The sequence below is a fragment of the Megachile rotundata genome, chromosome 5 (genome assembly GCF_050947335.1).
Source record: "Megachile rotundata isolate GNS110a chromosome 5, iyMegRotu1, whole genome shotgun sequence".
Lineage (NCBI taxonomy): Eukaryota > Metazoa > Arthropoda > Insecta > Hymenoptera > Megachilidae > Megachile > Megachile rotundata.
Window position 1 is genome coordinate 8121438 of NC_134987.1, and position 226356 is coordinate 8347793.

Below are 226356 nucleotides of genomic sequence, written 5' to 3' on the forward strand. Positions count from 1 at the left end.
TACTCTGTATGAAAATCGTTATCCTATGTGAAACCTTTAATTTACGTCAGTGAATTCGATCACCCACATCAAATACAATTTAACTATTTCACAATTTCTCTTAATATTCTCTTGAATTCTCTCTTCTAACACTAAGTTATCGTACATTAAACGTCTTAAAGCTTCACCATTTTCGATATTCGTTAGCAGAGTAAGATTCACGAATTTTCAAGTTTACATCGTGTTTTACAAGTAGATCATCGGGCCATCAAACGTTGATAGTAAATCATTCGCAGGTGTCGAGATCCTTCAGGAAACTCTTAATCGGGAAATTGTATTGTAAAGAACGATACGAATCGTTCAAAAGCTGATTTAGACGTGTACATAGCTTATCAGATGTGTAAAATATAGCGTAGCGAATATAATTTTGATGGTGTAGAGAGACGGGAAACGAAAGGTTGTCGGACGATTAATCGTCCATCGAGCACTTGGCTCTTCGATGTTTCTCCTAGTCGTTGATATTTCTCTAATCGTAGTTAGTATTCCGAAAGTTCGATCGCCATCTTGTATCTCGAGATACTCCACATTAATCGTCTCGTCGATTTGGAGATCAAGTACGAAGGTTCCGAAGATTAATTCTAATTAATCTTGTTTTTAAATCGACGCGATGGTTAATCGATACGAGATGTCGATCGAGCAAGACTGTAGATATGGCAGGCGACTTTGGATTCCAAAGGATACGTAGAAGCTTCCTTAAACTTTTCGTTCGAATTTAAAAACTCGGGTCGAGTCACTGAATTTTTTCGTGATACGTTGGAAAGATTTACGAGTATATATCGAATTTATTTTAATAGGAAGATAAGCATGAATTGATATACGCGTGGCACTGTTTCCCTATTACCTCACTAAACGATTGTCCTCGCTACTTTGTAAACTGTGCTGTAACTTTCGCTCTAATTATTGTCTCTTAATCTGTTAACTGGGAGAAGATCCTTCGTTATCGGTAATATCAGTGCATATATATCGTTTTATATCAGTGCAGTAGCAGATCCCAGTTAACAAATTAACGCCTCTGAATTTCGCTATTCGATATCTGTTTCCGTGTAACGTTTACTATAATATAATCACACGACGTTGTACATCACGATTCCATTGCAATATCCGTGTATTTTTGTCGACAGTCGTTTTCGATTGTTCGGAGGGAAAGAACCTATCGACAGGAACCTATCGTAGCGAAATATTTCGACTTTCATTCGATCGGTCCTTTCTCTACACATGGCTGTTTTAATCCATTAATGTCCACAAGTCGAAAATATATTATTTTCAAGATATCAATAAAACAATAAAGCAATACATAGATTAACGCGTTTGCTGCTATTCAATTACATCTCCCGCGATATCGCGTGGTCTCAACGTTCCGTAGTTGGATCACAACCTTCGGCAACGAACGCGTTAAGGAATTTCCTTGTAATAACTAAATAGCTAGTGAACAAGAGACAAATTTATGACCAGGCACTTTGGGCATTAATGGGAGGGAAAACGATAGTCATTGTTCATTACAACTTTCTTCGCGTTACTGTGTTCTAGGAAAAGAGTAAAAATCTAATAAAAATATGAAACAGCGCTTAATCGTCGTGCAATTCGAAGGGTGACTGGTAGTGATAGTAAATGATACAAATGTATTCGCTGATGAATCGTGGCATTCGCGAAATTGTTCGACGTGGACGTTTTTTGCTTTCGAAACGAAAGTTTTTGAAGAGGTTCGAAGCGGAATGGCGTCCATGATGGTACGGTTTCGCGGAGCACGGAGACTGTGCAAAAGAACGTACAAATTGAAATGGAGAAGAAGGGTAGAGAGGTGAATGATGAGTGTCTTTTGAAATCAAAAGATTATGCGTAATGAAGCTATTGCCGAGAATGCCGTATATAAACGCGCTATTTTGTACCGAGCAGCCTGATTAGACGCAGACTTCCTACGTTCTTGGACACATGATATTTATTATTGTTCATGTTTATTAGAATGATATATATATGAGAAAGAGATTATTCCCTGGATATCTATAAACGCCTTGAAGGAATAAAACGGATGATTTACGGGACATGGGGTTGTCTTATTTATACCTTTATCATTTTCGTTCTACCATTTTTTGTCGAAGGATTTTCTATTTTTTTCTCATTTCTTGATTTTTAGGGTCAAATTTAACAAATACAAATTTTTTAATTCTTCAGAGTTCTGTTACCAAATTTTTTTTTCTTTCAATTCTTTAATTTTTCAGATTTTATATTTTATAATTTTCAGTGTCAAATTTAGCAATTACCCATTTTTAAATTCTCAGGGTTCTGATATCAAATTTTTTCTTCTTACAATTCTTTAATTTTTAAGATTTTAGATTTTATAATTTTCAGTGTCAAATTTAACAATTACTAATTTTTAAATTCTTTGGGGTTCTGTTACCAAATTTTGTTTTCTTTCAATTCTTTAATTTTTAAGATTTTGTATTTTATAATTTTCAGTGTCAAATTTAACAATTACTAATTTCTAAATTCTTTAGGGTTCTGAAATCAAATTTTTTCTTCTTACAATTCTTTAATTTTTAAGGTTTTAGATTTTCTAATTTTTAGTGTCAAGTTTAACAATTACTAATTTTTAGTTTCTTCAAATTTCAATCAAATTTTGTCTTCTTGAAATTCTTTGATTTTTAAGGTACTAAATTTTATAATTTACCAATCTACAAACTTTCAGATTTTTCATTTCTTGACTACACTCACTTTTCAATTTTTTAATAAAATTTTTTAATTTGCCAATTTAAACTTCCAAGTGTTACAACGTCTCACTATTCAAGCTCCCAAGTAAAAAGTTAAAAAATTTGAATAACGACATATAAGAAAGCAAACCATTATAATTTTCCGTGAATACTTAATGAGATTTACTTTTCCCGAATCGATGACGTAGGTAAGTAGGAACGATTTCAATGCTTCTCAATCGAAGAAATTAGAAGTTCAAGTAGAGATACAACCGTAGTATGAAGGAGGTTTTGTTTCCAAACAACAGTGGTACTTGAATAAACGCTTTCGTATATTATTTTAGTTCCTCTAGAAACACAAAGAGAAATCGTTTCTCTGATTACCTATTCATTCGTATACGTTTACCTTCGTTCTATAGAATTTCGCCAATCTTCCTTGTTTTACAGAATAACTACCCAATTTAGAATTCTTTTACTGCTGCGATTTTTATGGACTTTTAAAGCCTAGAAATTTAGAAGAGGTTTCAGTATAAATTTTTTCCTTTGATTATAGGTTATTTTCTGGTAGAAACATTTTCCTTATTATATTTTTGTAAGAAGCAGTTTTTTTAAATTAATTTTAAATTTTGTCACAAGTATTGTCTAGATAATTTGTATATATTTTATTATTGGAGTGATTCTATCACTATAGTCAAGTTTAAAAATTAGAACATTGATAAATATTGCCAATGATGTAAATTTAATTATAAATTTTTGTGGTGAAATAGGTACTCAGGTTTTTCTATAATATTAATGCAAAATGAGCAAAATACATCAACAGTATGAAACAAACAATTAATATTTCTATTTCAATTATGAGATACAAAGGGACCTTTAATTTTTAAAATTGTTCTCTAAAGCATCTTCACTTTTTCTTCATAAATCACCTTCAATCCATGAGATGCAAATTGAGTTTTTATTTTTGAAGTCTTCCAATAAAATTATCTTCAAGTTTTTAGCAAATCTTCCTCAATAGAACAAATGGGAATTAAAATTTTATTTTAAAAATTGCACAATAAACCTTCTCCATTTTTGCACAAACCTTCAGTCACGCAGATGAAAATAAATATTTAACTCCTCAAATTGCACAACAAATCATCTCTACATTTTAAGAACTACTCACATTGTATCTTCTAAAATCCTCCATCTTTACAAAAGATTTAAAAAAGTCAAACTTTATAACTTTACCATACCATCATTAAAAACACACCTCAACAAAAAACTCCTCTCCCGCTAAACTTAACTACCAGATATTAAACATAATTATCTCCGTTTTACGTACGGTACAGAGAACATCTTTAAAATTTCGTTAGCACGCACCGAGAGAGAAATTCGAAAGAAATTTCGCGATAAATAGTCAGCCGCGATACAAGAGCAGCTTCATGCAAATATAAAACCAACTCGAGGACTTTCTTCCAGAATCGTTTCTTCTCGTGGCGCATTGAAAACCGAATAAAACGTTCGGGTTATCACCTGGCAAGAGTTTCAAGAAAGTTTTCAGCAAGTACAGAGAACACGAGCAACAATCGTCGCTCGGCCGGCAATTTTAACGACGAAACTTGCCGAGCTTTCTATTATTTTGCCGCGTTTCACCGTACGATTTCAGGGCTTGTTTGGGAAGATAATAACGAGCCCGGCAACCCAGCCCGCATCCTACAACAATTTACCGGCTAATCGAAAAACTTTGTTAAGACTGAAACTTGGTTAATTAGCATCTTTACCGGTATCGGCTGCTTACCTTGCGGCCACCGTGCCCCCAACCGGAATATCCACGAACAAATTGTATTATATAAAGTACAGACGCCGTGTACTATCGATTCGCGGACAACGTTAATTCGACGCGAAAACGCTTCGCAAATCTTAAAGTTCTCCGGCGTTATATTCTTTTGATTGTAGATCTTTAGAGAGTTATTGGTAGCCATTTTCTATCGCCATTTTATAAGCTTTTAAAAGGGGGGAGTTTATTAGTCTATGAGATGGAATATTGGAGATTGGTATGGTGAAGTCATATTTTGGGGTAATCAATGTTTGAGTTCATTTGTTAAATTATTATGTCCAAATTCTTACACCTCCAAATTCCTACACTCTGAAATCTCTACACCCCCAAATCCCTTTGTCTCCAAAGGGAGACACAAGTCGCAATGTCCCGAAATCCCCACTTCTCCAAACCCCAAAATTCAAAAGACAAATTCACAATTCCCAGAATTTCTACACCACTAATTCTACAAATCCCACCTTCACCTCCAACCCCAAGAAAACTAATCCCTTCAATTAAAACCGAACTCTAACGGACATATTGGTCCACCAGTAACTCACGATCGGAAAAAACGAATGATATAGAATGATTCGTAGCGTGGATGTAAAACGTCGATATGATTGATGGAGCAGCGTACGAATGACGTTTCGAAGAACAAATTGGATTGGTTGGGGCAGAAGAGGGGGTCGAAAAGGACGACGACAGAACGAAGCAAAGGGAGAGAACGTGGCACGATTTGTCGAAAGAATACGGCTGTCGACAGGGCGCAAGGAACACGTTCTTTCGACGTGGAAGTCGATGATTTTACTGTTGCCAGGCACGTCGTCGTCGATGTTCCCTTTCTTCTCTCGTTCGCAGCCAGGATTTTCGGGATTCTCTCGTCTTTTCCGCTTTCGGTCCCTGGAATACCGTCGCGTCATTGTTTACACGCACCTGTATGTACGTACATATATAACAATGTCACGCACACACCACGCCCTCGTTTATTTCTTTTGTTCCGCGTCGCAGCCAGGGGTGCGTTCGCTCCCTGGATCCGCGATGCCCGCGATCGAGCCGATCGGAACGATAAACGAGATGGTTTCCGAGGCGATCGCATCTCTTTGCTTTGAGAATTTTGAGGTTTTGGAATTTTGGGAATTTGGAAATTTGGGAGTGTAGAAATTTGGAGGTGTAGAGAGTTGGGGGTGTAGGGATTTGGGAATGTAGGAATTTGAGAATGTAACGGTTTGGAGGTGTAGGAATTTAGGGGTGCAAGAATTTGGCAATACAGAAATTTCAAAATTGGAAAATCTATCAACCTCAAAAATTCATAAATCCCGGAATCAGTGAATTGTCAAATTACCTTAGTAAATTAATAAACTAACCCCATAAATCCACGAGTCCACAACCTGTAAACTCAACCAGATTCAAAGCAACGTCTCAAGCAAATATTTTCAAAGACGAAAATTGCGACGGTCCATAATATTATAAAGAATAGAAATGTCTTTCTTGAATTTTCCGTGTTTTGAGCTCAACGAGCCCCACTTCCTGTAAACAAGAAAGGTAATGGATATTTAAGGATGATTGCCAGCGGCATCAAGGTTCGTCCTGGACAAACACCGTCGCAACCATCATGCGGCAGTACCTCCGGCGGTTTAATAGTGAGATAAACAAACGTTTCTATAGGGACACTTTGACCCAGTCGTAGGAAAACAGGGCACGTATCATCGTGCGATGCCTTGGGCATATAAAGACAATTTAATGGGCCTATTTCGGTGGCAGACGTTGGCTACCGTTCCGCAGCATTAGGACGCTAAATACATAAAAGATCAATTTTTGTAAGGGACGGTGATATATTTGTGTCCTACCTGACGCAACTGGTTCATTTCATTCCATAATGAACAGAAAAGAGTACTTTTTAACTTTTATATGTGCACATAATAATTAGATATATTAGCATCCTTAAGAAAGGAAAAAATACAAATACATGATTAATTGTCCAAGATTGATGGACATTGAAGTTCTGAAAATTAAGATATCAGTACAAGTATAGGTTAATCGATGTGTTAAAATTGTGAACGTTCAAAACGACCATTACCAAAGTTATTATTATGCTAAATATGAATGTCCACATACATGTAGGTATTATTAGCACATGATGTACACCGTTATTTTCTAAAAATAAGAGGACCCACAGTCCTCTCATTACTCAACGTTCGGTCCTCGTGTATCACGCTCAATTTTTCAGCCTCTCCGTGGCGACATTTTCTTGGTCGTCCTTCACCCATTTCTCCCGCGTTCATCCAACGGTATCTGTCCGTAGGATCGTCGCGCAGCCCTTATCGCGCGGCCGGATTCGCCGAAAGGAAGGAGAAACGAACGAGCCGGAGCAAAGTCCTCGGCCCCGATAGAAAAATACGGCTGGTCGTTCGAGTGAAGTATTTCAATGAATATGAAAGTGACGGCCACGTAATCCAGGCCAAATTTATCTGACCTCCTGGATATATCCCCCTCGCGTTTGACCTGGGTCCACGAAAACGTGCTCAGCCCCTCTCCTCGAGCCAGATAACGTATCGGGAGCTACCGGCATCGTCGAGGACCCCATTCGTTTTAACCTACGCCAGCGTATATTACGCCTTGCCACGCTTCCATGGCGATTGATATACAACCCATTCGTAATGACCGTTACGCTCGATTGAAAGAAAAGGGCCGCCGACACCGGTGCCGGCGTTAATTAATTCGACGCCGAGCTCGCTTTTCGGATCCCTTCACGGACCGTCTTTTCGCACTCGCGCGACCTTCGATCACGGATAATGCCCACCCTACGTGATTAGTCGCTTAAGCAACGTGGGATCTTAATTGCTGTTGCACGCTGACTTGATTTCCCAAAATTTTTACGAGAGATCCATCGATGGTACCGATTAAGTACGCCGATTTCCGAGCTAGGATTTGCTCAGTCGCAAGACGAGGGTGGACGCGATTAATTCGTCCACGTTCGCGACACTGCTGCAGATTTAGCGATTACATAGTTCAGTTGGTCACTTAGAAATTTGGGGATCTTATTTGTGATGTTAGGAATTTGGGAAGTACTTGAAATAGAGCTCTAAATTTAGTATTTAGACATTGGAGATGTGGGAATGTGGATATCTGAAGATTTAGGAACTTGGGGTTTGAGATGTTAGATATTCAAAATTCGTACATTTGAGAACTCTGAGATATAAGAATATAGAGATAGTTGATTTGGTTTAGAGACTCGGATAGTTCAAAAGTCCGACATCTGAAAATTTGCAGTTGTACCTCCAAAAGACTAAAACTTCATAATCAGACTTCACAAAGCCACAAATCCACAATTTCCTTAATTCATCGCCCCACAAATATGAAAACACAAAACCTTCCAGAGCAAAGTTCCAATCTTTCGATCAAGTCCGGTTAAAAGTCAGAAGCAGTCGTATGCGAGGGTCCACGGAATAATTAGTTAACGGTATACAACAACGGAGCGGCATCAGGCGAGCCGTGTCCCATATCGAAGATAACATCTAGATCCTCCTCGTCCTAAGCCTGACTGACATTTCTGTACGGGCCTGACCCTGCTTGTCCTCGTCATCGAGTGTCTCTCCCAAAAACTGATCCCGTGGATCCTGTAGGGGTATTTTCTCGTCGAACGCCCCGGGCTTCACCCTCTTTCGAAGACTGTCCCCGCGGTTCAACGAGGAAAAACACAATTCGCCCGTTTTTCGGGACACGTGGCCCCGCGACAATAAGGAGACGCCGATTCATCGCGGCGACACGTAACAGATCCGGCCACGCACCGTTTGTCCGGAGTTTGTACAAGCGTTTGTTACGGTCCGGTGGAGTGCACCCTGGGGTCATATTGGCCTGAAAACGATACACGCTTGCACGAGCCGAGAACACTTAGCGATAGGTAACAAGACGTGATTTTGGGTACCTTGTGTACTTGGCGAGAATGGTATTAAATTTGGTATTAAATGGAATTTTTGATTTTTTGAGGAAGACATGGAGGATTTCAACATTTCTGTATTTTTGGAGTCTCAAGTTTTGTTGTTTGTGAATTCCTAAGTTGTGACATTTCTCAGTTTGTAAAATTTTGGGTTTGAATTTTTGGATTTTGCAATTTTTAAATTTTCAGCTTTCTGAGTTCTCAAGTTTTCAAGTTTTCAAGTTCTCAAGTTCTCAAGTTTCTCAAGTTTCTCAAGTTCTCAAGTTTCAAAGTTCTCAAGTTCCGAAGTTCTCAAGTTTCTCAAGTTCTCAAGTTTCTCAAGTTCTCAAGTTTCTCCAGTTTCTCCAGTTTCTCAAGTTCCTCAAGTTTTCAAGTTCCGAAGTTCTCAAGTTTCTCAAGTTTTCAAGTTTCTCAAGTTCTCAAGTTTCTCAAGTTCTCAAGTTTCTCAAGTTCTCAAGTTTTTCAAGTTCTCAAGTTTCTTAAGTTCTCAAGTTTCTCAAGTTCTCAAGTTTTTCAAGTTCTCAAGTTTCTTAAGTTCTCAAGTTCTCAAGTTTCAAAGTTCTCAAGTTCCTCAAGTTTTCAAGTTCTCAAGTTCTCAAGTTCCTCAAGTTCCGAAGTTCTCAAGTTTCTCAGGTTTCTCAGGTTGCTTAAGTTTCTCAAGTTGTCAAGTTGTTCAGTTCTCAACTTCCGTAAGTTTCTTGTTTCTTAAGTTACTCAAGTTCTCAAGTTCTCAAGTTCCTCAAGTATTGAAATTCTCAATTTCCTAAACAACCTAAATTTCCTAATGCATGAAATTTTCGTCTTGCATTTACTCACGTGTAACGTATACAGCTCCGTAGATTACGAAACATCGCGTAGGTGGCAAGAATGATCTTACATCGTTGAAAACAGCGATGGTAATTACGTATATCGCTTCATTACCCGGAGCAAGGTCATTAATTGCTTTCCGAGGACTTTGGTGGCGCAAACTGTACAGCAGCGATGCTAAATTCATCGTGGAACGCACGCGGGACTGTTTATTCCAAACACGAGAATTTCAATTAGCTCGCGTCGACGGTGCACACGTTTCACCGTCATCGATCGGCAAATAATCTCTCTGTGGAATGTTACTTTCCGATCTCGGAAACTCTGAAGTCGACACGTGTCAATCGCCATTAGATTACCTCCTTATGTACGTACCTACTTTTTCATTCGGTCGATTCGAACGTTTTGACATTCCCTAAAAATCGGGCTGAATTTAACGAAATTAAAATTAGCGAAATTAAATCGGGTGAAATATGGGGTGAACTAGAGGTGTGCAATAAAGTTTGAAAATATAATACTTTAAAATATATACATGTTTTATCAAAATAGAATCTATGTAGTCTGCATTGTTATTCTGTTTTAAATACTGTAGCGAGCTATGGTATTATAGAAGCAGGTACACGTAATTAATTAATAACATAAATTTATAATATGATTCATAGTTGAAATTCATATGACAGTTCATAATTATAATTAGTAATGGTGAGTAAATTATGTAATTTGAATAAATAAAATAAAGCTATAGTGACTCAAATGGCGGAGAAATCTTGGTCTTAAAAAAGGAGCAGTGTATCGAAGAGACGCAGGTATAGGTAACCGAGTCCCGGTCGTACATACCAGGTTGGATATTGACATTCGCCGTTGGGATTGATACGAGGGACGTCGTCGAAGGCTAGAGCGAACAGGGCAGAGAACGAGGAAGATAGAGAGAGAGAGGTGCACTGCTCGTTTCATGGAATCCGCCGATATTCGCCATATTGGCAGTATTCCTCTCCGCTTTGCTCCCGGTTCCTCGCTTCGCCTCCCTTTGGCAACCCTCTTCCGTAGGGGCACACGAGAGCACGGCTGCGGCTGACGCCGGGCATCGGTAGAGCTGGCGGGTATCTATCGGATAATTAGCCGGTGATTACGTGGCAGTCATTCGGGCGGATATCAGTGCCCTCGACCCTCGACCTCGCCCTCGGGCAAGAGGGTACCTAGCGCACAGGCTTGCTTGCAACCTGCATACCTCTCTCACCCTCCGTTTCTCTCCTTCTCTGTTCGCGTCAGTCTATCTGCCTATCCATCCATCCATCCATCCATCTATCTCAGCCTCCCTCTCTCTCGCCTAATTCTCTCTATTTCTCGTTTCGATCCTCCTTCGATACTCCTCCATTCGTCCGACTCCATCCTCGTTCGTGGACAGCTCTCTCCCCGAGGAGAAGCTCAGCCGTACTTCCTGCATCTCGTTACTGACGCCCAACGCACTGCTGGCTCGTATTATGGACCGTGTTGGATACCATAGTTTCGCTACTACGTGCACTAGTGTACGTGCTCCCTGACGGAGGTGTTCGCGGTGAATGCCTGCACGTACGTTTGCCGGCCTGTCGAGAATAGCCCCGAGCGGTGACCAACCAGCCCACCGACCGACGCCGTCAAACAATCTCATTATCATTCGATTCACGGGTAACAGAGAGGCACACGGTTACCGGGAACCAAAGGGAAACCCTTATATATCGGATGCCGGTTTCCACTTTATTGCCGACCCGCGAATCATCGCTACAGCTCGCTCGTGAAATTGATCCTAGTCGCCAGTTGTTTCGCGAGCAGTGATTTTCACGTGGGAATTCGTAGGAACATGTAGTAGCACAGATGAGATGACTTATTTTTAGCCCATGGGACAGTATAAGGTCTAAGTACTTTTTGCACGCTGTTACTCTCGAGTTGTACAATTAATAAGAGGTTTATTAGTGGATGTGCTAGCTTTGATAAATGAAGCTGCATAGTAAAATAGAATTTCTTACAATCTGTATGGGTCGCGACCCAATTTTTGTTACCTCTATACAATTCTATTGTACAAGTACTTCAAAATGAACTCAAAGTTTGATGGTTCCAAAACATCAATATCCTATAGTCCCATGTTAGAAATCTCCGTGTCAGATAAGAGTCAGTGTATACGACCATATGATCAACATAACACTTCTTCTAGCAATCAACAAATCATTCGATCGCAGTAGAATTTAACCAGCAAAGTTGGACCAAACGAATAAACAACGGAGGTGAAAATCTGCTTGAAGAAGGCCTAGGCGGTTCGGTGATAAAGAATCTGTGACCTACTCCGTGAAAGCTCGGAGCCACGCGCGTCGAGCACGTCGGATCGTCTGAACTTTTCACCCTTCGTTCCTCGACATTGTCCACCGAAGAGGAGGCTGAAGCTCTCCGGTGGGAGCCGGGTAGTTAAGAGGGAGATCGAAAGGAGGAAAGAAAAAACGTCGGGTAAAAAAAAGGGTAATGCGACGCAATTAAACAATTTGGAGGGGCAGCGGCGAGCGACGGTGCGGCGCACGCGACGCAAGAGACTTCAAAAGTGCCACCACATGTGGGCACGAGATGTAATCAGGAAAGTTAATTGAAGAGGCGAGGCCCTGGTTGTGCCCTCTTTCCGTCTCTGTCTCTCCGCGCGCGTCGCGGAACTCGAGTGTTCCCATTGGGGCCGGGCGTACTTGTGCCGCGGATGCAAAACCGAAGCGATTGACTCATTCAACGGGAATAAAAACACAACAAACTTCTGGCGAGAAAGCGAGAGAGCGAAAGAGAGGGACGGTGGTTGTTCGACGAGGAGAGGATCGGCGAAAGGGCGGCGGGCAAAGGTAACGGAAGAAAGAGAGAGAAGAGGAGCCGCGGGTTCCCGTGACGTCACGAGCAGAAGGCATTCAGATTGAAGAGCGCTCGATGACTCTCGAGATTTGTATTGCCATTAATAACGAGGCGGGGGTGCGCCACGTTCCCTCCTACCCTAACGCTCGCAATTGCTTCGCGATACCGTGTTCACAATGTGTATGTACAAGCTGTACGGGCTGTGTACGTACGCCTGCTAGGCGGCACTTATGTTTGCGGTACACGCTTCTGCCATCCCCCGATCTCGTGTCGTAAGGTAATGCTCCGCGGTCTACGATGATTCGACGTGCACCTTTGACGTTGTTCCGACGAATGTTCCACCGGTAGCTAAGTACCGACGCTTATGGGAGGACGCGCGAATTCACGCTACTCGTGCGTGCACGCGCGGGACTGCGAATGGTACCCGTTCTCGCTCTTTTCTGCATATTCCATGCTCGTTAACGACGTTCTTACGGTGACAAACTCTTCAAACTATTATTCAGATAATATCGAAATTCTGCTGCGATTGATTGGAATATCACGTTCCATGCTTTTTACATATTTTCTTCAGGAGAATATTAACGGAGTCCATTTACAGAGCAACAAGAACTGAGTCCTTCCATCACTTCTTTTTTAATAAATTCATCTTTTGATTCAATTATTTAACGCCATACTATTCAATATTATATACTGTACCATTTAACACTGTACATTGTATCATTCAACATGTGATCACATACTTCTGAAAGCAAGAAAAACTTTCATTTAATATAAACATTTTCTTATCTACATTATCAATAAGAATAAGATCAATGCAGTGATTTTCCAAGCGACCAGCACAAACACCTGATTTCTAAAAATCAGTTCCATCCCCCCAATCCCAGTGATTAAATCGTTAAAAATAGATTAAAGATCACAGTATTGTACCCCATGGAAGTCTGTCGTTGGATAATCAGAAGAAAGACCGATGTGAGAACAAGCTCCTGGCATCGATTTCAACTCGACGAAACGATGCACGTGACCAGAAGTGGCCAGAACCCCTTCGGCCGCGTCCCATAGACTCCACAACCCCTGGTCCATTTCTCCACGGGTTTTCGTATATACGTCCTACGGCGGTTGTGCACGGTGTTCGTCAAGTCAAGCATTCGACACACAATAGAAGCGGCTTAAACGCCAGTAATTATATTTGCGGCTGAGTGTCGGACTAGATGGCACGCCAGTCAGTCCAGAAGATCCTTTGGGGGTCGTATCGACTCGTACACTTGGAAACTTCGGCTTCCTTCGGGTAACAAGTGCAAGGGGTGGTTAACTTCGATTTTGAGGAATTAAATATGTGAACTTCAGATTTTCAAATTTTTTAACTTTACATTTTCAGATCATCAATTTGACTGTGAATCTTCAAATTCTCTATCCTAAGTGTAAATCTTTCAAATCATTAAATCTCCACATTCATGAATTTGCAGATTTTCCAAAATTACAGAAAAAAGGTCTACAAGATCAAATATCTAAGTTGTTGTAAAACCTTAAGTATTGAGATATTCAAATGAAATGTACAAACTAGTAAAATACAGTTGCTCCAAGAAAATGAAATATTGTCAATATTATTCGCAGAACGTTGATGAATTATCGTATCGTATCAGTTTTAGAAGTCGAATCGAAGATATTTCCGAAACGAATTCCACGAGATTCTGTCGCGAGGTTCGATTTCCACGGTAAAAAGAGGGAGCGAGGCTTCTTAGGCGGGGCAAATTGTTTTCGTGGAAATTCGCAGCCGTCAATTCACACGTTCCGGAGTCACCGCGTTTTCCCCGCTTTTGACACACGCTCGAATGTCGTGCGTCATTTCGCAAGCTAGGCGAACGCGGAACAACCCTGCTGCGAGGGTTGCTGGAGATGCAGCGTCACGCGTCACAAGAAATATGTCATCGTTGACGCGTGAAACTGGCAAAATGTCGTTAATTTACCCGCCATTCTCCCCGCAATTCGAGACTTGATTTTCGGGAAAATCAAATTACCTCTCGACAACGCATTTATCACATTATTCAGAAAAGGGAGTTGAGAAGTTTGACAATTGTTGAACATTCGAAAATGTGAATACTTGACAATTCAGGAATTTTGAAGATTGAAAATTGGAAAATTTGTGAATTTAGTTGTGAAGAAATTTCAAATTCTTGAATCCAGGAATCCATTATTCGTAAGTGTCCACATGTGCACGCCATTTGCACGTGCCCTTCCTGCATCAAAGAATTAGAGGAGCAAAATAATGCAGGTCACACAAGGCCCAATTCCTTTTTGCCCAGCACCTTTCCACTAAAGAAGATTAGGGGAAAATATCTTTGAAGAGAAGATATACTCCGAGAAGAGTCTATTGTAGGTTGAGTCGGGCGTGAACCCAGGCAAGAAGAATTCTGGCATCTGTTTCTGTTTCCGTTTCTCTCGTTCGCCTTATTGCCATTCCTGTCTTGCACCGTCCCTTCCTCCTCTTTGTACCTTTGTTTTCGATACGAGGTTGAAACTTTCTTTTCACGGCTCGATATCGGACTGCTTCTCTCGTTATTCGGAAGGCTCGATTCGCGAAAGATTTCCATTTTCGGTTCGAGCGGATGCAAATTAGTTCGCGGCTGCAATTCAATTAAGCTTCATCATTTAACCGGCATTCTCGCATTGTAATTTGACTCGCAGGTGGCGCGTGCGGTGCAGCCGGCGAAGTTCCTCTGCCTGTTTCTCGAGTAATTTGAGAGAAATTAATTACTGTGACACCGCGTCGCGGAGTATTTCAACGGGCGCGTACGTCGCCAGGAAATGCGTGGGCGTTTCAAAGAGGCGCGACGCGACGTGGCGCGAGTGCCGAGCGTGTAACCAAATGCACGCCTCGAGTCGCTTCAAGAAAATTCGCTCGGCGATGAATCGTTGTTCGCTTCCTAGACTGGCAATTAAATTCTCCCCCTTTGCCAACTCATCAAGTTTACTGCTTGAATCGAACAGCAACGCTTACGGTTGCTTGTCATCGAAATTGTTCTAATATTACGCAATTCCCTGCCCGAGGAAAACGATTTTAACTCAAAGCGAAACTGTCTCTCTGTCGAATGCGAAAGAAAATAAATTAATTCTAGGTAAACGTTTAATCGAGTTTACTCTTTCAACGCTACTCTGTGGACGCGTGTTCACATACATCTGAATAGGATCATATTAATTGGTAATTTTATTCATACGTTCGAGTAATATGTTTCTTACTATGTTTTTGATATGAAGATTCATTTTAAATGTAGTCGACAGTATGTTTGTAATGTATGTGGTTAATTAAACCTAACCTCATCTCATTCTAACTATTGTATTCTGAATAGGATCATATTAAATGGTAATTTTATTCATACGTTCAACTAATGTGTGTCTTACTATGTTTTCGATATGAAAATTCATTTTAAATGTAGTCGACAGTATGTTTATAGTATATGTGGTTAATTAAACCTAACCTTATTTAATTCTAACTATTTTATTCTGAATAGAATCATATTGATTGGTAATTTTATTCATACGTTCAACTAATATGTGTCTTACTATGTTTTCGATATGAAGATTCATTTTAAATGTAGTCGACAGTATGTTTATAGTATATGTGGTTAATGAAACCTAACCTTATTCAATTCTAACTATTTTATTCTGAATAGGATCATATTAATTGGTAATTTTATTCATACGTTCGAGTAATATGTTTCTTACTATGTTTTTGATATGAAGATTTATTTTAAATGTAGCCGACAGTATGTTTATAGTATATGTGGTTAATTAAACCTAACCTTATTTAATTCTAACTATTTTATTCTGAATAGGATCATATTAATTGGTAATTTTATTCATACGTTCAACTAATATGTGTCTTACTATGTTTTCGATATGAAGATTCATTTTAAATGTAGTCGACAGTATGTTTATAGTATATGCGGTTAAACATAACCTTATCTAATTCTAACCTATAAAAACATAGTAAACTTGAATGTTAAGAGCACATTTACTTAAATATATTTTAAACTGGTATCTGATTAAAGTTGGTCTAATTTACTTATTGATTTAACATCAATTTGACAACGGAGTTGAATTATTTTAGAACTATGAGTAAGAAAAAATTCGACCAATATTATGTATCAAGTTAGGTTAGGTTAAAGTTCGAAAATAAATAGACCTGAATGACAAAGTTGCACGTTAAGTTATACCTCGATTACTTCTAGTCTTGATGATATCTTAAAAATATCATCTACATTTTACATAGAGTCTATGCTTACGTAGAGACATTAATATAGCTAACAAAGATATTCGTAGCTGTAAATCAGCAACTATTAATTATACTGAAATTCCTTGCTTGTAGAAGTGAAAACTTCACAATATCCAAATAACTTCCATAAAAATAAAAGTAACACTGACATGAACTTTGATATAAACGTATCACCTTCAGCAGCCTTCGTGAATCCAAACTCTCTCCTAAGGTCCTCGGAAATACACGCGAAATTAATTTTGATAGCCCGACAATAACATCTATAACAACATATAATGCTATATAAACCTAACATCCAAATATTTCCAATTTCTTTACAAAAAGTAACCCAGCAACTCCGGTTACCAAAAATAGAATAATATTAGAGATCAGTAGTTTCAGAAGACACCATCCATCGTCGCAAAACTCACGTGTCGATCGGACGTTATATCTGGTTAAAATGGAAAAAAAAGTTAGCGAACAAGGGGACACGAAGTGGCGAAGGGGAAGACAGGGGTGGCTGTCCACAACGGGGTTCGATTCGGCACGGGACGTTCCGATCGAAAAGTCAGGGTGGTCGGTCAGGTGAACGATATCCGGTGTATATAGTTATACAGGAACCCTAGGAAACGAGCTTACTGGTGCATTCCCGGTTCAGCTCAGCTCTCCGGCGAAGGCTCCTCGCGCGCGTGCAGGAGCGCCCGCGCGTTCGTTCGTCTGACGCTTAATACCAGTTTCACGGCTTGATAAGCCGAAGCGTGTAATTTTGCAGCGGCTCCGGAGTCGGATAAGCACCAGGTTTTCTAGTTAAGTGGACCACAAAATTCGGGGAAGCCTATATAAGGCTTTTCGAGGTAGAAGGCGATCAGTCGAGCCACAGAGCTCCCCGGCACAACATCCGCGCACGAATTGTTTCTCGTTCCCTTCGATCTATCGTATCTTCGTTTAAGAAAACGATCATGATATGGCCTAACGTTGAAACCCCATGAAGATCGAACAGAGTGATCGCAGACGATGACGGTGTTTATGCGAATTGTGTGGACTTTCGCTTTTTTCAGTTGGAATTTTATTTGTGTTAAATGCTTCGGTGTGAGAAATTTTCTTTCCAAGCAGAGTCTTAATTGGATTATACAATTGTTATGGATTTTGATATTTTTTGACCTACAACTAATGACAAGTTCTATGCACCGCTTCAAGTAACTCTTACCTAACCATGGACTACTGTATCTACTCTTAAATTATTTTATATTGTACACATGCTAACTTCAATAAAGAAAGAGTTGAATATTGTACAAATTGAAAATAAAATTACGAATTGATAGGATCTCTATGATTGAGTGGAACTCAAGGTGTTAAACGTGTTTTATGTACCTGCTTGTGATTTACATACATGGTGTAAATTGACAAAGACCTCGTGAGAAGCAATAAACTAACTGGTATGTCATAGAAAACATAGCGGTACAGAACTTCAGAGAAATATTCAGAAATTTGTAGATAACTAAAATCACACTCCCATTTTAAAATCTTTGCAGAAGTAGAAATGAAAATCCGATAAATCCTGGCATACCAGTTAGGGGTCTAAAAGGAGCACTTCGAATATTTGTAGATAAAAGAGAAAAATAATAACACTTTCAACATGGAGAATTATTTTCTTCATTTAATACCTCCTATATCTGCGAGTAAATTTCGTTTCGCTTGTCAGATCGTTTTTTTCCGAAGAGTGAAAAATCGCCGCGATTGGCAGACAAGTTTTATTTAGTAATAGCTAAACGTGTTTGCACGCTCCGCTCGGAAAATATGTTATTACCGTATCGAAATTCCGTTGCAAAGCACGCGATTTGGTAAACATATTTATTTTCGTGTGTTTAATATCGTGTATCGAGCAGTGATTCATTTGGTTGGTAGGGGTGCTGCGCAAACAAAGCGTCGGAGCAGCTCGTTGGTAAAAGTATTTACCCGCTAAAAGACAAGCAAATTTAGTTGAGGCTTTTTTGCGTTTTGCCATCCTCGCTGATTTGTCACCGGACGATTTTCAACGTGCTCTACGTAGGCCAGATCAAATATCCCTGTTTACGCACGCTCGACGCGATAATGCTTGTAAATAATGGTGGAAGTTTGTTGACTTCCCATTTGTTGATCGACGCTTGCAGCGTGGATAACTTTGTTCCTCGCTCGTTCAATGTTCTACCCAATTTCAAAAAGCTGGATACTGTTTGGGGTTAAAACCTTCGGACAATACAGCAATGCACTTAGAGAGTAATTCATATTATTGCTTAATCAAAACTTTTTTCTTAATTGCAGTTTTAACTTTGTTGCTAATTGAAATCAGTTTGAAACGTGATGTATTTCGTTGGTTTGTTATTTAGTACTCATGGAATATTTATACTGTAACAGCATATATTGAGATGTTCTTGAATTCTATCTCTTTTAGTTGTTGCTAGAGTTTGTTAGAGTATAAGAAAAAAATCAATATGATTTTTAAAGGTATTGCATACTATGAGGGGACAACTATCGATGGTTCAGATGATCAAATTTAGAAATGTGCTAAAACACAGTTGGGTCTGAAGGTATCAACAGCTGCGCGCGCATACAAGCAAGAAGGACCTTCCAACCGGGGATTTATCTAGCAAGAAAATATCGAGGACCAGTAGCCTTTATCAATATTTGGTCTGCTACTGTTGTTCAACAATTTTCTGCAGGATAGCCTATGTTCTTTAAAACTGTACCACTTAAAATTACACAAAATTTTAAAGAATATACCCTTGCAGTAGTTCAGAAAGAAGTAACATTAAACGTCCTATATTATTATATCAACTGATAGATGATCACTATAAATTTCTAGACATACTGTTAAATACAACATCACAGAAACTTCAATCCGTGTTTCAATTTTAGCTCTCGCACGATTCTGAAAGTCACAGTAGAATGATTCTTGACACATGCTTACGACATAAGAAAAACATGTAGCATTTCGTCTAAAACACTTTCCAAAAATATTGCAGACATAAAAAGATCATGAGATAATCTTGAGAATCATGATCCTGATGATTATGAGAAAATAGAGTACTATTCTATAGCACAGCCCTTTTCCATTTTTCAAAATCCCTGTACAGAAGAACATTAGTTCATATTACCGCGAAGATAGGCAAGCTGCAAAAGGGACCGTGCAAGACAGCAATAGAGCAACCATGATAGGAAAAGAGAAAGAGAGAGGAGTAAGGAGGCAGAACGAGAAGAAGGTTCGTAGCCGAATCGAGGATGTAGACAGGAAGGATGTTCGTGGAGTACCATCAACTTAACTTGTACCATGGCACAGCGAGCACGAGCCTATCCTCTTCGGGTTGAAGAGAGCCAAGCCGGCATAATAAGCTTTGTGCGCCGACTGTCGACGTCGGATCCCTCTCACGGAGGGTTGAAGAGCTAGCAGAAGCAGCATCGGCAGCAGTAGCGACAACGCTGAGGAGCAGCAACTGAAGCTTTCGCGAGCTTGCCCATACACGCGAGGAGCATCCGAAGAATCGAGCATCTCCTCGTGAAATCAGTCCACCCTTGCAACGGAACGCTTCCCGTCTCGTAACGTCGTCCCGTGTGCCGTCGAAAAATCTGGAAAGCTAATTACGCTCCATTCTGCTCCGACGATCTTACGTTGCCTCGCTCTTCCACCGGAAATGACGCTGCGCTCGTTGGACTTCTCCCTCGACGATCCCTGCCAAACGAACATATTTAGACTCTTTCGGAAACTGTTAGTAGAGAATCGAATCTCCCAGTCTCGATCGCTTCCGACATGTGGATATGTAATTAGGCTCCTGATTTTTCAACTACTGATAATGGATGAGGTTGGAAATTTGTTCCAAGTTTGGTCCTCGATTGGCGCAATTAGGATTTTAGTACGAAATAGGTCAGGTACATTTGCGTGGAACATGGTTAAGTTTCTCATGATAATTTTTGTATGTTTTAAAAATTTTTATTTTCTCAGAATTTTAAGTAAACTTTCTCAGATGAAGGTATAAAATGATATTTACTTTTAATACCTTTCTAGAGTTCTTACCGAATTTATATGCACCAGTATTATACAAAAATGAAGTAAAGTAGAGAAAGAACAAGTTAATTGTTAACTATATTACCAGATTGTGTTTTTTCTTTTGTCTCTACACCTTTTCATATTTCATTTCCGCAGTCTCTAGCAGCAAACACACTTCGTTATAGACGATCCACTCTCCGTTGTTTCCGAGCGTGGGCAAACTATGCACTTTACCCTCTAAACAACCACTACCTTTAACCCACTTATAACCCTAACGTAGACGCGTATTCATGGCCAACATTGTTTTATTCGTATCATGGGACCCCGATTGTTTTGCTCGTAACGTGGCAAATATTATGTTTAATCCGTTGTCACATACAGGGTGTCTTAAATCTTAATGTAGTAATACTTGATCATCGACGATAATACTTATTTACCTACAATGACTTATTGATGACCTACGATAACTTCTTTCTTGACGATCTACGTTAACTTACTTGATCTTGAAATAACTTTTCTTGTGCAATCAATTTTCATAACCTCATAAAAAAAAAATCATAAGATAGTCTGTTATTTTCTCCTACTTTGAATATGAATGATTAAAATGTTCAAAACCATTCAGTAATTTTACGTATCAAATATCTCCATAAGTATCCTCTAACCCCGTTCATAGCCATCGGAAACAGGGTCACAAACGTAACTGACTGCCAAAATGAGTCCCTCAAACGTGTAAGAAAAGTAGGTAGCGAAACACAATCCATAAAGAACGAAGCAGAAAGGGTTGAAGGGTAGTTTTAGCCACTCGGATTAAACCGACATACCGGCTAATCCAACGTGCAGCGATTAAGCCGTTGTCGGGTATCATCGCGAAGGTTTTTCATCGTGGTTCCGATGGTCGGACTCGATATCATTTTTTTCTCCTCGTCTCTTTGACTCGATTCGACAAAGCGCCATGGAAATTCTCGGATCCACGGTGGTTGTCGGACGACGGGGATCTCAACGGAGGGACGTAGACTGCGAGTGTCAAAGACTGCGAGAGAAACCGAGACGGATGGACGAAGAAACAGAGACGGAGAGAGAGAGAAGGGGAGGCACTCGTTGATTTCCCGTTTTCATATTCAATATGATCTGCCTCGGTATTGTATTCATTGAAAACGAGTCAACCGCACGCAAGATCAGGAACCGGGCGCCAGGAACGAGAGTGGATCATGGAAGCCTGGCCTCGTCGGTGATGATGGCAGCGGTGGTAGTGGTGGGTAGGTCGTTGCGGTGGTTGGATGGATGGTTAGTTGGTAGGTAGGTAGGTTGGTTGGTTGGCTGACTGGCTGGTTTCCTACTCCAACTAATGAAAGGAGACTGCACGCCAGGGTCTGGAGGTTGCCCGTCTGCCTGAGGTTTAAAGTCGATGTGTCCTCTTCACCGTGAATCACGACCAGAGGGTTACCGAAAGGCGGGGATGCTTCTGGATCATTCATCCGGGGCCGAGGTATCTTTTAAGGCTATCGTTTGGCCTCTCAATGCCAGACACCGATACGCCACCTGGACAACTCTTGCGATTCTCCTGATACTCAAAATTCTTGCTCCTTTCGACTTTGCTCCGCACATCACGATTACTCTGATTATTCATACCATGATGTGGTTACTTTGATTTCATGAAACGAGTTGTCCCACAATATCGATAATCCTCTAACACAAATTTTGTTGGTACGATAAACCTCATGTTACCTCATAGAAAATTGGATCGAAAGAAGAATTTTCCGGTGTACGAAGTAAATGTTAGATGTTGAAGTTACTGCTTTCACCGTTAGATGCATCAAACAGCGAAGTATGAATATAACGTGAAAGCTCAGAATGCAGAAACTTGCTTCAGCAATATTCAAATTAATGGCTTGCCAGCATTTCCGTCAGTTAGACTATGTATTCAGTCCATAAAAACGAATTCCTATTTACTCCCTAATGCATTGCGGAAACGATGCACTTATACAATATGTGGTAGAGAAATTCACGGTACACTCTGACGAATTTGTTTTAAAATAATAAAACAATAATAAAACTTATTTTTGTAACAATGTACATGTTAGTGTGCATATACAATAAAAGAATATTACATTAGACTATAATAGCCTGTTCATATTGAAAGTGCATAGAGATAATCTGCTTATATGAACATTTTATTTGCTCCTCCACTAATAGAAATGAATCATAAAAGTCTGTAAGAATTACATTTTACTTGTACACGTCATGAATCATTGAACATGTCTAAACATAGAATATTCTAGAATAATCTCAATGATTCAAACCGACACCATTCGAGACTGACCCGTAATTCGGTGTTCCGGAGGCTCAAAAAAGAAACAGTGTTTCGTAATCAACGAAACATCCTCGCGTCAAATTAAAACGTTGGCTCCAAAACGGCAGAAACCTCTTGGCTGAAAGGTAGGTGATTAAAGATACCCCCGAAGAAGAGATTTTTAATCATAGTAAACGCTACCCGGTGGTGGCATCTCGTGTGCCACGGCAGGGACTGTAATGAAGGAGGATCCCGAAGAATCTTGTCGTTTGACCGTCGGGTTTCTTTCTCATCGACGCTGCTCTCCGTGCGTCGAAAGTAACGAGTAACGCCATTGTGGCAGAAGAATGGAAGTTCCTAATAGAGACCCAAGACGAGGGGGTAAGATCGCGTTATAAGTATATCGGTGCGACTCGAGGGGATGAACCGCAAAAGGGATGGTTGAAAGGAGAGAAATACCCGCGCGAAGTTAACGGCGATATTCGAGACGAGTTCGCAGCTGGCTAGTATCGCGGATGAGATGGATGGTGCAGAATGTAGATCGCTGGGAGGGATGCAGATGGACGGATGGACCGACGAAGGGTTGCGAGCGAAAAGGGACGCACGTTGGCGTTGCAGCTAGGCTCGGTGCAACCCTATAGCGGCGTACCGCTATTGGGGTGCAACCAGAGTGGTGGCACGGGGCGGAGCGATGACGATAGGAGGGTTGCAACCGACCTCTCGCGGGGTGCTTTTTCGGAGGGTTGGATCAGCGCGATGCTCGATGCGCGCGGAATCGAGCAACGTCGCGACGGCACGCGTCGAATTGCCGCTCGAACCGCTTCCCGATCTTTCATCCTTTCGAGATTATATGAAAACTTAAAACGCCGCAACTAGCGATGCTACTATAATTCGGAAAGCTCCAAACTGCAAACCTACACAAATATATTGAGCATCCTTTTGTGGAAGCAACTATTCTGATACCAAATCCTACATGTTTAGTTTGAGAAAATTTATTTATTTTTTTTATCATTTATCACAGTTATAGAGACAATATTATTTCATTTTATTTGGACTGGCAAGTAAAATCTAAGATTGTGATCAGCAGGTATCTCATGTAAAGATAATCAGAAAGTTGCTGAAACTCGAGAACGAACTGTATGTTCACTTTTAATTTTTTCGAACGAAATAAATTTGAAAAGTCAATTTTTAAAAGTGCATTAAATAAATACTTTTTATATTATATTATTAACAAGACGATATGATGACAATATAGTATGTTGTAATACATCTCATATACATTACAGCACCTAGTTAGCGATATAAAATAAAATCTGCAAAAGAATGAGCCTCTGTGGAATTAAAATATTGAAGAATATGCCATAAAATAATTAATAATTTTAACAAATATATTAAGTAAATGTAACATGTTAAATAGATCTGTTAAATAGATGTAACTGTACCAAAAAATATTTTGTATTATATTCCCACAGTAGCAGTAAGTACTTAAAAGTGTTTCAGAGCAAGAATAATTTAAAAGAAAGAAAAGAAATATTCCTTCTACAAAAGCACAAAGCATACAAAGTGTTATTAGCTTTTCAAGTAACACTTCTATACTCTCATATTAATCTTTCTTTGCACGAATAAAACGTCCATCATACGCGGTGCTTAATTGTCCCCTAATAAAAGATATCATTCTGATTGAACGAGAGCTGAAATATGCGAGCTTCAGAATCGCATTGAAAGCGTACCAGAACCGTGTCAAAGGAGACATTTTACAAAAATTACATAACGTTACATTCGCGTGTAATTTAAACACGAAGGGGGTATAAAGGTAAAATTACGCGATCGAGTGGTGTGCGATAAAACGAAGCAATCAAAAAATTAATTACAACAAAGGCAGTTGATCATTGTATTTTCTCCTTTCGCGACAAATCGTTGTCATTTACACGGTCACGTTCGGCACGCGAATCTACGCAGCCATTCGGAAAAGCGTCGCGGTGATTTGACACGCGTGGCGATGTCAGATGTTTAAAATTACGGCTCTCGGCTAATCCAAAAAACGTTCTTGCGTCGAATCGAATTTTTTCTAGCTCGATAGAGTCGCACGTGTCCGCACCATTCGACTGTGTGCTGTACCGTTTTTAATTCAAACGTTATTTAACGCTTTCACTGGGATCAGTGGTGGCCATTTTATGTAATTTTATATAAAATCAAAGTTTACATAACCTAGTTCTAGATGAATTGGTTGCTAGATGAATTAACATGTTCTAAGGATTTGCTGAAGAATACGCGTTGATACAATGAACTACCACCTCTTATATGTCCTCGAGTTATATCACTGCACGTTTCACATTGTATAATTTCGCGTTATGTAATAGCTCAATGTATAAATGCGTTGTATCATTGTGATATTATCTCCTTATATCATTGCATGATCTGGAGTTATGTCAATAGAATAGTTTTATGTTGTGTTATAATGCATTGTAAAGTTCCGTGTTATGTCACCCCAGATGGCACTACGTTTATCCTTCAAAAATGGTAAAATAAAAAATTAAATTTTCCTCAGGAAAAAATATCTCCAAAAGAAACATAAAAAAAATAAGCGCAAACGAGTCGAGTCAATTTCAACCCTTCGAAACGTAGCGCTCTTGAGATTCGAAAATCTCGCACCCGCTGCGCGGAATAATAATAATTACTATGGGTTTATAATGTCACTACACGCACTTAAACGCCGAATTAACCCACGGCAAGTTACCCTAGGCTATATTGAGAGTAATATCCCTATTACACGTCTTTCCTCTGTCCTCCCTCTTCGGCTGTTCTCCTCGCCAGTAAATTACGCGCGCCCCGTTTTCTCATTAACGTGTGCGTGCACCTATAACTCTGTTTGCGTGTACCAAACCCACGAAAAAACACGCGTAAACGGTGACGAGAGTCCTTTCGAGCAACCAGTTCCACCTCTGAACGTCGATGTAATTAAATTCCTTTGGCCGATTATTTCGTCGATCACCGGAACATCGACCCTGCTACGAATTTGCATTTTCAATGAACCCTGACCGGTCGTTTACTGACTCCGATTAAAGATTCTTCCAAATACACCTTTTCCGTCATGAAATTCAATCTCGGAAATCGTACGTGCTTTTCTGAAGTTTTTAAGCAAATCGTCGATCGACATTAATCGCCTCCTGCAATTAGTCAACAACAGGTGGTATTGGAAAACCTATTACGTAACAATGTATTTGATTTAATGTTCGAGTATCGATCTCCGGATGCGGACGAATCTTGCTAATTTTACCTGGAAAATTTTTACATTTTTGGCATCGAGTATTAACTCTTAGAGGATTACAATTTTTTTCATTTAAAGTTTATACGTAATTATAATTTCAACCAAGGAAATAATCAAGGATTGTTGAATACAAGCTTGATATAATATTTTAACTTTGTCTGTTTTAATATGATAGGACAGTTGGCGATGAGTGATGTGTACAAATAAATTGAATGGTAAGTTAAGGGTTGAAGTGAATTGTCCACTCGGTAACAGAGGTTCACATTCGGATACAAAATTGACATAAAATTTTAACATTGTAATAATGGATCGTTAATAGTGATTTGACAAATAAATCATATTGCAAAGAGTTAAGGGTTGAAAATGGAGTTCCGCGATTATACAAATTAACATAAAATTTTAACTACCATATTTCAATATTGTCTCAATGGACATTTGGCAAATAAATAGTGTGGCAAGGCGTTGAGTGTGGAAGTAAAAAGACTGTCCATAAGGGAGGTTCGCGCGGACTCATCCCGCGTTGCGAGGCGTCTAGGCGCGCGTACACCACGTGTACGCATGTAAATGACAGGGAAGGGTGTGCGAATTGCGGCGACGAAGGGGGTGGTAGAAGTGGAGCGATAGGAGGAAGACGCGAGCACGGATAACGGCCGTTGGACGAGGAAGGAGGCCGAACGGATGATAGATGAGAGGGAGCGGAGAAAAACAAAGAGAGAAACTGAGACAGAGAGGGTGAGAAAGAGAGGGTGAGCACGGATTGGAGAGAGAACGAAGATGCACAGTAGGCAGTAGTCGTGTTACTTCCGGTCGAGCGGTCGCTGTGCCTGGCAGCTGCGGAGTTTGCAGGACGGGGGTTGTTGTTGCACAGCCATGCGCCCCCTTTTGCGTATCCATCCGACCACCCACCCCCTCGTATCCAGCCTTCCGCCTCCGCACCACCGCTCGCCGCCTCTTCGGCCCCCCTTTTATCGTTCCGTATCGTCACATTGATTCATTCTCTAATTCGATTAGTTTAAATGGCATTAAAACAATCCTGTTGCGAGTGCGTGCTACGCGGATTCGCCTCGAATACGCTCGCGAACGCGCGAGATCGCAGCTGTTCGCTCTCTCGATAGGGTTTGGAGATTCTCTTCGGATTTCTTTCTTCTACTCCAAGCTGAGGGATGTTCAAACTGTGAGATTACTTTTTCAATGCTTCTTTCAAACACTTCGACATATCGTGTCACTCTTGACGCACCCTACAGTTGCTTCATATATCTAAGTTAGACAAATCTGATAAACTCAAGATATATGGTATGATTTTTTGAGTTTAACTCTGATTATAATCTGTGGAGGCACTGACTGCATGTAGTCTATGTGACAATATGAGGACCACGTGACCAATACAAGAAGGACCATGTTTATGTCTACTTTATAGACTTCCATATGTCATAAATGCATATACACCCTCAATAACCGCATCATGCCTCAAACACCATTTGAATAGTTCATTGCAATATTAGCAACAATATTCTTCTTGCTGAATTCAAAAATTTTATAGCATAAATAAATTCCGAAAAGCAGTCTTGTGTCACGAGAGAAATTACGAGAGTACTCAGAAAGTGGATGAAAGAAAGAAAAGAAAAAAACGAGACATCCCCGTTCGCAAGGGAACGCACATATATCCTCGGCCGCGTCAAAGGCAATACAGAACTTAACTCTCGGGATATCGTCGTACCGGCCGGGTCAAAGGCCATTAGGTTCGTGAGTTATGAGACAAGTTCTAATACTCTAATAATCTGGCTGTTGATCGCGTATAGTCGAAGCGAGCGTGCGCGCGGAGAAGCGCTTAGAGCGGTGCTTAGGACGCGAGACTTTATTCTGGACGATCAGCCGCACGCCTCCCTTCCTGTTTCGTTGTCCCCCGATTCTTCTCCCTTCTTCATTCGGTAACATCCTCACCCCTTCCGCGATCCTCCCCTTCCTGGATCCAAACCGCCCTTCCCAACTCCGTGGCGAGCCAAGTCAGTGTGAAATTCGGCAGCCCTTATTAAAGCTTACACCCCTGCGATGTATCCGTTCTTTACGCGTCAGGATCGTTCGCGACAGCGTTTCTCAAATTGGAAACCACTTTGTTTTATTTTATTTTTATGGTAATCGGTGATTCATGAGTTTAGTTAGAAATTAGAGACACTATTTAACACGTAGAGATATGTCGCAGGTGATTATGTGGATTTTGGACATTTGGGGATTTCGGTAGTTTGGAGTTTGCAAATTGGACAGGTTTTGAAGTAGGTTTGGGAAAGCTGGGAATTTAGAGGTGCTTAGTAGGAAATTTGTTAATTTAGAAATTTGGGAAATTTGAAGTTGGACGTTTGAAAGTTTGGGCTTGTGAAAATTTCGAAACTAGAGAGATACTACTTGGTAAGAGCTATTTAAATAAAATTATTCTCAGAATTGTCACACGAAATGCTCATTAGGATAATTCAAATACAGGGATTTTCAGCTGTTCCACGTATATGATCGTAAATGCTGTTCAGAATGTCGTAGAGCATTGTCGAACGTGTCTGACTACTCGTGTCTGATTCTACTTGCAAAGCTATTGTTCGTTGTTCGTCATTCTCGATCTAATTACCTGAGATTAAGGACGAAGAGAACAGAGACTTACTCCTTCGATCAAGATTTAAAGTTCGGAAATTCATGTAACACGAATTGTTAATTTAAAAAAGTTCTCAAAAGCAATCACCACCTTTATTTTATCTAGATTCTATATACCTTTATACAACATATTTCAAAACACACAGGTAGTCACAAATTAACTTATCTAGGCTACTACCACCTAAACTACTACTTTCCATTACCACTTCCTAAAATGGACTTAAAACTTAAGAACTATGATTAATAGAGAAAAAGTTTCACCATGAAATAGTACCTGAAGCACTTTGTTATGAAACATGCAGAAATTTTCCCGTAACAAGTTCATCCACGCGATCGAAATAGCTGGAGGGAAAATCCGCAGCTCGTAACAGTGACGTCTGAAAGTTTGAGAAACGCTGGATTCGCATCCGACGTTGGTTTCTAGTTGCACGCGTGTGCTGACTCATCTTTGTCCCACATCCGCGGCATTCGCAAACCGTCGGACACACGCTAGCAGTAACTAAATTTTAAATTTTTACTTACTTCCAGGCTGCTGCTCACCCCTGGACCCCGTCATTACCCGCTGCAATCAGCAGCCTAGCTATCCGCGCGGACGCCCCTATCCGCGCCGCTTCCCTTTTCCTCGTCCTCTTCACAATCTCCGAGCGTCGTGCTGCCGGATTGCCTGTAACTGGATTAACTGCGGATATTTGATAAACGGCCGATGGTCTTCGACAGGGAGCCTGTTTCGTCCTCGTACTATTTCTCTTCGAGTAGGCGCCTTTTTTCCTTCCGATCTAGCGCCAATTTTTGCTGACACGATCCACTTTCGCGTTTACGGATGAAGGGCTACTTTTTATATTTTCTTCTTGTTATGTTCATTCGCTCTATTTTTATAATTTTTGTTAAATTGTTTAAAGTTCAATTAAATTCGTAGTGTCAATTGAAGTGAATGTTCTATTGAATTCATGTATTATACTTGAATTGTATTTAGTAATATTTACATTGAAAGTAATGGTTTCAAAGATGTGTACATATTACCTCTAATGTTCAATGCTTTCATCATTTAATTACTTTATCATTTCATCATTATATTTTACAATTTTATAATTATACAATTATGTCATAGTAACGGAGAAATATTATATCTTCAAAGCAAATAATTATACTATTTTATTTTTAATATAATTTCGACTATACTCAAATGTGTGTTTATGGGCTTCTTATAACTCTCGCTATTTTTGTCCAATAAAAGACAAATTTTATTTATGCTTGACGTTTCAACAGAAAGTACAAGCTGTTTAAGATACAATACTATTACAGCTACATAAATATGACAGTGATAGTAAAATAAATGTCTTAAGGAAGCTTGTAAGAGGTTATGGTCAGGATTAGATGAAGCTTGATGCTCATTGAGCGACGCCATCTTGAAACATTTTCGGCGTCACTCAAACCCGTCGGAATTAAGGTTAGCTTCAAGACAGTTTAAACTGTAACAAAAATTAAAAAGATATGTTCTTTAAGAAAATATATATGGAAGATTAATATTAACCATGCAAATTTTGCTTTACATAAAAAAAAATAAAACTGGGGCTAAAATCGCGAAGTATGATTGAAACCAAGTCGAATCATTTCGTTATAAAAATAAATAGAAAATAATTTTCCTAATACTTTTCTAACTGCATGAAAAGTAGGAAATATCCTCGAATTTTCTACAAAGCATATCTATGAAACTAACAATTTTTATAGCGTTTGTTTCGGTTTTCATTCAGGATTTCGAACAAACGGAAATAACGAGTTTAGATAACGACATAACAAGAAAAAATAACTATTGAATAGGTTGTTTGATCTGAATTCAATTAAAACGGCATAGATGCTTCTATGAAATGAAGAATAATAAGAAAAATAGAAATAGACAGTTTGTAGACACAAAAGTGACGGGGTTTCCGAATAGCGATTCGATCGTTCCGCCGATACACGTTTGTTTTCGAAGTATACATATTACGAATAGTCGAAACGATATTCGATTGTCCGTGGCTCCCGACAGAGGAATAAAAAGTTCCGCTCGTAAATAGTATCGCGGTGCGTGCGAAATGAGAGGCAGAAATTGTTCGTCATGCTTCACTTAACGCGACGCAATGGAATTTAATACCCTTTGTTGCGCATGAAATAGCAAAACGAAATTAAATTCGAACAAAACGCATCGGGGGAACGAAGTCAACCGTCGTGTTGCCGCGTTTGTGCGGAAATGTACAACAAATATAATGTAAGCGATGCGGATGAGTGACGCGTATTTTTCGTCCAAGTGACACGCACGAATAATTAAAAAAACACGCGGCAGAAAATTTCAAAAACGGAACTACTAGCAATATTTACCGATATTAACGCAACTTCGTCGAATACGATGCATATTTGTTTCAAAACATTTCAGTTCGCTGCTCGACATTGCGTTTTAGGCGAATTTTCGATCAACCATTATGGTCGAACATAAGTATTCGAACTTCGTTAACAAGTTACCAAGGAAGAAATTTGTTAACAAGTATTCGAGTATTCGATCACTTCAATTATCTCATATTTGTTTTAAATCTCGGAGAATAGTGTTCATTTATAGTCTTGTTAGTGATTAAATACTTTTGGAGGTTGTTTCCAATAAAATTTTCATGTTGGAAGTTCAAATTAATTCCCCTTCGAATGGAAGGGCTATAAATATTGGAAATGTAGAACTGGGGAAATTGAAATTGGGAAGTTTGAAATTGGGGAATGTTGAATTGAGGAGATGGAAATTGGCGAATATGGAGTTGACAATTGTAAAATCGATAACTACGATTGGGAGATGTGGATATGAGAAATTCGAAACTGGTAGATTAGGTTACTGAGGAATGTAGAATCGTATGTTTTGAAATTGAGAAATGTGGAATTGGCATATGTAAAATTGAAGAATATAGAACGAGAAATTTTGGAATTGTGGATTTTAGAACTGCAGAGGGTAGAATTGGCAAATGTGGAATTACGAAATAGTGGAACTGGAGATTTTGTGAATTGGAAATGTAGAATTGTGCACTGTAAAACTGCAAAATGTGGAATTGGAAAATATACAGTTGAAAAATGTAGAACCAACAATTTTAGAATTTTAGGACATGGAATTAATGAATGTAGAGTTAGAGAATGTGAAAACGGGGAGAGTAGAGTTAGAGAAAGTCAAATTATGAAGTGTGGAGTTGGAGAATGTGAAATTAGGGAGCGTGGAGTTGGAAAATGTGAAATTAGGAAGCGTGGAGTTGGGAAATGTGAAATTGGGAAGCGTGGAGTTGGAGAATGTGAAATTGGGAAGCGTGGAGTTGGAGAATGTGAAATTGGGAAGCGTGGAATTGGGGAATGTGAAATTAGAGTGCATGGAGTTGAAGGATCTGAAATTAGGAAGCGTGGAGTTGGGATATGTGACATTAGGAAGCGTGGACTTGGGAAATGTGAAATTTTAAAGCGTGGAGTTGGAGAATGTGAAATTAGGAAGCGTGGATTTGGGAAATGTGAAATTTTAAAGCGTGGAGTTGGGGAATGTGAAATTAGAAATCGTGCAGTTGGGAAATGTGAAATTAGGAAGCGTGAAGTTGGGAAATGTGAAATTAGGAAGCGTGGAGTTGAAATATGTGAAATTAGGAAGCGTGGAGTTGGGATATGTGAAATTAGGAAGCGTGGACTTGAGAAATGTGAAATTTTAAAGCGTGGAGTTGGGGAATGTGAAATTAGAAAGCGTGCAGTTGGGGAATGTGAAATTAGGAAGTGTAGGGTTGGGGAATGTGAAATTAGGAAGCGTGGACTTGGGAAATGTGAAATTTTAAAGCGTGAAGTTAGGGAATATGAAATTAGCAAGCGTGGAGTTGAAATATATGAAATTATAAAGCGTGGAGTTGGAATATGTGAAATTAAGAAACATGGAATTACAAAATATGAAATAATCAGCCCTATACAAACATTTCTACTCTCCCCAACCCTTCACCCCCTCACCCATTAAAATTAAACAAAACAACCCCCACAAAATAAACCTAAAATTACAAAATCAGTCAACGTACGCAAAGTTAGATCCAAACAAGATAAGGTTTACAAAAAAATTCTGCACAAACGACGTATAGAAGACGCAGGAAACGGAGAAAGATAGAAAAACGTGATTATCAGCGGATCGACGGGTGCTCGAACGAAGTTTGCATCGAGTTACTCGGAAATGTGTTTTTGCGGGGTGCAAGGAGTACACCGGGAGCCCTTGTCACCGAAACTTCGTCCGGCGAAGAAACAGGACAGAATAGAAAGAGTACAAATTGAAAAAGTCGGCTTGGAAGAAGGACGGAGAAGTCGCCGGCAACTCTTACGGAACAGGAAAGTTCGTCCTTTTGTCTCGAGGAGCAGACAAGTTTTTGCAATTGCAACTTTTCCAAGCTCGACTCGCGAAACGACGACGTTTCCTGAGAAAAGTGAAATACTGCGGTTCCGTAGCCGAGACATCTCGATGTAATGTGCCGCTATAGCGTTTCGGTATGCGAATATTAAGCGATGGCTGACTGCTGCTCGCTCGTGATTTATATCCCATGGCGTTAATTCGTCGGGATTTATTGAGATTCATTTGCACGTCATGATATTTCCTCGTCTGCCATTTTATCTCCGATGTAATTGCTTAAGCTGTTTATTGTCAAAGAGGAGTTTAATTTAAAAAGTTATCGTTAGGGTGTTTTGTATCAAATGGTCTGATATAACTTCAACATCAATGGTTGCAACTTTCACAATTTTTGGATTTTTAAATTTATAAAATTCTGACGTCCTAAATTTTCAAGTTTCCAAATTGTTGCAAATTCTGAGATATCATAACATTTTCAAGACTTAAAATTTTCAAGCAGTTCAATTTCTGATACGTAATATTAACAGTGCTTTTAAAACTATTATATCTGTTCACCTTGAACAAAAATTCTGACGTCACCCACGAAAGAAATAATTTTATAAGCGAGTAAATTCATGAACCAATCCGAATAATACGAAACACGTATATAAATGAATTAAAAATAGAATGTGGCCTACGAGAAGGCATATCATCGAAATCCGTAAAACGAAGGCAACACGAAAAGGATTTGTTACGAGATGAACACGGTCCAGAGTTTCGTTACAATTGCAATTAACGTTTCGCAGAGGGGGCATCCCGCTTTTTTCCCCGGTTAATCCATCCGATGTCCCGTTGAGCGTAAACAGGATTGCGGAATAACACGGTCAGAAATTTCTCAAGAATCTTATTTATTATCCCCGACGAGGATGGACGGGCCAAGCGGCAGAAGAACAATCGCGAACTAATTCAGCCACCTTAATTACCGGCGTAAGAACAATAAGATTTAGCGCTCTTTTGTCCCGACAAAAATGAGAGATTACCGCTCGGGTCAGCGGCTGCGAGCAGCGCATTTGCAGGTAAACGGGCCGTGGATGCATCCTCGGAAGCCAGCCCTCATTGTTTCGGACCGATGTGCGCGAGCAAAAAGTCCAAAGAGTGGATGCACTTTTCGATTTTTCCTTTCTTTTTTTCAACAACCAGAGTTTCTTCCAACGTTGTTCTTCCTTCGGATCGCGAGTTTCAACGACCACTCGAAAATCTTATGGTAGAATGCTTGAAAAATGAATTTTTGGTTACGTCCGAGGGAATGGCTCTTTCACTAATTTTATATGCTTGCTGCTCTTTTTCGAACATTTTCGAATGCTTTTTATCCTCTTGTGATGATTCTAACTTTACGTTTGTGATGCAATTATTCTGTTCATATTGCAGTGAGGGTATTGTTGTTGTAGTATCTCAATTGTTATTATGTGTTGATATCATATGTAACACACATTGCACTTGTCTTACACATTTTCATGTACATTGTACATTTTATCTTCTTACGATGATTCTAATTTTACATTTATAAAGCAATTATTCCGTTCATACATCATAACAAAATACATTGTAACATATTCTATTAAGTTATACATTATAACATATTCTATTCATATTATTGTAGTATCTCAATTATTTTTATTATGTGCCAGTATCATACGTAATAGAGATTGCACGTGTCTTACACATTTTTGTATACATTGTGCATGAATGTGTACACAAGAGAATGTATACTTCATGCACAGATTTCATACAATAATTCAAAAACGAAGCTACAAACATTTTTTGCAAAGGAAAATGTTGTTCAAAATCATGTTAACTACAGTCCCTTTGAGGGAGTAACATTAGTTATGAAAGAACCTGTATATTTCATATGCATATATTATACATATTATATGTTATATATTACACGTATATTACATTCAATATAATTTCCTCAAAAATTGTAATCATACATTTTTCACAATATTTATCCTGTACTACTACATTCATCTACAACAAATCATTTCGAAATAATGTCTTTAAATAATGTCTTTAAATAATGTCTTTAAATAATGTCTTTAAATAATGTCTTTAAATAATGTCTTTAAATAATGTCTGTAAATAATGTCTTTAAATAATGTCTTTAAATAATGTCTTTAAATAATGTCTTTAAATAATGTCTTTAAATAATGTCTTTAAATAATGTCTTTAAATAATGTCTTTAAATAATGTCTTTAAATAATGTCTGTAAATAATGTCTTTAAATAATGTCTTTAAATAATGTCTTTAAATAATGTCTGTAAATAATGTCTTTAAATAATGTCTTTAAATAATGTCTTTAAATAATGTCTTTAAAAAAATTCTTAAAATGTTGGAAAAAAAAAATTAATTTGAAAATTTAACACGAAAGAGGTATTCAATAAACAATTCGGGACAGGTGCAACGACCGAAAATTGAAACGTCGAATTAGATTTTCCGGTGTTGGTAACTTTGAATACGATTCAGTATCCCGTACGGTAAAAATGATGATTTAATTACATCCGCCATTTAATTACATCATCGACGCGTCGATTAGCCGAAATAGATTAATGTGCTCTATTAAAACGTTCCATGATAATTATTACGCCGTTTCAATTCCCGGTCGAGAGGTTAACTATGCCGAGCTGAAAAGCCACTGGAGAGTATCGAGCGCGAAATCATGGCAAGAATAAAGGATCATCCGCAATGACAACCGTGATCAACCCTTTGTACGAGTCAAGTTCACCAATAAATCCTTGACGTTTCGATAAGGTCAAGATTCGTTTCAACAAAGCTTGGCGATTTTCCAGACCACTGCGATTGAACATGTCAGTAACGCGGAAGAAAGTGGACGACATATTTTTTTCTGTTTTACCGACGTTTTTAAACTCCAGCTTCGTAAAAACAATTGTAAAATTATCGTAGTTCTTATTACTGCTTATTCATGATTGAACTTTAACTTTGAATTATTAATTCTTAGTGCTTTAACTTTAAAGCAATGGAATTTTGGTAATGGAAGATTTAATTTGTTATTGTGATAGTTTTGATATGGAAATTTTACACGTTCGTAGTTTGCAGTGCAATGAATTTCTGTGTAACCGTATTCAATTTAACTACATTTACATTTGCAAGTTTATTTGTAACACGACTTTTTCTGTGAAATAGTAATAGTTACGTAAAATTAATAGACTCAAAGCTTGCAATGAATTTTAACTTGAAAACAATGATTGTGCATTTGCAATTTTGCAAAATTTGCCAATTCAACATTTGTAACAAACAAGTTCACATTTTTGTATAACAGCAATCAGTTGAAACATCCATGCAAAATTTGCAGACTTTCAATTTGTGACACAGTGAATTTCAATTTATATGATTGCCAATTTAATTATGCAAAACTGGAAATTTGCAACGCACCTTCATTTACGTACATATATCTTTGCTAAAACTTTCAGCAATAAAATTAAGCAAGTCACTTAAGATTAAAAATTTGCAACTCAAGTTTCAATTTCAATTAGTCAATAATCATACCAACAATAAGTTTGCAACTCAAGCTTCAATTTTAATTAATCAATAGTCATATCAATAACAAGTTTGCAATACAAGTTTCAATTTCAATTTGTCAATAGTCATATCAATAATAAGTTTACAATTCAAGTTTCAATTTCAATTAGTCAATAGTCATATCAATGATAAGTTTGCAACTCAAGTTTCAATTTCAATTAGTCAATAGTCATACCAATAATAAGTTTGCAACTCAAGGTTCAATTTCAATTAGTCAATAGTCATACCAATAATAAGTTTGTAACTCAAGGTTCAATTTCAATTAGTCAATAGTCATATCAATGATAAGTTTGCAACTCAAGTTTCAATTTCAATTAGTCAATAGTCATATCAATAATAAGTTTGCACCTCAAGTTTCAATTTCAATTAGTCAATAGTCATATCAATAATAAGTTTGCAACTCAAGTTTCAATTTTAATCAGTCAATAGTCATATCAATAATAAGTTTGCAACTCACGTTTCAATTTCAATTAGTCAATAGTCATATCAATAATAAGTTTGCAACTCACGTTTCAATTTCAATTAGTCAATAGTCATATCAATAACAAGTTTGCAACTCAAGTTTCAAATTCAATTATTCAATAGTCATATCAATGATAAGTTTGCAACTCAAGTTTCAATTTCAATCAGTCAATAGTCATATCAATAATAAGTTTGCAACTCAAGTTTCAATTTCAATTAGTCAATAGTCATATCAATAATAAGTTTGCAACTCACGTTTCAATTTCAATTAGTCAATAGTCACACCAATAATAAGTTTGCACCTCAAGTTTCAATTTCAATTAGTCAATAGTCATACCAATAATAAGTTTGCAACACAAGTTTCAATTTTAATTAATCAATAGTCACACCAATAATAAATTTGCACCTCAAGTTTCAATTTCAATTAGTCAATAGTCATATCAATGATAAGTTTGCAACTCAAGTTTCAATTTCAGTTAGTCCATAATCATACCAATAACAAGTTTGCAACTCAAGTTTCAATTTTAATTAGTCAATAGTCATATCAATAATAAGTTTGCAACTCAAGTTTCAATTTCAATTAGTTAATAGTCATATCAATAATAAGTTTGCACCTCAAGTTTCAATTTCAATTAGTCAATAGTCATATCAATAATAAGTTTGCAACTCAAGTTTCAATTTTAATCAGTCAATAGTCATATCAATAATAAGTTTGCAACTCACGTTTCAATTTCAATTAGTCAATAGTCATATCAATAATAAGTTTGCAACTCACGTTTCAATTTCAATTAGTCAATAGTCATATCAATAATAAGTTTGCAACTCAAGTTTCAATTTTAATCAGTCAGTAGTCATATCAATAATAAGTTTGCAACTCAAGTTTCAATTTCAATTAGTCAATAGTCATATCAATGATAAGTTTGCAACTCAAGTTTCAATTTCAATTAGTCAATAGTCATATCAATAATAAGTTTGCAACTCAAGTTTCAATTTCAGTTAGTCAATAGTCATCTCAATAATAAGTTTACAATTCAAGTTTCAATTTCAATTAGTCAATAGTCATATCAATAATAAGTTTGCAACTCACGTTTCAATTTCAATTAGTCAATAGTCATATCAATAACAAGTTTGCACCTCACGTTTCAATTTCAATTAGCTAATAGTCATATCAATAATATGCTAATAATATGTTAATAATGATTGATTAAAAAAGGACAGTAGAATCTGTTACTAAAGAAAAATAATGTCGTACAAAACGTTTTGTCACGCCGTGAAAAGATCCCAAAGGGAACGTAACGAAGAGTCGTAGGTCGTTTTTAACGAAGACAGGGGAAGGGGATAAAAGTGATCGAAACTTCCGGCCCGACTCATCAGCACGCGTCACCCCATATTACGGATAACTATTCTTTCCGCTCGTTGCGAGACCCCATTGTGAGGGGAGCCCCTCACGTAAGCGATACAGTTTGGGGATCCCCAATTTTCTTCCCCCTCTATCATGTACTTCCCTTCGTCCTTTTCCTTGCCTCCGTTTTCTTAATTTCTCTCTTTCGATACTCGTTCGGGTTTAACTTAGGGATTGCCTTTTAACTAGGTTGACGTGGTCATTATCTGAGACTTATTTACTTTTTGTATGTTGCTTTTGATTTAAGGTTTAGAACTTATGATGTGTGATGTATTAAAGTTGTGCCATTTTTTATTTTTATAGTTTTTGAAGCAATTGTTGAACCAATAGTTATGAAGGTACAAAGTCCTGGAGGCTCAAAGTTGTAAAATTATAACATTTCAAAATTGTACAATATCGAAGTTTCTAATTTGCTAATTTAAATGTTCTAGTCTTTTGGAGACTAAAAAAATTGCAATCCCTGAATTCGAAAATTTAGAAGATGTAGTCGAACTTAAAATCCCAAAATCCCAAAATCCCAAAATCCCAAAACCTAAAAATTTCAAAATCCTAAACCTTAAAAAATGCACCCCTCCGTCAAAAAATTCTAAAACCTCCCCTACAGTTCTCAAACAGCAATAATAAAAAAGAAAACCCGAAAGGTAAAAGCATGAGACCCGAGCGAAAGATAACGAAAATAATACAATTAGAGCATAGTGTCCCGCGAAAGAATACACAATAATCAAGAAAGGTAAGCAAATGAATAAAATAGAGAAGGTTAAAAAAAAATAACAAAAGAGGAATGAAACAAAGATAAAAGAGACAGGACGAAGAAATAAAAAGGGGTGAATGTAAAAGGGAGGAAGGGTGAAAAGAGGGAGGAAAGGTGGACGAAGGAGCTGCTTCTTTCGATCTTGGTTCCGGATTAAACTTTAATTGATTCAACTCCGTGGTCTGTAGTCAGCGAGGCGCATAGTAGAAGAGGGCACTCGCCCCCTTACCAACGAACCTGGCCAACGTAGAAACCACTTCTCTTTTTCCTTTCAATCTCCTGCACCAGGATGCGCCTATTATTCTGTTCCGTGATAGGCCGATAAGTCGAGACGAATCGACTTGAACTCGAGGAGAAGAATATACATATAATAATTGCCAACGGGAGAAAAGAAATCGTTGGATCCATCGTCGCCATGATTGTTGTACTTTCATCTGGTCCGGCAACAACGGTAATTATTTTTAATGACGTGAATTCGGTTAGAAACATCTTTCTATCGGGAACTTCTGTTGCCTTTGTTTCATTGTAAACTCGGTTCGTCGCGATAAAAAAGGAATCTTGAGAACTATTTCTGTGTATTTGGATTAGAAAACTGGTGCATGGTGCTTCAAAATGTACAGTCTTATTCAAAGATATGTATGTGACAAAAATACGTATGTGATATATCACGTACGTGTATACTATATATTATACGTCGGTTGGTTACATGTGCACGTATACAAAATACACATACACATACACATGTAATAATTCACATATGTATACAGGAATACGTATGTCTTCAGTAACATATGCGTATAAAAATACATATGTGATAAATTACATATATGTATACTACATATTATATGTCTGATTAGTTACATGCTCACGTGTATATAAATACACATGTGATAATTCACATATGTGTATACGAATACATATGTCATAAGTAACATATGCATATAAAAATACATACAGATAAATCACATACATATATACTACATGTTATATGTCTGATTGGTTACATATTCATGTGTATAAAAATACATATGTGATAATTCACATATGTGTACACGAATATATATGTCATAAGTAACATATGCATATAAAAATACATATGTGATAAATCACATACATGTGTACTACATATTATATGTCTGATTAGTTACATGCTCACGTATATATAAACCACATGTGATAATTCACATATGTGTACACGAATATATACATCATGGGTAACATATGCATACACAACTACATATGTGATAAATCATGTGTCGATCATTGCAGTTAAATCAGAACGTGAGTTTATCTGAAATTCAAGAAAAGTTTACAGGACCCTATTAAAGATAACTGGCCCAGTGAAGCCCCGCCCCTGGGACATCCCATCCAAGAATACCGTTTTTAATCTTTCAGAAGGCAGAGGCGAAGGGGCGAAAGTTCGTGGTACGAAAGTAACGGAACAAGAACTGGAAGAGGGCAGAAGAGACAAACGAGGAGAGGGTCTAACCCCTCTGTTCGCCCTTTTATTTGCAAATAATTGAAAGGACCGTGCAGAAAACAAAGGGCGGGCCAGTTCGTGGTTGCCCTTGTCTATCCTGTTGGACGGGGAGTATAACTCGATGGTATAGTCGTGGAACGATGTTAGAAACGGTCAGGAGAATCGTATTAACCCGCCAAATAAGTGAGAATGTGGTGTATCCTGGTAACTTGTGCCCTTTCTACTTCGTACGTAACCATCCACGATATTTTCAGCTGTTAGTTTGGGGATAGAGAAATGAATGGTCAAATTTAGAAATGTAGAAATTTAGCTATGTAGTAACTTGATAGTTTGATAATTTGGAAACCTAGAGATTTGAAATTTAGAAATTCGATAATGTAGAAATTCGGAAATGTAGAAACTTGAAAAGTTAGATACTCAAAAATGAAACTCGGAAATTTAGCAACTCCGAAATGTTAGAAATTCGACAATTCCGAGATTCGAAAATGTCGAGATTTGAAAATTTTTCTATTAAAAAATACACAGATTACAAAATTACAAAATTTAGAAACTTGGAGGTTATGAAACTTAGAAATAATGGAAGTAACATAGTATCCCCCAATGGGTTATAATCGTGAAGAGAAGAAATGTATGACAGTAGAGTCTGAACGAAATCGTTGATCCGACGGTGTTACACTCTACTTGTTAATCCCCCGTGTCCATATCTTGCGTATTTCTGACCCCACATCCCGGAAGATGCAAAAGGGGACGGCAAAAGGAGGAGTACACGGAGAAAGAGAGCGAAAGAGACAGAAGGGGTGAGAAGAAAACGGCGGAACGGGGTTGGTCGACCCGAGGTTGCACGGCCAGGCAACGTCAACGTTGATTGGATTTCACAGCTAACAAGAAAATTATATTCAAGATTGGGTAGGTAATCGTGCGAGTCATCTCACGGGTCGCACACTCGCAAACACGGCTGCTTCTCTTTTTTTGTACACCCTCCTCTGTTGCGCTCGCCACTTACCGCCAGGTTTTACCCCTTGTGCGGGAAACGTTACAGAAATAACTCGTCAAGGCGATTACTGGTGAAGATTACTCGATATTCTCTGGAGGGTTGTACGTGGAAGTGCCGATTGCCAGGCTCAAAAATATCCTACGCAAGAAAACAGCCTCTCTGTTCACCCTTCTGCAACCGATTTAACCCTTCGACGGAGGTGTTCGATGATCAAGCGCGAACTTTTCGCGCTGGTTACTTCACCAGCCCTCCGCACGAGCGGAGAGTACCACTTTTAAAATGGCTTTGAAGTAAATAAAGGAAACGGGAAGTGCGGGGATGGAGACAAGAGGGTGGCAGAGGGTGAGACATCTACTCTCCGCTGAAACTTCATTGGACGTGGACTAACTTGCAGGATCGCGTCACGGATGAGAGCGTTTGGTATACCGCTTCGTTCTGGGACATGACCTTAATTAGAATCTTCGAAAAAGAACTGGGGCTACTTCTTAATCGAAGCCTTAACGAACACGTTTTTATTCACAAAAATTGCAGAAACTACGCGTTTTCATTTAGCATACACAGAGTAAATACATAGAGCAGATTAGATACGTACATATGTATGTGACATAACCTAAAAGTTAAAACCAGCAGTCAAGATGGTTCCACACTTTACCTTTCAAGTTACATATATTTATTAAGATGCTTTCGTTGAAAAATATCCTTGACTTTTATGGAAATAACGAATATTTATATACATACATATATTAATTCAGTTGTCATATTTTATTTATTTAGTTTGCTATTTACAGTTCTGAAGTAACTGTGCATCGAACACAGATAGTCCTACTATGAAATACCTGATCATTTTTAATAGTTCTCAAAAGAGGTACAAAAACAAGAACACTCATACATTTCTCGTATAAAAATTGATTTAAAAAAAATGACAAAAATGGACTCAGACTTATCTGGCTGCCAAGCACAGAATCGTTAACAGAAATAAGTTATGCGACAACAGTGGATTGAAAAATGGCTACACAGTATAGGAACGAAAATGAAGAGTTAAAGGAAGCCAAGGGGTGGATCGTTTGAAATTTAAGGGGGGTAGATTATACAGAATCGTAAAGCCACGCGACCGGAGACGTCTAGCAGGCACCAGGAACGTTAGCTCTTCCGCCTTACCGGGAATAACTAAGTTTTCGGTTCTGCTCCTCCTGAACAGCCAACATGGATATGGACTCGCAGCGTGCTTGGGTCACAGACCATTAAATCCCAGGTTTACCACAATAAGCACACTATTCCGTCCTGCTCGGTGGGCTACCGCTATTATCGGACCAATGAGCCGCGGACACTGATTCACCAGATTTTTCCCATTCCCGGACACGGAAATTTGATACTCTCTTAGCTAAAACCATTGTACTACATTTCTTCTTTTTAAATAACTTATAGGAACTTATAGGAACAAGGAAACTTGTAGGAAATGAAGATGAATGAGACATTTCAGAAATGTCAAATGAAGAGATGGATTAGATAAACACATGTTTGATTACTGCGCGTTAGAGGGATAACTGGGCGATAGATAATCGCGCGGTAGATTAGTACGCATTAGATAATCACGCGTTGGATTACCTCGCGTCGGAGTCTATCAACATGCGTTACTATCTGTATTTGCTATTACTGTTATGCGTTGTATCTCTATGCGATATTCGTATGCGTTGCATTCCTAAGCGTTAATATTCTGATGCGTTGTTATTCCTACGCGCTTAATATTTATGTGCGAATATCTCTATGTGTTGTTATCCGTACGCATTGTCACCCTATGTGTTTAATATCTCTATATGTTGTTATTCTTATGCGTTTATATCTCTACGCGTAGTTGTCTCTATGCGCTGATATCCATATGCGTTGTAACTCCTACGCATAGATATCTCCACGCGTTGTTATCTGTGCGCATAGGTAGCCCTATGCGTAGTCATCTCTATGCGCTGATATCCATATGCATTATAATTCCTACGCACAGATATCTCCACGCGTTGTTATCTGTGCGCATAGGTATCCCTATGCGTAGTCATCTCTATGCGCTGATATCCTTATGCGTTGTAATTCCTACGCACAGATAACTCCACGCGTTGTTATCTGTGCGCATAGGTATCCCTATGCGTAGTCGTCTCTATGCGCTGATATCCATATGCATTATAATTCCTACGCACAGATATCTCCACGCGTTGTTATCTGTGCGCATAGGTATCCCTATGCGTAGTCATCTCTATGCGCTGATATCCATATGCGTTGTAATTCCTACGCACAGATATCTCCAAGTGTTATTATCTGTGCGCATAGGTAACCCTATGCGTAGTCATCTCTATGCGCTGATATCCATATGCGTAGTAATTCCTACGCACAGATATCTCCACGCGTTGTTATCTGAGCGCATAGGTATCCCTATGCGTAGTCATCTCTATGTGCTGATATCCATATGCGTTGTAATTCCTACGCACAGATATCTCCACGCGGTGTTATCTGTGCGCATAGGTATCCCTATGCGTAGTCATCTCTATGCACTACTATCCTCATGCGTTGTGATTCCTACGTTCCGATATCCTCACATATTATTATCTACATAGATATCCCTACACATTACCATCCCTACGCATAATTATCCCTTTGCGTCATCACCACGCAACGGCCACGAAACCCCCTCAATACCAAAATAAAATACCACAATTCCTAATTTTAACTCAAAACCAAATGCAATACAAAATATTTCGAATGAAAATATCGAGAATCAGAACATCTGTCGAATCGTAGCTCTATCTCACAGCGAATCGTCAGGATCAAGAGTTAAGATCTCGCGTTTTATTACGTTGAAGATTCGAGGACGAGTAACGACGCGGTCGCCATTCCGGCAATGCAATAGTTGTTGTATACGATGGGATAGAGGGTCGCGAGGGGATGGCCAAAGTATATTACCAACGTTACGCTGGTAGCGACCCCGCTGTCGCTATAATCTGTTTATAAAACAATTTGCGGGCCAAGTGATGCGTGAGATACAATATATCTACAAACATTGTTAGCATCGGCTCGATGAGGATTGCTGGGGGTTTAGGGGGAGGAAGAGTTTCGAGAGGAAGAGATGGGACACCAAGGGACTGGTCCTTTCTGATCTTTCCAGGATAGCTGCCACCAGTATACTACTCGTGATTTAACGTGATTTAATAATGTCCTGGCAAATAAACTGGTTGCTCGTTTTGCGAGCGAAAATTTGGACGAAACTCGTCTGGTAAGTTTTGATGATTGAACGACAAACAAAAATTGTTTAATTTTGATCTGGCGGTATTGAATAATACGTTAATGTACGTCTTTTCAAAATGGAAGTAATTGGAGGTTATCTTTAGTTTTCAAACTAGGTTTAGCTTGCTAAATGATTAGGTCTGACTTTATATAGTTTGATGACATAAATGGTCCATACAATATGTATAAATAAATCTATACGATATGTATAAATAAATTTGAAGATTAAGGCTGAATGAAAAGTATTATATAATCATTCTATTCATATTTTTAATACAAAATGGCTCTGGTAAGTCGTGAAGGAGGACCTCTCGAAGGAACCTGTTGCAAGCAAAAGATTAATTAACATTATTCAAAAGATTGAAATTTTTAAGGAAAAGTTAACGAACAAATTCCTGATTTAGGCATAGATTCTCCTCGTCATAATAATACTAGCATCCAGTACATATCCCTGGTAAGCAAAATAGTATTTTGTCGGTATCGCAGAATGGCGCGAAGCATGGTTTCGAAATCGGTCATTTGATAGGCGAAAGCCAATAAAAAAGAAAGCGAAGGGGAAGAGGAAAAGCGTGGGCATCGAAGCATCGCAAAGCGGAACGGAAACGAGCGTGCAACGGACGATACGGTATTCGACGAGCGTATTCGAAAGAACTGGAAGAGCTCGTTTTCTCGAGCCCCGTCGGGCGGGCTCGTACATCGTTTTAATTAATCGGATCCGAGATTTCGTTATTACCACCGATTAGCTTACGTACCAGTGCGCATATTTTTTCGAACGTAAAACGCGAGTAGAGACTAAAACATCAACACCCCGACGGTCTGCTAGCTGATGACGGACAAAATGCGCATCACGCTTCCTCCCTTCGTGTCTCCCTATGTGCAATCCACCCACGCAACCCCCCCGGCAACCCCCGAGCAGCGTTGGTCCACTCTGGTACAGCGGTGTCCATGTGACTGGCCCATCCCCGTCGTTCGTTGGACGCTGCTCGTCCTTTCGCACGACGCGACGCGACGCGGCGCATCGTTGCATCGGTGTCCTGCGTGACGCTACACTTCACGCAACAGTAATTTCATCGTTATTTTTATAAATTGGGTGGCCAGGGTTAACGCTCCAGCTAACTCGGCCCGTCGGATTACAGCTTTTCGTAATATTAAAGTTCAACGCCGTTTCACGTGTCCGGCTGTCGTTGTACATATTTTCGCGTGCAACCCCCACCCCACATAAACGTTGGTCGTTTTGTTGCCTCGTTGTTGTTTACGCAACAGGGAACGACGAAATTATTGCGATGCCGCCGGCGAACGGGCGCGAAACGACCAATCGTTTTTCTTCTTTTGCCGGGGAAGACCGGCTGAAGGATGATTTTGCTGGGCGATGCCGGATACACCGATCTGAGTTTTGTTTGGATCCAGACACCAACTTTTCGTTACTCCTCATCCACCGATGCAAAATTATTACTATCTTCTTAGACTTCTTGTTTTGTATATTCACTACATTTTTAATTATTTAATATATTTTTAATTATTCACTACACTTGCAAATTTGCTTAATTTTTTCATTTGCGGCTTTTTAATTCGACAACTTGCAAATCAGTCTTCGAATGTTCCAATCTCTAAACCTTTAGATCTTGAAGTTCTCAAATTTCGATACAAACCTATTATCACCTACATCATTGAGAATTTGTTTACCTAACTATAAATACTCATATCGACCACTCGGAGCTGCGAGCAATAAATATTTGATGAGACTCGTCGAAAATACTACCCACTCAAATTCCCGACCATGTGGCAATTAATCTGTGTCCCCGGCAAATCACCTAATATCAATTCCCAAAGGAAAGCAGTAGAGCTAAAAACGCGTGATCGTATCTGGAATTCCGATCGGTGATCCGTTCGTGGAAGAATCTGGTGTTCGGCCCTGAAGTGGCATTAATCGTCCCTTATCAGCCGGCAATAATTCCAGGCTGGGGCGGTGCGGGTATCACGAGAGGCGTCGGCGTCGGCGTTCTTGTTGACGGCGTCCAAAAAGTAAGTAGCTTTTTATTAAAGCGACGCGGCGACGGCGGCGAGCGCACGCTCGCAGATCGCACGCGAGCAAGGGATGGAAAGTGGTGTCGGGAGAGAGGTTGAAAAGCGGAGAGGAAATGAAAGCGGGCGAGCTCGTTGCGGAGGTGACGAGGGTAGGTCTAAGCGGGACCGTTCTCTCTCAGGGGCGTCTAAAGTGGGCGGCTTGGTGACAGAGGGGCGGGTTGAGGGTCGAGGGAGGCTGCTCGAGGGGGGCGCCTCAGGCACGTGACTGCTCGTGCCGCTGCAGGAGGGCAACCCATAAAAAGAACGAGCTTATACGTACACGCAGAAGCGAACTAACGTATATGTACGTACGAACGCTTGTCGGATGATAGGCCGAAGGATCGGCGGCGCGAAATGCATTATCGCGCGGGGATACGCGCCGCGTGCATCCCTTTACGCTCGCCGGCCTCGGGGTGGCCCACCAGGGGTGATTGATACGCGATTTAGACGAGTGTAAATTCTGATTGCGATGTCCCTCTATTATGATCGAAGATAGAGCGCTTTTAACGCGCCTACTGAACCTCCCGTGAAAGGGGGTGTCAAAGGCCACATAGTTTTAATCACTGTTCGACTCTTGACGTTTATACATTTTAATCACTGTGGATGTTTACGGTACATTGAATAGACTTTGATGTGCAATAAATATATAAAAGTTAGTAGTACACTGATTATGATATTCTTTATCTGTTCAGACACAGAAGTAACTGATTAGTACTTGTTTTCGTCCGGAGCCCCTAGCGCAGGAAAGTATTAAGACTTTACAGTAACTGTTATTTCGTTGATAATACAGCTTATGGATATTAAGTAGACAATGTATCAATTGACATAAGGAACAGAGCAATAGTTGCAATGTATATAAAAGAAGAGAAAATTTGTCAACTGAGTTCATCTTTCTGTAGCAAGAAGTGTTTGCTGTTTACGAATTTGTCGAGCTATGAGCGTCAATAAGCGGTGCTTGAAACTAATAGATTCAGTTGTAGGCAGGGGGTGAATATGATTTTAAAGTCCCTTTTCGGACCTCGGACTTCGTGTTTGTTTAAACTGTGTACCCAAGAGGGTGCATATGTATCCAGAGGGATAGAAAGTTTCAAGTACCTTCCTCCTGCTGTTCCTACATAATCTTTGTATATACATGTTATTAATACTCGTATCAGCAGAGTACTACAGAGTAAAATTTATAAATCTAAGATGCGCTCACGGATAAAAATTCCTTACACCAATACTTAATATGTTAAACTTCACGTACATAGAAATACATATACATGATACTTTTGTGATATTTAAAATATTATACTGAAATTGATGGGAGATGTTAACATGACACAAGTGTGAGACATCGAACCTAACAACCGGTATCTTTACCGAAACGCAGTCACCCTTCCTGATCGTTCACTGAACGTCTCCCATAACAATCGCCGTGTAATTCGATTCGATATCGGGAATTAGAGTTATGATTCCGTACGAATAATATACGAGCAGGTCTTACTGTGACCAGGAGCCGACTCAATGCCGGCACGTGCTGGACGTACGTATACGTCGACGTTCCAATTATAATGCGCGATTTGATACGCGATGACGACTCAATTCGCTGAGATTTTCCAGTCACCCTACTTTCTTCCCCATCTGACCAGCTCTGACGATTCAACGTACGAAAAATAAAATTATTCTTAATCACGTGTATCATCATTCTCCGTGAGAAATTTCGTATTAAACTTGCATTGGGTTATGTAGAATTTTTTTCACACACGTTACACATTATGGCTGTCATGAAGCAGTAACTCTTGCTGCAACATTTTTGCAAGCCCGTATTGTAATAATAAAAGCTTCCGTTTTGTAATAATTGTCAGCAAAAAAGTTTCATTTTAAATTTAAACAATATTTGTAACTCGTTGAAATATTCCAGACTCGTTTGCGCGTTTAATAATTATTTCATCTTTTATTCATATGAGCCAGTCGATGTGTTTCTCTGTCAAGCAGATGGTCATTGGATCGCGATTGAGAAATCAACGGGGTCGCGTGACTTTTTCGATACGTAACGAGGTTGATAAGCCCCGGTAACGCCCACGCGAAAAAAGGGAACGAGGAGGTTATTAAAATGCGACGAGGAGGAAAAAAAAGCTGATCGCCGGTCGACGAGGCGCGTGTCGAGCCGAGTGACGACCGATTCTCACCCTGTTAACGTGGCTCCAACCCCTAAACGGTTAAACGCCGCTCGTGTGGGACATCGTGCAAACTCATCGATCCCACTTTCGCTACGATTTGCATTTAGTAATGATCCGACATGCTAGCGACTGGTCGTGGTCGATCACGGTACTAAAAATGGACACATCGATACAAGCTACTCGATTTGCAAATATAAAATTTGGGAGATACTTCCTGACACCGTATTTTCGTCCAAGCAGATTGCGGTGCATTCTACTGATTGATTGTTCACTCGAAGAATTAATTTTCATGGAAAAGTACTTTCATTCAAATAAATGTACTTTTATTATCACTTATGGAAATTCTACTTGTGGAAGTTCTATCTGTGGGAAGATTACTAAAATCATGCAACGGAAGGTTAAACAGGAGTTATAAATTTTAGTGGTTGAAGCATGAGGAAATATTTTGGACTCAGTACTGTTCCTAAAAAGAAGTTGACAATTTTTTCAAATAGTGTAATTAATAAGCAATTTGATGGCATATAGTAAAGTGGTTATTGTATATACGTGAATAACCTGATTCGTTCGAGATTGAAAATCGTCGACGTTATAAATGATGTCAGTTCTTTTTGAGTCCGGTAAAACAGAGTCCTATAAATAAAGGATTCTTCTAGTTACATAATTCCAAAAAAATCAGCTCGAAAGCGGTAACGGTCCAACGATAGGAAAAGAGGAGCAAAAAGAGGTGGCAGAGCGGGGCTTGGAGAAAGGGAGAAAGGAGGTGGACAGAGGGACAGCAGCGGGTCCGCGTAATATAATTCAGTAAGTTTATGACTAGCCTGAGGGAACGGTGGCGGTTTGCATATAACCGGGGGTAAGTTCGCCGCGAGTTTTCGGCAGATGGAGAAAGATGAAAACAGATAGAGGGACGATGCAGAGGACGAAACGGGGAGGGTGGCCGGTTGGCCGTATTTCTTGTCTGGTGAGCTTTACGGTACCGCGCTACGTTATGACCGTCGAATGGATTATCATTTCTCTCTCCTTCTTGTCCACCCTTGTTCCCGCCGTCTTTCTCCACCTTCGACTATCCGTCTCTGTTCGTTTCAACCCCCTGCTGTATCCTGTAAGAAAGCTCACCCCCACGGTTCTTCGTTCTTCCACCCCGCAAAGACATGCAAAGCAGGATGGACGACGGTAGGTTTGAGAAGGCCAACACACACACACGTACCCGCAGGGAAAAAAAGAGAAGAGGAGCACGGGAGATCGAGGGAGAGAAAAGAGCTCGCAGAATATCCGCGAAATGTTCCTTTTTCCGAAGCTCTTTTCCTCTTTCCGAGCATTGTTACCAACACGCTCGAGTTTTCTGCTCGCGCACGAGATAGCGGGAGATGGCTCGACGGATACGAGGAAAAAGGAGAAAAACCGGCAAGAGGGAAAGACCGATGCCATCGTGAAAAAGGGGTTGAGGAGAGGGTGGGTGGTCTTCGGCATGTACCGTGGATATGTAGACCGACAGGTACATGAACATGCACACGGACGATGTATGTATATAAAAACCTGGCTGCATAAGCGTGCTTCGCGTGTCTACGTATACGTGCAGGCATATAGATGCACTACAGGGTGTTCGAAAGAGCAGGGACCAAATTTAGGACCTACACTAACAATTATATCTGGTACATGTATATATATATGATTATATTCCTCAGGTAATCAAACACAGGTGTTCTTTCATTTTTAATTAAATTACTATGTCAGAGAAAATGACTGAAACCTTTTCTTATTTTGACTGGGACGGACCACCAAGTCAGTAGTTGAACTTTTTTAGCCAGTCAACAATTGTTCAAAAAACAGTGCACGCGGATGTATCATAATATGACGTCCCCTTATGATACGTTTTCAAATTTAACAAAAAGTTACAGAAATTAAAAAATTTCCTTACGTATTGCTTTCTTTAGAACCAAACGTCATATCTACTCGTAATTACCTGAGCCTCTATCCCTACTTACATGAACTTCTATGGTCTACAGGTTCGTTCAAAATAACAAGAGTCAGACTAAATCACCAAAATATAGAACTAGCGGTAACTCGAAGATAATATAAAATATTTCATCGCTGTTTTATTCAGAAAAATTTGAATAATTATGAAACGCTCGGTACATACGCGTGTTTATGCATATACGACGTATTTACGGGGTACCAAAACTGTGTGCGAGAGTGGGTACTCTAACACGAACGTGTATCATGTATTCGTGGAAGAGCACGCGGGGCCGGAGGTCTCATCTTATGTTGCACAACATTGGCCGCCATCATTGGAGCAACCCGGCTGGAATTAATTTGAATGTTTTTTGAGCGGTACAGCCCGGGGGTCTCCATCTCGCAAGAAACGCCAGAAACCTCCGCCCCCGACTACCCTGTACCACCCTCGATTCCCGTCTTCCCTCACCCCAACTCCTCTCCCTCATCCCTCCGTGCCACCCTGTGGCCTCGTAAATATACACCGATATTGCGTCCGCGGTATCCAAGAATACCGCAATTTATCTTTTCCTACGTCGATCCGCAACCATCCCGTTTTATTGGCCAACTGTGCTGCTTGTGTTCCGATCTAAAATGAGCTGCAACCCATAGTTTCATGTTTATGAACACCTTTGAACTAGTATATTTATTTCGGGGAAATCATTTGTAGCTTCTTTGTGGATGGGAATTGTGAAGTAGGAAAATAACAGGTAGACTTCATCAGATAGTATTTTTCAAAAAAGAGATTTTGTACATGAGACAATTTTTGTGATTAGGAGATAGTGGTCGGGTATGAATTAAAATTTGGGTAATGTGATTGAACACCGACAGTAGTATCAAACTCGATGATATCGAATGTAATACAACTGATCGCTTGCACGTAGACCTCAAACTTCTCTCCTGAGAAACCTCTCCAAAAAAGAAGAAAGAACATTTGATCACCGTGGAAATAAAATCGATCGAGGTTCGAACGAATAGCAGTTTACGAAATTTCCTATCAGGGTGAACTCGCAATCGGCAATGTATGTCGGTGGGTACACAACCACTATCAGGTTGATCGGCGTCGCCGGTGTCGGGAGGGGTGTGCGGTGCAGAGCAGAGCAGCGGTTTATGTACCAGAAGTGATGGGTACATTTGTTCGTTATTTCGTTGTGTTTTTGTTTCTAGAGGGACTTTATTTACGACCGGATAGCGGAGCCACAAATATGCGACGAGATCGGCCGACGCGCTCTGTTCGGTCGCACGTATGTATTCATTCGCACTTACGCGAACACGAGCCGGCCAGACCGGGCCCCGGACAGTTTTGTACGTTTGGCAGCGTTATTTTGCGGCACTTTTATATCCACAATAATTTGCGGGGAGAGGGTGTCAGTCCACCGACGTCATCCACCTCGTCCAGCATGGCGTGCCACGTGAACCGCGAGTAATGATAATGAACCGCGACCCACCGGCGATAGGTGATTTATACACACCTGTCTCTTTCCATCTTTGTTTTTTTTTATCCTGCGCCACTGTTTGCTTTTATTGGGGCAATGTTTTTCCTAGCGGAAGGGAAAGCTCGTTGATTAATGCGAATTGGATTAATCGTTTTTTGCAAAATGTGGGAAAAAGTGTGCATACCCGGCTACGAATTTTTACGCATGATCGGTATAGACACATTGTCAAATCGATCGGAAACTATACACTTATTTATTTGTATGGAAATACATTTTGTTGTCGTAATGTTACGCTTTGTACGCTGAACGCGTACAGTCAAGAGCAAATCTCGTGATTCATTGTTCAGAAATGTCGGAAGTTTACAAATTTGAAAATACCAACAAAATCGTGTAGACAGAATTATACAGGATTGTGTATCTTAGAGTATACTCGAAAGAGAAATAGTGTAGAACGTGAGAATAGAAGATAATGATCAGCTTTGAAGTAATTCAGTCGAATGTTGTCGTTGAAGTGGCATTTAATTAGAGTCGCGGATATAATTAGCTAGGAGTGGTCAAGTCGAGGAGGCAAGGTCGTAATGAATGGCGAATTGAAAAATCAACTAGAGAGCAGAAGTTTCTTAGCTGCCTTTCGTTTTCATTCTACTTAATACACCATAAGACGTTGATCTTGAAATAAAACTTATTAAAAGAAGGGCTCGTCCCGTTCGCAAGGAATCGGAGTGCTTTTCTTCGTCGTGTCTTCCTTCTCCGGCAAAGTCCATGCACGACTGCCCATGAAAGAACACCAATTTTTTGCTCTCGAAACTTTCAGGAACGTAGTCGCCGCGTGGCGAGGTCGGAGCGGTTTCGCATAATAAATCTGAGAGATATTTGTTAGGGAGGGTAGGAAGCATTTGTCTATGTTAAGGGGGTAGAAAGGGCGCCGACAACACGGGCGCCTCCATCTATCAACGGCTCCAGCAAACACATCAATCCACGACTCACGCCACGATGGACAATTTTAAGGGTGGGAAAAAAAATAAATGCCGATCAACGATTTTCCTTTCGCGAATCGCAACCCCATCAAACGTAGAAGCCGATCGGTGATAGAACTTTGTTCAACTTAACTAGTTACTAACATTTTCATGTACTCCAATCACAGAAACAAATTTATATTTTCAATACTAAACATCCATTTATATTTTCATATTGTATAGAGAGTGTAAAGAGAACTGCTTATTAACACTAAAACTACTAAACCGGTCAAATGACCGTTCCACAAGATCCTTATTATAAATGACACAATTTGTTGAATTGATTCTTCTGATACCTGCGTTGATCTTCATCAAAGTAAAGAATTAGTGTGTGTACTAATTTATGTTTTTTCTTTTGTTCATTTATATTTTGACTCCATTTTTCATCTCAGATTAAGTACATATTATACGCTGGTAGGTCTAATATTAATCAATGATCAGTATTTTGTAAAATACATACATACATGTATACATGATCAGCATGTATGAATATTCTGTTGAATATAATTGAACATGAGTATCAAATAATATGGTATAAATAAACTACATAATATTATTTTACAGAATATCTCATCTGACATTTACCACTCGTACTGATACTTCACTGTAACATTTATTTAAAGAACTATGTAAACGATAATTTATTTAAACAAATATACTTTGAATTAAAAAAGTGATGGTCTTATCATAATACCTGAAGTATTGAAGTAATACTATGATCCATTTATATCTAATATACGATGAAGAAATAAAATGGCACCCTCTCCTCAATTCCTCAAACGTGGCCACCGAATTATGGTATAATAACGATCAGACAGACGCGAAACGAACAACAATGCGCCCCATTGAAAATGTATCAGGAGGTAAATTTCGATTATAGGCTGCCGGTTGTTTCGACCGCGAAAACGTTGACAATAGGCAATTTCGCATTTCAAAGGACAATATAGGCACTCGTTGTGATCAGCATGTAATTAGGTGCGGTACGTGGGCAGGCACGTGCGGACAATTCATCAAGGGGCCTTGCCCCTGAACGTGCTTCGATCCGCACCACGTCATTTACTGGTGTTACGAGGGCGCAAGGCATTTTGTGCAACTTGCTGGTATTACCACGCCGATTTCGCAATTGACAGCGTATTAGTTTTGTACTGTTCTTAGTCCAACAGCAGAGACTTTTCATCCTCCACGACATTCTCAGGATCCATTTTTTTTAAGCTTCATGAGAGAAAATTTACCGGGAGTTATGGTATAATTGAAGGGTTGAGTTCTTTTAATTAAAGTTACAAAATAAAATTTGTTCACGGAGCGTTTCGTTAGGCTCAAAAATACGAGTATGAAGTTCTGTTTAGGATCAAGTCTTTGTGTAAAATATTAGACAATCATAATAATTATTTATCAAGCTTCGTAAGATTTCTTAAGAACGTGAATACATGTTAAATAAGTAATGGTGAATCGGTGCTGCTGCAAATTCGAAGCGATTATTATTCCTATCTCGCATAACCAAGACTGCAAAGTTTGAAATAAGCATTGAAAAAAGGATTCATCTCGAGGAGCAGAAAAAGTAATCGCAATTCGTCAACTTCCATTGTCCGTGCTCCACTTTTTCCGTGTCTCCTTTCCCGCGCGCGCGAAATTCAATTACGAGCTACCGGCCACCGCTATATACTTCCGCAACACAGTTTTTTTAAACTCGTTCCTTCTATTCCCGTGTCCTGCGCGAACTGCCCGAACGAAGTTACAGAACAGAAGAAAAAATAAAACAGTCCCCGCGACACTTCGTGGCTAATCCACTTACTTCCTGCCCGCTAAGTACTCAACCCAATTAACCGAGTTTCTCGACGGTTCTTTCCTCGCGACGACGACGACGAAAAAATCCCGTTCCACGAGTTTTCGAGAGGATTTCCTTTTTAATGGGTCACTCCGTACGCAATATGCCCAGCACGTGGGTAGTACACGCATGCTCCTACCACCCCGGTGGTTGGGGGTGGATATGTGCGTAGATAGCCAACGTTCTCTTGTCTGCCCTCGGTGGCGGGTTGCTATAGAGACGCGTAACCATCCAGCAAAGGGAACATAATGGCGGTGAGAGGAGAAGAGGGTGAAAGAGGAACAGACGAATGGTGGTTGAAGGGGGTGGGTGAGTTTCGGTGGTAAGAAAGAGGGATATTCTCTCTTGGACGTAACGGGAGGGTGAAGGAACCAGCAAATGGGATTAGAGTCGACGCCAGCATCGGCATCTCTTGTTACATTTCTATGGATACCGATCGCTCAAATATAACTTTAAGGACGTTGCAAATCAATATATTATAAATACAGATAAATCAGTTATAACTCATTGCGTTTATTGATTCCTGCGTCTGATCATTAGCTACTTTCATTGGACTTCGTTTTGTATCGTTATGACATGGTTAGAACTTTATTTAGACTCCATTGTTTTTCGCTAGCACAGAAATACGTCAGACTGTTCGTACCATAATACCAAATTTGGAACTCAAGACTTCGTAGTGTACTGATGTAATTCTTTAATTTTAGTAGCACAGTGACATGAGCTAAATTTCATTTCTTGGAACAAAATTTTCATGTACATTATAATGTACACCAGACTGAAAGGATAAGATGGTTCCAACATGAGTTACGTAAAAATTAACCTCAAATTAGCTGTACTTTTCAATCAAGACTAAAATGTAAAGATATTTGATGCGCAAATAAAATACCAAGTTTTTAAGTTTATCTCTATTAATGTTCAAGCTTTCAGGTGGTTTCTAAGGTGTACGTCTATTTTATTCATCTTAGCAACGTATTATACCTGATTTGTTACAAAAAATATCTCTGCGTGGGATCAAAATAGCCGCAACCTGTAGCAAGTATAAATTTAATGAAACGCGTGGCGTCCGCAAACCGGCCGATTAATTATAACGAGGGACTTAAATCCTGTTTGAATTATCACGCGCAATTAGCGATCGAAGGGTTTAAAAGGTGGTTTATATAAATACGTTAACGCGTGGCAACCTATAAAATCGCGGGTGGGTAAACTTTCTTACTGGCAGGATACGTCGAGTTGTATTTATGGAACTGGCTGAGGGAACAAACTGAACTTTCCGTCACTAAGCATTATCTTCTTACAATCTTACACGAAAAAATTACACGCTTGATTAGAAAACATCATTACAAAAATATGTATAATTTTAACAAACTACAATAAGATATGAAAAGTTATAAAATTATAGAAGATATAAGGTGTATAAAATTGTCAAAATTGATATATTCTCGTTGCAAAATTTTTCTCATAAATCATGTCTGTAATCTGTTGTTGTATTGAAGTGTACATATGCTACATTTTTTATACATCTTATAAAAACTAAAATTATTAATAGACTTTATGTTATTAACAAGTCTACAATGTACATATGTGATCCCAAAATAAATTTTTTAAATAACAAATATTTTATATTAATTTTGCTTTTTACTGTAAATTGCGACAGTTTAATATTATAGATGAAAACGAAAAATTGAAGCAATAGAAGATTAATATTTTCCATCGAATTATTACGACGGTCGATAAAACCGTTTGCTTATATGTTCGTTCTCGTTGAAATCCTACTTTCCACGCAATTTGCAGCGGTGAAAATTCCACTCGTCGTCCAATTATCGTATCCGTTTCTTAAAAGCGTCGTTTCAGCGACGAATTGCTTGAGATTGAAACGTTAATTACAGCTTTGATCCTGTCCCCACGGCGACACGGCATCGACCGAGACCGGGCAAGTGCCAGTGACATGCAGAACCGTAGGTAAGCAACCTCTGGCCGTATCCTCCCTTAGAGTAACCTCGGCCACCTCGAGCAACCCCCTTCGAGCTTGGTCATGTGGGGGATGGAATACCTGCTGTCACTTATCGGTGGCCTCGTTACGACCTCTCTCCCGGTAACGAGTCATTAGACAGCTGACTGCTCTGACTTGCTCTCTCTCCTTTTGCTTTATACCCTTCTCTCCGCCGTTTCACTTATACATGCTCTCCTTACTTTACGTCGTATGTGAACAGAAATTTTTTAGGTTAATTCTTTTTTTTTAGGTTAAGTCTAAGATTTTTAGGTTACCATTGGAACTCTTTTTTAGTCTCAGTCTTTCTGTGGGTTCTCAAGCTATCTCTAGGTTCTCTAGGTTCACACTTTCTAGGATCTTCGAGACAAATATTTAGGTCCTAGGACCACCACTTGCAATTTAAGTATCATATTATTTCTCAAATACATCTTGAAACTATATTTAATTAAGAGAGTCAAACTACAGAATCTCCATAACTTACTATTATAATCTTCGTCAACTAAAATACAATTTTCCTGCAGTTAAATCCACAAATACAGTAACCATGACTCAGCCATAATCTGCAAAGTCCTCCGAAACACGTACATCGTAAAACGCGATTTAATAGTTCTTTACGTTTTAATTACGACATAATCTTGAAACTCAACGCATCTTTTCGCTTTGCCGACGTTATCCGTTTCCTCATCAAAGCGACAGTTTTATTCGAGAGAATGCCATTTAGTTTCCGTACCGGATGGCCTGTTGCCGTCCACGAGTCACGCCGGAAGACAGTGTTCGCGCCGGTTGAACGACGTAATCGTACGGTTACCAAGAGAATTTTGTTCGCCGCTGTTCGTCCAAGAAGATTTTCGAGGCTGCGCGCTTCCCACAAGGATTTTCCTGGAGAAGCTGGATCCCTTTCGACGGGTTTGCACGGCGGAAAACCAAAATAACTCAATTAAAGAATTTCCATGAATCTCCGGGACGGCTACCAAGCGGATACATATTTATGATCTGATCATTCTCGAGCTGGAAATTCGAAACCAGCTTCCTTCGAGCTTCCACTCTCCAGCTTTATTGGTACGAAGAAAGTTCACGGATTTATTTGTTAGCTAACAAGGTTATAGTTACGATCACATTCGAAATGCATTCTCGAATTTGTAGAAAGTTATCGAGACATTTCAGAGAGTTAATTATAGGCGGAGTAAAAATTGATAAAATAGGAACTTTTCTTTTTTTCAACAGCAAGGATCTGTTCAAAAAATTGGCTATACGGTTCTTTCTTTTTTAGTAGAATATTTGTAAGAGTTCTTTAATTTACTTCTTAAATAATGCACGAAGAAAATTAAAATTATACCAATAAACTGAAGATAGTTAATTCAAGTATCAATTGAAAAAAATAACGTGCTCCATTAATATAAAATGCTGCATCTGAATATTAAACTAATATCATGATATAACAGTTGCATGAAAAACAAAAAAATCCGAAAAATGTGAGTCGTCCGACTAATTATAGATCGTACTACTGCAACGTGAAGGAGTCACAATTAATTCAAGGAGGTACTTGAATGTCATTGAAACAGCGAAAGAGTCGATACTCAAAGAGATGCAACCGGAAGAGACGCGCGAACGATTCCAGCAAAATCTTCAGCGGCGAAAAAAGAAGCGGTGGATAAAAAACAGAGACCTATGCTCTTTCGGTGGATTATAAAAACCGTTGACACGTCCAGTATTCAGGAGAAAATTGCGCACACCTCGGGTCGAGGCAGTCACAAGGCAATTACACGAGTCGGTCTGTACGCGTTCTTAAAAATTGCGTTTAACGCTGCGAGGGCAAAGCAACGGACGATCCAGAAATTGCGACTGAGAGAAACAGAGTGACGCTCTTGTGCCCCGTGTAAAAAGGGGTTTACGTGGCCTCTTCCGCGATTTTGTCTCTCTTGCCTGCTCTTTGTTCCTCAATTTTCCTTCGGCTTGCTCTTTCGACGACGAACAGCGACGGAGAAAAAGTCAAAGCGGGAGATGGACGGAGACGGGGGTTGAAACGGATGTGGAGTACCCGAAGACTGTAGAGAAAAGGCAAAGAAGAGGTTAAAAAAAAAAGAAATGGCGCAGACGGCGTAGCAGGAAGTCAGGGCTAAGAAAGGAGAGTGGATAAAAAGAAGGTGGAGGAAGGGGTGGCGAAAAAGCGAGGAGCAGGGAGGAGAAGAGAGTCTCGAGAAGGGGTGGCGAGGGGCAGCGGTTGGATTTCATTTCGTCTTGTCTCTTTGATGTCCGTGATGCGTGCTGCTGGCCCGCTTCTGCCTTTTTAACAAACTCATCTCCTCGGCGACCCTTAATCTCCGCCCTTTGGCCCGTTCTATCCACCTTTCTTTCCTTTCCGTGCAACTTTGTAAAGGAGTCTGCACGTGTGTGCACGTTTTCGTCTGTACCTGTGCTTCCCTCTGTGTGTGCACGCGTATGCTCGTGTGTGTGCAAGAGGTGAACTCGCGATCTCTTCAGAAACAGAGGGAACGCGTATACATATAACGTTTGTACGTGTGCCACGTCTATAGATGGCCCCCGGGCTCTTTATAGAACTGCAAATGTCTGAGCATGGTGCGCATTACGCCATTTACGTGATGGCAGGTCCCGGTAAAGATCACTATCTTCCGCATGAATCGCCTAACTCCGTCGCTATCCTGCTTCACGGAGATTATTTCCGAGCCAGGCAATACGATATTTTATCGGCATCGAGGTAGATATAGTTTCTAGCCAATTTCTTTGCTCGATTCTCGACGACGCGAGATCGATTCAACGGCTCGTCGTTTAAATACCTTCTCGACGTTTTCATTGCGATCGATTCACCTATCACTATTTTCACGAGTTAAGACGTAAGCTACCCTTAGGCAGTCGATTACTATTTTCCAAATGGTATAACGATTAACAGATTTTATTTTTAAAATCATTAGTCATACATATTAAATCTACACTACAATCTAGTTTTATGTCAAATATTTCAAACAGACAATCTGCATAAAAACAAATATTGTTTCGTTTAACCTACTTCATTAAAAAAAATAGAAATGTATGAACACATTTTTATAAAAAATTTCTTAAATAAATTTCAAGCTAGTAAAAAAATTTTGAACTTAATTATACAAGTGTAAAAAACTACAAAAACATCATATAACTAAAAGCTAATCCACTAAATATAATCAACCCTATCTTAACCACATTCAGAGTCCACTTCGAAGTAACTTGGTTGACTAATTCATCTTCAAAGTTGATCTCCTACAGGTCAAGTAGCCAAAGTGATTCTCCCCCAAAGCAACCCCTTCTACCCTTAAGACTCCTTCGCGCAGTCTTCTCGTTTTTAGTTTCAAAACACGCTCATTACCGAACTTTATTGCTTCGTAACGATCGGGCTCACCCCAAGTAGAACATCGTTTGCGGAAAAGGGTCACATCCGCATTGTGCTCGCGAAAATTAAGTGGTCCCTTTTGTAAGGCAACCCCTCGATGATCGTCGGTAGTTTCGTCGTCGTCGACGACCGTGGCTATTACGCGAAAAAGGGACGATCATTTCATCGGGGCTACGATTATGCCGCGGAACGACGCTGTCTATGAACATAAGTCATCAGAAGGTGTCGTAAAAAAGGGGTGAGAAAGGAAGTTGGAAGTTATATGCGAATGGTCACGGCTGTTTAGCCGCACGTGCCTTTCATCCCCTATAAGCATGATTTCTCGAAAAATATCTTGGATTCTGCGTGGTGTAACACGTGTGTGATCAAATATATTGTCGTGGAATTTGGGGAGATTGCGATCTGAGGAGAATTTCTTTTTGAGGGAGAATCACTTTGGGATTTGGGAAGTTTGGAGTTTTGGAAGCTGAGGAGGTGGAAACTTTGGGATTTGGGAAGCTCGGAATTTTGGGAGCTGAGAGGGTGGAAACTTTGGGATTTGGGAGATTCGGAATTTTGGGATCTGAGGAGGTGGAAACTTTATGATTTGGGAGATTTGGAATTTTGGGATCTGAGGAGGTGGAAGCTTTGGAATTTGGGAAGTTTGGAATTTTGAGATCTGAGGAGGTGGAAACTTTGGGATATGGGAAGCTTGGAATTTTGGGATCTGAGGGGGTGGAAACTTTGGGATTTGGGATATTTGGAATTTTGGGAGCTGAGGAAATGGAAACTTTATGATTTGGGAAGTTTGGAATTTTGGGATCTGAGGGGGTGGAGACTTTGGGATTTCGGAAGCTTGGAATTTTGGGATCTGAGGGGGTGGAAACTTTGGGATTTGGGAGATTTGGAATTTTGGGATCTGAGGAGGTGGAAGCTTTGGAATTTGGGAAGCTTGGAATTTTAGGATCTGAGGGGGTGGAAACTTTGGGATTTGGGAGATTTGGAATTTTGGGAGCTGAGGAAGTGGAAACTTTATGATTTGGGAGATTTGGAATTTTGGGATCTGAGGAGGTGGAAGCTTTGGGATTTGGGAAATTTGGAGTTTTAGGAGCTGAGAGGGTGGAAACTTTGGGATTTGGGAAGCTTGGAATTTTGGGATCTGAGGAGGTGGAAACTTTGGGATATGGGAAGCTTGAAATTTTAGAATCTGAGGGTGGAAACTTTGGGATTTGGGAAGTTTGGAATTTTGGGATCTGAAGATATGAAGGTGTAGTTATTGGAGGCCCTAGAAATTTTGGCGCCTAGGAGATTCGTAAACTTGAAAATGATTAAATTTAAAGAACCTCAGCAACAGTCAAACTAGAAAATGTATAAATTATCAAACATAAAAGAATATCTTTCAAAAATACATGTATACTCGCAGTGTAGTTGCACGGAAGTGTTAGTGGAGAAAACAGCGACACCGGGTCGAAACAGGCCGTTTCACCCCATTCGCGTTCTATCGCGTCGCGTGGGATCGGCCGCGTGCTATCACCGTTATTAGTATGGAGGCGAAAGCGGGGTTTTCTAGGTTGGATATGGCCAACAGAGAAATGGGGTTCGCGGTGAAAGGGGTTGCGGAGAGGGTGTTCTATGGGAGGTCCCGGGTGCCTGGGGGGGTTTAAGTTTAGCGCGGCTGAAACGTGGCCACTTCCACGCGCAACGGGGGTCCTTGTTAGGGCGAGGACACGCACCCCCTGTCCCATGGGTCCCTTTTCTTCGCCGGCGACTATAACCTCACGCTCGTTACCGCATTTACCACCTTCCTTGCCTTTCTATTTTGTCGCATTTGCATTTATTGTCCCTTCGCGGCGTTCAACGCCGTCCTTCCTTTCCACTAGGTTGCCTATATTTTTAATATCAATGGATACTTTCGGGGGTCCCGCCGAAGGAATCTGAAGACCGTAGCACCCTTCCACATGGACATAATTATTTCTTTCACGGGGACTTTTGTCTGCAAGGATTTAACGTATCGAATGATCGTAAGGGGTCGTTAAGTAGCCATTACGGATGCGAGTCCTGTATTAAATCATTCAGGTTTGACAATTTATGAATAAATTATAATAAATAGTTACATTGTTGGGATTTAATGGAGGACTTTGGGGTGCAGCTCTTTAGTAACTGGCAACAAATTGAGAAGTAATATAAAATTATTTTGACTTGATGTTATAAGAGGAATATTAATTGTCAAGTACATAAATAAAATAAAAATTATATGTATTAGTTTATGAGTATGTTCTTTCACACAGTAAAGAAGAATTAAGTTGACAAGCACAGGATTATTGTCTTATCTGAATATGAATCACTCAGGAGATATTTTTTACAAATATCATTTTGCACATATCTTTTTACAAATTTACCAACTCCTCTTTACAAACAAAATAATACCAAAACAAATATTTCCATCTTCTGTCTTAATCCTACACTGTCTCTACAATTCTGACTATTTAAAAAATACGTCCAATTGCAAAATGTGAGGTTATGTACGAATTTGTCCAACGAAAGGAATCGACGTTCAAAAAGTAGAAAATCGATATAATGTTGAGAAAAGACGAAAAAAAGGCGCGTCACGGCAATTGTTAGAGATTTTCCATGCCGGGGAACGTAATCGCGAGATAACGTCTGTTTTTAAGCGGTAAATTCGAACGTGCACGCGAATGGCATACCGAAACGAGGCGGCGGGAATCGGCAGTCGATCGGGGATCGTGGGGTATCGATGGCGTCCTTTAAATCAAAAAATCCAATCCCCTCAAAATCACGAGTCTGACAATACTGGACGAGCAGCCGGGCATCCGGTTTTTCCGCGGAGTTCCAACGTGCAACCGGCATCAATCCGGGTTATACGTGCTCGTAACGTATCTGCCTACCATTCGTTCGTTCGCTGTTCACCGTTCGCCGTTACCGTACACACATCTACATCTATTCGATAACCCAAATAACGAGTTCCCAGGGAGCCGACGACAAACGGGCCATGATCCTTTTCGACGATTTGCCGTTGGTAAATAGAGCCGCCTTTATGGCGGCCCGAAACGCGAACTGCAATATCGCGGCTGCTAATATCTGTCGCTGATAAATGGAACTTGATTATGCACCGCTCGATGTGGATCGAGCTATTTTTATTATGGCACACTAAACGTTGTTTTATAACGCTGTTACGGTATTATGGAGCAGCGACAGCTAGATTTGGTCAGTGATTCGCCAGAAATGGTTTTTGGTTATGGAAGCTTCATTTCGGGTTCGAAAATTTGGAAGTCTAGAATTTGGCAACTTTGAGACATGGGAGTTTCAAATTTTGTACACCTCTATTTTCCCGCATTTGTAAAATCCTAGATGATAGTCTTCAAATCTGAATGATCTCAGATTCTTAGACTTCCAAATCATTACATGCACAAGTCTCTATATCCATATTGGAATTCGCTGCAAGCTAAGTCCAAGATCAGCACATTCCTAAATTCCCATAGCTGCACCACTTCGAATCTCGAAGTCTCCAAGCACCAAAGCTTTCAGATCCATTTGCAAATACTCACCCATCAAAAATTTTCGAATCGTGAAAGATCAAAAAATTGGACGAGCTCGACCTAATTTGTCACAGTAGATGAAATTTGCAATAGACTGTACACGTATGCTCATGGGACGTAGGATTGGCACCTGGTCCGTCTATCTATCCGTCTAGAATGGATCTCTCGCGTCGCAGATACGTGGAAGGGGATCACTCGAGGATTCTGAGAGGCAGTAGATTCGGTTCGCACGTAGACAGACACGGTACGGGCGATCATTGTCGAGAGTCAGGTAGAGGCAGGAGAATACACAGGCAAACAGGTACCTACGCAGGCATAGAAACAGGCAGGCAGGCACGGTATGTTAGGCCGTTTGGCTGCCTGACTGGCTGACTGGCGGGATGGTTGGCTATCGAGCGACGCCGATGCAATTCCAATTCCTGGCTGTCAGCGGCAGAGCTGCGGGAGACGCGTCCATTCGTGATCAGCCTCCCGTGAAATCCTGTGCCTCCCCCCGACTCACCCCGAAACGAAACCCAGTCACTACGTCTCTCTCGCTCTGTTTCTCTCTGTCCTGTGCTCTCTAACGGTCCTCTCTATCCCGTTCCGTTCCTCTCTATCGCGCGATCGGTCCTCGTCTGGCTGCCTCTCTGTCTTATTCCCTCGTATCTGGCTGCTGTCAACCGGCCCCGAATTCTCTGGCATCCCCGTTTTCCGCTGAACATCGAGCCCCCTTTTCACCGTTCCGACCGTGTTAATGCGTCAAATGCGTGGCATCCGCGAATCCGGGGCTCGCGTCCTAAAGAGCTGGAAGCCTCCATTCAAGCCAATTTGCCGAGCCGGTTGGTCGACTGCGCGGCGAAGGAGCGAAACGAAACGGGTCAGCGTTTCTCGCTGACGGAATTCACCGGGTCCTGGTGACCGGACCACGCGAATCCTTCGGACGGCAGAAAATTTGATCAGGAAACGCGATTTGATGCGCCAGTTGTGGTCCGAGGTCGGGGACGATGGATCAATGAAATAAGTAGAAATAGTGTTAACGCGTTATGCAGATACCGCTCGATATACATACATATTAGTTTTCCGGGTTCGATATTGTTTGACGATGACACAATAGTATACGAATATCTAGAGATATCGAAGAAAGTGAAAATTAGAAAAGGTAACTTTAGTGACAATGATTATGGATTCTCTACAATGACGTGTGAGCGTCGATAATATGCATAGGTCCACATAAAGGTGTCGATCTAACGAGATTATGTCACAATATCAACACTAGAGATGCCATTACTTCCACAACATTTAATATATTAATATTTGCTAACGTCGCCAATGCCATAAACGCTGAATTATTCAAAGTTTCGCCTAATCATTCGTACACTAAATTCACCCAAAACGATCCGAACAAAAGTCGGTTCAAGCTACCGGAAGCATATGAACGAGACGATAGAGGCAATGGCAGATGGACAGAAAGGCAAGAAAGAGATAAAGCATGGTTACACTGTCGGTCCAATACGTATTGTCAGGTGGGTAGAGATCCCCGGTTCGAAATCGGGCAACATCGTATCTCCGGTGCACGTCGATGTTGGCTTCTTTCACAGGGGCGTGCGTTATGCTAGCACGTAAACGAGAGTCAGTCTGAAAGGAGAATGAGCGAATAGAGGTAAAAAGGAAAAAGATGAAAGAAGAAAAGAGGCGGGAGAGACGATGAGCTACCGCAAGGGAAGGATACCACGAGGCACGACGTGGCGCGGCACGGTGGTGAGATTGCCCTAACACACAACACAATCCGGCGGCTTCGTCTGCTTCGATGGATTTTAAAAGATCCCCGAGATTATTACTTTTTCCTTTTCTTTCATTTTCATTCTTCTATTATTATTTCAGAGGAGAGGCGAGGAGCGGATGGTTGCGCCCGCGCAACCACCCCGCTCGACTCCCTCCTCTCTCTCCCTGTTCCGCGTGTTTATACCTATACACACGTATATATGTACGTATGTACGTATGTACGTGTATATATATACACGTATAGGTGTATATAGGCCCGTGGATGTGGCCGGGATGCTCGCTCGAGTTCGTGTACGTATTGGTCGCGTCCCAGGTTCAGCTAGGCTGGGTTTGGGTTGGGTTGGATGCGTGGAAACCATGGACGACTTTGGGTAGGCTCGTTGGTTTCCCGCCGCGACTATCGGCGCGTATTGAAGCTCATCGTCACGGAAGTAACGTCGGGACAACGGCAGCGGCCTGAACGGGAGTGAGGACAGGGTGAACGTCGGAGAAAGAGGGACGGGCTGCGAAACGAGACGGGAGATGGACGGAGACCGAACGTGCACGGGACAGGGATAAAAACGACACGGAAGAAAGAGAGGGAGTCGCGAGTAAGGAAAGAGGAAACGAAGGGAAGGGTGGCACCAGATGCTGCCTGCCGGTTCTACGCCACCACCGACGAGTTTCCCGCTCGTGCCTTCGCTTCCATTTCGTGTCGATACTCCTCGGGCTTTTTCTGCCCTCGCGTCTCGACAACATATATGCTCAAGGACTGCATCATGATACCACTCGGACCCGCGAAACTATGTTTCACCTATGTTATATACTAGGTATACAATATACTAGAAAGATTAGTTAGTAAGGCTATGCTCTAAGCTTAATTGCAAACACAAGATATAAAGTAGTTGAGGTAGGGAGTATGTTAGAGATTTCATCTCAGTAGGAATAGTGCGAAATCATTTAGAATGAAATCATGTTAAAAACAATATGGCTGCGATTGATTATTCACATGTATAAATGTATCAAAAATGTATTATCTTTTCACTAATTGAAATTTTTATATTTTTATATTTCAATAACAATCTATCGAAGATCTAATTCATTCAGACTACATATCAATAAAATTAACTCGAAAATAATGCTTGAACAAATAAATAAAATACCTCTCACTCAAATGTCCAAAGGTTTTGTCCAACAAATCCCTTCACCTACAATTTATAACAAAATCGAAGAAATAGCTAAAGGGTGCATTTACTTCATTTTTTACTCGAATCGTATACTTCAAATTGATCGTATAAAATTGTAAAGCGTTTCGGGAAATTTTCTTGCATCACTTCCCCGGATGCTGTCTCGTTGGGCGTGAAAGGCGAATGCAACATCCTGTTCGCGGATCCTCTCGGCGAGTAGAAGAGGGCACTGTTCGATGAATCCGCTCGAATCCCACACGAGTTGGGATCGCTGGCGCACAATATGCGCCGGCTCGGCACAAAGCTGAAAGCCGAACGCTATTATTAACTCCGACCGATTTCTTACAATGCCGGATTTAGTAAGGGTTGTCCCATTACGTACAGTTGATCACACTCGAGCTGCAGGTAAAGTACAGGTGTGGGTATTCGCCAAGTTAAATCCTCCAAAAGCGGGACGCGTTCAGTTCCACGATCCTACCCGGAGAAATAATGATCCAGGGCGCGAATATCGTCGTCCATTTTGCGTTTTCCTTAGGGTTCAAGAAGTATTTTTTAAATTGAGAAAGTTTGTTTTGGGAATTTGAGGAGTTGGGATTTGGAGTTTGGAGTTTGAAGATTTTAGGGGTTGAAAATTGAAGATTTGAAAAATTTGAGAATTGTAGATGGAGGAGTTGTAAATTTGACAATTCAGAAATTGGTAATTTTGGGAGTTTGAGAACTTGGAAATTTATAAACCTTGGAAATTAAAAATTTGAGAAACTTGAAATCTGAGAGATTGAAAATTGTAAATTTAAAAAATTAAGAATTTCCATCTCTAGAAACTACCCGCATAAGTTATAAATTTTGCAGAATCAGAAATCTAGGCTTATAAAAATTAAAAAAATTATTACATGAAAATATTAGTGCCCGTGAGCACCAAGTATTTCGTACAATAGAAAATTTGATTGGGCAAAAGGTGTATACCGTAAGCGCACGTAAAGCATGGTAAGAGTCGTTGGAGGATCGAAGCTGAAGATGTTAGCTCGCTAGACCGAGCTGGCCGGAAATAAGATCACAATAGCTCTCCTCGGTTAAGACAGTATTACACAACGATACCACGGTGTAACAAGGATAAGCTCCTAAAAGCTGCAGTCTATATTCCCGCGACCAATCGTTGTGTACATTGATCCCTTCTCTGTGCTTCATGCTCCGCGAAGCGTTTCGTACACGTTTCAAAGGATTTTTGTCAACGACACCTCGACTAAATGCGTGTTCGAGGTTCGCATCCTTCGTTGTATATAATCTCCAACATACATTACACTACTTTTACATTATACAAAAAATATGGAACCTAATTAATATTGAGGATGATCTTCAGAAAAACTTGCATTGTTATTCATGTCCCTACCTATCCCTTTTTTTTCCTACTTTTATGGGAAGAAATGAAGAAGGGATATTCATAGTTCAGTTGTTTCTGTTTTATTAAACTTTGATTTTGATGCTTGTTGAAGATACGATAAAAAAAATTGTATAAAATATATGGGGGTTAAGTGAGACTGTCTTTGTTGCAGAGGCTCTTCTAATCCTTTTCTTGAAATACAATCTCCATGAAATAAAAGAATAGAATTATTGTTAAAGATATTTAATGTAATGTTTGAAATAGTCTGAACATAACTTCAAAATCATCATCATGCTTGTGAGAAGCAGAGTCGAAATCAGATTAAAGAGGGTAAAACCTCTTCCCTTCTCCCGATACAAAACATAATCTCCACAAAAGAATAGCAACAGTAAGCTTCTCTAAAATTTGAAACGACCCAAAACAATTTACTTTAGCTCCAAAAACCTCAAAAGCACCATCACCATCAAAAGATGTCCCAAAAGAAAGATCCTCGTAGTGAAGCTATTGAAAGAGTAGTTGAAAGTAAGACCTAGAAGTACGCGAACAAGTCGCAGACATTCGTCGATTCTCTGGATGATAGGTAACGTAAAGAGAGAAAGAGGGTCAAGCCCGGTAGGTTCACCGATTTCTCGTGTGTACGTCTCGCGGAACCTACGATACATCATTTTCGGCTGGGATGATCTTACGGTAGATTTACCATTTGTACAGTTTATGGGCGTCGGTCTGGGCCATAAACTTGGTTGGCAATGACGGGAACGCGGGTCGCCGGCGACCAAGTTGGGTAAGCTCGACCGAAGCCTGAACTACTACAACGACAAGAAGCAAGAGAAAGGGGAAGGAACGGGGGTGAATCGGAGGGAAATCTCGTGGCCTCGAGGAACCTCACGGGGGTGGAAGTAGTTGGGGATCCTGCGGAGGCAATAATCGTGTCCCCCAGGTTGCTAGCGACGAAAGTGCCGTCGATCTATTGCTCTCCCGCTAACCTACGTCCTGTCGAGCACCATTACTTGGACCAGCCACTACCGACATTCTTCTTCTTCGACCGAACATTTCTACCCCGTCATCGTACGTTGCGCGATTAAATAGTTGTCGATAGTTACGGGGTCTTGGTAAACTAGATTGCTTGACGGGACTTGTTGCGGTAATACTCGATGAAAGTACAGGAAGTGTACCTAATACCGTCCATACATAGTCACATCTCGCACAGGAAATTTTCACACGTCGATTATGAATTACATCCATACGTTCAGACATTAAAAATTTATAGGTTTCGATGATCCTGCTGTATGTTACAGGATACATGGTAATTGACATAAATTCATTTATACATTTCATATAATGATATTATATGTTACTGTTACCTGTGACTAAAGTGATTTCAATTCAAATTTTACTAGGTACTTACATATTACCCTAAGCAAGTATTTATTCTAAATGTAGATTCGTAGCGTCTCACACAACAATGACAAATTCGATAAATCTGGACAGGTCGCAATTTAGAAATTTGGAAATTTGAAGAATTTGATAACAACATACTCCATGAATTTAATAACCAAAAATGTTTAAATCCCTAAACTCGATATAAAATTTTAAAAGACAGTAATTTAAACGCTTAAAAATTCTCTATTTATGCGTTTCTAAATTTTTAAAAATACACCTGGTAACCCACGAATTGTTCCGCGAGCGATTGATCCAGCGTATTACATAAACAAACAATAATATTAACAATTGTAAAGCTTATTATCGGTTGCACCGAAAGAATCGTACAACGATCGTTATTGCGCTGGTAAACAATTCACCGAAAGCGCAATTATTGGAATGTGCTCATTTTCCAGTAGGAGCAACGTGAACGACTAACGACGCGTACAAATTCGATCCAGCGTGCACGTCGCGGGCTTAATGCGAATCGGATCACCGTCGATTCGTCGTGGAACGCGGTAAATCCTTTTTGCGAGAATGTCATTCATCGATTCCAGGATACCTGCAACGAGAATCGAATGCCTACGCTATGCGGAGATAGTCGAGAAAAATGTTCGACGTTCCATTGAATTCTCTTTCTCCCTCCGTTTCTCTTATCCTTATCGAGCTCTACCTTCTTGTTATCCTATTTTCACTCGATAGACGATTCAATTTGTTTATCATTTTATCGTCTCTTTTTCCTATTCTCTGTTAACTTTTTTATTATTCAATCTTCTGCTTTACTATATTCAATATACTTGCTACGTGCTAATATACGTATATTTTAACAAGAGTAACATATTAGAATATTGTTATTATAATACCGTTATCAAAGTAGAAATGTTCGGAAAAATATAGACATATATTATATAAAATATAACTATTCTTATTACGTAGTATGCAAAAATTGTCATTTGTAATGTTACAATGAATATAGAAATTAATCAAGCTCGAAGAATAATATCTTAGTTAATATGCAACAATAATAGCAATTCGCCCGAAGTCCATCTCCGAATATTACTTGATCCGCCATATTGCTTCATATCGGGCAATTCAACCTGAAACACCCTCAGTACACCGTGGTCTAAAATTTATTCCTTAATAATCCGAAGTCGAGGTTGAACAAAAAAGAGTTATTCATACATTAATTATTTTTTGTCGCCATATTTCTGCCATTAATTTCCCGACGTATTTACCCGTACACCTTTACTGTACCTACTCATTTACTCTTGCACCCCTTTCCCCTCAATTTCTCCTTTTGCACATTGAATCCAATAGTAGGTAGCTACCAGCATCCGTTCCGCGTTCTCTCTTTCCGCTTTTCCTTCGGCTCTCCTCGTCGCTCATTCACGTGCAATCATCCATTCTTCGTCTCCTAAATCTCCTTTGCCTCGATGTTCGCAAATTACTCTCTCATCCTTTCCCCTCTTAACCCACTTTCACGTTACCCCTTACCTCTCTTTCACCATTCACCGCTTCGTATCCTCCTTTTTTTCCCCTCTATCCTTCCCACGTGTCCTCTTTCTCTCGTTCGATGCTCTTCCGATCGTTCCTTTCCTCTCGTCTGTCCTATTTGTCCCCTCCGGCAGCCTCCACCCGCCGCGCTGGTTCTGCGGATCAGAAGCCGAATGGAAATTAAATGCGCAGTCGGCCGTTACGTCGATTGATTTGTATTCTCCGATCTGCCGGCACGACGAGGAAGTGTGCTAAACTGCGGGATTTATGTTCTCTCCTAATTGCGTCTACCCCCACCCCTTAAACCCCGGGCAACCCCTCGGCTCTCGTTGTTTCATCGACTGTGCTTCGCCGTCCTTTTTCGTCCTGCACCCCTTACGGGATTGCTTTCGCGTTTCCTACAAACTTTCATCATACGCGCTGTATTTAGGAATAGTAGGTCTATGGTACCAAATGGACTCACTCGTCCGTGAATGCCGGGACATGTGGTGATATTTCACGTTGGTTACTACGCAAGGTGATAGAGGCACGTGGTGGACGTAGGACAATGCGTAGAAATATGAACGCGTGCCGATATAGGCACGTGGCGATACAACGCGCGGAAATGTGGATGCGTGCTGATGCAGCGCGTGGAGATATGAACGGGTGGTGATATAACGCGTGGAGATAGGCATGCGTGGCGATACAACGCGTAGAGATATGGGAGCGGTGACATAACGTGTGAGGATATGGATGCGTAGCGGTACAACATATGGAAATATGGACATATGACGATATAACGCGTGGAGATATGAGCGGGTGGTGATATAACGCGTGGAGATAGGCATGCGTGGCGATACAACGCGTAGAGATATGGGAGTGGATATAACGTGTGGGGATATGGATGCGTGGCGGTACAACATATGGAAATATGGACATATGACGATATAACGCGTGGAGATATGAGCGGGTGGTGATATAACGCGTGGAGATATGAGCGGGTGGTGATATAACGCGTGGAGATAGGCATGCGTGGCGATACAACGCGTAGAGATATGGGAGCGATGATATAACGTCTGTGGATATGGATGCGTGGCGGTACAACATATGGAAATATGGACATATGACGATATAACGCGTGGAGATATGGGACGAGTGGTGATATAACGCGTGGGGATATGAATGCGTAGAAATATGAGATCGTAGGAATGGTATGAGTAGAGACATGGGTGCGTCGAAATTTAGAAACGTAGAAACACGTCTGCATAGCAATGCAATGCATAATATATTCTCGTTATATTGCCAAGTTTTCACAAACTACCAATACACCAACTCCATCATATTAATTAAGTGTGGTACACTTTCACCGTTATTAACCTGTTTAAACTTTAACGTATCAATTCCATCTATTATTACATTATTTACAATTACATCCAATTGGAGTTAAACGCAGCTCGGACTGACTTGCGGTTAATTCGAGATTAATTAATCACGTAATTTCGTTAACAGAGAGGCGTCAACGTTCCTTTGAAATGAATATTTAGCACCGAGATATTTTTAGCGGTCCGACGTATTTTTAGGATCTTGCATAGAAATACTCGATCATCCATGATCCGTTGGGGTTGTTTCTCGAGCAGCCTGTAACTTCTCAGAGGGGTGCGTGAAACTTTGTATACCGAATCTATTAATAAAGAAACAATACGTGACACGGGATTATTCTGAGATTTCTAATTCGTGGAAACATATTCCGTTACGTTTACAGGAGCGTTTAATGAAATTATTTGTATGATCGCTCGTGGACGTGTCGGTGACAGTTCACGGTGAAATTCACGATTGAATCGTCGAGCAAGCGTTTAATTATCATAGATTGGCAGGCTGACTCGATTATCGTATGCTCGATGATTTTCTCCCCTTGTCGCGGCGGTAATCGTTAATGTAATAACGGGGAAAAAATCAGGCGGAAGCGCGCGAATCAAACCCCGGAGAAACATCATACACTCTGTCGTATTAATAATAGCGTGTGTATGATAACGCGTTGGCGTTGCCGGTCGTTGAATGAAAGTCATTATCATAGATAACTCGAACCCCATGGATCGTGCAACCCCCTGTGGACGATTATACACGTTCCCGTATATACATAGAACATCCCCCGATCATTTTTCTCGCTCCACTTACGGACGCTTCACGAATTCGTGGAATCGAGTTTATATAAGTTCGTATTTATAGGCGTATCAATGTTTGACATAAATGGACGTAATTGGAATGTTATGTTGGATTAATGTATGGAAATGTGAGACGATGGTTAACGCATTTTATTGAAGTGCGACATGAGGGATGAAATTGTTGCTGTTTATGAAAGTTACTGTTACGGAAAGTTTAGCTAAGTTGATGCTCATTCGGAAATAAAAGGTACTTGTAGTGGTTGTTTTGATGAATTGTTATATTACAACTTAAATATAATTGTTATAATATAATATAATATAGTAATGAAATTGTGTATTTTTCTGTGCATAACTTTTGTTGAGTAAGTTATGTGGATAGGTGATAACTGAAGATACATAAATGTAATCAAAATTTTTCTGTTTGATAATAAATTTTGGAAGAAACTGGACTATGTATAAATACAAATAAATTGTTGAATCTCTATTTACAAAATTTTTACAAATGTTCCTTGTGCGATAAAATGTACTCTATCTGAATCGTCCTGCCATCTGACACACGTCTATCAAAGTAATATTAAATGAATATGTAAAATTGTACTATTTGACTACTTCAATTATAATAATTAATAAAAACAAAAAATACATCTTTTGCAGTACTTGCTGTACGTAGATAACATTGTTTTGTTTTTGATTTAAAAAGGTTTTACCGATACACAATGCATAGTATCTACTTTATCGATACTTTGGAAATACAGAGACCTCACGTATCGATAATCGTTATGTTACAAAGTCGATAACATCAACTTTCAACCCTTTTTTTATTGTCCATCAAATATTAATATAATAATGTCATGATACAATTATTCATTAATTTTGAATTATTCCAATTAATCACAAATGTTACTTTCTTCGAAAAAAAGATTGAGCCCATTGGTTTTTTCATTCGTCGCCAGATGACGATAGCAACGCCATTTTAAAACTACCTACTGATAAGAAATTCAAAACCAAATAGCGTTATCACAATATTTTCAGCTAATCAAAATAATTAACTTACACGGAAGAGGTATTTTTGACAGCTAAAATTAAGAAATGAAAAAAACATTAGTAATAAGAGTTGTGAACCATAGAGGAAGTAAGCTTGCTTTATTAAATACAATATCTGCAAATAACAATTTGCACCAAATATTTGATTTCAAACTTTTATTCTATTAAGTGAGCATCAAAACATGTTTTAAAAATCTCTCTTCAAGAAATTAATTATTTATCTAAACATTTATTATAATCAATTCGAGAAACAATTAATTATGTATAAAGTGAAAACGATTAAAAGGTGTTACTAATCAGGTTACTTCGTGCAGTGAGTGTCTAATCGAACGTAGACTTTCAATTCATTACGAAACAACTATCGTCTGCATAGTAGGCACGTCTTCAAGAATCACGTATACTAACCATATTAAGATACTGCGCTTCTGATAAGGATCGATTTCAAGGCCACAGAATCCACTCTTACCGATCTGCTTGTACAACCGGTTTCCTTGAACTCTGCTGATAGTTCGAATCTTCAAATTTTCAAATTCCAAAGTTTTGAATCAATGTATTTCTAAATTCTTTGTTGATTTTGAAATTGATACAAATGATCAAATCTCTGAATTTGCAAATTGTTAGATTCCCAACATTTACGTTTCGAAGTTGGCGAATATCGGATTATCAAATTTTCAGATTTTGCAATGTCTAAATTGTCAAGGGCTGAATTATCCTATATTTCAAAGTTATCAAGTCCCTAAATTGGCAAATTCCTGAATTCTCAAGTTCCAAAATTGGCAAATTTCCAAATTCTCAAGTTTCCAAATTCTCAAATTTCCAAATTCTCAAGTTTCCAAATTCTCAAGTTTCCAAATTTTCAAATTTCCAAATTCTCAAATTTCCAAATTCTCAAGTTTCCAAATTCTCAAGTTTCCAAATCCCCAAATTTTCAACTTCTCAAATTTCCAAATTCTCAAATTTCCAAATTTTCAAGTTTCCAAATTCTCAAGTTTCCAAATTCTCAAGTTTCCAAATTCTCAAATTTCCAAATTTTCAAGTTTCCAAATTCTCAAATTTCCAAATTTTCAAATTTCCAAATTCTCAAGTTTGCAAATTCTCAAGTTTCCAAATTCTCAAGTTTCCAAATTCTCAAGTTTCCAAATTCTCAAGTTTCCAAATTCTCAAATTTCCAAATTCTCAAATTTCCAAACTATCAAATTTCCAAATTCTCAATTTTTCAAACTACCAAATCCCAAAATTGCTTAAATCCCCAACTTGACGAATCCCCAAATTCTCAAACCCCCATGTTGTCAAATCTCCAAACTCTTAAATTTCCTAATTTCCTAATTTCCAATTCCCAAATGACCAAATTTCCAACTTCCCTATACCCAAATTTCCAACTCCCCTCTACCCAAATTTCCAAATCCTCTACACCCAAATTTCCAACTCACCTATACCGAAATTTGCAACTCCCAAGTTACCAAACTTCCAACTCAACATAAAAGATCCATATCAAAGAACTCCAGCAAAGGACGCAAGAATCATATTACATACAGGCGTCTACACCTTCACCTTTCTCTCTGTTGCAACCAAAATTCTCCATTGAATTATTATTACATTTCGCGCAACATATTAACATCGGACCGGCTCAGGTGTTTCACCAGGCACCTGCCAAAGGGTCCACTTTCACAAAGTATCGTTCAATCGAAAACCGAAAATACAAAGTCTTCGAAGGAACAAAATCGCGAAAGAACATTGAGAAAGCAAGTAAAGGGTCGAATAATCGATGAGATTTTTTATCGCCAACAATCGCTTTTGTCTAAAGCCTTAAACAAGCTTTAGTAACTGCAAAGGCGTACGTTTGCTGAGACACGCTATTCGTGACTAATCTGACCTTCACCCTTGCCTCGTTTCACCGGCTGGTCATTTCTCTTCCACTAGCCTAACTTCTCAAACCTGTGTTGCAGTCAGGTGTTCACTCTCCGGATGATGAAGTGTTTCTGTCCTTTTACAACTGGTTCTTCCTTTAATCTTCCTTTTTCGTTGATTAACTGATTAAGTCGATCGATAGAACCGTGAATGATGAGGAACTTGGAACTTTTTTCATCCGTGCAACAGGTTCTTCCTTTAGCCCTTGATATTTAATAAACTTTAATATCTATTAACAGCTTTCATTGATTTATATTCTTTCGTGATTTATTTCGCCCTGAAATCAATTACGGCTGTGAATATTAAATTGTTGAGTGTTTTTCTCTTTTTGAAACAGGTTCTTCCTTAGTCCGCCATATTTGAAAATATTCTTTTATAATTATTTATAACATTCGTTTGCATTAATTGACTCCTTATCTCTTCTTATGATCGCTCAATTTTTAATTCTAAAACTGTGATAAAGTGTTTTGTTTTCCTGCAATAGGTTCTTCTTCACTTCTCCGTATTTGGAAAGATTCTTTTATAATTGTTTGTAACATTCATTCTCATTAATTGACTCCTTATTTTCTCTCACAGTCGCTCAATTTTAAATTCTGAAACTGTGATGAAGTGCTTTGTCTTTCTGCAACAGGTTCTTCTTCACTCCGCCATATTTGGAAAGATTTTCTAACATTTATTTATAACATTCATATACATTAATTGACTCTTTATCTCCTTTCACAATCGCTCAATTTTAAATTCTAAAACTGTAATGAATTAATTGAAACATTTTATCTTTCTGCAACAGATTCTTCTTCACTCCGCCATATTTGAAAAGATTCTCTAACATTTATTTATAACATTCATATACATTAATTGACTCTTTATCTCTTCTTACAATCGCTCAATTTTAAATTCTAAAACTGTAATGAATTAATTGAAACATTTTATCTTTCTGCAACAGGTTCTTCTTCACTCCGCCATATTTGAAAAGATTCTCTAACATTTATTTATAACATTCATATACATTAATTGACTCTTTATCTCCTTTCACAATCGCTCAATTTTAAATTCTAAAACTGTAATGAATTAATTGAAACATTTTGTCTTTCTGCAACAGGTTCTTCCTTTACTCCGTCATATTTAAAAAGATTCAATAATTATTTATATCATTCACATCCATTAATTGCCTCTCCCCTCTCGTTCAATTTTAAATACTAAAACTGCGAAAAATCCTGGATCGAGTTTTTATATCCTCCCAAGTTTTTTCTTCTGAATATTTAACAACATTTAAATCAAGATATTAACATTTCGTTACACTGTATTCCGTGTCAATTTGATACTGAAAATATAGGTGAGAAGCTCTTTGCTTCTTGACGACAAGTTCTTTCCTATTTACGTGATAATTAACGTGATTTATGAATAATGAAGAAGTTGAAACGTTCTGACATATGCAACAAGTTTTTCCTTCAGTCTTCAATATTTATTACATAGTTTCACCACATAATCTATCCGGTGCTTGCGTATAGACTGTAGAATTAATTTATTTAACTTCTTCAAGCATGATTACCAACGATGCAATGATGAAATTCAAGAAAAACATCAGGCTGCAACGTACATAATTTAATACAATGGTTTTATCAAGCAGTTTTTTTTGTGTGTGACCAGTTTTTAGTTTGTTCGAGATGAGGAGAATTCAGAATGATCAACAAGATATTTCTTTGAGAAGAAATATTATGATTTTATATTTGGTATGGAAATTACGTAATCATAAACAAATTTTTAACGACGCTACTGTTCAATCAATACATTTAAGATACTTTGGTTTAATGTATGTTGAATGACGTACCGGGTGCGTCTGGAAAACTGACTGAATTTCGAAGCTCCAAAACATTTTGAGAATGACGCACCTAGTGCGTCTGGAAAACTAACTGAATTTCTAAGCTCCAAAACATTTTGAGAGTGACGCACCTAGCGCGTCAGGAAAACTAACTGAATTCCTAAGCTCCAAAAAATTTTGAAAGTGACGCACCTAGTGCGTCTGGAAAACTGACCGAATTCCTAAGCTCCAAAAAATGCTGAAATCCTATAATCTTCACTCTTATGAATTTCTAAATTTTCAAACCCAAAATATTTCTAATGTTAAACCGACCAAGGTGAAAATTTTCAAAGGTCCAAATTATCTAATGACCAAAACTCCAATCTACAAGCTATCTAAATTTTAAAACTCGAAGACCTGCAACCTCCATAATTTTCCTCCGCCACTTTCACAGACACCTTGGATCAATAACAAGCAATTAACACGTAAAAGCTATCGATAGAATTGAAATAGAAGTTGAAATTCAACTTAAAGAGTAAAACCTTGGCAGAGCTATGACAAGGACATGTTCACCTAACCGATGATACCTTGGAAAGCAATATCGAAACGCGACTAAATGTCGCGACGCAGGAATCGAACTTGTCCTCTCAGGAAATCCTCCGGGACACAAAATGTCGGCAAAGAGGCACGAGTCACGTAACAGTCCGTAACGTTATTCAACGTCGATTAAGCGTGGTTATTTTGCTGGGAACCAGCGTGACGATTAACGCGATATACATAGTCATTTCTTTTCCGGCCGGTATCAGAACTTTCACGCTCGAAATGTTGGCTGTGCATTGCGAAATCAGATGATATTTGCACAACCGCGACGGCGTGGCGTGGATTCGCGTTTGCACGATTGTGCGCCAATTACGCGAACTGTAACGCAGTTTGGTAACTACTTCTATTTAGCAAGTACCGGAAGAATTGTACGTTGGATCGTTCATTAATATTCTTCAAGGTCGAGGAGCGGTATTTTCGAAATTTACGGAGAAGGTGCAGGAAAGATGCGATATAGTAAAGTGCTAAATTTTTACCATTCATTGTAAGGTCTTTTTATCTTTGTTATTTTTCTGTTGTTTATTATGTCATTTTTATGTTATTTATTATTTTATTTTTATGTCATTTATTGTGTTATTTTTTGGTTATTTATTATATTATTTTTGGGTGATTTTTATACAAGTATTTTTATAAAAATTATGATAGTTGATATTAAGTTTGCTGCTTCTTACCTTGGTCTCAGAAGAATGCCACTATTTTTTAAGTCCGTTTTACTATGTCAATTTTTAAGTGATAATATTGTAATATTTGTAGAAATTAAATTGGAAGTTAGATTTAAGGAAAACATGTTTTCCCATGTTAATTTCTGTCAATACAATCGAAAGATTCATCTGCCACAACCAGAGTCAGATTTTCCAGCTTTATTAATAGTGACACACTGTACTACATATGAGCCAAGTAGATTTTCTACGTATGCAAGGTTAGGTTAGAAATGCAGAAATAGAAACATGTTCCTAAAAATTTGAAGACTTTTATTTATTTACAGTGTTGCATCAAACTCTACATATAAAAACACTTTCACAGATTGAAGAATCCATTTAATAACGTGTTCCAAGAAGATTCTTCTTGTCAACCGAATGTGAATCCCTTTCACCGTCAATTTGCACGATTATGTAATCGTGAAATATTGAGACACGTTCCCAGGTGAATTTAACCGTCCAACAATTAAACGAACTACATTTGCTTAAAAGACTAACTATAACAATTCATAGAAATTCAATGAATGTTTCACGAGTCATAAAAGTGTGAGAACCGTGAGTTTATTCAAAGCTACATATAGTCTGCTTGTATTTAACCTATGAACTGTATAAATACCCCATTAAATTTAACGACTAATTAAATACTTATTTAATTTCTAACTATCATTTCACCGTAATGCAAATCTCTCAAGAACTTTCCTCGAAAGAGTACTAAAAAACGAACAATACAATCTGCGTTTCGGTAAAGTTGATAAAAGAATAGCGGAGAGAAAAAGCGATTAGAGAAACAGATCGTTGATTTGATTTAGGAGAAATGAACGTGAGAACGGAAATGGCTAAGGTGGCGTGAATTAGGCTTCATTGTTATCCGAGGAATGACAGGAAGAAGAGTTATCGTAAGAAGGAAGCTTGCGCGTAATGAGGCGAATCAGATCGTCAGTTACGAAATATCAAGATCGCTTACAATTTCTTGCAACAGACTCGATGAAGTTTCAAAAGTGAAACGATTACCACACGTTTTATTCCCTGTTTTGTCGCGTGCATATTTACCTCGTTTTTGTGTCACGATCGTTATGGTAACAGCAGTCTACCGCGATTCAACAGACATTACGCGGCTTCTTGTGGTGGAATGTTTATCATTCATCGATCTATAACGTACAAAGTGATACAATTACATTTTGCAAAGGTTGGAGGTGATTAAGAATTGGAACTTTGGGGTGGAAGTCGGGTGAGGTCGAGTGAGGTCGGTGGAAGTCGGGTGAGGTCGAAGGACGGTGTGGAGTCGAGGTGGGAAATTTAGAAACTTGGGGGTTAGTTTTTCCACATTCCCAAATTCCTATATCTTCAAATTCCCAAGCTTCCAAATTCCCAAGCTCCCAAATTCCCAAGCTCCCAAATTCCCAAGTCCCCAAATTCCCAAGCTTCCGAATTCCCAAGCTCCCAAATTCCCAAGTCCCCAAATTCCCAAGCTCCCAAATTCCCAAGCTCCCAAATTCCCAAGTCCCCAAATTCCCACATCCCCAAATTCCCAAGCTTCCGAATTCCCAAGCTCCCAAATTCCCAAGTCCCCAAATTCCCAAGTCCCCAAATTCCCAAGCTCCCGAATTCCTAAGCTTCCAAATTCCCAAGCTCCCAAATTCCCAAGCTCCCAAATTCCCAAGTCCCCAAATTCCCAAGCTTCCGAATTCCCAAGCTCCCAAATTCGCAAGTCCCCAAATTCCCAAGTCCCCAAATTCCCAAGCTCCCGAATTCCCAAGCTCCCAAATTCCCAAGCTCCCAAATTCTCAAGCTCCCAAATTCCCAAGTTCCCAAATTCCCAAGCTTCCAAACCCACAAACTCCTAAACCCCCAACCCCCCAAAAATCACAATAATCAGCAAATCTCTATCATTTCAAATACACCTCAATATTTCTAACCACATCGATATTTCATAATTGTGTCTATCGCAACAAGTACATACATAGAAGCAAGTTTCCACTGCCCCGTCGAAGATATTTATACTCCATCACTTTTTGCATTTTCTCTCTTTCATCATTTGCGTAATCGCCTATTTTCCGCAATCCTTCGCTAAACAGTGTATCATTAAAGAACAACATATCTCATCGGATAGCCTTCTCCGATTATCAGATAAGTCGACTTTGATCTCCGATTTTTCAATGTCCGAGAAACCCGTTTGCCATGTATCGCTGAAAGGGACTAAGATAGGTATGTGTCTACGCCAAGCGAGATCCTCTGAAACAAGTATCGATCTTGTCCAAAAATGGATTCTTCTTATCTACAGTTTACCACCAGGGCCGGCGCGAGTTCTATGGAATGTCTATCATTCTACATTTCAGACGCGCTTTGTGTGGAATCTCTTGGTTGGAAGGCATTCTCAAATGTTTTGTTCGGTTTGTTTGGGGAGGTTCTGAAATAGGATCAAGTTTTCGAGTATATTATGAGATGGGATGTACAGAATGTTATCACTTGATTAATTCGGTGAAATGTTGAAAATATTGTAAATGCATTTTAATGTTAAGGGGATTCATATCAAAGTGGAATAAGACACTTTGGTATTCTACATACATATCTATTCTATATATGTTGGTACTAGGTGGAGAATTCTGAGGATGAAAGATTTAAGTTTGAAAATCTGAATATTTATGAGATTAATATTAGTAGATTTGTAATCAAGATTTTGTGGTAATCAAGATTTGAAAATTTACGAATAGTGAAATTTTTCAAAATTTCAAGTCTAAAATTTTAGCGTCGAGATTTCGAAATTCTCAAAGTTGTAATTTTCAGATTTATGACTGTCCATAAGGCTACATTCGTAAGTTATGAAATTTCTGAACTCCCACGTTCCTAAATTTGCATATTAACGAATTCTAAAAATTCCAGTTCCAAATCAGATCTCAAATCTTCAAATCTCAAAATTCTCCAAATTGCCAAACTTTCAAATTCTCAAATTCCGTAACTCTCCACCCAGACGTTCTATGTATCTAATTTCCAGCTTCTAATTTCCCAAATTATCAGCCTCCCAAAGTGACAAATTTCCACATATGAAAATTGCTAAATCTCTGATCTTCAAATGTTTCAAATATCCCAAACTTATCAACTTATCCCTAACCTATATTCTCAAACCTCCAAGTTCACCAAATTGTCCTATTCCCAAATTCTCCAATTCCAAGTTCTCCAAACTGTTAAATCCTCAGGTCCAATTTCAAGATTCACAAATAGCAAACTATTCAAATTACGAAGTCCCCAAATTCCGAAACTGTCGAGTGCCAAAAAAGTCCACCGACACTTCAAAAATATTGTCCGCCGACCCTGTTCGCCACCCACCGTGAGCTTTGAACCTTCGTCCGTCCACCGTCTCCCTCTTCAAGCAACTATCATCGGCGTGTGTGCGCGTACTCGTTTATAAACGTCTCGTGCGTGCACACACGCTCGAACGCGCGCGAGCGCGCGCATTCAGCTCCAATCGTTCCTCGCGAGTAGACACCCGCCGCAGTCGCGGAGACTCGGTGCTCACGGTGAGATCGTGGTCGTAGCCGATCGTGAACGGTGAACGGTATCGATCGATCGATCGATCGATCCGCCAAATCGTACTTTTAAAAGGAGATCACCAAGAAAAAAGTCTCTATCTTACACGATCGAATTGGATCACGGGAAGATCGGCACAGTGGATTCTTATCGATCGATGTCGATATCTGCAATAATCGTCAGAATACGCGGCAAATAAGAGCGCGAAAATGGCCGGACTGATTCTGCGCGGTGACGATCCACGTGCTTGCTGTTGATCCTCACGGAATCGATAACTACACTGGAGATCGAGGAGGCACGAAGAGGATAAAATTGAAACTTGTAAAACTTGTAAAATTGTAAGAGTGGGTTAAAACACAGAGAGTAGTGATTTCGTGAATGATTCGAGAGGTTCTTTTAGTGATATGGTTTTTCTTCCGACAAGTGGATGCACATAGTCTAGAGAACAATAGGAAAATTGTGCAGAGATGGACCACCCTTGAGACGTTCAGGTGAGACCGTTTCTTTTATATTTTTTAACAGTAAGTTCATTCAACTTTGAACATTTGCAATGATGACAATTTTTAAATATTTAATAGAAGATTGTCTTGTACTAATTATATAATACCAGATCATTTATTTCCATACAAAGTCTGATACTAAAATAGTGATAGGTTGTACGCCTGTTTATATGCAACTCTTCATGCATTACAACCAAACATGAAAAAATTAATTGTATTCATATGCGAGTGTCCATATATTTCAACCAACTCAAAAATATTAATTCAAACTTCTCAATATTTTATTAAAAATAATTTCATTTGAAACATAGTCAATTTCATTCAATTTTAAAAAAATAACACAATTAATAGAGAAGTAAGATCATGTATTAAAATGAATTTCTTGAAGACACTTCAGTGCATTAAAAAGCAGTAAAAGTAATTTATAGCATTTTGATTGATACGAGTGTTTAAAAATAAATGTCGCAGTGACAAAATGGGAATGATCGATTTAATGTCACAGTATCCGTGTGACAGTTCGAGATGTGGCAATCGTGAGACAGTGTCGACGGTAAAATCTGATATCGTATTATTATAGTGATAGTTCCGTTTAATTGCAATGCATCGGGGGTATCGAAACAGGTGTAATTGTGATCACGAGTTCCTTTTGCGTAATAATCGTGGAACGGTTTCTCAGTAGAATAACGCGTTAAAGAAGTTTAATTAACCCTCTTTTTTTTCTAATCACATAATCGGTTCGATTACTATCTCAACGTTAGAGAATCATTGTTGCAACTTCACGCGAATTTATGAGGTTAATGAATATCAGTTAACTCTCGATTAAAATACAAAACTTTGCAGTGAATTTTACAATTCACTGAAACGTTACCTCCTGTTCCGCTTCTATAAACAGGTAATACTTTTTATTTACTTTTTGTCGCGTATTTTGTTGCTTTCGTTTTAGTATAATACGTAAGAGGGAAATGATTGTTTTATGGTTTGCACAGTGAATAGCCACGCTAACAAGTCGAGATACTTTTTAGAAAGGGATTATTAAAATGTGTTGCGTTAAAATGAAATAGTATCGATAGAAGATCGACCTTCGTAGGAAGGGAGAAGAAAAATTACCCGGCATGCAGCGCTCGTGAGAACCGGCTACCAAATAAACACGTGCTACTTGCCATGCATACTTTCGTGTGCGCTATTCAAATCAATATTTTTCTTTCTTCCTCCGTTTTTGTGTGTTTTCCAGCTACGATCATAGAATATTAATCCTTTAATCTTTATTCGGTACGAGTTTCCCTCGAATTTCCTTCTGACAGAGTATACAATGCAGGATATCCTATTTTCGTCCATCCGCTTCATCATCCCCCATTATCTCCTCAAAACATGTTTCCAGCAAAATTGACTGCGCTTTGTGAGGATCATTTCCGAAATTTCGCAATGATTTTTATTCTTCAAAAGTTGCATACTTTTCTGTTCTTATATAAATCTCAATTCGTTTCAAATCTTACAAGGTATTTAAATATTTGAACATATTGTAAGGTCATGAAACATTTCAAACTTGAATATAAAATATTTCGTGCAAATGTTTGAAGTATTTCGTAAGTTTTATATTTCTGTTATATTGTATTATCGTTCTAAATTATTCTTACTACTGTTATAAATTATTTTTATGCACACAATAATTTTTGAAATTTATACAAAATTTTAATAATTCTCACAGAATGTTTCTGCAAATCTATGTACAATAAAAAAATTATACGAAGTTTTATTGAAGAAGGAAATTTACTAAGAAAGAATCAACATCCTACATGAAATAGTGAAGGGTTAGATAACATTTGATCAACGCTATAATTGCAGACATATTACACACCCGATTATTTGAACAATCTTCCTTCTACGTCTTACACACAATTTTATTTGAATATTTGTCAATCGCTATAACTAACGTCCCAGGTGATAAAAGCATAGTTTCTTGGAATTAATTAGATTCAGGTAGCACCGCCATTACGTTGATTGTCGATAAGCTGACGGTTTGCGGTAACGTTTTATGTTTGACTTTGTTTGATTTCACGAGGAATAACTCGAACGCTATACAGAGGTAATTTACCGTAAAAAAATACAATTCTACAGTTATGATATCTATCGGAACCATGTTGAAACAGGTGTTAAACGTTCTTTTTCTGTTCTTCGATTCACGATAATGTAAATGAATCATTATCAGGATTTATTAGAATGACAATCTGTCATCAAAAGTTGTACTTAGTACTTAGTACTGTGTACTCAAATATTTCAGAGAAGTATACAGATTTTGTATTTATTTTTTTATACTGTGCTTCAATTTATTTTATATCATATAGAATAATTTTTATAGTGTTCAAAATTATTCAATTGTACTATTTTTTGGTTATAGTTTTTTGAATCGTTATGATTGGTATTTTATTACGCAATTGACTCGATCTAAATCGATCTTAAACGGCAATGGTTGAGAAACTCTTACGCTTGGCGGAAAGTTTCGACTACAATGATTCTGAAGGGAAATTGTAAGAGTTAGAAAATACCTAGCAATAATTACTAGGCTGAAGACGACATAGCCTACTGAAAGTTGGATTGCGGCAGACAACCTTGGACTCATTGTACTTAGAGGACCAATGGGCTCATTCTAGTTTACCTTAGTACAATTTTTAAATTACCTTCTAATTTTACCATTTTACCATTTTGACAACTCTAGAGACAAAATAGTAATAGCATATTTAATTGATACCATTAGCATTTTATGACATCTATATAATTTTTTATCAATCTTCGCTCAGAAATTCGATCGAAAATGTCAAGGTTGATGATAAAAATATAACATGTATAATATCGGTACCTGATTTTGATTGTTACTGTTTCATAAATAACAAAGATATTTTGCAGGCTTGAACACACGTGTTAAACACGTGCGAAAACAATCTGACTTGCATCTAGTATACGAATGAAATAGATTAATGGCTCAACGCGTTGCACAAGCCAGGCAGATCCCATCTGTAACCACCTCAATTTTTCAATCAAATATTCAATTTTCCACTCGAAATTGTTTGAAGTATAACTCGGACCAAAATACATCTCAACGACCCTATTAATCGGAAGGTGATAACCGAAAGTTTGCAGCGTGCAAATTTCAGAAGCAGTCTAAAATTTTCGAAATCATCCAAGGATATCCACTGACTTCTTTTCGAAAGCGAAACGGTTTGATTATTGCACGAATAAATTTCCATACAATTAACGAATACCTTTACCATTTTATCGTCAAATTTATTCGTATACACTTAACGGTGACAGTAGGTCAATAATGACAATCAGATTCAATTCACTTTGGGTCAAAAGTGGTCCGTTTCATAATGAATTATCACGATAAGGTTTCGTTGTGTTTATTACACTTTCACCGGCGTAGTTTGCCTCCGTATGGGCACATGCGTGGCACAATAAAAATTATCCCCCGAATGTTACTCAACAAACAGGATACGCTCACATCGAGCCAACGTTTTCGTCCAGGTTGCTCATTCACCTACGAAATCGTGCTGATACACGTATACCGTACCGTTACCCGGAATAATCATGTATCTATCGTAGATAGCAGAAAAATTCAACGAGAACAATGAGTCAGCTGCGCACGAAACCGTAACAACCCGAGAGTTAATAACTTGGATCGGTGAATTATTATGATTAAATATACAGTTATAGTTATATTAATTCTCTGTAGACATTCAAGATTTTCATATTCAAATTTTTTAGATTTTATGTAGAGTTCAATTACTTAGTTAGGGTTCAATATTTTTATACACAGAGTACAAGTATTCGGAAGTTTCATATGTGGGTTATAGGTATTCAAGATTTTCATATGTGGAGTACATGTATTCAGGATGTTCATACATATGTGGAGTTCACGTATTCAGAATTTCCATATACAAATTTTTTAGACTTTATGTAGAGTTCAATTATTTAGTTAGGGTTCAATATTTTTATACACAGAGTACAAGTAATCGGAAGTTTCATATGTGGGTTATAGGTATTCAAGATTTTCATATGTGGAGTACATGTATTCAGGATGTTCATATGTGGAGTTCACGTATTCAAGATTTCCATATACAAATTTTTTAGACTTTATGTAGGGTTAAATTATTTAGTTAGGGTTCAATATTCTTATACATAGAGTACAAGTATTCCAAAGTTTCATATGTGGGTTATAGGTATTCAAGACTTTCATATGTGGAATGCACCTATTCAGGATTTTCATATGTGGAGTGCGGCATTAAAAATTTTCAGATACAAATTTTTCAGACTTTATGTAGGGTTAAATTATTTAGTTAGGGTTCAATATTCTTATACATAGAGTACAAGTATTCCAAAGTTTCATATGTGGGTTATAGGTATTCAAGATTTTCATATGTGGAGTACAAGCAATCAGGATTTTCATATGTGGAGTACAGTACTGAAAATTTTCATATAGGGACAAGTATTCAATATCTTCAGATTATAGTATAAATATTAAAGATTTTCATATAGGGTACAAGTATTTAAAATTTACCCACACATGTGTGTGTCATGTTTTTCATGTACAGTACAAGTAGTCAATGTTCACATATGTATAATACAAATATTCAAGAGTTTCATATACCTTGAATATACATGTTACCACAAGCGAAATTGTGAGACATGTAACTTCTTGAAATCTTGTAGTACAGTAGCCTCCCGATATATTGCCGTCTTGGCTGAAAAATTGTCCTGCAGATCATTTATTCCATTAAACTAGCTAGCTTTAATTTAAACGACACTAAACGACTGTTACTACGCAGGAAAATTACCACTGATAACCTGTGACCTACAAAACCACAGATCACTAATGTCAGTTTAATCAAACAATTCCATAAAAATTTGCACAAACCAGAACTAGTCAACCTATATATTCAAATCCGAATGCTTCAATCCTCGTTAAAATACGCTAAATCGATAAGTTATCATGAGTCACTTAGAATACAGTAGAATTCATTAGGCGATCTGGTTCGGTGGCACGATCGCAGGTGCAGGACCTCCGACCAGAGTAAATATCGATTGACTTTACGGCAGATAAAAGCGGCGCAACGTTCTCTCAACATTTATCATCGACATCGCAGGACGCACTTTCACGCTCGCTGGTGCACGCGATACACGGTAACACGTTTCCCGTGTGTAGACACCCGGGAAACAACGATGGAAAGAAAACGGCTGACACGTGCGAACGTGGCCGAACGTCCTTATACCACTTACCCAGATTTTCAACCAGGAACAAGCGCCCGATAATGCCGGACACGATGGAGTTTTGCAAGAAAAAATACCGGGGACTTGTTACTTTCGAGACGTGATCGATGGAAATCAACGTATGGCGACCTTACACGCGTTGTTAACCGTGATCGATTACGTCTGTCGGTTATTGTTTTGTCGGCTATAAATGACCGGTGTAACGCTGCGATGCGATACGATATAATAGCTGTTAATTAACATCTTGGGTACGAGCGTGTAAGGAATTGACAAGCTGTTGCGGTGATGGATAAGGGGTGCTTGGGGGAATTTATGGGCTGAGCATGGTGTGCAGAGATGGAGGGGTTTTTAAGTTAAGAATGTGCAAATTTGGAAATGTGGAGATATGGAATTTTGAAATAGAGGTTTTTGGGAATAGAGTAATTTAGAAATTTGGAACTCTACTAGAAAGGTATTTGGAACCTCTAGAAGTTGAGAGGGTTGGAGGTTGGGTAATTGAGGAAATGTGAGATTTGGATTTAATAATTTAGGAATTTAGGATTTCCTAATTTGAGAATTCGGAGATATTAAAATATGAAAAGTTGGGTCATTTCAAGACTCATTTTCAGACTAAAAATATATAAGATGTCTGACAATAACGACTTTATTATTTAATAAACATTCACATTGAAAGTGAAGAAATAACTTTGCCGAAATAATATATTGACCAACTTGGCCCACTTTTGCATGAACAAAATATGATACAAAATACGCATAAACAAAAACGTATTACATAACATATTACCGCTGTAATATCAATTCTTGTTTCTGAGTATCATTCAAATAAAAATGTTTATAATAACTTAAATAACTAAGAGAAATAACTTGGAGATAAGCTGAAGAAATTGTTCCACGTCCATGGATATTTCTTTCGTCGTCCGTGATTCAACAATTTGTGCTCTGTCAGCTCCTACATCTCAGTAAATGAAGTATAAACCGCAAAATTGTTGCTCAACGTTGAAATGACTCGAGGTTAATGTCTCAAAGCCATTCACACCGCTTGTAGAGTCCAAGAAAGCATTGTTATTTCCTCTGTACGATTATCCACAGTCGACTATGCGTATCTTTCACTGACGCGTTTTATATTATTTTATGTATAATATTTCTAAATCCCAAATTTCCAATTTCCCAAATTTCCAACTTCTCAAATTTCTAAATCTTCAAATTTCCAACTCCTCCAATTTTCAGTTCCCCAAATTTCCAACCTCCCAAATTCCCAAGCCCCCAAATTCCCAAGTCTCCAAATTCCCATCCTTCCGAATTTCCAAGCCCCCGAATTCCCAAGCCCCCGAATTCCCAAACCCCCAAATTCCCAAGTCCCCAAATTTCCACCCTCCCAAATTCCCAAGTCCCCAAATTTCCACCTTCCCAAATTCCCAAGTCCCCAAATTCCCAAGCCTCCAAATTCCCAAGTCCTCAAATTCCCAAGCTCCCAAATTCCCAAGTCCCCAAATTCCCATCCTTCCGAATTCCCAAGCCCCCAAATTTCCAAGTCCCCAAATTCCCAAGTCCCCAAATTCCCAAGTCCCCAAATTTCCACCTTCCCAAATTCCCAAGTCCCCAAATTCCCAAGCCCCCAAATTCCCAAGCCCCCAAATTCCCAAGTCCCCAAATTCCTATCCTTCCAAATTCCGAAGCCACCAAATTCCCAAGTCCCCAAATCCACAGCGTCCCAAACGTCCACATTCCATCACCACTCCAGGTACCGCAACAAAATTCCACCCAACATAATTGCAATAACTGTACATCTCGATATTTTCCGTCACAAACAAATTCCAAAGTTGCAGCTGCAGAGCCTCGATGTTTAAGTTCGTTCTCCGCACTTAAGACCACACGTCCAAAAGACTTATAAGCCGCTATAACAGTATTTTCAGCTGAAACGATGGGTTCCGTTGCAAAATCACCACCAGATTGTACGGTTTCCAATGAAAACGTGACCTGCAGCGAGATCTTCGCGATTGGCTTCTCATGCAGCACGAGATCTGCGATTTTTTAAACGATCTTTCTTCGTGATCCATGACGCAAGATGATCGGTGAAGAAGAACGCGTTGTTCCCTACAACTTATCGAACTTACGAGCGAATAACAGTGTATCTTCAAATGTCACGAGGAAATCTTCAAGTACCTACACTGTGATAGGAATTATTCATTCGACCTTGTGGAATCCTCTCTCCTTTTCTTTTTCGAATAATAATCCACGAGGGTAGACTATGACGTTGCAAAATAATCGAAACAAGCGTCGTAAAGGATGCGAGTTGATTTTCCTCAAGGACGACCACAAATTTTTATTTAATTTTTTAACGGGTTATAAATAGCGATGCGCCTTGGTTGACATTCTTGTGTACCCTGGGGATCGTAAATATTTTAGTATATGGTGGTTTTGGAAGTGGGAGATTTGAAGGTTTGGAGAGTTTGAAATGTTGGGGTGGAAAGATTGGGATTTTGAGAGATTTGGGGGTTTGAAGAGTTGGGGATTTGAGAAGTTGGAGGTTTGAGAAGTTGGGGGTTTGAGAAGTTTGGGGTTTGAGAAGTTGGAGATTTAGGAATTGGGGGTTTGAGAATTTGGGGATTAGAGAAGTTGGATATTTAAAAATTTGAGTGTTTGAGAATTTGGGAATTTGAGAAGTTGAAAATTTATGAATTTGGGGGTCTGAGAATTTGAGGATTTGAGAAGTTAAAGATGTAGGAATTGGGAGTTTGAGAAGTTGAACTCATCCTTCTGAGAACTTGCAAAATTTAAAAAAAATGAAGCGTTTAAAAATTTACAAATGAAGCTCCATAATTTCCAAACTAGAAAATGTGAGTTACCAATTTATTAATCAAATACCCCGCACCAAATAATTGATGTAGTAATCTAAATACAGTTATTGCAGAAACGACCGCCATTACATGTTTTTCCTCCGCGTAAGATGGAAACAAGAAAGTACGAAAGAGGAGAAATACTTTTTCTCCATTGTCGGCTTCGAAACGATGAAATATATTCGACTTCACAAACCTGCATGCAAGTATTCGCGGGAACGAGGCGCTCTTATGCCGTACGCTGAAGATACACTTAAAATGCCTTTGTAAATGCCAGCTTGTGATTCCCAGGAACATAAAAGGAACACGAACACTCTTCTTTCGCTTACCGTGTAATAATGATAGTGTAAGGAATAATAAGAGCTCCGTTGCAAAAATCTGGTTTTGCTTCCATTATCCTTTACAAAAATGGAGGACACCTAAATTCTTTTTTTCAATGAATACAGTTAGAAAATGTACAAAACTAACAAAAAGAAAACTAAATGCTATGCAAATGGGGTTGTTAATCAGGAACAAAATTTGTAACAAAATATTTAAGTATTATGTTAATAAAATTCACAGTTGATTTTAGATTTATTTTTTCACAGTGTATATTGATTATCAATTACTGTAAGTTAAAATATTGCAAGCTAATATTTGTTAATTAAATATTCATACAGTTGGGTTGTTAACCAGATTCTAGCTTCGTAACAAAATATTTGTCACGTTAATAAAATAGTATGCAAATAGTTTATTCATGGGGTTGTTAATCAGGAACAAAATTTGTAAAAAAATATTTATCACATTAATAAAATTCAGGATGGATTTTAGATTTATTTTTTCACAGTAGATATTGATTACCAATTACTGCAAGTTAAAATATTGCAAGCTAATATTTGTTAATTAAATATTCATACAGTTGGGTTGTTAACCGGATCCTAACTTTGTAACAAAATATTTGTCACGTTACTAAAATAGTGTGCAAATAGTTTATTCATGGAGTTGTTAATCAGGAACAAAATTTGTAACAAAATATTTATCACATTAATAAAATTCAGGATGGATTTTAGATTTATTTTTACACAGTAGATATTGATTATCATTTACTGTTAAAGTACTGCAAGCTAATATTTATGAACTATTAGTAACTTGAAATTTGTTAACGTTTACGGTAAACAAAAGTAAACTTTTTCACACCAGAGTTAAAATACAACCTTCCTCCCTTTAAGGGAGACAAGTGTCTCTTGATGTTCCCTCTGTCCATGAGTTTATTTTTGTTCGATGAAAATAATCTATGCATTTCAACCTCGAAATCGTTCTTCACGTCCACTTATATTAACTATCATAGATAACGATTCCACTTAATTATCATGCAGTATCCGCTTCGTTCTCAACAACAAACCGGATTCGACGCACATTCCACGATCATTAATATATTTTACATATATCATGATTTTTTTCTTTTTATCTTGTATAACGATCATCGACGAACACGTTGTTTTCGAGTCAGTTTACGATTATGGCTATAGGTTTAGTGGCAAAAGGCACCGTGTCAAGTAGTCGTTTACCGATAAAGCAAATGCAACGAACTCGTTATCAATCAGTTGTACAAACGCTACCAAGTTCAATATTGACGCGTGTGTAATTTGTGCGAGCACAGAGTGGTATCAACACAAATCGGTACGATATTAATGGATCATGGTTCGACGCTTACGAAAAACATCAAATACAGCGATCGAACGACCTCATCGCCATGATAGGTTAACCTATATGCGTATGAGCAGTTTGTTACATTTTCACACCTTTTGAATTTTTAATGCTTTAAGTTCTTGGAATTTTTAATTTTCGTATGATAACACTTTTAAATTCACTGTTTGAATATTCTTTAATTTTTAAATTTACACATTCTTAAAGTACCAAATGCTTGAATTTTCGAAGTAGCACATTCTTGAATTCCCAACTCTTCAACTTTTGGAATAGATAAATTTTTAAATTTTCAGAAACTTGAATCTCAAAATTCTACTTTGTAAATCTTATAATACATCAATTCCCAAATCCCAAAATTTTTCGTTCCTCAAATTGCCACATTCCTACATTCGCACATTCCAAAATTCCCAAAATAAAAATCTCCAAATATCTAAATTTCCAAATCTCCAAATCTCCAAATCTCCAAATCCCTAAATTTCCGAATCTCCAAATCTCTAAATCCCCAAATCTCCAAATCTCTAAATCCCTAAATCTCCAAATCCCTAAAGCTCCAAATCCCTAAATCTCCAAATCCTTAAATCCTCAATTCCCCAAATCCCCAAATCCCCAATTCTCCAAGTCCCCAAGTCCCCAAGTCCCCAAGTCCCCAAATTCCCAAATCCCTAAATCTCCAAATTTCCAAATCTCCAAATCTCCAAATCCCCAAATCCCCAAATCCCTAAATCCCTAAATCCCTAAATCCCCAAATCCCCAAATCCCTAAATCCCTAAATCCCCAAGTCCCCAAGTCCCCAAATTCCCAAATCTCCAAATCTCCAAATCTCCAAATCTTCAAATCTCCAAATCCCCAAATCCCCAAATCCCCAAATTCCCAAATCTCCAAATCCCTAAATCTCCAAATCTCTAAATCTCCAAATCTCCAAATCTCCAAATCTCCAAATCCCCAAATCCCCAAATCCCCAAATTCCCAAATTCCCAAATCCCCAAATCTCCAAATCTCTAAATCCCCAAAGATTTACAATTTCGGAGAATTAAGAAAGAACAACATACTTGAATAAGAATTATTGACGTATTTTCAGCCGCTGACGTAAATTTAAATTTTTTATATTGTTTTTGTCGGTGACATATACACCGACGTTTCTGCTATTTTTGAATACCGTGAGCATAAATATACGTCATTCGAATATTTATGTGAAGTCTTCGAATTCATAACAACAGCTTTTATTATGTTTCTGATGGACTCTCGTTATATTGCCATGAATGAAACATTCCTGGAGTTAACAGTACACGTATTTAGTCTTAAACGTCTTAAAGTCTTTAGTCACGTCTTAATATCCGAAAGTCCCAAAATTCTCACGCCCCAAGCTCCCAAAGTAAAAAATAAAAATTATCAAGTTCAAAAATACTAAAATTATCGACACCAAAATTTTCCCCAAAAACAAAAAAAGAATTGAGTAACAATCACACAAATTTTTTTCTAAAACTTCATCATCTTACAAATTTTCGCACAGACAAAAAACAGCAACCATGCTCGAAACTTAACACCTCGTAACTCAGCACGTTTCTAAGCTCAAAATCTCTATTCTTCCTCTTTGATTAGCTTATCACCTCGCCGATAAGATTCGGTTTCACTAGATGACACATTGATGGATTTCTCCGAACGATGAATTCTTTTGTCAATCGATAAAGGACTCGAAATCAGTTGCGCACAATTAATTGGATGATTAACGAAGACACATAGGACTTGTTCGGTAAATGAACGCAACAAGTGTGCAGTGGCAACAAGTGCATGTAACGTTGATTGGTACGGCAACGTTGGCAGCTCGTGTTATCTTTTGCTGTCTTGCAACAAGCAGTCAGTGACCCATAACAATTAGTGTTGCGAGGGAAGGGAGAGTTGAATGCGACCAGAGGAGGGGAATGTTGATTAACGGAAGTGGAATAAACTTGCGTGATCCGGTAGGGTAAGTCCATCACGACTTCTTGACCCCTGGTCACTCGTGTGATTTTTACACGAATCGAATCACTAAATTATGTGCAATTAACACTTGTTCACTCATTACTTGTTCATTTATTACTCGTTCATCAGGGTGGTTCTTTTGATCATTTTCTAGTGATGACAAACGATGGACATCGAAGAGACAAATAATTTTTCTTATGAAGAATTACAAAGAATTTTCTACAGAGAACGATGAAGGCTTTTGTATCAAGATTACTTGTTTTTAAGTTTACAAGTCTTGCATATAAATTTTGTGCAATAAAATATGAACTTCATATGTATATTTAATTTTGGGGGTCTGAGTGACTTGAAGACATTTCATATTTTTGAATGACTGATACATTGTGCAAGAAGAAAAAATATATGTACATTCATTTGTGAGGACAACATCAATAACACTGAAAACCTTGAAAAGTAGCTTCACTTCTTTCAGTACAAAAATATTCTCTGCAACGTACACATCCTTTGAACCTACTCAAATTGTATAAATATGTCAAATATCGTTATAATATTCTCTTTACCGTAATATTCTATTTTCATAGAAAGTGTCACACATAGATTCCAGACCACCCTATGTAAGACAAAAGACCGAATAAAATTGCAAATTTTTTTAACTACCCAATCTAGATCACCTTTCCTCTATGAATCATCACCAATCACTCACGTTTTGAAGGCCAACCTACATGATAAAGTTTACAGGATCAAGTATCGCCTTACAGTATCGACGTTTGCAGAAAGCTCTATCGACATCGGCAATGTTCATAGCGTGACAAGTATTGTGATTGACGTTAAAGCGTATCTTAGAATGCGTTCAACACGTGCTCGATCGTTAATTGAATGCCAACGAAGATAGAATCGCACGATGATCGGAGTTCTCGGTTGTCAAACGAACAAAGCTTCGAGTCTGTCTGGCGTTCCGCGAACACATCGATCTCTTCCCGTTGCACCGGCTGCAGATTAAAATGACGTGTTCGTGTCATACTTCGCATTGCGATCGCATTACGGATTTAGAAAGGGAGACACGCGAGATTCGTAAATAGAATATCCGCGGTTCCCGTCCAACCTGGCGCGATCAATTTTCTCTACCCCGCGATTTGTTACACGTGCGATCCTAACGCAAACACCGCGTGTTACAAGGATTACGAATGTCTGAAATTTATTAGCATCTGCGCGACCGGAATTAGTGTATACATTGATTCATAACGGTGTCATGCGCCATTTTTTGTGCTGAGGTTGGTTCATACTCTGCAGGCTACTGTACTGCTGCTTCTGGGTACGGTGTTGGTTTGTAGTTAAATGGTGGTTGGATGATGTGGAAATTTGAGGATTTGTGATAGTTGGAGGTTTGGGGATTTGGGATCTTGGGGACTTGGGAATTTGGGAATTTGGGGATGTGGGAATTCGGGGATGTGGGAATTCGGGGATGTGGGAATTCGGGGATGTGGGAATTCGGGGATGTGGGAATTTGGGGGTGTGCGAATTTGGAGATATGGGAGTTTGGAAACTTGGGAATTTAGGAGCTTGGGAATTTGGAAATGTGGGAATTTGAGGATGTGGAAATTTGGAGATGTGGGAATTTGGAGACTTGGGAATTTGGAAGCTTGGGAATTTTGAAACTTGGGAATTTGGGAACTTGGGAATTTGGAAACTTGGGAATTTGGGAGCTTGGGAATTTGGAGACTTGGGAATTTGAGAGCTTGGGAATTTGGAAATGTGGGAATTTGGGAGCTTGGGAATTTGGGAATGTGGGAATTTGGAGATGTGGGAATTTGGAAACTTGGGAATTTGGGAGCTTGGGAATTTTGAAACTTGGGAATTTGGGAACTTGGGAATTTGGGAGCTTGGGAATTTGGGAGCTTGGGAATTTGAGAGCTTGGGAATTTGGAAATGTGGGAATTTGGGAACTTGGGAATTTGGGAATGTGGGAATTTGGGAATGTGGGAATTTGGAGATGTGGGAATTTGGAAACTTGGGAATTTGGGAGCTTGGGAATTTTGAAACTTGGGAATTTGGGAACTTGGGAATTTGGGAACTTGGGAATTTGGGAGCTTAGGAATTTGGAAGCTTCAAAATTTTGAAACTTGTAAATTTGGAAATATGTACATCTTTCTCTCTCAACAAATCTCAAAATCATACAGTATTTGATCATCCAATTATAATATCCACCCACATTAAGTACCAGATGATACACATTACACTAAACCTACTTATCCACTTCCTTTCCCAATAAAAATCAATAACACAATTCAGGTTACTTACGAAATCTGTCCGAATCAGATCACTTTTCTCACATTTCCTCTGCTTGAACTATCCACGTTCCATTTTAGGAATGTACACATTGAACCGAGTCTAATAGGCAAACTGGCACGTCGTTAGCGTTGCACGTGCACCGTGATTCACGAGCGCAATAATTGTGACAATCATTTATTATACTCTTCTTACCTTCTTCTCCTTCTCTCTTTCGCTTTCCATAAACTCACTGGGTACTGTCAGCAATGTACAGTTCGTGTCTAAGTGTTTTGATAGTTGCATACGAATGGAGTATTGCGTGCTTCGATTTTGCTAAATCACGCGAAGCGAGTCGCGATGCCTATAAATCTTGCGGCAGTGAGGAAAGCGGTTGCGAGAAAGCCGATAATTGCATGCAATAAATAATTTACATATTTGTAGAGTCAGAGAGACTCTTCTCTTGTTCCTTTCGCTGTCGAGGGTGAATATAATCGCTTGGAATCACGAGACAATCACTGGTAGGTAGGGAATTGCAAGAGGTGATTTATGTGAGGAGTTTTGGTTGACTTTGTTTGGAACATTTGCATCGTTAGGAGTTTAGAAGTACAGGTGTTTAAATGTTTAGAAATATACAAGCTTAAAAATGTTCAAGTTTAGAAGTTTATAAATGAACAAGTTTAAAAATGTACAGGTTTAGAAGTTTAAATATGAACAAGTTTAAAAATGTTCAAGTTTAGAAGTTTATAAAATGAACAAGTTTGAAAATGTTCAAGTTTAGAAGTTTATAAAATGTACAAGTTTAAAAATGTTCAAGTTTAGAAGTTTACAAAATACACAAGTTTAAAAATGTACAAGTTTAGAAGTTTACAAAATACACAAGTTTAAAAATGTACAAGTTTAGAAGTTTACAAAATATACAAGTTTAAAAATGTACAAGTTTAGAAGTTTACAAAATATACAGGTTTAAAAATGTAGAAATTTAGAAGTTTATAAACTATACAGGTTTAAAAATGTAGAAATTTAGAAGTTTATAAACTATACAAGTTTAAAAATGTAGAAGTTTAGATGTTTACAAAATATACAAGTTTAAAAATGTACAAGTTTAGAAGTTTACAAAATATATAAGTTAAGAAATATTAAAGTTTAAAAGTTTATATATGTAAAAATGTAAAAATGCAATAATGTAGAAATGTGAAAATGTAGAAATATAAAAATGTAGGTATGGAGATACTTAGAGCTCATTACCAAATAATTAAATCTATCAATTTAGAAACTTCCAATTAAAAAATTTAAGAATATAGAACCTTCAAAACTTTGAAAATTAAGAACCTTGAAAATTTAAGAGCTAAATAATTTTCCACCATAAAAAATATATAACAAAATATCACACAAGAAAAGATTTTAACACACATCCATCTTGAATTCTACCTTTGAACTCTTCTCGACCTAACCTACCCAAATTGAATACATTCTCTACCTTCTCTCTATATATTTCCCCATGAAGCCCATAACAAAAGGGTTGAAGACGTTTTATCTGTTAAAAAGACACCGTGGTTATGATTGGTCCGTGTCATTTCCTGTGTCTAATCCGTCGCGCAAAGACCCCTTTCGACTCTCGGTCGTACAAAGCTACTTAAACAATTCTTCCCCATTGAGTTCTGTGTCACGTAGAAGCTCGTTTCTTGTAGCGGCGACAACTGAATCGCACCATTCGCTGTCCTCACGTACTCGATTGTTTTTTTTTCAATGAACATTTTTTTATGTCGCGCCTATTCGTGTTCTTTATTATCGCGCGTGCACGGAAACGCATCCAACGCGCGGTCTTTTATTGTCGGGGATTCACTGTTCGTGTTGCTTCGTCGCTGCTGCAACGATCACGCATCGTTTCTACGAAAAGGTACGGTAAAAACGCGGTAATTAACGATGTTATTGCGGTTAGAACGATCGACGTGCGGTTAGGTGTCTTTACGAATCAATGATACACTCGTCAATTGCGGTTAGAATTGTCATTAGAGAACCTTAGGGTTTATCTCTAAATGATATCTTGAAATTTTCAATAACTTCGGCGGATTTTTGTTGAAGTACGTTTTAGGTAATTTTTGTGGTTTTGTAAAAAGAATCCTTTTTAATATTCATGTAACTAACTGTTGTTTTATTAATATATTAATTACAAACAGAATACTGTTTTTCATAATTTATATTTTCAAGGTACAATTTTTTAAATAGTAATGACACAGAAGTTGTCAACTTAAGCTTGAAAAATCTGAAAAAAAAAATATATGAATTTGGTATTTGTATAATTTGTTATTTTTAAGAGGTACATTGCAAAATATTTGTAAAACATGTGTAACATATAACGCACATATCAGTAAATTATTGTGAAAGTTTTTTAAGCAACTGATTTGTTTGCCAAAGAATAATGCAACTCAGTATGTTTGCGATTGAAAAATTTTTGATTGGAAAAATTGTACTGGGTGTATAAATGAATTTATAATAAATCACGTATAATAATATTAATAGGTTTGATACAGTTTCACTTAATTTTTCCAAATATATATTTTTATATGTTCTTCGTTTACAAACAACACAGCTGTTTATCTCAGTATTACGTCTACCGTGTTCACTGGGTCGCTCAACACATAACACGTATTACACAACGGTTTATACCTACATTGGCTGATGCAGCATCATGCAAAAGGAATGGTCAAACTGTTTACGATCGCAATGTTAAATTTCACGGGACTTTCTACTTACGTACAGTCAAGAGCAACTCTGGCTCCCCTAGGGAGGACTCTGTAACCAACGTTTTATGTGTTGATCTTTAGGGATTATTGGGATTTGCAATTTACGGAGCGAAGGAATTTGGAGAACTAGAAATTTTTGGACATAGGAAAATGGGAGCTTAAATATTTGGGGATATAGGAATTTGGGGGCTTAGAAATTGGGGGACATAGAAATTTGAAGATTTGTAACTTTCGGGACATAGGAAAATGGGGGCTTAGATATTTGGAGATGTAAGAATTTGAGGATTTAGAATTTGGAAGACACAGAAATTTGGGGATCTGAAACTTTCGGGACATAGAAATTTGAGGATCTGAAAATATAGGGACTATAGAAATTTAGAGACGTAGGAATTTGGGGGTATAGGAAATTGATGGCTTGGAAATGTGGAGTCATAACAACTTGGGGGTCTAGAAATTTGATAATATAAGAATTTGAAGGCCTAGATATTGGAAGTCTTAGGAATTTGGAGACGTAGGAACTTTGAAACATAGGTATTTGAAATTGTTAGCTTTGGAGCATTCCGACATTTGCGAAATCCAGGAACTGAGAGTTTAGGTTAGATTAGGTTTAATTTAAATTTAATAATCCAAATATCTGTGTATAAGAAAAGACAGTTTGAGCAACTAAGAAATTTAAAGAATCAAAAATATAGAAATTTGTAAATTCAAAATCTTAAGCAACAAACTTGAAAATCTTATAATTAGAAAATTTAAAAATATAAAAATTGTCCTGTTCACAAGTATCCTCATCTATAAAAATCCTACATTGCACTCGATTGTACCTGCAGCCTAAGCGAAAGCATTTGTCACGTGCCTAATATGGAACTAGATTATGGTTTCTCGTTCTTAATAGCTCCATTACGACCATGAAAAAACACTGAATCGTTTCAGACCAATCGACAAATAATTTTCCTTTCGTTATCCTTGAAATTTCAAGAACATCGATTAGGTTAATGCGGGAACAATGCGTATACGAAGTTAGCACGCCCGTGAACTTCTAATCACGGTGACAAACCACTTTCCTGCACTTAACGGAGAGTGGCGAAAGTGAAACTCGTCCCACTTCCGTTTCACCATTTTGGAAGACCGTCGCCTTGACTCGACGGATGCGCCTTGTAGAATATTCTATTGTTCCGTTGTCACGAAACTTTTAGTCTTTCGAGTTGTAGCCTAGGTCATTTGTTATTGTTTTAGTCCCTCACACTGTGTGCATATTGCAATTTTGCTTACATTTATTTTCACATTTGCTATTTTGTTTTAGTGTACACTATTGGGTCGACATTTTAAAATCTATAATACATACTTATAGTTTAAAGCATACTTTGTTATGCTACTTCGTATTTTGTGTTACGTGAAAATTATTGAGAAACTTCATCTGTAATTATCTTACAAGTCATTCTGAAATTATAACTTTTAGTTATAACTTTTTCAGCAAATCTTATATTATTTATGCAATACTCAGTAGACTTTTTATTAGGCAAATTTTTACAGGATTATTAATAGGTCTTCGATAATTATGATTCAAAATAAAGAGATGTCCCTAAAAGATATCAAAGTTTCAATGACACATAGAAAATTCCTTTTGGATTCTTGTTAGACATTTCTTAATAAAATTTTGATATCCTTCAGCGTAATTTTTCAAATCTATTTAATCTGTACATATATTAGTGAAATTATTTTTGGTACCCTGAGTCAAATTGTTTCTATAAAAATAAATAATAAATCTATTTAAACTGTATATATATTATTGAAATTATTGTTGGTACCCTAAGTCAAATTGTTTCAATAAAAATAAATAATAAATTCATTTAAACTGTACATATATTACAATTATTTTTTATATCCTCAGTAATATTGTTTCAATAATAATAAATAATAAATTCATTTAAACTGTACATGTATTACAATTATTTTTTATATCCTCAGTAAAATTGTTTCAATAATAATAAATAATAAATTCATTTAAACTGTACATATATTACAATTATTTTTTATATCCTCAGTAAAATTGTTTCGATAAAAATAAATAATAAATTCATTTAAACTGTACATATATTACAATGATTTGTATTATCCTCAGTAAAATTGTTTCAGTAAAGACAATTGACAGATTCAAATAAAATAAGTCAAAAAATTCATACGTCATTGCACAATAACTTTTTGAATGAGCACATAAAAAAAGATAAAACCAACTCCTCGTATCCTTGAAACTATTTATGCATCAGTGAGGCAACAATGAAATCAATTTCACGTTCTTCGGCATTAATCTCTGTCCATTCTTCCACATTCAGCGTGCAGCCGTATCTCCAGCTTGACATTTTAGTTGTCGACGTTGAGAAATAGCGTGCGAAAGCACGTTTCTTACCCTTCGTCACGATATTAAGGATTAAAATGGTAACGGATGAAATCAGCATGAATCGACGACGTTCCATACGGCGAATCCTTTGTTGTAACCTCATGAATACGTATAGCCACTTTCGTTTGCAACACGGTTACCATGAATCTGGGTATGTGGAACGATCTTCCTTTCGAGATAAATCGACAAAAAGCTTCCCATTACGTAAGTCCACCATTCTGCGCGGATGTGGGTGTTTTATCAACGTACGATGCTCGGACCGTGATTGATACGAAACTGGATTTGACTATCTCTACGGAAACGTTTTCGGAGAAACAATGATATCCATTCTGTACTTTGTTATAACGTTGGAGTAATGTTTTGATAAAGAGGACACTTGTGAGGACGAATTAAATTGAAATGTACATTATTCTATCTCCAAATTCCAACATTTCCAAATTTTCACATTCCCAAATTCCCAAGTTCCTAGATGCTCAAGTTCCCAAATTTCCAAGTCTCCAAATTCCCACATCTCCAAATTCCCACATCCCCAGATTCCCACATCCCAAAATTCCCAAGCTTCCAAATTCCCAAGTCCCCAAATTCCCACATCCCCAAATTCTCAAGCTTCCAAATTCCCAAGCTTCCAAGTTCCCACATTTCCAAATTCCCAAGCTTCCAAATTCCTAAGTCCCCAAATTCCCAAGTCCCCGAATTCCCACATCCCCAAATGCCCACATCCCCAAATTCCCACATCCCCAAATTCCCAAGCTTCCAAATTCCCACATCTCCAAATTCCCAAGCTTCCAAATTCCCAAGTCCCCAAATTCCCAAACTTCCAAGTTCCCACATCTCCAAATTCCCAAGCTTCCAAATTCCTAAGTCCCCAAATTCCCAAGTCCCCGAATTCCCACATCCCCAAATTCCCAAGTCCCCGAATTCCCACATCCCCAAATTCCCAAGTTCCCAAATTCCCAAGTCCCCAAATTCCCAAGCTCCCAAATTCCCAAAGTCTCAAAATTCTCACATCCCAAAACCCTAAAGCCACAAAATTCCAAAGTCCCAAAATTCTCATGTCCCAAAGTCCCAAAATTCTCACGTCCCAAAGTCCCAAAATTCTCACGTCCCAAAGTCCCAAATACCCAAAATCCCAAAGTACCAAAATAGCAAAATGAACTTCCAAAGTGCCACTCTCGTAAAAAGTAACTTCTATTACCCATTCGCAATCGAAAAGATCAAGGAGATCAATTTTATTAAAATCACCGAAGTGGAACTGAAAATGTGGGTCAAGGTTATTGAACAACACTGCACTATGTCCCAACCTCGCAATCTATCTATCTCCCAATCTAGACTCATTTTTCGTAAACTTGAAAAGAACAACGAGACACAATGACCAAATTTTTCAGCAATTACCAGAAGAGATTTTAATTAACTCGTTATTAAAGCCAAGAGTTCGCGAATACTTCAGTTCGAAGTATTACGTGGAGGACCACAGTTTCACTTTCACTTCGATCACACTTCGTACCTTGATTCTTACTGTACGTTGTACAGTACGGTATCGTGAAAGCGTTGTAATCGATTAATCAATTTGTCGATTAAACAACGAATTGTCGTTCCTTGAACATAGAAATTGAACGATTGCGATGTTTTCACAGTTGAAATTGCTAGATGCATCGTGGCGAAAGATGCAGTTTTGCAAGCGACATTCCAAGCCGTTCCTCACCGTAACCGTGTCGTACGTGTTCAACAAATTCATTTTCCGCATCCTGTCGCAAGACAAATGCAACACCCGCGCTATATCGTGCTTTGTACCAACAAATGCCACGGTTCAGGAAACGCGGATTTAAACCTGGCTAAAGTACCGGCTTCTTACCTGTTTCCGTTTCTTTGTTACACTTGGTACACGCTCTTCTTAACACTTTGATGCCACTGTCGTGTAATTGTGATTTTTACTATCTACTTTCTACACATTTATTTATCACCCCATTTATTCTATCGACTTGCTGTTTAGAATGCTGTTTAAATATTTATAATTGTGCAACATCCTTTATACTTGGAAATTTCTTTTGACAAAATGTCGTCCCCCAGTGAAGTTCAATGTCTAAATAACTAAAGCATAATTTTATCAGTAATATCTACTAAGTATATATAGACATTTAGGTTGTTTTTACAAAATTAAAATAAGTAAAATATAATAGACTTAAAAAATTAAATTCTTACGTTAAAAAAAATTACCATTAAAGTTATTTAAATAGGACAGTTAATCAGTTGAGTTAACGATTAGTAAAATTGAAATGCAAGGCATTGAAGTGCGAGAGGCGCAAAGCGAATAAAACATTGTAGCAACGAGCTAACTGAGCTAACACTTCTCGGTGAAGTATATCCACGGTCAACGAGTAATTATACTGATTGTTGCTTTTCAAGATGCGCGTCGAAGCAAAACAGTCGCATGTAGAAACGATTGCCAGGTTGGAAGAAGTCCAAGGGCTAAACGCATCCTTCGCCTACTGTATGATGCTCGCACGACTGACATCATTTAATACCACCTTGCTCTTGAAATACTTTTGGATTATCGAGTTTCAATAAGCTTGGGGTTTAAGATCTTTAGGAAGTCTTCAAGATTTTGAATGCACAAGGTGTTGAATACGTAAGATTTTGGATATGCAAGATTTTTGGTTGTTAGAGATTCAGGACTTTCAGATGTTCAAACTTTGATGTTTTAAGAAGCTTGAATTTTAAAACTTTATCAGAATTATCTTTTTAATCAGATAACTTTTTACCAAACTGTGCAATGGCACTTCGTATTACACTTCAATCTCACACAAGTCCTTCCACGGCAATACAACGAGACTATGCTATAACCATACGGAACCGTCCCAGCCGGCCATCACAAACTGCACACGTAGGAGGTCAATTAAACCACCGAATGACAATTAATTTCACCCGAATAAATATTAACCTGGTGCGAAGAAATTCATGAGTCATCACAATGGCCAGCTAATAAACAGGTCAATAAACTCCGGCACAGGATCTCGCAAAGCGGCAAGATTACGTTCACGTATCCGAGAACACGGAAGTGGGCGAGTCCTTTTCAGATAGGCATTTCATTGTCAACGAGCGTAGACTCCTTTGAGCGATACCGTTAACACGGAGCGGCACATAAATCGTAGTCACCGTGCATAATGATCGATCGTGTCGCGTGGACGCTTATCAAGATGTACAGCATTACGTGTAAGCGATCGAGTGAAACGTGCCGAGACATGTAGCGTGCATGCCTCGCGAGAAGTCTCTCCAGACGTAGCAGAGTTCTCACGTACTCTTCTATTTAATATATATCTAATTAGAATAGAAATGTAGGAATATAGGAATGCAGGAACGTGAGAGTATAAATATGTAGGAATGTGGGAGTCTCTGTATAGAGGTGTGAAGGGAGATGGAGAATTAGGGAGTTGGTGATATAGGAATCTGGGATAGAGCTATTTGAAATGTAGGAGTTTGGGGATATTGTAATTTGGAAATGTAGAAATCTGGGAAAATAGAAATCTGCGAATATAGCAATTTGGGGATGTAGCAATCTGAGGATATTGCTATATGGAAATGTAGAAATCTGGGAAAATAGAAATCTGCGAATATAGCAATTTGGGGATGTAAGAATTTGGGAATATAGAAATTTGCCAATATGTCAATTTGAAGATGTAGCAGTCTCAGAATATAGAAATCTGCCAATATGTCAATTTGAAGATGTAGCAGTCTCAGAATATAGAAATTTGCGAATATATCAATCCAAAAATATGGAAGTCGAATACAATAACCTAAGTAAAAAAATTTAGAAAGATGGACAGATGAAACCATTCCGACAAAAAGTCAAAGGACGAAGTTAAGATTTCGTGAGTACTGAACAACTTATATTTCAAGGAGATTCAATGACGCTAGAGCAAATAGGAACCACATTCCTTTCACGCACAATCTTCAAAATAGTACTTACAATTTCTGACGAGCGTTCGTTCTTGATCTGCATCGTAAAAGAGGATAAACGGACGAACCTCGGTGAAACAGAGAGAAGAGTTCCACGAAGAGCCATGGTAGACCAAGGTGTTCGTCCGGTGTCCAGGAGGGGGCATGAAGGTCACGTACCGCTTTGCTCGTGCAAATGCCTCGACGACGTGCACCTAGACCTACAGAACAAGATAACTCGTTACTATCTGCCTGTAAGTTGGTTTCATCGCGTGTGTGCACGCGTGCAGATGTGGAGAGCCGATGGAAAGCAAGTTCAAAATACTACCGGAGACCTTGCGTTTCGATTGAGAGATAACCGTTTTGTCCATCGGGTCGTTTGCTAAACAGCGATGAAATAGTGACTTCAATTATAACCGAGGTATGATTGGTAGTGTGCGATAGCGGATTAGAAATTCGACCTTTGTATCATTTATAGTCGTTTGAAATTCAAGAATTAACGATGTAAGTACTCTTTGAATAGATTTTCCATATTCAGCAGGAGATGAACCATGAACTTGTAAAATATCTCAAGAGTAACTAGACTGTTTATCTGCAAATCTATGAATTCAGCCTATAAATTACATGGCTTCGATACACCATAAATGCATAAACAATAGTACAATAATTATTTGTTAGAATTAGAAAGTTATATAGGAACAAAATTAAAGACCCAAAGGAGCTAATCTTCAAATAAAAATCCTACGCCAATGTATCTGCCAGGCAACGAAGGTCATTTCCGTTCAAGACCAATCGTCGTTAGAATTGCAAATTAACACTTGGTTCCCGAAATACGCGCGACGTTGAGGATAAATGCGCTAATAGTAGCTGAGCGTGTAGCGAGCTCGTAGCGGCGAATGAGCCAACTACCTGTCTAAACGTTGAACGACCTCACCGTCCTTCCAGCTTCCAGCAGTTAGTGTTAGCAGTTTGGTTTGGTGTTGCAGGTGGTTTAGCCGCAGGCAACCGCGAGAGATGTGGTCGCGAACGCGATTCTTGGTCCTGGCTTGGACGCTCGCGTTGCTGGTTGGCGCGCGGGTTAGCAACGGGTCGCAGAGGCCGCGTCTCGGCGGTGCCGTCAACATCTTCAGCCGATACGGTTACCTGAGCATCAGCATGAGAGTCGTGCCGAGGAACGACACCGACACCTGGATATTCCGTGAGCCAACCTTGGACGTGTTCAGGAATCCCGTCCCGGTAGCGAGCAGGCAACGGCAGCAAACGGCCGCGGTCTTCGACGGCGATTTCCACATGGAGTTTTGCGACAACATCCGTCAATTGTTGCAAGCCTACTTCCGGGACTTCACGTTCGAGAAGCTGGAGAGACCGTGGCGAGCGTTCACCAGCAGCTGGTCCAAGGCTGCCATAGCTCGCCATCTGGGCATCAACTCGTCCTTTATCACTGGAGAACATTGTTACGTGCTGGTACGAGTCGCCAGGTTCCGCGAGAACCAGAAGCTGACTGCCACAGCCGACTCGATGATCCTCGACGAAGCTGTTCTTAGGGAAACGGAGAACGTTACTGTTGGAGATACAGCGAGCGTCGTACGGTTCATCAAACACTTCGGATCTCACTACATTGCCGCTTATGTCACCGGGAACTCTTTGTACCAGGTGAGATTGCTTCCGTCGGACGTTGTTGTTATTTGGTGCGATCTTTATGCTCTAGAAGTTACTCTGATGAAAATAATGATCTAGGGAAAGGAGACCGCATTACTCGTTAGTTCTTGGTTGCACAGTTTTCTAATTTATAAACTTTCAAATTTGGAACTTTAAAACGAATATTTGAGAATTTGATAAATTTTGATAATGTAGGAATTTAAAAATTAAAAGATTGAAGTTTCATTTGTAACACTAGTTATACATCTTGTGATGAAAAGTTTATCCGATCGAAGTTGTGCTTGAGAACCGTTTATCTTCTCTCGCATGCAATTTTGCATCGTGCCGTGTACGAGTAGATAACAATTACATAATTTTTTCGTTTAGCACTTATAACATCATGTTATTGTGAAGCCAGACTCATAATACCCGTAAATGCCTCTATCAAGAACGAGTCCTTGTTCATTGACCACTACGTCAGCGAATTACTTTTTATAATCTTGTTTATGTGTACCTTTTTCTTTTAACAAAATTGACAGTGTCTTGCGCAACACAATTTATGATGGCATGAAATTCATCGCTTCGGGATGTTTCAAGAATCAATTACAACGTAACCAGCATCTTCAAAGCAGTGTAGATCGTGTAACGTTAGCAAAGCAAAATTATCCGTTGCATAAAACTTAAACGCCAGTTTAACGATTGGCAAACGGGATAATGATACCAATGTTGGTAATCAAACGATTTCGATCTCCCACGAGAAATACGAGGATAATAAAAACAGTCAATGATCGCTATCTAAAGTCCGGGTTCCCATGAGCGGGCCGCTAAATGTTTTCCGTGGAGTCACAGTAATTATTTCTAATTGCAATTATTCTCGGAACGAATTGCACTGTAAACATTTTCACCATTTATTCAATACCAAAATAGCTACACTGCAATCCTATTACATTCTCACAATGCTCCTAAGAATACAAGAATTCAAATTTTTTAATTTCAGAGTCTTTCAGCTTTCAAATTTTCAGAGTTAAAAATTTAGACATTTCAAAATCCATCTTTAATAAATTAAAGTTGTATTAAAATTATTTGGCGATTATAGTATCTATAGAAGAGTATACAGAAGATTTATCGGTTTCAGGTGTTCGTGTACACGCCTCAAGCGTACTTGCGATTGAAAGAACGCTTGAAGACGCGTGGCGTTGCGGATCTCTCGAATCGGGAATTAAGCAACTTCTTCTCGCCGTGGTACGCGGAGCACATGGGTTCCATACAAGCCGCGAGCGGAAACCGCACCGTCGAGACGTGGGCGGTGGAACACCTTCGAAATCAATATTACATTTTCTCGTACGCCAGCCTGCTAAAATTGCACGGGGACGCGTTGTTGCTGAAGCAACTGGACGGGCTGCTCGGTGACGAAGCGTTGTTACAGTTGCAATTGCGAACGCTGGCTCCGATCTTCAAAGATCCTCAGCGACGCGACTGGTTCCTCGAGGTAATCGACAATTACTCGAAGTTATGGGAGGTGAACACGTGAATTCGTGTACCGATCCTGAAATGGACGAAAGAGCCTCCTACGTTTTCCTTGCGTGGTTGAATCCGCTCGTTGGAGAACCACGGTACGCGCGTATCTTCAACAAGATGGAAGAAGCGGCGTCAACGAAGATCGATCATTCGTTACTGCAGGACAATTACAGTTTCTCGATCGTCGATCAAGCATGGTACACTGTGGAAGTTCGCTGTTGTTCCTTCATCGAACGAACGCTAGGATTTAATAGACAAAACCATCCAACTACTATGTTGTTATAAATAAGTATTTATTATCATATAATCGATGATAGAAAACATTTTTATACAAACGTTTTAAATATATATATGTATATGTATATCACAAGCAATTTTTGCAAAAATGTTTGACTGAAAAAATCACGACTTCTTGTTTCTGCGTTTTATATTCTTGACATTTGCCTTGGATCATAACTTCAGTTACTTCGAGAATTAATGCGGAAACAGGAATCGTGATTTTTTCTTCTTCGTGTTTTTGATTTCTATTTTCGGTGGACGAAACGATACGCGTGAAAATAAATTGTCTGCGCGATATTTTATACTCTAGGATAAGTTTTTATCCTTAGAAAATCCTGAATGATTCGATGTAAGTATTCGAGTATACATAAAAGTGAAGTTAACTTATATTTATCGTAAAAGGAAATTAATATTCAGTTTATTGGCACGATGGAACGTCGGTGGAACGGATGGAACTTTTTTAAAAAAAGTTGCTTTATTTAAAGATGACTTTTATCACGAAAGAAAAACTTTAAACAATGCAAATAACAATAGCGTGAAGTAAGTCTGACAACGAAATTGACATAACAAATTCTTCAAAGAACAACCGTTGAAAAATACATAGTGTATTATAAAAATCAGTATTTTCGTACGTAATTCGATTATGCGAAGCATAAATTATTCTTTAACCGATTTTCAGAATAACGAAAGAAATCTAAAGTACTCGCACTTATTAATTTTTATAAAAGTTTACAGATATGCTATGTATAAAATTGTACATATCATTAAACTGCATTTTCGAGGGACAATAATTACATATTTCTTACATCCTATCTACAAAATGTGATCAGACGCGATTAGCACGAGCTCTCGAAATTTCTTTGCATGTCAACATATCATAAATAAAATGTAACAATACTTAGAACGTGTACGAAACAAATTGTAAAAAACGTTTTTTTAAAATTTGATTGTTTCTAACTAGAACGATATCTTTATGGATAAATTCGTAACAATATCAGTGTATTTTTCTATCTCAAGAAATATTGACTGTGTTAAGATTAGTTACTGCAGATAATATATAATAATACTTAAACCCGAAATTCAAATATCACATTGGTTATTGACAGTGACACTGATTTCTATTTTGAGATAGAAGATAGTCTCGTTGTTAGCTACAGATCCTTGTACGAACATTTGTGCATTAAGCTCAATCAGTTTTCTTAAAAGTATGTAATTTTGCGGACGCTTGTTGTTCTCTACCTAATTTCCTCCCATTCACAACCAATATAACCGGAGTTTCAACACGTATAGATTTGAAGTCAAAGTCCTGAAAAAAAGTTATACTCACATAATTGCTATTAAGTTTCAGACAACATATCATCGTTAAGAATACGAACATTGTCGAGATAAGAAAATTTTTGATGAATCACGAACGGTTCAGGTATAGCAACAGAATCCCCAACGGTTACTCCACGACCCTTAGCAAGATTATATACCGTGACAGCCATACAGGTTTTCTCTTCGTCAACGAAACAAAATGCGCTGGAAAATTAAATATGTATTTATTAATTTAGATAATAAATGCTCGTTTTCTTTTTTTAAATGTTAAAAGATACACTTACAAAGGGACGCAATCTGTGTCTTGTATCCAACATACTACTTTTCCAAACACAACTTTCTCAGGATTTAGTCCAAGAGTTAAGCTTTTCAATGATACTAAATCTAATTTTACAGTCTTCTGTCCAGACGTGAAAGAGCCACCCTTATATGGTCCCAAATGCTTAACATCCAATGCCTACATTTAATCAGAAACCTATAAATATGTATACGTACCAGTATCACACATTACACTTATGCAAATAGTATATTTTAATGTCATATATTTAATCATTAGAAGGTGTTTTATAAAAATAATTTTTGTACCCGTATCATTTGGAACAATCTTTTTGGTTTTACTTTTCCATTATTGTTTACTAAATTTTGTACATCCTTCAAGTATTGTAACAATTCATCCCTTTTGTTACGTGGTGTTTCCCATAATGGATCTAGTAACATTGCTCTTTCAAATGATTTCAATGCTAAGCAATATTCTTCTTGATATTTTAAGGCCTAGTATTATAATTATTTCACATAAATAAAATTCACTAGAATTTTGCATTCTTGCTAATAAAATACTTACCACTGCCTTATTGTGAAATAAATCAGGATTACTTCCTGCTACAATGTCTTTCTCCTAGAAATGATTTAAATGCTGTTAATATTGCAATGCTTAATAGAAATATAAATTGATGTTATTGAAAACAACTTACTGCTTGAACATAAGCTGACATACAAAGACGTAAAGTTGCAGGATTTTGTGCTACTGTAAAAAAGGAAGACAAATATGCATTTCCAAGAATTGCCCATGAAATTCCATCTGTTGTATCAAGACTAACTGCTTCTTTAGCATGTTCTACACCTTTTTGGATATTTTGGATTCGTTGTTCAACAGTAGAAACTGATTCTTGTCTGAGTACCATTGACAAATTTCTTAAAGATACTTTATTTCTACCCTAAAATATTTGTAATTGTGTTCCAATCATATGACAAGGTATTAAAATTGGTGAAGTATAATAATGTATAATTTTTATAATTTTACATGGCGTAAAGCACCAACAAAACAATTTTTTGCTTGTTGGATATCATCATTTTTCCAATAACATTCTCCTAATTCATTCCATGCTTCAACTAAGTTAGGTTCTAATTTCACTGCTTTAGTTAATAATTCCTCTGCTTGAGATATAAACCGTTCTGTAACATTTAGTGCTTTCCCTTTTAAATAATAATATTTTGCTCGTGATCCATCGATTTCATATCCTTTACATTCATCAAACTTATTCAAAGTATCTTTCATTTCTTTCTCTACATCGCCATTCTTCTTAATTGCTTCTTCAATAGGATGGTTTTCGAAATAATGATCTCGAAAAAAATATAATGCATTTACTTTCTCCTAAAATAAATGCCCTGGTATTAAAAAGTATAGTTAAATAAAAAGATTTAGATAAAACTACAAAAAAATTAAAAACGTTATTTTTTATGCATGACCAGAAAATAAGAAACTTCTTTCATTACATAAATTCCATGTTCGAAACAATAAATATACCGTCAGAGCTACAATAGGATCTTCTTTGACAGCATTTCCTGATTTTGCTCCGGCAACCACTTTGTCATCTATAATTGCGGACATTTTTTAAAATACTCTAATAAACAATTATATCACATCAATTTCATTGTGCATCAGATACCCGTGGCGTTTACAGCCTCATATATAATTTACAATAATCTACATGCAAATCAACGCTTAAGTAAAGCAGAATATCATTCGTATATAAACTGTCAAAGATCAAGAAAAGATCAAACAGGTTATGTATTAATATTAATGTAGCACTGGTGTAAGGTAGTATCCGCAATGAAAACGAACGTCAATTAACGTCAAATATTTTATTATAAACAACGTAACAATAAAATTACAAGAACGTACGCGCAACTGTGTGAAAAAAAATACAACGATAATCACGAAAAAACAATAATAAAATTCGTGGTAAGCTTTATTCGCATGTTTGTCGGATTCTTTATTTCGGAAGAGAACCGTAACGCTAAATGATAGTTTTTCTGCACAGATCTCTTCTGATTGGTTCTGACTGGCGCAAGCGTTCTGACATTTACGAATTCGAATGTGTATATATGGTGATCCTTTATTTAGTATATTCGTCTCGTTAAATTTAACTAACAAGAAGCTGAATAAGTCTTTTATATGAAGTATGATCGTGCATATCTTTATCGAGAAATATAATTCTTGCTATTCAATGGTGTAATTAGAAATTTGGGAATTTGAGGGTTTGGCAACTTAAGAACTTGTTTATGTTTGTACACCGTATATGTGAACACGAAGTAAGAAACAGGCGATAGATGAGCACAACGCTAGTAATAAACAGTCTTCTGAATCCAACCGAGATGCGCAGGACTACTATTGCTGTTGTGGAACGAAGTATACATCAGTTCCAGGAGTAGTACCAAAATAATCCGAGCGTGGCGGTAACGCCCTTTCCACTTCCACCTGTCGTGAGCATCGAAGGTGGTGACTAGTTCATTCGTGTACTCCGTGACCGAAGCTTCCCCAGAAGGCTGCATCGTCTCAGGATCGCCATTTTATGTGTTTGGCTCTGAGACTGGGACGGTGGGTGCGTGCGGTGCATACTACAGAGCGTATTCCGTGCATTATCTGCAAGATGTTACCCAAATACTTTGCGCCCGACATGTACAAGTAACGACAGGTGTCGGAGTGAGTGGATCGGGCAGCGAAGGCTCGGGCCGAAATGGTCCCGGAATAGTGAGCTGTGCGTGAGTGTGTTTTCATCGAGTTGTGCGTCGCACTGGCTTTTCACTGCTGTCACCGTTTGTTAATACCTGTGCCATTTGAAAAGTCGGCTTTGGGTCAAATTACGGACGGCCTCTGGATTCCTTGCGACACCCTCGCCACCATCTACGATGAGTTCGCGCAACATACCCTCAGACAAGGTGAGTTGTCACTTCGTCTAATATGTCTACCGCACCCTTCCGCCTCCTCTTTCTGCTTTATCCTTCGCATCCACGCAATCCCTACCCGCCGTTCGATACCTATCCTGTACTATGTCTTTACTTTTATTCGCTAAAAGTCACGGTCACGAAATCCTTACTGCGTGAAATTTTTCACCGATCAATGAGAGATGTCTTCCTCTACATATCGCTTTTTTTTTTATTAAACGGATGTGCACCCTCGCAATAGCGATACTCCTATCTTTTACTTTTTGCTCTTCCTTCGTAACAGCTTTCTGTTATGTTATAATTAACGTTCCGTTGTACAATTAAATAAATTCGACAAAATGATTCGACACCCGAACTTTAAATGGACAAAATCAAATTTCGCGCGTTATTGTCGCACCAATACGTTTTTATACTCCTTCGATCAATTACAAATCGAGATACGATTTCACGCTCGAGGTACGTACAACGACGTGTTCATCGCCGGTTGCGAATTTACTTCGTGCTTGTTTCGAGTGCTGTCACGAGGTTACACCCGTAATTAATTAATGAACGGTTACCTTTGATTCTCAACGATTGTGTCTACTCGGGAACACTACACAATATCACCGATGCTTTTTCCCTTTTTTCGCGTCGAGAGCTCACGCTGTCGGCTCCGTTCCACCTCCTTCTCGTCCCCTGTGAATTAATTGTGTCGTGAAAGTCGTGACGGGACGTTCTCCACGCTTTGAGCTAGCTCTCTGGATACGTCGCGTTTTCTTTTTTTTTTTTTTACAAAGTTGTCGCGCGAAGTGCACTCGTAGCCGGTCAGACGAGGCTGTTTAATTGGTAGCAGTCGCATCAAAGGATAAATGCTTTGTGTTCGGTGGTTCTTCGTCCCCTATCGATTCTCCACTTCACCTTTTGTTTCGCGTCTCGATATTATTAAATCAACGGGCCGTGGTTACGTTGTGCAGAGCGACGCGGAATATTCGCGCGCGCGCGGACGAGAGACCGACATCGCGGCCTATTCCGCTAAAAATACCCACGCATCGAAAATTCAACCGCATCGATGACGCGTAAAATAGATGCTAATCAGATATGATCGTTATCGGCCGATTTAACTAATTACGAAAATCATTTTCCTATTTTCTCCTTTCATGTCTTCAAATTATTTTTGGTAACTTTCAGGAGGCCTTCTTAAAAATACGTCTCAAAATTTGAAAAACTATCAGATCTTTTATGTAAGTGTTGTTTAAAAAGTATGAGAGTTGAAGGTCTAGTGTTAACTTGAGTATGGTGTCAATTTTGGTGACTCCATGAAAACTGTACGCAACCTTTTTTTCGATATTGGTGCTTTGGCAGTATGTTTGTTGTTGATCTTTCGAGAGTGAAAGTTAGAATATACCTAGTGGTTTCCGAACTTAGTATGCAGTACAGTTTATGGCTTCTGAACAGAAAAACGATGTACAGGGTGCTTCCAGAAACTAGGTCGAGCTGTGTGGGTATTTCGTAAGTGACAATGGAGAGAATAGACGGGGATATGTCGTAAGGCTTTGGGAAGTTGTTTTCCAATAACTGTTTCAGGATGTGTATCAAGCGACACCATTTTTCAACATTTGTATAAATTGGATAGTAAAATAATTCCAATATTTCGATACAAGGATAGCGCGAAACGTATGCATTTAATAGTTCATAAGAAACTGTAGCAACAAAAACCTCACACATCTACTTTTTAATTTTATTCATCCTTGACTGGAGCACGAAGGAAAATAATGAGAAATAACACAGTGTCGGAGTAATTTCTGTGACGTTACCAGCGCGGTAAAAAAAAAGAAAAACTTGTGAATAGAAACGAAGGCAACGGTTCATTACCGACTTCCGTGAAATAGTTTGCTGAAGGAAAACCTGAAAATCAACTCGTTCATTCGATTCGATGGAACTACCTGTTTCGTGTTTCGCCGCGAAAACGTCGGGCAACGGATAAAATAATTAAATGATAGAGTATCTTTAGTAGGAACGAGGCTGAAAGGCCGCGTTACTCTCGCGACCCGCCAACGGAATAGTACGTTCGCCATGAATTTCAATTTGCGCGATTAATTGTAACGAAACTAACCTTCTACGGGACCGCAATTCTCCGTGGATAACATTTCTTAATTGAAAACTCACTGTAGCGGAACACTACTGTTTGATCCTTTCTTTTTTCATCTACTTTTCCATGCTGTTTAATCATACAAACAAAACCGTTTGTAACGAATATTTGTATGCAATTTGCCTGATTCTTAAGCATCGTAACACGTCTCAAGTATTTCACGGTTTTTGAATAAACATCTACTGAATATGTTTACTAAAATAACATTCGCTTTAGATTTATTAACTTGAAGTAAGGAGTTCTTGTAATGTAGTGTTTTTAAACGCTTTTGTATTAATAATACAAAACGGGTACTTACTGATTCGCGCATGCGCACTCGGCCTGTACTAGTTCTGCCGCCATATTGGTATTTTGTCTTCACAAACATGTTCGTATACTGATTATATGATCAAAAGGGTTCTGTAAATAATAAATACAAATGTTTCAATTCTCGAAAATGGCGTTTCGAGTTTCGTAGCAGGAGTTCGATATTAATAGTTACGTTGTAACGGTGAAATATGTTGATTGAGGAATCTTGTGAAAAAAGTACGTGATTTATCAGCGTTGGTTGTTCCGTTGGAGAGTTTCGTGGCGAGGTCCTCTGGTCGAGAGAGGCTCGAAAAGGAGGCGTTTTAGAGGGGACGGTTACGTCTCGACCGCGATCCATTGTCGTGGATATCGAGCAAAGCACGGTCAAGGTCGATTAAAGAACAGAACGAATACATTTCTTTTCTTCGTGGAAAGATGAGGGATCCGGGTATAAGCGGCCACGGACAATACGAGATGATGTTTCTTGTAACGAACGCGTACAATAAAAACCGTAGCGAGAGGCTGGCTGCTTTTCTAACCGTTCGTTTCGATCGTTGTCGTCCCTCGACCGCCAGGAATAGAGAAAAAAAAAGATCGAGCTGTCCGTTGCTATCAAAGAACGTCCAGCAAACGGATCAAGGTGAATCCGCTTTTGTGAAACGTCTAAATCGATATTTCACGCCTAGCCGCGTTTTTCCTTCCTTTTTTGGATACGTACGAGGTTCAGGAAAATGGGACAAATTGCTACAGGGATCATTCAATTTTATTTCTTATAGGACACTACCGTGAATTACCACGATTCCTTATTATGATTTTTATATGTTTTTCCATTTTTTCCGCTACGAGGATGCTTGATTTTGATCTTTGTTTGAAATTCAATGTAAATATTTTTACTCTATTTTTCTGCATCGGAATATCGAAGTGTAAAATTGCTGTTTCATTTGAAAGGCAGATACGCTTATAAGCCATCAATTTCCTAACTCCAACATAATAAAATTGCTATATTTATGTTAATTGCCGTGTTTGCCGAGTATCGTGTTTGAATGTATAGAATGATTATCATGCATGATCGTAGTATACGTGCACGTATTAAACCCGAAGTCAATAAAATGTATGACAGTGTTATATTTCTGGCCCGAGGAAATTATACCTTTAACGATATAATTAATGAGATACAATTAGTTAAATTAAAAGAAAATTAAATAGTTAATTAGATAGTTTCTGGAATATTCATTCTAACCACCATTAATGAATATTGCTCGATTTACAATTCAAATTACACAATTACTCTCAATTGCAAATACTGAAAGCAAATGCAACAGTATTGGATAATACGATCTGTGAATAAATTTAATCTTAAGAAGTTTTGAAATAAGATGCTAGAGAGCGCACGCTATCGCGTCCACTACGAAACATTTAAAAGTAGGCTCGGAGATCTTTTAGTCTTTCACGGCCCAGTTAAAAACTATTAGAAATTGCCGGGTGCGAACCCTTCCAGAGAATAATTTTTATGCTCTGAAAGGCTCTGGACGGCTTTGAAACGCGTACTTCAAAAAGGGATTAATTTTATTTCCTCTTTAATGAAAATGAAATTCACTCAATTCGCGTAGGTTTCTTGAAACAAGAATACGGAATAGTAAATTTTGAATTTTCCAAATTTCTAAGTTTCTTCACCTCGGACTGTAAATTTGCAATTATCCAAATTTCCAAGTTTCTTAACCTTAAACCATAAATTTTTAAATTTTTGAATTTCCAAATTTTTCTAATTTAAAAATCTCGAAATCCCCAAATTAGCAAGTTTCCCCCAAATGCCTAAGTATTCAAACTTGTTAAATTTCTAAAATTCCAAGCCTTCAAATCGTCAGCGATATAAAAGGCAATATAACGAGAGTCTACCGTAGTATCAAAACCAGTCTTATATCCTATTCGAATTACGAAAGACCCTATAGAAGTTTCCGGTGCATCAAAGAGTCGATAAAGGCAAAGGGTTAGATTCGGGCGTTTTTGCCAGGCAAAACCGGCGTTTGATGTTTCTTTTCGAAAGTAGATCGAGTCTGAGAACGGCCATTCTCGGTACGAACAGGCTTTTTGTGGGCAGTGCGGTCAAAAGTTAACGTTGCCTATTGGCGCTTCTGTCTGGCTTTTTAACCGAAGAGAGGGAGTCTCTGCTTTTACGATATATCGTGACCCAGTGAATAGCGAGAAGAGGCGAAATACGGGTCTGAAACGCGATTTCCGAGGCCAGCACTCTCGATCCGCAACGTGGAACACGATCGACGCGTTCCATTTCTCGAAACGGACTCAGGATCAAGGCAAACTGCATGACCGATGCGGGAACCTCGTTAAAAATCGTGGAAAAAAACACCCATCGCTCGGATTTTTCTCATGCTGGTAGAATATTCCGAAAGCGATCGAGGGCTCGAATCGTGCACGTTTTTTCTTGCTGAGAAATCCGACCGTGTCACGTACTACTCGTAAAACCACGTTATCGTTTCTTTCTCCGAGGTCTGTTTTTCCTTCACGTTTTTCCCGCTTTCGAACGCGTCGCTTGAAACAATTAGGGGATCGGTACACTCCACGAAAGTAAAATAAACATCTGGAAAAAGATGGGGATTCTTTGCGAGGCCACGACTTTTTACGGCGGGAACGATATGAAATTCTGTGCACGGGTCTATTGTTCGCTCAAGGTACGCCGATCGAAGGACTGTCACTCTTTTATCTCTTTCATCATGTCGATACGTGCCTCTAATTCCTTGATTTATACTTTCCATGTTTAGCGGGCTCGTGGCTTTTGTGGAGGTGGCCTCTTTCGGGATTTATTTCTAATTTTTTTTTTTTTTTAATTTTTTAATACTCAATAAACTGTCAAGTTGTCAAACTGTCATGACGTCAAGATGACAAGATGTTATGATGTTAAAATGTCAGAATGTCAAAATGTTAAGATGTCATGATGTTAAAATGACAAGAAGTCAAAATGTCAGAATGTCATGATATCAAAATGTCAAAATGACAAGATGTTAAAATGTCAAAATGGTAACATGTCATGATGTCAAAATGACAAGATGTCATGGTGTCAAAATGACAAGATGTTAAAATGTCAGAATGTCATGATATCAAAATGATAAGATGTCAATTTGTCAAAATGTCAAAATGACAAGATTTTGTCAACATCTCAAAATGACAATCTAACAAGATGTCAAAATAACATTTTGTAAACTTGTCAAACTGTCAGCCTATCAAGTTGCCAAATTCTGACTTCATCAACTTGTCAAGCTACCAAACCCAAATTATCCAATAGAAAATCTAGAATTTCTTTACATCTTCCACCTTCCCAAATCAGTAAATTTAACAAGTCATACTTGCAAATACCAATTCAACTTGCAATACTCAAAATCTAAAATTTCCCCGAAAAATCTACGTTCATCCGAAAGTACCATAACTACTCTGTAAGCACCCTATATATCGTCGATCCATTTAATCTTGCCATTCATCTTTCCATATTGCTGTTCATGTATATTACTAAGTAATATATTCAATTTAATATCTCGAATACCCGTGTCCCAAAATTCATGTACCGTATCCCTGTCCCGTTTCACGAGACATCGAATAAATTACAACACAGCGAGAGGGGTTCACTCGGTGAACGTAGTTTTTACATAACAATGTTGTATCAACGTTTACGTGGCGGATAACCGCGAATATACGACCCTTACAAGACTCCCTCGAGAATACTTGGCTCTCCCGTGCACTGCACTCGCAAAACTCGTCTTGAAAACGTTCCCCCCTACTCTTCGATTCTATTTTAAAAGACTTGTTCTTTCACTTGCCGGGCTAAACACGTGGCGTGTTTACACGCGTACTACGGAAAGAGCTCATTAATGGAAGGCGGTGGTCACGGCTCATAAGGAACCGGTCTTGTTTACGTACGAAGCAAATAAAAATTGTTCTCTGGCACTCTTGTTTGAGAAGAGGCGCTTTTTCTACGTTAACCCCTTGATGACGGATCATTTATGTACTTATCGCATGATGGGGAGCTGGTAGTTTTTGTAATGCGTTTGTATGCAAGGTTTTTGGATCTTTTTGATGGGGTGATTTTGAAAGTTTATAGGTGGAAGGGGAAGTGATGTTTGAGGGTATGGAGAAGGGATCTTGTGAAGGGCTCTTTCACAATTCTCAAATCCCACAATTTTCAAATCTCACAAGCCCCAAATTTCACATCTCCCAAATTCTACATCATCCAAATTCCACATCCCCCAAATTCTATATCCCCCAAATTCCACATCTCCCAAATTCTACATCCCCCAAATTCCACATCCCCTAAATTCTATAATTCCCAAATTCCAGACCCCCCCAATTCCACATCTCCAAAATTCCACATCCCCCAAATTCCACATCCCCCAAATTCTATATCCCCCAAATTCCACATCCCCCAAATTCCACATTTCCCAAATTCCACAATTCCCAAATTCCACTTCTACCAAATTCCACATTCCCTAAATTCCACATCTCCCAAATTCCACATCTCCCAAATTCCACATTCCCTAAATTCCACATCCCCCAAATTCCACATTCCCTAAATTCCACATCCCCCAAATTCCACATCTCCTAAATTCCACATCTCCCAAATTCCACATCTCCCAAATTCCACATCCCCCAAATTCTATAATTCCCAAATTCTAGACCCCCCAAATTCCACATCTCCCAAATTCCACATCCCCCAAATTCCACATCTCCCAAATTCCACATCCCCCAAATTCTATATCCCCCAAATTCCACATTCCCCAAATTCCACAATTCCCAAATTCCACATCTCCCAAATTCCACATTCCCTAAATTCCACATCCCCCAAATTCTATAATTCCCAAATTCCAGACCCCCCCAAATTCCACATCTCCCAAATTCCACATCCCCCAAATTCCACAATTCTCAAATTCCACATCCTTCAAATTCCACACCCCCCAAATTCCACATCCTCAAATTCCAAAATTCCCAAATAGAAAAACCCCAAATTCCCATAACCCCAAATCCCACAATCCCCAAATGTTCGACTTTCACCGCTTATTTCTCCACAAAAGGAAGTCCACAGTCGGATGTACATCTGGTTCGCGTTTCACGTTGAAAGGGCGAGGTTCGGTGTAATTGTTTAATTCCGTACTAACTCCACCCGATGGCTGTTATTAAGAGAAACAGATGGACAATTTTTGTCAGCCGGTTACAGAATTCCATCTGTTACGATCTTTATGGTTGATTGTACGGTCTGTTATTGCAGAATATCGACGTGTTACCACTGTCGGATATTATCGCGTTCGAAAACGATCGCGAATAGCAGTTGCTTATGCACCTGTCCATCGTCCACCGATTGTGGTGGTAACGAATCGACGTGGCAATTGCGATACGAGAATATGCCCCTGATGCAATCGGTCGAACATAGTCCAGCAAATGTATGCTTAACGTATCATGAATTTCACAGAACCGAACCCATGGAATTTGCATAGTCAGACAATTACTATTGCGCGACAAAATTCGGCCGATCAGAAAAATGTTATCTCGTTTTGTTTTTTGGTATCGTCGTGCGACAGGACCATTTGCGATCGTTTCAGCGCGCGATCAATTGCCATTTTCGTTCGGTGGTGCGCGATTAAAAGTCGATACTTGGCGCTCTGAAAATATTAGCTTTAATCACCTTAGCAAGTATAATCAGTTCATGAAGCTCGTTAAGGCGATTAAAAGTTAATTATTAATCTTAATCCTTTATAATTGTTACGGGTTATACTGGTAATTGATCGAGGTTTCGTTTTATTTAAACAGTGTCAGTTATTTTGAGAAAAGTTTCAGCAATTAGGTCACGATCGTAACGGCAAGAATGGGTTCTTCGTTAATGTATGTTGCTCTTGAAAAGAATTTCGCGAAATTTTTACGAAGCTATGACTCATTCGTTCCGAGCTATTTTATCTGAAATTCTGTAAATGTAACAAGTATCTGTATATACCTCGAGTTAATTCGTTATAGAAGACACGTATTAAAAAAGTGCTGATCATCGAGTGAACAATCGAAATGCAATTCAATACGTGACACTGTTTCTTCTCGCATGCAATAAGAATGCACATGATACATCAATATTCGCAAATCACGTAAGTGGATCGTTTCGCGTGAAACAGCAATATTTCGTTAACTTCTGAAAGAGAAATATCGGGAACATTTTTTTTTTGTTAATCGAACGTGTCGATCGTGCGAACTTTCACACACACGATATTACACAACGGCAACGCTCGTTAGTAAGCCAGGGACCGACTCGATTGTACGTTAACGGCGAAACGAGCCGATATAACGTTTTCATTGCCACAATTCCACGGAAGTTCTTTTTTTACGCTTTCGTTAAAGTGTACCTGACCGCGCACAAAGAGAAAGTGCACGGACTACTTGTGCTGTTCTTGCGAAATTCCGATTCTCGTTAAGAGACCGGTCCGATTACTATAACTGAGCATTTTACGTACGGTAGCTTTTCCTTGCCTAAATGTCGTGAAAACGGGAATTTCGATAAGCATCGAAACGTTTATTTTGAATTTCACGCCTCTGTATTTAAGTTTATAGTAAACTCTCGTTATATTGCCAAAATCGGAAAAGCATCATTTAGCAATTCTGAAAATGGGTAATATATTGTTTTTATTCAATTATTCTGTCCTTAATGCTTAACGTGTAGGACTATAAGGTCCGGCGATATAAGAAGCGGCGATATAGCGCGAAGTAACTTAATTCGTTATAATTCAATGCTTGACGGTGTTACGTGTTGTAATTCAACTTGTTGCAGTGTAAAATGTGGTAAAATGAAAAACGGCAATATATCGAGAGACATTTTAAATCGTGATTTTAGACGTGACATTACAACATGTGGTAATATAATAGATGGTGATGTAACAAGTAGTTGTGATTTACCGATCGACAATATAACGAGTGGCGATATAACGTGTAGTACTATAATATGTGGTAATTTAATGGATGGCGATATAGCGTGCGGTCATTTAATACGTACTAATGTGCGTTGTAGTTAAACGAATGGCGATATAACGCATGGTAATTTAATGTACGGCAATGTAGCGCATAATTTAATAAGCGGTGATATGACGCGAGGTAATGTAACGCGTAATAACACATCACATTGCAATTCAATGGGTAGCAATATAACACATGGTAATTTAACATATTTAAATTCAACATGTAGCAATATAACGTGCGGTTTTTTAGCGCTATAAATCAGTGCATGACGATATAGCGTGCAGTGTTTCTCGTAATTTAACAAGTAATGATATCCACTTGGTTTCCACTTCGTTATTGCAATAGTCTGCACGAATCTGCCTATAAAGATAAATTGGCGAATTTAATTGCCAAGCGAACAATAATAAAAGTAATTCGAGAATAAACACCAGGTTGTACCTGGTGAACTCGGTAAAGGAACAAAGAAAGTTCCATGAAAGCCGTTCATATTGTACTGATAATTTAACATTGGCATTAAAAAAGATAAAAATATCCTCGATTGTATTTAACTGGAAATGACGGCCGTTCGCCGGAAGATACAAAGGTATGCGCCGTTTAAGCAGAACTTTCGGTCGTAAAAACAAAATCTAATTTTACCGCGTCCACCCGCGAGGATCTCGTTTACCGTCGAAAGTCGAAAGCTTTCTATTGAGATAGCCTGATTTTCCTTGCTTCAACAAATATTACCCGCACGGAAATTGAGTAGTCTTTGTTCTATAGCCGTAACAATGGGTCGACTCGCAACGGCATAACCGTGAAAACTATTGTCCAACACGAAACTCAAAATGTACCTTCGGAACGTGGCACGTTCTATGCCCGTGTTCCGCATCCGCGGCTAAACATTTGTTTGTCGCGAAAACAAAGTATCGCGGTGGCTGTTTCGTCGAGCTCGTAAAATGTAATTAACGGAACGTTTAGGGAGTAATTTCGCGCCGAATATTTCATAAAGTTGTGCGTTGGCGTTAAATCAACCTCCAAACGCGGAACAGATACTTTCAACGCTGATAAAGGAACGAAGTATTCTCGATGAAACACAATAAGACAAGGGAGATCGAAAGATACGCTTAATTCGAACAAGATCGCGAACGATTCGTGCAATTAATTATTATGTAACACGGACAATTCGTGAGTAGATCTTCGATACGGTGCACGTACATATCATATGTCACGTTAGAAGCGTTAGAAGTACTCGCTAGTATTACCTTCACCCAGCCCCGTTCACTTCTAATCCTTTTATTCTTGCCCCATTTTCACCGTAATCCCAATTACCGCCGACCACAGCAACTTTATGAATCTATCGAACCGGACCAAGAGAATGAGAATAGATTACAATCCCATTTGACCAAAAGTAACCTTGTTACTCTCGTGAAAATCCTTAAAGATTGCTAATACATTCATCTATACATTCTCTCCGTATCCTCCATGTTCGTGTGAAGACATAACGTTTGATCGTGCGATACAACGCGTTACATGTCCATGCGTGGGAACATAGGTGATATTATGTAGAAGATATTAATTCGGTGTATTAAGAATACAAAGGGATAAAGTTCGTTTCCGGATGGCTCAATTAATCAAACCACTTGACCGAAAAGACACGGTCTCGAATTTTCATCCAAGTAGCTTATCCTTTCTGTCCGGACAATAATTAACATGTTGTCTTTAATTCGACTCGTCCATGAGTCATGTCCTTCCGGTAGGGATTACACGATCAGTCACTCCGTTTCTTTTGTGCGAGTCGCTTATTGAAAATGTTTCTTTGTGCATGCGGATATGCATCACCGTATGCAGTTTTTATTCCGATATTAATCGTTACGGAAGTTGCAAACTTTTTCTTCTTACTAATCAAATTTGTACAAATTTCATATCCCATTACAAGTATGAAATTGAAGTATCTCAGTTCTCTTTTTATCCATTCGTTGAGAACAAAGTCATTAAGAAAATGACTGGCCGACGAGCATTTAATAAAGCACCGCGAAGTCACGGTGGGAAATTATGAAAGAGAATTATGAGCCGCAGAAGATAATCATCGATCCGGCAGGCATAATCCTATAAGACGGAACCGGATTAACCTCGAACGGTATTTGTAGAGGCTCGATCGTACGTTCATACTCGAAGTACCGTTCGCGTATACCGTAACAACGTGTTGTTATAGTGTAGTAAGTAGTTCGTCGAGTCCCGCTTTCAAGCTACGGAAAAGTTTATATCCAGGACTTGCCGTTGCAACCACTCGTCGTGTACAGTTTAACGCTTCGGCTGTTCCGTGAAAAAATAATGTAACTTCGCATTTCTTCGCAGCTAGGTTCTGCGTCGCAAACTTTCAAATCGATAGAAAATTTTAAAATCGGATCACCATTTACCGTGCGAAGTATAAAACTAGCTAACAGGTTATCTATGTACATGAACATTTAGTTTGCAAAAACTCAGAAATGGTTTCGTTGCATTTTTTAGTAAGACGCATAAGGTGTTATGTTCATCGTACAGATAGCGTAGGACACACATGGTGCGTCAGAATTTATATCGCAGTTAATATTGAAGACGTATGTGGTGCGTCATCAAGGTTGTCTTATAAGTGAGAGCTTTTAAGTCTTTTACGAATCAAGATACATTTTCAAATACAATGATCTTCCACAACTTATAAAAGTCTACTAGGCGTCCTATCTTCCAAGGACATCTAGGATCTCCTAAAATTCCCCTAGAGTGCCTAGAATCTTCTAACATACTCCTGAGCCTGCCTGAAATCTCAAAGTTCAGCTAAGGCACTCCTCCAAAATTCCCTTCAGACCATTTCCATAAATATCTCTAGGACCAACTAAAAATCCAGGAGCGTCCAAGGGCTCCCAAAATCTTACAGTATCCCTAGGCCCTCCGTAAAAACTTCCCGGTCCTCTATATTCCATAGGTGCAAGACTGTTGTATAATCTCGTGGAACCTCCGCAATTCATCTTCGCTTCCGTGGAATTTTCTCAGGGCTGTGATAAGATTCCCCCGATTCTCTTTACACTTTCAATATTCCCGGTACGAGTGACTAGCTCGACGAGCTCGCTCGAGCTGCCTATCATCGATATAGATAACGCCGTACACGTATGGCAGGTTCACCGTGTGCATCGCATAGATAACGTATGACGTATATGGTGGTGCGTCAGAATTTGCGCTACATAGATAGCAGGTAGGAAGCGTAAGATGCATCGGCGTTTGCATGGCATAAATAACGGTGCGTCGTCAATCCGGTACGTGTTAATACCGTTTAAAAGGAATGGAGTGTCAGCTGACAATCGGTCGACAGGTATTAAATGGTTGACGAGGTGGCTAGCAAACTGACCAGTTATCGCGATGGACCGTTCTGGCAGAACGTAGCAGTAATGCAGGTTACACGGGAGCAGGGAGACTACCAGCGCGGCCACATCCTGTGGCTGGTATTCATGGCACGCTTTGCGATTCAAATTCGTTAGACTAATGGCTGGACGTGTCGGCGAAGCTCGCTCAATTTTCTGGCATAACGGCTAAAAGTTGTTCCGTCCGCGTGCGTAACCCAGAACGATCGTGAATAAGGCTAATTTACAGGCAGCGACGCCGCCGGTGGCTCGCCATCGGTAAAGTTACCCTCACCTTGGAACAATAAACTGAGAACGGACATTTCGAGGTATTTCGCTGTCGGAACTTTCCGAGTGATAAACACTCGATTCGCGTTAAACCCGCGAGCCATTCTTTTTTTATTCCTTTTCATTTATCCCGAGATGCGATTCTTTAATTAAAAAGTACGAAAACTTCGGAGAGATTTGAGCTTGGGCAATATTCGAGATACTGCATTGATATTTACTTATTTAGGTACATATTAATATTGTACCTAACACACGTTGTATATCCTAGGTGCATATTAAGTGCATTACGTGCATAGTAATGTGTTACTTGCTTTTATCAAAATTATTATTTTAATTACAAATTCTATTTTTAACTAACTTACGATATGAAGGTGTTCACCATCGAATGATTTTAAATAAAAATATACACGTACTGCATAGTAATGTTACTTGTTTTTACCACACAAATTATTATTTTTGACAAATTTATTTACAATATACAAGAAAGATGTTCATCGAAGTTAAATATACACGAACTGCAGTATTTGAGAACTTGAAAGCAATTCGTCCGACAAATACCATGAAATGAATTGATAAGATTGACAGATCAATCAGAATAGATCCAATTTATCGGGCTGAGAAATATTTCGTGCTGACGTGATTCGTTTGTCTACGAATCCTCGATTTCCTCGAATACTCAGCAGTCGCGCGAATTGCCTGGTACTTGGCATTTGATCAGTATCCCGTCGTTCTCTCTTTATCGAGCATGTAATTGGAGCGGTTCCAAGGTTAGGGGTGTTTCGAAATAGCCCCCTTTTTCTATGGACTATTGTCAAAGCGGACAAAGCAACTACAAAACCGCTACACTCTATTCTGTTTACGAAAATATCTCGGCGTCGTTTATCAACTGTTTCGTTACGACGATTCAGAAGATAATTATCACCGACTATACGGGCCGCTTAGTACGAAAGTAAATTTAAAAAAGAAATCAGATTTCATACTCTTTTAGCTTTTATGGAACGTGAACAAGCTTTTAATTTTAAATGTCTCGTTAACGGAGATTCGCTTTCATAATAAATCTTTGATATTAATCGGAATAAAAATCACTGAAACTTGAAATCATAAGTTGTTTCAAATTTATACGACGTAAGAATAACACATTTAAAATTGAATCAAATAAAAGTAAATTGCAGAGGAACAGGTAGCTTTTTAATTAAAATCTCACGAAAGTTTAAAGAAGACGAAGATACAGCTTATGTTCATTTCGAAAAATCTGACCGATTACCGTAGTCGGTGAATTGGAACGGAAATACCGCAATATTCCCAGCCATTAAACGACCATCGAGAAGCGAGAACGTCCGGCTCGATCGAATCGAATGTCCCTGGCGAGGACCCCTAAAAATTATGCGCATAACTAACGGAGCCAGCCTTTTTCTCGCTCGCGATATTCTCCGTTGAATATTGAGCGGCATAATAAGCCGAGTCGGACTCGCTCCTGTGGAAGATTCGAAGGTCCTAGAAAAAGGAGTCGTGGTAGCAGTCACCGACGCCAGCTTGCGTAGACGGAAAGAAAGAAAGGAAGAAGAAAAGAAAGGGGGGAAAAAGAGAGAGCATGGTCGTGAGAGGACGGCCGAGAAGCATGAGAGACCCGAAGCATTAACGAAGAAAGCTTTCCGAGCGAACGGTTAAGTTAGCTTGGAATTTATGGCCGCGCCGAATCAGACGTAAAACACCTACGGCGAAAAGAGGAAATCAATTCGAGAACCCTCCGACTGGTTCTGGCTGGAACGGAAGTCGCGAACCCGACTGTTCCCGCAGGCAAACCGTTCTGTACAGTCAACGGCAAATCTGGCTTCCCTGGAAAAAATATGGCTGCCAAGGAAAGATACCGTACGTTTTTTCCGATTCTACAATCTCAACATTTCGGGATTAGTTCGATTTAAGGACGTTGGGATTTGGGGATTTGGGAAGTTACGGATCTATTGTAGGGGTTTGCTAGCTTCTGCAATTTGGGGATTCACAGAGTTAAGGGGATTTGGAAAATTTAGCAATTTGGGGATTTAGAATTTGAGTAATTTAAGAATTTGGGAGATTTGGTATTTGGGAAATTTGGAAATCTAGATTTTAGAAATTCAGAAGTTTGAAACCTTCAAAGCTTGAAACCAAAATATGGAACTCCATGAATTAAAAAATTTAAAAATTCGAAAACTCAGAAATTTATAAATTTACAAGAACAAAGACTTGCAAGAAGATTTGCAATTTAATAAATTTTCAAGTGTGCACGTTATTCAACGGAAGTGAACGTTTCATCCGAGTGTACCTACCCTTCCCTCCCGTTTTCCCCTCTTCCCGTTCCGTTCGTTTCTGCCGGACCGAGGGAGAGGCTACGAGAAATTCCCGTGAGATCGGTCGGGAAAAAGAGTCTACGAGTCACGAGAGAATCGGCCGCAGTCGGATTTCTTTGAATCGCAAAAATTACGGCCTTATGATCGCCGTTCCGTTCGAAACGCTTTGCGGAACACAAACTATGCGGCGGAGATCACCACCCCGGAAGAAAGGTAGTTTGCGGAGAACTCTGTAAGTTTTGAGAATCCAATACACCGTTTTATCGCGTACTGTACCACCTTAGTGGCACTCAAACTTTGAACGCAGATGGGATGGCTTTGTAAAATAAAATTGAACGCGACGATTTTCTTTTTTACTGTTTCTTTTTTAACCCTTTTATATACAGTCTGTTACAAACGTATTGGGACACGTTATCAGGGTGGAATAACTTCGTTAAAATTTTACCAAACCATTGGTTCTTTAATAAGATCGTACATAGCTCGAGAAAGTACATAGCTTATTAAATTATCTACATTTATGGTTTTAAAAATTTGCTGTCGTCAGAGTAGCAAGGTTTTACAAATTTATATTTGCATTGAAATTAATGGTGTTTTGCTAGGACCACAGGATATGTAAAATGAATGGTATCAGTTTTTTGAACTTGATAATTTATTTATTTATGTTGATAATTTATTTATCGAACAGTGCATCAGCACTAAATTTTGTTATTCATGTTGAAAGTTTATATTTTTGATATAGTGAAAAGTGATTGAAAATAATTTAGCAATGTTGTAAATCGATTTTTAAAGGCGTGATATTTGATAAAATCGACACGAAGACAGTCGATACACGCGACAGCACACGTAATCGAATCTATGCGACACGTCGATGCGACATGCCGGAAGTGAACCAAGGCGTCCCTAACGGAAAAACGATTATCTTCACGGTCGGATTAACGGCAAGCCTATTTGCAAGAGCGGCGATCCTGGTCGGGTATCGTCGAAGCTGCAAGCGAAGGAAATTTCACGGAATCTCAATTTTTCCCTCGCATTTCTGTCGAATACGCCACCTTCGATCTTCTTTCCCGATTTTCGCCTTGCTACAGATTTAATCGACGATCGTCGATGTAATCGTTCTCGATCAAACGATTTTCACATTGTAACATTTCACGGACTATATCGCAATACTTTCCATGATTCTACATTTTGCAGTTGCGAGACTTTGAAATTTTTTGGGATTCAAATTTTTTAATTTAGGGATTTGGTATTTTGAAATTTCGTGGCTAGGATTTTGGTATTTTAGAGCTTTGAAACGTTAGAATTATGTTTCGGGTCTTTTGCTCTTTATTGAGTTGAAAGTTTACAACTTTGAAACTGGTATTTTAGAACTTTAAAATTGAAAAATGTATATAAAACCCATGCGCATGCGCAGACCAAGATACAGCAGCTGTGCGTATGCGCACGCAGGCTCCCGCGGGAACAAATCCCACAGCGCGTCAAATTTTGGATTCTTCAGAAAGAATTTAAGGGGAACATAATCGACTTAGAGTCTAGGGAGAATTCGAATCATCTCTCCACCCCTGGAATCCTCCTTATCGATCCTCCGGCGGTCATCGAACCGCATTTATTGCAAAAAGCAGAACCGTCGAGACACGACCACTATAAGCTATGAATTTCGCGTAGGCGTTTCCATAGGCGGAATTAGTCTGGTTGAAAAAGTTGCCGTAATCGTTGATAGGCTTCCCCCTCGTCTTTCCATTGCTCTTTTTATCTTCCGGTTAAATGGCCCACGATAAACGTCCACAATGATTCTGGCAACGTAAACAACAAGACCATATCCCTGATTCACTGTTTCTAGAAATCCATATGTTCTTCTACAAATAGACACGTCCGTCGCTATTTTTTTTTACCCACCCCCTTGTTGTGTCTCGTATTTTTTCCCAGTTGCCTGTAAATTTCCCTTGGTATTTTTAGCGGCGGTAGGGAAACAATGGTACCGTTTTCAGCGACGCGTTCCCATCGTTCGCGACGGTTTTTCGTAAATTCGAGCCATTAAATACGGAGTCTGTATTTACGGGCGCATCCGCGATCTGTCGGCGTGCTGCATCGCGTATCGAGCTATCGAGAATCGAATCCCCGGTAACCGGTGAAACTGTCTTCCCGTTTCGGCCATTATATTTGATGGATAAACTGGAATTTGTACGCTGCTGTTTGCGGTGTACGTTCCATACAGGAAGCTGGAAAAAGGATTTCGAATTTTAACGATAACTTTGTGCACAGCGTGCACGGAGAAAATGGCGGCATGGCAGACGCTGTCACAAGAACAAATGTGTATTTTGAACATTTTATACGATATTTATTTTATGTTTTATATTTAATGGGTCGAAATTGTATTCACTTTTCCTTGATAATCTGCAAATAATTATATAAAATTGTATAATTATAGAAAATTGTATTTTTAGAACAGTTTTATAATAATAGTAAAGTTTGGACTTAAACCAGCGAATAATTGGATTAGTCGAATAGGAATAGAACTTTGATACAGAAATACATATGCAGTTCTTCGAATATCAATATTTGAACTACTCACTTTCATGTTCCCAAATTACATTCTCCTCCATCTTTCACAGTAACCTAAGTCTTGTGAAAATGTTAAGATCTAAAGATTTCGAAACAGAGAAGAATTTGTGGTATCAATTTGAGGAGGAAAGAGCTCGTTGACTTTTTGGACGGCGTTCTTGATTTTGAGAAAACAAGCAGGTGAAAAGCGGTATTTGACGTCATTTTTCAAAGACGAGGCGCTAGAGTTCATCAACGAGCATCCAAGCACGCGATATTATTATCCCTAAGATTAGCGGCGTGCAAGCCGCTAAGAATAGCGTCGAAAGTAAATTGATCGCGAACGTTTTAGCGCGATGCGTTTCTTAGACGAGCAAAGTGCTTTACCGTGTACCAGCCAAGGAGCTTTACTTTTCTCGCGAGCTTGTGATAATAGAGCATTATGAGATACATTTTCCTCCGGGAATGGCGCATACGTACTTGCCACGAGCTAAAATCATTAGCGCGTTACGTGCCACGTGGATTACGTCGTTTATCGAGGGTAGAATTTTAATCAAGCTTCGTTTAATTAAAAGAGAAATATCGGGGCGAACGAAAGTGAAGATACAACGAGTGCAATATCATCACGGTTCTTTTATTATGGACTATCACGATATGGTTTCTGCCCGTAATCTTATTTACTGCTATATGATTTCTAATTTTGAACGCTTGTTAGAAACTTCGAGATAGAAACACGAATATCGAGAGAAATTACCTACACGATTTTACTTTGTCATTACGTGACAAATTGCAAGCCAAATATCGGAATACGTGTTTTGCTCGTGGCCTCATGTGACGTGATAATAATGTGCTCCTACCTTTATTCACGTGACACAGGAACGTGTTAATCGAAACTTAAATATGCAACCACTGTTTATTTGCTCAGTTTAAAAACTTAATTTCAGTTAGTTTGTCTGGTTTTCAATACAGACTTGTCATAGTATACTCTACATATTATAGTAAGACAGGCTTTGACGAGTGATAGTCAATCAGGATATTGATTCATACGTCAAAATAATCGCAGAAACGATCAACGTTACATCGTTCTATTGTCCCTGCGATTATCAGCTAGCACCTTCTAATTAGTTTGTTAAATTCCCCAACGCGTCACGCGCATATCGATAACTACTACTCAGACGAGCGTGCTAATTCGAGATTTCGTACTCTTGATGTTTGGCAATCAGACCTGGTATTATGCAAATCTTCTCGATGTAAACTAGAGATTCGCGGCAACGCAACATCATCGCGAAGGAATGTTCGCCAGAGGCGACAGAGCGACGTGGCTGTGAATTTATCGGGGATGAATTTCACCAATATATCGACGATTAATTGCAGGATACATTCTATCAACAGCTTTCATTGTTTTGCCACGAAACTTGTGCCACATCAGCCTGCTAATACAACTAACATGATTATTGCTAGATCAATACGTGACGTACAGTTGATTCTCACTATATTGCAATAAATGATTGTGGGAGTGGAACATTCTTGCGATTAGCATACAAATTATATTCTACAGGGAGTGGCGGTATAACGTGGTGAATTTCGACTGTGGCAATATGACGTGTAGCGCATTTCAAGCTTGGCAATATAACGCGAAGTGAATTCCAAAAGTGGCGATATAACGCGTAGTGAATTCTAAGTGGAAATTACAGCGCACAGCGAATCTCAAGCTTGGTAATGTAACGCACTGCGAATCTCAAGCTTGGCAATATAATGCAAGGGAAATTCCAAAAGTGGCGATATAACGCGTAGTGAATTCCAAGTGTGGAAATATAGCGCATAGCGAATCTCAAGCTTGGCAATATAATGCACAGCGAATTTCAAGCTTGGCAATATAACGGGAGGCAGATTCCAAAAGTGGCGATATAACGCGTAGTGAATTCCAAGCGTGGAAATATAGCGCATAGCGAATCTCAAGCTTGGCAATATAATGCACTGCAAATCTCAAGCTTGGCAATATTACGCGAGGCAAATTCCAAAAGTGGCGATATAACGCGTAGTGAATTCCATGTGTGGAAATATAGAGCATAGCGAATCTCAAGCTTGGCAATATAACACATATCAAATCTTAAGCTTGGCAATATAACGCGAGGCAAATTCCAAAAGTGGCGATATATTGCGTAGTGAATTCCAAGTGTGGAAATATAGCGCATAGCAAATTTCAAGCTTGGCAATATAACACATATCAAATCTTAAGCTTGGCAATATAACGCGAGGCAAATTCCAAAAGTGGCGATATATCGCGTAGTGAATTCCAAGTGTGGAAATATAGCGCATAGCAAATTTCAAGCTTGGCAATATAACACATAGCAAATCTTAAGCTTGGCAATATAACGCGAGGCAAATTCCAAAAGTGGCGATATATCGTCTAGCGAATTTCAAGAGTGGCAATATACCGCACAGTAAATTTTAAGCGTGAAATTATAATCATATTTCATGCACACGTAACAGTACATATAAAATATTAACAATAATTAATTTACATCGATTTCATTAAAATTTGATGAAACGAAAAGTACAGCTGAATTGATAAAACTTTTTCAATAATACCCGATTTTTAATACCTTTATCAGTTATTCAACGACTGACAGTCGACTGGAGGATGCAAATATATGGTTACTGAAAAACAATTGAAAGATCGATAACGTTGGTAATTAATACGCTGGAACACGATATGTTTACTGACATTGTTGTTCTTTCAGCAGTAAACATGCAATATTGCATCGATAATTCGTGCGATTCTTTTTTTCTTTATTTGGATTGCGTTCTATGAATTTTTGTCCCGCTGACATTACTGCACCGTTATTTATAAATTTCAGGTATTTTGTACCTATGGAATATGTGTTTCACATTATTAAACATTTTGGACGAAAGATATTTCCGCTGCATGTTGTATGTAGATATACAAATGATTTACGAATAAGAATTTTCGCATGTGTATATATCTTTGTTATAAACACGATTGAAACCTAAACTGCATCTCACGTGAAAACCTACGATATATGGGATCGCTTTAATACTCGTTTTATTTATTCGAATAAGAACTGATCGATCACTGCACTTTCTAAGTACTGATTAAGAAATCTTACTGTATCATATCATTTTTCGATCACTTATTAACGGATTCGCTGAGAAAGAATTTCATGAACGCATGATTGATTAGACACAGATGCGAGGACCAAAGTTCTGTATAATGAAACCAATGACGAGGCTAAAACCTACGGGAGAAGGGTATTCGGTTCGCCAAAAATTGCCACAGTGCGTGAAACGCGAAAGCGAACTTTTCCAACAAGATGGATTAAAGTCAAAATGATTCGCGCTCTAGATCTCGTTCGATACATCATACATGATCGATTATAGCCGCACGAGTATGATCGATTATCTCCGGTTTCTTATTTTAGCTGTTAATCAATCATGCAGCATGAATGTTTCATTATAATTTATCTAGCATTCGGCTAAATGATCGCGTTTGAGAAAGTTGATGCGCTTCATCAAATCAAACCTGTTTTCGATATTTACTGGTATGCTGAATAAGTTAGATCCTTAGAGGTGTTATCGATTATTATGGAGGTTGATTAAAATGTAACGAGCAATTTTGTTATTTAAATCAATTTATTTTAACCTAACTTGTAACATAATTTTAGTATGCAGTTATTTTTTTTATTGAAGGTAGAGTAGGCTGGATTCGAAGTTAATAATGGATCAAAATTTAAATTTGATGTTGAAGATTTTCAACCTGGTTACAAGTTTGGTTAGCCTAAATTAAATTATATTTGAAGTTTAAACAATAAGTAGGTGGAACGCTAATATTATGTATTAGGTTAGATTGTGATAGGTCAAAGTCAGTCTAGGTTTGATTACCTTAGGTTAACTTTGATCAAGTTTGAGTTACGCTTGCAATTTAGACAAGAATTTATATCATAACAATTTCTGCTAGACTAAATTTAAATCAGAATAAACTTCAGATTAAATCAGAATTACAAGTCACCTCGTCAGTTTTATCTTCAATGGTTAATAAAACTACATATTACCGATATATCGTGGAGTATCAATAAGGTACCGATAATCGATAGTGATAGGTCTATTCGCGAGGGAAGAAAAATCGTTCCGGCGGCAAACTACGGTGCAGAGAAACGGAATTTATTTAATTAACAATCGTCTGCGAATAATTAGCTCGTTGAGCCGGCGGCCAGTCAGAGGGCAGGAAAGAAGAGAACTCTCCCTGTATCGGAGAGCTTTTCTGCCCGGTCGTTAATTATCCCCAGGGAACCGTGGCAAGAAACGACGCCGGGTGAAAGTGAGGGCTTGGTTATTCCGGGAATGGCTTTGATGATCTTCAACAATACGCATTCCATCCGGTTTGCAACCACTTCTACATCGAATCACTTCAATTAACCATCGAGAGAGCTAGGAAGCGTTTTCACTTTTCTTATCCGTGATCATCTTTGTGTACTGAAAAGCGAAATGATTTTTCTATTATTTTTTTTTCTTTTTTTGAGGGATAATGCATCTGTGATTTGTTTTGAGAGGAGGGTTGTGAAATGTGAAGTTGGGAAATTTAAAGGTTGCAAATTTGATAATTTAAGAAATTGAGGAATTTACAAATTTAAAGATTTGAGAGTTTGGGAAATTTGAAACTTCCAAATTTGGAAAATTAAAATTTGAAAGTAGGAAAAATTTAGAATTATGAAATTTTATAAATTCACTCTGATCTCACTCACATATTCCACGAGGTAAAAATTTGTCAGAAACAGTTCCTTTTTCCATCTACAATCTACAAGTATTCCATCTCTCCACTTACGAAGCATAGTATCGCAAGAGAACCTTTTGAAAAATCTTTAATTATACGCTATCCCGTAAAAGATTCTCCACAATACAATGTAGAGAAATAAATCACGCGATTGTACATACGAGGATATTAATATCGATTTATCTGTTAGTTCTTTGAATGAATTAACAATCGAAATGAGTAACAGGCTGCGTTCAAACAGTGACGTTAACCTTTGAACTCTAACGCGCCTCTTTGTCATCCTCTTATCTTTAATCTTTTTTTCGTTCCATTTGTTATTTTTGAATCTTCAGTCAATTATACGTAGATATCGTATCATCGTTTTATTCGCTAGAAATAAAAGAATCGAATAAAAATCTGTTTCACGATCGTAGCCGAAGAACAAAGAATGATATCGCGAGTGAAACGAACGCTCGCGATTTAATTTTAATACTCGAACGGTTATTGGCTTCTTTTCGATTCAACATTTATCGTTTGAAATACTTGTGGGAAATTTATTTTACAATTTTTTAAATTAAGTTTGGGCCATTTGGAAATTCAGTATTTTTGAATTTTTAAGTTTGGGAATTTGGAGGGTGAGATTTGGGAATTTTAGAAATTGGAAAATTGGGAATTGGGGGTGTGAGAATTTGGGAATTTTAGAAATTGGAAAATTTGGAATTGGGGGCGTGAGAATTTGGGAATTTTGGAACTTGGAAAATTGGGAATTGGGGGTGTGAGAATTTGGGAATTTTGGAACTTGGAGAATGGGGAATTGGGGGTGTGAAAATTTGAGAATTTTCAAAGTTGGAAAGATGGGAATTTGGGGCGTGAAAATTCGGGAATTTGAGAACTCGGATAATTGGAAATTCAGAGCGTGAAAATTCGGGAACTTGGAAAATTGGAAATTTGAGAGTTCCGACCTGGAAAATAAAAATTGGAAATTTAAGAACGTGAGAATTATACAATTTCAGAAAATAAATTTCAGATTCCATAAACTTAGTGATTCAACTGGTTGAGTATTCAAGAAGAAATCTGACTATAAGAATTGGAAGCCGTGTAAATTTGTTAACCCGGTAAGTTAGGAATTTGTAAATTTCTCCTGCGGGAAGGGTTCTAATATCAGCGGCGTTTATCGATTTATCCCGAGGGAAGATAACCGACACGTATTGCGGATCGTACGTCTCGTAGCATCCGTGGCATTTCCTTTGCTGCACGGCTCTCAACAGCGTCGCCCTGAATCGATTTACATAAGAATTTCTGGCGGGGTTGCACGTTTTCTCGAACGAAACGAACCGAGGCGAGGGTAGAACGGAAAGGAAGAGAAGGATGATGGTTGCAGGAAGAAAAGAGAAGAAGGTTGATGCAAGCGGAGAATCGATAGCCCTCGAGAAGGTGTCACAGCGTGTGGAGCACCAGATTCTTCGCCCACGTCACGACCACTCGAGCCTCCTGAAATAGCATACTTTTCTTCATCGATCAGTCTCGCGTCTGCACCAACTCCCACCTTCCGGTTTCTCCTATCCAACCCTCTGTCGACGAGAAGGCCGGGGGTCGAGGTTAAACAGTTCCTCACGGTTACTCGCCGCTACATTATTCGACCTACCGACAGACTATTTCGGTGCTCCTATTAAATTACCAATTGAATCGCTTCAACCCTTTCACGCGGCCAATTTTGCCTCCCGTGTATTGCCATGCAAATTACCGGACTACGTGATCGGACATTTTCCGATCAATTTTTCTTATCTCGTAAACATGCACCTAATTCTGGCTGTTCTTGTTTCGTGAACGATAGGTGCAATCGAAGACTGTTTAAGTGCTGCTTATCGATATCTGCTTAACCGAGTGTCGATAATATCGCCAAGATATGGTTAAGGTTAACGAGATCGATTCAGCCATTTCATTCGTTCGAATCAGATCTGAACTGACCTGAGCTTTATCGTTCCAATCTATTTATTTTTGCTTAATCTGTCCGACCTTAATCTAATTTAATCGAATTCTGTTATCAAGACTGCTAGTTAAAAATACTAATCTGAAAGGCAACTTTGCGCCAGCCTTAACCTATTTTCACTTATCCTATGTGGTCGTTCGGAAACTACTTATTTTTAGTTAAACTTCGAGCTAAATTTAATTTGACCTGCGACTTAATTTTATCGCCCGGGTTTATTTAATCTGTTCCCTAATTCAAAGCAGACTTCTATTATGATATACAGATGAATAAGATAGAATGAATTGATCCATGTGGAGTTGAACGTCCGTTCGGATCTTTTCCCATGATTTTACCCTTGAATCAAAGCTAACGATATTTTATGGCACGATACGTCACAAATGCACGGGTCGATTTTAGTGGGATGAATGAAGACCTACCTGAACTTAGCACCCGACTTTCAAAAATTTTATTTCTTTCAATTGCATCGTATTTAGCATCGTTTGTACCCGTTTGTACCACCTTTGTTTTCGTTTGTACCCCAAGGGGTGAAAAGTTACTAGGGGGTGAAAAATACCCCAGCACCCCACTTTAACATTTTTTAATTCTTTCAAAGCCATCATAAAAAGGGACGTCCGTAGAGGTTTGTACCACCCTCACTTTCGTTTGTACCCCAAGGGGTGCGTTTATACCGCGTTTTGAAAGTACGTCCAAGGGGTAACTTCGCCATTTTTTGAGATATTCCAAATCTTCTTGCGGGTGCTGATTCCTAGTCGTTTGTACCCGTTTGTACCACCCTCACATTTGTTTGTACCCCAAGGGGTGCGTTTGTACCGCCTTTCGGAAGTACCCCCAAGGGGTAACTTCGCCATTTCTTGAGATATTCCAAATCTTCTTGCGGGTGCTGATTCCTAGTCGTTTGTACCCGTTTGTACCACCCTCACATTCGTTTGTACCTCAAAGGGTTCGTTTGTACCGCGTTTTGAAAAAAATCCCCTAGAGGTAACTTCGTCAATTTTTGGAATTTTTCAAATCTTCTTGGGGGTGCTGTTTCCTCTTCGTCTCTAGAGGTTTGTACCACCTTTACTTTCGTTTGTACCTCAAAGGGTTCGTTTGTACCGCGTTTTGAAAAAAATCCCCTAGAGGTAACTTCGTCAATTTTTGGAATTTTTCAAATCTTCTTGGGGGTGCTGTTTCCTCTTCGTCTCTAGAGGTTTGTACCACCTTTACTTTCGTTTGTACCTCAAAGGGTTCGTTTGTACCGCGTTTTGAAAAAAATCCCCTAGAGGTAACTTCGTCAATTTTTGGAATTTTTCAAATCTTCTTGGGGGTGCTGTTTCCTCTTCGTCTCTAGAGGTTTGTACCACCTTTACTTTCGTTTGTACCTCAAAGGGTTCGTTTGTACCGCGTTTTGAAAAAAATTCCCCTAGAGGTAACTTCGTCAATTTTTGGAATTTTTCAAATCTTCTTGGGGGTGCTGTTTCCTATTCGTCTCTAGAGGTTTGTACCACCTTTACTTTCGTTTGTACCTCAAAGGGTTCGTTTGTACCGCGTTTTGAAAAAAATTCCCCTAGAGGTAACTTCGTCAATTTTGGGAATTTTTCAAATCTTGTTGGGGGTGCTGTTTCCTATTCGTCTCTAGAGGTTTGTACCACCTTTACTTTCGTTTGTACCTCAAAGGGTTCGTTTGTACCGCCTTTTGAAAAAAATTCCCCTAGAGGTAACTTCGTCAATTTTGGGAATTTTTCAAATCTTCTTGGGGGTGCTGTTTCCTATTCGTCTCTAGAGGTTTGTACCACCTTTACTTTCGTTTGTACCTCAAAGGGTTCGTTTGTACCGCGTTTTGAAAAAAATCCCCTAGAGGTAACTTCGTCAATTTTGGGAATTTTTCAAATCTTCTTGGGGGTGCTGTTTCCTATTCGTCTCTAGAGGTTTGTACCACCTTTACTTTCGTTTGTACCTCAAAGGGTTCGTTTGTACCGCGTTTTGAAAAAATTCCCCTAGAGGTAACTTCGTCAATTTTGGGAATTTTTCAAATCTTGTTGGGGGTGCTGTTTCCTATTCGTCTCTAGAGGTTTGTACCACCTTTACTTTCGTTTGTACCTCAAAGGGTTCGTTTGTACCGCCTTTTGAAAAAAATTCCCCTAGAGGTAACTTCGTCAATTTTGGGAATTTTTCAAATCTTCTTGGGGGTGCTGTTTCCTATTCGTCTCTAGAGGTTTGTACCACCTTTACTTTCGTTTGTACCTCAAAGGGTTCGTTTGTACCGCGTTTTGAAAAAAATCCCCTAGAGGTAACTTCGTCAATTTTGGGAATTTTTCAAATCTTCTTGGGGGTGCTGTTTCCTATTCGTCTCTAGAGGTTTGTACCACCTTTACTTTCGTTTGTACCTCAAAGGGTTCGTTTGTACCGCGTTTTGAAAAAATTCCCCTAGAGGTAACTTCGTCAATTTTGGGAATTTTTCAAATCTTGTTGGGGGTGCTGTTTCCTATTCGTCTCTAGAGGTTTGTACCACCTTTACTTTCGTTTGTACCTCAAAGGGTTCGTTTGTACCGCGTTTTGAAAAAAATCCCCTAGAGGTAACTTCGTCAATTTTGGGAATTTTTCAAATCTTCTTGGGGGTGCTGTTTCCTATTCGTCTCTAGAGGTTTGTACCACCTTTACTTTCGTTTGTACCTCAAAGGGTTCGTTTGTACCGCCTTTTGAAAAAAATTCCCCTAGAGGTAACTTCGTCAATTTTTGGAATTTTTCAAATCTTCTTGGGGGTGCTGTTTCCTATTCGTCTCTAGAGGTTTGTACCACCTTTACTTTCGTTTGTACCTCAAAGGGTTCGTTTGTACCGCGTTTTGAAAAAAATCCCCTAGAGGTAACTTCGTCAATTTTTGGAATTTTTCAAATCTTGTTGGGGGTGCTGTTTCCTATTCGTCTCTAGAGGTTTGTACCACCTTTACTTTCGTTTGTACCTCAAAGGGTTCGTTTGTACCGCGTTTTGAAAAAAATTCCCCTAGAGGTAACTTCGTCAATTTTTGGAATTTTTCAAATCTTCTTGGGGGTGCTGTTTCCTATTCGTCTCTAGAGGTTTGTACCACCTTTACTTTCGTTTGTACCTCAAAGGGTTCGTTTGTACCGCGTTTTGAAAAAAATTCCCCTAGAGGTAACTTCGTCAATTTTGGGAATTTTTCAAATCTTGTTGGGGGTGCTGTTTCCTATTCGTCTCTAGAGGTTTGTACCACCTTTACTTTCGTTTGTACCTCAAAGGGTTCGTTTGTACCGCCTTTTGAAAAAAATTCCCCTAGAGGTAACTTCGTCAATTTTGGGAATTTTTCAAATCTTGTTGGGGGTGCTGTTTCCTATTCGTCTCTAGAGGTTTGTACCACCTTTACTTTCGTTTGTACCTCAAAGGGTTCGTTTGTACCGCGTTTTGAAAAAAATCCCCTAGAGGTAACTTCGTCAATTTTGGGAATTTTTCAAATCTTCTTGGGGGTGCTGTTTCCTATTCGTCTCTAGAGGTTTGTACCACCTTTACTTTCGTTTGTACCTCAAAGGGTTCGTTTGTACCGCGTTTTGAAAAAATTCCCCTAGAGGTAACTTCGTCAATTTTGGGAATTTTTCAAATCTTGTTGGGGGTGCTGTTTCTTATTCGTCTCTAGAGGTTTGTACCACCTTTACTTTCGTTTGTACCTCAAAGGGTTCGTTTGTACCGCGTTTTGAAAAAAATCCCCTAGAGGTAACTTCGTCAATTTTGGGAATTTTTCAAATCTTCTTGGGGGTGCTGTTTCCTATTCGTCTCTAGAGGTTTGTACCACCTTTACTTTCGTTTGTACCTCAAAGGGTTCGTTTGTACCGCGTTTTGAAAAAAATTCCCCTAGAGGTAACTTCGTCAATTTTTGGAATTTTTCAAATCTTGTTGGGGGTGCTGTTTCCTATTCGTCTCTAGAGGTTTGTACCACCTTTACTTTCGTTTGTACCTCAAAGGGTTCGTTTGTACCGCGTTTTGAAAAAAATCCCCTAGAGGTAACTTCGTCAATTTTTGGAATTTTTCAAATCTTGTTGGGGGTGCTGTTTCCTATTCGTCTCTAGAGGTTTGTACCACCTTTACTTTCGTTTGTACCTCAAAGGGTTCGTTTGTACCGCGTTTTGAAAAAAATCCCCTAGAGGTAACTTCGTCAATTTTTGGAATTTTTCAAATCTTCTTGGGGGTGCTGTTTCCTCTTCGTCTCTAGAGGTTTGTACCACCTTTACTTTCGTTTGTACCTCAAAGGGTTCGTTTGTACCGCGTTTTGAAAAAAATCCCCTAGAGGTAACTTCTTCAATTCTGAGAATTTGTTTAATCTCCTTAGGGATGTTGTTTCCTTTTCGCCTGTACAGGCGTATACCATTTTCACTTGCGTTTGTACCTCAAGGGGTTCGTGGGTACCTACTTCTGAAAAACTCCGCTAGGGGGCACTCTGCAGTTTTCTAAGATTTTTCGAATGTTTTTCGGGGTTGCTACTACGTATTCGCTTGTAGTGGTTTGTACCATCTTCATTTGCGTTTGTACCTCAAGGGGTTCGTGGGTACCTACTTCTGAAAAAGTCCGCTAGGGGGCACTCTGTCGTTTTCTAAGATTTTTCAAATGTTTTTGGGGGTGCTGCTATGTTTTCGCTTCTAGAGGTTTGTACCATCTTCACTTGCGTTTGTACCTCAAGGGGTTCGTGGGTACCGACTTCTGAAAAAATCCGCTGGGGGGCACTCTGCAGTTTTCTAAGATTTTTCAAATGTTCTTGGGGGTGCTGCTATGTTTTCGCTTCTAGAGGATTGTACCATCTTCACTTGCGTTTGCACCTCAAGGGGTTCGTGGGTACCGACTTCTGAAAAAATCCGCTAGGGGGCACTCTGCAGTTTTCTAAGATTTTTCAAATGTTTTTCGGGGTTGCTTCTATGGATTCGTTTGTAGAGGTTTGTACCATCTTCACTTGCGTTTATACCTGAAGGGGTTCGTGGGTACCGATTTCTGAAAAAATGCGCAAGGAGGCACTCCGCAGTTTTGTAAGATTTTTCAAATTTTGTCGCACGTGGTGTTTGTTAATCATTTATTCCCGTTTATACTATTTGTAACGTATCTGGTATTGAGCTTAGAAATTAGTAGCGCGAACGAGGTGAAGAACGGCATTTACTATGGAACGAGTTCCTTTTACAATGATTATGTGTAAATGGAATGTGGGATTTGTGGATGTGTGGTTCTGGTGTGTATCTGACATGTCAATACCTTTCAGTAATTACTTTTATTCACTTAATTAATGGTAAACATGGTTATTACAATCAACAATTATTATTTGAGAAGTATAAAAAACATATGTATTTTTTTTAATATAATTTTGTGAAATGAACAAGTTTCGGAGCAGAACAGAATATATTTTATTACGCAATAAGGGGGAACTCAGAATGTGAAATGAATATAATCGAACTCAATGCAAGAAAAAATGTACAATTAAAGTAATATAATTTACATCGAAGTTCTTCCGTGTTGAATCTTCCAGGATGTTAAACGCTTTTACTTCCGTTTGTATCTGTAAGACTTCGTTTTAGGGTACGCTTCGCCATTTTTGGGGATTTTTGAGGTCTTCTTGCAGGCACTGTTTCCTATTAAGTAAATGTGTTCTGAAATATTATGTAGCATTTAGAGGATTAAAATAAAAAAACTGCAATAATAAAAGAAAAGCGTAAATTACATACCATTGGAACAGTGCAGCAAAGAAATTGTGTCAGACACAGTTTGTTTCTTGGTTGATGTTTTTGCCTGATATATCTTGTTTATTAGTTAACGAGAGCGATCTTCATTTTTGGAGATTTGGAGCCCTTCTTGCGAGCACTGTTTCCTATTAAGTAAATGTGTTCTGAAATATTATGTAGCATTTAGAGGATTAAAATAAAAAAACTGCAATAATAAAAGAAAAGCGTAAATTACATACCATTGGAACAGTGCAGCAAAGAAATTGTGTCAGACACAGTTTGTTTCTTGGTTGATGTTTTTGCCTGATATATCTTGTTTATTAGTCAACGAGAGCGATCTTCATTTTTGGAGATTTGGAGCCCTTCTTGCGAGCACTGTTTCCTATTAAGTAAATGTGTTCTGAAATATTATGTAGCATTTAGAGGATTAAAATTAAAAAATTGCAATAATAAAAGAAAAGCGTAAATTACATACCATTGGAACAGTGCAGCAAAGAAATTGTGTCAGACACAGTTTGTTTCTTGGTTGATGTTTTTGCCTGATATATCTTGTTTATTAGTCAACGAGAGCGATCTTCATTTTTGGAGATTTGGAGCCCTTCTTGCGAGCACTGTTTCCTATTAAGTAAATGTGTTCTGAAATATTATGTAGCATTTAGAGGATTAAAATAAAAAAACTGCAATAATAAAAGAAAAGCGTAAATTACATACCATTGGAACAGTGCAGCAAAGAAATTGTGTCAGACACAGTTTGTTTCTTGGTTGATGTTTTTGCCTGATATATCTTGTTTATTAGTTAACGAGAGCGATCTTCATTTTTGGAGATTTGGAGCCCTTCTTGCGAGCACTGTTTCCTATTAAGTAAATGTGTTCTGAAATATTATGTAGCATTTAGAGGATTAAAATAAAAAAACTGCAATAATAAAAGAAAAGCGTAAATTACATACCATTGGAACAGTGCAGCAAAGAAATTGTGTCAGACACAGTTTGTTTCTTGGTTGATGTTTTTGCCTGATATATCTTGTTTATTAGTCAACGAGAGCGATCTTCATTTTTGGAGATTTGGAGCCCTTCTTGCGAGCACTGTTTCCTATTAAGTAAATGTGTTCTGAAATATTATGTAGCATTTAGAGGATTAAAATTAAAAAATTGCAATAATAAAAGAAAAGCGTAAATTACATACCATTGGAACAGTGCAGCAAAGAAATTGTGTCAGACACAGTTTGTTTCTTGGTTGATGTTTTTGCCTGATATATCTTGTTTATTAGTCAACGAGAGCGATCTTCATTTTTGGAGATTTGGAGCCCTTCTTGCGAGCACTGTTTCCTATTAAGTAAATGTGTTCTGAAATATTATGTAGCATTTAGAGGATTAAAATTAAAAAATTGCAATAATAAAAGAAAAGCGTAAATTACATACCATTGGAACAGTGCAGCAAAGAAATTGTTTCAGATACAGTTTGTCTCGTGGTTGATGTATTGTGTTGTTTGATGGTTAAAATGTGAATTTCTTCTTTTCCATTCTTGCAACAACTGAAAAGTAATTTTCGTTTATTTACTTATTTCTTAAAATAAATAATTTATACTTTATAAATGTTTTATTAATTTGCAAACGTAATAATGAAATTATGCAATATATTCGAAAATTGTAAAACGTTACCTGAATCGTGATTTCCCTTTCTATGCGCGTAATACTGTTCTTGTTCTGCTTCTCTTGTTGATTACGTTGATTATGATGATTGTGATGATCGTGGTGGTTATGGTGGTTATAATGAGTAGTATGAATGTGATGAGTATGATGAGTATGATGAGTGTGATGAGTGTGATGAGTGTGATGATTATAATGATTATAATGATTATTAACGTCGAAGAACTCGCATAACCTTTCGGTCTGCGAGTACAATTGCTTTTGTTTGCAATTGTCAACCACCGACAAAGTCGTTGGTACTACGCTTTGCAGCGTAGTGCGACGCTGGATCGTTGCAACGTTTTTGATTTTTGGCTTTCCCTGTGAATAAGTCAGCGGAGTGTACACTATTCAGAAGTGTACAGCCAAGTGTCGATCAACTCGCATGATCTTACGATCCGTGAGTACAATTGCTTTTGATTGCAATTGTTAACCACCGACAAAGTCGTTGGTACTACCCTTTACAGTGTAGTGCGACACTGATTCGTTGCAACGTTTTTGATTTTTGGCTTTCTCCGTGAATAAGTCAGCGGAGTGTACACTATTCAGAAGTGTACAGCCAAGTGTCGATCAACTCGCATGATCTTACGATCCGTGAGTACAATTGCTTTTGATTGCAATTGTTAACCACCGACAAAGTCGTTGGTACTACCCTTTACAGTGTAGTGCGACACTGATTCGTTGCAACGTTTTTGATTTTTGGCTTTCTCCGTGAATAAGTCAGCGGAGTGTACACTATTCAGAAGTGTACAGCCAAGTGTCGATCAACTCGCATGATCTTACGATCCGTGAGTACAATTGCTTTTGATTGCAATTGTTAACCACCGACAAAGTCGTTGGTACTACCCTTTACAGTGTAGTGCGACACTGATTCGTTGCAACGTTTTTGATTTTTGGCTTTCTCCGTGAATAAGTCAGCGGAGTGTACACTATTCAGAAGTGTACAGCCAAGTGTCGATCAACTCGCATGATCTTACGATCCGTGAGTACAATTGCTTTTGATTGCAATTGTTAACCACCGACAAAGTCGTTGGTACTACGCTTTGCAGTGTAGTGCGACACTGGACAATTTATTTATTAATTTACGTCCTTAATTATCAGACTTAATGTAAATTAATAGGGAGAGTTTCCGTTTCTGTAATAATTGCCTAGATGTAGTGATAGCACCTTTTTTTGACCGTGACAGGTCATTGTATATTTCCCAGGTTCCTGTTATTCTCTTACAATGAGAAATGTAGTGGCCTACATTTTGGGAATTCGTGCTTCCTGTATATTCGATCGCTGACACTAACTTGAATTTTATATTTTCGATTATTATTTCATCCGGTACTTGTAATAATGTAAAAGTACCTTCCCAATTACAGATATTTTCTGTTAAGGCTAAATGACTATGTTGTAGTGGTTCGATGTCAAAAATAATTTGTTGCCCTGGTATAATTTTAGTGCCAACGGTGTAATTATTGCATCTGGTGCATAGAGTTGATTCTTTAAATGATATTATATTATAAAATGAATTTTTTAAAGCCTGTATACCGTTCTCATAAAACGGTCGTACATTTACATCTACAAGGACTTCAGATTTTTCCTTTAAATATTTACAGGTTGAGCATTCCTGTACAATTGCATATGAACTGTCTTTTTGTAATAAATGTTTTCTAATTAAATTACTAATATTACATGCACAATCTATATAATTTCCTTCTGATTTAAATATGCTACTGAGTATTATGGCTCGTTCTTTATATATTTTTTTGGAAATACCAAGTTCAGATAAATTTTTTATAAATAAGAAGAAAGTATTTTCCGATTTATTTATATAAGTATTATACGAGCACCAATCTCGATATGCTACTAAGAGTGCTTGTGCAAACGAATCAAATGCACACGTATTTCTCATTGATACGTGTTTTGATGCAATTAATTGTGGCCCTAGTAAAATACCATTTTCTAACATAGGTAGATTCCTACTTAATTTTGGTTTTATATGTATATCTTTAATATCTGGACACATAGTTAAATATTTTCCTCGTTTTTTGCTAGGTTCCTTTACTTTCCCTTTCCAATTTTCAATTTCATTTAAAATATTACTTTGGTCTGATTCGTACGTATCGTCAGAATGATTAAAATCTATATTTTCTTTATTATTATCGTCTATATTAATAAATTTTCTTTTACTGACTATTGTATGTATTGTATTTTTATTTAAATTATTATCAGTTGAGGGTATTGAGATATCAATTAAACTATTATCTACCTGCTCAGAATTGAAAGAAAGTAATGTGCTATTTTCGCGGATTGTATTATTTTCTCCAATTTCGTTTATGCTACTATTGAAAGCTACTGTATTACATTGTTGATTTTTATTTAATTGCATTGCATTTAAAATTTTCATATGCCCTGCTATCGATGCAATATGTTGCAATATAAATTTATCTACGCGAATATTTTTACAATTTTTTAAAGTTAATTGTTTTAATTCCCTAAAATATTCCTCTACATAAGACGAAGTTGGTACATCATTTGGATTTGATATTAATGATGTCCAAAGAGGGAAATGTTTGCAAATCTGACGAAAATTTGGAAGAATATCAGGACACCAGTACGGATTTAATCTATCAGAGATAGAAACATCAATAAATGATGTTTCATTTTCCACGTTAAGGAATTTGAAAAAATTATTTAAATCACTACTGTAGCTGGTGTCGGTATCTAATGTGACATTACTTTTATTTTTATTTTTATTATCTATATCATCATAGCTAATTTCTATTTTATATGTTTTAATTAAATTTATCAACCTCTGTTGTGCAATTGAACATGTATTGTATTCTATTTGGGAGATGGCTACTATCACTATGTCTTCAGAAATATTTTGAAATAAATTTATATTATCGCATGATGTTAATAAACCAATGCAACGTACATAGAAATCTTTTACTCTTCTAGGTTTATGATGGAAACATTTCCATCGACACACCATTTTAATAAAATGTGCAATATCTATTTTAATTACGCTTTTTGGTTTTAATGCGATGTTATTAGTTTTTAAGTAATTTAAACAATTATCTACATATGTTATTAAATCTACATTATTGAATGCTAAAACTACGGCATTCAGTAATGCGAGAGAATAATCTATTACAATACTGGAGGGAACTGAAACCATTGTTGATCGTAGCCATTCCCTTAGCCAAAACGTTATAACATTAGTGTCATGTCTTTCGGAAATCATTTGAAAAACTGGAAGAACTTGATTTTCAAATGGTATAACTGCTTGATATAGCAATATTACTTTACTAGAACCGTCTGCTTTTTTCATTTTTCTTACAATTGATCCCGTAGCATCTATACATACATGACTACATGTATAACGTTTTTGCTTAATTATTTCTTTATATAAATAAGCCTGTTCTGGGCTCCAATACATTACAAATATGTCGTTAATTCCTATTTGCTTTATATTTCGCATTACTTCCAAATTTTCGTCTTTTAATTTTAATAAATTGTATAAGGGATCAGAAATTTTATTATTACCTAATTCCTTATGTGCTTCAAGCTGTTTGGCTTTCCATAGAACTTCAGGTTTATATATATGAGATGGTATCGCATCTCCAAATTCCATTTCCTTATTGGCCTCTTCCCTGATCCACGCATACGCACTTTTTCCCTGTAATTCCTTCACTATGCGCTTCCGTTGGGCTCCTCGTAATTGCCTTCTTCTGTTGTGCACAATATCCTTAGAATCACACGTAGAAATGTGTAATAACAATCCATCTTCATCTGGACCGTTAACATTGTATAAGCTAACATCGTTCTTGCATTCTGTACATCTGCCTTTCACTTTTAAAAATAATCCATTGTCGCTTTTGTTACATTTAGCATATTTAAATGCAAAGCAACATGGAAGTTTCAATTGTAACCATATTTGGCGGCTTATGATGTCTGCCCAACCGTCTCCTAAAACGAAATATTCACGGTTTTTGTAAGTTGTCTTCTTCGGTGCAACTTTTGTCCACTCTTCTATATTAATTTTGATGGTGGTGCGCAATTCAGGCATAACACTACCCAAATTGCCAGTTGACCAATTGGATATATTAGAAACGTCACTTTCACTTGCAGGTTGATGGGAATTGATACTGGTGTCGATGTTCACATTATATAGATTTTTCAATTTATCCAGTATTCCAGATCTGTTTTGCGATATGCATAAATATAAATGTTTTTTTGTTATTGCACCATTTAAGCGGCAACATGCAACATCCCACACGTTGTCCGATAAGGAATGCAATTTGTTGCCATCAGTAAAAAAGTTTAATTCTTTGACAGCTTCGAAAATTTCAGTATGTTCCACTTTCGCTCTTCGTGGCATTGTGAACTATTAATTGCACAAACTGAATCACAATGTACTTCACTTTACACATATGATAAATATCACACCAAATTCACTTATAAATATATTTGAAAACGCGTTAATAAAAAAAAAAAAAAAATACAAACAAAAAGTACCAAAAAAATTACCAAAAATTACCAAAGAAAAAAAAAATAAACAAAAAAATAAATAAAACTACAAAAGAAAAAAAATAAACACAAAAATAAACAAAATACAAAAAACATAGAAGTCGCAGGAAAAACGCCACTAAAAATCGTATTTAGAATGTCTATACGACTAGGCGCGATGAACTGCTGACTCTATACTGAAAAATCTTCCTCTGAAACTTAGATGCAGCAGCTAAGCACAGATACACACCACTTGACATAAGTGAAAATGACCAATAGATATGCGCCAAAACACATCCCCACCACTGCAGGAGAAAACCTCCTTAAACGCTCTGTCCCCACGAAGTATAACGTAAACCTCGTTTAGACACTACGAATAGAAATGAAAAACTGTACTATTTTTTGCTTTTTTAAAATAAAACATTCGTCAACATATTTGAGACATTTTCCTCCTAAAACTGAGACCAAGCACGAAATAATTTGGACTGTATTTATGGATTTAATTAACGATCAAAATGTTTAACGTACAGGTAGATAACGACTGGAAAAGAAAGGGACGTTGCTATTGTTGCAGATGGCAAACATGAAATAGCTGTTCTATTGTTTTTGTTGGCAATACGTTGCAAATTATTTTTAGTTTCAATCCTTTTTTAATACAATGTTTACCGACATATTTGAAACGTTTCCCTAATTAAAATAATACAAATCATAATGTAATTCGGGACATATTGACTTGTAATTTATTAAAGCCATTACTGTAATGACACATTTGCCGGTATAACCGATATACGGGTGTTCGGCTACAGGTGGGCATAATTTTAGGGGGAGATAGCTGGGATGATTCTGAACAACTTTTTCCTTTATCAAAATGCTGGTTAAAGCTTAGTTTTTTATTTATTAATGAAAAACACTGACCAATCAGAGCGCGAGAATAGCGCGCGCTCAGATGAGAGAGCGACGGGTGCAAGCGTGACGGTTGACCCTGGTCGTGAACAAAGAAATCGCGCGATATCGGTAACATAGTTACCATCATCGGTAATATGTCAGCCGGTAAGTAGTTATAAAATTCACAACTATTAATAAGTATGAATTTATTAACGAAACTAATTGTATGGATTAAGCGAAAATAAAGGTAAAGATCAAGCGCAGTTTTTTTAGATAATCAAAAAAAATGACTGTTTGTTTAACGACATAAAATTAAAAAATACTCGGACACTTACCTCATGAGTGAATTTTTAATTATGTAAAAAAAACTGCGCTTGATCTTCACCTTTACTTTCGTTTCATCCATACGAGTTCCGATAATAAATTTATATTTATTAATAGTTGTGAATTTTGTTACTACTTACCGGCTGACATATTACCAATGATGGTAACTATGTTACCGATATCGCGCGATTTCTTTGTTCACGACCAGGGTCAACCGTCACGCTTGCACCCGTCGCTCTCGCATCTGAGCGCGCGCTATTCTCGCGCTCTGATTGGTCAGTGTTTTTCATTAATAATTCAAAAACTAAGCTTTAACCAGCATTTTGGTTATTTTTACATTAGGATTGTCTCACCGATATGTTATTGTATATTTGCGTTCAATATCCTTCACTCGCTGTCCTTTTCGACGTTCGACAAATCATAAATGAATGTAGAATCTATACAATATCAGCAAAAGTTTAGGCTCGAGAGATTTTCGGGCATTGAATATTTACTATATTAAGTATTAACAAATTTTTTATATTTTCTTGATAAAGGTAACGGTGGTGACATTATGTACTCGACAGGTTTGGTTTCATCCGTTTGTAGCAAGTAGTAATATGTAACATCTAATATCTCGTATTCAATTTAAATGCAGTATTAGTAATGTACGGAAGGCTTATAGAAATATACAAGATCGGTGTAGAACGTGTTTATTCAAGAATCCGTAGACGTTTGATGAGCGACCCTCGGTCGACCGCTTCCTCGTGTGTTAAAACAAACAACGATCGGTACGTTCGCGCAACAATTCCTACTATGTATAAAGATGTATCGTATACCGCACGCTTACAATAAGGACCACATACATAATTTTTAATTTCAAATACTAGATATTTCATAAGAAACTAATAAGAATGAATTGTATAATCAAAGAATTAATCAATACTGTTTTTGGTATTAAAATAAATTTTACGCGATACTAATACATATTTCACAAATGTCCTAATAGTTTTGAATGGTAGGGTATATACGTTTACAGGAATTAACTACATGAATACATAAATTATATTAAAAATTTATTAAAGTATTATATAAATTATAGGTATTATGTAATTTATTTCATGTTTATATGGACATTGTATTTCAACGAGCCGCGACGTGTGCCGCGACCGCCACGGCCGCCTCCGCCGCGACCACCACGGCCGCCTCCGCCGCGACCACCACGGCCGCCTCCGCCGCCGCCACCACGCCCGGCTCCGCCGCCGCCGCCACGCCCGCCTCTGCCAGCACCTCCACGGCCGCCTTTGCCGCCACCACCACGGGAGTATAACAAATATTTTATTAATCTTTTCATCTGAAACAGTAGAATAAAAATGTAAAATATTCGTATAACCGTATTAAAAATTTTTAATGTAAAAAATTACAAGTTTTCGAAATAATAGGAAACATCTGTTTTTACGAACGTATTGAATTCTGCTTATAAATGTGGGTTTGCACTATCATACGCGTCGGTTTCAGCATTGTCTGCCACCCGTTTTCGAAGAAACGACTTTGTTCACGAATTCGTTCGGAAATCATGCATACATATGATGCCGTGCGCACACACTTGTAGGCAGAATTCATTATGCCAGTAAGAATAATTTGTCGCGAGTATCTAATCTGTCACAAACAAAGAAGTAATATTAAATAAATATCAAACACTTTACTTACTTTTGCCATTTCAGAAGAGACTCCTGTTGTTCCCTCCTGTGGTGGATTTATTTCCTTTTCTTCTGTAGCTGGTTCAGTTGGAATTTTTTCTTCCAGTTCAAGCGTACTGTTTTCAACTTCCATCTGTAAATGAAACAGTTTATTTATTATTTCACTATAAAATATATATATGGCGTTGCCGTTCAGAATATTATACGTACTTTTTCGAACGTTCTTCTTACTTAGTCGGTTTACGAATGATTGACAATTGACCATCATGATCGATGGTGTGTCCCGAACATCCCCACTTACAAGAAATATCGAAATGAATCCCTTCCACCACCCTTGTCCTCGTGCAAGAAGGAGTATGTCGTAGTTGGAGTAAGCAACATTCGATTATGCAGTTTTATAAACTTTGTTAAATTCTTAATAATTTTTACTTATATGCACATGTGGGTATTGTGTACAACATTTTTGTGCACTAGAAATATGCAAACTTTGTTACTTCTTGCCTTTTTTTTTTATGTAACATTCTTTCATGAAACATGTTTGCGACATTTTTCGGGTTAAAATGATTTCAAACATGACATAATTTCAGACATATATACTTGTAATTCCAAACGTTGTAGTTATACCCAACATATTGTTCTAATAATTTATTAAAAGTAATTAGATCCCGATTTACGTCTTGTTTGGTATCATTTTAATCAGCGAAGTTGACCTATTAACTCTAAACACATCGATTTATTTGTGCTTATTAATTAACATGAGAATTCAACACTTTACTTGTAGAAAATATATTGTAATGAAAAACAGGGGTGACAAGAGAAACGTAGGCCTTGTAAAAAAAATCTATTGGTTGCTTTGGTGGAGAAGGGTGTGGGAGTTGCAAAAGTCATTGGCTAATTTTGTGAGAAGAGAGATGGTTTGAGAGAAAGAAGTGGTAAGGAAGGAAGTATAGGAAAGTCACTTAGCGAGTCCTTAGAAAATCCTAAGCTTAACGAAAATTGTAAAAGAGGCATGTTTGGGTGATATAAACCAGACGGAAAAGTTACAACCAGTGGACAATGGGGTAAAGGAAACAAAAAAAGGGACAGCATGTAAGAGAAAGTCGGCATGTTCGTTGGGATTTCCAACAATTTATTCTATTCTTTTTAATGTCAATACATTGTAAACCATTGCAGCTGCACTGTGTAACAAACGTTTCTTTTTTTTTAAATTCGTAACCGCCACTATGAAATTATTATACATTTTTGCGAGTTGAATACGAATGTGAAATCCGTTTTTCTCTAGTACGTACAGTTTTTGAGAAAATTAGGATTACAAAAAAAATTATACATTCTCAACTTCCGGAATTTGTTATGCTTCTACCATAGCAGCTATTCAGTGGATATTTGCACGAGTAAAGTCTATGAACTTTCTTCAATAAAACGATATAAATTGTTATTACATTGCAAGCATTTAAATATATTTAAATAGTAACGAAAGTAAAAAAGAAACCAAAAATGAGTGAATTTTTAATCACTAAAAACACGCGTCGGTAAACCATGCTTCGCGGCCAGCCAGTGCTCCTCAACGTTGGAGCCGCACGCTGGTCGCTTTGCCCACTTTCTGGGCGTATGGAAATAAATATATGGCGCGCGGCTCCAACGTTGAGGAGCACTGGCTGGCCGCGAAGCATGGTTTACCGACGCGTGTTTTTAGTGATTAAAAATTCACTCATTTTTGGTTTCTTTTTTACTTTCGTTACTATTTAAATATATTTAAATGCTTGCAATGTAATAACAATTTATATCGTTTTATTGAAGAAAGTTCATAGACTTTACTCGTGCAAATATCCACTGAATAGCTGCTATGGTAGAAGCATAACAAATTCCGGAAGTTGAGAATGTATAATTTTTTTTGTAATCCTAATTTTCTCAAAAACTGTACGTACTAGAGAAAAACGGATTTCACATTCGTATTCAACTCGCAAAAATGTATAATAATTTCATAGTGGCGGTTACGAATTTAAAAAAAAAGAAACGTTTGTTACACAGTGCAGCTGCAATGGTTTACAATGTATTGACATTAAAAAGAATAGAATAAATTGTTGGAAATCCCAACGAACATGCCGACTTTCTCTTACATGCTGTCCCTTTTTTTGTTTCCTTTACCCCATTGTCCACTGGTTGTAACTTTTCCGTCTGGTTTATATCACCCAAACATGCCTCTTTTACAATTTTCGTTAAGCTTAGGATTTTCTAAGGACTCGCTAAGTGACTTTCCTATACTTCCTTCCTTACCACTTCTTTCTCTCAAACCATCTCTCTTCTCACAAAATTAGCCAATGACTTTTGCAACTCCCACACCCTTCTCCACCAAAGCAACCAATAGATTTTTTTTACAAGGCCTACGTTTCTCTTGTCACCCCTGTTTTTCATTACAATATATTTTCTACAAGTAAAGTGTTGAATTCTCATGTTAATTAATAAGCACAAATAAATCGATGTGTTTAGAGTTAATAGGTCAACTTCGCTGATTAAAATGATACCAAACAAGACGTAAATCGGGATCTAATTACTTTTAATAAATTATTAGAACAATATGTTGGGTATAACTACAACGTTTGGAATTACAAGTATATATGTCTGAAATTATGTCATGTTTGAAATCATTTTAACCCGAAAAATGTCGCAAACATGTTTCATGAAAGAATGTTACATAAAAAAAAAAGGCAAGAAGTAACAAAGTTTGCATATTTCTAGTGCACAAAAATGTTGTACACAATACCCACATGTGCATATAAGTAAAAATTATTAAGAATTTAACAAAGTTTATAAAACTGCATAATCGAATGTTGCTTACTCCAACTACGACATACTCCTTCTTGCACGAGGACAAGGGTGGTGGAAGGGATTCATTTCGATATTTCTTGTAAGTGGGGATGTTCGGGACACACCATCGATCATGATGGTCAATTGTCAATCATTCGTAAACCGACTAAGTAAGAAGAACGTTCGAAAAAGTACGTATAATATTCTGAACGGCAACGCCATATATATATTTTATAGTGAAATAATAAATAAACTGTTTCATTTACAGATGGAAGTTGAAAACAGTACGCTTGAACTGGAAGAAAAAATTCCAACTGAACCAGCTACAGAAGAAAAGGAAATAAATCCACCACAGGAGGGAACAACAGGAGTCTCTTCTGAAATGGCAAAAGTAAGTAAAGTGTTTGATATTTATTTAATATTACTTCTTTGTTTGTGACAGATTAGATACTCGCGACAAATTATTCTTACTGGCATAATGAATTCTGCCTACAAGTGTGTGCGCACGGCATCATATGTATGCATGATTTCCGAACGAATTCGTGAACAAAGTCGTTTCTTCGAAAACGGGTGGCAGACAATGCTGAAACCGACGCGTATGATAGTGCAAACCCACATTTATAAGCAGAATTCAATACGTTCGTAAAAACAGATGTTTCCTATTATTTCGAAAACTTGTAATTTTTTACATTAAAAATTTTTAATACGGTTATACGAATATTTTACATTTTTATTCTACTGTTTCAGATGAAAAGATTAATAAAATATTTGTTATACTCCCGTGGTGGTGGCGGCAAAGGCGGCCGTGGAGGTGCTGGCAGAGGCGGCCGTGGAGGTGCTGGCAGAGGCGGGCGTGGCGGCGGCGGCGGAGCCGGGCGTGGTGGCGGCGGCGGAGGCGGCCGTGGTGGTCGCGGCGGAGGCGGCCGTGGTGGTCGCGGCGGAGGCGGCCGTGGCGGTCGCGGCACACGTCGCGGCTCGTTGAAATACAATGTCCATATAAACATGAAATAAATTACATAATACCTATAATTTATATAATACTTTAATAAATTTTTAATATAATTTATGTATTCATGTAGTTAATTCCTGTAAACGTATATACCCTACCATTCAAAACTATTAGGACATTTGTGAAATATGTATTAGTATCGCGTAAAATTTATTTTAATACCAAAAACAGTATTGATTAATTCTTTGATTATACAATTCATTCTTATTAGTTTCTTATGAAATATCTAGTATTTGAAATTAAAAATTATGTATGTGGTCCTTATTGTAAGCGTGCGGTATACGATACATCTTTATACATAGTAGGAATTGTTGCGCGAACGTACCGATCGTTGTTTGTTTTAACACACGAGGAAGCGGTCGACCGGGGGTCGCTCATCAAACGTCTACGGATTCTTGAATAAACACGTTCTACACCGATCTTGTATATTTCTATAAGCCTTCCGTACATTACTAATACTGCATTTAAATTGAATACGAGATACAGTAAATATTGTATATACACAAATCTTTCGGGTCTGAAGTTTTGCGTATATCTTACAAGTCGTACATTGATTGATGTGTTGCCGAACGTAGAACAGGACAGAAATAAAAAATAACACGGTCGCCGTTTGCACATATCGTAAAGGTACTACATTTCGAGCGGAGGAGACTGAACGACAACAAACAGCGATCTACCAGGACACTCCTAATGCAAGAAGAAAACTTTTTTTTTTTCATTTTTTTTTTTTTCATTTTTTCCATCATATTTGTAACATTTTTCTCATTAAAATGAGACCAAACACGACGTAACACGGGCCATATTTACTTGTAATTTCAAATGTTACGCGTACATCAATGACATTACTGCAATAAGATATTGTAAATATATACAACTCAAATTGCATCGTGTTTGGTTTCATTTTAATCAAAAAAACGAGACAAATACGATGGTACAAGTTCCATTGACGAAAAATCCAAAATAAAGAATTTTGATTTTTTAATTTAAAAGACAGAACACGTACAAGTCTTTCATGTTTGCCGAACGCTTCAACCTTCTGCCTCTCTTTCTTTTCCATTCGCCATCCTTTTTTGTGTTAAAAACTTTAATCACTTACTACACACGCAATTGTTAACGTAATTATATCATGTTTGGTGTTATTTTAATCAGGAAAACTAGACAAATACGACAGTAAAAGTTTCATAAAAAAAATAGTAAGAAATAAGAAAATTGCAATCTTTTGCTTTGCTTGCATTAGTATGTGTCTCACCGATATTCGATCTTCGTCGTTTCGGCGACTGATCGTGTTTCATTCTTAACTGCTTTGAGGGGGATCCCCTCAGTAGTGGAGATAAAATTTTAACATTTACGGTAAAGATCTTTTTAACATTTATGGACAAAATATTGTTTAAATATAATGTTTAGGGGTTCGTGCACTTCTTTTGAAAATCGTCAAAGTACAGATCGATAATTATTGTAAAGTTAAGAAGGTTTGAAATATTGAATATTTTTGAAATAGTTTTTACTCAAGTGGCTTACACGTTGAGCCCAAGGTTAACGTAGTTGTTATTTTCAGATTCCGAATGTAATTTAAAAAAGCCGAGGCAATCCTCAGATTTATTACTACTAAGGTAATTTATAGAAGGTCGAGTGCCGAACGGTCAACCCTGTAACGGTTTGGGCCTGTGACCGTTGGCGGAGATATTGGGGAATTCCCAGTTTCAGAAAGTCATCCCCTTCGTTTTCTTCCCACATTTTCGTTGTACCGAAAAAATATATATTTTGCATTTTATGCAGCGACATCTGTTTTGCAACACTTCGCTTGTGACTAAATTATTGAACTTTATTATTTCTTATTAAAAATTAGACTCTGCCTCGCTCTCCACTTCACTACCTTCTATAGTTTTCAATACTTTAGTTTACAGAAAGTATTGTGCCTCGTGGTCAATGACTTGACGTCACGGTGCTGCGTAGCGCGTGAAAGGTGGTAACGACATTCTAGAAGGACCTGCTCACAGAGTGGGGAGAATAAGGAGACCGCATAGCACCTAACCCAGAACTTTCAGCGAATACTCATCGCTGATAATTAGAAAAATAGTATATCTAACATGCATACTTCCCGCTTTGGCCCTTGCATTTAAAGAAACTTTAAATTTTCTAACAGTATAGCAGATTGAAAAAACAGCGATATAAAATTGAATTAGACGAACAATGGCAGGAATATTCTGTACAGAAGATAAACTATACATTTTATCCGCAATGCCCACATATGCAAACTGTTGCGCAGCGCGTTGATGCGTCATAAACAGAAAGTACCACTCATCGCAATAAAGATATTATTTCACTTTTTGTTAAGCTATGGAAATAATGTAGTCAATGAAGAAGTATACAAAATATAAACAAAACGTCATGTGCTTAGATACATTTTAGTATTTTCAATTCGTTGTTAAATTAATAATATAATTTACGCGTTAATTTAATTGCTATATTTTACTGATTTATATGAATGGAGTAATCATGACCGTCGCCGCAGCCATCTCCTTAATCTTCTTTATACAGTAATTTAAATGTCAGTGTAACGTAGGTCGGAACCTAAAACTCATACAGTGCAATCAACAGCCATAAAAATTGAAATTCGACACCTCTCTATTACCTGCCGCGGCTTGTCTTTGCCGGCGTTAACAAAAGCGAGCCGTCGCACATTTGCACCGAAAAGGCGAACACGAGTATTTTAAAATTGACGCGCTGTTTAAACTTCTATAACTTTATCAAAATTCGTCCAAAATTAGTGAAGTAAAGACTACTTTTAAGCTTGAACTCACTACTCTTTATATTTTTAACTATTTTTATCACAATTAGTACGAAAAAGGAAGAAACGGGATATAACTAAGATTATATCTTTCATTTGCATAAATGTACTTTAAATTGGACTTTCATTTGCATAAATTCCTCGACATTTGTCAAATACTACGAACTACAGATATTTTTCTTGTAATCTTTAAACATATTATTACAAAGTATTATCATTTATATTGAAATAAGTTAATCACTATAGAAAAAAAATATTTGTTAAGAATAATATTTGCTGTATCGTCAAAATCTTTCTAACATGGAGAAATTTGATGTTTCAAAATAATAAATCAAGTCGATTTAGGAGATGGAAACGTACAGAATGAAAAGTTGAAAGGGCGAAAGAGAAACTCAATGGAAAAATGTAGACCCGCACAAGTCTGGCTGCCAAATGTGCACTCTGACATTGACCAGACTTGCACTAGAGCCTGCGAAAATTGAAGATTGCAGAATAGGCAGGAAGTGCTTAGATATACTCAGACAATAGAGAAAGTTAGAAAAGTTTAGAAGAAAAGATAAATTAGTAAGAAAATAGTAGCGGACACTGCTACAATATAAACAATTATAATATATATATATATATATATATCTAACTCTGAAGGCGCTGTTTCAACTGAATGCATTTAGAAAATAGAGAACAGAGTTCGAGTCTTATTTGTACCATAGCATAAACATCTCTTGGGCCCTTAACCGTTGATAATCTAAAACAATTCTTTCGAAGAATTTATGAGAGTCCCATACATTGTCAATGAACGCGGGCGTAAAAGTTTCAATTTGCTTTGAAATCTGCAGTCGGACGAGGTCGGAATCAAATTATATTGCATTACAATTAGGACATGCTACAAAATAAAATGAAACCGAATAAAGTATCGGGACACACCAGAAAGTACAATATTCATTCGTAACAAGCAACTTGGTCGGGTCTGGCGAGTTGCTTGTTACGAATCAGGTATATTTTCGGCTTGTCTTTGTTCCCGAGCGCGACGACGGCGACCGCGTAGAAAAAACAGGGAGTTGAGTGTAGCGGTATACTATAAAGTAATCGGTCGAGCAGCGATGTTATTCTTTAGACAAGGACAGAACATAGCATGCTATCCCTTTTTAATAGTAGTAAAATTTCGTGAATGGAATAATATACCGAATTCGTAACAAGCAACTGCCCAAACTCGAGGCAATGGCTTATTACGAGTGGCTTATTCTTCCTAATTTGTCACACTTCACCTTATTTTTTTACAATTATGTGAATATTAACATATACCTACATATGTATGTATTGTGTTATTATTGCGATTCTACTTTATTGAAATAAAATAGTTTAAGAAATATTGGTGTCCAAAAATGGTAAGTCATCACCGTTACTGTGACAATAAAGCAATTTGGAAAAATTACGGTTGAACGAATAGCTAGTTTTACTACCATTTCAGCGTACATACTTCATATAGTATTATATATTGTATATAGTGTATTATACTTAAATAATTTTTCCTTCAACTTTTTTCTATTTTTGTTAAATAAATTAATTAAAATTGCATATAAAAATGTACGTCAAATTATGGATCATTGTCAGCCATTAGATTTAAAAAACAAAGCATATTGATATAATATAATTTCGGAGAATATACTTTTCATAATACGACTGAATCGCTATACGTCAGAGTGAAAAAAAAATATATATGTTCAGCAATCGGCTTCAAACAAAAAAGAGGGGATAAAAATTTGCATGTTACGAATCACAAAACTGATGCTTCTTACGAATCAATACTGTATAACAAAATCATTCACGAAGTTTTAAACTCGTAAAAAAAGATTAAAGATTAAATTATCGATCATATTTAAACATTAATTGTTAGATAAATATTTATAATAACAAATTAAAACCTGTTCCAAAATGAAGGTTACATTTGACTGAAAAGTTTGCATATAATAAAACTGTATCCAATTTTTTCAAAATATTTTTAATATATAACCGCCACGTTTTGGACAAATGTTACGGAACAGAAGCGCGTCATGAAGTCCTTCAGTTTCATTCATCAACATCGCTTTATGATTGCATAAATGAAGAAAAAAATGTTGATATATTCTTTCTCATATATTTAACTAACTCAAACACCAGCAATTCTACCCTTAATGCAAATTATTTAAAATTCTTATGTTCGCCTTTTCGAAGCAAATACTCCACTGCGCCCCGCCCGCATTGTTACCAATCATATATAGCTTTTGACTGATTATTAATTTTTACTCTTACGACAAAGATCTTTTTCACATTTACGAATACCATACTCTATATATATAATGGCGCAGTAAACCCCATGTAATTTTTTGAACAGTCGGTAAGAATGAACCCCTTGAGATATAAACGAAAGTAAACGTGGTACAAATCTTTACAAACGAATAGGAAGCAGCACGCCGAAGAACAGTTGGAAAATCTTAGAAAATTGCGGAGTGCCTCCTTGCGGATTTTTTCAGAAATCGGTACCCACGAACCCCTTCAGGTATAAACGCAAGTGAAGATGGTACAAACCTCTACAAACGAATGCATAGAAGCAACCCCGAAAAACATTTGAAAAATCTTAGAAAACTGCAGAGTGCCCCCTAGCGGATTTTTTCAGAAGTCGGTACCCACGAACCCCTTGAGGTGCAAACGCAAGTGAAGATGGTACAATCCTCTAGAAGCGAAAACATAGCAGCACCCCCAAGAACATTTGAAAAATCTTAGAAAACTGCAGAGTGCCCCCTAGCGGATTTTTTCAGAAGTCGGTACCCACGAACCCCTTGAGGTACAAACGCAAGTGAAGATGGTACAAACCTCTAGAAGCGAAAACATAGCAGCACCCCCAAGAACATTTGAAAAATCTTAGAAAACTGCAGAGTGCCCCCTAGCGGATTTTTTCAGAAGTCGGTACCCACGAACCCCTTGAGGTACAAACGCAAGTGAAGATGGTACAACCCTCTAGAAGCGAAAACATAGCAGCACCCCCAAGAACATTTGAAAAATCTTAGAAAACGACAGAGTGCCCCCTAGCGGACTTTTTCAGAAGTAGGTACCCACGAACCCCTTGAGGTACAAACGCAAGTGAAGATGGTACAAACCACTACAAGCGAATACGTAGTAGCAACCCCGAAAAACATTCGAAAAATCTTAGAAAACTGCAGAGTGCCCCCTAGCGGAGTTTTTCAGAAGTAGGTACCCACGAACCCCTTCAGATACAAATGCAAGTGAAAATGGTATACGCCTGTACAGGCGAAAAGGAAACAACATCCCTAAGGAGATTAAACAAATTCTCAGAATTGAAGAAGTTACCTCTAGGGGATTTTTTTCAAAACGCGGTACAAACGAACCCTTTGAGGTACAAACGAAAGTAAAGGTGGTACAAACCTCTAGAGACGAATAGGAAACAGCACCCCCAACAAGATTTGAAAAATTCCAAAAATTGACGAAGTTACCTCTAGGGGATTTTTTTCAAAACGCGGTACAAACGAACCCTTTGAGGTACAAACGAAAGTAAAGGTGGTACAAACCTCTAGAGACGAATAGGAAACAGCACCCCCAAGAAGATTTGAAAAATTCCCAAAATTGACGAAGTTACCTCTAGGGGAATTTTTTTCAAAAGGCGGTACAAACGAACCCTTTGAGGTACAAACGAAAGTAAAGGTGGTACAAACCTCTAGAGACGAATAGGAAACAGCACCCCCAACAAGATTTGAAAAATTCCAAAAATTGACGAAGTTACCTCTAGGGGATTTTTTTCAAAAGGCGGTACAAACGAACCCTTTGAGGTACAAACGAAAGTAAAGGTGGTACAAACCTCTAGAGACGAATAGGAAACAGCACCCCCAACAAGATTTGAAAAATTCCAAAAATTGACGAAGTTACCTCTAGGGGATTTTTTTCAAAACGCGGTACAAACGAACCCTTTGAGGTACAAACGAAAGTAAAGGTGGTACAAACCTCTAGAGACGAATAGGAAACAGCACCCCCAACAAGATTTGAAAAATTCCAAAAATTGACGAAGTTACCTCTAGGGGATTTTTTTCAAAACGCGGTACAAACGAACCCTTTGAGGTACAAACGAAAGTAAAGGTGGTACAAACCTCTGGAGACGAAGAGGAAACAGCACCCCCAAGAAGATTTGAAAAATTCCAAAAATTGACGAAGTTACCTCTAGGGGATTTTTTTCAAAACGCGGTACAAACGAACCCTTTGAGGTACAAACGAAAGTAAAGGTGGTACAAACCTCTAGAGACGAAGAGGAAACAGCACCCCCAAGAAGATTTGAAAAATTCCCAAAATTGACGAAGTTACCTCTAGGGGATTTTTTTCAAAACGCGGTACAAACGAACCCTTTGAGGTACAAACGAAAGTAAAGGTGGTACAAACCTCTAGAGACGAATAGGAAACAGCACCCCCAAGAAGATTTGAAAAATTCCCAAAATTGACGAAGTTACCTCTAGGGGAATTTTTTTCAAAAGGCGGTACAAACGAACCCTTTGAGGTACAAACGAAAGTAAAGGTGGTACAAACCTCTAGAGACGAATAGGAAACAGCACCCCCAACAAGATTTGAAAAATTCCAAAAATTGACGAAGTTACCTCTAGGGGATTTTTTTCAAAACGCGGTACAAACGAACCCTTTGAGGTACAAACGAAAGTAAAGGTGGTACAAACCTCTAGAGACGAATAGGAAACAGCACCCCCAACAAGATTTGAAAAATTCCAAAAATTGACGAAGTTACCTCTAGGGGATTTTTTTCAAAACGCGGTACAAACGAACCCTTTGAGGTACAAACGAAAGTAAAGGTGGTACAAACCTCTAGAGACGAATAGGAAACAGCACCCCCAACAAGATTTGAAAAATTCCAAAAATTGACGAAGTTACCTCTAGGGGAATTTTTTTCAAAAGGCGGTACAAACGAACCCTTTGAGGTACAAACGAAAGTAAAGGTGGTACAAACCTCTAGAGACGAATAGGAAACAGCACCCCCAACAAGATTTGAAAAATTCCAAAAATTGACGAAGTTACCTCTAGGGGATTTTTTTCAAAACGCGGTACAAACGAACCCTTTGAGGTACAAACGAAAGTAAAGGTGGTACAAACCTCTAGAGACGAATAGGAAACAGCACCCCCAAGAAGATTTGAAAAATTCCCAAAATTGACGAAGTTACCTCTAGGGGAATTTTTTTCAAAAGGCGGTACAAACGAACCCTTTGAGGTACAAACGAAAGTAAAGGTGGTACAAACCTCTAGAGACGAATAGGAAACAGCACCCCCAACAAGATTTGAAAAATTCCAAAAATTGACGAAGTTACCTCTAGGGGATTTTTTTCAAAACGCGGTACAAACGAACCCTTTGAGGTACAAACGAAAGTAAAGGTGGTACAAACCTCTAGAGACGAATAGGAAACAGCACCCCCAACAAGATTTGAAAAATTCCAAAAATTGACGAAGTTACCTCTAGGGGATTTTTTTCAAAACGCGGTACAAACGAACCCTTTGAGGTACAAACGAAAGTAAAGGTGGTACAAACCTCTAGAGACGAATAGGAAACAGCACCCCCAACAAGATTTGAAAAATTCCAAAAATTGACGAAGTTACCTCTAGGGGAATTTTTTTCAAAAGGCGGTACAAACGAACCCTTTGAGGTACAAACGAAAGTAAAGGTGGTACAAACCTCTAGAGACGAATAGGAAACAGCACCCCCAACAAGATTTGAAAAATTCCAAAAATTGACGAAGTTACCTCTAGGGGATTTTTTTCAAAACGCGGTACAAACGAACCCTTTGAGGTACAAACGAAAGTAAAGGTGGTACAAACCTCTAGAGACGAATAGGAAACAGCACCCCCAAGAAGATTTGAAAAATTCCCAAAATTGACGAAGTTACCTCTAGGGGAATTTTTTTCAAAAGGCGGTACAAACGAACCCTTTGAGGTACAAACGAAAGTAAAGGTGGTACAAACCTCTAGAGACGAATAGGAAACAGCACCCCCAACAAGATTTGAAAAATTCCAAAAATTGACGAAGTTACCTCTAGGGGATTTTTTTCAAAACGCGGTACAAACGAACCCTTTGAGGTACAAACGAAAGTAAAGGTGGTACAAACCTCTAGAGACGAATAGGAAACAGCACCCCCAAGAAGATTTGAAAAATTCCCAAAATTGACGAAGTTACCTCTAGGGGAATTTTTTTCAAAAGGCGGTACAAACGAACCCTTTGAGGTACAAACGAAAGTAAAGGTGGTACAAACCTCTAGAGACGAATAGGAAACAGCACCCCCAACAAGATTTGAAAAATTCCAAAAATTGACGAAGTTACCTCTAGGGGATTTTTTTCAAAACGCGGTACAAACGAACCCTTTGAGGTACAAACGAAAGTAAAGGTGGTACAAACCTCTAGAGACGAATAGGAAACAGCACCCCCAACAAGATTTGAAAAATTCCAAAAATTGACGAAGTTACCTCTAGGGGATTTTTTTCAAAACGCGGTACAAACGAACCCTTTGAGGTACAAACGAAAGTAAAGGTGGTACAAACCTCTAGAGACGAATAGGAAACAGCACCCCCAACAAGATTTGAAAAATTCCAAAAATTGACGAAGTTACCTCTAGGGGAATTTTTTTCAAAAGGCGGTACAAACGAACCCTTTGAGGTACAAACGAAAGTAAAGGTGGTACAAACCTCTAGAGACGAATAGGAAACAGCACCCCCAACAAGATTTGAAAAATTCCAAAAATTGACGAAGTTACCTCTAGGGGATTTTTTTCAAAACGCGGTACAAACGAACCCTTTGAGGTACAAACGAAAGTAAAGGTGGTACAAACCTCTAGAGACGAATAGGAAACAGCACCCCCAAGAAGATTTGAAAAATTCCCAAAATTGACGAAGTTACCTCTAGGGGAATTTTTTTCAAAAGGCGGTACAAACGAACCCTTTGAGGTACAAACGAAAGTAAAGGTGGTACAAACCTCTAGAGACGAATAGGAAACAGCACCCCCAACAAGATTTGAAAAATTCCAAAAATTGACGAAGTTACCTCTAGGGGATTTTTTTCAAAACGCGGTACAAACGAACCCTTTGAGGTACAAACGAAAGTAAAGGTGGTACAAACCTCTAGAGACGAATAGGAAACAGCACCCCCAACAAGATTTGAAAAATTCCAAAAATTGACGAAGTTACCTCTAGGGGATTTTTTTCAAAACGCGGTACAAACGAACCCTTTGAGGTACAAACGAAAGTAAAGGTGGTACAAACCTCTAGAGACGAATAGGAAACAGCACCCCCAAGAAGATTTGAAAAATTCCCAAAATTGACGAAGTTACCTCTAGGGGAATTTTTTTCAAAAGGCGGTACAAACGAACCCTTTGAGGTACAAACGAAAGTAAAGGTGGTACAAACCTCTAGAGACGAATAGGAAACAGCACCCCCAACAAGATTTGAAAAATTCCAAAAATTGACGAAGTTACCTCTAGGGGATTTTTTTCAAAACGCGGTACAAACGAACCCTTTGAGGTACAAACGAATGTGAGGGTGGTACAAACGGGTACAAACGACTAGGAATCAGCACCCGCAAGAAGATTTGGAATATCTCAAAAAATGGCGAAGTTACCCCTTGGACGTACTTTCAAAACGCGGTATAAACGCACCCCTTGGGGTACAAACGAAAGTGAGGGTGGTACAAACCTCTACGGACGTCCCTTTTTATGATGGCTTTGAAAGAATTAAAAAATGTTAAAGTGGGGTGCTGGGGTATTTTTCACCCCCTAGTAACTTTTCACCCCTTGGGGTACAAACGAAAACAAAGGTGGTACAAACGGGTACAAACGATGCTAAATACGATGCAATTGAAAGAAATAAAATTTTTGAAAGTCGGGTGCCAGGTTCAGGTAGGTTGAATGAAGGTATGTATACAATGTACGTTGTCGGAAAGAATACGAAAGGAGCTCCTCGAAAACGCATTTCAGAGCAAATAAACGCGTGTTCGAGCGACGGGTGTTCTTTTTCAGCCAAGTACAAGTGTAAGGAGCCAGAATAAGGCACGTTTATTTCTCGTTCCCGTTTAATTGCTTTGTGTACAGGCTGCGTTATTTCGTAGAATATCGTGCATACGAATATGCGTCTCAATGAATATATATTAAATATTTTTAATAACCGATATTAACAACCCAAGGAAATTTTACTGGCGTAAATATCTGTAATTACGGTTCCTTAAAATATTGACTTTTCCTTGGGGAAACATTCTGTATAGTAGAGCTGGCAGCTCGAAGGAGTTCGATTATCTCGAAAAACTCGAGATTCGAGATTAGCCGGCTTCTCTGTGATCCTCGGGGAGCTGCCTAATTGCTTCTCGGTATACTTGTACAGGCCCTCCCTTTTCAACGCCTCTTCGAAACCTTGAATTTTCGTCCCCAAAGGCGGGCGACTCTTTAAAAATAGCCGCGATCGCTTCCTTCTATTCGTGCCCTTTTTTACCAAGAGAGAAAAGCCTTTCGGCTTATCGCGTCGACTAGTCCCTTAATTAATGCTTCGGGAACTTGGCCCTGTTTGCGATTCATTTAACGTAACAGGCCAGTTCGTCGACATCTTTCGGTACTGTCCAAACTTTCGAACTTAAAATATCACGACACTACGAGAACATAATTTTTTTTATTAAACATAATTTTCCTCTTTAACGTTTATCGTTGGCAAACATTGTCACGTGTTATATTATAGTGTATCGCGTTGTCTCGCGTTATATTGCCATACGTCCTATTTTCTATACTTTATGTTACCGCGTGTTTTACTGTCGCATGTCGTACTATAATACATTGTTTTATTACGTATCGTGTTGCCTCGCGTTATAATGCCGTGTACCATATTATTACTCGTCATATATTTCTATGCATTACATTGCTGCATGTTATATCACCACGTGTTGTATTATTACGTATTACTACACATTTACCATCACACACTTTATGTCGCCACCCTCTATATCAATTAAGCGATTTCTCCTTGACTCAATCTTTTATGCATCATGATGTCTAACATGAAACTTGTTGACCCATTATATTGCTAACTCGTACGATTGTTCGCGCCTATCCACTAATGGCAATATATAACGAGTAGTTCAATGCGGTGAATTTGTTTAAATAGATGAATCAAGCCCGTAGGTTTTATCCTCGACCACATCCATGACACTCTTCTCTTATTCACACCTGTCCTTCACGCATCCGACCCACATTCTCTCCCACGCTGGTCCAAATTCGCGCGCTCGTCAATCGTCCGCTTGCGCCCCGTGCAAGCTGTTTCCTCGAGTGTTCTGTGCTTGTCATGCTCCAAATCCTGCTGTACGCTCAACTTGTTCCATCCCAAACTGTTGTGGATTCTACTACCACACGGATTTAGACACATCGCAGTAGACAAACAAAAGGGTGAAAAAGGTATCCGTGTGGATAACAGCCGATCCATCTACTGAATGTAAATCAACGGATTCCTACATCGAGTTAAAGTTTACCGATGCAACCGAAATACTGCTCGATACTGATACCGGAGTTTCCTGCATCACTAAGTCACTCTTCTTAATCAGGTCTTTTATCAATGAGAGTTTGTTAGAATTTGGGTTATTAAAATTTCATTCATAGAATGCTGCATCGTACAAATTTTAAGATTTACAGATCTTATATTTTCAAACTTAACAAATTACTAAATTTCCCAAGTCTCAGGCTTCAAGAGTTTACGTCTCTAAATTCTAAAACTTCCACACCCCCATATTTGCAGCTTCCCCACTTCCTCAAAACTCAAATTAGCAAATCACCCCTTTTCTCAAATCTCCAATTCTAAAATTCTCAAATCTAATCCCTAAATTTCCAAACACGAAGACCCCAAATCTTGTACAAAATTCTCGGTGAAAGTAGACACTGTACCCGTTGTTTCGATTTGCTTGATTAATTCTTGGCTCTCGAAATCTGTTCCTTAGGGGCTCTAAACCAATCGGCTTATTGAACGATGATCGTTCGTTTTCAAACTACCTAACCGTCGATAATCTGCTTTATATTCAACAGTCGTTAGACTCCTGAACTTCGTCAACGTTTAATCTGACCTCTGGTTATTATTCATGGTGTGGAATGGGCTTTTGCTGTTCACGCGATAAGCTGTACATTTTTTAACGAGATTCATCCTCCAGGGCCTTTGTCGTACCAGATTCAGCTGCTGAAACTACTGTTCGGTTCTCTCCTTCAAGGAAATCGTATCTTAATCAGCGCAGTGATTAGATTGCCAGTAATTAACCGTGTCGGGACATCAAACGCTCCGAAAGACGACAAAGCTACCGTTTGTGGGATTCAAAGGATAAATGAAAAAACTTTTCACTCCCTTTTTATGCTTGTTATTTTCATGGAAATTTATTAGAAGGAAATTTGAAATTCTTTTGAGGAATTCGTTGAGAGGTTCAACTTTCAAATTAATTTTCAGCTTTTTAGATTCTGTTCCTAAGTTTCTATGTTTTAAATTCCTATATGGTCGAATTGTCATATTCCTAAATTCCCACGTCCCGTATCCCAAATTTTCACGTCTCCGAATAGCCATATTTCCAGATTTCTACATCTCCGCATTCCCATATTCGCAAATTGCTACATCCCCAAATTTCCTCATCCGCAAAGTCCCGTATCGTCGAATACCTGTATCGTGAAATTCTCATATTCCCAATTTCACATTTTCTCAATTCCTATATCGTGAAACGCTCTTATTCCCGAATTCGCATCTTCCCAAATACCTATATCATGAAATTCTCATATTCCCAAATTTTCACATCTCCGAACTCCCACATCGCCAAACTCATATCCTCAAATTCATCCCCAAACTTCTAAGTATCCATTACTCTAAATTCTCCAAAATCCCAAAATTCTGAATCTCAAATTAAAAAACGTCTCATTCATAATTTTATCGATTGGCCATGAAATTGTCCACCATGTTTGAAAGATAATTTGCGGAACAAATAAATCGTAGCAGCAGAGAATAACATCTCTCGTTCATTAGGAAGCGAGCACTCGACATTCGTGAAATTACTGCCAACTCCAGCTCCAAGAGGAAAAATAATAATCTCCCGCTTCTCCTTCGCTCCTCTCTCTTTAATCAAGACGTGCCTAATGCACTTCCGCGTGAAACGTTGCAGCCAGGAACAGGTTGTCTTTTCTCGAATGGGAAACTTATTTCGCACGAGCCACGTAATGGGGATGAAGAGAATTCGTTCCTTAAATTCACGAAAAGATGCACCGCGTGACCAGAAAGCAATTTCGTGCCGCCATTTCGGGGAAGCTCGCTTTTAGGCCAAGTAGACCCGGACACCGGAAGCTAATCTCGCTAGCGAAGCTATTCGAGAGATAAAACGGGCCAGGATTATCTCGATACCTCGCAGATTTCGACGATTGCTTCCCTTACGTGTTCGGTTTCGTTTATTGTTTCGTATACTGATTCTAGGTATTTTTTAGAAATAAATTATTTAAACAATTCTTACACTTTCGCAACATATCTTATTTTTTACATATGTTTTTTCTTTAGGAAATTGTTATTATTCCATTACTGTTATTTGTTATTAGTCTTACTACCGTTGAATAATCTGTTATCATTCCATGAACTTACTATCGTGGAATTACTTATATTGTTCCATGAATTTATTATTGCGAAATTATTTGTTATTATTCCACAAACTTATCGTGAAATTATTTGTGTTATTCCATGAATTTATTATCGTGAAGTTATTTATATTGTTCCATGAACTTATTATCTTGAAATTATTTGTTATTATTCTATGAATACGTTAGTGCAAAATTATTTGCTACCGACAAATAAGTTTTTAATTAAAGTGTATAGGAATCTGTGATTTGCATTTTAGATTAAAAGTGGGCCGTGAAATTAATAGACTTGTAAATTGTATAATATATAAGGACCATCAAAGCGTTAATCTATAATCAAGGTAACACAAGCTGGTATGTGTATAGAGTTCTTGTTCGCTGATTTAAATTGTCCGTAATGAATATTGATGACAAGTAGCCGATACCATGCATAATCAATGCGTGTTAAATAAATTTCTTCGCGTTCACATTTGAATGAACGCTCCGTCTATCTAAAGTTTAAACGGGATACTTTGTATCAGCGAAGGAGTCAAGGCCGTGACTTCAGCTATTTGCCAGCTTACAAATTCTATTAGCAGCGTTGACGCGTCCAAGTGTTTTCTAATGCTTCCTGGCTCGGTTGTTGAATTGTAGAGTACCTTTAAACCTCGTTGAAATTACAACGACGCGTTGTTGAATCCCGGAGAACAATGTTTTCCCAGCAAAATTTTCCGGGCTGATTTTAAAGTCGAATTTCGTGCAACAACACGTGTACAGGTACACAGTTTCGAGCGTACCAATCATGCCGAATAATTCTCGAAAAATGGAACTACGATGACCGAATCAATATTCCATTTTCACTTGTATCGATAGAACAACGTGTAGACACAGCGTTCTATGCAAATGTCTATTATACTGTCAATTATACGACGCATGGCGAAACAACGCTTGACCATATGACACGCGCTGCATAGCAACACAATGACGATCAAATGCTCAGTAGTTTAGCTTTAAAAATCTAATACTTATAGAATACTCTCTGGTAATATAATAACTGGTAATTCACTTATTTTTAGTTACTATGGTTAGTATTATCTGATTCACCTAAATTTTCGACTAAATTTCTAGGTTTCTACATTAGATCTCTCGGTATCCGTAAATTTCTGTGGTTCTAAGTTACATGTGAGTATTCCTAGACCAGTAAATCTCCAGATTTCCAACAACCTCCGATAGAACTCATAGATTCCGTATATCGCTGGATCCAATGTGACCACAGGTAGCATACCTAGACCCCAATTATTTCTAAACCACAAGTATTCTCAGATTGTTCGTGTTTACAGCTACAAATTCCTATATTCCTATGTCCATGTCAGATTCATCAGTAGACCCCACATCTGTTAGGACCTATGTCCCTGTAAATTCCTGCGTCGTTACTTGTTATAATTAAAGTCACTCCACATATTTGCCATAACTTTTGAAACATTCTACAATAACACAAACATGAACGACACCAAAGTTTAAAGCAAGAGCGAAAAGTAAATAATAAAAAGTAAATCAATCAGCGGTAGCAGTTTGTGGGCCGAGTACCCGTAGGAGAATGATTTGTTTGTCCGAAAGAGAGTCATAATTCGATTTGATCGTGTTCGGGGCGTGCCGCGTGTTTTTCGTCAATTAATATCGGCCGAGTTGCACGGGCGAATTGACGCATCGTCAACAATGCACACCCTCTCTGCGTACTCGTGTTCCCGTATCTCCGTTTCACGCCGCGTTGCGTATCGTCGCGGTTCGTTTGCCGACGGAAATTGAAATTTTCACGTCGATCCGCGTGTCCGAAATATTAATGGCTCCAAAAAACCGTCAGATAATACCTGGCCGTTCGGTGTGCCTTAATCAACAAGCTCTCTGTTCGTTTGCTCGAATTTTATTTCCGTTTCTCTCCGTTACGCGTTTACCCGTTCTACACCTCAGTGATTCTACGCCATTTCGGTAGCCGAACTCTCGGAGCCAACCCGCTGAAACCACGATAAAACGCACGGTTAATTCTCGATTTCGATGCCCGACCGTAATCTGCCGCGGAGAGACGCAGACAGAAAGAACTTCATTTCCTGCTCCACACCTGGAATCAGGAATTCGGTCCAGGCTAAACAAAGACGGTAATTCGACGGAGAAATCCTCCAACACGATGCAACTCCATTATGCCACGCTTTAAGAGATAATCAACCCGGAAGGCACGAGTTTCAATTCTCTACAGGATTTTTACGGGGATACGTTTATTGAGAATTAAGTAGTTGTGTTGAGCAATAGGTTGCTGCTTTATATGGTATTGATGATCGAGCGAGGTTTGTTTTGCATGAGAAATTGTGTAGAGGAGAGATTCACATTTCTTGTTCTTGAGGGTGAATTTGATGCTTTTATACTTGTAAAGTTACAAAATTTATAAACTCTCAGATTCCACAAATTTCAAGCTTGAAATCTTCAAGTCTCCAAGTTTCCACATTCTCATATCAAGTCCTCGAAATCTTTAAATTTTAATACAATTGCTAAATTTTCAAACCCCCAAGTCTCTAAGTTTATCAAAAATCAGATAAAATTTCGACCTACATCTCCAAGTCCACACTCAGTTTCTATATTATCTCCAACATATAAATCCAACGTATAAACCTAAATTTTCAAACCCCCAAGTCTCTAAGTTTATCAAAAATCAGATAAAATTTCGACCTACATCTCCAAGTCCACACTCAGTTTCTATATTATCCCCAACATATAAATCCAACGTATAAAGACCTTCACCAAAAAGTCTTTAAAACCACCACCCCAATTACCCCAATTTTGCATTTAACAACCCAGTGCCGCATGAAAGCGCCATAAAATCCTCGATCACCATCGATACCAATTTCTTTTTCCATTCGAGTCTTGCTACGATCGCAAATATTTTGATTGGTGCTGGAATAACATAGCCGGGTGGTCCGCCTTGCAAATTGTCTTCATAAACGTACTCCGAAATAGCTTGGTTTCGTTTATAACAAACATTCCAACGCACGTAACGACACCGTACCGCTGTCTCTCCTCTTTCGAAACGCGGTTAAAAGAAAAAGTACGAAACGAGACTGTGCAAGATGTGCCAAAAGAGGAATACGAGAGTCGACCGTGATTCCGTAGCGTGATATCCAGCTAACGGAAGAACACGAGTTCCGTTTCTAATCCCAGCGTAACAAGCAGAATATCTTGCAGCTTCGCTCGGCTTTCAGAGTTCCGAAAGTTGCATCGCTATTTTCATATGTACGTGTTTGCTCGTGATTATGCTCGTGTCTGTTACTTTGCGTGCACTGCGTGTCACTGAGCTTTTGCTTCATTTTTCTGCTACTGTGTACTGTAGTCGAATGTAGGAAGCGAATTTTGTATTATTAGTGCAGTCGTGTATAATGCTATTGTTGGTTATTAATTTGGTTAATGTTGGTCAGAAGTTTATGAATGTTAGAATAATTTGTTTATTTTGAGATTGGTAGGTTTTTTGATTTTTCAAGTTTAAAATCTGGGGATTTTGGATATATCAAGTCTTTATGAGTGTGGATTCTCAAACTTAAAAATTTTCATTTCACTATGATCATAGCTATAAATTTTCAAATTGATCAATTTTCAAGTCTTCAATTGTTCAAGTCCTGAATTCTCTAATCCCCAAATTTTTAAATCCTGAATTCTTGAATTCCTAAATCTTCATATCACCGAATCCTGAAACACCCAAATTCTGTAGCCTCGAATCCTTAAATCCCCAAATTCTGAAGCACCGAATTCTCAAATCTTCAAATTCTCAAGCACTGAATTCTCAAACCCCAAATTCTGAAGTACCCAATTCTCACACCCCAAATTCTCAAGTCTCGAATGCTCAAACCCCAAATTCTCAAGCACTGAATTCTCAAATCTGTAAATTCTCAAGCACCGAATTCTCAAATCCTCAAATTTTCAAGCACCGAATTCTGAAATCTCTAAATTCTGAAGCACCGAATTCTCAAACCCCAAATTCTCAAGCACCGAATTCTCAAACCCCAGATTCTCAAATCCCCAAATTCTAAAGTACCCAATTCTCACACCCCCAATTCTCAAGTCCCGAATGCTCAAACCCCAAATTCTCAAGCACCGAATTCTCAAACCCCAGATTCTCAAATCCCCAAATTCTGAAGTACCCAATTCTCACACCCCCAATTCTCAAGTCCCGAATGCTCAAACCCCAAATTCTCAAGCACTGAATTCTCAAATCTCTAAATTCTCAAGCACCGAATTCTCAAATCCCCAAATTCTCAAATCTCCTAATTCTCAAGCACCGAATTCTCAAACCCTAAATTCTCAGGTCCCGAATCCTCAAATCCCCACATTCCCAAATCCCCAAATTCTCAAACCCCAAAATTCCCTAATCTAAAATTTTCACACAGTCAAACCCACCTCCCACATCTCTAAACCCCCAAATTTCCAATTCCAAAATCCCCAAATTGCATTATCCCGCCTCACATATAGAGACAATATAGCACCGCGATATATTGCCATAAATTATATGGCCGCATTGTTCAGCGAAGCACGAGATCGCATCTCTATTCACGTTGCATGCGTACACAATATGTTGCCAGGCTGTTAGATCCCCACTCATTATATCGCCACGCATTATATTGTCACGTCCGCTGTCATATTCCGCGTAGATGTCTTAACCGAAACACGAGGATGATAACGTCGCTCACGAAAGCAGCGGGGTTGCAGCAAGCAGGCGCTCTGTAGCTGCCGGGTGGGCCGGCGATATAACATGGAGAGAGACAGCGAGCTCCGAGCGAAAGGATGGCGGGCAAAGTGCACGTATCGGACAGTGATAGAACGAGGGTGGGAAAAGAGGAACTAAGAGAGGGAGAGAGAGAGCACAGACGAGCGAATGTTACGATCGATCGGCACTCACCGAGCAGTAGGGGTTCTCCTATACAGGGTGACCCTAAAATTAAACCGACGTTGTCACTGCTTCGCCATAATCGTAAATTCACGTTCCTGATATTTCTTATATATGTTTCATGATTTACACGGTACTTTATTTACGTGATTTCGCTTTTATACGGCTTCTAACAATAGCTTCATACGCGTCAAAATGGCGCGTTAGATTCTTTACATCACAGAAATTTTGCTTTTAGTGAGACGAATATAAATTAACTTATATTTCATCCCTTATTCTTATTAAAGTAACTGTACGCTTTTACATCACTAGCATCATCTCTTTGCGATGTTTCCATTTATAATTCTTGATATATCACTCTAAAAGTGATGTCACGCAAAGGTTTCCTTTTGATGTGTTTCTTCAAAATCCGAAGGCGTGACTTAAAGTCTGACTCTCAGATGCAGATATGAAACTATGTCATAAAATGCTTCATCATCCCTTTGCAGTATTATAACTTTCTCAGCAATTGTGTCTGTTACAACTAATTATCTGCAGGAGTATTCAGTTCAAGCATTATGCTCCTTTAATGATCCTCGAAGTGCAACTGAATTCAGAATTACAGTGATCCATGTTTGTCACATTTGAAGCATAAATTATGGAAGGGTGCAGCTAAATGTTGAACTACCGAAGTGAAAATATCAATCTGTGCCAGAAAATGTTTTGTTAACCCCGCGTCTTATGATTTTCTTAGCGACGTCTAATAAAGTTCCGCTGCCACGTTAATATTAGACGTACTTCGTCTTTAATGAATCTCCATTATTCAAGTTGAAATTAGAACCAGAGTTATAGTTTATCAGCGATCAGGTTATCATATTTAGACTACAGGTTGTGTCACGACTAGATATTTTAAGTCAAGGAGTTAGGGGATTATAGCTTCTAAAAGATTTACCTGCCGGAATCAAGTGACAGTTGCTAACTCGTTTCAACTTCTGTCTTTGAGATTTAGTTATAATCTTGTAAGAGCAAATCGGATCAACTGAAATTACGAATATTCTGCTCGTTTAAACTGTCAAACTGATTTTTTATATTAAATCATTGTTAGCGGGCTTTTGTTGAAATGTCAGAAGCGAATGTAAGGTCTTTAGGGTTGATGTGGAGACTGAGATGGGGGTTTAGAGATATGGTGGGCTACAAATTTGAGGACCTAGGAATTTGGAGATATAGGGACTTGTGTGATAGTAGTCGGGGAATGTAGAAATTTAGGGGGGTAGAAATATGTACGTCTAGAAATTTGGAGACGTAGAAATTTATCATAGGTATTTAGGGATTTTGGGATTTGGGATATATGGACTTAGAGACGTAGTAGTTTGCCACCGAAATTTGAGTAATTGCAATTGTTACAATCTAGAGGGTTGAGAGTATAGAAATTTGCTAAATTTTAGAATCGTCGTGGATATTTAAAAATACAAAAAATGTCGTCCTTGTTCACAAACTTAAAAATTTGAAAACTAGAAAAGATACCGATTTAGTAATCTATAAATATAAGTGATCCAGAAACCTACGTCGCAGCCGAGCTCGTTGATTTTTATCTAGATTTATGTACCAGTTCATGCTTCACCCTCGACTCGTTTATTTTCAATCTAAAAGCAAGTATGCATCATTCGACGGTAGTTTTATCGCTAATCGATAAACTCTTTTCTTTTTGACTTTTATTTAATATTTAACCCACATTTCCTTTTTGTTTCAGGTACGTAGAAGTTCTTTCGAAATCTTCAGCCACTATAACGGAATTTCGTGATCAAACTTTCAGGACATAGGTTCGTACGAACTTTTTCCCCAACTTGACCCAATTAACAGGCCGTGCCAGTTTTATCAGAATTTTTACGAACACCCTGTATAGACAAGTTCTTCTGCACCCTGCACCACCACCGCACCCGCACCCCTTCTTTCACCCTGCTCCCTCTTTCGACTCCTCCCCATAGCGTTCTTCTTGCGTGTAGCTCGCCGTTGTATTTCTTTTTCTCCGTTACGTATATATACGACGGCTCTTTGCCCTGCGAAGTCCGAGAAGTACTGTGACGAACGACGGACATAAGCAAGAGCAGCTGTTCCCAACAGACGTCTGCTTTTCTCTTTCGATGTGCCCCTGCTGCATCGTACGATCGCTTGCGGTGTCCCCATTTTCTTCCCTTGGACGAAACATCGTTCATCGCATTGGTCAAAGAGTCGTAACGAAAACGCGATGAAAAGACACCCTTGGACCCGGATCGAAAATTGGCGAGCGTTCGACGATTAGCTGCTAGAACGATGGTTGCGTGTACGTTGAAGTAGAAGGCGATCGATTAGGATTTATCCTTTAAGCCTAGTTTACATTGGTCGAGTACCTGGCGTTAGTACGTTGGAGTGGCAGGAGAAGGTTCGCAGTAGAATTGCTTTACCGCGGTAGTAGAATTACCCATTGTACACTGCCAAGAGGTAGCTTAAGGCATAGTTTACATTTGTAGAGTACTTAGTTTTAGCGTGTAGAGGTAGTGGAGTAGCGAATGGTAGAATTACTATGGTATACTACTTTATTGGAGCTATCGGTATTTTTAATAATGGCGATAATTATTCAACGAGAATAACGTTACCTACTTTCAATTACGCTTAAAGTAACTTCATATTCTAATTTGTTAATCTGGCCTAATCTGTCCTCATGTATTGTAAGTACCTCACCTGAACTTAATCTGGCTCAGTAAGCAAACCTAGCCTGATGATGTAACCTACCCTTGTATGACTTTGCTTAATCTAGCCTAACCTCATATAATTTAGCTTGATCTAACCTAACATACTATAATTTAGCTTAATCTAACCTAACCTACTATAATTTAGCTTAATCTAACCTAACCTTCCACAGTTTAGCTTAATCTAACCTAACCTACTATAATTTGACTTGATATAGCCTAACCCAATATAATTTACCTTGATCCAACCTAACCCTATATAACTTTGCTTAATCTAACTTAACCCAATATAATTTAGCTCCTACCTAATTTAATCTAACCTAATAAGTCTTAATGGACCCTACCTAATGAATCTACCCTAGTCTAACCACCTATACCCAACTCAGAAACCCAAGCTGATCAGAATGCAATTTATAATCGATGATCACTTACACGAAATAATTTCAATTAAATTTTCGAGGGTAAATATCGACATTTATTTGAAATATACGTTTCGTTCAGCGATCAATAAATACGTGGCAATTACACAAGGGAAGACGATACGAAAAAAAAAAATTGTTCACGGTGAAAAGCTGAAAGCGTCGGTGAACTAATTCGTCCGGGCAGCAGGGAATTACGAAATTCTGCGGTTTTTGCTGTTTTCTCGGTGGCCTGTGATCGAACGGGACGCGTAATTTATTGGCGAGTGTATCTGGGGCGGTTTTTGGTTCAACCTTCGAGCTGCGGATTAATTTTGTATAAACGCACCAGTGAAATGTTTGATATGTAGCCGAATGGAGGATCGAGTGCGCTCTGTTTAAAGAATGAAATATAGATTACGTATTTGCGATGAAATTCTAAATTGCGGAATAATAATAAAAATGTGCTCGATGGAGGATGAAACTGACCCACATTTTTATTCGGTTTTATATTTCACCGAAAATTTCTTCTGTTGACTTTTCCGAAAATTTCACTTTGCGTTTATGTCATTATAACTTATCAAGTTAAATCGAATTAAGTTAGGTTACATTAGCTCATTAAGGGTTAAGATAGATTGGCTCATTAGGGGTAGGTTGAGATAGGTTAGGTCCTTCGTTAGAGTTGGGTTAGGTTATTATATTAGGTTAAGGTAGCTTATGTTAGGATTACATCAAGATATGTTAAATTATGTTATGGTTTCGGTAAGATTACCCTAGTGTTAAGTACAGTTAGGTTGTATTTACATAATTATATTAATATGCTAGACTATATTATGTCAAAATCATGTTAGACCAAATTAAATTACATCGACCCAAAGTATCAAGCTAGTTCAGATAAAATTCAATAGCTTCGTATTAAATTGATAAGTTTAATTACCTTAAACGAAATTGTTAGTCCGCAATAAAAGTGTGCAAATTTAACCTCCCGTTAAGTGGTAACCGTCGCCAGCGAATTGAACGCGTAAATTAAATTACAAATTGCTCGAAATCACGATCGCAAATTACCCTCAGACGTAAAAGGTTAATTCGATTTCTAACAGCTCGACGAACGCAGAACTTCAAGGGCGCATAAAACGCATTTATCGTTCATCAGGTAAGAAGTTTGCGAGTGTTCCGTGCAACGGTGCAATCTACTTTTTGTTTTCTTTCTTACATGCGTCAACACGAACCGTTTACACTTGCCGCGTTCTCTGCTACGTCATCGAGTATGCACTTGGCCGGCGAATAACGGGAATCGATAGCTTCTCTAAGTAATGTAACATTGTTCCATGTTACATACCACAGGTGTGCTGCCACTGAATGATTCTGAATCACAGGTAGATACTTTCACACGGACCGTATCGTAAATGCGAAACCTTGCACGAACATGCATTCTTTAACACTTTCACTGACGTATGTTGCATTGTGATGCGTCAATTGTCCTGATAATATTTGACAAAAATTACTCGTATTAGCGGGTGAACGTCACTGTGACGTTCTTCTGTTCTTTCAAGCTGTTCAACCCTGTTACACTTATATTTAGTTAACTTGTTTGATTTTTGATAGTTTGGTACATGCCAAGATTTCCATAGATAAAAATTCTCATAGCTTCACATCGAATATTTAAATATATATATAATTCTTGTATACTTAAGTTATTCCCTAGTTCCGAGGTATTCCAATTCTCAAGCATTAACACTAAAACTACCAAACCGGTCAAATGACCGCTCCACAAGTTTCTTATTATAAGATACACATTTTGTTAAGGTACATTCCTTGAAATCAGCATTGATTTTCATTAGAACAAAGAATAAATGTGAGTACTAATTTATGTTTCGTCGTTTGTTTATGTTTTAACTTAATTTTTAATTTCAAATTAAGTACACATTATATGTCGGTAGGTTTAAAGTTAAAACTTGAATTTACAAAATTACGAATCGGAACGAATACATCACCCCGTATCACAACCATACATTCCCGAGATCCGACGTCGCACATACGTCATCCGAACGTATCGCATCGGCAATAGGATGAAGACAAAAGAAGGCGCAGATAAATACGAATCGCGGAAGTGGAGTGCATGGTAAATGATAGAGCGCGAGGAATCCGCGTTCGGCTAGCACGGCTAAGGAAGACGTATGTAATGGCTTCTTAGAGTGTCCGTTGACACTGGATTCGCCGAGATTGTACGAAATCTCCTCTCCGTGGCACTTTGGATTTCCGTAGTCGTATCAGGAGCTTAGAACGTAATCCATTTACACTTTATTGGGGCACGATGTGGCCTTTGGTCGAACGTATTTCTACCGCCATCCCCGTACAGCGGCTCGAAACGAGGGAGCGTTGTTTGTTCCTTATTATCTCGTGAAATACTGCCCTCTGAAACTTCGTTATACCACGATACGTCCAGCCATCGACGAAATTATGGCCTCCTGTTTGCTCACCTTTCTTTCGCCGCTCCTCACGAAATTGTCCAGAGGTGTATGCTCAGCTTTATTAACCCTTTATCAGCCAACTCTGTATCTTAGTTTACCTGTGTACCTACAGATATTGTGTATCCACTTTTTTTATTTAACTGCCTCGCTATAAGAGCGATAAGAGAAACGTGTATCACGTGTGTCGATATTTAATTGTGAGCAGTAATTTTTATATTGTGTAACTCTGTTTTCAACGAGGTGTTGTTTAAACGTGCCCAGTTATTCATTTAATCCCGTTTTTCAATTATTTTACGATCAAACTGGAGCTTTCAATATATGTTTAAAAAGTGTACCACAAAGTGTACGAACAATGAAAAAGTTTTACAGCTAACAAACGAATAGTCAATGAACACATCGTACGAGAGGTAATTCAGTATAAAAATACGATATCGAGTCGCATTCAATGGAGGGTTTTATTTGAGCGATATCTGTTGTCAGCGAAGAACGCAACAGTGTAAAGCGATGGACATTATAGAAGTTTTGCAGAAACATAGACGTGCAGTGTGTAGAATATTTATGTGTACAGCTACGTCCGTTTAAATTGTACGTTTCATTCGCAGACACGAAGCGCTCGCTTTCGAAGTTTAAACAAACTTCGATCCCAGACAAACAATGAAATTCAACGGACACATCGATGGTAAATATTTTATCGTATTCACGCTTCGATTGTTTCGCCGTAAGAATCGCCACCGGGTCGAACAGGGTCAAACTGAACGTAACTCGATGTAAAATGAGAAAAGAAAGAGGGATTCGGTATGAAACGATCGAGAAAAGTTCTTACGATCGAAAGCGATCGAAGTTATCGCGGTACCAATTAAGGAGCAGCCAGCGAGTCGTGGAAAAAAATTCGTAAAGTGAACTTCTAAACTTGTTCCTTCCCAGGATTCAATCGATTTTACGCTGTTCAACAACTTTCCAGGAATATCTCGAAGAAGTTGCAATAACGAGCCGTTTCGTATCGCAACTGCGTTCGATCCTCGATTGCAGCCTGTTTCGAAAGCTACTTTCAATTTACCTTGATGAAATGGTACGAGAATTAATTTCAGAAAAATCGAATTACTCAAGTTTAAACGAGCTAAAATATCTTAAAATTACAAGGAACTTAAAGGACAAATGATGAAATTCGCAAATTACCACTTACGAACTTGGAAATGTAAATGGTGTGTCTAACGTGTAACCCTTTGAGGATTGGTATAATTTGTCCTAATTCGAGGGTTTATAGTCAGACAATGTTAACTCCAGAATCCCTAAATTAAACGCTATAGTTCTTAGACTATTATTAAATATCACAGAAATTTTCAGAAACTCGTAGATCATAAATTTGTCATTGGTACTGAATTTTTGGAGTCCAAACCTTGTAAATTCTAGTCGAGGCTATTAAAGTCACGATATTAGTTGAAACTTGGAGCACGTACAGAAACGAGGGAAAACAGATGGAAATACAAACACAAGGGTCATAAATTGAGCGAACGTTTTCCGCGACGAGAACGCGTCATTTGAAAGTCGATCGATACTCGCCACGATGGATTCGAATACTCATAATTGTGGTGCATAGAGCGCCGTTATTCATTGGTTCGATTGCCGAAGCAACGTCGGTGTTTGAATTAGCCTCGTTCCTAGAGGAAGTTGAGAAAGGTCGGGTCTAGGTCGCGTGCCTAGATTCGCACGATCGAACACACCCCCGTCTCGTGATATCGACTTTTAATGAAACTGCCCGAACACCCGCCATCTTATGGCCTCTTCCGATCGTTTCGCGGCAGTCTAATTCTCGTTCACGATTTTAATAAAACTTTTGCACGCGTTCAACGTGCCATTTTATTGGCTTTTTAATGGCGGCTTTATGAACTACGTGTTACTAATTTTCGTACGCTATATTAGACTTTTAGGGTGACAGATATGGGCGATATAACAGGGTGATATAATTGCTTTGGGAATTTGGGAATGGGGTGACTGAGGGATTTGAGGAGGAATTTTTGGAATTTGGGACTTTGGACATTTAGAGGCTTGGAGATTTGGAAATTTGGAGAGGAAGAAATTTGGAGATTTGGGGATTTGGCGATTTGGGAATTAGGAGAGTTGGAAGTTTGGACATTCGGGGATTTGGCGATTTGGGAATTAGGGGAGATTGGAATTTGGAGAGTTGGAAATTTGGAGATTTGGGAATTAGAAGAGTTTGGAATTTGGAGAGTTGGGAATTAGAAGAGACTGGAATTAGGAGAGATTGGAATTTGGAGAGTTGGGAATTTTGGAGAGTTGGAAATTTGGAGATTTGGGAATTAGAAGAGTTTGGAATTTGGAGAGTTGGGAATTAGAAGAGACTGGAATTAGGAGAAATTGGAATTTGGAGAGTTGGAAATTTGGAGATTTGGGGATTAGAAGAGTTTGGAATTTGGAGAGTTGGGAATTAGAAGAGATTGGAATTAGGAGAGATTGGAATTTGGAGAGTTGCGAATTTTGGAAAGTTGGAAATTTGGAGATTTGGGAATTAGAAGAGTTTGGAATTTGGAGAGTTGGGAATTAGAAGAGATTGGAATTAGGAGAAATTGGAATTTGGATAGTTGGGAATTTTGGAGAGTTGGAAATTTGGAGATTTGGGGATTAGAAGAGTTTGGAATTTGGAGAGTTGGGAATTAGAAGAGATTGGAATTAGGAGAGATTGGAATTTGGAGAGTTGGGAATTTTGGAGAGTTGGAAATTTGGAGATTTGGGAATTAGAAGAGTTTGGAATTTGGAGAGTTAGGAATTAGAAGAGATTGGAATTTGGAGAGTTGGAAATTTGAAGATTTAGGAATTAGAAGAGTTTGAAATTTGGAAGTTTAGGAATTCGGGGAGATGAAATTTAAAAGTTTGGAAATGTGGGGGTTTCGAAATTTGAGAATTTGGAAACTGGGGATATGGGAATTTGGGAGATGAAATTTTGAAGAAATTTGCTATTCAAAGCAATTTGAAAACGTTTGAGATTTGACAGTGTAAAAATTCAGACACTTAACTGTTAAAAAATTTTCAAATTTGAAAATTGATCTCTCTGACTCTTGCACCAAGTATTTCATAAAAGCCAGAATTTATTAAATTTAATATCGCTACAAAACAACGTAATAAATTAATAATGTTCAAAAACAGATATTTGCCAGAAATAAAAGTACAGGATCAAATTTCAAATCAATTTAAAACAAGAACAAAATATTTAACTCGTTTTTGCGCGCGAGTGGGTATCCCTTTGAAAAAAAGTGAGCGAAATTTAAACACCGCAATTTTCGGAGAACGCACGCACAAAAATTAAAATTGTATTTTTCGTCGATTTGGAAAATGTAGACGGAATAACGCGCCTTTTTTCAGCAAATAGAGAACGATAATCCATTTGCTAGGGAAATAGCGTTTAAAAACTGGCTGTAGGACTTTTGAAAACGTTTTCGCGTTCAAATAACACGATTCGACTTTCATTTTTGTATCCGCCGGTTTTTATAATTCTCTCGCGAACAAAAGTCACCGATAATTCGTCGAAAGCGTTTTTTTCACAACGGGACGGAAAAGGAGTGGATGAAATAAATAGTTAGCGCGATGTTTACGCGGGTGAAGTACGTATTTTTGTGAATTGTTGGCGCGTTCAAAGGAGAGTGCAATTTTTCTGGTCCACTCGTTTATGCGAACAAAATAAAAACAAACAGACAGACAAAAAAAGTTAAAATATGGGAATGTTGTTTTAACAGCATCGATCGTGAACTTGGTCGAGAGCACGCGAGGAATCTGCAGTGTTGAATTATTCGGGCGTTAAATGGCGTAGGAACTATTAATCAGCCACCAACACCTTCGCCACTATTAACACACTTTCCTGTATATATTTTCATTATGTTCATAACCTACTAGATGTTTAATTCTCTAGTGTGCTTTCGTAACCTTCATTTTATGGATCCTGCGCGTTCTGCTGTGCGTTACTGTTATCTTGATTTTCATTACTTAATGCGCAATTTTAATAACTTCGTTCTTTACTGAAACATATTTTCTACTTTAGGAATATTATTTTTTATATTATATTATTTTATATATTTTATTTATGGATATTCATATTTTCTCCTTCTTTGTGAAAATATTTCTAAAACTATTAATTTAACAGTAACAGACACTTGTACGTTTATTGATTTTCATGAAATAAGTTAATTTTTAAACTGAATATTTAAGTTCCTTATAGCTGGATATTTCAACTTCTCGAAATAGAACTATTTAGTGTAACGATTCGAATCGCTGAAGTTTTCCAAAACTCTGAAACTCATATTATGTACGAAAGTTAGGACAGCAGGAACAGAGACTAGCAAACGTGTGAACATCCTCCAGCTTAACACTTGATCCTCTTTTTTTTAGCATCCTGCCTTCAATGTTACACGAACCTCTCAAAAATGTGTCGTTGAACATAGCTCATAAAAAACGGAGGAAATTATGTGGACGTCAGCTTGAATTAATTTAATAATCACTTTTTGTACGAATATCACAAGAGAGAATTAGAAGTTTTTAATAAAACGAACGATATCTACTAGTAATCACTTAATATTTATTATCTGTTTATTAATTATTACCGATAAAAGATAAGTTGTTAATTATCAGTTTCATTACAAGAGTTATAACGATAGTAGTTAAAATTAGACGTAAATAATCGTTTCTTCGTGACCATCTCTTGTAAGAAGAGCTGAAACGAAAGGTAGTTATAATTACTGGTTAGAAAGTAGTCGACTAATGGTCGATTAATTATCGTTTCTTTATACGTGACCACTTCAATTTTCCAAGAGTTGGAACGAAAAATTATAGTTATAATTACCTGTTAAAATATAGTCTAATCTATTAATTACTGTTTTTCTACACTTATTTCAATATCCCTACAAGAATAATTAAAACGGAAGATTGAACTCGGTAGAAAGTAGTCGATTAATTATCTTCTTTGTGCGATCTTTCCTTGAAAAAGAAAACTAGCCAGGAAGTAGTAATATTCGATTAATAATTGCATATGATCTGAAGTTGCAAGAAGACCAGCGAAAAGTTGCGGTGAAAATTAGTCGGTAGAAAGTGGTCTGCTAATAGAGAATCTGATAGAGCGCGTACCATTTATCGCAGTTTCGCCAAAGAAACATGCATATTCAAATTTCTTTGATCCTCCTGACGTTAAAGAGTCGATGATGAATATTCATCGATCGGCATTTCACTCGCGGTTCGATAACGCAAACGGGTATCGCGAATTAAGTCGCGAACTACGTGCCTGTAATCTCAATGGAAGCATCACGCGTTTCAATAACGCGTCCGTCCCTTGAAAACGACACGTCGCGAAAGTTTAAACGCGTAGGATGCGTGGCGAAAAATCCCTGCTATCAACCCCTACGATGTATCGGGTTCTTCGTCTTTCCTGTCGGTCGACAGTTTCCGCAGAATTTGGGTCGCAATCAGGATGTATGAAATTTAATATCGGTGCTGCCGTTGCGATGAGAGTCTATCGGATTTGCATGCGATAGTTGGAAGCCCTTGTTCAGCGCTCTTTCGCTTCGATTACTATACAGGACGTTTTATGGAAGATACATCATCGAGCAACCTTTGTTCGACCTATAACTTTTTCAAAATTTAGAAACTTCAAATTTCCACTTTTTGGGATCCAATTTGGTAACTCAAAGTTTTGGATTCTTGAAGGTTTGGGTGGATCCAATTTGGTAACTCAAAGTTTTGCACTTTTGGAGGTTTGGGTGGATCCAATTTGGTAACTCAAAGTTTTGCACTTTTGGAGGTTTGGGTGGATCCAATTTGGTAACTCAAAGTTTTGGACTTTTGAAGGTTTGGGTAAATCCAATTTAGTAACTCAAAGTTTTGGACTTTTGGAGGTTTGGGTGGATCCAATTTGGTAACTCAAAGTTTTGCACTTTTGAAGGTTTGGGTGGATCCAATTTGGTAACTCAAAATTTTGCACTTTTGAAGGTTTGGGTACCTGGAAAGTTAAAAATTTAGGAATATCACTTCTGGTAATTTAGACAACTTTCAAAATTTGTACATACTTAAATTTTACATGTTTAGTAATGTAGGTATTTGTGTAACATACATTTGGTAATTTATGGATTCGCATAAATGGATTTTGAAATGTATAAACAGACATAGGAACATAACGACATCCAAGAAGCCATCATGCGTGTCAATACAACGCACGGATCTTTCACAGTAATAATTAAAATTATCATTGTTTCAACGATCCGCCATCTAAGGATTAAAAGCACAAGAAGAAGATAATAGCATTGTTCGCGTGGACGTGTGTTTAGGTGCAAGCGTACTGGAGCGTCGTTAATAAGCTGCGAGTGGTGACAAAAACCCAGGGATCAATTAGGGTTAACAGGTTGTAATTTTGCGGCATTCCTGGTTCCTGTGCAGCCTCGTGTCACGAAAAGAAGAAAAAAACGCGAACAAGGCTCATAAACTAGGTTCAAAAGCCATAGAAATTTCTAGGCTAACCGTGGTGTATTCGATTACACGCGTGTAATAAGATTGACCGAAATACGTACACGATGCGACCGTGTACATTGTACAGTCAACAACGATAGGAATTTTTGAATCCAATTATTTAGAATGTAGGTATTTTTTTATGTTTGAGCTCGGGAGATAGAGATTTTTGGATCTAGGGATTTTTAAGTCCAATTTGGAATGTAGGTATTTTTTGATGTTTGAGCTCGGAAGATAGATTTTTGGATCTAGGGATTTTTTGATCAAGTTACTTTCAGAGACTTGATCATCTAGAGACTTCATCAGGAAACTACGAAATCTAATAATTCGAGAATCTGGAGAATTGATTGCGCAGAAATTCGAGAATTTAAAAATTTAGAAATACGAAAATTCGTGAATATAAACCCTATTGTAAAGCTAGGGATTGGTGTCGAAAGTTGAAGAAGATTGACCGAGCGTTCGGGGCAAGGAGTAACGCGTTATCCGTAGAAATCAATGAAAGCTCTCACGTAGAATTATCGATCTATCGGACTCAGGGTCTATTGTCTCAGTGCCGTTTTTCCAACTCCGCGAGAACAATGCAGCCTCGTTGCCGATCGAACGAAGTTAATTACCGCCAGCAGACCCTCGACTCGCTTGCCTTTCGATAACGAATATCGACGTTTAATTTCTCTTATGACTTACATTGTTCCTTCCCGTTCAGATTGTGATCACGCGTAGCTGAACGTTCCTCGGGGATTAAGCTAACGACTTGACAACGAACAAAAGATACTCGAGGTATCTCGACAACGTTAATTCTTTGCACTCGATACGACAAGACTTGTCCATTTTATCGCATTCCTTGGAAATTAACGAACCATTCAGAGATAGCTGATTTTAACGCGTTACCGTACGATAGCCGCACAAACGAATAACCGATCGAGAGATTAATGAATTCGTTGCTGCTATAAATCACAATTTACGTTATCGGGGATTGTACGTTCTCGTTATATTGCTGGGGAATCTTCTCTTTGTACGGTAATTCCCTTCTGGCCACTCCCTTGCGGTCGTGTGAATCTGTAATTTTTTCAATTTCTGATTTACCGCAAATTCCATATTTCACGGTGTCCTTATATCTCTAGATTCCAAGGTTTCCACATTTTCTTACTTCTTCAGATTTTAAGGTTTCTACATCTTGCTATATCTCTAAACACATAGATCTCATCTTTCTTTGTCCCGAGATTCATAGATCTCATCTCTCTATATTCCTGGATCCCTAAACCCGTATTCTATCTCCCTACACCTCCACATCCCCAGATTCCAACGTATCCACACATGTACATTTCCAGTACAAAATAATTCGGACACCGTTACTCGCGTAATTGCCATCCTATGCAATTGATATTGCTGAAACTCGAAATTGAATTACCAGAAAACGCATTAGTGACGAAACTGATCGATCTTTCGTCTCGTTCTCCCGTGAAATTGAATTACATCAGCCGATCTGTGTCGAAGTTACTCGGTTTAATGTTCGATTAATTTCGCAGATATCATCAATGAAATATCGCGTTCCTTATCTGCGTGAACTTTTTAACCGCGCAAAAAAAACGAACAATGGCTTGGTCAATTTCGTGTCGATTATTTTTTCTTTTTCGAAACGTATCGTCGAGATAGATCGGTTAAGTAAAATATTCCGACCCCTCGGAACAGTGGGTTCCATTATCCGAATTGAAAAACATAGTGGTTGCTAGATAGGCCAATAGGCAACCTGAAGAGTCAGTAGTTTCACTTTCTGGCTTGTTTCCAGCGACCCGGAGACCTGAATCCCTGTAACACGTCGATCGATATACATATTCTTTTTTAGGAAGGGAAATCGCCCGTTATATCTTGATCACGGATTTATTCGTGCCGTTTCGCAGCTTATCAGCGAACACGTGATCGGAATATAACGGCAGCCGGTGATATTTATTGGAAAACTTTTTTGTCTTCTTGCCGCTCTAAGCAGCTTATTTGTGACGTACGAAATAGCCAGTATTCGGAGATGCCCATGTTCAGTGACGTAACGGATAATCAGTCAAAATAATTCACTATTTTAAACACCTCTTATAACTTACACAAACTTACTTTCATTATTGATTCAATTCTGATATATTAAATTTTTAATCATTTTTTTTCGTTCGTTTCAAGATATTTGACGCAACAGCTCATTCAAATTTATTATTAAACTTGTCAGAATCTTTATAATTTAATCTCGAGACTTCACTTCATTACCAGACCAGTGTTTTAATTTGATTAAAAATTAAATGTAGCCCAGGTAGAATACCGAAATTTACAGGAAGGACAAAGTTACTTGCCAGACTAGTTACCTTCGGATTTTTATAGTAAGTGCAAATTTTTCGCGTCATCACCTTGAGGGAAATTATCACTCGTTACGAGACCTAGCCGACTCGTTGTGGCGAGCCTCGACCACTGCAGAAACATTCATACCGGATGGGACAGCATTAGTATTTATTAACCTAAGGTCGTTCTGTAATTGACGTAATTACCAGCTCGAGATATTCCGCGAAGATTGGGAAAATTACTTGTATCTGCCGTACACACCCTGACTCTATCCTGCTAACCACTCTTCGAATTTTATTAGCCCTAATTGAACAACACCTTTAGAGTCGCCTCGGACGATCAATATTTGTTAGCTTATTCACTATGTTTGTTAACAATTATGAAGTGCTGAGTATTTTGTGTTAGTATCGAGAGGTTAGGAATTTTTGTGTGTGCTGTTTGGGGATTTTGGAATTTGGAAGTTTGGGATTTAGGAAATTTGAGAATTTGGGGATTTTGGGATATGAAAATTTGGAGTTGGGGTTTTGGAATTGGAATTTAGGGATTTGGGAATTTTGGAATTTGGAAGCTTTAGAATTTGAGGATTTTGGGATCTGGAAATTTGGAGTTGGGGGTTTTGGAATTGGAATTTAGGAATTTGGGGATTTTGGAATTTGGAAGCTTTAGAATTTGAGGATTTTGGGATCTGGAAATTTGGAGTTTGGAGGTTTTGGAATTCGAATTTAGGGATTTGGGGATTTTGGAATTTGGAAGTGTTAGAATTTGGTAATTTAGGGATTTTGAGATCTGAGAATTTGGGGATTTTGGAATTCAGTAATTTAGGGATTTTGGGATCTGAGAATTTGGGGGTTTTGGAATTCGGTAATTTAGGGATTTTGGGATCTGAGAATTTGGGGGTTTTGGAATTCGGTAATTTAGGGATTTTGGGATCTGAGAATTTGGGGGTTTTGGAATTCGGTAATTTAGGGATTTTGGGATCTGAGAATTTGGGGGTTTTGGAATTTGGAAATTTGAAAATTTAGAAATCTGAGAATTTGGGGAATGTAGAAATTTGGGAACTTGAGAATTTGCAAATTTTGGAATTTAGGAGTTTGAAAGTTCTAAGTTTTGAGAACCTTGTAAACTGAAAAATTTAGTAATCCCCAAAATTGTAGATTTGAAGATTAAAAAATGTGCCAGTCGACCTACCATATTTTCGAGTTAACATTCGTGTTCAAAGTATATCTAAATGCCACCCGAGTGTACACGTACTTATGGGATTTGCAACGGACAGAAGTAGAAATCCCCAAACCAAGGACACTGTACTTGTGGGATGTAGACCGCGCTCGTTGACTCATTATTTGGGCAGGTAGAGATTGTTGTCCTTTAAAGGAGTGTACTTATGGGGGTAACGACCTGCCACTTACAGCGGATGTACTGTACTCATGGGTTTCTAACTAGTCGCTACTTAAAAAGACAATACCATACTTATGGGATGAAGACCTGGTCTTACCGCTCGTGAAGGTAGAAACCCTACAAACGAGAAAGGAGATACCGTACTTATGGGGTGGAAACTTGGAACGATGTTTTTTACCATCTGGTAAAAGGTAGACGTCTCGTCATACGGTAAAAATGTTGTCTCATGGCAAAGTAAAAGCTTTGTCATTTAATCAATAATATACTTTTGGGATACAAAGCGAGACTAATATCTCAGACAGCATTGTCTGACAGAAGTAACGTTTTTCTTACAGAAGTAAGGATCACTTGGAAGCTGGATGGAACTGTGATGGTAACTGGAGACAACTTAGCAAAGTGGAGACCTTATCGTAGATGTTTTGTATCTACTTATGGGGTGGAAGTACTGATGACTTTTGCCATTTGGGAGGTAGAACTCTCATGTGATGCTTATGGAATAAGGACTAACGACTTTACCGTTTAGAAGTAGAAATTCCACTTAAAACCATAATTATGAGGACATTTATGAGAGGCTATGAATAGACTTTCAGCATTAGAAAGGGTAGTTTTGCTATTTGGATGCTCGTACGATGAGGACCTCTGTGTTCGTCAAAGTCACATGGGTAATACTATACTTATGGCTTGGTAACCGAAGATGACGAGTCTTACCGTCATTAAAGGTAGACACTATACTTAGGGGCAAGATAGAGAATGGCGTTTGCAAATTGGAAAAGTAAAAGTCTTGCCATTTAGATAATATACTTATGGAATAGGGTCTGAAATGACAACTTTCACCATTTAGAAAGGTGAAGATCACTTAGGTAACACTATACTTATGGGATAGACTTTCGCTGTTTAGAAAAATGATAGCCTTGTATTGTTAGATGGTCATTACATTTGTAGAATGGAGATGTGATGAAAATTATGATTTCTTGTTTGATGTACCATAGTAAATGTCTAGTGCACTTAAGTAGATTAAATCATACATATGTCAATCAGTAAATTTGAAGATTCCAGTGAATCTCTGAAACTAAGACATCCGAACACCATGTATAGAGAAAATGAGAATGTTGCTCTTGAGATATTTCAAGACCACTGTTGCCCTTTACTGACCAAAAGGGCAAGCGTGTAGCCACTTGGTGAAGATTATTCTCGATGCGATGTGGAGCATGGCTAAGTCGACACGTGGAAATGTTGCCACCTAGACAATATAACCGACCGTATCGCATCTGAATATCATGTCTGAATACATCTGTTCAGGATGCAGCTGTTATTCATTTATCAAAGCGAAGGGGCAAGATCTAAATCCAAATCACAATTAGCGAGTTCGCTCGAGTTAATAGGAGTGGACGTCGGTGGGTACTTTCCGGAGTCGTTCCTCGACTGGTAAACGACATTGTCATCCAGCGTGACGATAAATCAGGCCCGGTCATCATTCATAGCCGTTAGTTAACGACACGGGAACTACAATTATTTTAATGGTCCTGCTGTCCACCGGCTGGGAATCCTGTCTCGTTTCGCCTCGCGTGGCCATCGATGTCCCGTGACATCCACGCTCTCGGACACCATCCATAATCTGCGGCTCTCGCAGCTAGATGGAATTTATTGATAAAACGGCTACCGTGCGCGTACGTATGCACCCGTGACCTGCCTGGATCGGTAAGTCGTTTCGACGGGAAACACGTGTAAACCGTGTTACGAATATCACGGCCGCAGACACGTCGCCACCGATCCGATTCGAACAATTGCTTGGTCACCTCGATACGTCATCAAGATCGATGCTACTCGTCTCATTTACACGACTGTGACTGTCAACTGGAATGTTGTCAGCCGATGCTGAAATCCACTGGCAGAATCTGTTGGACGCAATTTCTGTGGGTTGCTTTTTTTAACTCTTTATCTGGTAATTATATAGGGAACACTTCCTACCGATTTCGAGTGAAATATGTTCTCATAGGTAACATTTTGAGCCACTTTTTTTATATAGGCTGTTCGACCTTAGCTTTAGAGATACTCTTGGAATTTACATTCTAATTGCCATGTTATTTGACTATCGGTATGTGACATTTTCTACATTGTATGTTCACTATGGCGTAGGTTACATGATCAAATGAGAACGATATGCTGAAATAGGCGTACTTGAGTATGTTATCGGAAGTATTGAACAAAGTGATAACGTAGTGGATGCATAATAGAAAAATATGTTGTTATAGAAACATGGAGGAGTAGATATGTGAATTGGAATTTTGTGATCTAAGATCTAAGATCTAACTTAAAGATCTAAAAATGTACGGGTATATGAATTTAACAATTTTGAAGATGAAAATTTAAGAGATTAAGTATTTACAGATTTAGAAAGTATTTAAAAATCTAAGATTTTGAAAAGTAAATTAAAAATATAACAATTAAAACTTGTCGTGAAAACTTAGAAGCTTAAATATCGGGAAGTACATAAATATAAAAATTCGTGAATAGAGGAAGCTTTGAAGTGTGCATCTTTAAAAGTCCGCATCGCACACTCGCGTCCTCGCATTTATGCTATTCGACTGTTCACGATGGTGATTCTCCATGGAAACCAGTTCATTCGGCAAACAGCCTCGTTCCATTAACACAAAATACGAAAGATACAATTCTCCTTTTCGAGATCGCAATAAAAACAGCGACAATAGACGTCCAGCATTCAGAATGGTCACAGGAGACGTCGAATGCATTCTTTTGTAGCTCCTTCGGCGTACCATTTCCGTCAATTGCCGCTTTCCGTTTCGTCGGTGGTACGCATTCAGATAGCATCGGTTATATAGCCGTCGCGCTAAACGTTCCACCTAAGCGAGTCTCTCGAAAGCAATCTCGGAAGTATCTCCCGGTGAAGATGCCAAACGTAATCTTCTGGACGCATCGGACGTTGAATGGCACAGCGTGACTTCGACGCAGCACGAGCAGAAAAATTGGTCGCCCGATAGAAACGACTCCCACATACGCTTGTAACTCAGCTTCCTGTCGTTTCGCGATGAAAAGATCCATTTGCTTGCCACTCGTTTTGACTTCGAACGACCTGGATGCCAACATGCTGAACCTAAAGGTACAGCCTCGTACCTGACCAGGTGCTGTTCGTGGAAAAAACGGGGGAGAGCTGTAACCCGACACGAAAATCTGACCTGGTCGTTTACTCGGCGACCATTTTGCCGTAGTTTCCACGAAAACGTTCGTATACGATCTACGTTACACTTGGCTGTAACTTGGAATTCGTTGAGCTAAGAATAAGTGCATGGGGAGCGGGTTTAACTTCGTTTGCCTTTAGTTTACTGGGAGTATAGGGAATTTCTGGGGGGATATTTGAGAATTTGGGACTTTGGAAACTTGGAGATTTCAGAATTTGGGGGAGAGGTTAAGGATTTAGGAATTCGAAGATTTGGAAATTTGGGGACTCAGAAATGTGGACATTTGGAAGGATTTTGGGGGAGTGGAGGTTTGTACGTTTGGAGATTTAGGAATTCAGGGATTTAAAGATTTGGGGTAGTGAAAGTTTGCAGATTTAAGGATTTGGGCTAGTGGTTTGCAGATTTGAAGACTCAAGATGGATTCAAGGCTCAAGAAGGCTCTGAAGGAATCAAGCATCTAAAGATTTGGAAATTCTGAAAGTTTGAAATTAGGAATTTAGTGATATGAAAATTTAGAGACACAGAAAAGTTCGTAAATTTGAATAAAAAATTTACAAATTCAGTTGAATTAAAAAATATATTTTTGTGACACACAAAATATGAGACTCCAGACAAATGGCGCTCGAATATCTGCGTTCCTCGTATTCATTAAACAATTTAAATGAAAAACAATTAAATATCTTTCTTTTTTGCGTATTTCATTTGGAAACCCGTCAACTTCGCACACGTGATGAAACCAGAGTCGATTTTATCAGCGACGAAAATTAATAACCGACAGAACGGACGCGACCATTTCAGTGACTGATAAAAAATAGCCGGATCTAATAAAGCAACGCCGGCATTCACAGGCTGATATCGCGATCGCTGTGCGATAAAAGAAGAGACAATGGGATCCATGTCGAAATGAACGACAAGCGTTTTCACGATATCCCAAACGATATTTCACGCGACTCGTTGTAACGTTTCAAAGGAGGTCACATTTTCCTGGCCGACAACACGCCTCCAACCAGCATTTTCGCCCTCAAATCTTTCGAGACTAATATTCCCGAATTATTAACGCGATACGAAATGGAGCACGAAAAGGTGGGCAAGCGTGGCTGTAAAGCTATTATCAGCGAAAAATGGAAATCCTTTCGTCGTGCGCGATAAAGCTGATTTATCTGCGCACAATGGCATATTATTCGTAGATGGCCAGCTCGCTGGATAATGGCGATATAAACAAAAACCGAATTAATGACCCATGAAACCCGATATTTCCACTTTTAATTTTATATTATCTTTCTATGATAACGATTACCGATGTTCATTATCGCCTCGAACAAGGTTTGTTATAATTAACTACTTCTGATTAAAAATCTCTGACCACTTCGCATAGTTCACTTTACTGTACTTTGTACTTTTGGATTCGCATCTTTTTAAATTTACATATTTGACAATTTGTGACGGTTCGTTGATGATCATTGAATTTCTTGCAAATTCTCAAGATTATTCATTGAACAAATTTTCAGACGTTTAGATGTTTGCAAAGTGGTCAAATATAAAAATGTCGAAATCTTGCTCGTTAAATTCTCACGCGTTAAATTCCCGCCCATACGATTTTTCTAAAACCGCAAAAGCTTTCAACTTTCATCAATTTTCCACGTAACGGAGTCAAACAAGTGAAAGTAGAAAAACCAGCTATATTTTCCAAAGTACACTCTTGGAGACACGTGAGACTATACGCGCCTAGACAAAATCGAATAGCTACTCGCACCGGTGCGCAAGGATCGCGTGTAACGTGGTTAACATCGATGCGATAAAGCGTTTCTTCAAAGGACGTTGTCGGTAAACGTCTAAAGCTCTTCCGTTTCACGGTCTACAATCCAATTATAATTTGGAATCGGCCACGGTGGAAGAGCTCGATTAAAGGGACGTGCTTTGTGCGTCGCTAACAAGTGGCGAAAATCCACGCCTCGTTAAAATTACGTCAAAGGGGTCGCATCCCCCGCGTCGAAAATGAATTTCTTGGTCGGTGTCTCGAGAGCTGCGTATAAACGAATTCAGAGGCTTCCTCTTCGTGCCGTAAACTCGGGACACTGAGAGTTTGTGTTTTCTATGTTTTTTAACTTGATGTTGAACTATTTCGAACTGGTCCAAACAAACTAAAACATGGTTTAAATCTTTTAGTTAGGTCACATTTCATTATTCAAATTTATTGAAACTAAATTAGGTTGAAGATCGCTAAAATAGGTAGGTGGATTGTGTTAGATTTCATCAGTAAACTTGTTAGGTTATGTTTTACTCTATATTAGATTAGGAAGAGTAGGATAGAATGATATTAGGATTAAATTATGTTTGGCTTTAGGTTATTAGGTTTAGGTCAAGGATAGGTCACAGAGTAGGATTAAGGTTCAGTTGGAGTTAGGTCAGATTAGGTTGAGATTGAGGTTAAGTTTAAGTTGGGTTTACTTTTTGAACTGTTTGTCAAGTTTGATTGAACATCGGATCAAGTTAATGTTACGTATTCATACCTACATTGATTAGGTTTAATTAAAGTTACATCAAATTAGGATATGATTAGGTTTGGTTTGCTTAATCTATCTTTAAGTTAACTTTGATGCTGGGAAGTTACCAAAGAAGTTCAAGCTTAGGTTCCAAATTAACTCCGTAACTCTTAATAGTCAATTATTCGAAGTTAACGTTCAGCAATTAAAGGCTCTAATAATCCTGAGTCTCGATAAACGATCCTTGAACCCCAAACGCTTGGTAACCGATAGCCGTAATAACCCAAAGTTTTCACCTAAACGCAGCACCAGATACCTGCAGCAAAGCAAGAGATCAGTTCCATAACCAAAATCCTGGCTGCACGATCGCGATACATCGACGAAGTGTGACGTTGGATATGCAACGGGAAGCATCGAACTGCACCTCGTCGGACATCCTCCTCGTTTCTGACGGAAGTGTGTCGGCGTTATCTTTAGCGAGCCACGTTCGACCCGTGGCGACTTTCGTCTGAATAATTCTCGGTATCTCGTTGACCCATCTCGGTAAACGTACGTAGGATGCGGAACAGAAGGACCTAAGCGGATCCGCGAAGCCTCGGCGCCTCCGCAAAGGAAACGCTGTTAACCAGTTTACTGTTTCTGACGAGTATACTCGTCACGAAGAAATGTACTTGTTAACTGCGTACTTGTATACGTTTATTCAAACATGAAGTTCGTACATGACTTGTGTATATGTCTGTTTAAACATGAGGGCGGTAACACGACTTTTGTACAAGTTGATTCCAACATGAAGTTCATACATGATTTCTGTATATGTTGATTCAAATATGCAGTTCATATGCAACTCATATACATGTTAATCCACACATGAAGCTCATATGTATCTTGCATACATGTTGATCCAAACATGAAGATCATACAGACCTTGCATATATGTTGATCCACACACGAAGTTCATACACATCTTGCATACATGTGGATCCACACATGAAGTTCACACATATCTTGCATACATATTGATCCACACATGAAGCTCATACACCACTTATATATATGTGGTCCAAACATGAAGTTCATACACATCATGCATACATGTTGATCCACACATGAAGTTCATACACATCTTGCATACATGTTGATCCAAATATAAAGTTCGTATGCAACTCATATACATGTTAATCCACACATGAAGTTCATATGTATCTTGCATACATGTTGATCCAAACATGAAGATCATACAGACCTTGCATACATGTTGATCCACACATGAAGTTCATACACATCTTGCATACATATGGATCCACACATGAAGTTCACACATATCTTGCATACATATTGATCCACACATGAAGCTCATACACCACTTATATGTATACATGTGGTCCAAACATGAAGTTCATACACATCGTGCATACATGTTGATCCACACATGAAGTTTATACACATCTTGCATACATGTTGATCCACACATGAAGATCATACACACCGTGCATACATGTTGATGCAAACATGAAGTTCATACACAACATGTGAACACGTTAACCCAAATATAAAGTGCATACATGACACATGCAAGTCAGTTCAAACATGAAGTTGAACATAAATAAAATTTCATTTGTTCTCCGTTTAATGTATACGCTTAATTTTAATTACATCACGAGGAATTTTGAAATTAAATTCCGCGGTTACCTGGTCAAGAAGAGAAACTGAGAAGATTGCGACGTGGATCCCGGTAAAAAGTAACCGTGATTCCGATCTCGTTTCTCTTGTAAGTCAGCGACGTGCCCCGACGCACGTCCACTAAATTCGCGAACGTTTCAATCTCGGTGCACGGATTTTACTGTGTGTGCGAGTTTCGTGATATGAAAGATAATTTTTTGCACTGTTTTGCAGTGATTCTAGCAAAGAATAGAGCTGCGATTTCTAGTGTAGAGGTAATTACGATTGATGAGCTGCTCTTTACGGATTTTAATGAAACGGTCCTTTGTGTGAAACGAATGTATGTGTAATTTTTGCCTTGGATGACCAACATACTGTGAGAAAGAATAAATAACTTTACAAAATAAAGAACAAATTTATAAATTATCAACATGTTTGTATATCATAAATAGAATTGTGCAATCATCAAGTTACTTGTATTCGAACGCAAATAAGAAAAATGAGTAGGTTAAAAATGAGGTCATCTAGGATGTTTACACGAACTTTCCTTTTTATTGTTCTTGTGCGTTGAGCCTACTTGCGAAGCAACGCACACGCATTATAATGAACCTGCATTTATAGTCAGGTGTACGATCCAATCGTATAAAAACATACTGTCATTTAAATGCAGCCTAGCTACTTTTTTAAATATTTTCTCCGTACAAAGCGTATGTTTTTACGTAAATATTCGTGGAGATTTTATGAAATAGTGTCCAATAAATTCTGTATTGAATAGTTCTTTAAATCAGTATTCAAATAGCGGTCATTAAATAGCACTCGTCAAATCAATATCTCATGAAATATTACTCATTAGTACTGTATCAAATAGTCATTGAAATAATAAAAAAATATCGATTCGCGATGTGACATTACTCGGTGAAAACAAAAAAAGGAACTCCTCTTACATTTCATCTTCTATTGAAAAACTAGACTTTCATCCGTCTGGTGGCACCAAGGTTCTTGTAAACGACTTCGATCGATAAAGCTGTCCGCACAGTTCGAAATGAAAGAGAGAATGATGAAAAGCTGAAATTCTCTTTCCACGCTGCTACGTAAAATTATTATACACATTCAAATTAACAGGCGACGTGTTCTAAAACACATGTACATACCATTGGCGTAGCCGAGTAAAAAATCAAGGTTTAAAGAATAGACTCATTTTTACTCTTCTAATTCATTTTACTCTTCCAAACTCTTCTAATTCCCAAATCTCCAAATTTTCAATTCTCCAAATTCCCAACTCTTCAAATTCCCAAATCTCCAAATTCCCAACCCTTCAAATTTCCAACCCTTCAAATTTCCAACTCTTCAAATTTCCAACTCACCAAATTCCCAACTCTCAAAATTCCCATTTCTCCAAATTCCCAGCTCTTCAAATTTCCAACTCTTCAAATTCCCAACTCTCCTAATTCGCAAATCTCCAAATTCCCAACCCTTCAAATTTCCAACCCTTCAAATTTCCAACCCTCCAAATATCCAACTCTTCAAATTCCCTACTCTCTAAATTCCCAAATCTCCAAATTCCAAACTCTCCTAATTCCAAATTCTCCAATTCCCCAATTCTCAAAATTTTCAGATCTCCAAAGTTCCAAATATCCATCTCCCCAAACTCTACATTCCCAAATCCCGTAATATCCAAAACTCCCTAAGTAATGCCCAGCACGGTACATCAACCCTAAATCCAGAGTCACCCCGGACAATAATCCCAGTTACGCCATTGCACGTCTGCGGGGCACGAATCCCTGAGAAAATATAATAACGCGAGCGCGACATCCAGCACGGCTGAAAAAAGGCAGGAAAAGTAAAAAAAGGACGTCACCACCACGCGAACGAAATGTCGTATAAAATTATAATTGCATTGAACGACGGAGGCGCTGGTGTTTCTCATTTGTTAAGCAAGTCGCGCATTGACGTCACTCGGCAACGAGAAGAAGCAGGGGGCAAAACGTGTGTGGGGTCTTTGGTGAAACGAAACTCGAGCATGTTCGCGACGGGGATGACGATGCGGTTGTACTCTCGTGAGTCCCGAAGGTATCGACACACATTCGCAGCCGGCATATTTTTCGACTAGCTGATGTTCTTCTTCTTGTTCGGGACGCTTCAGGGCCGAACACGCGAGCAAAAGCCTCCCACACTAAATATGGGTCATTCTGTATGCATATGCGCATAGGTGCACCCGGTCCTGCACCCGAATGCCCCAATGACCCGGTTTGCGAATCCCAACGTGTAACCTCGCCACTGTGTGACGCGCGCGCTCACCGAATCAAGGTAAACCCGACCGATACATGCTCGCTATTAGCCCACTTGTCTTTCTTCTTTGTTCCCTGTTTACTTCATCCCTGATCGCCAATCCTTTCTTTTCGGTCACCTCACAGATTTATTTATTAATTCACTGCCGTATGGCTAGTTTGTCAGGTACGTCAGTCAGAAGTAACTATTAACCACAATAATGTTATCATCAATAAAGAAAATTAAAATATTGTATCTATTCTGTATTCAGCGGTCTTTGACTATATAAATTATAATTGGACTTAAAACTTAAAATTGAAACGTACTTAATAGTCAAGTAAGAGGTGTCACATTTGAATCGTAAGGGCATCAAGAGTCTGATTTGTCAAATTTACTGTGATCTGGGTACAGAACTGATCACTACGATATTGAAATAGACAAAGGAAGTTTGAATGTCAGGGCAATTTGGTTTTGTCTGTTGTTCACCTCATTGTCCATCGTTGACTATGTAAATTATAGTTACACTCCAACTTGGAATTTGGGGAGTTTGGAATTTGGGATCCTTGGAATTTGAGAAATTTGAAAATTGGGGAACTTGGAATTTGGCGAGCTTGGAATTTGAGGAGCTTGGAATTTGGGGAGCTTGGAATTTGGGGAGTTTGGAATTTGGGGGTTTGGAATTTGGGAAATTTGAAAATTGGGGAACTTGGAATTTGGGGAGCTTGGAATTTGGGGGTTTGGAATTTGGGAAATTTGAAAATTGGGGAATTTGGAATTTGGGGAGCTTGGAAATTGGGGAGCTTGGAATTTGGGGAGTTTGGAATTTGGGGGTTTGGAATTTGGGAAATTTGAAAATTGGGGAACTTGAAATTTGGGGAGCTTGGAATTTGGGGAGCTTGGAATTTGGGGAGTTTGGAATTTGGGGGTTTGGAATTTGGGAAATTTGAAAATTGGGGAGCTTGGAATTTGGGGAGCTTGGAATTTGGGGAGTTTGGAATTTGGGGGTTTGGAATTTGGGGAGCTTGGAATTTGGGGAGTTTGGAATTTGGGATCCTTGGAAATTGGGGAACTTGCAAAGAGTATGAAAAATTTGAACTTGAACAATTTCATCATAGCTGAAGATGTCACGAGTTAGACGTGAAGTAGTGCAAGGAGTTTGCACTTGAAAACACTTTAGATATTATTTCTTTATTATCAAGTTTGTCTGTTTCATTGTGTTTAAACATCACGTCTGACAGATATATCTTGCATATATTTATCCCTGAATAAATTTGATAATTTATATGTATGTCACATTGATCAACCCTTATACGTAACTCAGACAATATTATAATATAAAGACATTAACATATGATAATGTTGCTGTTCAAGAATAAAGCCTTCATAATAAATTAGAAAACAGTCCACAGTCTTAAAAACTGTGAACAGTCTTAATCTTATTTAAAATATTTGTCGACCAAAGTGAAGTATGTGAAACCATTAAACTCCCTTCAAAATAAGGAACACGTTACATACACGTAACGAAGGAAAATTAATATTTTCCAGCACCCTACTTTGTTACAGAGCAGAAATTAATTAGTTTTCATTTCTTCGCTTCATCTTTCACGCGCGTTAAAAATAGACACTATCCAAGCATAGATACACATCTATCTTCTTTTTTCTCTTCTCAAAACAGAATCAACTAATTAAGTGTCGTGCACGCTCGTATGTATTAATAACGTATAGAACACATGCAACGCGTTACCTACTTCCGTGTGAAATACTCTCTTTCTCGAGTATTTATGTAATAACTCTGTGACCTGTTTCAGCTGCCGCTTAACTATGTAAATTGCACGAAATTACTATTGTATCTCGCGTTAAGCTTCTTACTTTAATTGTTAGTTTTTAATCTTTTCACGTTGGCTGATTTAACACATGTTCCTCGGGACAATGCTATCTTGATTAGGTTTCATGCATTGTGAGTTTTGAATCTCTCTCACGAATTCGCGGACTAATTTGACTTATTTGTAATAGGTTTGCTTGGTTACTAGATTTCGAAATTTTCTGGTGTTTCAAGTTTTTAGTAGTTTTTTTATTTTTATAGTTTACAAGTTTTTTAGTGGAAATTCTGAAGTTAATACAAATTCTCCAAATTCCAAATTTCTCAAATTCCAAGTTCCCCAAATTCCAAGTTCCCCAATTTCCAAATTTTCCAAATTCCACATTTCCCAAATTCCAAATTCCCCAAACTTCAAGTTCCCCAAACTTCAAGTTCCCCAAATTCCAAATTTCCCAAATTTCAAACTCCTCAAATTCCAAGCTCCCCAAATTCCAAGCTCCCCAAATTCCAAACTCCCCAAATTCCAAGCTCCCCAAATTCCAAACCCCCAAATTCCAACTTTCCCAAATTCCCAGCTCCCCAAATTCCAAGTTCCCCAAATTCCAAGTTCCCCAAATTCCAAACTCCCCAAATTCCAAGCTCCCCAAATTCCAAGCTCCCCAAATTCCAAACCCCCAAATTCTAAATTCCCCGAATTCCAACTGCCCTAAATTCCAAACCTCCAAATTCTAAATTCCCCGAATTCCATCTTCCCCAAATTCTCAAATTTCCCAATTATCAAATTCCCCAACTCCCAAATTCTTCAACTCAAAAATTCGCTAACTCCAAAATTCCCCAAATTCTCAAATTCCCCAACTTCCAAATCCCCCACTCTCAAATTCCCCAACTCCTAAATTCCCAAATTAAACTTTCACTCCATCATACGTTCACATTAAAGATTTCCTGTTCGATAAAAATAAAAACCGAGACGAGGCACGTCAACGATTCATCGAGTTTGTTAATCACTATTCGATAGCCATCGATTTGAAATCAAATTTGTTAAAAAATTGTAACCACCATTTATTTCATTACTCGGAACGTATTCATTTGAAAGCTTGTCCGGTGAATAACAAAACCTGTTATAAATATTAAAGCTAAATTCCATTAGAATGCCGATGCCGGACGCTTACCATTCTGTTTTTTTTTTTACGATTTATTGCATGAATTTTGTAAAAAATTCACGCGCTGCATTTCACGTCGAAAATACAATTACTTCATGCGTCGTTTAACCCGCGAAACACTTTCGGTAAATATGTGCATGGTATTGTGCATTTTATTGCAACGAAACAGCCTTGACTTAATTGTTGAACGTCGCTTTGTTAACGAATTGCGATCATTATATAAGTGATCAACGATATACTGATGCTTGGAGCGAGTGAAATATTTATATTGGAATTAGAAATTTTAAGATGGGTGTGTATTGTTAATGGTGGGTTGGGTTTGGGTTGAGATGTGTGAGGGTGAGAGGAGATTGTTTGGAGTTGAGGAGCTTTTTCAAGGTTTATTTTGTGGAGACGCTTTGGCGGAGTTTGGGTAAATTGTGTATGCAAGATTTAGAACTTTTCAATTTCCAAAGTCTGAAGTTTTCAAATTCCAAGTGTCCAACACTTCAAATTTCCAACTCACCAAATTCTCAACTCTTCAAATTCCCAGCTCTTTAAATTCCCAACCCTTCAAATTTCCAACTCACCAAATTACCAACTCTTCAAATTCCCTACTCTCCAAATTCCCAACTCTCCTAGTTCTCAAATCTTCAAATTCCCAGCTCTCCTAATTTCCAAATCTCTCAAGCCCCAAATCTCCAAATTCCCAACTCTCCTAGTTCCCAAATCTCCAAATTTCCAGCTCTTCAAATTCTCTACTCTCCTAATGCCCAAATCCCCAAATTTCCAACTCTCCAAATTCCCAACTCTCCTAGTGCCCAAATCTCCAAAACCCCAAATCTCAAATCCCCAATTTCTCAAGTTTCCAAAATTCTCCATACATCCAACCCCTAACAATCTCCAGTCCTCCCCTTCAAAACCCAATTTCAAAGCTACCAAATTCGCATAATTCCCAATTTTTCTCGACACACCATATATAAGCATCTCAAGATGGAGATCAGTCCTTTCTCTCCGAGGTGAAAGCAGTGAAAGCTAAATGAGCCTCGCGCTTCGAGCGAAAGAACTAAATAAGTATCAAGATGTATTGCTTAAAAATCATTCCTATAAATTTATATACTTTAATTACTTTTCCTCGTTCGTTATTTATTAGCTCGACAATGGCGTTATTACGGAACATCCAATAACGCGTGTAAAATCGTTTCGTTTAAATGTAAATTAACAAACGAAGGAAAGAAAATGAAACGTGTAATGTGCGCAAAGAAAACAATCTTTAATTACGTTGTAAACAATGGAATATAATGTAATACATATTATGGTAACATTGTAGGAAACAAAGAGACGTTATTGGTACACGTTAATTAATTCCGCTTAAAGTACCCGTTAATTTATACTATTTACATGTTCCATTTATTTACGAACGAAATAACGTTCATTGATTTTCACGGAAATACGATTATAACTGCACAGCACGGCGTGACGTTAATAGGAATATTAATAGAATTGTGAAATATAAAGGGGAAAATCTGTGCAATAAAATAGATTGCGTAAACGGATGAAGTTATACGTCTGGTTATTTTAAATAAACGAGTGGATGCATTTGACCGACTGGAATTTAATTCTGAAGAAATAGGTGGTTATCGTGTGAGAGCTAATTATGAAACAGGTTCGATACATCAAACTCTATTATTTCAATGATTTGTCACGATAGAGCATTTTCAGTTTATAGGTTTACTAGAGTTTGAAAGTTTTCCAGATTTCAGATTTCGAAGTCCTAAAATTTAAAAGTCCCGAAATTATTAAATTACACTCTCTCAAAGTTCCAAGATTTCAAGATCCCAAAATTATTAAATTACACTCTCCCAAAGTCCTATTTCAAAAATCCCAAAATTATCAAATTCCACTCTCTCAAAGTCCTAAAATTCCAAGATCCCAAAATTATTAAATTCTACTCTCTCAAAGTCCCAAAATTCCAAGACCCCAAAGTCCAAAAACCCTAGAATTATAAAATTCTAATCTCCCAAGTTTTCCACTTCAAAAATTCCAAAAGTATTAAATTCCACTCTCTCAAAGTCCCAAAATTCCAAAATCTCCAAATTTTTAAATTCCACTCTCCCAAAGTCCTAAAATTCCAAGATCCCAAAATTATTAAATTCCACTCTCTCAAAGTCCCAAAATTCCAAGACCCCAAAGTCCAAAAACCCTAGAATTATAAAATTCTAATCTCCCAAGTTTTCCACTTCAAAAATTCCAAAAGTATTAAATGCCACTCTCTCAAAGTCCCAAAATTCCAAAATCTCCAAATTGTTAAATTCCACTCTCCCAAAGTCCTAAAATTCCAAGATCCCAAAATTATTAAATTCCACTCTCTCAAAGTCCCAAAATTCCAAAATCTCCAAATTTTTAAATACCACTCTCCCAAAGTCCTAAAATTTCAAGACCCCAAAGTCCAAAAACCCCAAAATTATAAAATTGCAATCTCCTAAAATTAGCACACTCCAACATTCTAAAATCCCCAAATCCCAAAATTATAAAATTTAAACAACCCAACCCCCCGTAATTAACATCCCCACCCTTAAACAACCCAAAACTTTAAAATTGAAAAAGTTTCAAACCTTCACACCTTATAATCACAATATCTCTAAAATCTTGTTTAAAGATGACAGATTTTTTGGAACACTCCGAATAAAATTCCTCGGGTTTAGACGCGGTTGTGATCCGCTTGATTAGGATCAAGGTTGTAAAAATCTACCGACACGCTTATCAATGTAGATGGGTTAAGTGTACTCGTTGCGGTTCGAGTGTTAAAGCTCTCGTTAAGAGTACATAACGAACAGCCGCGTTTCGTTATATTCGTATACCGTGTGCTTTCGTGAAAAGCCTCGGAAATACATCATTTACATTGTATCTCAGAAAATGTATTACATGAACATCTGTGTGAAAATGTTACAAGATATCTTCGTTATTCTTTACGGTATTATGTTACAACAAAAAATTGAATTAATATATTCTTTGGTAAGACTCTTGTATTAGAGTGTGTGACAGGGTATCATATTGTAAGAAAAAATTAAATTAATTTGTTCATTGATAAGACTGTATATTACAGTATACATATAGCAGAGTATTATATTGTAAAATAAAATGAAATAAAAGTTTTCATTGTTAAGACTGTTATATTAAAGTGCATTGCAGAGTATCATATTTTAAGAAAAAATGAAATTAATACATTCATTGCTATGTCATATTAGACTACATATCAGAGCATTATATTATAACAATAAATTAAATTAATGTATATATTGTTAAAACTCTCAAGATTTTACCACATATATTATTTCATTCATTTTGACTTATTATACGTGTTATGCTTATTATACTTACTGATATCAATTACTATTTTTCGGATCGTCCGCCATAAGTTCGTACTGTTACACAAAATTTTACCATACATGTATTTGATCCCAGTACTTGTTTCGAAGAACACTAGATGAGAGATTAATTTTCCGATCAAGTGACAACAGTTGAATTTTTTGTGGACCTTCCATATCACCTTAATGAACCCAACCTGTAATAATACGTCCATGTGACCTCTCCTAAGAGAATCAATTTAAGTAATCGAAGTACGTGGACACAAGTAAGTACACAATAATCGGTGTATTATGACGAAGAGTATTAAGAATGTTCTTTGTTGCTCGAACGATGTCGGGATCTTGTCACGTCGAGGATATCCCTTCATTTAGTCGAACGGACGTAGGCGTAACTTGCCTAGAATCAACGATCGTATTTCATCGTCTTTCTATTTCTCGATGAAAAAACATAGTAGACCCATAGCTGGATAGAGCGTAAGCCGATACCGATACCTTTTTTCCTTCAAATTCATTCGACATCTGTTCAAAGTCACTCCGAAAACACTCTAGCAACGTTGATACGCCTGCTAAGCTAATTATGGCGTGGATCCATTTGGATTTTGGTCTATTAGGCAAATACCCGTGAAATAATCCCTCCATGAATTATGGCGCAAAGAATATTTCCCGACGCACGTGGTGAATGGAAATAAACCTCGACCGGAGCCAGTTTATCAACGGAAAAACAACCGTGCATCATTTCCCTCGCAATTCTAACCGTTCGACTGGAACTGCTGAATACGCAACGATTTGGATAGTTTATGTTATTTATTATCATTTTGTTCCGCGATGCGTATACAGATATACACATACACCGGCCACTCACGTATCGTATGCATGATATACACGTATCAGTATTTGCTACTTTCATGTGTGGATCTATTGATACATATACATATTATATTAGCTTTGTACTTATTTCGTTACAATATGTTTGTTGTGCAAATATTTTCGAATATTGAATCCAATAGAGAATATGTTGCAACTAGGTCTCTAAATCCAGAGGTTCCCAAACCTAGAATTCCACAAATCCAGAAGTCGTAAGTTCAGAGATCTTCATACCTAAAGATCCTCAAGCCCAAAATCTCTAAACTTAGTGGTCCCAAAACCCAGAGGTTCCCAAATCTAAATGACGTCACCAAAGCCAGAGGACCCTAAACGCAGAGGTACCCAAATTCAGAGGACCCTAAACGCAGAGGTACCCAAATTCAGAGGACCCCAAACACAGAGGTTCCCAAACCTAGAGATCATCAAATCTAGAGGACTGCAAACCCAGAGATCCCCAAGTCCAGATATCCTCAAACTCAGAAATCCCTAAACTCAGAGGTCCCCAAATCCCAAAGTCCTCCAAATCCCAAAGTCCTCCAAATTCCAAAGTCCTCCAAATCCGAAAGTCCCCCAAATCTATAGGTCCCCAAACCCAGAGATCCCCAATCCCAAAGTCCCTAAACTTAGAGATCCTCAAACCTAGAGATTCCCAAACCTAGAAGTCCTCAACCCCAGAGATCCCCAAATCCAGATATCCCCAAACTCAGAAATCCCCAAATTCAGAAGTCCTCAAATCCCAAAGTCCCCCAAATCCCAAAGTCCCCCAAATCCCAAAGTCCTCCAAATCCCAAAGTCCCCCAAATCTATAGGTCCCCAAACCCAGAGATCCCCAATCCCAAAGTCCCTAAACTTAGAGATCCCCAAACCTAGAGGTTCCCAAACCCTGAGATCCCCAAACCTAGAAATCCTCAAACCCAGAGATCCCCAAATCCAGAATTCATCCAACGCTGAACCCACCCAAAACTTCCAAATCCTCCCAAAATCCTCAAATAAACCCCTCATTATATTTCCTCCAAGAAATCTTGATTCGCTCTTGACACGAATAAATCCATCCGGAATCTCGATTCTACTTATTTCTTCGTCGAACGTACAAGAAGTTCCGAATACATTTTCACATCAGCGAATGTATTTATGCACCGTCTGCTTGTTACCTATACCAAGGCAACAGGACTGATTCACAGCGAACTGACTGCGTCGTTTCGGAATCCAGAGCGAAGGCTATGGATTATTATGGTCAAGTAGTTAAAAGCAGCAAATCCAAGGAATATGTCTTTAAGATTCTAGGTCACAGTCGCACTCTGTATAGGATTGTTACGTTGGAGAGGCAAGAGCTTAAAACGTCCCTGCAAGGAGTGAGTAGCTCTATCGCCATCCAGGCGACACTGTTTCGCTCGATGAATTCTTCGATATCGTTTTTCATCGAATCTTGGACCGTGGTACCGACATTGTGACTATGACATACTCGTCACGTTTATGCCTCGAGATATATCGCGGCTTTGACCATTTAATCGTCTACTTATACTTTGTTGAAAATTTGTTATGATGAACTGTTATTGTATTATCATTTCCATTATTATATCTGTATTATATTATAACGATTGTGAGCCAAGTTCATGTGTGGACATGTGATATGAGCATCACATATGCTTCTCACTTTCAGTATGAGATCATTGATCATTTTATACGTTGTACAACAAATGGAAATCAAGTTCATGTGGATCAATTTACAACAGTCCAAAATTATATTATTCTAATATGAAGTACTTTAAGTTACATGATAAATGGACTAAGACTTAAATGCCAACAGTATCTGTTAAAGAACATCCAATATTTTTTCTCATTTTTGTTACCTCATTTTAAATTACTTCATTCAAAGAAAATACAAAATTAACTCTGACAGTGTCAAATCTGACCCCACCAACCCGCCCAACAGTTAAACCCGATGCAACTATTTTCCCTAAAAAAAAAAATCACGCTGATTTATAAGCCACGTAATAAAGCAAGAAAGATAGAACGAATTTTTTCCTCGTTTCGTAAGCATACATTTTTACCCAACTAGAGAAAAAAAAGTCTTAAGGCAGGGGATTAACCTGAATAAAACAGGATATATATTGCTGTAAGCCCAAGCGCGCATCAACCAACGAATATATTTCTGCCGCGACCCCGTTGTCTATTTCGAACCGCCTCTACGTGCTTTTCATTTCTCTTTTTTTTTATGAAATCTGAATTTCACGTCGCGTGTCGCGGATGTGACACTTTTTGACACAGTTACCGGGTGTTCCAGTACCGTTCTCGTGTATTTTATCGAGAAAAACTGAATCGAAAGCGCCACGGGTGCATGGCGCGATCCTCTTTGCCCGTTAAATGAGAGACACGCGAATTTCCCGACGAATTTTCACGGTTGAACGACGTGTCACGATGTGTTCCGAAATTTCACGAAGAAGATGATCAAAAGGACTATTAGCAGGGTTCAAGCTTGGGATTTGGACATTTGGGGAAATTTGGGGACTTGGGTGTTTAGGAGTTTGGAAATTTAGGGATTTGGAGATTTGGAAATTTAAGGGGTTGGAAATTTACAAGGTTAGAAATTTAAGGAGTTGGAAATTTGGAGGCTTGGAACTTTGAGGGGTTGGAAATTTAGGGATTCGGGAATTTGGGGATTTGGGGATTTGGAAATTTAAGGGGTTGGAAATCTGGAGGGTTGGAAATTTAGGGGGTCGGAAATTCGGAGACTTCGAAATTTAAAGGGTTGGAAATTTAGAGATTTGGAGATTTGGAAATTTAAGGGGTTGGAAATTTAAGGAGTTGGAAATTTAGAGGGTTGGAAATTTAGGAGGTCGGAAATTTGGAGACTCGGAAATTTAAAGGGTTGGAAATTTAAGGGGTTGGAAATTTGGAGACTCGGAAATTTAAAGGGTTGGAAATTTAGAAGGTTGGAAATTTAGGGGGTTGAAAATTTGGAGACTTGGAAATTTGTGGGGTTGGAAATTTGGGGATGTGAGAATTTGGAGATTTGGAAATTTAAGGGGTTGGAAATTTGGGGATTTGAAAATTTGCTGCTTTCGCACGCAAATTCAAAAATTTAAAAACTTGTCATTTTAAAAAATTAAGCATCTATAAAAATCTCGAACTTGATAAATTAATATAAATTCGCAATCCATCCAAAAACAATGTAATTTAAATATATAATAAAGCACCCTATCTAGCATTCGAAATATTCGAGCAGTCGATCGGAACGTTCGGTAAAGGCGAGCTTTTCATGGAAGAACAGTTTCCCGGAGAGATTTCTGGGTAATCCATTGAAACGCGGTTCGAACGGTCGAGGATTTTCGTTTGTTAGGTTTCCACGTTGGAAATTCTGCCTCCGCAAACAGACACCGATCCGTATTGCGATGGTAACACAGTCGTTGGAATCGTTGGTCGCGACACGATGCATAATGCAAATTGGTGTTCTCGCATCTGGTTTCCGGTCGACGAGTTTTCGCGACGATCAATGGTCCACGTTCGATCGCTCTCTCCTAAAGTACACCGTTATTATTACAATGGCTACAGGCTGCTTCATCAATTAACACCGAAATTGATTTAAAATGGATCCGACCGCAATTCCCTGAAAACATTTCCTGATTACGGAAATTACTTTGTCTATATATCATCTTATTTCTTTTTTGATTGAGTTTGTCGTCCATTTTAATTAAATTCATTATCTATTTTATTTGGATTCATTACTTGATTTATTTTAATTCATTACACATTTTATTTATTCGTTTTGTGTAGATTCATTTATTCATTTTATGTGGATTCATCTATTTATTTTATGTTGAAGCACTCGATTCGTTTCGAAATTATCCACCGTCTTCATCGAATTCTTGAAATTATACTCGAATGCAATTTTAATATGCACTCCACGAGTGAATGGATGAATCTCCAGTTCTAAATACATATAAAAATCCCGGCTTTCTGAATTTGCGTTTCTTCGCGTACACGTTAAATCCCTCGTTCTGATGAAGAAAAATACTTCTTGGAAAGTGTTTTCTTATGCTGGAATAAGTTTATGGTATTTATGGTTCTAATGCAATTAAGGAGCGGAAAAATAAGGACCCGGATGAAGAAATATAAATCGAGGTCCCGCAATGAAATACGAGCGAACGAGAATTTTATAAATATGCAAACGAAGAATGTTTTCGACGAAATATTTTTGCAAGATTCTTTCGCGAAATGTCGAGTCAAAAATGTTCAATATAAACGTTTTATTCTTGGAGTTTTAAATGGAGGTTGGAAAGGCCGATGCGATTTTACGAGGTGCATAGTGCTTTACATTTTATGATTTGTAAACGAGGACTATTGTTCTTTATTTTATTTATTCATGGTTTATTTGTTAAGCATATAGGATGTTAATAATTTAGTAATTTTACGAACTTGAGATACTTTTATGTTGTCCAATGATATTAGACTTTTCTTGTTACAAAATCGGTCATCATTTGCTATATGTGGTTGTCAGCCATTTTGTTTTAAGAACATCGATGATGTATTTACATAGTAATTTTCCTGAGGTCTCAAGCTTTAAATTGATATATTATAAGCAGGATTTCGAGATACTTTTATGTCATGGATTTATATTAGACTTTTTCTGTTACAAAATCTGTCATCATTTGCTATATGTGGTTGTCAGCCATTTTGTTTTAAGAACATCGATGATGTATTTACATAGTAATTTTCCTGCGGTCTCAAGCTTTAAATTGATATATTATAAGCAGGATTTCGAGATACTTTTATGTCATCGATTTATAATAGACTTTTCCTGTTATAAAACTGGTTATCATTTGTTATAAATGGTTGTCAGCCATGTTGTTTTAAAAACATCGACAGTGTATTTATATATTAATGTTCCTAAAACTTCAAGCTTTAAATTGACACATCATAAACGCCATTTTAAGATGCTTTTATGTCAACAAATTTTTCATGCGTCCCCATAATTGACGTGACCGAGCCATTTTGTTAAATGGCTGTATCCAGTAACTGTCATCACACTCGAAGCTTTAAATTGATACAAATGTCATTCCTTCCGTCATCGAATAACGTCAAACAATTATTTCGAAATGGAGTATTTGTGTAGCTACGAAAAACGTGACAAATACAGAGAGTAAAACAATGAATTATTTTTCGATGTGACACGATTATAATTAGCTAGAAAGCAAGGAGTAAAGTGTTGGCGAGTGGCAGCGGCTCAGCTTTTTTTCCTTCAAAGCACCGAAACCCGTCGTGCAAACAAAGAAAAGAGCCATGGCGACGATGGAGGCACCCGACACTACATTCATCTTTGAAGCACCATTTCAAAGCGTCACTCTTTACGAACCATCCAACTGCGTTACAAGCACGCTCATTCTCCTTCCCGTGGAGTTTTCTTTACCCCTGTACAGGATGTTAAGAAAATAATGCTCATGGCTTCTACGTTTACGTCCGTGTCAGGACCCTGAACTTTAAGATCAGAATCTTGTTTAAACTGTACGTATTCAGCTCTTTTTAAGCGGAGAAACTGTTCCAAAGGAGCCGTGTACCGGAAGTGAGTCGTTCTTTCACAACCGTGAAAATTTCTCAGAATTTCGACGATTCTCGGTTACTAGGTGGCCTTATTCCAGGATCTCCACGGTACTGTATGCAGAGTGCCATCAAGGATAAGCTGTTTTCGGATTCCCTCTTTCAACGTTTTAAGGATATTTCTACCGGTTTATTTTGACTTTGCAATGGCGGAATTTAGGAAATTGGGGATTTGGGAATTTCGGGATTTTGGAAGGGATTTAGGGATACGGAAAGGTGGATAGTTGGGAATTTAGGGATGAAGCGTAGAAATTAATATGTGTGGAGATTTGGAAATGTGGACTTCGGGACATCAAAAATTTGGAAATTTGACATTTTCGAGGGGTGGAGATTTGAGTATTCGGAAATTTCCTAAATTAGAATATTTAGAGATTTGAATATTCCGAAATTTGGGGATGTGGAAGTTCACAAATTTGTATATTTGAAAATCTGGAAATTGGAAAAATTCGAGGGTTGGAAAGCTTGAGAGAACCTTGGTGCCTTGAAAATCCCAAAATTTCGAATTTTAAGAATTTAGAAATCTAAAAATTGGAAATTTAAAGATTCCACACATGAAATTTACAAAGCGTGAAAAATCGTGAACTTGAGAACCTAAACAAAAAAGAATGCAGATCGTTGCAATGATCACATCGCAACACGATACGTAACCTTGCAGCAACATTGTTAACGTTAGAGACCCAGCCGGTACACGTGTATCGAGCGAGAAAGGGGTTGAAACCGAGATTTTTCGGAGTGCAGCGTGGGTGGTGGAAAGTTCAAAGGGACTTATTCATGCGGTAGCATTCGATACTCGGTTTTTTGCTTCGCACACGCTGGTCGTCTGCGTGTACACGAGGAAAACGTGTGCTACCTGATGCGTCATCCACGACTGGGTGCTTTTTAAAAGCCGAGGAGGGATGGCTGTTTCAGCTTGACAACACTTTCCGGCCTCCTGGGCTTCTCTACCCGGAGAAGTTCAACCGCATGTTCAGTAACAATTAGTTCTCAAAGATAAAGCGACGAAGGAGACATAGAGGGGAAGAAAAAGGGTGGCCACCCCGGCTACGTTAAATATGGATGTACGTGTACACGTACAGTACGTTTTGTTAAGAAAAGACACGAGAAGGCTGCAACTACGTGGGATTAATAATAAAAACGGGAAATATCGACGAAACGTGCGTACTCGGGTAAATAACGGGGTGAACGAGGGCTCTCGACGTGCGCTGGGTGTTGAGAAAGAGGTGGATGATTATAGTACGGTGTTTCTAAACTGTTAAATTTCTAAATTATTCTGTTTTCAAATCTGGGTATCAAGGTTTTGAGTTCTCTCAAATTTTTTTACTCATTTTGCCAATTTTGGCAATTTTCAAGTACCTATATTTCTGGATCTCCACATCCTATATTCCTAAATATTCAAATCTCTATATTTCCAAATTTTCAAATCCCAAATTCCCACAAGCTTAAATACTTGAATTCGTGGATTTCTACGTCCCCCAATTTCCACATTTTCAATACTTAAATTCGTAGATTTCTACACCCCCAAATCCCCAAATTCCCCAATTCTAAAATTTGTGGATTTCTACACTCCTAAGTCCCCAAATTCCCCAATTCTAAAATTTGTGGATTTCTACACCCCCAAATCCCCAAATTTCCCAATTCTAAAATTTGTGGATTCCTACACCCCCAAATCCCCAAATTCCCCAATTCTAAAATTTGTGGATTCCTACATCCCCAATTTCCTAAATTCCCAAATTCTGAAATTTGTGGATTTCTATATCCCCAAATCCCCAAATTCCCAAATTCTAAAATTTATGAATTCCTACATCTCCGAATCCCCAAATTCCCAAATACCTAAATTCCCACACTTCTACCCCCAAATTTCTCAATATTAAAATATCTAAATTCCCAAATTCTCAAACCCCGAATCCCCAAATTCCCAAATTCTAAAATTTATGAATTCCTACATCTCCGAATCCCCAAATTCCCGAATACCTAAATTCCCACATTTCCACCCCCAAATTTCCCAATACTCAAATCTTCAAATTCCTAAATTTCAATCCCCCAATTCTACAAACCCCCAAATTCTCAAATTTCCAACTTTCTCACCTTTCCTCAATTCGACAAAAATTTCCACATCATACTCCCAACAATCCAACTCAATATCGAACATAATGCGTAGTAAAATTAATATATCAATCCCGCACGCGACATCGCGTGAGACACTATCATCAAGACCGCTCTCAAATAAGATACAATTTTTCATAGATAACATTTCATTCTGAAAGCAATGTTTATCTAAGCCGTGTATCATAAGCAACACGTATCGTTTCGTATGAATTAATTAGAAAGTACGAAACATTAGCGAACATCAACGAGTTTTGCATCGCATTAAATTCTGTTTTCGCTGCCTGAAGCAAGCTTTACGACTCGGTGATACTAATTAATTTCCTATTATCCTCTGCGCTCAATTATTGGCCAGCTTTCGATTCTGGTGTTTTGCGGATAAACTAACTGATACGGTTAATCGTTTTCGACCCGAAATTGATTTTATAACAAAAGAAAGAATAATTGCCTATCTATGGCCACCTTTATCAATTTAATTAACCTGAAAGCCTTTTATGAAATTACAAAATATACAGGTCGTTGCGGAAGTAGTTGCATCTTTCGTAAGATCAATCGATGTCAATTTACCTTTTTTCCGAAAAGAATTTATATCTGTTCTTTGTCAGTCATTTTGAATATATATTTAATATAGATTCTTTCAAGTTTAACATTTTTTGAAAGGAAAACAAAAGATTTCTTTCAATAGGAAGATTTTACTTTTGGAAAAAAATTAATAAAAATTTGTTTGAAAACATACCCCTATTTAGTTCACAAGAAGACAGAAATGTGAATATAGATTGTCTGCTTAATATGAACAGTTCTCTCATTATAAATTATAAACTACACTGCCCAAAACATAGGACTTCAATACGAATAAATTTCATCAGAAAAGAAAATTTATATACAAAATTGAAACGAATTAATAATACCAAGACAGTACCTATTTAGTTCAATGGAACTAAATTTTATCAGAGAAGAAAATTTATATACAAAATTGAAACAAATTAAAAATACCAAGATTACCTACTTAATTTGCATGAAACATGAAAGAAGAAATTAGCATACCACAGGTGTTCGTCCGCACCTTTCCATCACGAAACATTTCCGAATGAGCCGAAAAACTTTCTCAATTTCTCCTGTGAAATTCCAACAAAGGAATCGGTGAAACTTTGTAGTGACAGAAAATCGAAAATTGTTGCATTAGGGCGAGTGGCAAGGGCAGCGGATGGTTCGCGCGTTGTCGGGCGATAATTCGGCCCTCAGGGTGACAATGATTTATGTCGCAACAACTCTAGCAACGGATTCTCGCGACCGCAGGAACCACGAAGGGTCACGAACAACACCCCTCCCCCGCGAGTCTGGCTTCGTCGGTAATTATTTATGTTGGTCGGTCTTCACGCGGGACGGTAATTGAATTTGCGTCCGGAGAACGGTCAGTGACCGTAATTCGCCGGCCGTCCGGCGAAACGAGGGAAAAAGAGAGAAACCGAGACGATTAATACGGTCTTAATTGTCCCTGTCGTCGCGTGAACGAAACGTGCTGGCTTTTACGACAATTGAAGCCTCGTTAACGCGTTCGAGACCGACGATAAGTCGCAGCGTCTCCTAGAGGAATTACTCCGTTCGAAATAACGTAGAAACTTTACTGACCCGACCTAGGAGCATAGATGTCTAAGAACGTAGGTAGTTAGAAACGTACGAATAAACGCAGCTATCTGACATAGGTATCTAACATTGCTATCCATCAAACTTATCAATAAGCACAAGTATCTCGTTGGTATCTTGCGACTCGAATATCCGATAATTTGTTGAACAAACGAAAGCGAGAAAAGATGTTGCAATATTTGTATCTGAACACAAAAATCCGCTGAAAAATTCCACTTTTCGACTCGTTTATCGCTCGGGGGCTCGTAAACGTGACCGAAACGTAAAAGTCAGGCTTAAGGGTTTTAGGACAAAGTCGGGACTAATTCCCTTTCATACGGTCCCTAAGCAAAGACAGATAAGAGTTAAAGCATATATGTACATCGTGAACCGTAAATGCCATTCACTCCACGTACCCTTGTCCCACTGTGTTTCGAGCTTTTTCAATGTGCCCGCGGAGTGTACTCTTTTTCCTTTTTCCTTTGTTCCCTGCTACGCGTTCTCCGTTGAACCCTCCAAGTTGCACGCGTGATGAAGAGATACGACTCGTAGGGGCACGAACCACATTTGTGATTCAAAGTGTACAGCGAGGAAGCGAAAATTAAGAGCGGTGGATTTACACGGACGAAAATTACGACACGTGTACGCCTGCAAGGGAGGGCCAAAAAAACTGGCGAAGGGTGCCATGGATGATGCGTAGTCCCAGCTTTTGTCCGAGTTCATTTTCTAAGTCCGTGTAATAGAGGGGACGAAGAATTACCGGCCTCGAATCCGGAAATAATTTGCAAACGCCGAGGGTGGTGATTTAATCGAGTTATTTCGACCCGTGCCTTGTTACAATTTTTTTAAACTGAGAATTATGGTACATCGATAGTTATCCTTTTCCGATTTTTAAGTACACCCTCGTACCCTTTTTTACTTCCATGCACGCTAGTGCTGTATGATTATAGTTATTCGAATGGTTGCATACTTCGCTTTACTCAGGTAATATACCAGAATAAATATATAAATAAAAGTAATGAGATATTATACATTGTGAATTGATATATGGATCCTTTGTGTTACATTACTAAACGGTCGTACAGTTAACACTTAATAAACTGCTTTTTTCTCTCTCGGTTTCCAGACATTTTTAAGAGAATTGGATAAGCATGCATAAAATTTCACACATTTGTTTACGTGTCTGGTTCTTAAGAATATTTTATAACATTCCTGCTGATGTACATCTTGTTTCGCTTCTTTGAACTGCAGACTTCGCAAAGCTTTTGAGAATATCTTTCCAACAATTTTCTTGAGGATGTTTCATCTTCGTCTTTCACAGAAACTCTTTTGTGCTTGCCATTTCCAGTTATGGACTTACTAAAATCTCGAAAGCAAAACAGGTTCAACTTTTGTCCAATTTAAAACCCAATGCGCATAAAAATGAAAAACTAGGCAAAGAATCTACATCCTCAAGGTGCAAGTGATATGACACCCTATATGACTTAGGGTGCAAAACCAGACTGCAAAAGTGTAATGTAGTCCATTAAGAATTAATATATACTATTAAGAGTTAATATGTTTAATATGAAAGGAGAGAACATTAATGACGATGTATTCTTTATATTTTTCAGATAAACCTACGTCTCATTCTTGTCAGCGGTAAGACAAAAGAGTTCCTATTCAGTCCGAGCGACTCTGCGGGGGACATAGCGCACCATGTGTTTGAAAACTGGCCGGAAGGTAGGTTATTCTGGGACCCCGTTCCCTCTGACATTACCATAAAATGAATCTTCATCGACCCACCGCTACGTCATCGCTTACGAGTCATTTACGTCATTCAACTTGATTTTAAAAGAATCCCTTTCACCCCATCGCCGCGAAAGAAATCCATCAAAGTTGGACCCAAAGTGTCAAACAAGAACAAAATTTCTTTTGCCATCCGAAAAGTCATCCGAGTCGCTTGTTCCCTTTGATGGATCCACCGTAACAGCTTTCGCTTTGTAAGCTCCTTTGTACGCTACCGAAAATATGCGACCTCTCCACGGGTAGAGACTGCTCCCAATGTCTCGTAACAAATAAAAAGAACTAGCAGAGAGGAACTAGGACTGCTCTTTTTGTAGCGCGGTAAACGTCGCGAAAAGATCGCTTCGAATCCGTTTCCATGCAAATTCTCAACTCGTTCAATATTGAAATGTATTCTCTTTTGCTGCTTCGAATTGCCTTCTGGCAATTATAAAAGATCGAGCGTGTCAATTTTTTATTTCTTCGCGGCTATAATTCTTTGACGAACCTTATCCCTAATGCGATTCATGTGAACCGATCCAGATTTCATATACTATTCCATGTATGGACATATATCCCTAATATGTCCATGTCTCTAAAATACTAAAATTTCAATACATCTTCCAAGAAATATCTGTGTTCCCAGAAAAGATAAAAACCAAAAGTACGAGTTCGAAAAAAGAGAGAAACGGGAGATGAACTTGACAATTCATCCAGACCATGCTGGAAAAAGGGTTGGATGAAATCACGAGCGTGAAACGGCCGCGTTTTCCGGGCTGGCGAACGCATTTTTACTTTCGTCAGTCCGGTGGAAAAAGTAGAAATATCCCGAGACAAGGTCGTGGCTGATACGAGGCTCTTTGTTTTTTCAGACTGGGCGGAAGAGGCAGTCGCTAAAGCGGAGATCCTGCGGTTAATCTACCAGGGTCGTTTTCTGCACAGCAATGTCACGCTCGGTGCTCTTGGGCTTCCTTTCGGGAAAACCACGGTGATGCATCTGGTCCCACGAGAGAATCTTCCCGAGCCTAATTCTCAAGGTAAACCGTCGACCTGTAGATGGAGTACCAAAGATGCCTTTGTGGTTCGAGCCAAGATGCCTTTAACCCTCTTCGGATTCGGAAGAAGGAAACACGCGTATCGGACTGCTTTTTATTGGAGATGCTGCTCGCCTATTTTTGTTAGAAACCCTTCACGCGTGTTTCCTTTTTATTTCACAAACTGCCCGGTTGAAAACTTCGAGTAACAGTTTTGTGTATCTACAGAACTGTTTCTTGTTTGTACTAATTCTTAAATCTTGTACGTTTCTACAGAAACTTTGTAGATCTTCAGACTTGTTGTCGAGTCTGAATTGAAAAGTTAGGTGAAAGTTTGAAACTTGCCAAGTTTGGAAATCATTCCCATGTTCCCAGATTTCCTTTTCCACATTTGTAAATTTTATATTTCCAAATTTCTAATATTGAAAATTTACAAGCTTTAGAATATCTGTACTATGTATCAGTCTCAAATCCTGTAATAAGATTCGAGATCATAAGGATTCACCTCGAATGCGTCAATGTTGTCTAAATTGCATCATTTTGTGAAGTAATCGATAAAAAAATTACATCAAAGATCGGAGTGGCGTTTTTGCGAATTGCAGGTCTTCTGCCGAACGGCGAGTACATGCACGTCCAGCCCACCGACATCGAGTACACCAACTTCAGATAATAAAAAAACCACTCTGTCCTAAATCCAAAGTGAGCCTACATCCACGATCCCTGTTCCCGGCCGTCACGATTTCCAACAAGAAATTGCATGGCAGAACTCATGGTACTTAATTGCCGCATATTACGAGGTATTGCCTTTGTAACGGACGTTGACAAATATCCTCTTTGTGCTCGGTAGACACGGTGATTCCATGGAGATAAATATATTCCCGGAGAAACGAAGCAGAGAAAGAAATATGTCGTCTCGTTTTTCTGATTCATACGCGGAAGTTGAGAACATGAGAATCGCGACTTACTGCTATCCGGAAGGGTTGCAGATAAACGTGATACGCGTTATGCTTCTTTAAAAATAACAATGCTCGCGATTATAACTCGCTCTTTTCTTTCTTCATTTTTTAGAGCGTTTTACGGTATTGCTTGTGTCGCTTCGGTGGCAAGATTTCTACTTCCCTAAGTGGTAATCTGACATCTTCACTGTTTTTCACTCTAATTCCTTAACTACCGACTTATTCGTAATTCTGCTGCTTAACTTTTTATCTACGGGATATTTAATTTATAGTAATTTACTTTCTCTGTTTCGTTTTCTGATTTAAGATGTGTCTGTTAGGAAGGTAATACTGTATAGTAAGATATAATTAGATTGCCACAAACAAAGGGTGCAGTACAAGCATACAATGTATTGAGTATACAACCCATTGAGTACACATCGTATCGAATAGACAATTGTATAAAACGTGAAGTAACACTTCGAGTACACAATATTGTGTAACGCGTCGTGTATGCAACGCATTGAGTACATACTGTGTCGGTTATGCAACGCGTCGACTATACAACGTGTCGATTATACAATGTGACTGCACAATTGTCCAACGCGGCGAAATACAATGTGTCCCCTGTACAACGCATCAACCATGCGTGATGGCGATCTGACTCCTTCACATAGTGTTATAATGAGATCCTAACTGTACTTCAAGTACACACTCCATACATAAAATATTTAGTGTATTAAACTCTACTCGCAATTTATCAAAATCTTATACCCACCAAGATATTAAAATGTACCCAGATATTAATTACGACGTCCTGTTTGTTACAGATCAAAGGCAAAAAAGTAAAGGCGGAGGAAGTAGTTGCTGTTCAGCCTCCTGTTGCATACTTTAAAAACGAAAGGAACAAAAAGAACAAACAAACAAACAAACAAAAAAAAAAAGATGAAAAATAAAACGTCGTCGGCTGCCCTGGATATATTTTGAATGGTCGTACCGTGTGAGAACCGGCACACGTTCAGGCTGAGCCATGGTTTCTAAGGTTTCGATGCTGGTGTATCATCGTTTTAGTGGCTGAGCTCGTGAGCAGTGTAGCAACGGCGAAATCGTCGCACCCTTCCTTCTCGCGGATCCAAAAAAGAAACGAAGAAAATATATAACGGTGTTTTACGTTGGTTCATCCGCGACGCAGTTTTGGGTCACCGTCCCAGGTGAACGATTCGATCGTCATCGTCCACGCCGAGTATCGTCGCGGAAGACAAAGCAGGATTGTAATCGTGTCGCGTTTAAACTCTCACTAATAAAAAAAGAGATGTAACGCGTCCAGAGCCAAACCCATAATACACAGCTGTCCGTTTTGTTCGCTGTTACCATGTACTTGATCGGTGTATTCGCACTGAAAGTCTATTTATGACCCGTCGACTCACGACAGGAGACTCGTCGCGGTTCCGTTCCAGGATGGGTTCGTTTTCGAGACACATCGGCCGACTACGGTCTCCTGTGATCAACGTGAACGATATTAATTCTCTAGTACGACGAAATGTCATTATCATTTTCTTTTCTTTCGACGAAGAGAGATATTAGGACGTAGAGCCTTCGAAGGGGATGAAACGCTCTCTTGAACGGCGCTACAATGCTTAGAAACTCAACCACTATCCGACTACCGCAGCGTTAAATAGTAATTATTAATTGTAGACGGGATATCGCGTGTGTATGTATGCGTGCGTGGGTGTGTGCGTGCGTGCGATGTGCAAGGACGTGCGAGTGTATCGCGTTTGAGGAAGAGAGTAAAGATTTATGTTGTGATATGCAGGTAGTGAATATATTATATATATATACGATACTATTATTAAAATTATATATTATATATATAAAAAAAGGTATATATATATATAATATGGTATGAGACATGTTGACAGACAGTTTGAACTCTCATACACGATAGACTTTATTATCATGAATTTAAAGTAATATTATGACGCCACTTTGAGAGTTTAGTATTCTGGATAAGATTGCAGAGGAAAAGAACATTGGATCTCTAATGGTAGTTATAATTAAATAAAAAAAAAAAAGAAAGAACTCAAATATATCACCTGTTAAATCCTTCTTTTCCGAAATATCCCCTCTATGGTTATTCGTTGATCCTCTTCGAACCCACTCCTTGCCCTCCACCGCGTCTACTTCGACCTTTATTTTCCTTTTAAACCCTTTATTCTGTTCTCACCCGTCCATTTTTCAATCGATCGGGCCTAGGAACGTCATTTCGTAGACCCAACGATCAATCCACGTTTTTAAATCGCGAGTATTGATTACAGTTAGGTCCAACCAAACCACGTTACGATAAGTTGTAGCCTATTCTATACTCAAACTATGCTACTGTAATTAATTACTATGACTCTTACCAATGCATAATACGTGTATATAATATACATACATATATATATTATATATATAGATATATAATGTTCTTATGTAGTGAAATTCGTCGGAATTCACGATTGTCGGAGTTTATTTAATTTATTTCGCACGAAACATCGGCGGACAATGTTGTACACCTGTTCGAAATCGTCGATATCTGCTTGACCTCGTAAACCTCTGTAAAAAGGATCATGTTTCCTTGGCAGGAACAAAAATGATCATGAATAGGAAATATTTCTTAACAAGTTGTTTCCAAGTATTATTGAAGTTTTTTATTATAATTGATAAGACGTTGAGTGATATCGAACGATTATAAGAAAGTAGATGTAAGGCGAAGAAAAAGAAAAAAGAAATGATACCGTCGGATACGAACAGTGGAGTCTCGCTATATGACCCTGAGCAGGGATATAGGAGAGGGAAAAATTGTGGAAAGACCCATATAAATGGAACTCCTTCTAACCAACAATTTATTTCCAAAAGCCCCTAGATTTGTAAATTTCTAAATTGTTTCAATTCTAAATTTAATAAAATGTGTAAATATAAAAATTTGTAAATTTGAATTTTCAAGAACTGTCGAATTGAAAATGTCCAAATTCGAAGTTTCTAAGACCCTCGATTTATAAATTAAATAATTTATATGTATGTAAATTTATAAATTTCTCTAAACGGAGGAAGGCCATTGATATGCATAGTCCACGAGCCATATTACGAGGAGCCATATAGCGCGACTGCATTGTAGTTTCTGTTCTTGCTCAAATACGCTGAATAATATTTATTGATTTATTATCGAAACATACTCAGTTTTAAAAGGATTATTCGATCGAACAATCGGTGTATCGAGTGCATGCAGATACGAAACGATAGGTTTATGGGGATGGCTAGCAGTAACGATATTTAACGTTTCATTATTCTCCTTTGATTTACGATCGATTTTATTGCTCG

The 226356-nt window shown here is 38.3% G+C and overlaps 4 protein-coding genes and 1 long non-coding RNA gene across 10 annotated transcripts; 2 read left to right on the top strand and 3 right to left on the bottom strand.

Annotated features, from left to right (window-relative positions):
• Positions 1-67024: 67024 nt before the first annotated feature.
• LOC143264460 (uncharacterized) lies at positions 67025-98230 on the bottom strand. 3 transcript variants are annotated; one of them, XR_013038185.1, is made up of 5 exons: positions 82801-83091; positions 81652-82098; positions 80742-80839; positions 67594-71657; positions 67025-67515 (listed from the first exon to the last, which is right to left on the bottom strand). It is a non-coding gene; the product is annotated as an uncharacterized LOC143264460 (long non-coding RNA). The 3 variants fall into 3 exon arrangements; XR_013038184.1 differs by having other exon boundaries at positions 81652-83091; XR_013038186.1 differs by lacking the exons at positions 80742-80839; positions 81652-82098; positions 82801-83091 and adding an exon at positions 97759-98230.
• On the top strand, positions 83135-220985 carry tsl (membrane-attack complex domain containing protein torso-like). Of its 4 annotated transcripts, none has more exons than XM_076531801.1 (5): positions 83135-83707; positions 107787-108453; positions 109574-114771; positions 179086-179155; positions 220877-220985. In XM_076531801.1, the coding sequence occupies exons 1-3, from the start codon at positions 83595-83597 to the stop codon at positions 109967-109969; spliced, it is 1176 nt and encodes a 391-aa protein (XP_076387916.1). In that variant the 5' UTR covers positions 83135-83594; the 3' UTR covers positions 109970-114771; positions 179086-179155; positions 220877-220985. The 4 variants fall into 4 exon arrangements, with proteins under 4 accessions (XP_076387916.1, XP_076387917.1, XP_076387915.1 ...); XM_076531802.1 differs by lacking the exon at positions 83135-83707 and adding an exon at positions 95099-95464; XM_076531800.1 differs by lacking the exon at positions 83135-83707 and adding an exon at positions 99399-99625.
• Positions 110229-113496, bottom strand: LOC100883113 (tetratricopeptide repeat protein 5). Its single transcript, XM_003705787.3, has 8 exons — positions 113357-113496; positions 112853-113203; positions 112524-112766; positions 112394-112447; positions 112138-112323; positions 111837-112009; positions 111612-111756; positions 110229-111541 (listed from the first exon to the last, which is right to left on the bottom strand). Exons 1-8 carry the CDS (start codon positions 113438-113440, stop codon positions 111422-111424), a joined length of 1356 nt encoding a protein of 451 aa, XP_003705835.1. The 5' UTR covers positions 113441-113496; the 3' UTR covers positions 110229-111421.
• Positions 153566-154522, bottom strand: LOC143264479 (uncharacterized). The gene is made up of 3 exons (XM_076531894.1): positions 154417-154522; positions 154217-154339; positions 153566-153860 (listed from the first exon to the last, which is right to left on the bottom strand). The coding sequence occupies exons 2-3, from the start codon at positions 154337-154339 to the stop codon at positions 153621-153623; spliced, it is 363 nt and encodes a 120-aa protein (XP_076388009.1). The 5' UTR covers positions 154417-154522; the 3' UTR covers positions 153566-153620.
• Positions 157096-158077, top strand: LOC143264485 (uncharacterized). The gene is made up of 3 exons (XM_076531930.1): positions 157096-157202; positions 157280-157402; positions 157759-158077. The coding sequence occupies exons 2-3, from the start codon at positions 157280-157282 to the stop codon at positions 158020-158022; spliced, it is 387 nt and encodes a 128-aa protein (XP_076388045.1). The 5' UTR covers positions 157096-157202; the 3' UTR covers positions 158023-158077.
• Positions 220986-226356: the final 5371 nt, after the last annotated feature.

What these genes read in the sequence shown, in the direction of transcription:
- tsl (XM_076531800.1), top strand. Translation starts at nt 99,489, where the DNA reads ATGTCGCGCCTATTCGTGTTCTTTATTATCGCGCGTGCACGGAAACGC. An exon ending in CGCATCGTTTCTACGAAAAG is followed by an intron (nt 99,626 to 107,786) that starts GTACGGTAAAAA and finishes TTGGTGTTGCAG; the next exon opens with GTGGTTTAGCCGCAGGCAAC. An exon ending in CCGGGAACTCTTTGTACCAG is followed by an intron (nt 108,454 to 109,573) that starts GTGAGATTGCTT and finishes TATCGGTTTCAG; the next exon opens with GTGTTCGTGTACACGCCTCA.
- LOC100883113 (XM_003705787.3), bottom strand. Translation starts at nt 113,440, where the DNA reads ATGTCCGCAATTATAGATGACAAAGTGGTTGCCGGAGCAAAATCAGGA. An exon ending in TGTCAGCTTATGTTCAAGCA is followed by an intron (nt 112,448 to 112,523) that starts GTAAGTTGTTTT and finishes AATCATTTCTAG; the next exon opens with GAGAAAGACATTGTAGCAGG. An exon ending in AATTTTCTTATCTCGACAAT is followed by an intron (nt 111,542 to 111,611) that starts GTTCGTATTCTT and finishes ACTTTTTTTCAG; the next exon opens with GACTTTGACTTCAAATCTAT.
- LOC143264479 (XM_076531894.1), bottom strand. Translation starts at nt 154,339, where the DNA reads ATGGAAGTTGAAAACAGTACGCTTGAACTGGAAGAAAAAATTCCAACT. An exon ending in TCTCTTCTGAAATGGCAAAA is followed by an intron (nt 153,861 to 154,216) that starts GTAAGTAAAGTG and finishes CTACTGTTTCAG; the next exon opens with ATGAAAAGATTAATAAAATA.
- LOC143264485 (XM_076531930.1), top strand. Translation starts at nt 157,280, where the DNA reads ATGGAAGTTGAAAACAGTACGCTTGAACTGGAAGAAAAAATTCCAACT. An exon ending in TCTCTTCTGAAATGGCAAAA is followed by an intron (nt 157,403 to 157,758) that starts GTAAGTAAAGTG and finishes CTACTGTTTCAG; the next exon opens with ATGAAAAGATTAATAAAATA.